This window comes from Numenius arquata, chromosome 4, assembly GCF_964106895.1.
Source record: "Numenius arquata chromosome 4, bNumArq3.hap1.1, whole genome shotgun sequence".
Lineage (NCBI taxonomy): Eukaryota > Metazoa > Chordata > Aves > Charadriiformes > Scolopacidae > Numenius > Numenius arquata.
Window position 1 is genome coordinate 14,936,210 of NC_133579.1, and position 231,856 is coordinate 15,168,065.

The following is a 231,856-nucleotide window of genomic DNA, read 5'->3' on the forward strand; positions in this document are numbered from 1 at the left end:
TTCACCCAGTCCTGTTTGGTGGGGTAACAAAGCAAAGCATAACAGCATTAAACTGTAGCAATCCCGCTGAAAACAACTACACCCCCTTCTGAAGATTCAGAGAACCACTTTCCGAGCTTGTCCTGTGGGAATAATATTTTCTTTGGTAGAGGACTGAAGGAGGGTATTTACTTCACTGAATGCAGATAGAAAAAATATCTATGCACGTTAGGGATCTCCCCAATAAATCTGTATTTCTCATGCATGTTAGGTATGAGTGGATTTCACATTGCTGTTATACTGCAGGAGTAATACTGCCCTATAAAGGCATAGAATGGCTAATGTCAAACAGATGTAAACATTCAGAATACTGACAAAAAAAAAAAAAAAAATTACATACACACAAAAAACCCTGTACTGAAAATGTGAATCGAGTTAAGTTTCCGTAAAGCAGAAAAAATATTTTACAGCAGTACAAGAGAATTATGGCAACAAAGTAAAGCACTTTTCTTGTAACATTCATGAACAGTACAAATACAACAAAGTTATTCTACGGACTAAATTATTCTTTAACTATCAAATATAGTACAAAGCGAAATATTATGTGCTATAAAAGAAGCAGCTCCTTAAATTAGACTAAAAAATGCTTTTTTTTTCTTTTCGTTGGTTTTACAGTGACAAAGCATGATGACCGAAGACAACAGGATTTCATAGATTCAGAAGCATTTAGCTACACAGGTCCATGATAAATCCACTGAATATTTTGTTTCTTGCCCCCCAGTGTTCTGCAGAGCCACAGAAGAGGAACCGCTGCGCTGCTGCCAGGGGACTGCAGAAGTCATTCAGTGTTCAGAGCAGGGCCGTTCACGTGTGTCAGCTAAAATGATCCCTTTTGGTGACGCTTCTCAGCTCATCTTGAGTGTTTATCCTGGTACTTCACCACACCTTGGAGAAACTGCTAAACCAGAGGCTACAATACCAATTCTGAAATTGTGCGTGTGTTTATAAGGGGAAGGGGGTGCAGCATAAGGTAATTTTACTTCAGAAATTGCATTATAAAGCACCATATGCACCAGCTTAAAAACTGTGCGAGGAATTGCAGGGCCCTGAAAAACCATCTGCACGTTCTGTAGCTTACCCTGACAACATGCACCACCCTCAAGAAGAAAGTCTATAGTACAGAGAAAACACCTTTTGCTTTATGGCTCAATCTTGACTTTTGTCTTTAAACACTATTTCATGTACTAGACCTCAGCAGATAAATAAAATGCAAACATGGAGCATCCAGTTCACCATTTCTTAATTATTTCTTTTTTAACATTATTTCAAAGGGAATTTCGGCTTGGAAAATCAGTTCAGAACAGAAACACACAAACACACACACTGCAAATGCCCTAACGTTATCTGCATATCTCACAGGTATGCAATTAAAACAATAAAGAGGGAGGAAAGAAAAAAAGAGTGTTTCTCCCTCTCACCCAAAAGTGCTGCTCCAGGGGAAGGAGTAGGGGAACAATTTTGGAGGTTTTTTTTTAAAAAAAGAGGTAAATTATACATGCTGGACATTGGGACACATACGTACGTACACGCAAACACAGAGCAGTGTGTTCTTAAGCAATTCTTTCACCACCTTTCAGTGCATAAACTATTAACACCCCACGGTGCAAACTGCATGGTCATTAGAAAACACAATGACATTGGGCCTGAAACCTGGACAATCAACAAAACAAGAAGTCATTCAAAATTAACCTTTAAATGTGATTGTGTTCTTATTGAAGACCAAGGTTCACTCTTCCCCAAGCATTTGTGTGATACCAGAATCCAAGTAAGGTTTTCAGCCACACTAGGATTCAGTCAGGCTCCTATATCACTGCAGTTGCTTTTGAGTATTTTAATACCCTAATACTACCATCTGCAACAACACCTCACAACTGTTGGTTAACATATTGGTCACAGGTACGCCTGGTGCAACTCCAACGACTCAAGAATGGGAGGAGTGGAACTGCACTATGGAAGAGTTTGGTCAGTTGTGTAATATAACATAGCACCATCCAGTCTAATGCCATTTTAAATAACATTTTATCATGACCTCACACATGCAAGTTGCAATCCTGATATAAAAATGACAGTATGGCATAAATGAGTTACCTACCACATTAGTCACACTCTTAACCTTCAAACAAAGTAAAACTATTTTGTGGCCGGAATTTATTTCTATATAATGTCAGTCAATACAAGAAGTATTTCAAGATGCAAGTACAAACAAATATTGACTTATGTGCTGTGGACAGGAAAACCTGAGCTAGAAATAAGGATTCCCAGCAGGCTTATATAAACACAGGTTATTAGAAGTCTAAGACTTGCTGCTGTCTTCATTTTAAATAGAAGTATCCTACCTCTACCAAGGATAAATACAATGCAATACAATTCCAATACAAAGGCTCCTCAAATATGAATTTGATATGCAGTAACTGACTACACTCATGCTTACTCATGAGCATTTTCCAGTCACTGTTTTGCCAGCAGCTGAAATAGCACTGGATGCTAATTTTCATGTGGTTACTTTTAGGTTTTTGCTTGGCTGGCTTATTTTCCTACGAGAAGACCTGAAAGTGCTGAGAAGCCATTTCTGAACTCACATGTCATATTAAGGAGCACTTTTGTATAGAAAAAATATATTATTGTATCAGCAACAACTTTGTTAGTGTAATTATAAATGGCCTTTGTACCACACAGTGTCAAAAATAATATTGATATGTTGCTAATTACAATAAAAGAGAACATCAAGGTGCACCATAGAGCTTCCTATGACAGGAATGTATGTTGTAGATATTCCAGCTCCCTTTTAAGACAATAAATGGCATTTATCGTGTTTGTGAAAATGGTCCCACAAGAAAATAAATGTGGTTCCTCTATTCAATAGAACCTCACTAATATGCACCCATGTCAGGGAGGTCAGTTACAGGTTACACATAAGCATACAAACCAGGATCATATAAAAAGAAAGTATAGTGTAAAATGTAGTATGCTTTTTATTTCCTAAATGTTGTTCTATCATTCACACTAATATTTCAGAATGCAACAGTAAATTGCATCACAAAATCCAAGCAGTATTACATCTCACACATTCGTACTACATTGCTCTCTGAGAACTGTGGAAGGAAAATCAGTTTTCTTGAGCAGACTGTAAGGTCTTTGGATTAGTGAGGTTCTACTGTAATGGTAAAAATAACATTTCTCTCTGATGCTGACATTTGGGCAGACCCAACCACATATTGGCAGATGGATGACTTGCACTCCACACTTTGTGTTCTTGAAGTGGGAGTAAAAAAAACTCAAGGTATTTTCATCTCCCCAGCAACTGCATGTGCTTTATCCCTTTATAATATTTTCCTTTTAGGTGAATAGGGCCCCAAAAGTATCATTTTTCTTCTCTGCTGTTACAGTGGCTAGCGCATTTGGAATGCGGCTATAGTCCTAAAAGTAAATACAGTACTGGATAAATACTGAAGATTCCTTTAAAGATGCAGTATCCCTTCAAAAAATTTCTAAAAGATAGAGTAAGGGGTCTGGATTCCTTTGAGAAAAAAAAAAAAGTCAGCGTTGTAAGTCTAAGAATTTCTTTACATGGCAAAACTCTGAGATGTTATTTAAATAGGGTGACTCACATAAGAGGAAAAACAACTGATAATCTAATAGTCAAACAATAGGCCATTAGAATCTTTCCTTATTCATTCACCATAAGAATGCACCATTTTTAGGCCACGGAAAGGCTAAAACATCCAGAATCTATTACATAAGTGTGACCCTATATATATACTTGGGTCTGGCAACACGAGTGGAAAGATTAGAGACAAATACAAATAAAGGATATTTGAGTGGGAAACAGAAAAAGAAAACAGGTTCCTAACTCCCAGTAGAGAAGTCACTTTCTCCAGACTCTACTGAAGCCAATGTGATTCCAGTGTTGGTCCCACTTAACCCATCACACACACAAATCTTTCTCAAGGAATCAACAAGAAGAGATGATGAATAAGATGAGTTCCATAGTCCCTGGCAGGCATGTAAGGAAACTCCTCTAAGGATATAAACTTTTTTTCTTTTGCTAGGTGAAGTGACTATATTTTAGCCCTAGATAGTGAAAGTCAACTGAAGAAAACAATCCTATCAGCAGAAAAACTGCAAATTTACTTAGAAGCTACAATGGCCAATACCCCGCACCTTGCCACTACCCCACTCAAAATAGTTGCTATTCTGCATAGTTACTCCACTTCTTGCAGAGTTATTCTTCCACTGATCTTTAATCTGCAGCTTGTACCAGCTATCAAAAAGTGGAGAAAAAACATGCTGCACTTTGTGCAAATAAATAGAAGCTATGAATGACATGCATTAATGCCTTTTTTTTTTTTTAGCACAGCAAGAGAGATCGTAGGAGCTGCAGCAACAAGGCCATTTTTTTTTTTTAACTATTTCTACTGTTTTCCTCTTCTTCCCAGAAAATGGCACTCAGGCAGGAATAACTAAATTCTGAAAGCACCACATGGAAGGAAAATAAGAAAAAGAAACCCTAAAAAAAAGAAAAATCAATCGACTAATTGCAAACCATTAGTGGCCTAAACTGTTCCAATTTCTCCGTTCCTTTGTCCTGCTCTCCCACGCTGATAAGGGATACTGCATCTTTGATTCAGTTCCTACCGTACAACCAGACAAGCTACACACAGTTTGGAAGGCCCTATGCAGTCGTCGTGACAGAAGGCTCCACAGCCCTTGCACACGATCATGGCTTTCAGCCTGCAAGAGCATTTCAGTTCCAGTTCGTCGGCGTTGCTGCTGTCAGCAAATTTCTGAACCGGGATCTGCGCGTTCTGGTTAGACAGCCCTGTGGCAGCGTTTGAGCCACTTCCTAAAATCCCAATCGACTTCTCAATCGCAGACGCTGCCCTTTTGAAGCTTGTGCTACCAAAGTGTATCGTTGGGTAATTTCCACAGAGCTGCTGCTGCTGCTGCTGCTGCTGCTGCTGCTGCTGTGGGTGCTGTGTCTGTATTTTCTGAGCAGCAAGTTGGGTAAAAGGCTTCTGTGGCTCAGAAAGCAAATAGGAAGAGAAATCTGCATTTTTTAATGCAAACGCCTTTAACTGTTCTTTCACTTCGTTCTGATCATAGGAAGCTTGTTTCATGCCCAGTTCGCAGCTGCTGCTTAAACCTTCCTCAAAAGAAATAGGTTCAGATTTTATATTGCTACAGATGCTTGCTGGCTGAGGCCAACTAAGTCTTTTAGTGGTTTCCATAGTAACTGTCGGTTGTTTTTGATCAGAGGGGACTTCTGCATTTGGGTGAGGAGGGGGAGGAGGTGGCAGGGGAGGAGGGGGAGGAGGGGGGTGCACTAATGTTTTACTCTGCAGAGTCTGAGAGGCACTGGCAATGTCATCACCTTCCTTAATTTGAATATTAGGGGAAAACACGCTTCCTAGCCTCAGCTGGTGAGCTGCTGTAGAAATATTCATATCTCCCAAGCCCTTCTGTTCCAGGTGTCTGCTAAAAGCAAATGCGTTGCAGCCAGGTGGGCCTTTTGAAGTAGTTTGCAACAAAGCTGCCGTAGGAATGGGGCCTCTTGCAGCCATGGACATTTGGTAAAAATGCTGTCTATGTGAGGTACTAGCTTCTGCATGAAAGCTGCCATTTTTATCAACGTGAAATAAGCTCTGCTGGAAACTGCACGAAGGCAACGGCCTCTTCTGCTGCTTGATCTCTGGGCTGTGGGCGATTCGGCTCTGAATGGCATGTTTGTTCAGCCACTCCTGCTTAAACGGCTGACCATGCCCTAGCTGATTCATGCTGGAACTAATTACACAAGGAGCCACTTTAACATCTGTGTCCATTGACACCTTCCCAGGCTCACATTTAATTTGAGCGTGTTCCCCTACAGTCCTGGCCATCCTCTTTTTCGGATGGTTTTCACGCTTTCTGATTTGTAGCGGGGCTATGCTGCCTGCGGTAAATCCTTTACCATCTGGATTAGGAGAGTTGGAAGGATGTTCAACAATATTTCTCTCGGACACTGCTGTTTTACATACTGAGGTAGTTTGCAAAGGCAAGGGAAGCCTGTTAATTTCTAGTTTGGCTCCTGATCTGGGCTGCGGCAGCACTTTCTCTAAAGGCAGATTGCCTTGCAGTAACTGTGTCACTAAAGGATTGTTGGCCTCCACTGACGACAAGCGACAGCTAGAGCCCCCGGCACTGGTAACTCTCTTTAGGGTTTCTGTTGTCAGGGACAGGGAGTCTTCCACGGAGTCCGCAATGGATGTCTTGGAGGTCTGCGGCGGCTGCGCGCTCGTGGCTAGTTCTGCAGTCTGGGCAGGCATTTCAGGTCCTGTAAAATCCTCGGTGTCCATCCTGAAGCACTTGTCAGACTCATTGGTTTCTGATTTGACAGGAACAGCAATGCTCGTCAAAAGATTCCTGGATTGCAGTTCTGACATTTGTGTGTAACTGGAAGGTTCGGTTTTGACATTTTTTAAGCAGTTTTGCTCTGTGTATTCCTTATGCTTACCGGAGTTAAGGTGGCTGACCACCGGCTGGTCTGTGCTCATTGCCTCTTCATCATGCCAACAAATTCTATTGTTAGCGTTATACTGATTGGCACAGGCAGCATCTGCTTCATTTTTAAATGCTGAAGGACCTCTTAATTGCTCAGCAAAACCTTGGCTGGGAGTAACCACCTCAATTAATTTATCTTGAGGAGCAAGAGGCACTTCTCGAAGGCTTGAACAACCTGCCTGCAAGTTCTTGCTGTCTTGCTTTGCTGTAATGCTGATAAAGCTGGAATTGTGCTCAAGGCTTTCATTAGAGACCGCTTCAGGCCTGCTTATGACAGACACCTGAGGACAGGCTATACTTTGTAAGGCAGCTTCTGTCCTTACAGGTCTGCTCTGCAGGTCAAGGCTGTTCTCTGCATTTTCAACAGAAGAAGAAAGTGACAGACTGGAATTCAGATTTGTAGTGTGGTCAACAATGACTTTGCAGGGTATAGACCTATTCATGACAGTTTGTGTAAAGCTCACCGGCTGAGATTTACCAGAGAGATCCATTCGGTTTCGTGCTCCGGAGCTTTTTTCTAAGAGATCAGCATTTAACTTAGTAGCATTATCATAAGAGCTTATTGTCACCATGTTACTAGTAAACATTGAAATGGGCGGCCTTGCAACAGAATCTCCTACTGCAAGGGCCTCACTGCAACTTAAAGCTGACCTAACGGTAGTGTGAATGGAGACAGGGCTTTGCTCGTTACACCCAGTTATGGCTATCTTATCAGAAGAAAATCTGTTGGTAGTCCCCACCGGGGGAATCAGTACAGAACTACCAGAGAGATGATTTGGCAAATTATTTGCAATAGATGAAGCTGGCACAGTGGCATAATGACTGGAGACTGCGTTATTCGCATTGCTACTTGGTATCGGCAACCTTTTGTCATCGATGGCATTTGACAAGACCGTATTGTCTATGGAGACCGGTACATTACTGTTATCAATACATTTTGGTCCAACGGTTATGCATGGAGTATCAGCCCCTTGGATGGTTTTCAGCATATTTATATTACAGGCTGAAACTGCTGTGTTTGCACTGTCAACAGACATTAAAACAGAGGATTTATCAACAGAACTTGCAAAAGAAAGTTCTTTAATTGCTCCAGACATAGCAGTGCTGCAAACAGACACAGAGACTGAACTTTTATTATAAAGCACTGGCACACTGTTATTGTCAGTAGAGGTAGATGAAATAATTTTCTCACACAATTGTGGCATAGGTATATTTTCATCAGAACTGTGCACAGATATCTCAGTAGCAGTTTCTGGTAACGTAGCTGTGTTTGCTGACTGTTGCAATAAAGTGGTAGTCTCACGGTGATGAGCAGGCTTGTTGCTAGGGGACCTGCAGTTAGGATTAACTATAATGACACCGGTGGAACCTTCAATCTTCGTGTCAGTAGAAGTTGGTATCTCCAGAGACGAGGTACTTTCCTTTGAGCTGAACTGCGACTTTGATTCTTTATTAGACTGGAGTAAATGGGCTCTGGCTTGATGCTTTGCAAATAGCTTGGCCTTTGTTTGCTCCTTGATGTGTGCCAGTGTTCTTGTCTTCCCACCTTCGCATGGGGTCCCCATTGCTCCAGAGACTATGCTCGCAGCCGCTGCCACGGCTGCTGCAGCTGCAGCTTCTCTTTGGGCTCTTGCTTGCTGAGCTCTTGCTTTGATATCTGCAAGAGTTCTAGCCCCAGTGTTTCTCCCACTGCTGACCGATGTACTTGGGGAAACTCGAGGTTCCGGTTTAGAAACAGGCTGGCTCTTGATGATGAAAGGTGGTCCAATTTTTGAAAGCTGAATCTAGAGGAAGAAAAAAACCAATAATTTTATTTAGATCATCGACTCGCTAAAATCACGAGCTGTCTCCTAAAAGGGTCAGAGAAAGGTAATGAAGGGAATTACTGTTCAGTGCAGCTGTACAGAAAAATGTTGTAAATTAAGGATATTTACACTGCAATATTTTATCATTGTTCAGCATGAATAACTGACACCTGTATTATGCTACTCACATTGATCCTTCTGACAGGAAGAAAGATTGAACTGGGTGACCACTTGATGCTTATCTGACACTATTTGTCAGACCTGTTTTATCTGCAGTGTATCTAGCTGAGGAGATCAGCAAGCCAAGTGCAATGATACTGGAAAAGAGCCTACAACTAAGCACTTGCTGAAAATGTGTGTAAAAATAACGATCGTGTAGTGCTTTTGCTCCTTGGTCTCCAATGACTAAGACATTAGGAACAGCCTGTCTTTCCTTTATATACCAGACAACTAATCTTGCCTTTAGATAGGATGTAGCAGTGCCTCCGCTGAGCCTGTTTTTCATGTTATACCATAGAGCACTTTAGAGCAGTGGTGTAAAAGAAGTGAATCATCAAAGGATATGCTTTTCCCTTCCTCACTTGCAATTTTAAAAGACCTGCTTTAGTACACCCCTGGGATACCTCCTACACTACTGCATTTCAAAAATGAAATCTTCAAACCTACAAATATTAACAATGCAAATATTAAAGTTTTAAATACCTAAAACTTTAAGCAAAATAATAACCTGTAAAATCACTGGAATTATTAGTGTGTTTCCACTTAGGCACATCTGTTTTCAGGATTAGAGATTAAGAATCCTGGGATCACTTTATAACTCACACAATCTCAGAATACCCAAAGGTTGGAAAAAAAAAACATTTGCAGTTCTTAAAAGGGACATATGTTTACCGGCTGTCCACAGTAATAGGACTTAGTGGTTAATGCTGTGAAGTCTATTCTGAAAGGAGTGAGAAGAAAACTATATAGTATTTGTAGAAAAAGTAGTCATAAGGTATGACAGTAAGAGCCATATAGCAGAATGATTTAGGACAACTGGGGTTCTTTTTCCTCTTTTAATAACAAAGGGTAGGGGTTTGTTGGTGAGAAGACCAAAGAGCCAAGTATTTGTTACACAAAAAAAACCAAACTAGAATTGATTGTCCAAAACTATTTTTGGAAATGCATGCCAACTTTTCAGTATTTTGAGTCTCTGGCTGGAGGCTTTGGGGAGATTCAATAGATTCAATTCAAAGACTGTGCAAAACTGACAGCGTCTGGTTTTCCACAAGACATCAGTGGAAATCAATAGTAAGATGCTAATGTAATATATAACCATTTATATAACCACACAACTCTGTGCTGGTCTGGAGGGCTGGAATGCTTCACTTTTCCTAGCAGTTAAATTTTTGGCTTATAAACACTTATGCCTAATATTGTGAGGCTTTAACATATACATGAACACATTTTAAAGGCTATCACAAACTCTCAATTACTTCAGAACATTTTGCTTTCTGTTTCAGTTGCAACTTTTTTCAGTTTCTACTTCACATCACCAGAACTGCTAAAGCTCTAAGTGCTTGATTATTTTTATTATTATAGTCACGACCTATTTTTATTCCCTAGTGATCTATTTCCCTTTGTGCTTAAAGAATTATTAGAATGTATTAGGCTAGATAGAGACCTTCCAAATATGAAAGAATATCACTAAACTCAGAATCGGCTAACTTCCAATTGCATCACTGCTCATGAAAATAAAGTAGTTGAAATATGCTGCAGCATTAGTGATTAAAACAGCCTATTTGCCCTCCTGGCCATATTAACAATGTTCAGTGATTGCAGCAGTTAAAAATAAATGCAGAAAAGGGCATTTCTGAATAATCAGGAACTAGTATTGCAAAGTCAACGGCTTAAGTTCAGCAAATTGGATCTAAAACTTGGCCTATGTCATCATGTACAAAATTAAAAAGGTCAAAATGCTGAGCCTATATATGACTAAATCTATAGATCCCTCTGTTAGGGAAAAAAAGCCACCTTTCAACAGGAATTTACTTTCTTACATAGCAGAATGATACACATAAAAGTGTTTGCTTAGCTGGGGTATCTATGCTACCTTCTACTTTGCCATTAACAAAGATATTTGTACATATATCAATTAGAGACTTCCCCCTGATAGCCAGGTCTCTGTTTTCAATAAATTCTACTTCAGCCTACCCCAAGCCCTGGGCTTGCAAATGGATCTCCAACTATTCTGACTCTAGGTTCTCTTGCTGGATTAAGGCACTGGTTGTTTTTCTTAGTATTGGTTATGGTAACATTTATTATTCATGCTTGCTGGAGAAGTCACAGGCAGGAGAACGAGCTGATAATACAGTTGGGCAATTAGAAAAACAAGTAAAACTGTTTAAATGGTGGGGAAGCTCTTGAATTAGATTAAGCCATAGATCCTGGAAAATTTCCCTCAAACAAAACTAGTTTTGTAGCAAAAACCCTGACTGAACAACTGTAGTTATATTTATAGCAGAAGTAATTTGGCACGGTAGGATGTAACAGTAAAGGGAAACCATCAGTACTAACACCACTCGCACCTCCACAAAAAATACACCATGCGCTGTGTTTGCATGCAGTCAATAGGAGGGAGATAATAAACCGTTCATTTCCAAGTCAGCCTGTTTACTCATTACTTTACCTTAAGGGGTGGAACACGGGGTTCTTCTCTGGGTGGCTGATCTTTATCAGATGGACTCGTTGATGAAGCACTACGGTTAGGCTGATCATCATCTATTCTAGCTCTCTTCTCTTTGCAGATTCCAAAACTGTGCTGTTCTGCTGTTTTCCTCTTTGGGATCTCTGGGTCTCTAGTTTCATTCCTCACTTCAGGTGATTTTGTGGGTTCTAGTGACTTGGAAGAATGTGAACTCTCTAGACGGCTTTGGGCGCTGCCTGTTAGCTTGTGAGATTTACTTCTGCACACTTCAGAGAATGTAGCTTTCTCTAGAGATGAGGTATATAGTTTGTCATGTGGCTTTGATGGAAGCAATTCAATGTTTTTGCCAACTGATCCTTCTGGTAAGATGGCTACCTCTGATGGCAAGAGTGTACCTTTCTTGTCACCTCTTTGCTGAACGCTGTGATTTTTAATTTTGATCACCTCTGGAGGAGAGTGTTCTGGGATGGATGCAATGTAGGATTTCTCAATTTCAGAATGTGACTTACAGGGCTGGTGGCTGAGGTTTTTGCTTTGGGGTTCTTCCAATACTGAAGTATCAGGTATAATTGTTAGTGGACCAACTTTCATATTTTCAGGGGCACTCTGAAGTTGCTTTGGCTGAACAACAAGATTCTCTTCTTGAACCACCTTAGGAATGGCAGAGCTTTCCTCTTTCAAAGTGGGAATGGAGTCTTCCAACAAACATGGTGATTTCCTTTGTTGCAGAATAAGTCTTTCATTGCTTGGGGAATTAGAAACTGGAGATGTCTCTGATGGAAGAGGCAAACTATTTGCCACTGATGTTTCAGAAGTTAGAAGAACAGAAGATACTGAAGATGTTTCTGATGTTAAAGGCAAATCAGACATTGGAGATGTTTCTGATGTTAAAGGTAAATTAGAAGCTGGTGAGGCCTCTGATGTTAAAGGTAAATTTGACATCAGAGATGCTTCTGAAGTTACAGGTGAGGTGGACATTGGAGAGATTTCTGACAGTAAAGGTGTGTGCAAGTTTTCATCACTGGCCTTCTGCTGAATATCACCTTCAATGTTTTCAGTACTGGACACTTCAGATGAGCAAGCTGTTTCAAGAGATGCTGGAGTACAGGGTTCCTCTGAAGTCGACTGAGTGTCGCCTCCAGGAGAGGCAATGCAAACACACGGTCCTTCTGGGCTTCCAGAGGAAAAGGAAGTTTCAGAAATACAAGCATTCTCAGACAACTGTTCCTCAGGGTCACTTTGAAGCTCCATATCCACTGCAATGCCTCCACCAGTGAACACGGAGCCTTCCAGAGCAGCATTTTGCATTTCTGGTGCAATAAGCTCTTTTGCAGACTCAGAATCTTTCTCTGCTGTATCACTGACAGAGTTTGTGGATGAAGCCGATCGTGCTGGTGATACGCAATGCTCCAGCTGATCTATCACAACTGACATCTCCTCCTGAGGGCATTCAGACTTCAACTCCACTTTAATTTCAATGTGAGATACAGTATCAGTTACATCATTCATCATGACACAGGACTCAGTGCTGTCTGCAAGCTGTACTGCCTCTGTTTCTTCGTTTGTGCCAGCTGGACTTACTGACTCCTCAGAAAACTCATGTTCTGTTTTATGGTTCTCCTCTTGGCATGCACAAATACTTGTCTCGACCTCTTCAGCAATCTCCTCCTGAATGATTGATTCTTCAGGTACCAGTATATCCTCTGAGTCTGCGGTTAGATCCTTGGCAGGCACCTGTTCCATACTACAAAGAGGTGGACAATAATCTTTCTCTGGCAAAGCTGGAATTTTAGCTCCTTTCTCTTCTTGGTCCTCAAAGGTTGCTTGCTTAGAAGGACCAGGTGTGCCAGAAGATCCACACAAAGAACTGCTTTCATCTTCATCATTGTTCTGCACTGCAGTGAGTTTCATTGATTCCCCTCTTGACATTCCCAATCTAAATAAAAACACACAAATTAAAAAGGTCTTTTCATCACAGACATGATAAAGGAATAGGATTGTCTTTCTCACCCACATCTTTTATTTACAAAAAGGACATATTTTCCAGTTTAAAACAGTGGTTTAGTTAAGTGATGGCTGACTAATTTATATAAGGTTTTATACATTTTGGAAACCTAACTACCCAGATTTTCTTACCAGTGTTAAAGAACATAAATAAGTAATTTGTATTAAAATAAGTAATCTGTTATTAATTATTTAACTATTTGGCGCTTCAATGAAACAAAAAAGCAAGCTACAGAGATTCACCATTACTCTGTTTAAATTTGTGTTTTGTTTTCTTTTGCCTTTTTTTTTTTTTTGTTAATATTGCAATACTAATACGGCATGTATCACAGAGGAAATACACAACTATATCTTCTTCCGTTGGTAACACTTCTGAAGCAAATCACTTTTTTCCTCCTACACCTGCACGTAGGGTCAACACAGGCAGCAATATGGCTTAAATGCTGCCCTTTAAAGAAAAAGCTGCACCTAAAAATAATAAGGCAAAGCATGTGTTTCAGTTTTGTAATTTGACAGTAATTTCAAATTTATGATGAAAATCAAAATAACTCCAGTTGCATTTTACAACTCAAGAATCAATTATAAAGATCTCAGTTGACAGCTTGTGTGTTTTTGCTCCATTCTTTCAACAAATTAAATACTCCATTTAAGATAAAAATTAAAAACTATTTCTAAGTAAACAGATCTATGCAACTATTATTCATTCAATATCACTATAATTAAAAAGAAGTTTAACGTTCTTAAGGAGCTAAAAAGACACATATTTATAAACTATCCATTCATTCTCAGGGATGAAGTGCAAAGGAACTATTCCTATGTATAGTTCTCTTAAGATTTTCTTAACTGTGGTCCTGAAAATGTTAGTCTAAAAAAGTTTTATTACTTCAACAGAATTAAAAAACCCACAACAAACCAAAACAAAACAAAAGCCAAGGGCTGAAAATATGGTTATTTTTCAAAATGCATGCACTCTGACATCCTAATTTCCTTCTAAGCACAGTGGCAGTACAGGTGTTCAGCTTCTTTAGTAAGATTTTCCAAGCAGACTTTGTGCCTCAGCAATTCCATAATAGTAGAAAATACACAAAAGCTTGATTGGAGACCTTAAAAGAAATTTCATGGTCTTAAGGATCTTCTAATCTAATTAATAGAAGTTTGATCTCTGTTCTCATTTTAATTAGAAAACAAAGAACAATATGGAGATAAGTGAGCATAAAAGATACTCAGAAATTATGGAAGCAAGATAACTTTTCAGTGTGCAGCCAGAGGATACAGAGATCACAAAGGCCCATGTATATGGAAGTACAGAATAAACATGTAAAAAACCAAAATCTGTGGTTGCAGATTTTAAAAATACTGAGCAGATGCATTACAGTGATAGTTGTAAACACGAAAAAACCCCACAACCAACCACCAAAAAAACCCCAAACAACCCAGCCTGGAACTGGTACCCCAAAAAGCACTCTCAGAGTAATTATTAATGTTGCCTACTACTAGTCACTTAATACACACAAAGTCTCCCTATGCCATCAATATGGTGAGGAAGGATTCTCTAGAGAGGAATTCAGAATATTACATCTCCCACATTGAATGGATTTCTGAAGATGTGTCTTTCTTCTATATAGACTATAGATTCCCTATATAGACTAAGTTTAGGGTATATGTTTAGGTGAGTAGAGTTTAGTTTGCCTAGGCTTAGGTGAGTAACTTCCTCTAAAATTCCTCACGTAAACTCTTTCTTATCTATGTTTACAAGTACCTAAAGGGTGGGTTGAAGGATGATGGAGCGGGACTCTTTTCAGTGGTTTCCAGCAATAGGACGAGGGGCAACGGGCACAAGCTGGAACATAGGAAGTTCCATTTAAATATGAGGAGAAACTCCTTTATGGTGAGGGTGACAGAGCACTGGAACAGGCTGCCCAGGGAGGTCATGGAGTCCCCTACTCTGGAGATTTTCAAGACCCGCCTGGGTGCCATCCTGAGTAACGTGCTCTAGGCAATCCTGCTTTAGCAGGGCAGTTGGACTAGATGATCTCTAGAGGTCCCTTCCAACTCTGACAATTCCGTGATTCCGTGAAAAGGATGGAGATTCTCCTTAGTCCTCCTTTTATTACTAATGTATTTACAGAAACTGTTTTTATTGTCCTTAATATCAGAAGCCAGGTTAAGTTCTAGTCGGGCTTTGGCCCTTTTAATTTTCTCCCTACGTAGCCTCACAACATCTTTGTAGTCTTCATGAGTGGCCTGACCCTTCTTTCAAAGGCCATAAACTCTCCTTTCTTCCCTGAGTTGCAACCATATCTCTCTGTTCAGCCAGGCCAGTCTTTTTACCTGATGGCTTGTTTTTTGGCACATGGGGACTGCCTGAAGTGTGTAAAAATGTTTACAAAGATTCTGCATCTTATTCATTGTCCTTCTCTAAGTACAAGGTGAAACTTTAATTACTTAGGGAATATTAAAAGATCAAATTAGCTGAAGTCATAGCAAAAATACCACATTGACTGTAAAGTGAACAAGTTAGACTGCAAGAGAGATCCATTTTGCAGACAGGGCATGTGAGAGAGAGCTCAGGAAGCTTTCAAAATCTGCTACTTCAGTCGAATCAGCATAGCTGAAAAGAGACAATCATATGCAAAGCAAGTTTAAAAACCAAAGTGAAAAAAGGTAAGAGAACTTACACAAGGTGGAAACTATAGCAAAAGCTATCATTTAGTCAGTAAATAATGAGAAAAAGTACTTGAATCTGGCCAAGCAGCAAAGGAGTAGAATCTGCCTACGTAACAGCTAGGAAGAATGCAAGTGAAATAACACAAGCTGGGGAAAGAGCAGGGAGGACCAGGTTCAGTACTGTAGTCAAAATGGAAATTATGTACAATATGACATTTTGCATAACAATGTTGATGTCAGGAACCTATCAACCCAAATGACATGTATCACTGCAGACTGAGTAATTATCTCCCAACCATTACAGTGTCCAGCATTCAGCTAGCACCGCAGGAGTGCTGGCTCTGTAAAATTACGAGTATCATTCTCTGTGCATGTGACAGTCCTTTGTGACTAAGGAATAGGCTTCAGCTAGAGTGAAGTGCTCGTGCTTTGCTTGTACTAAGCTTCTACTTCTTGTGGAAGGCCCTCTGCCAGTACCTTGCATAGCCCCTTCCTTCATGAAAGGTTGGTAACTGACCCTTCTCTTGATAACGCATAATGAAAAACCATTATGTTCCTTATTGAAAAACCTAATTAATATTTTTTGATACTAAAGGCATCAACACCTGGACTACACTAAGGTCTCAAAGCTGTTAAGTAAGAAATTAAGCACTTGACAATGAGAAAGTCTGCCATATTAAGACCCTAGCACTTCTGTGATTTCCATTATATGTAAAGATAAAGTGGTGTAGAAATAGTATTCTCACTGGGAGAAAGCACTTCGCAAGCGTGTGCAAAATAAAATATTAAAATGGATCCGTCCATTTGCTGCCTTGTTTTCATTACATTTCCCAGTGGTCCAAAGCAGTGGGTTGTGAGAAGTAGCACTGTTACTGCAGAAACACTTTAGTTAGTGCCTTAATCTTTAAGTTAATCACTTATATGAAGGGTTCCCTGTGCCCTGGACTTCCTAAGTAAAAACTTTTAACAAAACTAAGGCATCTCATGTGATGGTGGTTCCCATGACACATTTTTGTCTGCCAAATATTATGCATAAATTCCATTAAAACATACCTGAAAATAAATTTTAAAAACCCAGTAGCTCTTAAAGAATTAATTTATACTTTATAATAACTAATACTTTTAATACTTAATATTTGTAAAAAGCAGAGATGTAATTCCAAGTGTTGATGGATTAACTGTTTAAAGCAATTTTTAAAAAGAAAGTTCTTTAATTTTAAAAAGTTGTGACTCTCCTTAAATTTTGATTTTTAAAAAACCCTGAATATAAGAATTGAATGTCATCTGCAGAATGTCATCTCTGCATCTTCATCAATGAAATTGTGTTGACTCATCCCAGTTGTGCACGTGGAGCGGTACTAATTAATATAAGGATATTTATATATTCTTTGCATTTCACTTATAAAATTAGACTAGTCATTGTCACTTATATTTGTCTTCAGCCAGTATTTCTTCTATGTCATATATTCTACTCCAGCAAAGGGCCAGCTCAGTTAAACAATAAAAAACACTACTTGATCTTAGAAACTCTGCAACTAGCTTAGAAAAAATAAAATAAATAAAAACATACTACAGAAATATCTCTACTGTTTTTTCTAGTCTGTAGAAGCTGTATTTATATTTTGCAGGGGAGGAGAATTGCCCTAATGCTGTCTTTTAAAAGATAACTAGAAAACACACACATGCTTGGGCCTTGTGTCTTAAGTTCTCCTTGGAATGAATTTTTACAGATGAGTTATGAACCTTTACAAATGCAATTGTAATGCAAGTGCAGACACACCACTATAATTCTCCCCAGAACTTCTTATACTGGGGAACGACCGCCTTTGATAACCGCTTTATTAAGTTTTACAGCATATGACTGTGCTCTGTGAAGCAGAGAATTATATTTTCATTTCCTCCTAAAAAAAAATAAAAAAAAGTTTTTATTTGCTTCAATACTTACTTTTCACCATAAAACCTTTCAAAGAATTTTTCTTTCCAAGGTTCTGTTTTCTTTTCCTTTTCAATCTCTTGTCTGATGCGCAACTGCATTTCTGGTGTAAATTCTCCTAAAAAACAAATACTAACATATTGAATAAAAGTTGTCAAGGATTAGCTTAATATGGGTCATTATAAATTACAGATATAAAGATGACATACAGTGATTTCTGTTACAGTCATCCAACAATTCCAAATGAAAGTAATGAAATAAAAGTGTGACATAGAAAGATTTCATTTACCATATAACATCAGTATTTCAAAAATACATTGGTGGGATTTAGTTGCATGCATTTATGTTTCCAAGGCTGGCAGTGATGAAAATGCTTGGGTTTAATGCTTGGTTGTTTTTTTTTTTTAAACTGTCAAAATGAGCTGCCACAGCAAGCTGTAAAAATGTACATTAAATTCAAAATGCAATCAGCAATTTTTCTTTTGCTGAATTACTGGTGTACTACACTTTCCATTCTAAAAGTATTTCTCAAATGTAGAAACGGAGACGTTCTTCATAAAAACAATTAACCTTTGGTAAATCTGAGAACAAGTTGAGAGTTACCTTCTGCCAATCGCTGTTTCCACCCTTGTGCTGCGTATGCGAAGAATTCATTATTTAGAGCAGAACTACTGAGGCGCAAAACTCCATCACTTCCCATCTAGAAAATAAGCCGATGATAGCAGAAGATAGTGTCAGAAATAGCATCAGCTAAGATTACATAAAAACAGAGTTCCAATTAAGGGAAGTGGGGAAGGGTAGGGAGTGGGAATAACAAAGAAAATTACCTACTACTACTAAACCAGCATTTTCATTACAGTCATTACTGTAAATGCAAGTGGTCTTAATCCAGCATCACTGTGCTCTCTTCAGTAATCAGTATTACTGATGATAACACAGTTTATAACTGATTGATGTTTTTTAATCACAGCCCTCTATCTTGAGCCTATGTCTAGAGCTATTTTACACAATCAAAAATTAAGATCATTATTGTACTTGTGCATCTGCCTGGAATATGGTACAAAACAAATTAATTAAAGGTAATGAAGACAGTAAATTTGCTCTTTCTAAATAAATCTAACACTTATGTTAGCTAATATGCTGTACTGGCAGCAGACTGGATGACAGGTAACCTTAATAAAATAACTAGTGTAAACAGCACCAAAACTAAAAACAGCTATACACATAATTTAATAGGCATCAACAGTGAAAACTGTGGAAGAACATTATAATTATTTTTACTTTCTACATCTGTCAAACATCCAATGATAAAATACCATTAAAAGTCTTAATCACAATATTTTCTACGATAATTTTTAAAAGCAAACCAACTATTGAGCTTTCTTTTACCATAAAACTTAATGCTTATTTTCAGGTTGTGAGGACATGTCTGACTATTGAGGGAATCATAACTGAAAAAAGTAATTACATAAAACAAATTAACCGTGGGTATCACCTCTAGCAAAATAAATAAACAGACAATAAAATCACACTAGCAAATACAGAGAGAAAGAGAGAGAACAGCAGAAGAGGTGACATTACTAGAACAAACACTCTCAGTATTTTACATCCTTTAAGGTAACTAAGAGATAAATGTCTGACAACACCATTTGTGATCTGGCAGTAAAACCCAGCACATTTTCCAGCATATTAACACGTGTTTTAGCTATGTACTATCCCCTAATTCTCAGTGCTTATTTCAAACTGGAGCTAGAAAGACGCAAATGTGTCAGAAACATTAAATGATATTTAGCTGTTATCTTGCTCACTGAGCTCTGTATTTCACTGACAACACTGGCCCTACTTTCAGAACAGTCTTTGCTAATTTGCTCATTGCCTAGCTGACATCCTGTCCCACGATAACCTCAGAGGAGTAAACCAGAAAGATGTGAAGTAGTAAAAAGAGTGATAAGCATGGACCCTGAAAAACGGGCAATGCTAAAGGCATTTGATTACAGCAAGAAAAAGAGTATGGGCATGGTATCAGGGTCCCTCAGCGGGATATGAGCCTACAGTACTGCTGCCTGTGATTTCCTGCTATATGGCATTGTTTTGCCAATATGTCATAGGATTTGCACTCAAGAAGGGTGGATATATAATGCTTCTACGCTTCTCATGGTGTGGGTTGTGGAACACATGCATATTAATTATGGATAGGCTGTGACTAATGCTGAAACTGGAGAAAAACTGGAAAGAAACAGTGAAACATGCAGCAGAAGCAGCAAGAAAATAAAATCAGTGAGACAAGAGAAAGGCCATAAAGAACATGTACTTATTGTATAAATCAAACTGGTATGACGCTTTATCTTCTTTCTGCACAATGAACTTCTCCAGAAATATTTAAATTCCAGAATTAATATATTAAAGTGAGATTTTCAGATACCAGTGCCTCTTGCACCTAAAGAAACAAACCAATATATGGTAGAAAATGGCACTTACACAATTTAAAGGTAAGAGGAGAAGTTACAAAGAAAAGAATCACCGGTTACTACATAAACATTTCTTTGTTCCTCAAAGAAAGGTGCTGAAGCTACCTTCAGTTTCAACATAAAAGGAGATGAAATAGTAATACCCACTCGTGTCAACAAAAGTTCTACTCCAAACTTCAGTAAATTCAACATTTTATCCCTAAGCCTGACAGGGTTTGCAGGAAAGAGTAATACAGACATGAAATTTTTATTATCATATTTAACCTCATTTAACTGCAGGCTGTCTCTGAAAGGCACAATCCTCCTGAAACTCCACTGCTTAGCTGATGGCAAACAGTGTAGCCATATCACGAGCCAGATCACTAAATCTCATAGGAAAGTAATAATTTGTGGACAATAATCTTCTGTTAAATCAGCAAGATGATCCAACTTATCCTAAGGTCATACAATCATCAGATCTCATGAAAAGTTGGAATGTACTGCCAGGGCCGGAAAGAGAATGCCACTTTTCAGCAGCAATCCACTTTCAGATTGCATTACACACAATACGAAACTGTAGCCAAGTGCAATTGAGCCATTTCACTAGGCTGCATAAATCAGGAGCATTATGAAGACTGCTAAGTTATATTACCATGCGACTACAAGAGGAATAGTATTAGCTTTGTTGTAACCCTGTTGTTGTAAGGACATGAGAAAAGCAAGCTTTGTAGGAAGAGTTACTGCATCTTTTATTTTATTGGCTAATATACCTGGAAAAAAAGTGCCAAGTTTTTGGGTGTACAATTTCTTATAAGATGTGAAAAAGAAACTGCAGACCCCAAGCTAAATGCTGGAAAGAGGTTCAATCAAATTGAAATGTTAACTAGTCCACCTGAGAGAAAACCACAGGCTGGAACTTCAGAACAGAAAGCAAATGTTAGCAAGGTCATAGGTAAAGTTCATTAATTCTTGTAGACCAGAAAAAGTGCCAAGTAGAAGTACCTGGGGGGAAAACCAGAATAGCAGAAAGGGAGAATGACAAGGTTGCAATGGGTTAGCTAAGAAGAAAAATTAGTGTAGGTCAACTAGCAATGGAATAACAGATCATTTGTGGACTGCACTGGAAAACAGATACATGCTGCACCGACCACTTTACATATTAACTGTAACAGCTTACAAGTATTAGGGAACTATGTTCACAAAACTGAAAATATGATGTTAAATATGCTTAGGTTAAGAAAAGTAAGAAGAACAAAATCAAGAAGTTGTCACTGCTGACTTCATGGTAGTCATTGCCTTTGATGAACTGGCAGAGGAGGACCTTTCCTGAGACCTGTGTTTATGGGACCACACCACTCATGGAAGATTGAGGTAGCTGAAACAGCTGAACTCTAGAGATAAGAGCATATAATGATACAGAAGGTGGAAACACACTAATTAATTAGAGGAGAAACTTCCAGTGATCTATTTTAACATGATAGGAAAAGAATTCAGGCTAAAGCATTATAGAGGGATATGTGAAAGTAGTCATCATTATCTAGACTTGGTACACACAATTTAGGGTAAGAGATAGCAATGGAAAAAATGCAGGAAATAAAGAGTTGGTCAGCCTCAGTGACTTTACCAAACTTGCTCAGTAATTTGAGATGGAAGAAAATAGGTGCTGGGAATGGAGGACAAAAAAGCTAAAGGAACTCATAATGGCCAAAGAGCTAAAGTGATTGAGACAGAAACTCTCAAAATGTTGTAAGAAGAAAAAAGTACTAAGCAGAAAGCAGATCCACTTCCGAATGAGGAAAACAACCCAAACTAACAAGAGATTCAATTGTTTAGCTATTTTTGATTCATTTAAAGATTTTTACACAGGAAAAAAAATCCGAACAAGTTCAAACAGACACAAAATGAGCAATTTTACACCTAGTTGTTTTGAAAGAGTCTATCAGAAACAACACTAACAAAGATGGTTTAGTTCTTTTCTCAATACCCTAGTCACGTGAAATCAGGCTGACATTTTTTCTGCTCTGGTAAACTTGGAAGGACTGAGAGGTCTTCCTCGTGCAATATTAGCTAAAAACCTCTACTGAAACCTTCTTTTCTTACCTCACCCAGAAAACGGGTTTTCACCTAAGTCAAAAAATTAAAATGGAAATTGAAAATTTTGAAGCCAAAGGGTGTATTTACTTCTGTATGGTCTGATGATAGAGACAGCACAATTAACCACTATGTCTAAATTAGAATTTGAAGAAACACCAATAAAGCAGTTCCTAAATACACTATTAATTTTTATGGTATTTAAAAAATGCTGTCCAACAGAGTGTGTTAATGAGCTGGAACACCAAACATCTCTTGGAAAGTTTATGTTTTATTCTGTTGAGCTTTAAATTTCTGTTTTTCTGATTAAGCACAATGGTAGAATTATGTTTTCTAATTAATACTTCTGCGCAGAATTCACAATGGCTTTTAAAAGTTCCTCCTTTTGTTGAAAGCAAACAAAAAAACACCCAACCCCAAAACATATCTGCTAAAACCCAACATCTGTTTGCATTACAAAGCAAATGTCAAACACACTTATCAAAAGGAACAGCTACTTCCATTATTTTCCTCCAAGGTTGGCTGAAAATTCTCTTCTGACAACAAGGCAGGGATTATTTTTTGTAGCTCAACCTGAAGATGGACACTGGTGTTTTAGTAGGGATACCGCAAGTACTGTGTAGGTGTGTACTGGTAGGTTACCTCAACTTGGCTAGAATGTTCAAATACAAAGAACTAGCAAATCTATTATTTCTCTCTCTCTTTCAAATGACTCAAAATTCTCCCGATGCATTTATAAAGCTAGAAATGATCCACTATATATAGTTCCTGTGTAGTAGAACATATTTCTTACATGAAAGCTTATGTATGAACATTATGCCATTTGACCATACCTCACAACACAAAACCAAACAAAAAATCAGTGAGAGAAGTGAAGATTCATCCAAATTAAGTGCTCAGGACATCACACAAGTAGTTACACACTTTCTAGAAATTGCTACTAACCCTCTTCTGTGCTTTTATATTTTATTGTGGGGAAAGAACAGTTCCATAATTTACAGACTTTCCCAAAGGTATGTAAGAGAAGGTATGAGAAAATAAATTTTGACATTTTTACATTAAAGCCTCCAAAATATTAAAAATGAAAAATTTAGCAGCATTTATATCACACAGAGGAAAAATTACATTTTATTTGTGTATGTGGAGGGACACCACTAATGTTTTGTAACATGGAAAAAATGTGATTCTCCAGTGTTGGGGAGCAGCATCAAACTGACCTGTGAGGAATGCACAGTGCAAATATAGTATCTGAAGATGCAGAAACCTTAGTGACTGGCTTTCTGAAGGCAAAAACTCTGGAGAGCTGGCTAGACAACATGCCAGGCCTGGCTCATTTTTCTCTTGGCGATCATAGAGCAGAAGTTCACAGGTGACAGGGAAGACCAGTATCTGCATTTTCCCCCCAAAATATCTAATACTAAAGGGAATGCTCTCCAGGAAACAGAACTGTTTGAGTCCAATTACACAGAAATAAAAGCTTAATTTAGGTACTCTGCATCATCACTCTGGAAGAGCTCCTCTGTTTCCACTAACAATAGAGGAAGCATAAAGAAGATCAGGCTTCTAATTAGGGACTCTACATTTCCTACCTAAACTAGTCATCATGAAACACACCCTCACAACATAAATCCAAAGAGAACATCAATAGATTTGTTTGTAGTGTACCAGATGCTCTCTTGCTCCACAAAAACCCTGAAGGATTAAGAATTGCTATCAAATCTAGTAAAAAGTGATAGTAAGCTTTAGAAGAGACTGCAACACCACAATGCACGTCTTAACATGCATGAGCTTCTACTAATTGGGCATCCTCTGAATGCACACTACTGTAAACCGGGTGAATACTTTGGAACACACACTTTGGTGACTAATTTTTGTGCCTTTCTTACACATCCATTATATTGGGTAGGCGAACCGTGTCCAAATTCATGTTTGTTGATCCTATAAATTTCCAGCACTTCCTACTGGTGATCATGAAGTCTGATGCATTAATTGCTCCTTCATGGCAGTGTCTTTGTCAGCATCAAACAAACGGATCTCACAGTGTTTAAGACCAAGCTTGGTGATTCGTGTTGTAACAGGAGTGAGCTGCCTTCTCTTTTAAAGCCCCAACTTTTTAAAATAGGCTACCTACTCAGATTACTATAGCCACCCAAATATAGATGTAAGCAATAACTATTTATAGCTATCAGCTATCTTAACAGAAAACACTGACCTTAGGCCTGAGGCTTTTTCAAGGCTTGTGAAGCAATATGTGGAATGGAAGACAGAAAGTGCAAAAATACGTTTGGCCCAATTGTGCTGGTTTTGGCTGGGATACAGTTAATTTTCTCCACAGTAGGTCCTATGGGCTATGTTTTGGATTTGTGCTGAAAGAAGTGTTGATAATACAGGGATGTTTTAGTTATTGTTGAGCAGTGCTTACACAAAGTCAAGGCCTTTTTTGCTCCTCACACCATCCCGCCAGTGAGCAGGCTGGGGGTGCACAAGAAGCTGGGAGGGGACACATCTGGGACAGCTGATCCCAACTGACCAAATATTCCACACCATTTGACATCATGCTCAGCAATAAAAAGACGGAGGAAGAAGAAAGAAAGGGGTGAGGTTCAGAGTTGCGGTGCTTGTCTTCCCAAGTAACCGTTACACATGAAGGAGCCCTGCTTTCCTGGGAATGGCTGAACACCTGCCTGCTGATGGGAAGCAGCGAATGAATTCCTTGTTTTGTTTTGCTTGCGTGCGTGGCTTTTGCTTTACCTATTAAACTGTCTTTAGCTCAACTCAAGAGTTTTCTCACTTTTACCCTTCCAGTTCCCTCCCCCATCCCACCTGGGAGGAGCGAGTGAGTGGCTGTGTGGTACTTAGTTGCCAGATGGGGTTAAACCAGGACATAAATTCACAAACAAGTCCCCAGGTGATACTACCAAATATCTGTGTACATCACCAAAACTGGATGCTTGCCACCTGTGCTCAGTGGCTTCAGGCCACTATTTAAAGTGCTTTTGGGATTTTTTGAGGGGGTGAATAGAAAGGGTGACTGCTAACAATCATAACAAAAACAATATCCAAACTCATACTTTACATTTGATGAAAAAGATTAATATTTGCTATTAATGATTTCTATAGTGTTAGTGCCCAAGGCATACAAGCCTAGAACTGATAGCTCTATAAAAATGTAACTTAAAAAGTAATGGAGGGTGGTGGCATTCCTGTCTGGAATTCAGTTTAAAATTAAAACAACTAATGGACATGTCTGGACATGTCCTAGGTTTCCAACCTCCTATTACAGTCAAAGGAAGTCTAGCCGATGTCATCAATGGATCCTAGAGGACTATTCAGCTGACCAGCAAGTTGGCATCTACTTTACAATGAGACAAATAGCTCTTCAGTCTCTTTGTTCATGTATTGACTCCATCTGCATCATCTGTAATGGGAGTTTAGACACTTAGCACACTTGCAGACATATGAATTTAGATGTCTTTGTTTGGAGATGAATCCTACCCTCCTCTGTGCCAAACAGCTCAGAAACTGGATACAGGAAAGCTACAAAGAGGTAACACGCTGCAACAACAGAAAAATGCAACAAGAAAAGCATTGACCAAATTAATTCCCATTAATCCTTATAAAGTACAACATAAAAGAGGCAATTTCTAAAGGCCATCTACCTTGTCATTAACTACTGAAAACTTAAAGACGTACTTTGTCACACAGAGCAGAACCAGATACAAGCTCTGCTGATACCTTTGGACAAAATGTTCCAGGTATAAGCAGTCACAAACATGCTCTTGAGCACTGACACAACAGAATATAAACCCACATCCGTTGCACTGGTCACCAAAGACTACATTTCTATTCTTCTTGAAACAGCATGTTTAGAACAGGCAGATGTAAATTTAAATAGGCAGTCTCATTGTGTTTACATGTGTGATTGTTTGGCAAGTTTGAAATGCAGATAGAGTGGTACAATTCACCCAAGCACACCATCAGACAATAAAAATCTCTCCATGCTAAATCTTCAGACCTTCATATGATCTTTATATACAGAGAAAGGTAATCCCAAAATTAGAACCTGTTCTGGGAAAAGAGAGGAACCAATCCCAAGAACAGTTTAAGAAAAGCAAGTGCTCTCAGTGTCCAAGAGATTCATCACCTCCAAAGGGGATTCCAAGGGGAGAATGAAGGGGAATGAGGACAACAGAGACCATCTGATGAACCTTATGAAGGTCTTGGTAGGTATGATGCCTGCAAAATCTACCAGTTTCACTGGTTATTAAACTTTGATGTCCACCTACCTTCACTCTAAGAATACAGCCAGAAATGAGATTGAGTGGATTAGAATTGAAAAGGAGACTGTAGGACTCACCATGGAACCTAGGGGTCTGTTAATGTTTTTATCAGCAGTGAAGACATATACTGGTAATAAAGTCATGGCTTAAGAGGTGCTACAGGCAGAACGGCTTTGACATCTTCACCCATGGGGTGGTGCCCCAAGAAGGTTTAGACATATGGCAATAGGTAAGCAAAGATGGAAAACAGCCCTGACAGAGGAAAGGAATATCCTGTAGAAACAGGTTTGCTAATTTCTCCAAAATTTGAATTCTGTATTTACATATGTGGCCCAATAGTATGGGCAAATCTACTAAATAAAATACTATTCCGTGCACCACTGCCAAAACAAGTTTATTTATAAAAGGAGGGGTTAAAGAAGGGGCCAATGTGATGACAGCGGTACATTTATCTCAGTCTTTGATGGCTCAACACTAATGCTGGAACTACAAATGGTACGTAGGAAGACTTGGAAGATTTAGTGGACAATCAAAATTTTGCCTTAATTGGCAAAACGGAGATCTGATAATTCATATGACTGATAGTAATATAAAAGACTAAAGGTCGTTTGGGAAAAAAAAAAAAGGAAAAAAGAAATGACAACGGAATAAATAAAAAAAAGTGTTTCAAGTAGGAATACTTTCATAAATGTAAAATTAGTTGGGAGAACCCCCAAGAATATGGTGCTAGTGAAAAAGGAGTTAAAGAAATCTCGCAGTTCTTTAAATAAACAATACTGACCACATGGAGTGCAAAGCCTCCTGCAAAGGAATAACAGGGATTGTACAATGAGACCACATTGTCTTAGTTAGGACCTCACTGTTGATCTCGCAGCAAGCAGGGAATGGAAATGAGGTCAACTTACTAAGCAAGAATACCATAGCAGAACATGGTATAATGGGACAAAATTAGACACAGTTGGCAAGGGACACATCAAACTCTGGGAGAAATAATTCCTTAAGTATATTAGGAGCAAGAAGATGATGAAAGAAAGAGTTAGTCCACTGTGCAACACAGGTGGAAAACTAGAGGGTTACAGAGACAAAACTAATGCTTATACTGCCTTTTTTTGCATCCATTTTCACCACAGATCTGCATTGAGGTGTGTAATACAATTAATATCAGCAACAAAAGGCAAAAGGGTAAGCTCTCAACCTTGAACAAGCAAGGAAATGAATAAATATTACTTAAATGCTTTCAAATCATTTGGGCTTGATAGGCTAGCCCGTTAAATGCCCAGTTATGAATCTATTTCAGAACTGTTAAAAGACAGATTCCAGAGCAATGAAGAGGACAACTGCAAAATTATACATGCTAGCTCTATGTATACAGCACATACGTATCACCTGTCTCTAAAGAAGGGGATAAGCACAGCTAAGGACTTACAGACTAAGCCAGCTTCAGAAGAACTCTATGGCCTACACACAGACAACCCATTCTTTTTTGGATGCCCTAGGGTGTCCCAAGATATTCATATGGACACATTCTGGGCAGATACAAACTATTGTTCATTTATTATCAACTGGGAGGCTGCATTTCAGAGGCGATAAAAAAAAAAAAAAAAAGGAAGGAATTTGAAAATAACATCAGTCAGAGAGGGACTGAGCACACTGAAATCTTCAACTGAAATTCTGAATTCTCTTGATGGACTTGAGAATTACTGGGGAAACAATAGGGATAAGTAGGGCATCGCAATAGTTTCAAATGCAAAGTTTCAGGCTCTTGTAATACATAACTTGGGAAATACAAAATGAGGAAACTAAGTGTCTATACAGTGCTTCTGTAGAAAAGTATTTGTGGCTTATGAACACAACAGTGGAAGTTATAAATGGGAGTACTGTGTAAAAACACAGAAATCAGTTTTGCTCTCCTTGGTGTTACTTATCACTTGAGCTGCAGTAATATGTTCAGTTTTGGTTGTTGCAACTGGTACAAAGTCCAAAGGAGAGAAATGAGGCTGCACATAGACTTACAGTCCTAGATCCACAAAAAACTGCATAAGTAAGGGCTGCTTCTCAAGAAAAAGAAACAGGGAGATGGAGAATGGGTTCCCACCTTCACATTTGAGGGTTATTGTAAAATGTACACCGTAATCTCCACGCTGTCCACGTACAGGCTGGCCTGAACAAAGAATAATAGTGAGAATTGCAGCTAGAGAGATTCAGTTTAGACACTGATTGAAAAAACTTTCTAACAGTGAAACAATGAAGCACTAGACTTATTTGGAGAGGCTCTGAATTCTTCGTCCTAAACAGCCAAAAAACCTTTTAGACAGTATCTATCAAGAAAAGTAGACATTGTTGAATCTGCCTTAGTGTAGAGAAGACTAGATAAATTGTCCTTTCTTTGCATATTTTCTATGTCAAGACATAAAAAAGGCCAAAGAAGTTTAAAAACAAATTAGTAACAGTGTTTCACAGTTTGAAAAGCTAAGAGATGGTATATCAAAGTGCCATCTATTACACTATCATTAAAAAGAAAAATAAGAAGTACTTTTGCATGCATTTCTCTTCTGATCAATTGCCAACCTCCATTTTTTACACAAAGGTTCTTAAGTCAGTCCTTGCATTCTGTCTTCAAGGCCTCTTGCCTCTTAATGCCCTTCCAATGGAGTCTATGCAATCTAATGTAACTGACCACAGCTCATGATTCATATCTGGAAATAACCACTCATTTGGACAGAATGACCTTCAGAAACACTGCAATTTCATAAGATAATGGCTTAGCTTTGCCTGCATGTGATTTAAAACTTAGATTGCAATCAGTTCAAAAATATCTTAAATGGATGTCATAGCATGGAGCATTGCACTTTCTTCTGGCTCTGCTTGTATTCAGGACCAACCTCTCAGTTTCTGGAGCCATCTTTCTCAAACACAAGCCCATCATATCAGCCACCACAACTATGCTTCATGATGGCTGGGAGGAGCCTTCTTCACTCATCAACAACTCCTTTGCTACCAGTCGATAGCTTGAGGCATATTAAAAGCCAGGTTAAATACCTTCTGTTCTTCGGGCTATGTGCGGCATCCCTGTAGAATAGACTTCTCATTAAGCCCAAGAGCCAGAAATTATCATTGGGAAATACAGAATGGATGCAGAAAGTAGTGTTATAAGGCAATATGCTTTGTCCATACCAATGTTTTCTAGAAAAAAATGTTATCATTGCAAAATGGACAAGGCACTAAAAAGGGAGATAGAACTTATTACTATATGTGCTCATGTCAGTCCCTGGACTGTTTAATTTCTGACTGACACGTTCTTCAGAAACTCTAACAAGATCTGCTTGCACCTGTATAAGCCTAAATTCTATACAATAATGCAAAATAATGATTCTCCTGTTCATTACTTTGGCTAATAATCTGGGAACCAATTATGTCAAGGAGTTCTCCACAGCTAGAGCTCTCACTGTCAAGTAATAGTTGGCAATTATAAAACTTAACTTTTATCCATCTGAAAAATACTTTTAAGTGAACTTGCATGTATTTCTAGTATGAAAATCATTGAGGAAGTTTCTCCATTTCCCAGAGAATACTGCTGACTTTTCAAGTATGCCATTACCTATCTAAAAGTCATTTTTCCACTTATACAACTACCATTCAAAGAGATTGTGATAAATGGAACCAGACTAAAAGGATGCTCTAACAGTTGGCAAGTCTATAATAGAGAATGAGTGTGAATGCACTTGGGTAAGAAAAGGAAAAGCAGCTGTAGTTGTCACAGAAAATCTCTAAGTTCTGTTAAACAACGGCTGCATTTCTGATGATAGTGTTTCTGCTACACAATGTCAAGCAAAGATACTATATTTTTCAGCAGTCAGTAATATGTGAGTGGTACCATATGGTAACAATATCAGATAAAATCCGAGGTTGAACTAACCCTTGATAATTGCAAGGAACAGATCACATAGATAAAGCTTGTGAAAGATCACATAATAGCCAATTACTAGGAAAGCTGTCAAATAAAAGATTTCTATTTCTATTTAGCTTAGCTGGCATAAGACTGAAAAAGTGGATTTTTATTTTCCATAAATATTTCAGTCCATTTGGTATAACTGTGGCTACTACTCATATACTTTGATACATAAGTATCAAAATCAGGCCCACATGACAGAGACAATCATAACAATCATTCTCTGTCCAGCCCGTAGGTTTTTCATCCCCTAATTCCGTTGGTATCACTTTGGGATAATCACTAAGAGGCAAGGTAAACTTTCCCCAGCGAAAATCGAAAGTGTGATTAGCAACAGAATCCATCACATGATGCCCAAGATATGCAGGTACCATAGCAATCCAACTGACCACGTTATACATCTGGAGGCACATCCACACGAATACAGCACGCTTGACCCACCGCATCCAAACACAAAAAACAAATAAACCTTTCAATATATTCGGCCAGTTTAACACCACTGTGTCAAAGAACTTCATACAAAGCTCTCTAAAAATATCATATACCATATCCTGTAGGTACAACATGGTGAAAGCTATCGGTTCTCCCTGAGCAAACTTGAATTCAAACTATTCAGGCAATCTTAACGGACCACAGTCGTCGTGGCCCCACGTTGGGCGCCAATGAATCTGTCGTGGTTTTGGCTGAATTTACCAAAACCGAACCGGCAGATGGCCCTTCCCCCCCCTTCCCCCCCCTAAAAGAGGAGAGAGGAGGAGAAAGAGATAAGGAGATTCAGAAGTTTAGAATGAACTAAACTACTTTAATGAAGAATTAATATTAAAATAAAAATAAAGAAGAAAAATAATGAAATAGATACAATATATACAAAACCGTATCAAGTTCCCAGGATGACAGTCACATCACCGGCAGGCACTGGGGAAGTCCCAGACTGGACTCAGTGACGAATGGGAACTGGATTCCAGCTCTGGAGTCAGGAACACACGGATCAGGATCAAAGGCAGATGAACAGACAGAGTCCTCTCTGGACGTCGGCCATCGCAGGAAGGGGCTGACCCTTTGATCCCTCAGCCTTTATACTGAGCATGGGGCAGATGGGATGGAATACCCCAGTTGGTCAGGTTTGGGTCACCTGTCCTGTCCACCCCTCCCCACCGATGTGACCCCTCTACGTTTTTTCCGTTTCCGACCCTCTAAGGGTGCAAATAACGAAATTGGCTGACCTTGGTTGTTATAGCAATAAGTATAAGCAAGGGCCTCCCTGCATACCATTCCTTGGCATGGAGCACAAACATTGGTCTTATCACTCTGAGAACGAGCAGTTTTCTCCACAATATGCCGTTAATTTCAGAGAGTTAGAGGAGGCCTAGCTAGGATGTAAAGTTACAGAACAGAAAATTGGTTCGGTTTTACTTCAAACCGGGACAATATGCATCCACCATCTTCTATTTATATCAGTTAAGCTCTGCCAGCAATCAATGCTAACTTTTAGTATGCAAAAGGGTTAGTTGTCTATTGTATGAAATAGCACTTGATTGTTATTAAGGTTGCTGTTCTTTACATTTAATTTGGTTCTGGTAGATTAAAATGCCCAAATTGAGTAGATTTATTTTTTTTTTATGGCTCATGTAAATTTTGGTGCCCTTCTCTGGATTCTTTCCATGGCTTCTGAAGTGAACTGACCATGCTGAACATTCAAGATGATGACTTAATACTATTTATTTAACGAAAGGGTATTTTCTTTAGTGCAGCCTCGCTGTTGTTGTTGCTTCAAGGGACTGAACAGATGTTTCTGCTGAGCTGTCCACAATCATGACCATATCTTATTTCAAATTCTGATTTAGAAACTAGCAATGGAATAACCCACATTATTTCCAGTGCAAAACGGTGTACACTTTCCTACCCTAAAGCTCCACTGCCACCATTAAGCTTCAACGTCTATCTTAGACTGCCTTACTATAAAACTCCTCAGTATTGGATTGCCTCTGAACTTTTGGGTAAACCTCACATGGTAAGGGAAATGATGGAGCTCAGGAGTCCACAGGAAGTACCTGTAGGTGTGATAGACAATTCCTATTTCCCTCAGAATTGGTAGGGAAGCAGAGTTTGGAGATCCAGAAAAAGGAACAATATGGGGATAAACCAGTGGCACTGCCAGGCCCTGAAAAAAACCTGTGTGAGGGGCCCCAACAGGAAAGTTGGGAACAGCAAAAAAAACCCCTCTTGAATGCAAGCTGCCACACAGTGAACAGCAAAATAAAAACTCAGGATTTCAAGAAATTATTGGATTAGTAGCTGCACAGGCTTGATTCAAGAAATTAAGAATTCTGTAAATTCTTTACAGAAATGATGCTAGGGCAAAGTATACCCTTGCAAATTATGTCAGTGTAGGTAAAAAAACCAAACCAAACCAAAAAAAACCCCACAAAACCCCCAAAAAGACAGGAACCTATCAGCTTAAAGCACAAGATTTTCATTAATCTCTAAGACCAGAAAGAACCATATTGAAAGTACTAGCCCGGCTGTTATTAAACAATAATAATACACTTCAGGTGGGGATAAAAATCAGAGGCCAGACAAAAAAAAAAAAAGGGGATATACCAATAAAAGAAAACAAGAACACTAACAAATCATCTTAAATCACATTAAAGAGCTAGCTTGCTACTGAACAGCTAACATGCTGTTTGTACTTCTCCAGGTTTTCACACATACAGAACATAGATTTTAAATCTTGGGGAAAAAAAGGGGAAATAATGCAAGAAAGAACCCAGATGATTACAAAGAAATGAGCACCAACCAGGATGGAGCTCTCATGAAGAAATCATGACATCAATCTAAATACTTTCTCTGATAGGTCTGAGAAAAAAAGCAGTAGATATCACCTATATAGAATCATAGAATCATAGAATCATGTGCATTTTGTACAACCTCTCTAGGCAACCTGTGCCCTCACTAAAAAAAAGTTTTATCTTATGTTCATATGGACCCTCCTGTCTTTTGGTTTGTGCCGATTGCCTCTGGTCCTATCACACCCTTCCTTCAGGTATTTGTACACATTGGTAAGGTTCCCTCTGATCCTTCTCTTCTCTAGGCTGAGTCCCAGACCTTAAAGGCCTTTTCTCATATGAGAGATGCTCCAGTCCCTTAATTCTCTCAGTAGCCCTTCACTGTAGTCTCCAGTAGCTCCATCTCTCTCTACTGGGGAGCCTGGAACTGGACAAAGTACTCTAGTTCCTTACCAGTGCTAAGTTAGATAGGATGGTCTAGCAAACTCCCCATCACAATGACATCAATGTCACTCACCTCTCCTCTGACCCTGACTCCTAGGATCTGAACCAGGCTGTAATCCAACCTACAGAAGAGCTCCATGCACATACGCTGCTCCCCTTGAGGACAACCACTCCCCTTGTCTTCTCTCCCTGTCTTTTCTCAAGAGAAGCAAACTTTTGTCAATGGTTTTGATATACATAAAAAAAGGAAAGAGAAATGTGCAAAGAAAGGCACAGTGTTATATTGGACAGGAACAAAAAAAGGGAGGGGAATGAATAGTAAAGGAATTGGTAACTACCAAGTTTAATACAAAATGTTGATGATTTCAAGTCCTGAGGACACAGGTGGTAGGAATGTGAAAGAAGTAATGTAGTTGGAAGCAACAGAAAATTTAAAAAAGACAGACACGGCTTGCCAAATAACACAGAGACAAAAGGATAGCAACTGTTTCTCTGTCTGAAGATAAGGAACACTTAGGGGCTCATCTCAAAAACAAGGCACATATTTACACACAGTGCTAGGACTTTGAAGAAAAATCTAGCGTTTCTTAATACAGTTCCCACTTATTTAAAGCCAACAATGGAAGAGGTTCTGAGTTGAAAGTAAATAGTAGTATAAGAAATTGTCTTCTGACAAGATGCAACTATCAGGACCTCTTTGTTGTTGAGACCACAAAACAGTTATAATAAGGCTGAGAAGTACATGAATGATAAGACAGATACATCCAACACAAAGGAATACAGTAGATAGCAATACAGGGATCTGACTTAAGAGCTGCTCCCAGAACAACAGACTCAACCACCCTAACTTCATGTTTTAGTAGGTGACATGGAAAGGTACCAGCTTACCTTATGTCTCTCACAGCAGTTCTGATGTAATACAACTTGAGTGCTAATGTTCACTCTGAATAATCTCTCTTCCATGGGTCTCACCTTTCCGCAGCAGAGTACAACCTGACCCAGGATATGGCTAAATTTTATTTAGTCCTGATTATTAAGTTATCAATGCTTACAAGAGAAACTCTTGTCGTTCCCAACTGATCATCAATATAAAATAGTTTGTCCTCAAATACAAAAGGAAAAGACAGATTCCGAAGACAGATGGTGAAACTAATTCTGCATATTACTTTAGTCCCTTAAAAAATAACCAGGCTAAACTTAGAACTAAAACAACAAAGGATGAAAAAGGAAATATATAGATATTTCTATATTTTCTATAAAGAAAACAGGAATAATTGCTTCAGACAAGAGAAGAAAAGGAAGAAGAGTCTTTTAAAGAAAGAAACAAAGACCTTTTTCATCTTCACTAAAGTGGGAAATACGCCGAGTAAGACTGAAGAATTGCAAACATGTTTTCAAAATGAAATGTGACTTGTTAATTTAGACCTTGTCTAAATCAAGAAGACAAGTGGGATAGCTATATTCATTCCAATACACTGTAGTGTCAAAAAAGACAATAGAATCCAATCTGGTTGAGCTCAGATGCAAGAAATTAAATGAAGAATTTAAGGAGAATAATAAATCTGCTAAAATGAAAAGATAAAGCATGTTTTAAAATGAGGCAAAAAACCCTAGTAAAATATAAGGAAAACCACAATATGCAGCAAACAGCACCTTCTAACTACATTCAAATTACATAAATTACAATTAAAATTTATTTTTCTATTACATTCATCATAGAAGTACCAATCCCAAGCATGTCACAACATGCAACAAGCAACAAGTATTTATAAAGGTACTAGAAGAGGCAGATAAGCCTAGAAAAAAAAAGGTAAAACAGAAAAACATACATAGATCATGATCAAGGCAAGCATGTATTAAACTTGTTTAAAAAAAGATGCTTGGAGACTTTGAGAAAGTAAAATATTATTAAATTATCCAACAATACTCATATGTTGGGGAAGGTGCAGAAAAAGAGATGTAAATAGCCAGGGTCTACTCATCTACCTTTTGATAAAAATAAAAGACATATGCCTTTAACCCCAAGAATTCTGAAATGATTAAGAAAAGCCCCCTCAACCTCTTTTCCCCTTTTTTATTTAAGCAAAACAAATCTACTGAAGGGGTGGGAGGCAGAGAGAGGGAGGGAAAGGAGAAAGAGGGAGGAGAGGGGGAAGAAAGGGGAGAGGGGGAAAGGAAGGCTGATGAGAGGGAGAGAGATTGTGGCAGAAGCATGGAAGGATCACTTCTGCGTGCTCTTCTTTTCACTGCACCTGCATCCAACATCCTGTTTCAAGTCTTTGGCCGTTTTGAGATTCAGAATTGTAAGGAATATTTTGTTCTCAATCTAATTCCAGTGCAGCCCTACGGCAGAAACACTGGAGGCACTGCAGACCAACTCATACCACTTAATTACTAGCACTTTGCAAGGAAGGAACAGTTGAAACACTACACAGTGCAGTAGTGAAATGCATCCTTTATAGCCACATAATTTGAAGCTTGACAGTCCCTTGTGTCCATATATGTTACCATTTATGTCCACATATTAGTTATACTCTCATAACACAGCTCCTAGCACAAAGTCATTTTAAAAGGCACTTGTGCAAAGCACTTTCTCACTGTAAGGCAGGTGTTTTATCAATTATTTTCTCTTTCTAAAGTAGTAATAATTCTGTCAAATGTAAATGGAACTTGTATTGCATACAAGGTCCTCTTTTTTTTAAGCACTAGCAGCTGTGCACTGTACTTTATAAAACTTGTTTGGAGGGAAGGAGAGGGGAACAAAAGCTTCGCTAGTTTGCATCAGGAGAACAATCATGAGCACAGGGCCCCTCACGCACCAGAAAGACTTATGGAAAAGGATGCTGCAGAGACAGCTGTGGCTCTTGTATTTTCAGCTTTCAGCAGGCACAGCATCATTGCTGTGTCCTACTAGGTGTTCTAACTGAGTTGAGCCTTGCTACAGACAAAAGCAATTACAATAGTTCTTCTAACACCTCTGCAAAACTTGTTTGTAGAGGTGAGACGTGGTTTAAGCATGACAAGAGCTTGCAGCTAGGGCTTTAGAAATGAAACAAGAATTTCCATAACAGGGATGCGGCGTGGTGGAAAACACTGATCCACACTTCTGAAATACTGTGACCAACCCTGCAGAAATACAAAAACATGACACTTAATCAAAAATGTAAAGCTTCCTATTCACATATGTAGAAGTACTAATATGGAGGAGGACCTCTAAGGATTATTGCAAACAAACAAACAAGAATCCAATTACCACATCAATCAGAGCAGCCGGATTGCGATGCAATTGCAGTGAGCCTCACTGGACTACACTAGGGAAGCTAAGAGTATTCCTGTAGCTAAAGCCAACAGGGATTTTGAAGTAAAATCCTTCAGCCTTCAGCTCTTGTAAAGTGAAACTGATGTTTGTTGTTAATACATGACTGTGAAATGTGCAGATACACCATTCACACAGCTGCATTTGGTAAAAAAGGTATTAACTTGCAGCTCAAGGACAGGGGGGCCAGCTGGGGGTAGTAGCCTCTCTGAACCCCCCCTGGCTAGCTGAGCTAGAATCTTACTGAAAAGGCAGTTTAAATGCTTTGGAATTTCTTCATCTATCTAGTCTAGAAGGTACCTATATTAAAAACTACCCTAATAAAGCTGTACAAATAAAGCACATTACAACAGCGCCATGCTATCCACATTAACCAATAAAACCAAAGAAAAAAATGCCAGTTAAAGGGAGAAATGTGACATAAAATGACCTTCAATTACTACACACACAGGGGTGCCAATTTAACAGCTTTTTAAATATGCTTAGGTGCAGAAGACATATGTTACATTTAACCTTCTATTGCAAATGTTCTCCTCAACTAAGTGCTTTTGTCATAACCCTAAAACTCAAACATTTACAGGAACATAATAATAAATATTTGAAAGCTACTGATGATAGAGAATTAAAAAGGACAGCTGAAAGGTTGCAATATTAGCAGAAAAGGCAGCTAAGTAAGATAAGGTAACCATTTAGCTACTACTACAAAATAATTCCATGGAAAGAAACGTAAAACAAACCTGGGAGCAAGCAATACACACAGGACTAATTTCTCAGTTTGAAGTCTTATAAAGAAAACACTGGAAAAGTCCAATGGCAAACATAATCCTCAAGTACTGATAAAGTTAAGGAAGCAAAAAGGAAGATGGTTACACTGCTACAAGGAAGGAACTGTGAAAATAAAGCTTCACTTACTCTCTTTTAATATAAAACTAATATACAGTAAAATAAATACTAAATAGTATTTCTTTTATTCTTTTGATTACAAAGAATAAAATAAATACTACGTGTCAGAATGGCAGATACCAGACTTCTCTCCTTGTCTTTTACAAGCATAAGAATTTTGTGTATTATTCATTATCTGCTCTCCACTGCAGAACTCAAACTGATGTGCTTGGGAGTAGGAATAATTTGCGTGCATCAAAACCAACAGTTATCCTTTCTTATCATTGCTCAAATGGTAGGAACAGATATTATGCTGATTCATACTACATGAAAGCAAAGAGGTTTTGAAATGGAATTCTGTAGAGAAGCTCCCCAAAATTACTTCTAACTATTTTAAACAGAATAGAGAAAATCACTAACTGACATCAACCTGTGCCTTTTTTCATTACAAGGTGAGAGGGAATCCTTGCAAGGTGATATAATCAACCTGGAAGCACCAGCATCAACCTAAACTGAGTAGGCCGAGACAGAAACTCAGAACCTGCACTGACCTTAAAATGACAGGATGCTGTAATGTTATTACATAACAACAATACTAGCGCTGACCCAAGAGACAAGTTATTATTTTGGGATTCACTGATTTAGAAATTAAAAGAAAGAGATTAAGGTGGGGTTTGACCCATTTTAGAATCTTTTCGTTTGTATGTCATGTTTTTCTTTTTAGTAGATGGGCTTATTATAAACATGAAATATTCACAGGCACTTGTACAATACTACATAGCTTAAGTATTTCCTTAAGAATATTTAAGTTTAGAAGTTTGAATTTAGGTAACTATGTCAACTACCTAGAAACTGTATACTGATTCAGAAAATAAAAGAAAAGATTGCTAAATTTCTTTCATAAAACAAGCTAAGACAAGATAAATTTTTTACTAGGATATCCTCTACTCTTTTAAATTATTTTCTTGAGTAGGTTTGGTCAGATAAAATGGCACTGCAACCTCACACACAGGCCTGAGGGAGCTTTGAGATCCTTTGTGGGTTTTTTTTCAGCAGAAAATTCCCATCCTATGTGAAAGGGCAGGGCAGGTGCAAACCACAAGAGACTCAGAAGAAGTCAATATTACCAGAAGAGAAAATACAGGACAGCGACTTAAATTCTCAAAGACCAGAAAGTTGTTAAGCATTTGTAGAGTCTGGAAAGACACATTTTTTTCACAGCACTCAGGACAGAACATTTTGTTTAGCTCCCTAAGGAGTAAAATCACGTAAGCTTTCTGCTACTATTCAGACGAGGCAGCACTTCCCTTCTTGGAAGCTTTCTACACGGATGTATCTCACTTCCTTTTGCCCATACCCCAGTGTTAATAGCTGGAATCTGACTCCCCAGTAGCAGCAACAAGGAAAGCTGGTGTAGACAAGATATTGCCACCTGCCATTCCTTTTCAGCAACCTGTCATAGAGACCTGTTACTCATCCTTGCACAACATACATTGTTTAATTAATATTTAAAGAGGCACTGATGCAGTATAGCAATCTAGATACAGAGAGAAACTTCCTGCTTTGAAGATGAATATTTGCTGAGAGGTGGACAGGAAGGCTTCTGTTACATGTAATTATCAGCTTTGCGTATTAACAATAGAAGCGGGTATTTCTTTGATGAAAATTCCATTGTTCTTCAGCTGTAGAATGTTCTAATTAGAGCTGAAAAGAAAAATACTTTGCTGGGATTTGTGACAACTGAAATCTTTTATGCAGACTTTGTTTTCCATATAGTTACTAAACCTACATATTTTCTTTATTGCCAGCTCAGACACCTAGATCTCCTGGAGGATCACCCAACCAGCTTCGTATCAGCTGTGTTTTAAGATTTTTAAGATTTGTGTCCATATAAATTAACAAAGAGCTGAAAATCTGGATGTTCAGATTTTGGACATGAGGTTCCCTGTAAACCATGGTGGGACATTTTGGAGCAGTCTGCTAAATAGACAAGTCTGAGTCACGGCTGCTTCTTTGAACAACGTCCACATACTATTTCACTCTGAACTCGAATGAAAGTAAATAAAATCCTTGATAAAACATATCTACCATAACTGCCAACTTGCTCCCATTTCTTTTATAGGCATTTTGAATACAGAAAATTACACACAGGCCTCATTGCTACTGAAATAAAATTTAAACTAATAAAAAAGCTGAAAACAATTTCAAGTGTGAATAACCGATTACACAATTTATCTTTTCTTAAGGGAAAAGAAAAAAAAAGGCAATGAACCTACACTTCCACTTTGTCAAAAATCTAGCTGGAGTAGGAAAAACGACAGCACTAACATCAGCAGAATTGTTCTAAACTTCTTCCATTCTGGGACATCTTTCCTAAGACCCTTTGTTCCATGGGCTCCCATGGCTCTTGTTCCATTAGGGGTTCCCATGGCTCCCTGATAGCAACCGTAAAACTTGAAAAGAAAACAAAAATCAGAAAACACATCCCACGAAGCTCCTTACTTGGCCCTGAACTTTTTTTGAACATAGTAGACTAACCAGGCTTGAGAGAGATTTATAATAAACACTTGCGCACAAAAAAAGGAAAACCTCAACTCCCTTAACTAATGGTTTCTAAAAATGCTTATTCAAGCTGACATATGCATGACAAGTTTCAGCTCAGTACGATTTAAGGAGGAGGAGTTATACCGCCCAGAAAAATGGTGTTTATGACAGGAATGACAAAGGATCATTCATCATAGGTTTTTTTTCTATGTGGAACAGTAATAAAGCCTAAATGAGACTGCACTTCATTAGTAATTTATTTCACAGATCACTATATATACACAAATAGCATAACTCTATTACATTTTTATAGTGCCATTCATTACAGTACTTCACATACTATATCCACATGACAACACAGAAATGGAGCTTGCTCTGGGGAAGACGGCAGCAGCCAACTGCAGAGCAGCGCACAGGGAGGAAACGCTTCAGACCCAGAAAAGCAGAAGCAGGAGTTCCCAGGCAAAACAAGAAAAGGACAACATAAAACAACAGAACTGAACCCTCAAGATAACACAAAGAATAGTTTTACACCATTTTTGCTTGCCTGATGCCCTATTTAATTTTAGACAGTAGAGATAAAAGAGGAAGACTGAATAGCCTTGCCTTGTCCAGTTGGAGTGACCAACACCAGAGACTCTCACCAGAGCTCCCTGGCTGGAATTCTCTCTCCCTCTCACTTGATCCTTGAACACTACACTGGCATTTTTCGCTTGCCACAGGAAGGAAGAGAATATCAGTTCAATTGCTTTCATCAACCCGTACCTGGGATGGTACTCTTTAGGCATAGCAAAGGACATTCTTAGATATCAAGGAAAGGGATGGAATTCTTTTCCCTCATAAGACCTCAACAAAGTGAGGGTTTGGGTCTATTTTACTTCCCACCAGAAAAAAATCCTCAAACTATCACACTTAGGGGTCAAACATTTCCATTAATCTTCCAGAGATGAATGGAGACTCCTGCTTTCAAAATGTACGTTCAAACATGGTGTGCTACACAAACCCACAGAACACTGTGAGAAGACGACAGACAGAAGGACACCTGTAAATGTCTCATGACAACTGCTTTTTTGTGACTAGTTCACTTGTGAAGTAACAGTGTCCAATAGTGTAGCATTGGGCCTTTGAAATAACACTGGCAATGTATGCATTATGTGAAAGTTTTCTGAAAAAAAAATTAAAAAGAAATGCATTGCTTTTAACTAGTGAGGTATGATTAAATTCAACAAATATTCTCTTGATTTCCTTGCCAAAAGCTCTGCTGTAAGCACCCTGATAAGAAGGTAAATGGCTTGTCAGTTCTACAGCCTCCATTTTTAAAAATAAATTTTAAAGCGAGAAACTTCTAAATAAGGCCCCTGTATGCGATATGTAATTCATGAACACTAGAATCTTTGATGGTTGAAGAGAAAACATGATTTTACGTAGCAGGTTTTTTTATTTCTTCTGGTAAACAAACTAGAAAGAGAAAAAAAAAATCAAAACTATCAGGAAAACATTTGCTGGGCACTAAGTTAAAATCTGTTTTACAGCAGGGAAAAAGCTTCTCTTAGAATTTGTCAATACTGACTTTGCCTTGTGGGAGCTTAAGAATAAAATTTACATTGTGTCTCCTATGGCTCTGATTTTTAATATTCTTTTTCAAATATTCCATTATCAAAGAGCATAATTTCAGTCCAGAACATACAGTACCTAATTTGGTAAGATGCTGAGTAAATGTACATCAATATAATTCTTATTTCTCTTTTTGTCTCATTGAACTGCTTTACCCTGTGTTAATGTAGTAGACACTAACTACTAACAGTTTAAGAAATGATACTATGGCATTTAACATACTGATTTAAGATGCAGGTTTTAATTAGTCATTTAAGTGACCTGCATTCTCTAGTTATTACAAAAAAGAGGGATACTGACCATATGCAAAAAAATACAATGCCCTATTCGGGTAAGTTAATGTGTCTGAATTAAGTACAAGAGTATTCCCCATAGAAATTGGTAAGACTGTTTAAACTTTGAAATGAAGCAAGTGCATAAATGAAATTGTTTTGGGCTCTCTTTGCTATTTTAACTGCTAGACATGCTGGGAATATATTTTTCTTGCTCTAAGAAGCCTGCAAACTGGCCAACAAATGCAGGAAGGACCAAACATTGTAGGAAACAACATGAAATCGAAATTTATTTCCACCCTGTCACTCCCCAAATCATTCTCCTCAACAAAACTGATTAATAACCCATATGAACCTATGGCTGTGAGCTCTGAACAGCAAGTTCTTTACAAAAGGTGTGAATGAACAAAACCTGGCCTGGAGCTGACCAGACACATACATAGGCATGCCTAAAAGGTGAGGAGGAGAAGAAACTAACAGAACTAATATTGACCTGGACACTGCTGGCAGAGTGCCCAGGAAGATCACAGATGAAAAGAGACTCAACATAAATAAAGTCTTGAAGATGAGTTTATCTTCAACACCATAGGTAGAAAAGCTAATTAAGAGGTTTGGTGAGTTCAGAAGATCCGCTGGCCAGTTTCCATTTAGACAAATCAGGGAGCTGTGCAGTTTTTAGAAAGAAAGGATGCAGGACGCTTAGTTAAACTTTACAGTTATTCTACATCCAAAAGTTTTATCTAGGAAAGTATGGAAATTTTCTTCTTCTTTCCTGGAACAATTCCTAGTCAATCAAATCAGCCTATGCAAACACACTGAAAAAAAAGTCCCATTAAAAAAAGAAATATTGCATGATGCTACTTACCTGCCTGTCTACTTCTGGAAGCAAAAGCAGGAGGTATTGTTGAAAATGCTGAGGTAAAGAAGCAAAGGTGTGTTTATTTATTAAAGCCCTCAGGTTAGTGTTCACTAGAATAGATCCTGGTGTTTCTATGTCAATATCCTCAGCTTTGGTCCATTTCAAATGTCCTGGAGTAAATAAACAAGAAATAACTTTAAACATAAATAAAGGAAGAGAGTAAGAACAATGCTTCTTTTTAAATATTTAGCTTTTATTGTATAATACAGTAAGCTCCAGAGAAACAGTACTCTGAGAAGGCTAACACAGCCTTTTCTAGGTGTCTTAATAGCTTCTTTTACATTCCTTGTATTTGTCTCTTGAGTTCTTACAGGATCCATGTTCCAGTCAACATCACAGCTGACATACTCTTACTTCCAGCTCAAGAGACCAACTCAACTCAGCAGCAGCAGCAGATTTTCCTGTCACGTCATCAAAATAATTATAAGCATCTATTTCCAAGCAAAACGCTGCTTGACGAGGTTGATGTGAATCAATCCTTATGGAGTGCTTCTCTTTTGCTGTGCTCCGCATCTGCAGTGCACTATGGCCTACAAAACGTGTTCTATAGCACCTGCTAAAAACTACCTGTGTGAACAGACAGTGATCACAGAGATGAGAATATTTAGTGTGGTAACTTAGTGTCTAAAACCATGCATTTTTCAGAAATTTCATAAGAACCTATGATCTGAAATGATCAACACACAGAAGGCAGCAGCAGGAATTATCAGAGGTTTAGAAAACAGGGTCTGTGAGGAAAAATACAAACCCGGGAATGAGTAAGATAAAGACTCGGCAGAGGGAAGGGGAAATACATAAATGGCTGATGCACAGGGGTAAAGAACAATGTCTTCTTACTGCCCACAGTGGAAAGCAAAGGTAATGAGCTTAAACTCTTGCACAGGAAGAAATATTTCTTTTAAGATACTGGGAAAAGAGAGCTTTCAAACACCAAGGACAAGGAGACATTGAATTAGATCCACCGGGAGGCATTACACTCTCCATCAGTGGAAATCTTTCCGAATACGTTAGACAAATACCTGTCAGGAATGAGAGGCGTATAACTGATCTTGCCCTATGACTGACCAACAAAATTAGATGACCACTGGAGGTCCCATCTGGTCTCATTTTGTTATTATTTCTAGGATAATAATTAAAAGATACTTTTCAAAGTTCTTTAAAGAGCAATTACTGCTACCTGCTTCAGAGTATATATATACTGCTGCAACCCTTTTTTTCTCTCAGTCTTAACATATTATGACACTCGAAACGGAAATGGAAGGGAGTGGGGAGTCCAGGTGGCCAGAAAAACTCAAAGCTTCTCAAACCAGGAAACCCCTCCAGGTTTTGGTCTGTTGTACTTTTGAATATTTCAAAGATGCTACACAAAGGTTTTTAATTAAATCATACACAAACTCCTGCAGAATCTCTAAAAAAGCAAGTGAAAAGAATATTCCATTGCCATGAGCAATGATGGTATTTGGCATTCACATAGGATCTCTTAGCAAGGATTGCAACTGACATGTTAAGAGGAATAAATATATTTTACAAATGGGGGAATTTGGGGATATTGATTATCAGGAACTTCTAAAATGCTACGAACTACTTAACAGTAACATTAATAAAAATAATGCAATTATGCTTTAGATTTCTTGGAAGGCCTATAGTGTTCTCCCCTGAAAGGCTATAACATAACCCACAAAATGTACAAATGAAAGAAATGGCAGCAGATTTGTAAATTCTGCAAGCTCCCCTTCAGCCACAAACATTCTTGCAATTTCCTTTTACTTTTCAGCAGACAATACTAACTGAATGAGACAAGGATTACTTTGCACTCAGCACAAGATAACCTTTTCCAACACATATTTCCAACATACTGTATTTTCGTACAGCAAAGACTCCCATTACAAACAAATGAATGCCCTGTTATAAAGGACAATTGTACGGAAGAAGTGTTCATTTTCATGAATGCATCACAATAAACTGTGCTCACCATCTGTTCCACCCACTAGATATAAATGCAAAAAGAACACAGTCCCTAAGCAGAACACAAGTAGCAGGATGTATCCAATTTTAATGCCTGTATGTATACTCCTTTCTTTAATCAATACAGAATATACATCTCTGTCTTCTAAGTGACTCCAAATTGGAGTAACATTTTCCCCAGCTAATGCATCGTATCCTATGGAAAGACATACACATACAGATGATCCAAATTAAAAAAAGATATATGACTACAAAGTCAGTGATGGGTATTTTAATAGTGTGTAAAGCTCAAGACACTATCAGAAAGTCAAACCTAAGTCTGTGTGCCTTGGTCACACATTTTCTGATTTGTTTGATCTGCTACTGCTTACAGGCTACTATGGAGGTTTTATCAACTTGTGGAAGAAGTATGCGTATTGTTCCTCAGATGATAGGCCAGTAGCTCACTGTGAATGCCCAGCAGAGCCATACTTTAAAAAAACAAAATCTGTTCAAAAGGATAACAAATTCTCTCTCCTGCACCCTTCCTATGGCTAATTTAGGACCTTCAGTGCAGGTCTCAAGTTTGTAAGCAGATGTAGGGAAGTATTTGGGAGTAGCATGGAGAGTAGTTCTGTGGAATATGACAAGAGTATGCCAGTACTGCATAGCTAAAGGTAACTCTGAGAGGAGTTTATGACAAAACATGCTAATGGTTTTTGGATTGTTTTCTACAGAGAAAGACATTTTGAATCCTTAGGTAGTTGCTACCAGAGTTTGAGGGGCTCACTGCCCAGATCAGAAATAGAACCTGGAAGATGAGAGAGAAACTCAAGCTTACAGCCTTGGAAACAAAGAGATTAGTCTCCAACATAGAGAATTAACTATGAAAAGGATGGGAGCGCCATGGTTCTACATCAAAGTATGAAAATCAAAATAGGAAAAGGATAGAAATCACATAGTTGGCAGAATAAGTTAACTAAAAGGGGAAAAAATCATCATATTTAATGGGAGCTGAGCAAGTCTACCAAACACAATGTGCACTGCATATTGGGCAGATCAGCAGAGTTTCAGAAAACCAAACAATGTCTGGAACTTAATTGTGCACTATACAGGACACTGACCTGTTCTTAAAGATGCTCAAGATAGTATCTGAAGAAATACTATGTCTTAACAGAAACATTGCAGCAGGTACAAGAACAGAAACCCTTAAACCTTACACATAGGTCCCCACATTCCGACTGTGGTGACCCAAAAGGCCAGAGCATTTTTTCTGAAATCCACTAAAAGTGTAACGAATTTACTCTACATTTGGTTTCATCAGCCAACAACTGATGAAATATTGGGATGGGGAGGAATGTATACATCAAATTATACATCTCAGTCATGAATGTAGAGAACACTTACAGGAAATAATCTAAAATTCAATGTATATTTGCATAGCAAAAGTTGTAATACTGAGGGAGTATTTTAATTTTTGAATAATGCCATTTGATCAACATAGAGAATTAGCTATCCATCTGATACTGATGACTAATCTGCAGACAGATTATGTACGAAACCAAAGTACACTTTCACAGGAGGCTGTGAGACAATAAGGCTTGCAGGAAACAGTTCAGCAGGAACTGACAATAGCATATTGAACAACCAAACTATGATATTTAGGAAATAAAGTACCTTCAAGCTATTTTACAGAATGGCCATCTAGAAAAACAGGACTAGGCTGAATCATTAATAAAGAAGAACAATTTTATCCCCACAAAAATAGACATTAAATACACACTACAAAAACTCGTTTGCTAACTTTTCCAATATGGCCACATTGCAAAATACTTCTCTAAATGATTCAGCAGTGTGCTGAATGCAGAAAGTCCTTTGTAAAGATAAAGAAACAGTTATGTAATTATTCTACTTTACTTTAGCTGAGACAAGAGGCTTAGTGAACACTACATTTTCTGCTCCTTAGGGAACATTTCCAATTATATTTCATGCAGAGCAGGAAAATCTGCCTATCACAAGGAGCTACTGAGAATTTACTCTTAGCATCTCTTCAGAGAAAATTCTTCATTAATTACTGATCATCATCCATGAATCTTGCTACAAAACACAGAAAATAAAACCAGAAACTGTATCTACCACCTCAAGAGATGTAGCTTCCAAATAATTAAGGATCCAACTGAAGAAACAGAGCAACCAAAGAAAGAGAATCAACCAGAAATGATATGCCAAATCTCTATATGACATGGAATAATGCAAATGAAGAAAAGGGGGTTAACTTCTAATAGGGCAGGTATGTAAGCATATATGCTATTATCTTTGTGAATAAATACATATTAGACTGCAAACAAATTTACCAGGAAGAAAGAATATTTGCTACACCTCGCCCCCATCCCCCCCCTAAAATCATAATGCAGTAATCACAAGCTAATTGATAAATGACCTCTCTGCCTGCAGTTGCTTAGGTCTGACAAACTTTAAAAAACAACTACAGAAAAGCGTTCTGGGGGAAAAACAAAATTGCCCATGGATTTTCCAGGTAGCCAGAAAGAAAGATGCCATCTTGAGAAATGGTCAGCTGCTGAGTTTGAAAAACAGTTAGATAAACTAGAAAAATAAAACTTTTTAAGAGAACACAGACTTTAGAAAAATATCAGTATTACAATAACAAGTAAGATATTTATTTTACTCCTACTCACCTAAACCAGATTTTTTTAACCTTTTTAAGTGCTGGCTTGTTTGTTTTCCAGTTGGAGACTTTTGCCCATGTTTCATCTCTTTGTCAGAACCATCTGCTTCACCATTTTTAGATTCAGATCCTTAGGAAAAAAATAAAAAACCCCAAACGTGATACTGATGCACTTGCAACAACAATCCCCCCAGCACCCTCTACACTGTAAACAAGACAAAAATAGGATTTAAAAAATTTTTACATCTACTTGCTGAAAGGCAATACACCTTTGTGGTCACAATAGGATTCCCCATCATCAGAGGAAATGGAAATAAAAGATCAATAAATCAATTAAGTGCTGAAAACTAAGGTTTACTGAATACTACAGTCAGTAAAAATTTTCACTGATCTAATAAAAGTAATGTTTTCCTATAATGCCCGAGAGATATCTTTAAAAATATTTTAACCTCAAGTTATGGGGCTGTAAAGCAATCTAAAGGCGAAAAAAGATTATTTCTTGGTGAAGAAACATTTATAGAAGAGATATGCCTGGAAATAGAATTGTCAATTTGTGTTAAACATAGACATAGAAATCTCCTAAAATGAAGCAACGTAACCACCAGAAGTAAAGGTCAAGGTTATGCTGCAGTGATAAGCATAGTACCAGGAGAAGAAAAGCTAACAAAAGGATCCGAGTATTGCAATGCAGAATCGAGACACAAATTCACATTCACAGAGAAGCCTGCCTTTCCTGCCCCCCTCCCCCTTTTTATGGCATTGAATACCAGCATGTGGTCCTCCATTAGAGTTCCAGAGCCAAACAAAATGTTACTTTGCATTCCTTTAAAGCTGCTGCTATTACCAACTGTCATTTTACTGTGTGCCTTCAGTTCTTTATTAAAGAAAAATCTCCATCCTTGAGACATCAGATTTGATAAGGAAATAAAGACATTAAACAAAGCCACCAAGTGGAAATATTATTTCAGCAGCTCCAAATTCAGTATGCTACACAGCTGATTCAGAGGAAGGCTCTGTGACTAGAGCTGATCTTGCAAACGGTCCTTTAGCTATTTACCTGAAGGTGAATCCGACTGCTCATCAGACACCTTTAATGGTGTCAAAACAACACGAGGAACAGTCTTGTTTACCATCATTGAGACTCCATTTCTTCTTTTCTGCTGTTGTCTTAAAGCCTACAAAAACGATAACAAAACATAAAAATGTAACAAAAAATAATGCTTATAAGTGAATTACATGAGACATTTCTCTACCATTAAACTGAATCTCTTAAAATAAGCATAATTTACATAGCTACAGATTTGCCAGACTTCACACTCGTCCCCTTTATGTCATTTTCCTTTAAAATATAAAATCAGGCTTTTGGTTATAAGGAGAAAGAAGATGCACCTTAGATCATTTTCCAATACAGTTTTGACAACAAAGAGGCACGTAACTGTTTGCTCTACCTTAACAGCACAACATGATAACCCATGGAATGTGAAACTAAGACTTCCAAGTGAAAAAACTGTAAAATAAATGTTTCAAAACCAGAATAAAAATATATATGTCTGCACATCTCTCGCAGGTGCATCCTCTCTGGTATACTGCTCAGTCAATCAAGTTAACACAGAGTGTCATCAGTATGTACAGCATGTAAGGACTACAGTATTGATGCACTCACTCAGCCGTGAGTAGTGCTGCACAAAATCACTGAACATGGCAGGAATCATTTATTTTTGTGAAGGGAATCAGTCCTAATCTTGGAAACCTTGCAGCACTTGGCTACTGTCTGCTTGACTTTGGGCATTAACCTTCAGAACACGAACATGATGGTGTTCTGGCAAATCTGGGGAAAAACGATACAAGAATAAATCTCTACAAATGGGAGTGCTTTGTGTTTCATAAATGGATTGAATACAGGGTTGATAATGTAATACAAAATATTTAAAGATTAGAAATAGCAAATACCTGCCAGGCTGTTTTATATGGAAAATGATATCCGATTCAAAAGATCTTACAACACACAAATACGAATACTTGCCAATTAATACATTTGCAAACATTAAAATTCTGGAATTAATCAGAATGGGCTAGGCTTAATACAGATCTCTCCTATCCTCCTGTCTATTTTTCTCCAATCTCCCTGTGTGCTCTCTTTTTGTAACTGTGATTTGTGTTATGATCTTGGGGGGGGATTTATTAAAGTAATACTATATCAACAAGGAACATATTTGATAGGAATTATTCCTGTAGGTTTACAAGCAAGAATGACTGATGCCTTATAAGGTTTAAGTCTGTAACTTCAATTAATCTGTAATATCTTTCCAAAATGTTCACATATCTAAATAAATAAAAAAACCCCACCTCTTAAAAAAAAGAAATCAATATCACTCCATTCCTCTAAATAACACACTACACAACATAAAATACATCAAGCCACACAAAAGCTATTTCATCGATTAACCCCTTTTATAGTACACTTCTTAAAAGACACATAAGCACTACACAACAAAAAGCAAATTAGAACACTTGAAATCAAACAAAGAGAAGAAGCTGGTCAGATCTACACTGAACCAAAGAAGCAAGCAGAAAGCCCTGAAGAACAGCTTATATTACAGACATTTTTGAGACAGAAAATTCATACTCGTATTGAGCAAGCACAGCCAGACTTGTGGACAGAAAATTCCAAAATGTTGATATTTCTCAAAAATTCCCCAAAATTAAAAAAAATGACCCTCAGTGCACAGTCCTGCCAAGCTAAGTGTCAAACCAAGTGATCCTTATTTAACAGTAATACCACTGAGACAGTAACAGTCTACTAAAAATTAACTGAAAGGACAGCCAACTTCTGTGCTAACAGCATACCAATATAACCACAACCCAAACTTTGTGTTGTTGTGCCCCACAGCCTGATTTGCCTTATGAAAAGCAAATAGAAGAAATATCCATCCTCATTGTCATCCTCCCTAGACAAACGAGTAAGAGCCCAAACGATGCCCCATGTTCTCCTCCAGCCTCTTCCTCACCTTTCAACACAATTTCCACCTCTACGAGGGACCACAGCCTTCTTGCCAACATCCATAAGGAAATACCATTTTTATGATTTATACAGCCACTGCAACAAAGGTAGCTTCTTTGCAAAGCCTAACAGTTGATTTTCAATGCTTTAGACTCAATTTCCACGAGTGAGAGAAAGTAGGCAGCAGTGTATCCGCCATCAATGGGAGGTAGTTGTGTTCGTACACCTTGGGGGAGACGCGCTGCTGGAGCGAGGGCAGCGGTACCCAATCGTTGTCAGGCACACCACTTACCTTCTTTCGTGTTACAGGAAGGCCATTTGCGGACCTTAAGCATACATTTATGCAACTGATCTGGCACTTCCAAGAAGCACAGACCACCCCATGCTCACAGAGCAGTAATGCAAGACAGCACAGATCATCCCAGCACTGCCCAGACACTCAGAGCCACAGGAGCGGGGAACACAGCTGGGAGCAGGCAAACATTGCTACCAGAACTATTTACTTTGAGGCATAGCCCACTTCCGAGCTACTGGCTAAGGACCTCAACATGTGAGGATCAAGCACAAACCTTAAAGATACCACCTCCCTTTGATACACATTTGCTTTTCAGGGTTTCTCTTTTTCCCAAACATTCATTGTTTCACTGCCAGTCCCTCCCCCATCTCCTCTGGTTTCACAACACAAATGACCACCATGGAGAGCCCATAGTAAATTTGGAAATCAGTCTGTACAAGATGACTCAATCTGACAGTAAAACTATACATATGTGGACACCTGAAACACAGGCTGTAGAATGGAAAAAAAATTAAAACCATGTGGACATCAATATCTAAGTCAAAGTCGTAACATAAAGTGCCAATGAATTACACTGTGCCCAGAGAATAGACAAGTAATCTTCCCTACACCCCTCTATGTTTTCATTTGTCAAAGGAAGGCTATAAGGCAGGGGAAGAGGGTTCAAAAGCATCAAGCATATAATCTAACATTTGATTTGCAGGGTAAAGAGATAGCTGAGATTTTGCTCAGCCATCCTGTTTAGTGGGACGTATTATTGCCAGCTAATCACAACAATTTTGTGTTAAATTCACTTTTGAATTTAAAGGTGCAGGGTCTGAAATTTTGGATAGACGAGTCTTTGCAAGACAACACTAGGAGCAACCCAGCAGAGGGAGAAATTGCCGACTACTTACTAGTAAAGCCAAAAACCAGAAGCAGTTAAGTATAAACCAAGGACATTCTGTGCAGTCTCTGCTGAGGACAAATATATAACTTCTCTACACTTAGCCTGAGGGATATTAATTTTAGGATACAAGAGTACTGTAGGATAAAACAAGAATCTTCTAACCCAAGATTAATTCTTCTTAGCTGGGAAGTCAATGGGATTACTCAAAGTGCAACATACACCAAACGCTTTGCTATATTGAGCTTTTAGTGCACCGAGCTAATTTAGTGAGGATCAAATAAATCTCTAGTTTTGGCTCTTGTGGTGAAGGGAATAAACACAAAGTGGATGAGTCAAATTTGTAACTAGCACTGAAGAAAATGAGAAATTTTATAACTGATTTCAAAGCAAAATGGTTCCAGATCTCACTGTAGATACAGAAACGGTAACTAACACAAACTACATCAACATCTTTTACCGACAGCCTTTTGCATCTCATCCATATTTAGAGATATATAACCTCCTAGCTCGGCTGCCTACAGATCTGCAAGAAAGAGCCAACGATTCTACGAAATGATAAGGTGTCATTTTTACTATGGAAAGTGAGAGAAACACATACAGCAGATATGATAGCTTACATAAAGTATATTTTTCTTTAATGAGACTCTATGTTTACATTTCAAATGTACTCAATCACTTTGTGCTAAATGCTTGAGTTAAAAAAGCTGCAAGTTGTAAATTCCTCGAAGTGATCACTGTTGAAGAATTCTGTAAAACATTACTACCATCCTATTTGTACAGCACATAAATAAAAAAAGGAGAGAAAGAAAATGGAAGTTCATGTGGTATAGAAGTTAAACATTAAAAGCTCTCTTGAAATCACCACCAAAATATAGTACTTACATCCAGCCTTTCACAAGTAGATTTGCAAAGGACATCTGTGAATCTCTTGCACATAATGAATATGGAGAATTCTCAATATTCCCATTCATAAAAATGAACCTTTGACCATCTGTTGAATAACACTGCCACGGTCATTATACAGGGCTTGGTGTAATTCATTTGTTTAATGAAATTATTTTTATTGCCAAAATCTTTAAGTAACCTATCAATCTGTTTTCATCAAAAGAATTCAAAATAACATAAAAAGGTGAGTATTAAGAAAACACAAACTCTGAAGATAGATAGCAAAAGAAAAACACCGTGCAATTAACAGTGATCCTCTAATTCCAAGCAGTTTTTTATACAGAGGTGACAAGAGCAAGTCTCCTTCTCTTTTTCAGGGAGTTTATGCCCCTTCTGGAGTGTAGCAGCATGTTGGATGTTTCATGAATGTCATTATCTGTTCTTAAGAATAACCATTTCATATTTAGTTGATCTTAACACAGGAAAGACTTCACCCATATGTCAAAATGGTTGACTCTCTTCAGTAAAAACTAATAAAGTCGTTCCTTGAGGTAGGAATGAAAGGAAACAATATAAACTAAAAGGTAATGGGAGAGAGGGGAAAAATACACCCCCAAAAGAGCACCAGAAGCAAAATGTCAAGATCTATGCTCTGATTTTACTGCTGCTCAGGATATTTTTTTTTATTATTTTTCTTTCCCACATCTTTTCAACACAGAATGAATAAAGGCAGCATACAGATAAACCATTAATGCAGAAAACCACTTTCATTTGAGCTTAAATGCATGACATGCTGAGAATGTTAGAAATTAAGTTATTAACAACAAAGATATGTAACACTTGGCTGCATTAAGCAACATCATCCCAGATTTCTATTTGTTCCATAAATGTCAAGTCTACATTCTGGAACTCATATCATGAAACATAACCTTTGAAATTTCACACATTATGGATCAGAAATGTAAAGCTATGGAATTCTTCCGTTCTGCCATGTGAAAAACACGAGCTATGATACATGGAGAAAAATCTATTGCACAAAATAAATAACAACTCTACATCATGGTCATGGATCCCAAATTGGCAAAGATGAAACAGATTTATAGTTTATCACTGATTCACGTAACACAACCATAAAATTCAGTCTTCATCCTCTCTCTCACCCTCATTTTGTTAGTAAAATTAAGACAGCCTTTAATTCCCATGTCTCCACTAAATTAAAATTTCTCAGTGGCAACCTGTTTCATGGATACACAGAGCAGTTAAAATAAAACAGTAAGCATCACAAATCATGAAGAATAAACAAATTATTGTTTTTAAGATGCCACTACTTGTTATACTAACCATATATTAAAAATACTCAGTTATAAGCATGCAAATGTAACATTAAAACAATAATAAAGATTGTCTTATGCAAACAGCTACAAAGTGCCATTTCCAAAGCATAGAGCAAATTAATTTACTTCCAACCAGACGTGTACACCAAACATAGCAGTATTGGTGCCAACTGAACACAACCAATCATTTGGAGACGGAGAGTAGTGATGGAACACCAGGCTGGAAGTTTGGAGACCTAAGGTTTATTTTCAAACTCTGTTGATAACTTCTCAAATAAGCATCTGTTCTTGTTCTATGTCATCCTCCTACCCTGTGACACTTACATCTGTACTTGGAACAAAAATAATTTCTTGCTGAGTATTTGTTCTTTAGGTCCCAGTAGCAGTCAGAGTCTTTCTGCACAACTACAGTACACATTAACAATTGAACACTTATCTGTATATAAACCAACATTAAACTAAAGTTCTTGGACATTCATGGTGCAGAGACAATGTGTGTGTCTGTGTGCACGCCTGTACACCTACAAGCCAGCACTATCTTCTATAGGGATGCAATAATGCATTCACAGCTACAGTTGCTGCAGATCATGATAGACTGCAAAGTAGACATTTTTGTTGCTTTCCCAACCACAGAAAGAAGAGAAGAACAAAACCCATGTGATGTGTTCAACGTCTGTTCTGATTTGCATGTGAATGGGAATGATGATGGCATATGCATCGACTCAGTGACACTTTTTCCCAAAGAGAAGAGCGTTGATTTTTTTGTAAAATTGCTTGTGTAGTATTAAACTAATAATATCTATCAGTTGAAAAGTGCTCTACAGGGAAATCTCTTCCTTGGCACAACAAAACACATATAGGTAAGGAAACAGTTTGTAGAAAGCAATTTAAAAACTAACTAAAGTAAAGATAGCAATGTCAATACAAAAATCTTAAAACAGTAATCAACCTTTTCCATTAGGTCAAATTTGCAAACATACTCTGCAAAGGGTCCAAGGCATACACAGGGCTAGACTACCATTCTCCAGTTAAAAAAATCCTGTCATATTACCTCTCAGAGACACAGGTGCACCAATTTACATTGCAGCAATGTAAGCAGTTCCAGTGCAATGCCTTTCTGCCAGACATCCTGTTTCATCCTGAGTTCTGCCACATGCCCACACACCCGAGTACGCAGCCTTCTGGGGACCTACCCAACTGCTCCTGCAACTGCATTTGTAGATAACTGCTTGTCAGCATTTTGTGGGAGGCTTCCTAGAGCTCTGAAGAGTTGTGGGCTGCTCCAACTCCTGTCTTTCCCTGAAAAGGCCAACCATTTCTAGGATGCACTTCAAAATCAAGGCATGATTCATTTTCACCTGGGTATAATTTCATGTTATAAACTATTCAAATCAAAAGCTGATCTTTTCATATGGCCCAAAAGAAGATATTTGCTTAGATACTCACTGCCACTATATGGAAAAAACAAGTAACATAATTGGAAAAGCTTGACTGCTATGCACAGACCAAACAAAATGGGACTCTCTTCTCCAGTGATGATATTTGTCATTAATACAGTAGCTATGACCCATCCATCTTAAACAGTTCCCCAGTAAAACATTATCAGACAAGTTCAATGCTTAGAACTAGGCCAGTATCGTCACCTTGATTGTCTGCGACTTTGGACAAGCAACTGCATCTACAGAACAGAACAGAACAGAACAAAGAGAGCACCTTCAAACTGTATTTGGGAACATTCCACTACGAGGCAGTGACCAATTTAACCACAGGTAATGTTCATACTGGGACACATTTTAATTGAGGGACACTGTCCTACAGTGAGGTAGAAGGGCAACTACACTTCAACACGGTACTGTTCTAAAGTTGCTTTAGAGTTCTTTTCTCAGAGTAAGAAATTCTGGAAAACACATTTATTAAAACAGAGACATGCAGGAGAGCTGCAAAAAAGCATGCTATGCAAACAACCCCAGAGGAAAAACAAACAAGCAGAATGCCCCAGCAACTGGGAGCTAGTTAAAAAGCGGTACAAAAAGAATACAGGGATTGTGTGGATTCCGGTTCCTTTCTTTCCATCACAGGTAAGGGCTGAGGACCAGAAGAAAGTCCCATAAACTTGCGTCTTACCAAAGCACTTGTTGAGCAGCTGGTACATGCTGCCCATGCATAGGGACCTTTAGAGGGACATACCGTGCAGCCTGCCTTCGGGCAATGCATGTACTCCCTGAAGAGCTCCTGCTGGAACTCTTGCTCTTCCAGCTTCTTTTCCCCATTATGCAGTCTCCCTGCCATAGTTTCTCTGTCCTCTTCCCTAGACTTGTCTTGACAATCAGAAAATCAGTTTAGTTTATCATCTTCGAACTTCCATTTTCCTGAATGCATTTTGTAAATTCCACTGTCCCTTCCCATGTCTCTCTAGAAGTCAAAAAGCAACATGTTTTCCTTGTTTTCCATTTGTTGTCAGGAAAATTTGTCAAGAATCACCACTTATGTTGCCAGACATCTGATCAAATGCTTCAGCTAGGGAGCCAGAATTTTCCAACTGAGGCCTTGGTAAATCTGTAGCATCTGAAATGAAACATAGGAAAATGGTTAACAGAGACACTGAGAAGCTGCAGCAAACTCTCTATACTGAGGAATTCAGTACAAAAAATACCTCTCAGTTGACAGTGGATTTTCAGAGGCTTTCAGGAAGACACCCTGTGCTCAAATTCTAAGTGATAAGGACATAATCATAATTATCTCCTCTGTCACCTTTGTTTCTGTGGGGGCGAGGAAGGGAAAAGAGGGCAGGCAAATGTATCAGGTTTATATCAGAACGTGTGAGTGAGTAGTTGCTCAAATGAGTCAAAGGATAGACACCACAGACAGACTCATCCTGGTTTACTTTCTACGGACAGCTAAATGCTTCAAGATAACCTGCATCTGGCTGTAGTCAAGGAAAGAAGTCCTAACAGAATGAGTGTGGAGGGAGCAAGACTGGTGAGTTTGCTCTTGTTCTTCTCTCAAAGCAAGATAAGCAGCGTGCCTGAGCTGAAGACAGGAAAGCAAAACCACACCAGCATCAAGGGAGATCAGGATTCTACCTTCAGTGCCAACCTAGGCACTTGGATACCTGTGTCCTTAAAAAAAAAAAAAAAAACAAATAAAGAAATCTCGATAAACTTTCCTGTGAATTTGGGCAAATCAGGGCTAAATTACACTGCTAAATTACACTAAATTCCTCTCTGAAATTTAGTCTCTTGTTGCTTCAGGTTGTAGGCTGGTTTATTATTATAATAATAATAATTACAGTTGTGCTAGAAAAGTCAGACTGAAACATTATTTGGAGCTGTACAGCTCTAACATCCTATAATTCAGAAGCAACATGTGAGCTAGACCATAACCTCCCCATAGCTGTCTTACTGCTTGGGGTCTGACAGCATCCACTGGAAAAAAAGGGGTGTGGAGTTGCTACTTCTATTATAAGAACAAATCATATACATAGGTGCCTTCCTCCTCAATAAAAAACTGCATCTACCCACTTTATGAATAAAATAGTGGCACACATATGAACCCAGCCACCAAGCATGCAGACAAAGCCCAAAGTTAAGAAAAACAAAACAAACCAGCGGCAGTAACATACCTTGTGTAGATTCCCTTATTTCCTGAGCTTCTCTCCTCCCAAACCCACTTGGATGCTGTCTCTGGAGTTTCTGTCTCTACAAAGAGATCTGGATGCCCAGCACAGTCTCAGACATGTCCTGGTCTGTATTCAGATCCTGAGTCTGAATGGAGTATCCTTCTCTTCTCCCAACAGAAAAATTATGGGTACCCTTCTTGGTGCTGATTCCAAAGTGCCAAAAGTGAGGCAGGATTTTCTTCCATGTCTGGGAGCTCTACTATCATCCCAGACATCGTTATAGTGCATCTTCAAGTTCTTTATCCTCTCTTGGTACTGCCCCAGGAAACAACTGGTACACTGATGGACAAGGTGCTCTTATACTTGGCTATCAGAGTCCAACAGACACTAACACCACCTCAAAGTCCTGGATATTCACACATGCTCAGTGTTACCTACGTGAAGCCAGTTTGCAGGTATGATCGTCTCTTCTGAGAAATGTTCCAAGAACATCTTGGTAGATATAGACAAATCTGTACATAGCGAAGACTTCCAAAAAAGTATCACCTCAAGTCAATGGAACAGAAACTGGACCAGAGAGGAGCATGGCAGATACTATGGCATGACTTGATGTCCGTACTTGAGTTAGCCTTGTCCAGAGCAAGAATAATTCACACAGTAGTGTGACCATGTACCACTGCCAGCAGATGCAGATGTAGTTCAGTACTTTCCCAGGAAGAGGTCCTTACATGGGTCTGCATGCCAAAACTCTCGAGTGTGAAAATGAGGTAAATCAGTATGGAACTGATCAGTACTGATAGGAAATCAGCGTGTGACAGCATGCCATAAAGCTTCTTTTCAAAGGTACTAGATCGGCCACAGCTGGGCACATGTACCCAAGCACTTCCAACAGCAAAGGGGAAACCGAAGTCTGTAATATCTGCCATCAGAAAGCCAAGCATAAAAGGCAGCTCTCCACCATAGACTCTATTGTCTGAACCCTCATGAATGGGAACTATTTTGCTGGACGTTACACTCAGATACTATACAAGACCAAAACTGAACCTCCCTCAAAAACAATAAAGAAGTATGAAACACACTCAGTGATAAAACACTCAGAACTTTCTCCCAACAAGGACACTGTGGAAGGCAATGAAGCCAGAAAGTTTCCAGACGAAAACGGCATCCCAGCCCTTGAAATGTGAGGAAATAACGTCTGTGAGAACTATGACAGAGGCCTTGTGAGAGTCCACTGCAACTGAAAACCTCCCAAACCCCTACAAAATACCCCAGATCCACTGCTACTTGAGAGAAGTTGAAACCAAGAGTCAGGGCTCAGAAAATGCTTTTTCCTCCAACCTCCTAGCATAGCTCAAGAAATGAAGTGTTGTGACTAATTTGATTCATGAGAACATCCTAAAATGCAGACTGGAACAGGGAAACGTGAGGTTGCTCTTTGCAATCTAAACCCAGGAATATACCTTCTAGAATTCATTAAAAATCAAATCATATGTAAATCCATCATATAATACTTTAAAGAGAATCACATATGACTAGAGTAGTTAATAAGTGGATAAACAGTGGACAAAATCTTCTAACTCTAGCTCAGATCTTCAAGCAGTACTGCCCATCATCAACCTGCCTCTTGCTTTAATTTTAATGGATTCCAAAACAAATACACACAAGATGAAGTTAATGTGAAAAACCCACTGTTTTTAAATAAATTGAGTAGGAAACTGTTTGAAAGACTATTTTGTAGCATTTCATTCTGTGAAGATTGTTTAGTAATAGAAAAAAAGCAATATGGGAAGACCTTATTACGACATATATACAGTATATATATATGTTTATATAGTATAAGCACTTGCTGAGAGCATGACGATGGCTCATCTTCTGTTACTTTAGCATGGAAACAGTAAGTTAGTATCAGTTGGAGGAGCGTTGCAAGTAACTGTCTAAAGTTTCTTGTTTATTCAAAGGTACTACAGGTTCTTTGTACAAATTTTAGTTATTATGTATCCATAAAAGAAATAGAAAGATTGGAAAGTGAAAGAATAAATTTTCAACAGCAATTTTATAAATAAAATCACTGTTAAAATTAATTCCCCTCTGCTACAATATCAAATTAAATCAAATCTGCAGCGTGTATATGGCAGTAGCCAACACCTGAAACTTTAGAGAAAACAAAGCAAAAATCCTCTACTATTCCACAATACAATTGTCCATTTGTCTAATACTGTACATAGAGAAAACATTTTACTGATAGGTGTAATAATACTCTCATACTCTGAAGTACAGGATCTAATTACCATCAATTTAATTAAAACTAATTTCTTTTTATCGATTACTTAACTTTCTGATGTTGCTCTAACCCTGCTGCCTTAGGGAATGCTTTCAAGTATTTCCATCAATGTTATGACTTTTTATATTAATTAAGCTATTCTGATTAGTTTGCCCTTTTAAAAATTATTCTCAGTGCTATGTATCTGCTAAGTGACAAATGGTAGAGTTTAAACAGTTATACAAGTTCAAACATTTGTGGCTTTCCTCTTTTTTCCCCCTCCTTTCCCTTTGCCTGCTCCCTCCACCCCTAAGAAAGCTCATGTATTGCAAAAGATCTGTATAGAAGAGTTTCCAAAAAGTGTGTCTTTTTCACTACTACCCACAGTTAGTGAGCTGCTTTGTGCCCACTGATCAATTTTCCTTTACATCCCTCACAGCCTCTAAGTACAAGGTTGCCTTATGTGATTGATAAAGGTCTATTAACTTTAAACTGAAACCACACGAAAACTAAGCACAAATACTTAAGTGTTTTGAGGAGATGTGGACAGGCTTTGCTTAACTTAAGCCTAAATCAACCATTCGGCAATAAACTACCCCATGAAATACTAGACCTCTGTTAACCATAACTAAGAAAGCAGTTATGAGAAAAATTAAAACAACATCATGTCATTATGCTAACACTTTAGAAAAGTTGTATTTCATTTTTTATAGTCTATTCAAGGCTAAAACAATTCCCACATACTCGAAATTGAGAGGAGATAATGATAATTTTTTTTTTTTGGAATTATGATTTTTTTATTTTTTCTTTTTTATTTGCCCAACTGAAAGCTGAACTAACTTGGCACTGTTGGAAAATAATTTTCACATTGTTATGCTTTCAGTTAATATCCAACTTTCAATAATCAACTATTTTTGCCAAGCTTTACTACTTGTCATGCAACCTAAATCATCCAAATCACAAGTTATTCAAAAACAAAACCTACCCCACTTTTATACACTATAGTGTCAAATACAATAAATATGAAAGAAAATTACTTAGCAGACCATAAAGAAATAAAACCAGCAGGCATTCCCAGATTCTTACCTATCTGCAGAACTTCTTTCAAAATCTCTTTTTTTTTTTATTTTAAGCCTCACATAAAATTTCCAACACAAATGCTTACATAGGAAAAGCAGGGATGTGATAATATAAACAATTCTGCTTACTTGAAAAGCACTTTAAAAACCATCAAACTCACAATAAATAGCGGGACTGCATTATTGGTAAAAAAAGGAGAAAAAAACCCCAGCAATACACCACCAAACAAAGCACTAAAAATCCTCAGAAACGCCTTGAAATTCTGCTGAGATTTTATTCGTATAAGACTGACACACATGTTAAAGGGAAGCCAATTGATTAGCAGTCAATACAAGCTTACCTGCTTAAGTGCTTTTTTTGTGTGCTGCTGGAAGGAAGATACTAGCTTGCTTTGCACCGGTGCATTAGTAAGGCTCGAATCACGATTGGAAGACATTTCTTCAGATGTCTGCTTTGGGCAAACTTTATAAAAAGAAAAAAAAAAAATCAGAATACTGATCTGGGAGTTATATTCCCGATATCTTGGAAAGTCCTGAAGACAGGGAGAAAAAAAAAACAAAACAAAACAAAAACAAAAACAAAAAAAAACCCCAAAAGGCCAGTGCCTGGAAGATAAAAAGCTCGCTCTAAGAAATTCAACTAATGTTGAGGTCCAGATGAGCGGAAAATGCGGCCATATTCTAAATAAATGCATTGCTTCACAAATATTTGTACCTCATCGTACCCTTTCTATGCAGTTCTGGAGGCCTTGCATATTTTGCCTTTCAGGTCCTGAAAGGTAACTGAAATAGTTTAACTATCATTTTTGAACAGAAGCTAGTCAAAAATTTTCTTCTTCACCAAGATGGTTTTAATGGATTATTATGTGTCTAAATGTGTATTTATACAAGAGACAGTGATGACCCTGTGTTCTAGAAATATTTATAAATATGTAACTTCATGCCAGATTGTAATGGCTTCTTGGGAGCCAGACTCATCTATTTTATAACTACTTCTTGGTAAAGCTAAGAACACACACTTTCCTGCTTAATGGGTAGACTGAAATACCCTGGGAAGAGGAATTCTGGTCTCTCAGATAATACACACTGCTACTTGTCAGCCTTCTAAATAATATATGTTTCAATGAACAAATACTACAGTACTTGCATTAAACAGCCTCTTGAATACATGTTGTGTGAGACACAGAAAAGGTCTCCTGGTTAAAAATAAAAGGAAATATGATTAATTGTTTTTTTTTTAAAAAAACCAGCTTTATTAAACAGATACGAAAGCTGTGAAAATAGCTGGAGGATCCTATTAGCCTTGGTGGTCAGCAAGCTTGAATAAAAGGTCTCTAAAAACCTTTGCACTCTTAATGTCTTGCATTGCTATTATTCTCACCAGTGTCCTAAGACAGCCCAGCTGAAACAGCATTAGCATGAATCCAGAAATTAAGAAACTTTTTTTTCCATTCTCCTCTGCTGACTCAATTCAGGTCTGTCTTCCAGCACTGCTCAAAGCTGGTTGGCGTGCTGACATACCTTCCTTATACTGCGCTGCAGCTGCATACGGTTTTCCAAGGTTTGCCGTAGTTCACACACCTACTGGTAGAGTTTGAAGACACTCAAAGCAGCAGCACAGACACGTGCCAGAAATAATTTTAGCCCAATGTTTCTGTTTGCCTGTGGTTTTCTCCTCCCATCCTTTACTGGGATGAGCAGACACCTGAAGTAGCATTCTAACTCTCTTGCCTTTAGTAATGTTTCATAGCAGAAATATTGTAATGAGTTTTGGTTTGTGTTTGTAAGAAAAAAGAATAGAGACAATTTAGTTGTCAGTAATTAATGGCCACCATAAGATGCATGTGATATTAAACATTTGTTTTCACACTGAAAGAAAAAATAATTAATATTTACCTCACAAACGGAGAATACACTCTGTTTTATGGCGCTGGCATTATGTCCAGATAATTTTCATATTAGACTAAAAAATTTTCATTAGCAGATAAGACAAAACCTATTTTGTCATAAGATTTATAACTGATAGCTGTCACTTTTTTCCCTTGAAGGATTTGTCAAAATATACAAAGAAGTGTAACACAAAACACATTCTGAGCTTACAGCATCACCTGGTTTGGATCAATCTTTTCCACATGATGAACAAAGCTTACTATCAAAAAAGACAACTTAAAGGAGCAGCAAAGTGTCAGCAGAAAACAAATAATAGAAGGTTTATATAATCTAAATCACTGCAACAGCTAAGCTCCTGAGACAAAGAACACCTACACCAAAATAAAAACCTGACATTTCAAATTACACAGCTTTTGTCTTTCCTTTCAAAGAGAATTTTTTTACTGTTTTCTGGGAAAGTCTGAGAGTCAAAGGACTGAAGAAAAAAACAGAAACAGTGTGAGAACATAGACCCCAGAGTTAAGGAGAGGAGAACAGAAAAAATTTAAAAATGCTTCAAGAATGGAAACTGTTATATACTTAACCCTCCCTTCTAAGAGAGGATACAACATGACCTGTCATAGAAAACCTATTCCTGTTCTCTGGGATGACTGTAACTCCTGTTACCTTCTTGTTCAAATGGGAAATTCTGATTTTCATTACTGTGATCTAGGACGATATCCAAGAGTCTCCTGTGTTTATTTTGGTGATAAAGTTCATCCTGGTGAGGTTTGGCAACACTAACTGCTGATACTCAACACTAGAACTGTTAATGTCAAAGTCATGATATAGCACAGGAATAAAACCAAACATAGGTCTATATTAATTTTCTGCTTTCATTCATTTTTATTTTAACTATAAGCCCTGAAATTGTGACGGGGTCTATTAGAGGCCATACTATGTATTTCTATCATTACTTATCTATCTAATTATCATTATCTATTACATTTTACATAAAAATATTGTCAGTGTACTGGTTTCTTCTGCTTCTGTTTCTTTGACAATGAAGTTAAACCAAGGAACAGGGATTGTTCTAATGGGTGAAGCAACTGGAACTGAAACCCACTGAAACAATAAAAACCTTTCCATCGCTGTAATCTCTTATGCAGTTACAGAGGAATATATCACTCTAGACTTTAGTTCCTTCAGAGTTTTGAAAAACAAACTTTTTCCTGTAGTCTATGATTAAAGAAATAGGTATGTTTGGCTGAAATCTGTTACTTAAAAAATGTGAAGTGGAAGGAAGCTTCTTTTATTAACAACAAACGATACTTTGTTTCTACACTATATTTTGTACATTATAAATATTTTCCTTCATATATCTAGTAGCTTAAAATAGTAAGAAGCTATTTTAAATATTGTTTTCCATGTTTTAATTAAATATCCGTTTCCATTTAAAACCAGCTTGATACAAATCATGGCTATAAACCTAACCATCTATTAAATAAGAGATATGTCATTGTCTATTTTCCAAAAGTAGAAAATACAAAGAATAAAAATCTAAATACATTATGGTAATATATATAATTGCTTAATAACATACAGTCTATTCACTTTATTAGCACAAAAATAATACTGAAAGTGATATACAGGCTTTATTTAGAGGATAATCAAGATATTGTTTGCAAAACAATATGAATTGACTTTTCTGTAGGAAATGAAATGCAAATAGAAGACAATGAATACATTTATTCTTTAAAACATGTTCTGCTACTTAGTGATTTAAATCAATCTGTGTCAGAATCTCACTATACTACAATGCCTGTGACCACAGAAAATTGTATTTATTTATTTGTTCATTTATGTGGATGAAGTCCAACTCCTTTTCTCTGAATGTGTTAGAAGCAAAAAAAGGGGAAAATATGACAGAAAAATATGTAAGTGTTTGAAATGCACACTGATGATCCTAGTGAAAAAAACAATGCCTTAAGAACAGAGCAGGCATTTCTGCTCTAGAAACCAAAGAAGACAGTAAAAGAAAAACAAATTCAAGAAGAGCTAGTGGTATTTGAACATATGCACAGCTTTGGAAAGCTGCAACTACTTTGTCCATAAGCACTGAAGATGCACGATCCATGTTCACTTGAAAAGCTTTATCAGGGAAGAATGCTAAAAATAAACTGGATGCTGGGGAGGAAAAAAAGAACCCTGAAAGAATGCAACAGATGAAGGAAAAATATTTGGGCAGCAAATAAAGAGGATTCACCATTATTGCCACAGTAGAAAAAAAGAACAAGAGCCGTTTTAAATCTACAGGAGGCATTTCCATTTAGTGGAGAATAATTAGGCTCCATTCTTTAAGTCGGCTTCTTCAAGGGCCAGGACTGAGTGAAGGAATAAAGCAAAAAGCAACTATTAAGCCATAAACTGTTAGGTTATGAGCTGGAAGAGCAGCTGGGTTTCTGAAGATAAGACCTCCTTAGTGAGTGTTCAGAGAGTGTTAACATGAATGATAGAATTAGAATTACTTAGCAAAAAGAGCATGTTAAAAATGTTCTCTACAACCTCCATTTAAAATAACTTCCTCTCTTCCATTTTTGCATGACCAGTTTTAGTAATTATTATGAAAGGCTATCATCTATAAAAATCAGCAATGCTATCTTTTAATTTCAAATTTTATAGCCTATCCCTGTAATTTTTTATCACCTTTTATCTTCCCCGACCAAGATATATGACACCTATATAAAACATATTAGAAGATGTGTTTCTTCAAAGAAACAATTTTTATAGGAATACAACTTAAATTTTTTCTGTCTCACTGCCGCTGAAAATTATTAGGAATAATTATAAACAGATTTATGTAGCTAGATGGACAGAAAAATTCCTGGAGTCCTTTAAGGGGCTTATTTTCCCAAATTAAATAGCACAGTTAATTCCGATTTCAGACAGACTATACTGATTTAAAATCAAACCAGTAAAATCAACAGCGGTTCACTTCCTTCTTTGTTACAGAAACCACAGCAGATGAGAAGGATTGTTTACTAATGGCCACATTACAAAACACAAATTAATATTGCTACCATATGCTAAAGACTAGAGCCTACCTCAAGCATAAAATGTATGCACACACTCTGGAGATAGGAAACTTCACAGAGTTAGAGTTCCCTTAGGAAAACACACACACAAAATCTCTCTCTAAAATATCCACAGAATTCAATATTTTCTTGGGGTGACACAGATCTATACTCGTATTGACATAAATGGTCATGCTTTGCCAACACAGATGTATCAAGTAATTCACCTCCATCCCTCTTTGATCTCTAGAGCCCAACTTGCAAAATCTGAACAATCAAGAACTCGACTGTTGCCATCAGCTCTTGAAAATGAAAACCATTTTGGGAGTTAGTTAATTGTACAAGTATGCCAATGCAAGCAAAAACAGATGCATATATCAAGGGCACTACTGTGACTGTAATATTCTTTTTGAAAAGCAATACGAGCACTGTGAAATGATAAGTAATATTGAATAGTATTTTTTGGAAAAAGACATCAAATACCACATCCGCTTGGTAGCTTGCACTGAATCACATTATACTCTCGGCATGCTTTCGAGCCCAAACATTTCACAAAGCTTTGAAAACTGTGAATCCTACTGCAAAGGAAGTCAACATTTTCCACTAAAAATATACAGCCTATCATCACTAAGCCACCGATTTCTTAGGCCTCATTAACTCCACTGTACAGCAAAAAAAAGCAGACGAGGAAGATCTCTCCCTCAAGCTCCACAGTATCTTCTCTCATTCTTATGACTCCCCTCCAGTGGCAATGAAAGAAACAGAAGTTAAACTCAATCCTGGGTACAATATTTTTATTTTATAGCTACTTGTGGAGAGGTAAAAAAAAAAAACAACAAACCACTAAAAGAAGGAAAAAGTGAAAAACTCTCTCTTTCTGATGTGCCATCCAAAACTCTCGATGTTCGAGCTCCTATTCTGTTACCGTCCTTCTGCTTTTAGAAGAGTCTGTCCCACATCCAGATGCTGCCATATGCAATTGACATATTCAACAGATTCATCCAATATTAATCCCAAGAGACAAGATCCCGAAGATAACAGGTTTCTCTGAATTGCCAGAAATTCCATTCCCAGAAAGGAACTGAACATCTAAATCTGGACTCAGGTTTCAACCAATGATGAATATTCATTCCTCACTGCAGGAGTTATCCTAGTGGCTTCCTAGTCCAAAAAAGCACAAGGTATCCAAGAACACAGTAGCTATGAAGACAAAATTTCAGGATTCATCATTAATCTGATCCTCTATCATCCATCGTTTCATCTACTATCTCTAAGAAAACTGCCTAAGAAATTAATTCTGCCGTTTCATGTTCGCAATTGAAGAACTTACAGTTTTAGGAAGTGCTGAAAACCAGAGCGTCTCAAGAGGAGACATATGTTGCTCACATTTGGGCAAACATCAGAACCTATGTTTGGGTTGGGTTGGGGAGGGAAGTCATTCTACCATAGGAATTGCTACCTCCTCCACAGTTACATCATTGTGCATTCCATTGGCTTGCATGAAGACAATTTTTAATCAACTGCGCTCTGTGGCTGATGGATTAGCCCTGGCTTCAGAAACCCTAGGGACAAATGCTTTTTGAGAACAGAACATCCTATTGATGGGCAAAAGGATATTATAGTCATCATTTTCCCAGGCAACAGTAATTGGGATTTTAATTCTTTTACCGACTGCATGCCCCTGTATTTGAGGGAAATGGAATTTATAAAAAGATATGAGACTGCTAGATTGCTTCTACAGAAATCCCATTCCAAACAAAATCAACTGTAGCGTAAAGAGTTTCTTTAACATATGCCTTTGGAGAAGGTGGATAAAGAAAGATTTCTCCACAGCATCTGAAAAATCCTGAGATGTGACCATTCCAGTTGACAGTTTAGCAATACTGATGTGGAGTAACAGCTTTCGCCAAGTCATGTGTTTATAATTGTGAGGAATTTTTATATTCTTATGCTACTAAAATTTTTCAGTAGTCTGCATTTATACTGGGAAAAATGTGTCTGTTGGGGAATAATGTGATTCTTCTCAGTTTGAGTGTCAGCTGGTACTTTTTACTCCGAAAGCTGAAGACTATCATCTAAAAGGCCACAAATGGACTAAGGCTGTTGCTTAGGGTTTCATCCTCTGCTTCCAGCTAACTTTAAAATGACCCTTTTTAAACTCTTTGTAAACAATTTCTGATCACTCTGTCAGAACTGAGGCTTCTGGCCACTACCACAGTGGAAACAAGAGCAAATAAAAATGCAATCTATTGGGCAATTAAGAATCCAATGTGCAAACAATGTCCATCCTCATATATATCACACATGCTAAGGCTGCAAGGAGACATTATATCTATTGACTTTTTCTAAAACACAAGTCAGAGAACTTCATAAAGCATTTTTTATACTGAGTATAATGTTATTTTTATGCCACAGAATAGTTTCCTGGAAAAAAAATAATCCCAACTTTAGTGTGAAAAATTTAATTGATAGACATCTTGTTAGATTTGGTCTGCTAGATCAAATATTTTCTTTAGAAATACCTTTTGTCAAATATTTACAAACAGATCAAGTCACCATCTCATCGTTGATAAACTAACTAGACTGTCCCTATTAAATTTCCCAGAGCAAAGGAGGCATTTGTTCATTCAGGAGTTCTTTTATGTCTTTTCTAACTCCTTTCCTATTTTTCTTAGCTCTTTCTTACAGCTATAATGAATGCAATACACTAGTAATCATTTAACTAGTGCTATACCCAGAGGAAACAATGTGCCTATATTCTTTAATCAGTACTACCAGAATTATACTCCAAGAACTGCATTGGACTAATTAGCAAAAGCATCTCATTCATGTTCAATTCATTTTCCATTGTGATCCTTAAATGTTTTTCAGATTTACTGATTTAATATATGTTTCCACTGCGCAAATGTGACCTTTTTTCTTCACTTTAAAGTCTAAAAAAAATTATGCTGTTCAACTGTAATAATTTACAAGGCAATCAAGAGGGGTCTCAACATTACTATCAATAAATTTAATCAAGAACGATTTTAAGCTTTTCAAAAAAGTATTGTCGAAGATATTGAATGAAAGGTGCTGAAATCGTATCCTCTGGAGAACAGCAAAAATACCTACTGTGGATGGTGAGTCCTATGCCTTTGCAGATCTAATAATTTGTAATTTTTAATCCACTTAAAACTGGCTACATTTGTCAGGCATGGTCCTGTTTTTAAGCCAAGCATTCTATACTGTAAATGAAATCACTTATAGAATTCTACATATGTATCAGTAGATACCCTTAACAAAAAAACTTTCAGTCTCAAGAAAAGCTATTATCAAACATGTTAAAAAACCTATGTTCTTTATCAGCTGACTGATACAAGATATACTGTCAATTCCTTATTGATCACATCCAGCATTGGCCTTTCTGTGTGCAATATAGACTCACTATTGCCATCCCATTTACTCTTTTTAAATATATCCACTGCATGACATCAAAAGAATTTAAAATGTCTTGTTTTTAAAAAAGTAAACATATCGCAGTTTTCCAAGATTTGTTAAAGATGAAACATGAGGGAAATTTCTCAGCTTTAAACTCAATCTAGGTGTAATTTACTGCTCTACCCCAAATATTTGAAAATGTTTAATTTTAGCAGCTGCTCTTTTATGTCACCACAAGTGCTAGAATTATTTTTATTACTGTAAACTGTGAAAATAGTATGCAGCCTCCTCCCAGTCAAAACCCAGCAATTTTCTACTTCTGGCATTCCAGCATCCTTATTTACATCCTACCACTCCTAAATAATTGCCAGGTTTTTGCCATGATTTTTATTTGTTTATAACAAGTAACATCAACTGTTGCTTTCCTATCTGTAACTGTATTTACACTGCTTTTCACTGCTGTATTCTTCCTGCAACTTACATCAACAAATTGTCTGAGTATGAGACAGGAATTGTTGAAGAACTACAAATACACATGTTCACATACACGTGCAGTATACACTATGTAAGCATAAAAACCACTGCACATGCAGAGTCTGTTAACTTATAGACATAATATATCAAAGAAAATGAAGAAACAGACCCATTTAATAATTTTTGACTTTTGTTTTTCCACTGAGCTTCAAAACTTCACCACTAGATCCACAACAAGCTGTCTTAAGTAGCTCTGTTACTCCTGTCACCGAGCATTTTGTGAATTTCCAATGCTGCTGGCAAGCAATACTGAAATAGCAGAATCAGTCCTGTCCTGTACAGGAGCAGCACAGAAGCTAATTAAGTTGCTCAAGATCAAAAAGGAAGTCTATAGCAGAACAACACCATGAGCTGAGCCTTTTCATGTCCCAGTTGTAAACAGGACAATGTCTCACCGTATGCAAAGTGAGCCAAAACAGTAGGCTGCAATCCAGTAGTAGGACAGGTTGTGAGGGGGCAGCAGAAGAGAAGAACTAATCAAGGCAAGGTTTATTTCAGAGGTCCTGGAAAGCTTGATTTTTGTATAAAGCATTCACTTTACACACAAGTGTAGTTTTAAGAAGAAAAATATTAATTTCTATTGCTTGCAAGTAATTTTAGATGACTGAAGAACAGTGTTTTCTTTATGAGCAATTATTACCTCTCAAAACAGAAAAAATATTTCTAAGGTTGCCATTTTCAAGTTCTCGCAATGTTTCAGTTTGTCATTATCTCAGAAAAAAAAATTGCACAGGATTTGATACTCCAACATGTCTTTATGTCAACGTGGCACCCAGGAGAACCTCTGCCTGAAACAAAAAAACATACAAACCTTTGTCCTGCACCCAGAAGTCTACTGAGGGGCCAAGCCTACATGCTCACGCTGCAATCAGTGAGATGGCTATCTGACAACTGCAAGTCTGAAGCCTGGTGAGGCAAATTACTCTTTAGCTGTGGGGCCTAGAACAAAAAAATGGTGAGCCAAAAAATTACCTACCCAAAACACACCTGACAGCACTACTCATTTTCTCTTACAAATCTAAGTCAAATAAAGGCACTTGGTGTTCCTGATTTCTTTAAAAGGAAAAAAAAAAAAAAAGAGGGAGTAGCTCAAAAATAGTTCCACTGAGTACAAAACGTTACTTATAATGTTTAGAAATCGCACCATGAAAATCGTAAGTACACAATACTTTTTCTTTTCCCAAAATATGCCTTCTAATATTGAAATTAAAACACCTACCACCATTTTCTTCTCCATTATTATTGTTTGTCTCAGCCATTTCAGTGCCATCTAACTCAGATTCACATCCTAAATCCAATGTTCCATCAGCAGGGCATGTTGATTCTTCTTTCTACAGTTAAAAAAGAAAAAGAAAACTAAAATTAACGAGAAAAATCAATCATGATCCTGCTGCATCTCCGAAAATAGATTACTGCAGTGTACTCTCATGCTTACATTTCAAAAAACAGAATAAAATAAAATATGCTTCTGAGTTACTTCAGAGAAAGACATAAAAACAGACCTTCATGAAACAACTTGCAAAGCAAAAACAAAACAGCTTTTTTGTGAAGTCATAACATACTCTTTTTTAAAAAAATGCCAAATAAAATGCAAGGTCTTCCACTTTTTTTTTTTTTTTTTTTTTTTTTTTAACAGTAACAGACTTGTTTGGCTGTTAAAAATCCTAGTTTTCCAGTCAAGTGTCCACAACGCTGGAGCAAAATACAAATCCTTTAATGTTTCTTTTCTGCCTTTGCCTGTTTCCTGAATTCAAATAGCTGAAGCAACCTGGAGCTCACAAGCATGGGAGTGATTGTGAATACCTGGATTTGTGCCAAGAATATCTCCCGATTTAAAGAACAACAGCAGCATTTGTCTTAGTAAATTGGGAAATGGAGCTTCTGAAAACTATTAATTCAATCTCAGATACAGAATTTTTAGTTATCCGGAGCAGGCAAATCTATGTAGTTGTATATTTTTTAAACCCTTACATCAAATAAATCTGTCATAAATTGTCAAAGATCCTTCCCCCCAGCCCAAAATTTTTATTGACCACATTTACACTGCCAAACATATAATCTTACTTTCTTGTTTCTCATCTCTGCCTCACATTCCTCCACTCCTATTGTGAAACCCGTCTAAGTTTGATCCTGTACAGCAAGAAAAAATTTCCACTCACAGAAATCATCATCTACATATCAAAAAAGAAAAATAAAGAGGAAAAGGAATGGAAATAGCATAAAGGCAAAACTCTATCACTATAATTATATTCCTTCTCAAAAGCAATGATGCAACCTGTAAATTAAAAGCTGATTTATATTAGACTTGCAAATAATTTTGCACTATTCAAAAATCAAACATTAATACAATTACTTAATGAGAAAGTCAGTGATCCTCTTGAGCTCACTGCTCATAAAACAAAGGCCTTTCTGTGAACAATTCTGAAAAAGCAGCATTGTAGCTAAGCTACATGTTTTTTATACCACATGCCAAATTCAAGAACATGTATATGCTTTCTAGGATAAAACATTCAATGTTTACTTTCATTATAAATCCTTTTAAAAGACATCTGAAAGCAGTTAGAAGGACTATCAGGTCATTTCCTCTCCAAAGAATCTAATCTGTTTACCTTTATATCTATTGAGACATTCATAAAATGGATTAATAGTGCTATGCACTTTCCATATACAAAATTGAAACTTACTTTGAGAGCGTAGAGTCCCGACTTCCCAGGGATTTTGAAGAATGTTCCATCACCTACACGAGTGTTAGTATGAAGCATTGCATTCAGGCAAGCTAATGGAGAGGTTCCACTGAAAAACAAAATTGTGCAGTCCAAGATTGAGTGCCTCTTGTAAAACTATTCCCTCGGTCTATTTTTTTTTAAAACTCATGCTTGCCTGGCTTTTTTTTTTTTTTTTGCCCCCCTTTTTTTTTTTTTTTTTAATTCTCTCAACCCTGAAAACATCTACATTACAATAACAGGCCAGTTTCAAACTTAATCATATGCATCTGTCCCCTAGGCTCGAGGCAAAAAGTCTGTGAATTATAATTATGCTTTTCTTCATACAGCAACCAGCTCCACATTCTGAGAACCAAAGTCCAAATATTTATGTGAAATTATTTCACAAATAACACCATGAAGCCTCATTTTTAAAATGTTACAGACAATGTGGCTGCTGCACATGAATGATCAAAACAGTACCAAGTTCAAGGGCAGCTGCATCCCATAGGATGAAAGGCAACAAAAGAATAATAAAAAGCCCAGGAAGAACACATTTAAAATTAAAAGTGATATATAGTTAAGCCTTCTTCTGGCTTAACATGGTCAGCATGCATTACTATACATAAAGGCAAGCACATTTGTACCTTCTATGAAGCACTATCTTTTCTAATTAGAGTTGTTTTAGAGATTAAGAGATTGACCTGCTCAAGGTAGTAATTATAATACCACTGTGGAATGCACGGTAAGGGACTATTTAAAAAGAAATACAACACATTAAGAAAAAAAGAGTTTTAGTACAGAAATGTCTTTGTAATATATTCATGTTTACATCAGTAAAAGAAAGCAAATGTTTCTACCCTAGCGACACACTATTCTGAAATCTTGATCTAAGAAATGGTAGGGAAGAAGGTAGTCATAAATTGTTTTATTTCATTTTAATTTCAAAATTAAAGTACAAGATTTATAGACGTACTATCACATCTTTGTCCCCATTTACTGACTAAGGTACACGGTGTACTCAGGGACTGAATCTGAAACTGTGCTTCCTCCCTAGGGTCCCCAGCCTGCACGCGCGCTTATCTTTAGCCACGTAAATATATTCCACTTGGTTAAGTGGAACAATGCCTGTGCATTAAATTAAATGCGTTGCTAAGTATTTCAGGATTAATTATATACTCAACTATAAACCAGGAACACGGCTTCAAAAGTCCATCAGAAACTACTGCTCTTTATTATGCAGTATTATACAACACCCAGTCTTTGTTGAAAATTGATGACTGATCTTTTTTTATAAATAAACTGGACTGAGTTTATCATCTTTCATATGATGATGCTTTCTGTTGATTTCTATGGCTCTGTTACAATGGAATTCATCCTTACTGTACATGTATTAATTTAATGGCAAGATGGATAGTGTGGTAATTTCTCTTCTGGTAAGAAATAAACTGTAATGTGTCCTCAAGACAGGAAGTCTTGTCCAATATAATTTATTTACTATTGGTCACCTAATGTATCACATTACTAAAGCTAAAATAAAAAATGTAAAAATGCTGCTTGATGATAAACACATCAGATATTTAACAGATATCTATTTTATGAGCATTCTAAATATAATCCTGCAATGTGAAAATTCTGACAGGTTTTTGTTGTTTCTTTTTTCCTCCTGCAAAGAAATCTAATACCACATCTGGTTTTGATAAAATATTATAAGAGAATACAAAACTAAGTATGGTAGAAATGCAACGATACTACTAGCAGTAGCACAGAAAAAAATTAAGGGATTTCACTGAGTTTAACTACTACTTAAAACAGTTTTGAAATAAGTAGGATACTTTTTTTTTACACATTTTCCTTATTGTATTAATGTTTGACAAGCAAAGACACAAAGCGTTTAATAGAGCAGTTCTAGTTGCATAATTTCTTCCATATGTTAACATACATAACGTGAAGCATTTTCGACTCACAGCCTTGGATCTTTTTACTGAAACATTATCACAGATTAAGACTTTCTCTGCAAGACAGAAAGAACTTGCTGACTCCGCAGTGGAAGACAAACTCAATATATCATCAAGAAACAAAACTCTGTGTGCATGTATGCACGACTTGTATCCTCCCATTCCAATGTAGATATTCTGGACTCTACACTTATTTTTAGATATCATTAACCAATTAAAATGATACAAGATGAATGAACCCAAAATAGAGGATTTGGCAATATCTCATGACCACTACTGTGCTCACAGCAGATATCTTAATCTTCAAAGTCTAGCCAACTGGCAAGTGGACAATAGAAACTACTCTCTGACTTGCAAAGAAATCCGTATCAGCTACTGAGCCAAGAAGTACTTTAGCTACTGTTATGCTTGTTTCATACAGATATCTGCAATTCCTAAATAATTTGGCATGCAACCAAAGGGCCATATCCACGCTTCTTGAAAGTTGGACTTGGGTATGTCTATAACGAGCACAATACAAACCACACATATTTTACTTAAGTTGCAAATGAAATAATAATCTGGACACTGTGGGGTGGGATTTATTTTGAGCTAGCAGCTCAAACTGAAATTCCACGGTGCCCTTTATCACTGCTATTTTGACCCATGTTAACCAATGACTTGCCTATTCTTCTGTCAGCACAGGCATCCTTAAAAGACTATATTAAAATTCTCAAACATTACCCACAAGGGATGCTGGAAATGCTCGCAGTACATGCTATCACAACACATGGGACTGCAGTTAGAAAAGCCAGCAATCAAAGATCCCATGATGCAGACTGATGTCTGAATCATAGAGCAGTTTCTGAGGGATCCATACTACTTATTGCATGCTTTCTAAATTCTCCTACAGCCTGAGGACACATTTGTTCTGCTCAGAGCTGCTGGCATGTATTAATACTGCAGCTGAGGACTGCCAAATGTAAGGCTGAGTAACTTTGAATGTCAAAAATGGCACAGTTTGACCTAAGTTCTTGAAACGCTCCAAATCAGTGCAACTTTGATTCAGTTACATCAAAAATTGCATACAATAACATTCTACTTTGTAACCTGATATCTGTGAATTTTTAGAGCCATAACGTATTTTAAACCAATACACTGCAAGTTTTGTTGCGATAGTCTACACGCGAGGAATATGTTTACCATTCACAGCCTTCAGATGCAGAACTTCCATACTATTTATCATCTTTTGGGTGAGACTTCTTTAAACCACTGTGGTATTCTAAAAGTCATTCATACATGGGAGTCACCTTCTGTAGCAGTATGTCTTTAAGATTCATCATTTTCTGCTCCTCCGTTTATTTTATACATATATACATACATACAAACAGTATACCCACACCTGCACACTTTCAAAAATATTTAAAAAAATGAAAAGTTACTTACTTTCTGTAAAGGTGATATGAAGTCACAACAACCAGCAACATATGAAAGAGAAAGAATTACTGATTAGCCTTCCAATACAAAAGCTGTTAATGCAATTTGATCATTCAGAAGACATTAAGCATTTCAACATTTCAAAAATGCTCTTCCCCAGAATCACTATAAGTTGGTAGGAATCAATGCATCCTCCTAAATATAATCACAAAATTCCTGTACATTATCAAAGCAAGCTTCTCACCCCAACTCCCCCAGTCAAAATCATCTCCATATCTCCAACATTTTGCGATTCTGGGCTCCCTCTACTGGTCATGCGGCCCATGTTAACTAAATCAAAATGCCGGACTACAGACTACACAGCCTCCACACACAAAGCTCTGCAAAAACATGTAGGGGAAGTACAGATTTCAGTCATTTCTCCCCTGCCACCCTCTCCAAAACCCTACAAAAATTTGTAAAAACATCAGTAAAAACACTATTTATTTTTCTATTTTAAACTTCTCAAACACACAGTTTTGTCAGAAAAAACCTGAAAACTTCTATGGTTATACTTTCAGCTCTAATGGTCTTTGCTAGACTGCTTGCCAAGAGAAAAAAAAAAAAAATGATCTTGGCAAAAAAAAATGTTTCAAATATGGAAAATAAATTGACTAAAGCCAACCTGTCCAGACAACATAGTGCAGCAGACGGTGAAAGTTTCCTGACACTATGCAGACAAGGCACCTCGGGTCCTGCAGCAGCAGCAGCATTTCAGCCCCAGCCCCCCTGCACGTGCCGGAACCCCCTCCCAGAGCTTACAAGGGTTCCTGATATGTTCCCACATCGAACAATGACTGCTGTAAGAGGAGCACATGGCTGTTGTAAATAGGATCAGTATTTATTCGTTTGAAATCATCTGCTCATTTTATACAGGTCCATAAATAGTCACAAGGGAGCAACAATTTTTATTCACTGCTGGAAACAAAGTAAAACCAAAAGGCTTCAGAACTGATTTCTAGACCTGATATGAAGTCACACAGAATAAAATATGCTTATAATGCACGAAAGTTACACCAATTTGGGAAGGTTCACAAGCCCCCTGGAAGAAAGGACCTAAAGTCAAAAATACCATGATGTACAAGAGACAGCCTTTAAAATTAACAACATGAAATTCAATCGAAGGAAATGCTAAGTGCTATACAGTGGAATGTGAAATCAAATCCAGAAAACGCGTATTTTCATGTCAAGTCCAGAGGACTGACACCAGCAAAGCGAAATGGATCAGAAGATAATGGCACCAGCAACTGTATGTGTCAACCAGACTGCCAGCCGACAGGCATACAAGGAGAATATTCTCTTACTTCCAGTGCTAGTGGATACCTGTCAAATTCGGGGCCTATTTAAAGAGAAATACAGGCAAAAAAAAATAAAGAAGAACAAGAGTGATAACAGACAAAGAAAATAAGACTTATGAGGGAAGGTTATAGAAAACACATTTGTGTGGTCCAGAAAACAGAAGAGTAAAAGAAGGCATAATTGTAACTTTTCAGAAAAATGTAAAAGGCTGTTGGAAGTCAATGGAGATGAATGGTCTTAATGGTCACTGGGGGAAGAAAAAGAAAGTTCACAGATCATCTAAAAGTGTGAATGTAGCTGTTGTTTTAATCTACACCAGAACAGAGCAGGGAAGTTTGTAAAATGACCTTCATCAGAAGATCAAATACACATCAGTGCTGGCTGGTATAGTACTGGAGCCAGTTCTGTTTAATATCTTGATCTGGAAAAGGGGATTGAATACACCCTCAGTAAGTTTGCAGACGACACCAAGTTGAAGGGGAGTGTTGATCTGCTGGAGAGTAGAAAGGATCTTCAGAGGGATCTGGACAGGCTGAGTCGATGGGCTGAGGTCATTAATGGTATGAGGTTCAACAAGGCCAAGTGCTGGGTCCGGCACTTGGATGACAACAACCCCATGCAGCACTACAGGCTTGGGGAAGAGTGGCCTCAAAGCTGCCTGGTGGAAAAGGACCTGGGGGTGTTGGTCAACTGTCGACTGAATGTGAGTCAGCAGTGTGCCCAGGTAGCCAAGAAGGCCAATAGTATTCTGGCTTGTATCAGAAACAGGGTGGCCAGCAGGACTAAGGAAGTGAATTCCCCCTGTATTTGGCACTGGAAAAACATTGAGGTGCTGGAGCGTGTCCAAAGAAGAGCAACAAAGCTGATAAAAGTTCTCGAGCACAAGTCTTATGAGGAGCTGCTGAGGGAACTGGGGTTGTTCAGCCTGGAGAAAAGGAGGCTGAGGGGAGACCTCATTGCTCTCTACAACTATGTGAAAAGAGGTTGTAGAGAGGTGGGGGTCGGTCTCTTCTCCCAAGTAAAACACGAAATAGAACAAGAGGAAATGGCCTCAAGCCAACCCAGAGGAGGTTTAGATTAGATATTAGGAGAAATTTCTTCACTGGAAGTGTTGTCAAGCATTGGAACAGGCTGCCCAGGGAAGTGGTAGAATCGGCATCCCTGGAAGTATTTAGAAGATGTGTAGACATGGTACTTAGGAACAGGGTTTAGTGGTGGAATTGGCAGTGCTAGTTTAACAGTTGGACTCAATGATCTTAAAAGTCTTTTCCAACCTAACCAATTCTATGATTCTATATACTGGAACCTGTCCCAGTGTTAGCATTTGTATTGAATGATCTCTCCAGCATGTGTCCAGCACTGTATCCTAGGAGTCTTTATCTCTTTAATAAATTAAAATTTTGTTTAAGCCTGAGGTTAACCATATACCCTAAGTATACTTTTTCCAACACATACAGCAGCCAGAAATGCAGGAGAATTGACTAGATGGCTAGATGTGCACTGCTTGCTGAAGTGTTTCATAGAGCAATGCATGCAGTACTGGATGCTCAGTGAGATGAAGTCAAAGAAGTTTTTCCACAATCTTCAAGGAGCTGTGTGCCCATGGGCTTACTATCCTGTGCCAGCAAAATATCTGAACTTCCCTTACAAGATTGTAGCCATGACCTCATTTGGAAGTGACTCAAAACCACCAGGAACCTAAGCAGCAATACCAAGACAAGACGAGAGCTGTCCTACATATCAAGAAGACAGGCAAACTGCCGCTGATCACTCCAGAGCCACTCTCCCCCCAAGCCACGCTTGACTGAGGTGGCAGTGCTGCAGCCACCATTAGTGCTGGGGCTGAGGCAAGCTCTTCCAGCCTGGGCTCAGGAGGAAGAACCAGGAGATGTCCAGCAAACGGAAGACTGAAAAAATACCCCAGGCATTTTACCTTATTCAAACGGCACAGGCACAGGACCCTTCCCTTGGCACAGAGGGAAGTAGGGAGCACAGAGTAAATGGCTGAAAACAATGCGGATGAGTGCAAGATTCTCTGCCAACCATCTACAAACTTCTCAGCAATAAAAGCTTCAAGTTAGTCTAAACAAATCAAATCACACGACGATGAAGTCTCCACTGTCTTCCCTGGTTATTTTGTAAATCCCTACACAGGAAGACTGCAAGCAGTATATCTGCTTCTCAGCCAATGTTAAATACAGACTACGTGTTCTACATAATATTTCATTCAGAATTATCCTTCAACAGACAGAAAACCCATGAACTAAACATGTTAATTCAAACTAAACCAATTTAAATTATCAAAAAGAAAACATGATTTGAACAATCAATTTAAATCTTGCTTTTGAATTTTTTTTTCCAATTATTTTCCTATTGCAAGGTTAATTTGTTCATTGCTTGAAATGATTAAAATACCCCAATCAGCAAAGAAATAGAGCTTTAAGGTAATATTACTTTTTGCTAATTGCAAGACTATAAATACACTCAGCAATTATCTAACTTATCTTTCAAAAATTAATCTAAGTTGTATTTTCTGATGTTAAAATAGCAATGGCAACATATTCACTAAACCATTACAAGTGTACTTATTTGTGTTAAGTCATTTTTGAAAAGAAACTGGAATTTGATTAAAAGATTGGCTTTTAAATGCTGAATGAAAATACATTAGATGTGTTGGATAGAAAAGGAAAAAAGGGAAACTTTTCAAAATATTACATATCCAACAGAATTTATTAAACAATAAAAAGATTATCTTTTAGTATGTGGGTAGTAGGTATCTAGGGAACCATCTACTATTTTTATGTAAAGACTAGTGGAACTGTAGAGCTGGTAGATCTCAGCCTCTCAAACAAAGTTTTTATTCACAAATCAGAAGAAGAAAAAAGCATTTTACTTTTTGAACTTCCAATCGGCGGCTTAATTTTAAAGGGACTACTAATGAGATCTACAGAAAACACTCTTGATACCTACGGTTGATATGAACTATCTATGTTCTGAAATCTTAACCACTTAAATAATAAAGTCATAATATATAAAGTCTTAAGCCTTAAGCAGTTATTTGCTAAAGTTTTATAGAAATGTAAATGCATATAGGTAGAATACTATTTATACAGTTTGAATAAACTATAGTTAAGGTTTATTCCTAATATGAGCACTCCCAATTGGATCTTTAAATGTATTTCAAAGGATTAAAAGACATTTCTTGAAAGAGATGTTTATTTTTTAAAAAAATTTATTTTTAATCAGTTTTATCTACATTAGCCAAAATTAACACCAGTTTTGTTCTCATTTGGGCAGCATCCTAAAGAACATTTTTACATCTCTGGTCTTACTTATGCTTCACATGTGGCACCTGACTTTTAGCCTTCAAATATCACAAACAGGGCTCCTATTATTGAGCAGAGAAAGTAAGCCAGCAAGCTCACAGCTATCAGGCAACAAGACAGACCAGTTCAGCTGATTTGATCATAGTCTCAAAGACTGCAAACAAATCCCAGAAGATGATAGGGAAAAAGACCCTTATGTATACTACTGACCTGACTTCATAGTCAACCCTCGTATAGATTTCTTGTTTTTCTAAACCAGATGAAGATGGAGGCAAGAATATTATTAATATGATGGAAAAAACAAGGACCAGTACCGGCATGCTAAAACATAACATATCTGCCATAGATACCTTGTGTCTGTCTCACAACTTAGCAGAACTTACATATCAGCTCTCACTGATGTTAATCAAAGTAGGGAATCCCAAATATCTAAAGTGATGAACTTGAACCTTGCCCTTTGTAGCTTGTCAGCTGCAAGCAACCAGAATCACAGTTGACTAAAGTGCCTGACATATCACCAAGAAACCGAATCTTTTCATCGTCCTCCAAATGTGAAATAATCTGGAGCAATATCAGAGAGAAATTCAACATGGATACTAAATTCAAGCCAAGTATCATGAAAGGGTATTTTCTGCATTCTTTAGCAGGAAATATCATTTCCAAACTCACATAGTCTGGTTCTACATTTTGAATTCACCAAACCTGGAATCAGGGAAGGAGTCAGAACTGAAGCTGCTTTCACAGAACTAACAGGTGTCCTCTATCTCTTATCATTAAAGAAGCATTAAACAATGGTGTCTTTCCCTAGAGGAGTGGCAAGCAGCCCCCCAGAGAGACACACAATGATTATTCAAGTCTTCTGTGAGAGGATATACATAATAAACAAATACTGGAGATTATGCCACTACCCTTAAAACCTATTTCTACCACTTCTAGGATCCTCCTACGAGAACCAATCTCCCTCTGGGTCATTTGTACATCTACATGCAGCCATTGCGTGCACTGATTATGTGACATTGGCACACACGATAAAGCACAAACATAGTAAACCGCTAGCTGCACGTTGCCATGTAAAAACCAAGGTGGACAAGTGAATGAAACTGCTAGTTGAAGGTGACATGACAAGACAGGGGACACTGGTAAGAAAAGCTTGTTTTGTTTCTTTGTTTAAGAGTTTTCCAGCCTGGTTGCATTCACTCACAGTCAGTCACAAGTGGCCACACAACCTAAGATGATACTTCGCTTTCTTGGCAAAACAAAGCTCTCATGCATGACTACCCATACATTTTGATTCTAATTCTCTCTCAGTAGCGGAGAGTTTGGGTCACTATTGCAAACGACGGCATAGACTTAGGTTTTCTCACCTCTTAGCTGTATTGCAGCACTATGGTGTATCTGATCTATCTAGAGGTAAAGACTACTGCAAGCACATCTGATCTGCCCCCTGCTCTGCACAATGGCCTCTGACAGCCACTTCAATCAAGTTCAGCATTTCCACGCTTACCTTTAGAGCACCCTGTGGCCTGACGCCAGGCTATATGAAGTTCTGGTACCCTACAAGACTAATAATGAAACTTTCTGATAACTAGAACAAAATGTATTGTATCTCCTGGTGCTGGCAGCCTGGGAAAACTTCTCATGGTGTCAAACCCCGTGACAATAGCCACAGTAACTTTTCCAGAGAAAAAAAAAAAAAAAAAAGAGTTAATCGGTTGTGAAACCAGAGGGTGAAACCAGAGCTTTATTACGACTCATCTAAAACAATAAAATGAAAAGCCCCACGAAAAAAGTTCATCCCAAATCTCAGTACTCCTTAAGCCAATGAGGCTTTTTCTTTTCTTTTTTAAACCATTTCCTCTCTCAAGAAAGCCTTTACTACAAAAGTTCCAGAACCTTTGTAAAATTTAAAAGTGTTCCTGAATAGAATTTTACAGAGTTATTGACATGGATTTTCCCTGGAAAGTATTATTTCTTCAAAAAATGTTTTTGAAGGAAAAATTTCCTATGGAGGAACAAATTTACACTAGGTTTATAATGTATTTAAAAACAAGACAGTAGCAGTATAGTGGGTAAATTTGAGTAGAAAAAATAAAAAGCACACAAACATATCATACCAATGCCACATTATACTCTGCAAACAGAAATATACAAACATACTTTCCTGAAATTTAAATATCTCTACCCATTACTTTTGCTGATTACCCTTGCCCTTTGTCAGCCATGCCTCTGAGTAGGTCTCCCTGAATATGTTTAATGTTATGAAAAGTATGCTTGAAACACCATGACACCTCTTTAAACGATATTCACATATGGCAACAAGCATTCCTTGACCAGAAAGGAAATGAGAATACAAGTTTTATAGAGAATGTTTACACTTTTCTGTGTCCCGTAACACCTGGGAAAACCTCCGGTTTTTCTTCTTGGTGAAGAAAAATCGCAAAGAAAGGATATATAGTGCATGCATCTCTGTACTTTGAATCCTTCCCATTTCATTAGATGTAGTACAAATAATACAAGAAAAAAACAATGCTAACAAAAAAAAAAAAAAAAGACATTCTGAATGTGTTTTTGAAAGATACAGGCAAAGATTAAAAGAGTACCTTTTGAAATAATCCTAAAAGAAAAATCTTTCCAAATGAAAATTATCCTAAAAGAACAAGAAATCAGTGTGTGTCAGAGACGGTCACGACAGCTAAGGTGTCCTCTGGGCTGAGAACACCCTCCTCATTCAACATCACTTGAAAGAAACTATTTGATTTCTTTGCGTAACAAATTCTTATACTGGTCAAATAATACGGTTCTCTCTGACAGCTACTTCCTATTCAAGAACTTACATTTTTTTCTTTGCTCTTCTATTAAAATATTAGCTTTTAATAGTTTTAAGCGATTTCATTAAAAAGCAGTAGTACTTTTTTTTCTTTTCTCCTCTAATACCAATGATCATCATGAAGGACAAAGTTATAAAGAAAGGGAAAAAAAATAAATTCCTGCCACATGAAAGGAACTCTGGAGTAGAGGTTAAAAAATGTCTTTCTTAAAGAAACCATGGTTTTGATATATATGATGTCTTATTTTAGTATCAGATTTCACAGGTCCTTGTGGGTTTTAAATACATATGTTTAGAAAAATGAAGTAATTACTGTGCTACAATCAAAAATGTACTAAACCAAAGAAAAACATTGCCACAAAACGTGCAATGTATAAAATGAAAAAAACACCCCACCCTTCCAAATATTCTTGGCTTCAAGTTGGGTGAAGTTTACTCTTCAAAAAAAAAATTAAGATGGAAAGTAAAGTGACTACACTGAACAAGACACAGTCAGTAATCACCAAATGCCTTTTGGCCTCTAAAATTTAATCATCCTACACAAGGGACCTCTATGAAGTTATCCCAAGTTCTCTTGTTTAATTTGTTTTAACTGGCCAGTCTCCACAACTTTCTCTGTAGTGCTTTAAGAATATCTTGTGTAAGTTATTGAGTTATAAATGGTTAGTCAAATGCAAAATAAAAAATACCCAACCCCTCAAAAAGAACCCAAAAAACTGAAAACAACATTACGGCTATTTTTAAGAACGTTCAGCTCCACTAAGGTTCACACACTCATATAACCGTAGCCTAATTTACATTGTAAGGAACTTCCAGAAGTCATCTACATCAACCTCCTGCTCAAAACAGGACCACTTGGATCTGGGGCTTGTCCAGTCAAGTTTTGTGCGGTCTCCAAAAATGGAGACTTCACGGCCTCTCTGGACAACCTTCTCCTGAGCTTAACTGCTCTCACTGGGAAAATATTTTTCTTAGTATCAAATCAGAATTTTACATGTTCCAATTTGTGTCTGTTGCCTCTCATTCTTTGCCTCTCATGCTGTCACTGTACAACTTCCAAGAAAAGTCTGGCTCTGCTTTCTCTACGCCCTCCCATTAGTGATCTGTGGACTGCCATGGGATCCCCCTGAGCCTTCTCTTCTCCTGTGTGAACAAGCCTAGCTCGCTCAGCCTTTCCTCATACACCATATGCTCTTGCCTCCAGCTATCTCGGTGAACCTCCACTGGACTCACTCTGGTATATCGATGTCTTTCCCATACTAGGGGGCCCAAAACTGGACATGGTACTATATATATGGTCTCACAAGTGCTGAACGGAGGGGAAGGATCAGTTCACTTTATGCGTTTGCCACGCTTCTACTAACACAGCCCAATATGAGCTTGGCCTTCTTTGCTGCAAGGGCACATCGCTGGGCTAACATCCGGCTTGTTAACCATCAGGACTCCTGGGTCATTTTCTGTAAAGCTGATTTCTAGCCAGTTAGGCCCCAACCAGTACTGCTGCATGGGTTACCATGCACCAGATGAAGGAGTTTGCTCTTGCCTTTGTTGAATTTCATGAGGATCCTGTTAGTACAATTCTCTGCTGTATTGATCCCTCTGAGCAGCAGCCCAGTCTTCCAGTGTATCAACCACTCCCTCCATTTGAGGATCATCTCCCAACTTGCTGAATGTGCACTCTGTCCCACAGTCCAGGTGTTTAGTAACAACATACAACAGTAACAGCAGCAGCATCAATGCCTGAGCAACACCACTTAGTAACTGGTCACCAACTGGAGTTAGCACCTTTGACCAAAATGCTTCACACCCTGCAGTCCAGGCAAATTTCCATCCACCTTATTGTCCACTTGCTGAATTCCTATCTCACCAGTTTAACTGTGAAGATACTATGGGAGATGATGCCAAAGGTCTTGCTAAAGTCAATGTAAACAACATCCATTGCTCTCCTCTCACGAACTGAACCAGCCATCTGATCATATAAGGCGAAGAGGCTGGTCAGGTATGATTTGCCCTTGCTCATTCATATTGGCTTTCTGCCATGCTTGACTTTCCATGCATTGGAGTGGGCCCTTCTCTTTCACCAAGGAAGATAAAAGAGCTTTCCTGGTCCCTTTTGTCCATAGTCTGATGATCAGTCATGGCCACGGTAGTCATCAACCTTCACACCTTCAATCAGTTTTCCCTTCTTCATGTGTAACAAGTCCAGGACAGCATGTCCCTTAGTTGGGTCATCAATCACCTGCATCAAGAAATGGACTTTCAGGAATGTCCTGGCTTGCTTGTGTCCCCCACAACTACTATGGCCTGCAGTAATTGCAAGGCCCCCAGCAGTTACTTAAAGGCCTCATCTACTTCTTGGCCAGATGATCTGCAGCAGATGTCTACCACAACATTACTTGTGTTGTTCTGCCCTCTTATCTCTATCTTTAAAGTGCTCGACAGGCTCAGTACCCATTCCAAGGCAAAGCACTGTGCACTCCCGCCCCTCCTTTGCATACACTGCCCCTCTTTGCCAGCCTGTATACATCCACCTATCCAGGGAAGAGCTCCATTGTGTGAATTATCCCACCATGCCTTTGTTACTCCAAGGAGCTCTACAAGTGCGCACAGATTTGTGATTCCTCCTGTTTGTTTCCCATGCTCTGTGCATTTCTGTACAGACACTTGAAAGGGACGCCCCAGTCATACTGCCTGCATAAGGACAGTGCAAGGTTTTCCCAATCGAGTTGTTCCCAGACACTTCCTCAATGTTACCTATCCTTCACCTCTCTTCAAATTGTAGCATCCCTCCCCTTAAGTAGCTATGTCAAAGCCCTCCAGAAGAGGTTACTGAGACTGTCAGCAAAGACGCTCATGCCACACTCCGTCTCATGGATTCTGTCCTTGTTCAGCAGTCTGTATTCCTCAAAGAGGGTACCATGGTTCTGTCTGTCACACCAGACATGCAGCTACACATTGACTTGAGGGATGTGACCTCTGCCACCTGAGCATTTCCACCGCACTGAGAGGATTGAGGAGAACACCACCTGGGCATTTGTGCCCTTCACTCTTCCCCCCAGGGCTCTGCAGTAAATTTTTATATACTTGGGCTGACCCCTGTAGTATCATGGTGGCCACATGGATGAACAGCAAGGGGTGAAGTCTGAAGGCTGGACAAGCCTCAGATATGTCCATCTGCAACATCTGTGATTCCAGTACCCAATAAAAAGTAAATGTCCAGCTACAGCAAGTGCACCAGCTTGGCAGATGGGTGCCTCTGTCAGGATATGGTCTCAAATAATCGTCATCCTCCTCTCCATGTATGCATTTGCTTGAGCCTCAGCTGGCTCTGATGTTTCCCCTGACAATATTGCTTACCTCCTTCCAGGGCACTATGCCTATCCTTCTCCGCAGGAAGAGAATCTTCCTTCTATTGCCAGAAGACAAAAATTTTCAACATCTCAATCTTAGGGGCCTCTATCCGTAGCTCATTTCAACATAATCTCTAGCTGCCTCTGCTTCACATTGCAGAGCTTGGGTTCTTGCACCTGCAAAGATCCTGTTGATCTCCTGTTTGCCATCTCTCACATTATGTGGTCTACTAGTCTCCTTCCAGAGCTCCCTTCACTTGGCAACTCAGCACCTTAACCAAAATGCATTTCCGAAGGGTGAGGCCACAGCCATCCCATTGTGCCAGTCCTAGACCCAGGAGGGCAGCCCAAGACCTAGAGTTCTTTCTGGTGTGCCAGGAACAATTTCTGGTGACCATGCCCTACAATGCATTAGAATCATCACTGCACAATCCTAAGCAGTGCCACATTGTCCTGAGCTAATTTGCTGCACCCCTTTGTGCCACTCTTGCACTAACTGCAGTGATAACCAGCAGGTCTCTTAGTTCCCTTGTTTCCTGGGCTCTAGGAGCTACACTGTAGCCTACCAGTTATACAATTGCTCCTCAAGCATTTGTTAAATAGGTGCTTGACACTGCTTGATCAACAGTCAGATGAAGGCATAGGTTGTCCACAACCAGCAAGCAGCCAACAAAAGCTGTCTGTAAGAACTGACAGACACAAATGGCTCCATAGGCTGGCCCTGACCTGCGGCAGCAAGCCACCAAAGTTTCCCAAAGCGGGAGCTCCCAGAAGATTTTCCCTGAAGCTTCCTGGAGAAGCAGCCTGGAAACCACTGCAACTGCTAGGTCCCTGATTAGGTTCCTTTGCTGGAGATCTGAAACAGAGTGGCAAAGCACACTGCAAAAGAGCAACAGGACTTCTGATCTGCTGCACCACTCACAAGCAGCTGATGCAGCATCTGACAGTGACTTCATTAGCTCTGGTGCACAGTAAGAAAGGGAAATGAAGGCAGAACAAACTGTTACCAGAAAACCACTGTGGGCCTGGTCTAGTTCAGAAGGCTAAGTAGGACTCCTACTTTATCATGCTATACCAGGAACGCAATCACGATGCAGTCCCAGCTTCCAGCCACATTCCTCCTCTGGCTGACTAGAAGCAGCAGGGGCTTTTGTTATGGTAGCTGTGTCAGTGAGAAGACACCACCCTGCAGTTATGGCAGTGATAGTTAATCTGTGTACCTCTATGTTAGGCAATGGAGTAGTTTCTGCTTTCACCAATATGCTTTGCACCAAGATTAATACCGGGCTCATGCCACTTTCAGCCAGCTCTGCCACTCAACGCAGCAGCGTGACTTCCCTCTAAGGCAGACCACATGTTCCTGCCTCCATGCCATCTTCCCCCCTGCCCCGCACCCTTTTTTTTAATCCTTTAAGTCTTGATTACTTCCCCAAACGGCCATGTGAATGCTTGTGCCAGCACCCAGGGAGGTGGGCAGCCCAGAACAGGAAAAGCAGCTTGGAGAGAGTGGGATTCTTCTTTCTGCTGCAATACTAGTTTACAGTAACTGGAGAAGGATGGCCTCAGACTGACACAACTGGTTCCCATTTCAGAGTCCTCAGAGCAAGGCCTGTATTTCACCCTTTGTCAGTAAGACAACGTGCTCCCTCCAGCCGCTCCCGAACCTCCATGCCAGATGCAGCTGCCTCGCCTGAGCTCTGGCCCCTTGGGCTGCTACATCTGGCGTGAGAAGACACAGAGGAGGGGAGCAGGAGGGGAGCAGAAGGGGAGGTACCACCCTGCTGAGAGAAGGCAGAATTACCGAGCTTGAGGGAGCCCCACACCCCCACACGTTCTTCCACTCAAGCCTCATGTCATGTCCCTGCTTTCTCACGTGATATCAGTGCAGTTTTCTAATCACGGCCATTAAAACCAACTGCAACTAAATTTATAAAATTAGAATCTGTGCTTATGCACAGACATCTCCTTCCACCTTCACCCTGTAATGAAAACACAAGAAGCAAAACACAACATGCTGTTAAGATCTATTAGAATTAAATTTTAGGATAAGCATATTTCAGAGAAAAGGCTTAAATTGTGGCACTATTTAACCATTTAAAGAAAATAATCGACAAGTAGCGCTAAGCAAAGTTCACTAACTACTGTACAGTTAAAAGCTATTGTTTATATTTATATAAATTATGGATTTTTTTTTCACTTCAGAAATATTTAAATCTTGAATATGTTACTCAATGTTGAGACTAATATGAGATTACTTTATTAAATAATATTTCTGTCTGATAGAAAGGACAGCATTAAAGCAAATTGCTATGCTGAACTTAAAAATTATTTATTTTTCTTTCTTTACTCTCACTAAGCAAAAATCTTATTGAATTATCCTAATTAAACTGCTTTATTAACTTTGCTCATTCTTAAAAACTGACACATGCCAACATGCTGGCCTGCTGGTGTTTGTTATGTTGTACCATTTCAGCCACACCATCCATCTGCCTAAGTAATCAGCTTTCCAAAACAGTGAGAAAGTTTTTAATGCTTATTACAATTTCTGTGGAAATTTTTACCTGGAAAGAATGTATCTATTAATTGAATTGCAATGCTGAAACCACCAAAGCTGAGTTATTTTACAGTTTTTATTTGATGGAAAGTAATTTCCAGGGTCTTGCTTACCACGTACCAGTACCACACACAAACTCTTCCAGTCAGTTAAAATTTTTAACTTTGCTCCTAAGAGCATTCAGTTACAGATTCCTCAACTGCAGTGGACTTGTTTCCTTTTTATTCTTTCTTTTCTCTCATTTTCCTTTCTCTCCTCTTCTGTTCTTTCCTTTATCTTTCTTTTCCTTCTCTCTATTCTCTTTTCTCTTCATCTTTTTTGTTTTGTTTTGTTTTTTTCTTTTCTTTCTCTCACTGCCTTTCTCTTTGGTTTTCTTTCCCTTTTTTCTCTTCTTTCCTTTTTATCTTCTGTCCCTCCCTCAGTTCTCCTCTCCTTCTCCCATGTTTTCTGTTCTTTCCTTTCTGCTTTTTTCCTCTTACTTTTCATTGTCTTCTCTTTTCTTTCCATGTATTCATTTTCTCTCTTCTTTCTCCTTTCTTTTTTCTTTCCTCTTTTCTGTTTTCATTCTTTCATCTTTTCTCTTTCCTTTCTTTGTTTTCCATCTTCTCTTCTCCTTTCTTTCCCTTTTCCTTCTTTTTTCTTCTATCTGTCTTTCTCTTCTCTTACCTCTTTTCTTCCTCTCTCTCCTTTTCTCCCTTCCTTTCTCTTTCTTTCAGCACAGGGCAGCCCCATCCCTATCTTCACAGAGGTCACCCCTGCAGCCTGCCACTGCCAGCGCCTTGTCATGTACTTTAGTTTTTTCTTTTCCTTTTCCTTTTTTTTTCTTCTCTCCTTTCTCTTTCTACCCCTCCATTTTCTCTCTCTTATCTCTTCTTCTCTCTTCCTCTTCCCCCTTTCTCATTCCCTGGAGGTGTTCAAGACCAGGCCGGGTGGGGCTTTGAGCAAGATGGTCTAGTGGGAGGTGCCCCTGCTCATGGCAGGGGGCTTGGAACAAGATGATCTTTAAGGTCCCTTCCAACCTGAGTCATTCTGTGATTCTATAATTCCTCTCTTTCTCACTCTCCTCTCATTCTCTTCTCTTATTCTCTCTCACCCTCCTCTCTCTCCATCCTATAATATCCTTTTCCTATAAAAGAATTATACTTCTTTTAAAGCAGAAGTATAAAATGATAATAAAACTTTTTATGAAACAAGAAAAACTTAAGTCACAATTTCATTTCCTTTTTGTTTATTTCTGTTCAAAACAAAGAAAGCATATCATATCTTATTCCTTCTTGCTCACAAACAATCAGGGAAATCTCCACAGCTTTTTTTCTTTGTTTCTTCTCCCCAGTTTTCAAGTAGGAGAATTACTTCTAACTGAAAGAATTTAGAATTTTGAAACTAAATGTCAAATTCTGGGACAATTATGCAAACGTGTCATGTTTATTTTTAGTGTCAAAACATTGTATATAACGCAAAAAGAGAAAAAGGAGAGATGTGAGAACATATTGAGAACAACTTATTTCTAGATCTTCACTAAATTGACAAAAGATTTGGAAAAGCTATTGTATAACGTGAAAGAAAGAATTAATTAAAATAAACAATCCTCCCCTTATAAAAGATTTTTCTCAATATTCTAGTATTTGACAAGTAAGTCATCACTTCAGAATGTTTTACTCAACCACTAATACAGGCTGAAAAATCAAACTGATATAAGGGATAGGGAAGCTCTATAAAGATTAGATACAAAAGCAAATTACTGTTTTCTGGAAATATTTATTCCTACAAAAATACTTCTGGAAGCAAGATGATGCTTTCACATATTCCACCAAAATAAACGTAACTACTATAATTTTGCTGACTAATAAGTGTTAAGTATGTCCTTAAAACATTTTTGTTAAGAGCTCTTACCTGTACAGAACACCTGAAAATAAATACAGAACAGGCAATCACAGTACATCCTGTACCTTTAAAAATATAGTAACACATGATTTATTGAATTGGTTCAAATTAAAATATTTGCGTGGATGTGAAATGTTTAAGTTATACTTATTGTACATAAGGGAGTTTAACTTGGCAAAACAGCATAGCAAAAGGTTCTTTCCTTCCCTCAAAGGGCTGAGCAGATACTTTTATTTTTGTGTTTTAACTTAATGCAGCTGTTGCAATTCATACTATTAGTAGATCTCCGTATTCTTTTTTGACTTATAACAGCTCATTAAGTCTGGAACTGAGAGACTTAGGTTTCTATTTAACTTACAACTAAAAGTAAATCTAATTTCAAAATGTCACAATGTTTTAAAATTATAACAATATTAATCATCAAATACTTTGTGAATACAAAGCATTGATATCTAAAATAAAAATTTTAGATTGGCCATACTTAATAGGCACGTCATTCCAACTGAAAGGAATGATTCTGCTGAAATCATTAACAAATTCTGTTTGAATGTAGGGGATGAGACACACACACAAAGAACGAACCAAAAAAATGTAACATAATATGGCATCGCAAAAAATTCAGTCTTAACCACCAATTGTTTTCTGTTAGTCATACTGATCACTGTGTCCAAATATTTTTTATAAAGATTTAAATGGTTAAGTATAATATTAAATCAATTGACAGTGCCAACCATGTAATGAATTCCTGGATTGTAAACCTGGGCACAAATAATCTTGTATCACTACTACTTTAGTTCACACAGTTCAGTACATCATCTGACCGAATGATCTTTTGACGCAATTATTTACATTAATATCCTTAAATTACTACCACAAACAGAGAAACGTTAACGGTTGGACTGGGTGTAGTGGTGTTGTTGGTTTTGCATGAAGGGGACAGACTGGCCAAGGAAAGACTCCCTGACTGAAAGCAAGTAGTCTAAAAAAAAAACAAACCAAACAACAACTTCCTGCTTGTTATATATTCTTAAAGATTTCTTCTCAAGAAGTTCCTTGCTGTCCTTTATAGGTAATAGTTTTCTTCCTTGATGATGACTGGGGGGGAGGGGGGTACGGCAACATGTTATTTTTGACACGATTCCATATTTGATAATGGCTACCTAAAGTATTTAGCAGTCTATAGAAAAAAACACCAAGGAAGCAATAACAAGTAATGGTGGCCATTTGAAAGGGAAAATAATAATCGTCTAGATCCTGCACTTGTTTTATTTTATTTGTAAATGTAATATAAAAGCACACAAGTGAAGCTCTTTTAGGAAAAAAAGGTACAGAATGGTATATCTTGATAGATTCAGGATAGCAGATAAACATATCTTAAGCAGCCTTATTGAAACATAAAAGATACAGCAGGAGCTATGGATGCTATAAGATGCTAAATAGGGTGACTAGTTAGCTACTTTTGCTTGTTTTTTTCTTTAGTAAGTACTACCTTCCAGCAAGAGAGCTACTAGATCCTATTTTCCTTTTCTCATATTACAAATGAAAAAAAGTCAATCTGTCCTCTCTTTTAGCTACTGAGGGCAAACAGCAAAACAGTTCTTAGGAATCTTTTTAGCTCTTTCCCGTAGACTTTGCTATTGGAATAACTGAGTAAAGGATGTATTTGAGTATAATTTTGTGATTTACAACTTAAAGTGTATGTGTATGTGCACAAAGGTGAATTTGTGCCTGTAGATGTATTTACACGCTCAAGCACATAAACACAGTTTCATACATACACTATTTAAGTTCTTTTATTTATACTTTAATTTGATATATGTTTTAGTTCTCAGTTCTCTATTGATACTGTAAATATTTGCCAGCCACAGAATTACTGGTCCTAGCATACAGTTATCGTAAAACAGCCTTACTGACAAATGCAGGGTTTATTGGGATTACAAACAGAAGATGGGAGCTTTCTGTACTGCTGAAAGAAAATCAGATCTTGCATGAAACATATTTTTCCTTCATATGATAGTATGTAAGTAAGCAAAAGACGTCAAGGTACTTTTAAAATTCTGTTTTGAAATGAAGAGCATGCACGTAATTTAATTTCACAGTAATTAAGATGACTACCTATAAGACTCAAAATAAATAAAATGGAATTGCTATCAGCTAGCCTTAGATAGAAAAGAAATTCACGTCTAACAAATTTTCTGAACAGTTATAATCTGATCTTTTTTATAGTCGTTGGACAGTGAAATTCTGAGGCTTCTTTTGGTCTTGATTCTATAAAAACATATTCAAAATTTTAAATGAAATATGCAGGTGCATGACTATAAGAGAACTAGTACATTTTCAGCTTGTGCAATGTGAAGGAAAAAAAAAGAGAAAAGAATTATTTTCAAGTTTTTTCCCCTTCAGTTAAGAAATGGTTTAATTACAGGTAGACTGAAACACATACTCATATCTTTACAGAAACATAAAGACATCCACTGCAAACTGTTCCAGAAAATAAATTATTACTAGAAAATGATGCTTTCATAGAAAGTCTGACAATGTTTTCTTCTTTCACATTCAAGTAAAACATATTTAATTCAGTCTGCCAGAAATGGCTATGCTTCTGCTCTGTGAAAAATATGCTAATGATGAAAATAAGGACTTGACAATTTACTGAATACCGAGCGGAAAATCTGTAATGAATTGCCTGTGTTGTAGTGTTCAGTTTGGGCTTTTTTTTTCCCCAGTTGCTATGGAATACTAGAAATAGCATTAAAAAGATTATGCCATTTTGTGGGATGCTGTGCATGTGCCTTAAGACTGAGTGCTTAGAAATAAAGACAAAAGTCAGTTGTGGGATAAATGAAATTCAAAGCAGTAATAAATAATAGGTTTAAATACTAACTTTTCAATGTAAAGGAGAAACACAGAGAACAAAACAGAAATGTCAAAAAAATCCAACCCCAACAAATAAGTCTCAATCAGCAACTAGCAAGTTGAAACCTAGATTAATTCATTTTACACCTGCAAGAAAAAGCAGCTTCTTAGGTTACTCGGTTGTTGTAACAAAAGCTCATAAATCCATTAAACCAGTCATGCCTTCAAGTTCCCAGCCAGACTTCAATTTTCACTGCAGGTTTTAAGTCTTCAACAGATTAAGCTCTTTTCCTAAGAAAATTTTACCAGAGTGTTCGTTCAAAAGGTCACTCCTTCTAGCTAAAGTCTCCATACTATTCTGTTTTTGATATATATGGCTGCTCCTGACAGGTCATGTGTTGAATCACATTTGCCCAAATACTTCCTAAAGGAAATACAGTAGATTATTCTTGCCTTTTCTAAGCACAAGAGAGCTGAACAAGGCTGCTGGCTACTCAGCAACAGTTCTCGCATTTTGCCCCTTACTAGCATACACTGATATTAAGCTCTCTTACAGATCTTGTTTCTGACTTTTATTTTAAAATAATAATAATTTATTATCTATGTACTTTAAAGTTAATACGTGAGAGATCTTAGTTTCAGAACATTGACAGAAAAAGAAGACATACTGTCAAATCTCAGTTTCCCAAAGATCTTTTTGAAAGTTTTGGCTCTGAAGAACAATGGACAACTATTACTGGAAAGCTATTCTGTGTCCTCGCTCCTCTTCAAAAGATGCTGGCAAAGCAGGCTGATAAAGGCAGTACAGTTGAATAGCATATATATCTACCAACCTTCCACGTAGCCATGGATCAGTTTAAGAACTGCAGGCAGATTTTAGATAAAAGAACAGGAAAACATTCTGTAGGCTGTGGAAGTCTCACCTCTTCAGTCATTTAAAAAAAGAAATCAGCCTTAAATCACTACATTATGGAAAAGATGCACAGACAAAAAAACCCAACCCCAAAACAAACAAAAAAATCGCCCCAAACTAACCAACCAAAAAATTTGTACTGCTGGGAGGGTGGATTGAAGATCTGGTGAAACCTTCCTAACACAAGTTCTATGAGTATCTGATTGTTTTGAACATGTTTAGATCTCTTGTATATCCTTATTTAATTTCTCTTTCTGAAAAAGAGACACAAAATTTAATGTAGAATTACTCTTTGAAATATAGAAACAGTAAAGAAAAAAGGTCTCTAGCAGGCATACTTAAATATTGCTAAACGAGAAGTTACACTTTCTAGGAGAAATGTGGGAAGACAGTTATCATGCAATCAACAATTTAGGATGATGCTGTGCGTACGGTAACAGCAATGCAGGAGTTTTCTCTTTTCATCAGCCTGGACTACATTACTGCTTTTCAGTCTCTTTCAGTAGTAGCCTACACTGAGAGTCACAACATAGGAAAAAGAAAACACAACTCACATTCTTTACATACGTTAAACATCAAAACACATTGATAAAGGAATTACATTATGCAAAAAAAGCCAACACTGAATTTGTTGACAAATTTACACTATATAGTCACAGGTGTTGTCCATCTCCTACTTCAAAATAAACCATCCTTTAACAGAAATTGTTATTGCTGCACAAAATAACTAGTAAATCTTATAAGATCATCAGCATCTGCACTCTACCCATTATTTCTTACATTTAGTGTTGGATTTCCTCTTATATCGAAAAATGAATATCTTTAATATTGCATTGACATATAATGGGGGTCTTAATTGCAGCAAATTAAACTGTAATAAAGAGGACTTGGGCATGCATTCAAAGATAAATATTTTTGCAACATAGGCCTTTAGAAGCATCTTTATTAAATCACAAAATTTAACAACCATATTTTTTCCTATTATAGTTAAATAAAGTAGCTTTTATTCACACTTCCACTGAATTACTATAACTTGAATATCTAATGATCATACAGAACACTCTCTCTTACCAGTAAAGCACCAAACAAATAAAAAAGCTTTATACACTGCACTAGCATAACGCTCTTTGAGAAAATACACGTTGGGTTTGGGCAGGAGGAGAAGCAACATAAGTAACTGCACAAGTAAAATAAAAATATTTTAATAGTACCAAGGAAGCAAGTGTGTCACACAGACTGGATTCCTGTTTTTCCAACCTTTGCAGAGCCGTTAATAGATTTAAAGCAAACAACTTTATGGCAGATCTTGAAAAAAATTACAAAACAAACAAACAAAAAAATCAGGCAGCACTATTTCCTATTACTTCCAGGAAAGGTGGAAAGGTAGTTACAATATATGTTTTAGCACCCAGAAACAGAGAACTATTGTACCAAATGGAAAACTGAAGTACTGAACACTATATGAGAAAAAAATGTCTACGGAAAAGTACCAGTAACATATTAATCTTTAAAAAAAGAATATTAACTGTTCCGAAATCTCAGTTCACCAGAGCATACAGGAACAAATTTCAACATGATGACAAATCAGGGGCAAAGTACAAAAGGGGAAGCCATAAAAAATTTTCTAAACTGTTGTAAATCATCTAGTAAAGGTCCCAGACATGATAAAATGATGGAATTACATTTCTGTTTCACATAATTGGTCCTGGAACCAAACTAAGAAGAAAGCTAGGCTGGTCCTGAGCCAGAATAAATACTGAAATCTGGGATGTGCACACTGGATTACTTAAGAAAATTTCAGTCCCATAGAATGGCCAAATGAGTGGAGTGTGAGTCCCCATATATGGGAAGGGATGACAGTAGATTGAGGTAATTGGAGACCATGAGATTGGTGACCCAGTTTGAGAAAGAGAGAAGATTCATGCAGCAGAAACTCTTGGAACAAGGGATTGCATATAAACAGGAACTAGTAGAGATACTGTACCAGGAACATCAATTTAATGGACAGGATATTGGAAGTGGAGGAGCAGAGGACCAGGGAATATTCTTGGCTCTGCATTTAGCTTTGAAAAATATTACTTTGCTTCTGTCTCCACTCTCTTTTTATATATGCTCAATTAATATTCTTAACAGTAAGAACACTATCCTCCAAAGTATTCTGAGTCATACTCAAAAGATTCTTACTGTTCACATTGTGCCATTTATCATCTAAAATATTTGCAAAATTAAATCCATACCTTAGTAAAACTAACAAAGGAATTTGCATCTCTAACACAAGCATGATTTTTACCTGTCTGACACAGCTGGGGCACCTGTTCCTACATGCTTCATGGGGGAAAAAAACAAACAAACAACAAAAAAAAAAGACAACAAACCCAAACAAACAAAAAGGCAATTTTATCAAAAATGCTGATGTGGAGGCTGATTTTAATGGACTGTTTATTAAAGTCCCTAGACAGATGGTCTATTGTCCTGTGAAAGGAAGAGGAACAGCATTAAAACAAAAACTACCCCAGACTATTTCTAAAAATCTAAATATTGGAGCAAAAATGAAGATAATGGTAGTTCAGGCAAAAAAGAAATACATTCAAGGTAGTTAAATGTCTTATATTGAATTATATCCTTTATGGGTATACACAATGGAAGAAGCACCATCACAAATAAAAATTCTGTTGTCATTGCAACTAGCTGAGGGAAAATATTTGAAGCTTTATTACCTTACATCTGTTTCATTAGCACCCAAAACCAGTTTTCTAAATCAATACAAAGACAGGATTATCATTGTACAGACATAAGCAAGCTAGCTTGAAACTAACAGTAGGGTAATGACTATGCAGCAACATGGAATCAAGAATTAACGAACCTACCCACAACCCTGCTTTTAGGCTCAAGTTAATACCATAGCTGTTTTAGGGCTACATCACTATCAAAACCTGAAATAATTATCACAGAGGTGACATGGGTGTGATTATGCAAGTTACAGTTCTAACGCTGGAATGCAATAACGTAGGAAACCCATCAGTTTTGAGGAGGTTAGACTGCACTGTGGCATAAACCATGCAAGAAGGAGCAAGCCTGAGATTTTCAGCTGGTGAATTGCTGCTATCACAACTGCCTACCAAATTAGGCGGTTTGTTGTCACACTGGGAAGACCGGTGTTTCAAAGAGGTGTCTGAAGTGAATTTATGTAGAAAGACAGGTTGTACTGAAAGTTTGTTTCTTTCACTGCTCTACAGCCAAAAGCGTCATCTGTAGAGTCATAAAAATCAACCTAATAATGCCAGGCAGAAGAACGCATACAGCCTTCTCTCTCGTTTCCCATCAAGGCTTCCTTTCAGTCTGTTGCAGGGAATAACTACCTTCAAGACAAAACAGTGCACTCCTTCAGCTGAAGAGGCTCCCAAATAAATTCTATCAGACATATGCAACCACTGAAGCTTATTAACTGCCTGTGCTCTTTGTTAACAATCACAGCCTTAAGACAAATTAACCAAATTAGACAGCACTTGCCTTTTTTTCCTGTTTTGTTTTGTTTTTTTTTTTAAAGAGGAAGATAAAAACTATGACTTGTTAATAATTATGGATCACAATGACATCTTTGAATTTCTTTACAGATAAAGGAAGAAAAAAATTCTCTGTCTACATGCATAGACAATAAAATGAGGAAATCAAAAAAGATAAACAATAGAAGACAGTTGCCAGCTCATTTAGCCTATTTACAGAAACAGCAGCATTCAGAAAGTATTTTAAGTCAATAGCTCTAAGGATGAAGTCTGCAAAGGCTTAAAGAGACACTGTCAAAAAGATCAAAGGATTCAGAATTGATGGTAATATCTTCAGGAGTACCATCTCACTTCAGAGCTAAAGACAGACCCTGCACAGATCATGTGTTTTATTCCACTGATGACTCTGCTCAACAGTTCAAAGTGGGTTTAATTCTAGGTAACCCGCTAGTTTAATATTTCTGCACAAGAAGTGTAAATCTAGTGTCTTGAGATTTATTAGGATCATACTTTGCTGCTTTCCTAGGCTCAGAAGACTTAATATGTTTATGATATCATTCATGATAGATATTATCAATGCTGTGGAGTGCAGAAGAAACAGCACTATTGCCAGCGCCAGTGGCAAGCATCTCTTTTTAGTCTCCTGAAAGACTCCTGTCACAACAATAAATCAATAGATAGCTTCATCTTGAGTAGCAAAAGACCAAATAAGCAGAGGAAAAAAGGAGGAGGACTAAAGCCATGATTCTCATAATTGAGGATCAACAAAGAAACATCAAGAAGTTTAAGATTCCTATTGGAAAATGAAAACCAGAATGAGGGGAAGGGATTTTTTTAACCTCTTCTGTGAATTAGCTGAACAGAATAATTAGTTACCTAACAATGCAGAGATCATAGAATCATAGAATCATAGAATGGCTAGAGTTGGAAAGGACCTTAAAGATCATCTAGTTCCAACCCCCCTGCCATGGGCAGGGACACCTCTCACTAGAGCAGGTTGCTTAAAGCCCCATCCAGCCTGGCCTTGAACACTTCCAGGGATGGGGCATCCACAACTTCCCTGGGCAACCCGTTCCAGTGCCTCACCACCCTCACTGTAAAGAATTTCTTCCTTATATCTAATCTAAATCTCTTCTCAGTTACTCTAGCTGAACAGCAAAAATATTATGACATTATGCCATTCCAGGGTTCACAGTCCTGAGTCTAATGGAGAAGGAAAGTAAATAGGTAGCATAGGTGTGGGCTAAAGTTGCACTCCAAAAAATTAAAAATTGCTTGCCCCATTTTGAAAGTTTATTGGCTTGTAACTTACACCTAGAATCTTTGGTCTTAATCTTTTCCAAACAAATCAATTTCCCAGCCTCACCAAGCAAAGGAGAAAGGGAACTACGGAAAGCCAAGACATAATCTAGGGTTATTAGCATCAAACATTTATCAGAATTTGGCTGTATATTCTCCCCTAGGACTCAAACTATATGTATGGCCCAAGTACTGCAAACTGATCTAAAAAAATTCATAGAAAAATATAGATCAAGGGGTATGCTAGTTCATTGCCCTAGTCCAGGGCAAGACCAACCAAATCTACATAATTACTGACAGAGGCATATCTAAATTGGTTTTAGAGATATCTAGAGATTTCTCACATCTCCCCCACAGCTTATGACAGAAATCAATTATATCTGTTAGGAAAAATAATAAAAATATTTGTACTATATAATCGGAATGTTTTCCTCTTACAATTTAAAGGCCTTCTTTCTTGTCCTGTCCATATCAGACATGCAGGGTAACTTACTCCCTTTACTTCTTCTCTATCTTTTATGTATCAGAAGACTTACTATGTCTAAACTCAGTCTTCTCTTCCTTGATCCAAACACCTAATTCATACCAACTTCTGTCTTATTTTCATCTCTGGGACAATTTTAAGCAGTCTTCAATTGGTCCTATTCTTCATGAAGGAGTGCCCCAAACAGAAGGGAATAGGTAGGTTATTCCTGGTGGTCCTACGGGCAATTTTCAGGCAATGACAAAAGAGGGCAAAACCAAGGATAGTATTAGGGTCAGAGTTCAATATAGCAAGAAACCAGGAGAACTGGAGAGAGAAGCATTTTTGCATTTTTCTGTGAGAATCAGCCAAAATTTTAAAACACATGACCTATTTAAATATGCTCATTGTGACCATGAAGGCATCTCTTGGGAAAAGAAGGACACGTGCAGAGAAGCATCTGGCAACTTCCTGGGGCTGTGTTAGGAACAAAAATCCTTAAACAGAAGACGTAAAAAGCAGTTAGGAAGGAAGGTAGTACTAGGCTTGACATGAACTAGTGGTGAAGAAGCAGCTGAAAACACAGACCGTTCATGAAGGGATGATTCCTCCATTTTAGGAAAATAAGGGGGAACACAAAACGAAGAAAACAGGCTTCAGGAAATTAAACTTCAGCAAATTCACCCACCCACCGTGCACAGAGACATTTTTGTAAGTACACCAACACATTGGAAACCGGCTTGCTCTTCTGTGAAGGGGTGGGACTGAGCACTTACACCAAAAGCAGAGGACTGCTAGTGCCTTTTCTTTGTTGGCACATAATTAGCTGTCTATGATTAGACAGTTACTAAAACCCACACCAGGAACAAACATGGAAAAAATAGATTAGATTATAATTAAATAAATTAGATGTTCTCAGATCAGATTTTAAATCTGTTAAAATTCACCATAAGGTATTTAGAGCTGACTGGACCAGTCTCAGAATTATCAATAGTCACTTTTGAGAATTTGTAGAGGGCAGCAGTGATTCCAAAAGACTGGGAAACATCTAGTGACAAGCTTTAAAAAAAAATGAAAAAAGGCAGGGCCAAGGAACTAGAGATGCAGCAACTCAATTTCAATTCTCCCAAAATATGGAATAAAAATTATTTGGAAGTATTCAGCAGATATGAAGTTGAGTTGAGTAATACACAGATCTGTCAAGAACAAGTTACTTCAAACCTATCAAAATACTCTTTGTGACATAGTATCAGACTCTGTAGTTAAAGAAGCAGCAGTACATATTATATAGGCTGACTCAATGAGTCTTTGGACATTGTTTCTCATGAGATTCTCATAAGCACAAATGAGAAATATAATGCTGCAAACAGAAACAAGTACTAAAAGGCAGATGATACTAAACTTGGATGGGCTGCATCCATGCTGAAAGACAAGACTACATGTTAAAGCAATCTGAATAAATTTGAGAAAGGGTCTGCAGAAGACTTGAATACAATTCAGTAAGGGGAATTCTAGACCTTAACAGGAATAAGTTACAGAAGAAATACAAGATGGAGAACAACTAGTGAGACAGCAGAACAGTGGAAAAGGAGCACTGAGGCTGGAGTGGATCACACTCTGAATAGTAGTCTGTCACACTAGCAACATCAGCAAAATCTCACGCTAGGATGCATAACCAGCAGGTTGTGAGTCTAGAAATGTACAATGTGACAGGAAATTGTTTTCCAAAGAATGGGACAGTGGATACTAGGAAAGAAAATTCAGAGCACTGTGCACTACTAAGTGAGCGGCTGTCTGTCATCTTTGTAAAGAGATTTCAGTGTTCAGGGCAGCTGGCCTGGCAGTTCACTATCAGCACAGGCATGAATGTAAAATAAGTACTTGTCCCTCCTCCCCCCACCACCCGCAGAAGAAAACCACATGGTTTCTACATCCCCAAAAGGTTTCTCCTAAAAGTTTTTACTCCTTCCAGGTAGCAAAAGAACTGTCTGCCTGCTGACCATTTTACAACCAACCATCATAACAGGAAAGACATTTAAAAACCAAAATTGAGCTGTACATACCCCAAGATATATGAAACCGGGTAGGTGTATAACCTCTCACAGGATATGTAAGTTCTTATTTTAATTTCTAACATGCATGTGCTTTATGACTTTGGAATCTTCCTCCTATTATATTTAATTATGTGAGCAATAAAAAAAAAATGTGCAAGTTGATGTCTTTATTGCAAACAAAGACAAGAAGAAGCTGAATAGTCTGACTGTGTCTTTTTAAAGATTACACATAATGACCACAATGAGTTTGCTGAAAATCATACGTTATTCATTCAGATTTACTACCACAGCAAAAAGCTTTAGATTAATTAATGCTGCAATATCTTTGAAAAATGACTAAGCCAATTAATCTCGTTCATCTATAAATGGAACAGTAGAGAGGAAAATTTTTGAAGAACTTCATTTGGGAGTGCCAAGGTTCTATTGACAATGATAATCAGTAGAAAGGAATGAGTAAAGTATATTAAAGTAGTAACATATTGCTGCTGGTCTAAGTTCAGATTTGAAGAATACAAAAAATCAATAGAGAATAAAATGTGTTAGTGCCATTCTACTGCTTATGGACCAGGTAATTGCTCATCTTAGATGGCTGCAGCATAGAGAAAGTTCATCTTTAGTTAAGGCAAAGTTACTATACTGGTAGAAAAGTACTGAAAGAAATTGCAGAGTTGGATGAAGTAAATGGGAGACTCTACATTCAAGGACTGTCAAAACAAAACAGTACTTAAGCACTAAGGCCCAACCAAAAATTATGTGTATGAAGTCAAATATCTTATCAGCTCCTACTAAGAGTCAGGAACTTAGATAACTTTGCAAGTTTGCGTCTGATCAATATTAAAATGCAGCAGAAACAGAACATTTCCACGACGTCAGAAGTTAAATGAGAATCCAAACACTTTAAAATATTTTTTTAGTTTGTTTTTACAATTGCAGAACTTAGAATTTTTAAGCTCATCAGTTTAGGATGACCTAGCCTATAACGTAGTACAATGTTTCAAATAAGGAGTAAAGAAAATTGAATTTTATCCTTCTCAGTTGTCTAGGTATTCATGACCACATATGACATCCTGCATCTACTACACGTTCACACATACCTCCACATACCACACCATGAATAAAAATCAGAATGAAACTGAATTTCTTTCCTATTTCCCTGCAATTCTCAGTTTCTTAGTAACTGAAGAAATGAAAGAAGATCTAGCTTTAAAAGCTCTTTAGAGGAATCTTTCTCTTATTATTCATTCTGCAGCTATTAGAAAGGGCTTCCACATTTTCTATATTTAAATCATATAAAAACTCTGCCTTCACTCCCTCCCATAGGTTTTGCACACAAAATTTTATTCATGCACTGTTCAAGGAAACAAGAATTTTTAAAATTACAAAGAAATGCTATTATCAGGCATGTGAGCCTCTCCCATGCAGTTGTGTCATATCACAAGATGTAAGAAGAAGAAAGTAATCTATTCACTGCTGTGAGAAACAGTATCTTAATAAAAACAGATTTTCAAAGTTAGTTTTTTCTTTCTTTTTTGTTGTTGTTGTATGCAAATCCTTGCAGCATAACACATATTTGAACAGTCATTTTCAAAATTTCTCATCCCCCCGTTTCCTTGGCATCATCAACAAATACACTGGAAGCAATTTCTTGACAGGAACTAAAACATTTTATATCTGTAAAAGGTGGCAAATTGAACTTAGTCTTGCACACCATCTCATTTGTAATTTTACCAAATACAGCTACTATAAGCATATTATGAAGCTACCAACAAAAGCAGTGCATGATTATGCAGTGCAAATGATGATGCAGTGTGTTCTGTTTCTCAGGAACAACAGTGAATGCAGTAAAAATATGTCCCATGGTTACTTCTGGTTCACTAGAATAAACTCAGAAATAACAGACATAATGTGTTACTACTCCTCTATACAGGCTTTGAAGTTCTCTTGTCCTAGATTTTAGATTCCACACTAAAAATACATAATTAAAGTAAAAGCAAGTGTTTCCTTTTGCTTTGAGACAGTAACAAGTATTAAAAAAAACTATTAGAACGGAAAATTTTTACCATAACATTTGGAGAAGTGGGAACTGCATCTTGTAGGAGACCAATGAACCAGTTTTATCTTGACTTATTTTGCTTCCTGCCCAAATTTCTATCTGCAGGTCACTACAAGACCTACCAAGTGCTGTCACCTTTGAGGAACAAGAAGCTGCATGCCCATCAGAACTAGGAGTCAAAGGAAGACAACTGTTGATTTCTGTAGGCTCTGGATAACCCACCTATTCCCTAATAGCTTAATGATTAAAGTTGAAATCTACATCTAAAGTATGCTGTTACTAAGCAACTGTTATTGAGTAACCCGGTCTAATGGAAGGCATCCCTACCCATGGCAGGGCGGTTGGAACTAGATGATCATTAAGGTCCCTCCCAACCCAAACCATTCTATATTCTAACTCGGTATCCAACCTCTGCAGCCACACAGACTAGCTCCCAGTGTTCAAACACCTCTCTCCTTCAATTCCCAATTCTTTTTCGGCACAATCCCCGTTACCACAGGCAACACCAGCTTGTCATAACAGTGATTTGAGTGCCAGACCATAAACCCAAGTGAGAGGAGGAGTGTGTCTAGCTCCATCTCACACTTTCTCCATGCACATGGTGGCAGAGGCAACCCAGTTGTCAGACTTCAGTCCTTCAGCAAAAATGAGAAGTAGCACTGGGCTGTGTGAGCAGATCACACTGTCTTTCTAAAGAAAGGCCATCTGACTGGAGCCTGCCCACAGACTCCTTTTGGAAGGTGCAAAGGTGAGCCAGTCACTAACCATTTTAAAACAAACAAACAAAACCCATTAGCTATATTTCCCACTTTGGTACTGGAAATCAATTCAGCTATTGACCAGCAATTTATGTTTTGTAAAGATTATATACCATTCCTAGATGGTTTTCAAAGACATAGCAAAAATACAGAACATAGAAGCACTGACCTTGTTTCTTTTAACCCTTCTTTCTGAATGACTTCCAGTATTTGTTTTGCAGTCATTGGTGAGTTGGGGTACTTTTCCAATGCCTGAAAAGGAATAATAAATGTGTAAGTGACAAGACACAGCTGTCCTGTGAATCTGAAAGGTTATGTGATCATGCAGTTTTTATGTAGCCATTTGTGAAAGGCAGGGAACGGTAGTGTTGAGACTGGAGTCCTCTGTTTGTTGGAAGGCCAGATACAATCCATGAAACTGCAGCAAGAATAAGATTTACTTGCTGGTTTTGTGCATCATCTGCTACATCTGCCTGGGAAAAATTCTTACCAGGTTCCAAATAATAGGGTTGAAAAATGCAACTAATTTTATGACGCAGCAACGGAATTCCTTTCAGGCAGGAGGGAAAAAAAAACAAAACAACAAGAAAGAGACGGCTAGTTTTCTTTTTTGATTTTTATTATTTTTGAACTATTTGAGGTCATTTGAATATTCTACACTTAGGTTTTGTCATGACCTCAGGAACAAAATTGGCTAAAACCTTCAATTTGTAGAGCAGGAGCTACTGAGAGAATTGACACAGGTTGGCCTCAATTTTAAAATGCTTTTTGTTTCTAAAAACAATGAGAAATGAAGTAGTCAGAACAGTCACAGCACACAAGATGCTACATGACAAAGTGCAGTATATTTTTCCAGTTCAGCTCAGTTTTCCACTCTTTTGCCTTTTCCAATTGAGCCCAAAGTAACCCACTCCCCTTTCCAGATACAACCGTCTTGTACAGATTTTTCTGGTTTTCCACTTCCTTTTTGTCCCCATCAGTTTTAAGCTGTTAAACAAACAGCCACTCTTTTGCTCATGTAAAGTGCCAGACTGACAGCCCTGGAAAATGAAACCTTTCAATCAGTAGTAAAAGTTGCAGAGCAGGCCACAGCAATCAAGCTTCCTAGAGCATCTTGCCAACGTATCTCAGCCAGAACTTGCATTTCTACCCTGGGTAAATACAAAATCAGTTTGGTCTTCAAATTCATCCGATCCTGAGCTTCTCTCTAGTAGTTACCAAATGATGGCAATTGTGAAAGTAGTTACCTGTGGATACCTGCCCACTAGGAACTAGAGACACCACCACATTGTATCATGCAAGTCATCAAACTGTGAAGGGTGCTACCCAGGGCTGGAATTCAAGCAGCTCACCTAAAGCCAAAGCCTCCCTGCTCACTACAACTTGACCAGCTCAACCCTCTCCTGCCATTTTACAGTTCTGATTTACTGCCTGTTCTCCCTCTTTTGCAGCCAAAACACAGTTTACCAGATCCTTCAGTTCTTTGTTACAGATGAGCTTTGTATCCTTTATCTTTCAGTTCCATAAAGGAAAATGCAGAACTGAGGGCTGCACTAGAAAGGTCTGGGAGCTGAACTGAGCTTATCTCATGTACATCAGTAGGCAAGATTCAAAAGGGACCCGAAAGGAAAGGAAAACCGAAAGGTGATTTGAAAGGAGAAGAGTGGGTAGGAAAGAGCACAGCAATGAGTAAGGACGGAAGGAACCGCACAGGGCTGGGAAAAGGGCTGTTGCACAGCAAGGGAAGAGAAATGATTCGATGTGTTAGTGACAGAACCACAATGACACATTGGAAAAATGACAATGCGAATAAAGATTAAGACTAGGATGAGAAAAAATTAATGGTGTGAAGAGACAAAAATGGAAACTTTAACCTTCAGAAAGAAGACAAAGGACAAGGTAAAATGAGAATACACCAAAATAAAGGGAAAAGACGGGAACTGAACTGGGAACATTCCAGAGGGCAAACTGGAAAGGACAGAAGAGGAAACTACACTGTACTGGACACGGCTATGAAGTAAACTGTGTGCACTTGAAAGTGGGGTTACTCACTGTGGAGGATTCCCTGTTTCTCTTCCTGAGTACAGGCCCCTCAGCACACCTGGGCAGCTCCTCCCTGCAATTGAGAAAATTTGGGTAGCCCTGTCCCCTTCTCTACGACATCACATCCTACTCTATAAAAGTCAGTAAAAGTGCCAAGTATTACCACATGAGTATGACAATAATGGGAAGGAAACAATAAAACTACGCAAACATCAGAAGTTACTCTGTTCTTGACAATGGGAGAAGACAGAGCAGTTTGTGCTGAGGAAGCCGCACCGAAGTAGTTGTGGAAACAACGGCCAGACATTAGGATACAGAAGATCAGCTTCACCAAACAACAATGAAACCAACAAGCAGGACGCATAACACCACTGCAGAAAGTTAAATCTAATCCACAATGCAGACTTCAAATACCACAGTATGAAATGAACACATTCAGGGTATAACGACAAACTGAAATGCAGAGTATTAGACAAGCTGAAAGTGCTGGAGCAAACTATTGTCCATTGTGTGGACTTGTTTTACACCGGACACATAGCGTGGTCTGCAGTTCATAAACCCCATTAATTTAATGCTTTTCATCTAACCCTTTAAACACCTTAAAGCCCATCATTTAAAGAACTGTTCATACCCTAACTGAAAAGCATGAGTTCTTCAATTCAAATACCGCTTAAGTTGAAAAACCTGTTATTGTGTACCTGATTAAGTTTTCTTTATCAGAATGAAGATTAATTTAGCAGAGAACCTTAGCAAGAGTGTTTTTTTCTGCCCCTCTCACCATGCTGTGCCTTCTCCCTCCAATTTTAACCTAACCATTTATCACAGAAAATAAAAAGTTACTTGTACAAACATTTTAATGATAATCTCATTTTCTTCCCCCAGTTATGGAAAACAGCATCAGAGTATTATTTAAGAGTCTGTGAGCTAATGAATACACTGAACTGATAATTGCACTAGTGTCTCTTGCTTCTGTATCTCACCATTAACACTGCTAAAAGCCTGCAATCCCTTTTGCATTTCTATGACTTTTAAGAATATTAGAAACTCAAATGGAATTACTAACTGTGCCTTAAGGCAAATAAAATACTAAAATGCAGTAGCACAGTTGTCACAGACTTCTTGGTCACAAAAACTAATGCACATCAGGGGAGGAAGCCTTTATCTGTTTTAACTATCTTTCTCCTTCCTCCCACTCCATGCACCAACACTCATATCGTACATGGGCAGTGACTAATAATGCTGAAATTAAAGCATGCCAAAGTACTGTCATGAAGACTATAATTGTTTCGTTATATCTTGTTAAGAAGGACAATGGCAGAAGAATGGTTTGCACTGACTGCAAACTCTATCACAGGGGATCAAATATGCTCTATTTATTCCTGCTATTCAACCACAGCCTTAAGAAGGGACAGCCACTAAATAACTGGGACAAATAACTTGATACCCATCAGGACAATCTGAAAGAGAACAGAAGTAGTCATTGCACTGAACACATTCTTGGTGTTCATTCAAACCCTGGTTAATAGCTCAAACAGAAGACAACTCAACCCCTACCGAGCACGTGGAATCAAACCTCCCAGCAAATGGTAGGAGCCTGACAAATTGCTATGTTTGTATCACCTACATGTATCAACCCACGACTTCAGAGGCACTAAATAATTACACAGATGCCACAAACACACATATTCCCAGTTTCATTGAAAAAGTCATGTCAGTTATACGGGACAAGAAGAAATCCAAATTCCTTTTCCCACCATGGCATCTATCATCTTCTGTGCATTGACAACTGCTCAAAAATATCAGCTGCCACAGTGGGGTAAAACCATTTTCCATTGAACTGTTAACAAGAAAACTCTAGAGCAGAGTCACGACTCTCAGCTTTGCATAAGAGAGAAATCCTGAATGCTCAGCTTGCCTACAAAATCAGACTCGAACCTCTACATAATCAATGGAATTACTAGTTTAATTTACATACACTGCTGCTTGTGACTACCTGAATCAGTTCTGCTCAATCGTTTGCATTTCAGCCACTAGAGGGAACACAAGCAGAGGGACAGCATGAAGAAAAACAAACTAGAAAGTTGGCCTTCTTGCCACCCGTAAAAGTTCCTGCAGAAAGTGGAAAGCTTTGCCAGAGAAGCAACCACTAGTCCTGCAGCTATCGGTTATTACGCTGACAGAAAATGATTCTTCTAAACAAGAACCAAGTGTGGTCTGATACTGTGCTGTGGTCCAAAAGCAGCAGAGATCAGTCCAGTCATCTTGTTGATGCTGATTGTGCAGCCAGAGTACAGTTAGCTGGAACCGGCCACAGCTTCTTCCATTCCTGGAAGCTGCCTACAGGGATCTGAACATCACGTAGCTGACAAAAATCAGGAACATTTTATCACGTCTGCTTGGTCAAACTATAGCCCGAGCCACTACTCGCAAACTGAAGCAATTCTCTTTAGAATAGTATTTAAATAATTTGGGAGGAAAAGAGGAACAGTACAGTTATTGCCAGTGCTCCCACTCAACAGCTAAAATACAAGTCATGCTGAACTGCACAATAGACAATCTTTACTGCCCAAAGACAGTGGGGTGAATAAAAGAACAAAAAAAAATAACTTTCCTTCTCTGAAGCAGAAAATATATGATATTTTCTAGCCACCCATTATTAAATTAATGAATTGAAAGATGGAGTCCCAAACAGGGTACAAGAACAGTGTTCTGGAAAAATTCCAGCATTGTCTTTTCCAGCTGCTTGTGCGAGGCTAACTGAAGGAGTGACTTCTATTGTGGGAAATACCCCACTCAAATCTTTTGTATTCATTTTTGATTAACGGCTTTAGACATTGGGGAATTATCAGCAGCCTGGTAAAAGTTCAAAGCCCTTTGTGTGAAGAAAGATGGGTAAAGGGTTAGGAGAAGAGGGTGGGGTAGGATACAGAGTGGGGGAAGAAAGGAATTGCATAGAGATGCATGAAGAGGAGAAAACAGCAAGAAGATCAAGAGGAGGGCAGGTACATGATACTTGAAAAACAGTAAAGAGGGATGAAAATAAAAAGGGAAGATGCACTACAACCTATTTTAAGATAAGTTCTCAAATAGATATTCATGGAGCTCTTGCTGATGGTGATTAAGAGAAAGGTAAAGAGTAGTTTCCAAGTATTAAAATATTAAAAGAAGCTGAAACACGCATAATTTTTCTCCCGGTAGGACTTTTGTCTTTGAGAAGTTGAAGTTACAATAAGGATGTTATAAAATCTGAATAGAAGAATCACATAATGATATGGGGTTGGAAGGGACCTCTGGAGATCATCTAGTCCAACTGCCCTGCCAGAGCAGGTCCACCTAGAGCAGGTTGCACAGGAACATGTCCAAAAGGGTTTTGAATTCCTCCAGAGACGGAGACTCCACCACCTCCCTGGGCAGCCTATTCCAGTGCCCTGCCACCCTCAAAGCAAAGAAGGTCCTACTCATGTTTAGGTGGAACTTCCCATGTTCAAGTTCATGCCTGTTACCTCTGGTGTCACTGGGCACCACTGAAAAAAGACTGGCCCCATCCTCTTGACACCCACCCTTTAAGTATTTATAGGCGTTGATCAGATCCCTCCCCAGTCTTCTCTTCTCCAGACTAAAAGGACCCAAGTCACTCAGCCTCTTCTCGTAAGAGAGATGCTCCAGGCCCCTAATCATCTTTATAGCCCTTTGCTGTACCCTCTCCAGCAGTTCCCTGTCCTTCTTGAACTGGGGAGCCCAGAACTGGACGCAGTACTCCAGATGGGGCCTCACCAGGGCAGAGTAGAGGGGGAGGATAACCTCCCTCATCCTGCTGGCCACACTCTTCTTGATGCACTCCAGGATGCCATTGGCCTTCCTTGCCACAAGCGCACATTGCTGGCTCATGGTCATCCTGTTGTCCACCAGGACTCACAGGTCTTTTTCCTCTGAGCTGCTCTCCAGCAGGTCACCATGTACTGGTGCATGGGGTTATTCCTCCTCAGGTGCAGCACCCTACACTTGCCCTTGTTGAATTTCATCAGGTTCCTCTCTGCCCAACTCTCTAGCCTGTCCCGGTCTCGCTGTATGGTGGCACAGCCTTCTGATGTGTCAGCCACCCCTCCCAGTTTTGTATTGTCAGCAAACTTGCTGACTCCATCCCTTCATCCACGTCATTGATTACTATATTGAAGAAGACTGGACACCGTACTGACCCCTGGGCAACACCCCTTGTTACGGACCTCCAACTAGGTTCTGTGCCACTGATCACAAAGGTGTGTTTCATAAGAAATGTCTTTCATGGTATGCTCCATACTATGAATTTGTCTCTGTAATCTATGCATCACTACAGATGAGAAAGAAAAGTACAAACAAGCAAGGAAAGAAACAAATACATAACATGAACAAGAAAGCAACACACAAAAACACCTAATCCTACTGAAATAAATTAAATTAAATTTTAACATCAGTTATGTGCATGCTTGGCAGACCACACTTCTTTTAGGTTCAGAAGTATTGCTACTGACCTGTAGAGCTCAAATGGTTTAAAGTACACCCAAAAAAACCATTTTTTCTCCAGCCTTCTTTCAGTCAAAAGCACTTTTCAGTTCTTTTAGCATGAACTACAGGGAACAACTGGGAAAGCATTTCCTGCAACAGAATTTCTACCATGGAATTTGTTTGCAAGTCTGTCTGAAAGTGCCCAGCTTTACTAACCTGCCAGATACGTACGTAAGGCATTATCATTTCCTAAAATGCTCAATTAAAGGCCAAGAAAGCAGCTGAATGATTTGTTTGCTTATTCTGTTGTTTTGACTGGCTGGTTTGAGGATTGTTCTGAGATGTCTGGAAGCTTTTATTATTATTTTTTAAATTTATCTATTATGTCATATTTTAAACTGATAGAAAGGCAGCAACAGTGCTTTGGAAATTCCAGATAAACCGTACACTTGACATTTTGAATTCAAAAGAGATTGGATTACAATTCACTTAAAATTAAACATACAATTGTGTTATTCCTTTAAAAGGCACAAGTTCTAGCAGCAATGACATCTTGCCATTGCTAGTGGCCTCATCCATCATATCAGAAAATATAGGGTAAAGTTTTCAACCCTGAACAACTGTCTTATAACAACTTATTGATCTGGTCTAACGTACTGAAACAAAAGGAAAGCTTTGTATTTCTCTCTTTACTAATGCAATCAGCCTGTCCAAGCAACCAGGAGCTTTCACTTAAAGGCTCTGTAAGCCCAGAGCCATAAACTCCTCCGTGACTGTAACAGGATGAACCCAGTGAGCAGACAGAATCCTATCAGATTTCTGTAAGATCAGGATCAAAGATACATACCCCAGTGAACAGGATGTCAAACTTGCTACCCTTGCATGGGTTCAATTATTAGCAGCAGGATTACTAGTGATGACTTCAAGTGATGGAACATCCAGGTTCTCAGAATGACTGCTCAATTCTGACAGTGCAGTCCACCCTCTGCTTAGCCATGCAAGCCAGCCCTCTTCTTGCTTTCTATCACAATACCCCATTGCCTCTCACACTGCCCAGCCTTTCTCTAATCTCAAAGTGATACTCTCATCTTTTGAGGTGTTGCCATACCCTATCTTCCTTATCTCTCACCTTTCCACAGGATTAGGCAAGTGATCATCCCCCTGTACTTGGAACTGGTGAGGCCGCACCTTGAATACTGTGTTCATTTTTGGGCCCCTCACTACAAGAAAGACATTGAAGTGCTGGAGCGGGTCCAGAAAGGACCAACAAAGCTGGTGAAGGGTCTCAAGCACAAGTTTGATGAGGAAAGGCTGAGGGAGCTGGGGTTGTTCAGCCTGGAGAAAAGGAGACTGAGGGGAGACCTTATCGCTCTCAACAACTACCTGAAAGGAGGTAGAGATGTGGGGTTGGTCTCTTCTCCCAAGTAACAAGCAATAGGACAAAAGGAAAGGGCCTCAAGTTGCACAAGGGGAGGTTTAGATTAGATTTTAGGAGAAAATTCTTCACTGAAAGTGTTGTCAAGCATTGGAAGAGGCTGCCCAGGGAAGTGGTGGAGTCGGCATCCCTGGAGGTATTTAAAAAACATGTAGATGTGGTGCTTTGGGATATGGTTTAGTGGTGGAATTGGCAGTGCCTAGGTTAACAGTTAGACTCTATGATCTTAAAGGTCTTTTCCAACCTAATTCTATAATTCTGTTCTATCTTTCTTCCCTTGTCCTTACCACAGTACACTCCCACAGCATATTCCTACGTCCTCTAGCTCCTGAACCATTAGCACACCCATACAAATGCAGTTCATTGCCATGGGTTCTCCAAAACCCCTACACAAGTACATAAGTGCTGCCCAGATAGTCAACACTGAACAGGTAGCTAGAAGCATGCTGTAGCTCTCAGGTGCTGACAGGACAAATTGTATTGTGAACCTCCCATGGCTTGCAGACCATATTCTCTGCCTATTTAATTTAGCACAGAAGTTTGAATTTTTGCATCAGTACACCCAGCTGAAAAACATGGGTCAAAGCTGTTTACAACTATGAATTATTATTTCAGAGAAGGGGTCAAGAGCAAAAAAACAGCTCTGCCACCCAGAAACATTACTGAAATCTGCCCTTATGCGGTAAACACACAGGCCACGATCCTGAAATGTCTCTAATTCCAGCAGGGATAAAAATTCCCCTTTAGCACCTACCCCTGTACAAAACGAAGAGAGGCCATGCTTAGGTGACTGAAACTAATGGAGCAGAATGGATATGAGCACCCTGTCAGTTGCCTTTATATTACAGATATATTACAGAGGAAAAAACTTCCACCAGTGTGAACACAATCATCACTACTAAGGGAACAAGAAAAAAAAATACTGAGAAGCACTAAACCCCAAACATATTTGCTTTCATATATGCTGTTTTCTCTGTTGAAAGCTGATACAGACATTTTTTTCTGAGACACGGAAAGGTTTGCTGTGTAACTTATGTTTCAGCATAGTAAAATTAAAAAAAATAAATATGGGGAGTAAAATTTCCCACAAAAATCAACAGAGAGAATGAGTATGTGTTTGTTTTAAAAGCCTTCATCGCTTAATTTCCTCAGGCAAACGTAATGTGTAAGGGTTACTTTTAATGTGAGAAATAAAATTCCTACTGGCTACTCTCTGAACGTACCAAATTTAACAGGAGTTGACAGTTATGACGGTTTTCTTGCCATTGCTTTACTATTAGAGCTTATCTTGTTAGACAGCATCCTAAAGATACAGACCTAAGATTTCCAGAAGGTGAAAGAGAAAGAGAAAAAAGAGAGAAAGAGAGAAGGGGAGAGAAGGGGAGAGAAGGGGAGAGAAGGGGAGAGAAGGGGAGAGAAGGGGAGAGAAGGGGAGAAAGAAAGAGAAAGAGGAAGAAAGAGGCGGAAGGGAAGGGAAGGGAAGGGAAGGGAAGGGAAGGGAAGGGAAGGGAAGGGAAGGGAAGGGAAGGGAAGGGAAGGGAAGGGAAGGGAAGGGAAGGGAAGGGAAGGGAAGGGAAGGGAAGGGAAGGGAAGGGAAGGGAAGGGAAGGGAAGGGAAGGGAAGGGAAGGGAAGGGAAGGGAAGGGAAGGGAAGGGAAGGGAAGGGAAGGGAAGGGAAGGGAAGGGAAGGGAAGGGAAGGGGAGGGGAAAGGGAAGGGGAAAGGGAAAGGGAAAGGGAAAGGGAAAGGGAAAGGGAAAGGGAAAGGGAAAGGGAAAGGGAAAGGGAAAGGGAAAGGGAAAGGGAAAGGGAGGAGAAAAGAGAAAAGGGGGGTGGTGGAGTGTAGAAGAACAGCAAAATACGAAATAAAATATTTTAAACTATGCAATCTATTCACTCTATCTAAATATTCTTACATGTTAATTTCAGCCATTTGAAGCACTTCATCCAGGTAAAACAAGTTTCATGCTGCAGCTGACATTGACTCCGTTGATGCACCATGAGTACATTTAACCAACGAAAAAGCACTTCTATCCATGTTACTAAAATACGGTTAACGACAGCAAACATAAAAATAAAGCTGTAAAAATTATACTTCCATTTTAATTCTGTCAGATAGACAGCATGAAACTACCTCATGAAATTTACAGCATATTTTGATGCTTAGGTGAAAAGCCAGCGTAAGTCACGTTGATCCTCTTCACCGCACACGGGAAGTCCATAAACTTCACAACTCCATTGTTTGCCCTGTTCCTCACTCACAGGATGCTACACAGCATCACTCCCTTCGAATTAATAAGCAAGCAGAGATTCAGAAAATTACTAAGAATCTTTCTTAGTAATTTTATCACAGAAAGAAAGACCAGAATGTGTCTAACGCATGGAAGACCTGGAAAGAAATTTCCAAGTTGTATATGGCAAGTGATGAAGCTGAAAAAATTAAAAGTCCCTTGCAATCATATCCACACCAAAAAGTCACTTTCAGTTCCATGAAACTAAAATCTCCACAAAATGAAAAATGATGAAAGCTTTGGATCTGTTTTTGGGTTTGGGTTTGGTTGGGGGGGTTTATTTGGGGGATGGAGGGCTGTTGCTTGCTTGTTTGTTTGTTTTAAATAAGTGAGTTATTCTTTCTAGTCAGAAGGGACAATACAAAAGAGTCTTAAGAGTCCTTGGGTGTTATGCAGTTTTTTTCTTCCAAAACTTGCTCAATTATTTCACATCAGTATTCATTAGTCTGAATCATGACATCATTGTGTACAGAACAGAGTTCACTGGCACAATCCAGATCTACTGCTTAAATTGCTCTGAAAGCAGATATGATAAGTCATGTTTTTGAACTAAAGAAATACAGCCTTCTCATAGAATGTGTAAAGAGAGAATTCTTTTGTTAGCTGTCAGTGGGATTTTGCTATCTCTGTTAAATATATAATGGTTAGTGTCATAACAAAGATCAGCCATCGTGTTATGGCATTTATCTTCATGAGCAAAGAGAGGAAGGGCTACTGTGATTTATTCTGTCTCTCCTCATGAGATGATTAATGTCATAAGAGATTAGTCTTCAGTACTGACTTGTACACAGAAAAAAATAAAGGGCTAGAGTGGGAGTCTAGGCAGTTTTAATTGCCACAAGTTTGGAAGCCCACATTACTTACAGATGGCACAGTTGACAATTACTCATCTAAGATTTTCAAAAATAGGAGAATATTTTATAGTTCACTAACTCATATCCATTTTCTGTCATTTATTTGTTCAGTCTGTCTTACCAGTCTCCACATAGTCCTTTCCCTCATCTCATCACCTAAGTTCACCCACGCTTGTCCTGTTAAATACATCATTTATTGCAGAACTGAAGTGCATGCTGGTGGTTTATAGTGATATTTGGTAGTATCTGTTTAAAGGTTTGAAAAACATACTATTTAACAATTATTACTAAGAAACATTTGTCACAATACAGGCAGATTAGAAAGAAAATATAATGGCTCTGTATCTGTGTTTGTATTCATATATAAATACATAAACAAAACTTGGGATAGAAGGAACAGCATTCTTCAAATTTTGAGAAAAGTTACATGCTCACTTCTTCCCAGGTACTTTGTAAAATAATGTGACCATCCTAAATTTAATTTAATAATCTTTCAAAAGCCTGTCACTTTGGAGAAATGCACACAGAATATTTTGTTTACATGGTCCCCACTCCTTCTTACGAAAGAAAATACTTCAGATATTACAGATACTATACACACATAATACTGTGATGAAAAAAGCAAAAGCAAACAAACAAAAAAGCCAACGTGATAAGCAAAAGTTCTGTTAAAAAGAGAGTTATTTTCCCAGAAAATGAAAAAAGAATTGTCTGTATTTTCTTAAATTCTCATTTTCTGGATACTGCTAAATCATGCCAAGCTAGGTAAACTTTAATCCTTGATATAAAAGTTTTTTCTGTTAAAACCAGTAATTCTTTACCATTGGTTTACATCAAATAGAACACACTATTAAAAATCTCTCACCACACGGCATTATCTTTATCCAGGCTTCTCAAGTATTGGCTTAAACATTTTTATCAGGCTGTTAATCTCATCCACATATAATGTGATCAGCAACTGAGAACAGTCCTAACAGTGAGACCAGCCAGGTAACACGGCAACATTATGGCAGGGAAGAAGTATCATGAAAGCTAAGGACATTTCTTACCGACAGGAGAGAAAAATCAATGGTTCCTCACCATTACAACTGCCTACCAGCTGGATGCTGATTTCCCTTAGAGATTTAAACCAACAGGACCAATCGCTTGGCACAGCTAAACAAATTAAATAGGACTTCCAGCCTATAAAGAAGAAAGGTGAACTGTGGCTTCAAAACTGGAGTTTGTAAGGAGACAAAATGCTCATCGTTAAACCAACAGTTTTTAATCTGATCTCAAACCAAAATACAGAACAGGTCTTCCTCCATGGAGAGAAAACCTTTTCAGGATAATTTGCAGTTGTTGTGGAGGCTCCAAACTCCTGACCCTGCTTGAAGGCATTATTCTGAGCTACAGGACTGCCTGACCCCTCCAAGTCAAGCTGGACAAGCACTGACCAGGTTATAGTGAGAAATGACCATCAGCCGTACACATCATACAACTACCATCATCAAACTCCACAACAAAGTAATTGGGCAACAGTGAGGAAACACAGAGGATTTTATAAAGGAATATAAATATAGCAACTTCTCATAAAGCTAGACTTCTTGTTCAAGACGAGCTTCTATTTTTAAGGATGCAAGGGTCCTTAATACCACAGCATATTTCTTATCCTAAGACCTCTCACTATACATTGAATGGATTCAACTGTTAGTGGGCAGGATGGTAACGGTAATCCAAGAAAAGCAAACCAAGAGAAAGCAAAACATGGCTGTTACACAGTATATTCAGTCGTGGGTTTTATTCCTTTTCTCTGAGCACCAACATACACACACATGAGGATCTGAGTTTTCCCAAAGTCACATCTCCTCAGCAAATGTAGCAATAAAAATTGTCACCTCCTAGGAAATGCTACTGGCAAATTAATTCAATGTCTATGGGGTGTAGGCACATCATTTTAGATTTAATGTTTTAGAAGTGGATAATAATACGTTTTAGATATATCTTCCATTTCCCTCCAAAAATAGCTAACAATAAGTGAACAAGAAAGATGAAAATTGTTTTAAGTTATACTGCCTCAACTTGGGCTTCCAGTGTAACTACTGAACTGATACTGTACCTTTGAAACAATGAGAACTAGTAATGAAATTAGCCTTACAGTTCAAATCCAGGAATGCAATCTTCCTTTAACTGTGCCAGACAATCTCATCCAAAGACATAAAATTATACTTAGGAGATTCACGTGCTATGTCCTCTAAGGTTAAAAAAAAAATAACCCTAGGTGTCCAGAATCATGACAAGAAAACTACCAGTCTCATATTCAAGCATCACGTCAGACTTTTGGACACAGGAGATTCTAGGAGATTTATATTTTTTGCTGCTCTAGAAATAACCCAGGCAAGATAATTTGAAACGAATTCTGAGAATTCTAATAAGAGATCTTACTACCAAATGGATAAGAGAATGTTTCAGACGACAAATTGGTCTTTTCAGTTTTTTCTAAGGAATTACTTTTAATTTCAACAATACTCCTTTGGCTGAGGTTGCCCGTAATGGAACATGTTCTATAAATAAACAGAAAGCAACATAATAAAAACATAGCATTTCATCTGCAAGACAAAGGCCCTGTCTTCTACAGAGGAAATATGACAGAATTTTTTTTTTTATCTCAGTGTTTCATTGCAATCTTTATGCTACCAAAGTCTGAGAACAATCCAAACTTTAAAGATGAAGGTTTGGGGACTTTAGCTGGTTATCTAACTAAGTGAAATGGCAGAAAACTAAATAAATAAACAAATGAAAAGCAATTTTATCCTAGAATTCAGAATGGCCTTTTTTTCCTCATTTCTTTCATTGTCAATCGTAGATTTTTTTTTCCCCTTGCCTTCAGTATATTTGCTATTCTACTTCTCATTGGTACAAGAACACCTCTATCTCTTCTTCACCATTTGGCAATGCAACACTACCATTTTCCTCTTCAGGATTACATCAGTATCAGCCCAACACAGAGTCTTCTCACCACATGACATGCCAGCAGACATAAACCCAGTTTCATTCTCTTCCACTAATCCCAGAAAATGTATGCAAGTACTAGAAGTAATAAGCTTCATAACTATTATTATGTATGTATGTAGCACTTAAAACCTTGGGTTTTTCAAAACACTAATCCTCAGAATGCTTTCCCCAGATCCCTTCTCTCCCCCTACACACCCATATTTTTTTATAAAATTAACTCCAACATTTAACAACACTTTAACTAACACATTAAGCTTCATGCCATAACAACTCTACAAATGCTGATAACAGCATACAGGTGCAGTGATTTATTATCTTTTTTAAACCTCTCATTCTCTTTGCAGGTCTTTCAGAAGCACTTCCCAATCACTATGCATATATATACGAGCCTCAGTTATCTAGGCAGCCACTTTTGTAGATCTAGCTCAGAATGAGACAGGAGCATTATTTTATTTTCTTTTAAATTACTTTTAACAGCTTCAAACATTCTCCTACAGCTCAGACACTAACATAATGACTTAGCACATGAAAATTACAGTATGAGACTGAGTCTGTCCTCATTAAGGATAGTTAAAATTGACTACACAGACAAAGATTTTCTTTTTTTGCTGTTTTTTTAATTTAATGGAAGTGTTAAAAGATTTTGAGAATTATCAGAAGATGGGGATGTTTTGATAACGTGTAAAACACTCTACCTCCAAGCAAAGTAGGTAATCCCACAAATTAATGGAGACAGAAGCGTTCTCTTTTGCAACATATCAATTATTTCATTAGACATTAATATACAAAAAATCCTAACAAGTCTCTGAAAACAAACAAACAAAACAAAACAACAAAAACAAACAAACAAAAAAACAAACAAAAAAAACCCAAAACAAAAGAAAAAAAAACACTTAGACCAAACTAATTTGAAAGATTAAGTTATCATAGATTTTTTTTGGCTGGTTGGTTGTTTTTTCTAAACAGATTAAAAGACAATAAAGCAATACTTTCTGATCTAAAATCCATACAAAACATTCTTGATCAACTGCTTTGACTCTAATACTCCAAATTTTTTTCTAGTTTCCCATCTTCTATTAAACTTTTCAATCTGTAGTTCACAGACCAGTTGAAAGACTACCTTTTTGGAGTCCATGAAACAATATCTCAAATGATTGCTCAGACACTGACTTTATCCTCAAGGCCTTTCACTCTGCCCACTCCTCTTTTTGCTTCACTCTTGCACTGTATCCTGAACCCTTCAGTCAGTCAAGCAGCTGTTTGTTCACTTCTCCCACATTTATGATCTCTTTCACTGGAAAACTCCCCAGGCAGCCATATGAGTTCTGCTGTCCCCTCCTCAAGCACCACTGCTGCTTGGGCCTGGAGGCTAAATTAATAATCTACAATGGTTACAATGAACATCAAACATTTACTGTGAAGGGCTCATCGTAGCACAGGTACTGAGAAGTTTCTGTGGAGGTACTTAGTAAATGCAACAATCATCAGCAATACATGTATACAGCATGCAGTAACTTGTACAGCCAGACTGATAAAAATCTCCAAATTTACCTTGTGAAACCACAGCCCTCTAGTTCTTAAGTGCTTCTACAACTCTAAAAAAAGAACATGTTTTAACATCACAACTACTTACTGAGGCTCACTGTCGTTGGAACACTGTATCACAAAGAGCAGGAAAGATCCATCTTCATAAGATGTCTGCAACATTCAAGCTAGCTTAAAGCAGTAGTTCCATTTTCTTTCAGTATCTGCTCTTTGGGGGCCAATCCCATGCTCTAGAAACCACAGTATTTACTAGCAAACTTTTTATAAGGACAAGGAGCATCAGTCCAAGACAAAGATATAGGTTGGTTATCATTGACAAGTTCCATTCAGATGGGTAGCTCTCATTCCAAATGTGATGGGGGAAACTGCCAGTGAGTCTGCCGATCCCTGAACAGTGACTGGAGGAACAGCATTTTAGCATGAAGAATGTGTTTTGCAAGATGAAACAAACACACAACTGGACCAACCCAAGAGCTGGGAGCAGTGTCCATTTCTTGCTATTGCTAACTGTCTACCCAAAGGATGCTGGGGCTCCTTCTGGGCAGACTGAATGCCCCAGGCAGACTTGTTTCTATGATTCTCCCAACCAGTCTCACAGGGCTGTAACCCAATACTTAACATTATATATATATATATATAATGTAATCTCAATCTTGTATATATAAGATTTGGGCTGTTATGGTAGGAATTCAAGGGACCACATCAAAACATGGAATCCTTATTCTGTCCTCCCATCAAATATTTTCTACTGGGATACCTGGCAAAAGACACTTCAGCTATTGCCCAGGAGGCCACTGTTGTACTGTGATCTATATTCAAAGTCTCGAGCTACACAGATGTACTGGGCAGAGTGAAGTAAATCACTACAAGAATCCCCACCATTACTTTAAAAGATCAGTAGCTTTATAAAAGACAGTTCATGCTCTATACTATCGCTTCCCCTCTTTTCTACCATCTGGCCTGATGGACCCAAGTACTTGCTGAACTGTCCAGCCTTTCTGCTGACATGTGCTTAACAGACAGGAGATGTTTAATAATGCAACACAACTGGACAGCACAGCATCCCAGGAACAAGACAAAAGGATGACAACCAACCTATTTGACAAGGATTGCCAATGTAGCAAAATTGGTTACACAGATTTTTGTTATTCTTGGCCAAAAAAAAAGTAGTTTCAAACAGAGAGACCCCAGTACAAGAACAATCCAGGCAAATGCTTGGTAGCCCCTAACATCTTCAGAAAGGTACACACTTATGGAGCCATGAAGGTCATCTTGAAATCAGTAACAGAAAGGTATTAACATAGTAATTTCAATAGTAACTTATTTGAAAATGTATTCAATGGTGATTTACTGAGTTTATTCCACAGCTAGAAAGTGAGCCCCACTACGTTATTCTACTTTTTTTTTCTCAGAAGATGAGTGCTTGCAAGATGTCTCAAAAACCTGCATGATGAATGAAACAAATTAAGAAATAGATTAGAATGCATTAAGCGTTACTGCTGTAAGTATGAACCTGCTGTAGTATTGCTACATCAAACTGCTAAAAAAAATCCAGAGACTAATTCCAAAAATGCCCCAAAAAAGCTCAGAATGTGAATGAACACTATTAAATGGATACAAAATTCTCAATCTGTACAAGAAAATTGCTGTTTTTTGTCTAGTCACTGTGAAAAAAAAAAAAAAAGAGGTAATGATACATTTGAATTATAAACCATGCCCATCAGACAACTTTTCATAATCATTTTATTCTCCCAGTTATCCTATATTTTAAGTAGGATGTGAAATTCCACAAAAAGCCTGGGTTCTGGCAAATGCCAGAGAAGTCCTAGTTCCTATAGGTAATGAAAGTTACAAAGGGATTTTATTGATTTTACAAAACTAAAACTAATTTGGGGCGTGTGTCTTATTTTCATGTGTAAACAGACAAGGTGACCTTGAGGCACTTTCCAAATTCATCATCTATCATTATCGGTTCTACGATTATCAAAGTAATCTCTAATGCTCTAATTAAGATGCTTTTCCTGCTCTAAACATTGAATTCCAAAGAGGTTCTCATTGGTCTTACCTGTCTAGAATTTCTAAATGATAAATACCAAATAAGATGAAAGAAACTGGTATGATCAGAGTGTCATAATTTTGAGATCAGTGCCACAATCTTGGTCCAGAAGAATGAGAGCAGACTATGGCCAATAAGGGTCTATTTTCTCCCATTACCCTTGGTAGGAAATACTGGCAGATAAGCGTAGTGACATGGGATGTCACACTCTTCTCTGATACAGCAATGCAAATAGATATCCCAGCAGCTGGTGGATAACTGGGAATTTTGAGACATAAAAAGAATGAACATTTATCCAAAACCAGACATCAATAGATGCATTGAAACATCCGGATGTGGAATTTGTTCAGTTTAAACTGATGGAACTGAAAGAAAGACAAGCAAAACAGTTATCACTTAATGAAGGATGAAGTAAAGTACTTCGGCAGTACAATGATAGTGGTAGAGCCTCTTCTTATATAAAAAAGGTTAAAGTCATAAAGGCAAGAACAAATCATATGGGACATGAAGATTGTCTGTGATTTACTAGATTCTGCAGACATTTCACCAACCACTGCATGCAGTTAAGCAGGTTCTCCAGGCTGCTAAGTCAGCTGAAATGAAGTAAAACTTGCACCTTCAAATGGTTGATGTATACTTTGGTTAAGGCTCCTTTCCCTCTCTAGACATCACATTACACAAGAAGCTAACCAGGATAAAGCAATATAAACCCTGACTAGAATGACTGCTTTACTAAATTTCTGATCCTATCTATACCTAACCAAGATTACAACAAGAGAGAAAATAGCTTTAACATTAAGTTCTCCAAACCAAATCATTTACTGGCTCAAGATGTTTGTCTAAGAACACTTCTGAAGTTGTATATGTTTAGAAAATGTTATCTGTAAGTCAGACTATGCTCTAGTGTTGAGCCTCTGCAAGCAGCAAGGAGATTCTCATCACCACAGGCTCGGCTAGACCAATCTATGCATATAGGAGGACACGTTTTAAAACAGAGTATGTAATGTGTGCCTTCTAAATAAATTACTTTCTTATGGTCCAAAATCACGAACAATAAACTAGGACATGACCTGGAATGTCTTCTAGAGAACTATAGCCCAATCCTCTTAATGAGTGTGTGAATGCCCATGATGATTCCAAAGCACACCCCAAACTGTGGTTGCCAATCCTGGCAAAGGTTGTCAGACAGAAACTGAAATCAATGCTACACTACAAAACAAGTCTCCTCAGACACCTGAGGTACAGGATGCCACATCAGGCTCAGAACCTGCAATGTAACAGCTGGATCCCATATGTTAAAAACCTCATCTAAAAGGTCCTCTGATGTTGAAGAAAGCTACATGCCAGGTTCCACATAGACTTTGTCCTGCTGAGCTCAAGCCATTAAAGTGAGCTGAACTCTTACCATTCAAAGGATGAAAACACTAGATCCCTTTCAGTTTCTGGTTCCAATGCCTGAGACACCAGAGCTTGCTTAGACCAAAGTGAATGGTGCTGCTCTAGATCCCTCCAACACTAAGTGCAGTCCCCAAATGCAATGAGTGCACTGACACTGAAGAGGCTCTAGGAAGAAGGCATGCACTGCCAGATGGCTTATTAACTGTCTCTTGATATTTATGATGTCTGTGCTAAAGTACCATAGACATAAGTGGATATGTTTAGGTACCAGTCTGCTTAAGGTATGATATTCAGAGAGAGGTAGGTCATGCCTTCAAAAGATTAGCTGCAGGTAAGAAGATACCTCTCTATGCTTTTTACATTCTCAACAGGTACATCTCCTCCCAAGAAAGTAACTACCAATAGAAAACTATTTAGCAGGACTTCACGAAGACAGATCGGCCTCAGAGGGGCAGTACATCAATGATTTGGGTTTCTTTGGGGAGGATAACTCATTCAAAGGTGGTAAGAGATTAAATGGGTCACCTATGGCAAATCTGTTGTCCTTGAGCAGCATGGGGATTTGATACCTGAACTAAAAGGATAAGCAAATGGGCTGAACCTGGATGTATTGCTTAGAGTTGGCTCTATTCTAGGTTGTCCTTCTACCTTTGCATTGGAAGCTGACTGTTACAGAGTAAAGGGTAAGGCTCAGGAAGGCTCACTGCAGTGGGGGTGTTTGGACTAGATGACCTTTAAAGGTCCCTTCCAACCCAAACTATTCTATGATATTTGATTCCTTCAGTCTGTAGTTTCCCAAAAGGAAGATCTGATTAGTTTCAACTCGAATCCATGGAATCATAATGAAATAATTTTGACTAATCACACCTTCTCCCAGGTCCTGATAGCAGACATAGTGGAAAAAGAGGCCAATATTTAGTTACTGCTATTTACAGGGAATGCCAAGAATATCATGACACCCAGGAAAATGGAAAATAATTTGAAGCTTACTACACTAAAAAAAACCCTACTAGTCCAAAGCCAAGAGGTCTCCAAGGCCAAGAGGTCAAGTTTAGCAAATCACTCTCAAAGTGACTATAACTCACTGGTCACAATATAAAGAACAAAGGCAGGCTCCAGCAGGAAGCACAGAGAGTTTCACTTTTCTCCTTGAGAAGAGCATGCTACCTGGTCCAGATTAGGATGCTGCAATGACATGGCTTGATTCCGGAACCTGGCGAACTGGGCTAGCAGATCCTAGCAACCTGGCTGTGAAGAGTGGGTAGGGCCTGGGGTGTGGTTAGAGGAAACTATTTCACTATGATTCCAGCAGTTCCATGTGAAACTGACCAAATCTTGTTTGTGAGAAACTTGTCAACTGCTGGAAGAAGAAATAAACAGATAAGTTATTTCAACAGAAACATGAGTATGACAGGAAAACATTGGTTCTTCTACAGAGAAAGGTAAACCAGGGGCTACTGGAAGCATTCTCTGTAACAGTGAGCATTAAACCATACCTTAAGGCACTGAGAACATCGTCACGTTGTTGAGGAATGCTCATATTCAAGTTCCTGTAAGGGGTTTCTCCTATGTTACCCTGCTTTGATAGAAGTAATGTGACATTACAGAAAAAGGTCCCATTCCTGGGTTGGGTTCCTGCCTTCCTAAAGGTCTGTGATGCCAAGGGTTAAAGGGCTGTCTCAAGAGTTAGAATCTCATTCCTCTCAATCTGCGCTAGGAGAATGCAAAAGGTAGCTGAAATAGATTAAATTTATATTTCATTGGTAGATCACCTTTTAAAATAAAAAAATATTAAACCACACTAATTTTTGTATTATTTCGTACTAACAAAATAAAATACTGACACTTTAAACACAACTACAGAAGGTTAAAAAAAAAAAAAAAGTGCAGACTCAACCTTGTCTAACAAGTGCAAAAATTACTTTGAATAAAACAAATTGGAGGAAACCCTAGAGCAAACCAAAAGAAAATATAGCTCTTCAAAGCAGCATTGATTGTGGATCAAAGGGAAAGGCCATCAAAACTTCCCAATCCACAACATTTCTGCTTGTCTGAAAAAGAATTAACTCAGAACAAATATGGAAATAATAGTAGGTCTCTGTTAAGCCAACAACAAAGAAACCCCTAATACCATAAAACAAAGTTATGTCAAATCGCCCATTTTTAAAGATACACGAAGCTCCTTTAACAAAATGCTTTAAAACATTATTTATAGTAACAAAACCGAAGACTTAAGATAAAAGTCAAAGGGATTATCATCACTAGTCTAGCTACACAGAAGCTACTCTTCTAATTTTTGTTTCATTTGTAGTCTTCAAATATGAAGATGTAATGCAAAAATACTTCCATACCACTACATGATCTGTTTCAAATATACTATCTTACCAGTCCAGACAAAGCAACAATCAGCTTTGGACAGCCAGACACATTAAACAGTAACATGCAAACTAACAGTTCTAACAGGCTTTTTTGCTTTTCAGAGGTTTTTTTCAGCATTGATTTCCTTAATTAATTAGTATAATTTTGTTAAAGTTTACAGGAGCAAAGGAACAACTCTTAGTTAACAGCTGGATCCTGTCAGGAGACTAGTGCAAGAAATACAAGGATCAAGGTATGAATATCACTCACCCAATACGCACACGTCACCTGAACCATGAGGACTCTCCACAGTACTATAAAGCACATAGTCTTCAGTAACACAAGTAAACCTTTCTTTCACAATGAAATTTGGAGAAGAAAAAGCAAAAATACTGGAGAGGAGACCCAACACATGAATAACCCAACAAGTACTGCTGTTCTCATTCTTGAGATTTTCTTCTGCTTTGTTGTCAACTAGTGGTAGAGACTTAACTGAACTGTTAATGCTTGCAGGAAAGAGGCCAATAATAAGGGCAAGCTATTAATAAAAAATCCTTTTAAAATATTACCATAAACTATGACCCTTCATAGGCAGATGTTCTACGCTTCATACATATGCTGAACTCTGCGTTCCCGAAGTGAGCAGCCTCCGCTCATTTTGTTCAGGCCTCTTTCACCTTTCTACATCAAAAATAACAAAGGATCGTGTCTGGTAGTCAAATCATAAAAGTTGGATCACTGCTACCTACTTAAAACTGTTATCAGTTCTTGTGTGAAGGAGTATCCTTGGACACATTTTGTTCTCAGCACACAGTGGATGCTACAAAAAGAAACAATGAGTGCTCATAGTGGGTGACTGTTAAGGGGCACTGAGGTGTCCATCTGCCGGCCTGACAGGGGGTCCCGAGAGGTCTGCTGCCTTTCAGGAGCTAAGGTCTGAGATGTTGCCGAGAGGGTGCTGCAACTTGTCAAGAACGCAGACTACTAACCACTGCTACTCTGTCATGTGGGCACAAATGACACTGCAAGCCAGAACATGGGCAGAATCAAGGAAGGTTACAAAGCCCTGAGGGTAGCAAGCAAAAAGTATTGGTGCTGGAGTTACCTTCTCTTCTAATTTACCAGAAATACATGTATAATGCAAATCAACTTCTGGCTTCATAGCTACTGCCGTTGTGAGGGTTTGGCTTTTATAAAAATGGGATATTCTTCGATGACTATAGCCTGTTAGAGAGGGATGGGATCCACCCCCTCCAGAAGAGGCAAGGGAATCTTTGGCACCATTATGGCCAACTTGGTGAGGTGGGCTTTAAACTGAAGGACTCGGGGTGTGGGGTCCAAAGTGGCAGCGCTCACACCATTGCAACCAACTGAGGAGTAAGCCAGGTCAACCCAAGCAGTGACAAATGTTCCTTAGCTGCCTCCCAAGATAAAAACCAGAAGACCAAACACCTCGAGTCTATGTATATCAATACACACAGCCTGGGGAACAAACAGGAGGAAATGGAGCTCCGTGCCCAGTCAGAAAGTTATAATATCATAGGAATAACTGAAACATGGTGGGCCATGATGGATGGCTATAGGCTGTTTCATAAGGACAGGCAGGGAAGAAGAGGAGGAGGAGTCACGCTCCATGGTAAGGAGAATCTTGAATGTATAGAAGTCAACTATGCTGATTGTGGAAGCCCTATTGAACGCTTCTGGGTCAAGATCAGAGGGGTCATCTCCAAGGGGGATCTTACAGTAGGCATCTGCTACTGACCTCCAAACCAAGACAATAAGGCCAGTGAAGCAGTATTTGGGTCACTTAAGAAAGCTTCGGGTCAACAGAACCTGGTTCCTACAGGTAACTTCAATTACCCACACATTTGTTGGAAGAACAATATAGCAGCTCACATGTCATCCATTGAGTTCCTGGAATGCACAGAGGACTGTGTACTCCTACAAATATTAGATGTTCCAACCAGGAATGAGGCACTGCTAGACTTGCTACGCAAACCAAGAAAACCTGCTCTGTAATATCTTGGTTAGTGATAGACTTGGCTGCAGTGACCACAATATTGTGGAGTTTGGGATCCTGCTGAGCACACTGAAGGTTAGTACTAAGATAAAAGTTTTAGATTTCAGAAGAGCAAACTTCAGCTCGCTCAGAGCTCAGTTGGGAAGGATTCCATGGGAAGCTTCCATGGAGGATAAAGGAGCTAGCAAGTGCTTCAAGAACAGTCTCCTGGAAGCATAAAAACAGTTCATGCCTTTTAAAGGTAAGGGAAGTAGGCAGAGCAAGAGACACCCAGGGTGTGCAGAGATGCAATTAGAAAAGCAAAAGCTCAGCTCAAGTTGAACTTGGCTAGAGATGTCAAAAACTACAAGAAAGAGTTCTTTGGGTCCGTAAACAAGCAGCAGAAACAGAAGAAAAATATTGGCCCACTGTTAAACAGGAGAGGTGAATTAGTCACTAACAATACTAAAAAAGCAGAGGTTCTCAAAACTTTCCTCAACTCTGTCTTTGCTAGCACTGTTTGGTTCAAGGCCTTGGGAACAAAAATCCAGGTTGATGCAAACACAGACCCACTGTCAGTGAAGGAAGAGCTGGTACATGAACTATTACAGGAGCTTGACCCCTACAAATCGATGGTCCCCGACATTATCCACTCAAGGGTGTAAGAGAGACCATCAGTCTTACTTTAGTCCCCGGGAAAGTCATGGAATGAATCCTCCTGGGAGCTCTCACAAGTCAAATGAAGCACATGATTAGGAAAAGCAGCACAGATTCATGAGGGCAAATCATGCCTGACAAACCTGATTGCCTTCTACGACAAAGTAACCTGCTCGGTTGATGTGGGCGAGCAGTGGACATTGTCTACCTGGATCTCGCTAAGGCTTTCAACATGGTTCCCATAGCCTTCTCCTAGAGAGACTGATGTGTTACAGTCTAGACAAGTGGTCTGTGTGGCAGGTGAGGAACTAGCTGACAGGCCTCACCCAGAGGGTGGTGGTAAATACCTTCTTTCCAAACCAGCAACGTGTCACAAGTGGAGTTCCCAAGAGATCACTATTTGTCCCAGCACTGCTTAATATCTTTATAAGTGATCTGGATGATAGGATCAAGCATACCCTGGTGAAGTTTGTCAATGACCCCAAACTGAGTGGGAAAGTGGACACTTTGGAAGGGAGAGCCGCACTGCAGGAAGACCTGGATAGGTTGGAAGAGTGGGCTAACAAGAACCTTATGAAGTTAAACAAGGAAAAATGTAAGGTCTTACAACTGGGAAAATCCAGGAGTGCAGCACCAGTTGGGATCTACCCGGCTGGGGAGGAGCTCTGTGGAAAAGGACCTGGGGATCGTGGGGGGACAACAAGCTCAATAATAGCTGCAGCAGCAAAGAAAGCCAACAGGATGCTGGGTTTCATCAACAAGGGCATCACCAGCAAAGATAAAGAAGTCATTATTCCACTCTAATCAGTGCTTGTCAGGCCACACCTGGAATACTGTGTCCCTGCCATGCAAAAAAGATGTGGACAGACTGGAGAAGGTCCAGAGACGGGCCACAAAGATGATCAAAGGACTGGGAGGCCTGCCATATGAGGAAAGGTTGAGAGGACTGGGTTTGTTCAACCTTGCAAAAAAAAGGCTTAGGGGAGACTTTATGACCATGTTCCAGTATTTAAAGGGTGGCTACAAAGATGGAGACTTCCTTTTTACAAGGAGTCACGTGGAAAAGAGGAGGGATAACGGTTACAAGTTACTCCTGGGAAGATTCCAACTGGACACCAAAGGAAAATTTTTCCCAATGAGAACAACTGGAATAATCTCCCCAGGAAAGTGGTGGATTCCCCAACATTGGAAAATTTTAAGATTCAGCTGGACAGAGTGCTGGGCCATCTTGTCCAGACCATGCTGTTGCCAAGAAAGGTTGGACCAGATGATCCTTAAGGTGCCTTCCAACCTGGTATTCTATGATTCTATGATTTCACATTTTGATATTTTTTGTGCCGTATCTTATGGCATGAAATTATTAAGAGGCAGAATTCACTACTTCAGGACTTTCAGCAACTGCTTAAGAGTCCTTGTGAGTTTAAGAATAGCTGAAACTAACCTGGTACAAGTTTTTTCAACTGAAAGGAAAGATTACAAATTGCTTAAACTACTCAAGTGTTTAACCTTTTTATTCAATTTTTATGAGTTCCATGTATGACCAGAAAACAACAATATGGTTTCACCAAATGAGGATCAGCTGAAAGACAGAGAAAAGACAGGATGTTTTTCCTCCTTCCTTTAAAGATTATCTTTTGTTCTTGTTTTTTTAAGTGTTCTGTCTTAGTTTATCAGACACAAAAAGCTCAAAACTGGTATGGAGATAATGCCCAGGTTGTACATAAGCATTGCTGTAGTCTGCTGCAAAGTACAAAGGGAGTTGACATATCGGGTCTACATCAAAGATATGCCCTTTGGCAGGTTGTAAAGACAGGTTGCAATTTTGTCCATAAAAAATGCGTGTTCTACAAAATGGGTACTGTAACATGAACTGTTAGTGGTATGCTACCATTCCACTGATCCTGCACATGCGTTCATTTCTCAGGAATGCTTGTAAGCTGGGCTATGCCTTGCCCTAAGATAAGCAGACTTGCATGAGGAAAAAAGCAGCATGTCGCAGACAGTAAGATTCAACTCTCTGCAGGAGGCTTCTTCCACAAAATGCAAGTTCCAATACAGGACATGCCAGTGGCTCCTGTTTTACTGCCTGTATCACATACGCGGTATGTACAGCAAGAGCTGAATATAATGGGAATCCTTTCCTGCTTATGTTTTAAAAATTAAGGGAACAGCTTGAAAAAACACTGCATTGGAGGAACTCAAGTTTTCAAAGACCCTTTAATCAAATACCAAGAAATGGCAAATGCAACACTGACTGTCAGTATGGAGCCTCACTACTTAGACTTACACATTACAGTGTATTTTAAGACTGTCATGTAATGTATTTTTCTAAAGTATTTCTGCTTCTTTCATTATGAATGTGGGAAATGGAGAGCTGTGTAATGATTTCAGGCTCGAGTCCAGTTTTTGTACTCCTTTTTATCCATAACTATTATATGGTGCATTATGAGTTTCAATATAGATTGAATATAGAGACATGACCATATCCATTTCACTCGTAATTACTGTGAGAGAAATAGTAATAGAGAGTGAATGAGGCAAAAGTGTAGCCACAGAAGGAAGATGATTTTATGACTATGAAACAGAACTACTATGGAGACGCTGTTGGTACCATAACTGCCTCTCCCACAGATTTCCTGCACAGCTTTGAGTAAGGTACTTAATCTTTCCATGCCTCAACTCTGTATGGGTAAAGCAGAGGTCAAAATACTTAACTTCATAGGCATGTTATAAGTATAGAAACATTTGTGTTTGGGAAGCTACTGGGTGTTGCTAATAATAGCTATGTATGCACAATTGAAACCTAAAAGAAAAAGATATTTTAGCATTGAGTTTGAAAGCTGTATAGAAAATAAAGTATGGCACCTCACATCAAACAAAGAAAATAAAATGAAAAACCAGCAGCTCTAGCGAGTGAACCTGAAGTACTTGGGAAACTAGCATGCAAGTATGTCATTTAAAGTCTAGATTGTAATATATGGATGTACAGAACAGAGGGGAAAAAGCGATGTCAGTAATGTTACCTTTTTCATTTCTACTTTTTAGCATTTCAATTTGAAAGCTCAATATTGTTGTAATGTAAGGGCTTTTGTAGAAAATTTAACACATAAATATCCATACATTTACTGTATGTATTAATTCAACCTCATGTCCCCAAAAATAATTCAGCAGCACATAATTTTACAACATATTGATCTAGGTAACTCATGAGTCATTTTTTGTGAGTAGATATCAATCACTTCATTGTTTACTTGTCATTGGAAAGAAATTGATTTAATCAAACCTTGCAGTAATACATTATTGATGTATCCCAAGAAAACAAAGTCGTAATGAACCATCAGGGTCCTAACATAAAACACTGTAAGGACTAGCATTTCTGGCTTCAGTCTTTCATTCTGATCTGCAAACATATGTCACTATACAAGTAAAACCCTGTGTAAGACTGTAGCTGGTATTAACAGCACTATGTATCATTCACATAATAGACTTGGGACAAGTTCTCCATAACTTGGCAACCCCATAAGGCTAGACAAAACCACACTGTGGACCTTGTGTATCTCCACCATTTATATTTAGCAGTGTATCATTTTTATTTGATTTCAGCAAATCGCGACCCTTCTGGGGGGAGTGTGAGGTGATATGACATCATGAAAATAAGAGAGTCTTAGCCCTTCTCCCCAGCACTGGCTCAGCCTTTGTTCTCCAGAGGCTTTAAACTTTTCCGTATACCAGACCACATGGGAATAGTGTTTTTACTCGATACACAATAAAATTCCTTTATGCCTATCTGTCAAATAGAATGCAGCTTATAGCGGCAACTGCAGCAGCAGTTTGAAAGAGTAAAGTTAGAATAGCGTTTAATGCATTTTATAGACTTTGAATACATGTTGCCAGTTTAAAGCAGGAAGAAACAAGCACTGTAGCAACACACTGCCAACATTATTTTGGCAAAGGTAAGTGTTTTACTGCAGTTAAACTTTTGTTACGATCGTTAGAAATAAGGGAGGGCAGTAACAACACTGTATCAGAACGTCTTCACTACAGGCGCATTATTACAAAATGCTGTAGGATGTACAACGAGCCGTATGAGAATTGAGCACTGACCGAGCCTATGAGAATACCTCGGTACAGCTTGCAGAGACATCTATAGGTAGTGTCTGTCTAATACCTTATAATTATTTATAATTTTTATTATGTAGGAGAGAGAGGCTGAACTTCTTATGTAGGAATTCATACCAGAAGGTGAAAACATTTTTAGAAGAAATGTGCTTTACAACTAAACAGGTAATAAGATATCAATACCCATTACCAAAAACAAATGTACCATTAGCAGAGACATGTTACTTAAGCAATTACGTCTGTATCAGAGATGGGTAAGAGATAAAGTTAGTGTAGATACAAAAAGCAATATAACCAGCAGCTTCTCTGTCTAGCTTCGTCATCTTTCTACGCACCCAACCGAAGCTGAACCAAACCCAACTTTGCAGAAGACACATATACAAACGTGTACAGTCATACATGCTGTATTGTGCGTAACTATTTTTTGTAAAAGTCCTAGAATGCAGAGAAACCCTACATAGTCTGAAACTGAAAAACAACATAAACAATGTGCTCTATTACACTTAGCAAACAATAATATGGAATCATGGAAACAGATACAGTAGGGTAAGGGTGATAGTTTCTTAATGAAGTGGGAATGGGCTAGGTCTCCAGAGCCACAGAGCCGTTCCAGAAGTGGGTTTGATTGCCCTGGATGTTTCCCTGCTCAGTGGGGGAAGTGGAGAGAGTGAAGGGAAATCCCAGGACAGAGTTCTTCTCTCTAACGTCCTCACCCCTCACCCTCCTGTCCACACTAAAGGGATGAAAAGGCAATTCCCGGATATTCCACTTTTCTCTAGAATTAAAAGGAGGGGTTTTCTTGGGATATCTGATGCATGAACTTGCGGAGATAGAAACAATCCCTGGGTATTTACACACACACATGCAAAAAGAAGAAAAGAATAGGCATTTCCTCACACACACCGAAGAAGGGATGTAGCTATTTCTCCTCTCCAGGCGGGGAAGGGAGGAGAGCAGAGGGCTGCCTGTACCGCCAGCTCGGGTTCACCCACGCTCGGAGCGGGCTGCCCCGGCCCCGCCGGGGGGGAGGCAGCCCCTCACCGGCAGCCCCCGCACACACACCCGCACACCCCGAGGCACGCCCGAGCCCCCCTCACGCCGGGGCACCCCGGCCTCTCCCGTCACACACTAACTCGCACACGCACAATCCCCCTCGTCGCACACTCCCTCCCTCAAACCCTCGCACACGCACCCTCCCTCTCACACGCACTCCCGCACAGGCACCCCCTCACACCCACCCCCCTCCCCATACACACACCCCTTCACACTCACAGTCTCCCCCTCACACTCATAGTCCCTCACGCTAACAGGCACCCCCTCACACACACACACACTCCCCTCACACACAGGCACCCCCTCACACTCACACACACTCCCCTCACACACAGGCACCCCCTCACACTCACACACACTCACACTCCCCTCACACACACACACTCTCCCTCAGTCTCCCCCTCACACACACTCTCCCCCCGCCCCCCCCCACTTCCCTCCCTCTCACGCACACTCGCCCCAACGGCCCCAACCGCCGGCAACAAAGCGGCGGGCAGCGCGCCGGGCTGGCGGCGGCGGGACGCGCGCGGCGCGCACACACACTCGCACACTCACTCTCACACACACACACAATGCTGCCGCGGCACTTACCAGGCGAGCAGCCTCGGCCCAGGTGCGGTCCTTCTTCTTCCTCTTGTCTTTCATGTTTGCATCTCATTGAGGTGGTTCTGGGGGGGGGCGGGGGGAGGGCGGACGGGGGGGGGGCGGGGGGGCCCGGAGGGGTTCCGCACGGACAATGATACGGTGACACCGAGCTCTGGAGCCCCCGGGGCGGGAGGGGCGGGGGAGGAGGAGGAGGAGGAGGAGGAAGAGAAGGAGGAGGGGAGAGGGGGCCGGGCCGGCTCGGCTCCCCGCAGCGGCGGCAGCGGCACAGCTGACAGCTTGAGGGATGCTCCGCTACGTTCACAACAATGCACTATGACGTCACGCGGGGGAATGGCGCCCGCACCAAACATCCCCGCGGCGGCGGCGGCGGCGGCCGCCCTCGCGAGGAGGCCGCCCAAGAGCCCTCCCGCCGCCAAAGCCTCGCGAGAGCGGCGACGGCGGCGGCGCCGCACTCCCCCCCGGCCGGGGGCGGCGGGGAGGGGAGCGCGGCGGGCAGGCGGGCGGGCGGGCGGGCGGCGGGGGAGGACTACAACTCCCATGGTGCAGCGCGGCGGGGCGGGCGGGGCGTCTCCCCGGGGGACGCGGGGCTGAGGGCGCTGCCGGGGCGGCGGCCGGTGGGATCGGTGGTGGTGGGGCCCCTTGTTCCCCCGCAGGCCGCTGCACTCCTCCCTTCCACCCCGTGCGGTAGACCCAGCCGAGAATAGGCCCCGGTCGTCGTCCCTCATCCCCTTCCCTCCCCTCCACGGCGGGCGACCTCCTCGCTGGCGCTTACTTACGGCTGGGGCAGTCCAGGGCGGCGGTGGCCGCGGCGGACGCCGCCGGTGCCCTCCTCGCTTGGTGCCGACCCTCGCTTGGTGGCGAAATCCGGCAAACCAAACCCCGGCCGAGCCGGTGCCAGCTCGCAGGGATCCCGCGGCGGCGTTTTAACTCCTCTTCGCGTCGGAACAGGAAAGAACATCTTCTTGTTCCAGTGTAAACAAAGGAGTTGGATGTGCTGCGCGCCTGAAACTGCGGGGGGGATGTTTTCTTTTATTGGATGACCTGGGATTAAGATACCCACCAAACGCAAAGCGGAGGACTTGGCGCACCTTCCTGAGTTGTAGGATGTTGCGGTGGGGGTTTTCTCCCCTTTCCTCTCCCAAATATTAAAGTGTATTTGGAATACTACTGAAATATGTGTGGCATTTGTTGTTCAGACTGAAATGAGTTAGAAATTACTCAGGCTTTTGTGTCTCCATCTGTTCAGTCCCTGCTCCCTCTGTCATCCCTCTCCCAGCAGTTACCTCTGTTCTGCCTTGCCTTTGGTAACATTAAACCTTATTTTCTCACAAATGTACAGTTTACCGGGGGGCAAAAAAAAAAAAAAAAAAAAATCACTCTCAGCTACCACAATGCTTAGTCTGTTTTATCTAGAAAAGGGCTGGGGGCAGTCCTGGAGAAAGCAGAAGCGGCAACTTGAAAGCATTCGAAAAACTTTGTCTCAAAGAGTGCTCAGACGGGCTACAGTGTTCCAGCTGCAGACACATCTCGCTTTTCCTCCTCGTCTTTATGTTCTAATCGGAAATGATACATAGAAAATAACTCTTTACCATGACACGTTTCCAGATTTCATAATTCATTCCCACTTAAATGAAAATAAAAACATCAATGAAACAAAATTATATTGAAACAGCTGCTTCTAAATTTTGGGTTGATTCTGGACTGCATAGTATTGATCAGAGGATTTGAGTATGCCTCAGAAATGTTCTTGAGAAAAATGTTGTTGCAACTGTGTAAAAATTTTTACAATCATCCAGTTGTCGAAACAGCTACATATTCTTTTGTTATTAACTGAATAACTTCTTTGTCACCTTAGTAACATTTAGAAAGGAAATGCTTGCTATTAGGATCACCTCTTTGTCTGTGTTTTGTTTCTTTAACTTTGCTTTCTGCCTTTTATGTCTCTGTCCTACTTCCTTTTTCTTCCTTTTGCATTTCCTCGCCTTTAATAACTTTCTATTCCTACACTATATAGGCTTCATTTGCATCTCATCCCCCATGTGAAAACTTTACACCTTTAGTAATTAAGTAAGTACCTCATTAAAACTACCTTTGAAATAACATCATTGCTTTCAGTATTGAAACTACAACAAAACAAAAAAGCATAGGGAAGTTTATCAGTTTCTTCCATCATAAGTGGCTGTTTTAAGACTGAAAGAAACGTTCTGCACTAGTTCCCCATCTGTCCACAAGCAGATGATGATCCAGTTGTTGATCCAGTTCCTTCACATACATAACATGAACTGAACTTCTGTTACTCGAGAGCTCTGGTGTTGCAGTGTTGGTGATGGACAGAGGAGGACATTTGTCAGGGAAAGAGAAGTTCAGGGACCCTGTAAAGCTAGTTTGACTTTGAGGGGTTTTTTGATGGTTTGGTTGGTTTGTGCTATTGCTCATGGCAGTCGGGAACGCACTTTCTGCTGGTATTTCTCTGGACACATGAAATAATCTTTTCAGTTATGCATCCTTTCTGTTCAGCTGGTGAAGAAACTGAACCACTGTGTGCGCTGCCATTTAATTCATTTGCATTGTTCCTACCAAGTCCAGGTGCTCCTATGTTCCTTCTGTTGTTCACATGCAAATGGTTGGAAATCATATACTTACAGTTAATGGCACTGACTTTGCTGCACAAAGAAAGTCATTTATGTTGTTTGCTGTGTCAGAGCAGAGAGCCAGTGTGCGTTTTGTATGCTTTCATGATGGAAAAAAAAAAAAAAGAACCTGTGCTCCTGAAAGGAAAGATTTTCTTTTGCACTAAAAGTTTTAGCTGAATCCTATAAAGATTGCCAACATATGGAGAAACCAAGTGACTCAACAGAACAGTACACTGCTGCTTTAAGGCAGTTAAAAATCATGTTTAATTCTGGAAGCACACCACAAAAAGGTCAAGTTCAGCTTATGGAGGAAAGCATTTCCTATTGATTATAGATAGTATTTAGTGCATGAATTGGACCTGACACTACAAGAGATCATAACCATTGCCACTCTAACTGAATCGACGCTAGCAACATTGAGAAATGGTGAACTATTCAGACTGCAGCTGCTGGAACTATGCCTAAAAGCTCAGCATACGCAACACATATATGTGCATATATATGTGTGTGTGTGTAAATATACTACTGCTGTCTCCACAGCACAACGTAAATGAGACTGGATAATCTGCAAATACTGCAGAAAGATGTTATATTAAAATATATATTAAAATGTATCATGAATGTCTACCTAAGCAATATTTATGTGATGTTACAGTACCAGATGTTACTGTTTTGACCATGGATAGAAGCAGTTATTTATTATGGATGCATTTGTGTCCAGTTACTTTTTCTTGCATCCGAAGAACAGCCATATGTTACTAAAATAACATTGGACACTGGCTTCTGAGTTTCAGTACTCAGTAAAAGCATTTCTTGCCATGATAGAGAAGTTTTACACTTGATATATCTAGTGAGCTACCTGAAGAATGTTGTTCTTGTTGTTTCCTGCATATAAAAATGACTTTTGATATATACTGCTGAATTCTTTATTGTGTACAGTAATATCCCTGTTAAGCAGAAATCTGTGACCTGCACTACATATGCAAATATATATATGCATTATTTCAATACAATGACACACTGCTGCAATACAAATTGCAGTTTCAGCTGTTACAAAAGAAATAGTATCAACTATTACATGGAAATGCCGTATGTGTGCAGAAGGATTTATTCACAGCATGACAATTCAACCTAATGCGCCACTTTTACAATGGAAATTATATTCTGTACAATTGAATGAGAGATGCTGAGTCACAAGATAATTGAAAAAATAGCCCAGAATGATACTAATGGAGACACTGCATTTTCTGAATTAGTTTCAGCACAGTGGTGACAAAAAGCAAACCAGTATCCTTGGTTTTGTGTGGACTTAGGGAAGCCAAACAAAGCCATTGCGAGTGACAGTTAATGATTTACAGATACTGATGTCATAGTTGCAGAGTATGTTTTCTACTCTTGATTTAAAGAATGCATATTACTAAGTATTCAGATAGCAAGATTTTCACAGCATTCATTACACTTCATCAACTTTTCTCTTTTAATCATACGCCATATGGACCTGAGTCAACATCCAGAGCTTTTCAAATATGTTAATAATTCTTAATAACAAGCCCAGAATCTAGTATTATCTGGATGATGTTACTGTATTTGGAAAGACTCCCGAAGCTCAAGAAAAAAACCCTGCAGGCTGTACTTCAGCATGTCAATACAGGAGAGCTAAAGCTGAATTTTACTAAATACTAAATCAGATGCATGGAGTAGTCTTTTCTTGAGCACGTCATCTCTCCATCAGGAGTGGAAAAGGTTTTAGAACATTTAGAAGGGCTCATCCTTCCCAGGAAAAAGAAAAAGAATTACAACCATATTTTTTCAGGTCTCAAATCAAGGTATACATTCTATTCCTAACTGCAGTATTTGTAGAACTATTAAGAATGGTACATTGTAAAATCTAAAATTTGCCCTAAATATATCTCAAAATAGGAAATTTTCAAACAGTGACAGCTTTGACTTTGAATAGCCAGTGGTCTTGGCTTCAGTGTTCACCACAATTGTCATTAATTTTGTCTCAGACAAGGAATGGCTAACTACTATAAATGTAGGGCTATTTCCTTTACTCCCTGGTAGCCCTTCGGCAGCCAGATAAACACTCAGGTCTTTTTTACAGCATTGCAGCTGTACTAATAAACCTGATTGCAGCTAACTTGGAGTCTGCTTTGCCCTCCCAACAGATGAGCAGTGGTACCCCTGGTATGGACAGCCTACCAAGCAGTCCCCTTCCAGTCAAACTGCCTTCCAGGCAGCACTTCCCCAGGCCATGCAGGGCCATCACTTTTTTGTACTACGAATATGGAGCCACTTTTCCCCAAATCGATGGGGACAATTTCTATGAGAAGACCATTGTGTTTGAACCATGAACAGTTTACAAGATACAATAAAAGTGTCATAATTAAAACATTTCTTTGTACATATACAACAGAAGAGTAGGGAACCTGCCTGTGAGGCATTACACTCCAACTGCATACAGATCACACCTCCTGGCAGTTCCGTTAACGACAGAAAGACTCAGAGAAGCAGGAACTGTCTGCAGATGGCTAGCAAGATTACTTTCATTCTTATATGACACAGTTTAGTCAAATCAAAAACACAGCAGCTGATAGTTTATCTCATCTGCTCTTTTTTAGATGCTTATCTAGTTGATTATATGGAAGTTGTTCTGTGGATATAAATATGTTTGCTGCAATTACACGAGAAAAATTTAAAGCTGTTTTCTTGTAGTGTCTGATTTAGCAGAAATTACATGTCCTCTAGAAGGCAATTCAGGAATTCCAAATGCATGAATGCTATTCCAATACCATGTTTCAGCCTACAGAATGAACTTCACCCACAAGACAGATATGTAATAAAATATCATCCCAAGTCATATTGCATTTTAAGGAATTGTGAAGGTGTCCCAGAGGGATTACAAGCAAAATTTATACATCATGCTCATTGTAAGTCTCAAGTTGTCAGAACAAACCAACAATTACAGGACAAATATTGGTGGCCAGAACTCAATATGAAGGACTGAAGCTTCCCTAAAATCACTTACCAAAATTAAGACAAGTGACTCATGCAGTATCATTACAGCCTACCTTTTTCTGTCTGTGAATGACTGACATCACAGCCCCTTTGGGCACCTACTCTAGGTATCTAGCTATCTTTCTGTGATAGATGCCATCATGAAATGACCAGAACATTTACATAGTGTGACATCTGCTGCTATCATCACTTTCCTGTCTGTTTTCAGCCAGGAATTAAAGCTGTAAGAATTAGTACCATTTAACTTCTTAAAATGCACAATTTTTCTGGGAATATATGTATATAAAAAGTCATCATCAAGTTACCTTAAAGCCAATGAAGAATTAGAATGCTAAGAAGAATTTTGAAAGAGACTTCATAAATAACCTGGAAAGAAAAGCTTGGAAAACCTTCTCAATGAACTAATTTCAAATTTAAGGATTAAGTACCATGTAATCACATAAATCATTTCCTAAATGTAATGACTTGAGAGCTACACACACTGAGTTAAATGTTGCTAGGTTGAGGATCTCTAAACCTGCTGTAGTAGCAGGATCAGATACAAAACACACAGTTCAACAGCATGAAAAGTAATAATGATCATTGTTGTACTTTGGATCTGCAATTCAAATTTGGCTTTGGAAGTGCAAAATCCTGGAATTCTCTGAAAAAGGGAGTCAGAGTTTATGTAGTCTCTCAAGCGCATCGGGGAAAAAGAACTACATACATATAAGTTATCTCTAGGATAAGTACATACCTGCTTGCACCTGCTTGCCAAGGGCAACTTAGAAATATTTTGAATTGTTTGCGCATAATAGATGACTTTCCCTTACTTTCTCTGCAATACAAGACAAATGAACAAGATTGTCTGGTCAGCCTTCTGCTAGCTGCAGGTATCTGCACACACCAGAAACTTTTAGATAACAAAAACATAGCACAAAGATAAAACGTTGGTTTATTAACACCACAGGCTTGTTAAAAAGGAGAATATGGTCAATGCAGTATTGGTGATAAACAGCAGAGGGCATTTCTCAATTGCACTGATGTGAAAAAGCAAATTCAACCTGGGGAATCTCTTTGTGTGCTTAGTCTAGGCTCTTGCTGCAGACATGGTGGTGGTTTTTCTCCTTTGCTTCTCCTTTATGGCTATAGAAACAACCATCAGTTACACCACAAAGCATATGATACTTTGGCACAGGTCAATAAACAACTCTGGTTTAGGTGTATTATGTTACATTTCTCTATGTGAGATGCACTGACTCTGCAGGAACAATAACCATCTTCTCTCCTGAAGTCAGCAGAGGAATCTACACAGGCTTGGAGCAATTCTGCTGATTAAGGCTGTGGCTTTGCCAGAGCCCCCGTTCATGCCAATACTTGTCCCATCAGTGCCATTTTACATAGTAACTAATGTTAGCTATTTAAATCCAAAAATTATAAAAGCCAAATAAAGAACAAATAAAATAGTTATTCAAATGACAATATTTCATTATTATCAGCAAAAATATATGTCTTGTAATCTGGGACACGGACTGATCTTTAAGTGTGTTTGTAGTGTGGCTACCACATCAAACATTGGTCTGTAGACATCACAACAATAACTATATATATATATATATATTTAAGATTAAATTATGCACATTTGACTTATGTACTCTTTTTAAACTGTTAAATTATAAGTTTAAAAATTCTGCGAATATCACATAAGAAACTAAGAGTCTTAATTAAAAACATACTAGTCGAACAATGAGGTTAAAAATTTTAATGTCAGAGTATTTGGTGCTTGATTTCTTCAGCCATTCTGCTTTCGTCCTTAGCTACCCTCTGCTATATCTCTCAGATAAACTTATGCCTACAATAGGAAATCCCAAATTCTAATTCTGTGAGCCATTTATTTTCTGTTGTCCGGCCATTCAACCACAGATCACTTATATGAAGACCTTTAAGAAATAAATAAAATTAATATTTGATATAATCTTTTACCTTTTCTAAGAAAGAATTTCCCACTATAGCTAAGATTTCTATTCAGTGTATACAGTTCACCATGTTCATTGTGGGCTACAAAACCAACTTAAAATATGTTATCAATACTGTACGTGTCACAGTTTAGTTGGCATGTGTTCGGCCAATGATATTTCAAAGTTGAAAGCAAGATGAAGTCTAAAGCCCTTGCTGTTCCCAGATTTAAACCCTTTTCAGTTTAAAATATCTGAGTAGCCCACTGAAGTTCATGAGAATAGTTGCATTGAAAGAAATGTTTAAACCTTAGTAGAACCAGGCTTCCACCATGGCAGCAGGTATTACATGTGTTGGAAACTATTTCACAGAATCACAAAATCACAGAATCTTCATGGTTGGAAGGGACCTTTGAGATCATCAAGTCCAAACAAAAAAAAAAAAACAACAACAAAAAAAACCCAACACAAACAAACAAAAAAACCCACCAACCAAAAACAACAACAAAAAAACCCCCCAAAACCAAACAAAAAACCCCAAAACACCACACACCACACCCACCCACAAACAGACACAAACCAACAATCTCGGGCACTAGAGCATGCCCTGAAGTGCCATGTCTACACGTTTCTTAAATACCTCCAGGGATGGCGACTCCACCACCTCCCTGGGCAGGCTGTTCCAGTGCCTGACCACTCTCTCAGTAAAGTAACTCTTCCTAAAATCTAATCTACACCTCCCCTGTCCCAACTTCAGACCGTTTCCTCTGGTCCTGTCATTATTCCCTTGGGAGAAGAGGCCAACACCCACCTCTCTACAACCTCCTTTCAGGGAGTTGTAGAGGTCCCCCCTCAGCCTCCTCTTCTCCAAACTAAACCTGCCCAGTTCCCTCAGCCTCTCCTCATATGACTTGTTCTCTAGACCCCTCACCAGCTTGGTGGCTCTCCTCTGGACACGCTCCAGCAGCTCAGTGTCCTTCCTGTAGTGAGGGGCCCAGAACTGAACACAGCACTCGAGGTGAGGCCTCACCAGGGCCGAGTACAGAGGCACCATCACTTCCCTACTCCTGCTGGCCACGCTATTCCTGATACAGGCCAGGATGCCATTGGCCTTCTTGGCCACCTGGGCACACTGCTGGCTCATGTTAAGCCGGCTGTCCACCAACACCCCCAGGTCCTTTTCTGCTGGGCAGCTTTCCAGCCACTCTTCCCCGAGCCTGTAGCGTTGCCTGGGGATGTTGTGACCGAAATGCAGGACCCGGCACTTGGCCTTATTAAACCTCATCCCATTGGCCTTGGCCCATTGATCCAACCTGTCCAGGTCCCTCTGTAGAGCCTGTGGACCCTCAAGCAGATCAACACTCCCACCTAGTTTGGTGTCATCTGCAAACTTTCTGAGGGTGCATTTAAATACCCTTATTAGATCATCAATAAAGATATTAAACAAGACTGGCCCCAAAACTGAGCCCTGAGGGACACCACTGGTGACGGGCTGCCAACTGGATTTCACCCCATTAATTACAACTCTCTGGGCACGGCCATCCAGCCAGTTTTCACCCAGTGAAGAGTACACTTGTCTATGCCATGATTCTCCAGGAGAATGCTGTGGGGGACGGTGTCAAATGCCTTACCAAAGTCCAGGTAGACAACGTCCACAGCCTTCCCCGCATTGAGAAGACGGGTCACATGGTCATAGAAAGAGATCAAGAGATCATTTGGTTGGATTGCTGAGAGCTCATGGAGGAGACACATACCTGTGGTCTCTGGATCTGCTGTTTCTTTGTAAGTTATTAAAAAATCAAAAGTGAGTGTAGCACTTTCCTAGTATGCAAAGCAGATCTTGTAGTAAGATATAGTGATAATTTATAGAAATTAATTTTCAATTTTTCTAATCTCCAGATATTTTTTTAAAGCATTCTTTTAAAAATGTGAGTTTATAAAGTTAATCCAGGTTTAAGAAAGTTAATTTTAAATAACCACTCAAAAATAAGTTAGACACACCCTCAGATGATTTGGTATATTCTTCTAGAAGAATTAGCATCTACGGATGTTCACTGTCAGTACTGCAAGTTACCTACATAACTACACTGGTTTTTATATGGCCATTGGGAAGTTTACGGATTGGAAACGCTTTCACTAAATTATGAAAAGTTACTGGAAGGCTAATTTGGAAAATTTAAGGATTTGCATGGCAGATGACTCCTCTTTTTAGAACATGAGGTTAGGGCAGGGACAGGAAGTAAAGGTTATAAGGCAGATTATAAGTAAGTGTGCAATTCATAATAGAGGTTTGTGGACTGGGAGCTTTTTAGATCAATCACTTCAAATAGCTGGTTTTTAGGTTATACTTAACAATTATAAGGGAGAGAGCCTGTAAGGAAGTTATTTGGGGAAATGAAAGAATATAACACGTTATTAACAGGAGAATATCACTTCTGGTCAACTGCTTTCATAGCTGACTAGGTCAGTCTACTCAATTTGCATTTAAGAGACGATTAAAATAATCTTACAATTTTTCTGCATTCATTCTGCTAGAATTTATGGAAAAGGAAAGAAAATAATTGTGCATAATTACTGAAAATGGTCGCCAAAGAATAATATGCTGCATGCACAGCATCTACCCTGCCTTTATCAGGGCCAGCCATTTACATACACGTGGGAGAAGTAACTGAAAATAAGACTTTTTATACAAAAAGGAGAAATTGCCTTTCTTGATTTGATTTAAAAGATCTAAATTGGTTATTTATAAAGAACAAGGTAACTAGTACAAGGAGTGCATTATAAGAGTTTTTCAGAGCATACGACAATGTTCTATATTAATAAGTATTGTGGGACTGAAAACATCACTTACACCAATCCAGATATCATAATATTTCAGGTAGATAAATTGGAGTGTTACAGCTCAGCAGCAAAAGGCCTACTGTAAACCTTCTTTAAATGAAACACTACACATGCTGGCTAAATTCTTAGATGGAAATTTGCCATTGAGCAAGGGGCCAGCTCACAACCTATACATCACTTACATGGCGTGCTGCATGGCAGTATACGCTAGCTATTATGCAATAAAATCCTATAGCAAAAATACAAATATGTGTTTTTAATCTCAGAGATCACCGGTATTTTTCAGATGATGGGTACTCGCTAAGCAGCACAACCACATACATTGCAGCTGCATCCAGTTCCAGGTCTATTCAGCCTACAATTAAATGTGTCCTTGCAATTTCAAAGAAAAATTGTTTATTTTCAGTTTTCCAAATCAGGCGTAGACTAAGAAGTATACAATGCTGTTCCTCTAATTGGCTCTTTTGAAGACCTGTTCTGTAAACATTTGCATGGAGAATTCATTTCATGCAACTATGAGGTGATCGTAAGAAATATTTCTCAAACTTACAGGCCAAAAAGAGTCTAAGATGCTTGAATCAGACTCAGGCAGAAATGCCTTAATCCAAAGTCACAAACCCCAAAGCTTTTCCCCAAGATTTTTCTTGCCTGGAAATGGCTGGAAAATCCTGTGGAACCTGCCTGTTGTGCTGCCCATTCCATGCGTTCTTGCTACCACACTGCTTCTGTGCATGTCCCCTGTGAGCAGCCAGGCAAGGCACCTAAAACTCTACCTTAAAGGGAGTAAGTAGTACACAATGGGACTCCTGGTTACATTTAGCGGTGTACTGAAAGAAAACGATCTACTTGTAATCAAAGAATTTAGCAAGGTACCTAGTACTCCTTCTCTACTACTGAAAAATAAGAAGGTATTGTCTTATTTACTTACTGCAATGTTGTGGTTATACTTTTAAAAGAGTGAATAAGCTAGCTAGAATATACAGATTTTCTTTGATAAGATCAAGTTTCACTTAAAATTACTCTAGCTTTAGTCTTGTGGTTATCCATACATTATTAAAGCATTTTTTTCTTTTGGCATTTCCTTTTGTGGGGAAGAGATTGGAACAAGAGTTTCAAGTTCCAAAATAAATGGAGGATGGTTATTCTGGTCTGAACAAGAAAAACTGTGGTCGCTGTAGTCAGGATTGCAAACCAGATTTGGTTTACAAAAAAAATCATATGTGAAATCCCACAAGGTGTACAAGAAGGATAATGTTCAAATCGAGATGCTGCACCATCGCAGAAATTGTACACTTACATCCTGGCTCCGCTCCCTCTTTGAATCCCTGCAAGTCAGTTGCTTTTTCTCTAGCACAGTTCTCTGTCTCTAACTAGAGATATTAATATTTCATTTCTTCCCCCATTTGTCTTCCTTGCTTATTCAAATTGAAAGCTTGTCAGAACAGGGACTGAAAATCTCTTGGTATGTATACATCATGAAATAAAGTGGAAACCTGATCTTGGTTTGGTCTCTCAAGCTGCCATATGAAAGAATTTATATATATATTTGTATATATATTAAGGTAAATGGCAGTTGTTTGATATTTGAAAAATACATTTTTCCCAGCGTAAAATTATTACTCACCTTTTTTTTTTTTTTTTCTGTATAGATATCTAGGGAAAGCTGAATGTTGAAATGTGGCATGTGAATAGTCCACTCTGTCAGACTGAGTGGGAGAAAATTGTCAACTGGCCAATGACAGCAGCTTTCTGGACATTCTGCAAAACTGGAACATTGCAAAGATATGAACCAGCAATAATTTTATCAGACTGCAAAACTGACTGAATTTGACAATTCTGCACAAAGGAGTTTTCGGCATAGATGCAAACATAAGAATAAATTATTGTACTAGTGGCTGTGTATCCTAAGGAGAATTCTCTTCCTCTATTTTTAAATAAGAGGTATTAATTGTATGGCTGAATTTTTTCATTTCTAATAATTCCATTTTCTGAGGAGTTCAAGACCCTGAGAACGGTGAAGTAAATTGTCATACCTCTGTTCAGTTTCAAAGGACTCCTTAAACTCAGCTCTTCTCAACTGTCACGATTTTGTGACTGCAAACCACAAAACCAAACATTGTTAAATATAGTCTAAAGGTTTAAATCCAGGTGAAGCCGGATTAACTTGAAGGTTTAACTTGAAGAAAATTACTCTTCAAAAAGGTTGCAATATGAGATACTGAAGAGAAATTCAGCCCTAGATTTAGTCATACTTTCATTACCAGAAACTGTGGAGCCCAACATGGTTTGCCCTTATATAACTCCTGTAGCTCTGCTTTCCGATATTAAGACCACACAAGATGATTTCAAAGTCTAGAGGTAATGAATAGGTCTACATTATTTTTATATGATTCCAGGGCAAGGTACACAACACTCTTTATTCTGTTCATTTTGACCCCAAATAAATACATTCAATTTTATATGCAATGAGGTGGATTTTTTTCATCAGCAGTGAGAGGGAAAAAGGTAAAAGGACACTTAATGAAGAAATATTTTTTTGTGATGAAAAAGGGAGGCATAAAAAAATTACATGTAAAATGTGATGTATTGACTCTTGTAGCTGCCATTGTTCCATTTTTTTTTTTCCAGTTTGTTATGCTTTTAACATACAAATTCTCAGTAATCTTTGAGTACTGGCTGTAATGTTCCATCCTCTACATTTGGGGATTTCAGCTTTCAGAATATTATTCCATCTGGAACTTACAGGTTTTGACCTCTTTTCCTAAAGGCCAGATTTCAACAGCTTTTCAGCGTTCAATAATCCACGTGGTATATTTCTTCCATATTTTAATAGTCTCAGTGCATTCCACAACTGGTTGATTAAAAATGTAAAAAGGATGAGATGCAGAACAGTTTGCATTTGTGCACCTATGGTATTTATACTTCAAATAGTTCCCTGACATTTTATTTGAAAATTGATAAGTTCTTCTTCCAAATAAATAATTCAGATAATGTATTACATCTTTGTAACTCAGGAATGAAAGTCAATTGTATTCATAGTGCTGTTGACATGCCTTCTAGTAATTTATGGAATAATTATGACCATATTTGGGATATGTCTATTCCCTATATTTCTGATTTGTCCTCCTCCAATACGTCTTGACCATGTTGTTGGAATTCATTTATATTGTACAGACAGAATATATTTAAAGACAAACTATTCGACCAGACAAATGCATTAAAAATATCACAAAGCTGTTTGGAGTTCACTTTCTCCATGAGATCTCTACAGTAGACATTTGATTAGTAATGAAGGAATTCTGCAATTCTACCCTTTAATGTTAGTCCATGAGACCATGAACGACAATTTGTACTGAATCATTACCCTAAATCTGTTTAAGCCTCTAAAGAATTCAGAGGATACATGTATGAAGTGCTTTATTTAAGGAAGAGGGTGGTAGGTAGCATTTGACATATATGGAAATAATTCTTCAATAGCTTAGCCAAACTTTATACAAACATCTAGCCTTACTTATCATAATTTTCTCAGATTTTAATTTTCTCAGTTAAAAGAACTACACAAATGTATAAATTTATTTCCTCCTTACTGCTTTTAGTACTTCTTCTTATGACTGTATTTTACAAGTGTTTTAATCTAAAAAGAAAAGTGTCATTCATGTTGAAAGAGAGAAAATATTTCAAAGAACAACACAGAGAACTTTCAACTGATGTTAATGCAAATTTAAAAATGGGGAATCAGACTCAAGGAAAGAAAATCGGTGGGAATTTTAACATTGACTTCATGAGATCACGATTTTTTCCAGCCCCACTATATAACCTGAGAATGTTGATTTTACACATCTTGTTGAAATTCATGTTTCCATAGTACATAGCTCATGGCTATCATTCCACGAGCCTTAGAATTTGCGAGGACAGCAATATTAACAAGTAAAAAGCACAACTAATACTTGTCAACACATGTAACATTTTATAAATCTACATGCATCTTGTGATTCATTATCATCTAAAAGCAGCGTTCCATCAGAAGTGACATGGCTATTCACTTTGTGAAAACAGCTAGTTTTAAAAATTTCATTAGAAAGTAGCAGATTTGTCATGTTCTCTGAACTGAGTAATTGAAAATACAATTGAAATATCCCTATTTGGTTTATTGAAAGTAATAAACTTAATTAACAGACTCTTTTTTGTTTAAATTGACAATTTTCTTTAGGAGACCATTGATAATTTATTTAAACTAGTTCCTCATGAAAATTAAGTATTAATTATGAAATTACTATTTCATAATGGTACCATAAAAAATGCAGATCAGATGCAGATAAAGATTGACATTTTTAATTGTTTTTGTGTGCTACTAATTTTCTTTCATCATAAATGAACACTGGATTACTTTCAGTGACTAACAAGAATATTCCAATAATATTAGAACATTTAAAAACCTTGACTATTGCTAAAGTGTATCTTGTTACAGTTACCTGATTATTCACAGAATTAAGAGAATAACCAATATCTGAATGTTGATCAAAAATTCAGCCCAGAGAAAACATATATAAAAGAATCAGAGGTAGACTGATATCATAATCACATACCATTTGGTAAGCAGAACTGTTATTAAATCTGGAGTGGCAGAACAGAGGATTTTAACTAATTTTATTGTAATTATTTAACATAGTTTTTATATGGTAGGAATTGTTTCTATTTCTTTTTCTCTCTGGTCAGAAATTTTCTTGTAGAAAGCCATAGAAGAGACTGTCTGTTTTGGGAGGATGCTCATTATTCAAATGTAACAGAAATATAGGCACTACAGAAATATATCTGCACTCCATGCACCAAATATATAAATATATAAACTTCCTGTACCAGTGAATGTTTTAGATTATTTCCACATATATATAACAGCTCTAAAAATTACCAGGGACAGTGTTATTATGTGAACAATAGCCTTTTTTAGAAACAAACTGCAGAACAATTGCAAATAAATTGTGAGACCCACAAATGAAGATACGATAGGTAATGTATTTCTCTATGAATGTTCACACAACCAACAGAATATCGTGTAGGTTTTGTGTTTGTAGACTGTGAAGTTATTACAGAATTGCTATTCAGAGAAATTAAAAGACAAATTTGGAATTGAAGATTTTTTTTGAAGATATTTTGAAAATATCATTTTGGTGTCAAAACAAAGGTGGTCTACATCACCAGCAGAAAAAAATTGCCTTTATTAAAGGAAAAGGTTTCAATTTGATACCATACCTATTTTTAAATATCATGTTGCTGGAAATATGAACACTGCATTTGTAGATTCTGATTTAGAGTGGCATTTCCCCCCCTCTAATTTACATTTTATTTGAAATAAAAATTTCAAATTCCAGCTGCATGTACTTTCACATTTTATTTCAGATAACTCCTTCATCAGCCAAGCATCTCTTCCCAAGACTCTTCTGTGCTTCCAGTAGACTGAAGCTTCAGAACGCCTCCGGGTTCTCACTTGTGCTCCAACAAAGTAGTAAAAATCCAGATGATAAAATAGTGAATCTTAATGGAATTAAAATTCTAGCTAGACCACTACAGTGCTTATGGAAAACTATTTCCACTGTTAATGTCCAAGTAATGTTAGCACTTTCTGAAAACTCTCGATATTATATCAGTTAGTTCTATTTTACTCAATCTATAACAGCTTTTATTTAATCCATATCTCCTGCAGTATTTTTTAAATGAAAGCTCCTAGCAGGGTCTTCCTATGGAACCTTTTTATCCAGAAAAGGAATTCTGTTTGAAATATGGGGAGACTAAAAGCTAGTGCAGTGGTATATCCAAACGACTAAGTGCAAGCTACTAAGTGCATTTTTAATTACTGTAAATAAATGAAACATTTCTTTAAAATGTAATAAGCTCTGTCTTGACAAGTTCACATGGTTTCATTTTCACCTTTAAAACAAATCTCTTTTCTTACTTCTGAATGTATTTAACAAGTTTAACAAGTATAAGAAACAAGATAGATAGGTAATTGCTTACATGTTGCACAGGCCAGTATGAATAGGGAATCCATTTTTTCCTTTCTCTTTCCATCTTTTATTACATATACTTCTAGGCAATTTAGGTGGTGAGTATTCATGAGCATAACAGTCAAAATAAATCAAAGAAAATTCTGCCAGTTGTTTCACACATTTTGCCACAATGTAATAAAATCCTCTAGAATGCTTTCTCAAAATGTTACATATATATTATTTAGTTTTGCACTCTCACCAGACACTGTACCATGAAAATATATTGCAAATATAAAAACATAATTTTATTGTTCTGTAATATCCATGGCGATAATGATGTGAAATAAGTGTGCCACTTTCTCCAACTGAAACAAACGTTATCAGGTGACATGTATTTTAGACTTACCTGAAATGTTCGTTAGATTAAAAATTCATTCCATTCATTGTAGAGATTTCTGAAATCCAGAAAAAAATTTCTTTCATTATTGGATTCCTTCAAACTTCTCCTATGAGGGCTATTTTAATAAGAGTTCAAACTATAACATATAATTAAGGGCATAAGAGCATCACTGCTGTGAGTACCTGGGCCAATGGCAGTACGCATGATTTTAAGTCTTCACATTATCTAGGAAACATGCTGATAGTTAGAAAACAGAATTGCTTTCTCACAAGTCACTAAAGTGTAAGATATTTAATCTGCTTTCTCCTTGAAAGCCAAACAAAACTATGCAATTTTAAGACCTTAGACTTGTGACAAAAATTATGAATGACAGTTCAGACAAGGGAGATGTTTATGTGAGTATATCAGTTGCAGTCTGAAAAAACAGAAGAATGTTATGAAAACAATTATTCTTTTTATCTATCTTTAAGTATTTTCCTGAAGTCTCATTTAAGCTACATAATAAATAATTAAAAATATTATCGCTTGCCATATGTGAGAGATAAAATGAAATTATTGGCAAGACTTCAGCTTTTAGACAGCTTCCAAGTTATTAAATACTTTTTGTTGCCAGGAGTACACTTTGGAAGGTATTTACATTGGCTGTTTTTCTCATTGTTAAGTTTATTCTATATTCTATTAAAAAAAAAAAAACAAACTGAAAAAGCATCTTAAGTTCACACAACTGCTTTCTGCTGTTGCTAATATTATATTGTGTATAAATGTATTGGGAATCTAATACATACTCAGAAGTCTGTTCAGGTTCAGTATCATCTCAGGAATGCTTAGGTAAGGAAGGGATCTTAGGGAAAAAATATGGAAATAATATGTGTGTTTTTTCTGCATTAATTGTAATAAAGTTTTCTAGGTTAAAATTTTGTTTAAATGATATGTGTTCTTTCTATGTGTGGAGGTGTGTATACATTAATTCACACATTAGTCTCAACTAAAGCCTTTGGAAGGTTTGTCTTTGTCCTCGGTGGGCTTTGTATGCCCTTTTGGATAAAGATTCATGATACTACATTGTTGCAAAGTAAGAATTTTAAAAAGGGAAGTAGTGACACTGAATCAATGAAACAGCAACTGGTAGTGGTTTTGCTAATGGGTAATTTCTAGTTAAACGTGCTGACAATCATGTATTAATGTACATATTTCTGGATTATGTAGAAACACAGATCTGTATTTTAATATTTCTTGTACAAAGATTTATGTCTTGGGAAGAAACAGAGATCCAAGTCCTCAGCTGGTTTAAATCAATGTTTTGCTTTTGCTTATTTTCCTAAAATTGATTATTAAGTTATTTTTAAGTCTTAGGTTCAGAATTTTCCAATCCATAACTTCTAAATGAACATAAATTCAACCATAGTTTTACAAATGGTATTATGTCTTTTTACACAGTGATGCATTTCCATATCTATTATTAATGCCTTGGTTGCTACTGTCTATTTTAAATTACTTTGTGTATATTATGCCTGTAGCATGTGTTTGTGTGCATTATCTTCACATGCCTCATCTTGTTTTCCTGCTCTGATCTGAGTGGGGAACTTTTCTATTTAAATTCATGGCAGCAGCTTCTGAGTTATTAACAACTCTGTCACAAGAATTTGCATCTCCCACCTCACAATGGCCAGAAGACAATGTCTGTCTCCCTGTGCCATGTATTCTGATACCAGCTATGATCTTTATCAGTTGTTTAATACAAACTAACTCGACTCAAGTGAGAAACACTGTTCCTTTAGTGACAGCTTCTTTTAGACTTACAGGAATCAACAAAAATTGGTTAGATAAAAAGAGGTATATGAGTATCATGCAGAATTATTCTTACAGTTAGAGGGTGTAACAGAGGTGGCATTTATATACATAGACAAGCTAACCATGTAAAAAAGTCACTGTTGGTCACAGAACCTGCATTTCAGCACATGAAACACTACAGTTTTGTGAAAGACCGTGATAACTGTCATGTGCAAGGGTATTAGTATAGGCAGCTGAGACACCATTTCTACGCATAATATTTGGCTTTCCAGCATTGCCATAGCTGCAGTTTGTTCTAAAGAGAATTGCATGAATAATTAAATATTTGCCTTCTCAGCCAAAGTGAAAAATATATGTGGTGGGAATGAGTCATAAAGAACCAAATTTGTGGCTTTTCACACTAGAAAACAAAACCAAAGAAAAGTTTTATGCTAAATTAAACATACTCTTTGTTCTGTAACACAATTTTTATTTTCAAGCACTTGAAAGAAAAGCAAAGCATATAGACATCTACATATACCAAACTGCTTCTATTCAGTAATCCAGTACTGAAGCAACTAACCCAAATGCAATAAGCCCATATCTAGTGTTTCTTTCTAACTTGAGGAGCTCTAACTCGCATTTTCAATCCCTTGAGGGATTAAAACAATGCCTCATCAAATCTGACTCAGATACTTTAGCATTTTACACAGAATCACACAATAATTGAGGTTGGAAGGGACCTCTGGAGGTCATCTGGTCCAACCCCCTGCTTAAGCAGGACTAAATAGAGCATTTTTGAGACCATAATAAAAAATGTGAGATTTATAACCAGCTGGAAAATCATCTCCCTCCAGTTTTCATACGAAGTTCTTCTCCATTGCTAGAGTAATGATCTGAAGTGGCTTGTTTTGGTTGCATTTGACTATAGTCTTTTTCAGTTATTAAAGTAATTTGAATAATTACAGCACACCATTATAAAATTGACAAATAAAATATATTTCATAGAATAGTCTATAAGATCCAATAAAAATCCTTCAAAAAAAATCTCTCTTTTGTGTCCTTCCAAGAACTTCTATAAAACACTCTTGCTGTTAAGTGCTCTTCCCAATGATACAGCTACTTTGGGGTGTTATTCATGCTTTGCCCTGAAATGTAATTGCAAAAACTGGGGATGGGGCAGCAGTAGTATATCCTGCAGTACATTTCATTTTTTTCCACCCTGCATATTACACAACGAGCTGCAAGTGTGATACAGGAAGAATTCAAACTTTCCTCCATCACACTAAGAGTTTCTCAAAGCTGCAGAATGGGCAACTCATTATGCTAAATATAATTAATTTTGCACTACTTGATTTGTAGAAAGCAGACATTATGAAGTGAATCTGGGACACAGATTCTATTTTCCCACATAAGACAACACCATATTATTAAAATTTTGCATAAAGGCTGAAAATGTAAAACCTCTTTAAAAGGCAACCTCAGGGTCTGGTTTTGTTCTGAAAATTTATGTAATAAAAATAGTGTGCTGCTAAACAAGTAAATTTTCTCCTTGAATCTGCTGAAACATTTGTAAAGTGTGTAATGAGTAATTGGGAGGAGGAGGTCAGCTTTATATATTCCTATTAGCATTGCAGGGTGAGTAGGACTATCTTGCTGCTTACACATTGCCAAAATTTGTGTTAAGCTACAGTCAGTTACACTTTGCACATATGTAATTAAAAACACAACTTGGACATCTAACAGTTTAGTAGTGATGAAGTTTGAAAAGGAAAGAAAAAAGAAGGGAATAAAAGCTGGTTTATGTTACCAGCATTTTGGTGCAAGGCAGTTTCAGCCACTCACACAAATCAGACTGGGCAACTCCATTCCGTTTCTTGAGATGCAGCCCAGAGAGGCAGCACAGGAGAAGGGAGGTTGTTAGTGTAAACTCGGGTGAGGAGGTTTTGGGTTGTAGATGATTTTAGGCACCTCATTCTAAATTAAAGCATTGGGTCAAGTTCCTAGCTAGCAGTTAGGTGTAGAAATACTGCTATGGATGCCTGGTGCCTCTTCTGATGTGGCTTAACACCTCTCCAATATTTGCTCTTTCATCTATCTTCTCCATTTGTGGAGAAGATACATAATACTGTGTTTGCTTTTGTAATTTTTTTCATCATTCATGTACAAAATTCTCATGATCTGTAGGGAAGATTAAAGAAGCGGACCCTGAATTGCAGTATCGCAATTCAGTGATGTCGCAATTCAGTAAGAGCTTGGCTTCTTAGAGCTTCTGTGTGCCCCAGTGCAGTGTTTGTATGCACAAACAATGAAAGAAGAAATGGCACACTTGGTCCCCCATTTTCAAATTTTCCTATTCTGCAACACACACAATGCAGACCAACTACCCTTCCTTTATGGATTGATCTAGCATATGTTTTACTGACAATAACAAAGAAAAATAGTAGCAGTTTTCAACAGTGGAAGAAGTCTTCAGAAGAGTAAAATTATATGTGTTTTAGCATATGGTGCCTTTTTGCAATATTCTCTACTGTGTCATTTTACATTCTCTGGATTATAAGATAAATATGTGAAAATTCACAAAATGGTGACATATAGTATATTTTCAGAATTTTTCTTGTTCTGTTAAGGTCCTAGTTAGTCTTTAATGAGGGTGAAAGGTTATAAGATATGTGTAAAGAAATGTTCACTGGAAATACTTGGTATCATACGAGCTAGCAGTTGATGATCTCCATGGGGTTTTTTGCCCATTTTATATATGCCTGTAATTCCATAATTGTTAAACTTAAAAATGTTTCTTAATATACTTATACATGACTAAAACATTATGTACTTAGTCCTGCTTCTTTTGAGCAACTTTTAAAGCGTTTAACTGTAAGAATAATCTTCATGCTCTTCTAAGAAAAAAAAAGGCACCAGGCAATGCTTTCTATGAGATTAATGAATTTATTAATACAGTCTTGAAGCTTTATCCCCATTTATAAATAAATTATGCAGCCAACTACAAAGACACTCAACTTCTGGGTAAATCTAGTTTTTATTAACACCGTCTAAATTTTTCAAATGTATCAGATAGCTGGCAGCTATCTAAATGATTTTTTTCTTAATTTGTTTAAGAAATCTACAACTAAGGATGACCACAGTACTCTTATGATAGCAATCAAAAGATAAGACAACATGTTCTTTGTCTCACAATAGTTACCAAAATCGGTAACTACTCCACAAGATCAAATGCATTAAGGGCAAAACTTGTCATAAATTTGTGACTCAAAAGAGCTCCTTCTATTGCTTGAAAAGTTGCTTTTTCTTTGGAAAAGCCTAGAAGGCAGCAGAAACTGTGTATTGCCAAATAAGCAGTGATAAATCAAAATATGAGAAATATGTGCAACTGCTTGTGGATCTGAAGACCTGGATTTAGCCTGGAAAAGTAAAAATGCAGTATCTATCGTCTTTACCTATCTCCTTTCTTCAAGGTTGGTAAAGATAATTACCTCAAGGTTAAAATTGTGATTTCAAAGCCTATACAATATATAGGAATATGATATTTCTTCTCCTGATAACTGCTGCCCCACAGCTTTCTTGAGCAGTTAAGGGTATTTTTTTTATTCTCTGTAAAAGGGTATTTATTTTGAGATTTCTATCTCCATGCAACATCATTAGAGAGATAAGGGTAGTTTTGAATTCCACAGTGCCAATGCTATTAATTCCCCTCATTGCGTGAGTCACAGAATCGCAGAATGTTTGAGGTTGGAAGGGACCTGTCAACATCACCTGGTTCAACTCTCCTCCTCAACCTAGAGCTGGTTGCCTGGAACCGTTTCCAAATGGCTTTTGAATATGTCCAAGGATGGAGAATCCACAACCTGCATTGGCAATCTTCACAATAAAGTGTTTCCTGATGTTCAGAAGTTTCAGTTTGTGCCCATTGCCTCTGGTCATGTCACTTGGCACCACTGACAAGAGCCTGGCTCCATCCTCTTTACTCTCCCTTAGGGTATTTACATACATTGATGAGATCTCCCCTGAGCCTTCTCCAGGATGAACAGTCCCAGTTCTCTCAGCCTTTCCTCGTAGGACAGATGCTGTAGTCCCATCATCATTTCTGTGGCTTTGTTGGCTCTCTCCAGTACATCCATGTCTCACTTCTGCTGGTGAGCCCAGAACTGGACACAGCACTCCAGACGTAACCTCACCAGTGCTGAGTAGAAGGGAAGGATTACCTCCCTTGACCTGCTGGCAACACTCATCCTAATGCAGCCCAGGATGCCATTAGCATCCTTTGCAGCAAAGGCACATTGGTTTTACCTGGACCAATTTTATTAAAACAAAAGCTACTTACATCTTGTCTTCACTAAGATTATATTGAGGAAGTAAGGTGAGGTAAGGCAAACACTTCACACCCCTCTTTTTTTTTTTGTCTCATCAAGAAAATATAGGCTGAACTTGAACACACCAGAGTGCAATGAAGACAAGAGGTGATGAGGACACAGAACACAGGGGAAAGTGATTTTTGGATTGTCTCCTAAATATCTAAGACTTTTTCTTTTTTTTTTTTTTTCTGATATGGTATAAGGTGTGGAAAGAGAAAACAGGGGGAAATCTAGGGATAAATATAAGCCTACATCAGTTCCAAGGCACCCTTTATCTATTTCCCTGACTTAATTTTAACCTCCTACCTTTAAAATAAGAAGTATAGAAGGCTGAGCATACACTTCTCGTGAGGCAAACCTTGATTTAACTCCCATTTGAGCCCTCTGTGAGTCCTAGTCTCTTCTTAAAATTGAGTGAAATGGCTTTTCACATCATTATACGGTTGTGCAAGAATTTCCCGGAGTGGATCTTAATAATCAGGACTGGCAGCAACCATGGGGACTGGTGTGGACCAGGTTGGTTAGTAGCTAATAATTTACATAGGAGAGAATTAAGTAGACAAGGATTAGCTTTATTCTTCAAGATAGTAGTTCCCAAAGTTTGGACTGTCAACCATTACGAATTTTCATTTGCACAATTGACCTGGGCGGCAAAGTTTTAACGGGAAAGATGCAAAAAGGGGATGATTTCACAGCATGGGCCCTGCCAGCACTAAGAGTTGGAAAACACCGCTCTGGCAGATGCGGGGCACTGGGGCGGTGGCCGGGGTTCCCTGGGGGGTCAGAAGTAAATCTTTAAATCCCGAATTCCCTGCAGGGAAACCCTTACCACCTCCGCGGGCGTGCTTCGCTCCCTCGCCCGCCTCTCCTTCCCGCTTCCCCCCGCCGAGCACCGGGAGCGGCCTCGGCCGGCCCCGCCGAGGGGGCGACGCGCTCGGGCCCGGCCTCGCCCTGCCGCCCGTTGCCAGGGAAACGGGCTAAGGGACGCCGGGCAGGCGGCGGCGGCGGCTGGCTGCCGGCCCCCTCCTCCCTCCCGGTGGCGCCGGGCGCCCAGCCGGAGCCGTGAGTACCGGGAGGCGGGGCTGGGGCCGGCAGCCAGCTGCGTTGCCGGCGGCGGGCGTGTGGGGGGGTGTGTGTGTGTGGGGCAACAGATGCTCGGTGCCGCCCCGGCTTCCGCCCCGCGGGGAGGCGGCGGGAGGGAGGCGGGCCCCTTGCCGTCCTCCCGCTCAGGGGGCTCCGGGCGGCGGGCTCGATGCCGGGCGCTCCTAGTGCGGGACAAGTCTCAGGAATAGTGTGGTCAGCAGGACTAGAGAAGTGATTATCCCCCCGTACTGAGCACCGGTGAGGCCCCACCTCGAGTACTGTGAGCGGTTTTGTGCCCTTCACTACAGGAAAGACATTGAGATTCTGGAGCGAGCCCAGAGAAGGGCAAGGAAGCTGGGGAGGGGTCTGGAGGACCCCACGAGTCTTATGAGGAGCAGCTGTGAGGGAGCTGGGGTTGTTCAGCCTAGAGAAAAGGAGGCTGAGGGGAGACCTTATAGCCTTATCGAGGTTGTAGGGAGGCGGGGGTCGGTCTCTTCTCCCAAGTCACAGGTGATCGTTCAAGAAGAAACGGCCTCAGGTTGCTCCAGAAGAGGTTTAGATTTTATAACATTAGGAGAAATTTCTTCACCAAAAGGGTTGCCCAGCATTGGAAGAGGCTGCCCGGAGAAGTGGTGGGATCGTTGTCCCTGGAAGTATTTACAAGATGGGTGGACATAATGCTTAGAGATATGGTTTAGTGATGGTTTTTGTCAGTCTTAGGTTGATGATTGGACTTGATGATCTGAAAGGTCCCTTCCAACCTAGACGGTCCTATGATTCTAAGTGCCCTAAAGTTGTATTTTATCATCTTCCAAGCTGCTGTCTGGGCCCTGGACTGGCGTCGGAGGTGGGCCAGGAGCCGTGGTTGCCCATAGGCTCTGCTGATATCACAGAATCTTCATGGTTGGAAGGGACCTTTGAGATCATCAAGTCCAAACAAAAAAAAAAAAAACCCAAAAACAACAACAAAAAAAACCAACCAAAAAAAAAACCAAAACCCACCAAAAAAACCAAACCAAAAAAAACCCCAACAAACCCACAAACAGACGCAAACCAAAAATCTCAGGCACTAGAGCATGCCCTGAAGTGCCATGTCTACACGTTTCTTAAATACCTCCAGGGATGGCGACTCCACCACCTCCCTGAGCAGGCTGTTCCAGTGCCTGACCACTCTCTCAGTAAAGTAATTCTTCCTAATATCTAATCTAAACCTCCCCAGCCGCAACTTCAGACCATTTCCTCTGCTCCTGTCATTATTCCCTTGGGAGAAGAGGCCAACACCCACCTCTCTACAACCTCCTTTCAGGGAGTTGTAGAGGGCAATGAGGTCCCCCCTCAGCCTCCTCTTCTCCAAACTAAACATGCCCAGTTCCCTCAGCCTCTCCTCATATGACTTGTTCTCTAGACCCCTCACCAGCCTGATGGCTCTCCTCTGGACACGCTCCAGCACTTAATGTGTGTGCAGGATCCTAGCCTTTCACCACTCCTTTGGAGTTTGGCTGGTGACTACGAAGGGTTCCTGGCCCGAGTCCGGGAGAGCATGTGGTACATCCCATTCTTCCTCGTTCACTGCAGTGACATGGCAGAATAAGCCAAAGTAGTGGTCTTTGTATTCAGGAGGTTGCGCCTTTGGAGGTGTCTGTCTGAAGCCTGGGAAAGTGATTAAGTGGAGGGTACATCTCCTGCTGCAGAAGCATTCTGGTATCTTTGCTCTGGTGAAGAGGTTCAGTTAGAATGGCTTGTTGGGGCATCCAGAATTAATCCCCTTTTCTTCTTGAAATGCTTGATGCAACAGCTAAAGCATCTTTGAGAGATCTGGTTTTTCAGCTTATATGCCTAAATAGACTCTGCCCTCTTATTCCTGAGTTCTTAACTGATTCAAAGAATACAATGAACTTTCTGATATATAACTTAAAAGAATTTTAAGCCTTCATTTTCCAAGTTTCAAATACATAACAAACATTTTCCACAGGCTCAAGAATGGGGTGATTCACTACTGAAGAGGAGACTGATTAAAAATTAGATTTTTTCCCCTGCAGAGTGTGTAGTAATTATTCTGTCTCTTAGTTTTTTCTCTCCTTAAAAAGCACGATGCATAAGGCTAGAAAACATGGAAGGACTTGGTATGGGAGTTATTCTAGATTTTTATTACCTTCCAAAAACTCTTGGGTTGTATTTTAAAGAGTGGAATGTCTTACTTTCGCTCTATAATAACACCATGCCAAAGTGTAATAGACTTTGAGGAAAATGTTTTGAAAACCTTATGGAAGGAAGACGTGACTGTTACTACAATAATGATGATTGACCTCTAATTTCTGTCTGTCTTGCTATTTCTTCGGGAAAATAATTAATGACGGATGGGGGAATTAATGACAGAGAAGGTTTAGTGGACTTGTTCTAACAGCTGATAGGGTTGTAAAGTTTTGGTCATACTCTGGTCACAGGACCCTAGGTGAATACATTGAGGAAATATATAAAAAAAATGAGTGTTCTGTAGGCTTGACTGTTGTGCTTCAGCAGAATATACCTCAAGCAGCAACCCCTTCTTGTTTTTCTGTATTGATCATATTGAGACGTATATTGGCAGCTGGGGGATTGGTTATGACCCCAAATAAAAATCCAGTGTATGATTATTTTGGGACTGATCATGTTCTTTCAAATTGCCCCACTGGAAAACTGAATAATTTTGCTAACACAATGAGGTCCTTTGGAAATTCAGAGATTCGTTAAGGTTCTGAAGGTGTTTGATTTGCAGTCCTTTAAGATAATTCTTCATGGAGTCGCAGCATGGCTAACTCTAGTGAGATAGTGCCACTATTATATAAAGAAATACACAAAATGAATACGTATGTCTCTTAAGCCTTCTTCCCTACTGAAGGGCTCTACATTTTTGTAAATGCTCTCATCTTTTCAGAGCATACAGCCCATGTGAGATTAGAGTTTTATGCTGGTAAAATATCTGACTTTAAGACCTGCTATTATGATAGCATGGTCTGCTTTATAGGTAGCCTTTTGTAAGCCTGTTTGTAAAGACCTCTCAGATGGAGTTAAATGACAAGAGGACCTAATAGTAGTAACTGCACTCTAGATGATTGTTTCAGGTTTGAGACCTTGCATAACAGGACAGGTAGGTCTGAAAACTGTTGACATGGAGACAGAATGAGGGAAAGTGTCCCCTTTTGGAGGGTGATGTTAGAATTTTTATTTCAATTTGGGCATGAGACAGAAAAATTTCCTATTCATCTTTCAGTACTTGATGCAGTTTTGGATGAAATTATCATTTGGAAGATTGCTATCCACACTAACATCAAAAGGTAGTACTGCAATAGTTGCCCAAAAGTATTTGCTATCATGTTTTAAAGTCACATAGAGGTTCTAGTGAAATCGACCTAAATGATAGTAAAATTATTTTCTGTGGTATTTGCAAGATGGCTACTGATGCATTACACTTGATGTTAAGAGAGTTTGGAGTAAGAATAGAAATTGAATGGTTAAAAGTGTTCATTATTTGTGAAGTGATAAAATTTCCTAATATAGAGGTCTACTTATCCATACCAGCTTTCTGAGGGATTCCTGATTTTGTATACTGTTGTGATCTTTGTAATAGCTGCAGCATGAAACCATTGAGTTTAGATAGTATGTAGGCAAAATAATTTTAAATTCTGATTTTGAATTCTGTATCTCAAAGTTGGGCGTGAGATAACTTAGAGATTTTTTTTCTGGTTTTCTGAATCAGTTGCCTTCACAGTGTAAACGCGAAACAGCTTAACAGAGAATACTGAGAAAATCTGGATCGCTTAGGCTGTTCCTATTTGACTTCAAAGGACTTGTCTATACACAGAACTTGTGCCATGAACTGTGATGAGGCAGATAATGCATTACAGTAATTTTCCTAATGTTAGACTAACTACATGCATCTAAAAGGGCTTTGTACTGGCATAGTTGATCACTGCCATTAAAGGGAATAAAGACACTAAGGATTATGCCAGTCTGTGCATATGGATAAGAACTTAAACTCTTTTGCAAAGAGTGGGTGTTTCTATGACCTTTGAACAGTGTACATGGTGTGAACTGTTATGTATCGAGAAGAGTTGTGTGGTGAAGCAGAAATTCAGAGACAGAGTAAATCTAGCAAAAAATCCCCCTTCCTGCATTCTTTTTGCTCAAATATGTAATAAAATCTCATATAAATTTTTTGAAAAAAATTATTTATTTATTCATTTTACTGTGTGTTTCTGGCTTTGTTTGAAAATCAAAGTTGAATTACTGAATCATGGAGCACAAACACCAAGTCAAGGTAATGGTCACATTTCCTATATAAAAAGTTTTATGGTTTAGGATGTGTCTAGCTTTGGAAGGTAGACAGTGAGAAAGAATTGGCTTGAATGAGCAGCCGCTCCAGCCAGCTTGGCGATATTGTTGGTTTTGTAATTGTCATTACCTTTTTAGTCTTTTTGTTTGGTTGGTTGGTTTTTTGTTTTTTATTTTTTATTTTCCTGTTGTGCAGAGCTTTGTCTCAGAGCTGTCATCTTCTAAGGTTATATTGCAGGACAGGAACAAGAACGTACTCTTAATGTAGCTATATTGGATTGTATAAATTAGTCTTTCCTTTAATGTTGTATCCTTATAAAAAAGAGTCTGAGACTGTATAATTTTAAAATATTTTTCTATTAATTTTCTTTTTAAACAAGACTTTTATATAGCATCAAGAATTAATTAGCTGCTAAGATCTGAGCAGTGCCACAAAATACATCTTAGTCCAACTGAACAAGAATGTGTTTATAGTTACTTAGCACTCCATTTGGAATTTGGCAAGATCTTTTCTTCAAACTAGAAAACACACAGATGCAATTTCATATTATTTAGTAGTGTGTTGTGTTCCCTTTTTTATTTTAAATAGATTGTATGATCCTGCCAAATTTTCAACTCATTTTGTTTCTGTAATCTTTGCAACTGAACTATTTATATAATATACATAATGGCTAAAATTACTATTTAACCTCAAGTCCCTCTGAAACATAAAGTAATAAAATATGTACAGCTTGAAATAGGAAATCAAATAGAGATGGATCAGCTTTTTAAAATGTTTATTTCTCCATTTTTTCTCTTTGAAAGAGTGTAGTATTGTCGTGTTAGGCACAAACCATGTCTTACACATGGCAGCGTATAACAATGGAGGTACTCTGAATAATACTGTCAGCAAGGGCTTACTGCATGATTCTTTCTCAATTTGGACACCATGTCTTGCTGGAGGAGCTGCAAGCACTCTGGAGAACAGGGTAATTTGGAATTTGAAATGATCTTGAGAAGTCAGAGAATAGGATGTGAATCATTAAGAACAAGTACAAAGTACTATCCATAAGCAGAAGTAAAGTGTACAGAGGAGAAGAAAATGCTGGGTAAGGTAGCGAAAGACCTGCAGGTTGAGGTGTTCAACGTGAAAACCAGTATCATGCTGTTGTGATAGAAGCCAGAGTGTGTCAGGATATGAAACCAAAAGCATTGCATAATACTTCCCTTCTTATTACTGGTGAGGCACCAGCTGAAAGGCTGTGACCTCTTTAGAATATACGCCTGAAAAGACCTGGACCAACTGGGGAGATTGTGGAGCAAGAGAGTGGAAAAACAGTTGGAAAGTATAATCTCTGGGCAGGGGTGTGTGCGTTTAAAAACTTAGAAGAATTTGGTCTATTTAGGGAAGAAAGAGGTAGTAGTTCTGAAACGTTTAAGAAGTTGTTTACAAGATTAAGTCAATTTGTTATTATTTGTGTCCATATCAATACAACAAGGAGATTACATTATACATTAGGATGCCTAACTAACGGCAAAGATGGTTAAGTTTGGTTTAAGCTTGCTTAGACATCTGCTAGAAACTGCCACTAAAAGATTTTAAAACAGATTTGACAGGCATCTGTCAGAAGTGGTTTAGATTTAGTTGAAATTGCCTTGGATTTTTCAATACAAGGAGGCATTATTTTACAAATGGAATCTGTTTTCACATTCTACACCTTTGTCATTACTAAAGAGAAAAATAAGTTTCCACCTAGTAGGACCCCTTCTTCATGCAACTTTCTAAGTGCTTAATTAAATAATCAATTTCTTTTCACATAATCACAGAATGGTAGGGGCTGGAAGAGACCTTCGGAGAACATCTAGTCCAACCCCCCTGCCAGAGCAGGGTCACATAGAGTAGGCTGGACAGGAGCGCATTCAGGCAGGTTTGAATATCTCCAGAGAAGGAGACTCCACCACCTCTCTGGGCAGCCTGTCCCAGTGCTCTGGCACTCTCAAAGCATTGAAATTTTTTCTCAGGTTGAGATGGAATTTCCTGTGTTCCCATTTGTGTCCATTGACCTTTGTCCTGTCCCTGGGCACCACTGAAGAGAGTCTGGCCCCATCCTCTTGACACCCACCCTTTGGATATTTATAAGCATTGATGAGATTCCCTCTCAGTCTTCTCTTCTCCAGGCTAAGCAGACCCAGGTCTCTCAGCCTTTCCTCATAAGAGAGATGCTCCAATCCATTGATCATCTTTGTAGCCCTCTTCTGGATTCTCTCCAGCAGTTCCCTGTCCTGAACTGGGGGGCCCAGAACTGGACACAGTACTCCAGAAGTGGCCTCACCAGGGCAGAGTAGAGGAAGAGGATGACCTCCCTCGATGTGCTGGTCACGTTCTTTTTAATGCACCACAGGATTATTCTTTTACAGACTCTATGTCATTTTTACTTAATTGCCATTCTATATTGCCTAGCTGCCATTCCAGTCTTGGTAGCTAGGCGTTGTCAGTCTGTTGGGTTTTTTTCTCCTTTAGCTCTCATTTACTTTGTCATCTTTGTATCTTTTTACTAACTCCCTTTCCCTACTGCATAATGTATGTTTTCCAGATTTGCCTTGCAAGCACCTTTCATTTCCTGAATGCCCTATCCCACCTGCTTTTCTATACCGTTGCCAGCACCCTCATGCTTTGTTCTTTCACTTGTTTTTGTGTTTTTCCTGTGTTGTTCTTTATTTTTTAGCATATAAAAGATGTCACCTTTTTCTCTTTCTCCTTTATCTGCATTACTTCTAAAATAGTGACGTTTAAGATCCCTACAAAATATAGTTTGATGGAAAGATTAGGAAATAAATGAAGGCAGTCACTCCAATGAAAGGTGGTTTTTTTTTTTTGATATATCTAAGAAAACAAAGTGTACATTGTCACTGTATATGATCTACCAGTGCCTGTCCTCCAGTAGCTTTTGTCTATTCCAACCAGATTTGACAGATGGGTAGGAGTCTCAAAGATGTTAAGTTCTTCCAGGTTTCATGAAAATTGGCAGCTAAGTAACAAGAAGAAAGACTCAAATTATTTCCTTATCTGAAAGAAAGGAGTTATAAATTTACATATTCTGTAGAGCAGCAGTCAGCTGACTAATCAACTCGTGGCTTCGTTAGCCAGCCAAGCTACAAACCAAGTCCTGTGCATTTGTCCGGAAAGGAATACCAAGGGAAGCTGTGTTGGTCATGCTCAATGACGCTGAGGGGAGCTGGGCTTCTGAGAGGGAATGTTACACAAAAACCCATGGAAAACCAGACTTTACTGATTCTAATGTCATGGGAATACTGGGGTGGGTTTTTTTGGCTGTAGAATGTTCTTAGCATTTTTTTTTCTGTTACTTGTAACATCAGTGAGACCATCACTTAATAAATAGTGATTATTTAAAATAATAATATGATTTTTCATCCATCCATTATTCCTGTTTTATCTTCATTTTTTTGGAGAACCTTTTGTATCCTTCAAAATTTGGGTAGATCAGTTCCACAAGTTCATTAAGACCGTGATCCATTCCTGCCAGGAAGGGCTGAGGAGATAAGGTAAACCGAAAATGGTATTGTTGGTACTTCAAGCTAGGAGCATTATACTGTGTGCTAAACAAATTCTTGGACTTTTACTTTGCGTTTCTTTGTTGCAGTGTATTGGCTGATTACAGATTTTTCTGCAATGTATGTGACAGCTTAAGAAAAGACTTCTAAGTTTCCAAGACGTTAAGCTTTCAAGTAGAGATGATCTCTCTGTGTTGTTTTTAACTACAATTTATTTGTCAGTTTGTCAGTTCTGTATTAACAAACTCTTTCTGAAATTCTGTTTGTTTGTGTTTCTGAATATTAAAATGAAAGGTACTGGTGGTAATGAACTTCGGAAGTGTAAGGTAGCTCTAAAACAACCAAATCAGAACTAAATTATTGAGCAAACAAAGCTAGAGAAGGGAAAGGATGAAAAAATTCTGGTGTTGAAGTAAAAGCATAGAAATCCAACTATCTTACTGTTCATCTGACCTGTGCATTTGTTTTGGGGTTGTGGTTTTTTCGAGATGTTTAAGATTCATTCTGGGAGCTGATAAGGAAGTGGAGAGGAGTTTGTAGCTAATTCACAGGCTGGTTGAATTGAGTTAATTTGTTCCTGCTGAATGCGTGTTTTTTAATGCTGCTGAGAAAATTATGCTGTTGTAAGACAGAGTGTCAGCATGCCTAGAGCGCTTTTTCCTTTTCTACTATTTCTTGAAACTAAAGAAACAAGTAAATTTATCCTTATTCAATGTGAACACCTTTGCAAGTGAAAAAACAAAATAAGTTTGTCACAGGTTGTTGGGGGTGTTTATTTTTGCTGAAGTTTCTGTAACCATTTCTGAATGTTTGACTTATAATGTATTTATTATTCTAAAATAGTATTTTGAATTTAATGACAAAACCAAAACTGGCTTAATTATCAATAAGTAAAAAGATAACTTAAACAGTATTTAACTAAATTGTTTAATAGAATCCAAGAAAATATACTCTAATTATAAAAGTGATTGAGTGAATTAAACAAGAATATGTTGCGTTATGTCTATAAATACTTGATCTAATTTTTTGTTTCTTCATTACTCTATTTTTAAAACATAGAGTTCAAAAGTGTCTTCATTTCTAATTCGCAGAATAAGAGATGTGATTTGTATGAACATATGCGGCAATTATGCCAAAACTAAATTTCTTCAGTTCTGTGGTTACTATGGTAACCAATATTCACTGTATTTCATTTAGACATATACAACAAAATGGAAGATGGTAGGTTTAAGATTTGATAATCTTTGCAAAAATATTGTGCTGTAGTACCTGATATTTTAATTACGTGTAAGGGGACAGATCAAATAACTAACATGCTTAGTAGCATGAACATCGGTAGTAATCACCTTTAAAACATATTTGGATGATTCTTGTGGTAATAGAATTTCGGGTGCTCATTTCTGAGAATTTAACTGAACTAGTTTTTTGCTTGAGCAGGGAGATTGTGCCTACTACTGTCAGGTCTCTTTGACCTCCCAGGAATAAGGAAGAGAATAGTAGTTCTCCAGTTGTTTTGTTTCTGGCCTTGAAATGTGTGAGGAGGGACACTGAAATAGTAGATTAGGCAGCACCTTTAGTCAGAGTTATGTTTTATGTGAACCCATGTCACAGAATGTGAGCAGCTCTTAAGGTAGTCATTTTCTCAATACTACTTTTGTAGAACTATAATTCCTATTTTCTGATTCATGTCAAAAAGGTGGAACTCAAGAATACATAGAGAAAGACAAAGTGCATCATTCATGACTGTGGGACAGAATAACTGGATTTAATTCCCTTGCTTATTACAGATTTCCAGTGTCCTTGTTTTTCATCCTCTTTAACTGTGTGTGGGTTTGTTTTTTAATTTGTTTAGAGTTCATATTTGCACTAAGGTCTGTGGAAAAAAGAGTAGGGGTTAAATTTGAGTTGCAGAATAGCTGGAATGAACCATAAGAATACTGGAAAAAAATCAAATTGATTTTGAAACAGAACTGTTTCAGGTATTTATATGATAGTAGTAAGATCTCAGCTATAGTATTTTTAGTTTGGGATACCATTGGAAGTTTGTGAGAGACATTATTTGATCTTAATTCTCTTCCTAAAGCTTAAAGTAACTGGTATAATGGACAAATTTTCAGGATCTTTTTCCTGTGAAAGGAATAAAATACAACAAAGAACCTAAGGAATTTATCCTGTCTTTTATTGCTTTAAGTGGTAATTCTAATCTTTGTATTAGAGTTGGTGGTTTGTATTAGCCAGTCTACAAAATTCTACATGAAGCCTTGTTTTCAAGTGTGAGACCTGACTATCACTGTAACACATTTTAATGCAGCAAACTGCTATTTAAACAACACTGTGTACTATTTCAAAACATCTACACAAATTGTAGTTTGAGGGACCTGGGTGGCATTTCAGTGTTTAAAAGGATTCACTGCATCACTTGAGAACAGGCAGAAATTGTGCAGGAAATTTTAGGATCCTAAAACCAAATGGTAAAATACTGTATTTTCAGAAAGTTAGCACTTGGAGGTCAGAAAATGATAGAATAAAATTAAGATTGTTCATGGAATGTTAGTTCGTTTTAACTATTAATTAGTTTATAATTTTTTATTTATGCTGACTGCATTTTGGGGAAGGAGGAAAAATAGCAACACAAATGGCATAGTCACAGTGAAGCTGGAATCAATGACAATATTTGAAAGAGAATTCTGCTGTGATTTGGCCATATCTTTTGTGCTTATGTGGCAATTGAGACAATCTCATTTGGCATTTAGTTTACTTAATAGTGAGCAAGAGTTTTGGTAAAGAGGTAAGTATGGGACTTGATGAGAAAAAGGTTCTTATAGACTAAGCTTTTCATGAGGCATATTATTCCCAATACTCTATCTGGGGAATGGCATTTATGATGAGAAATAGTAGTACTAGCTTATGTTATGTAGATAGAACTTATAACATCTGGATTCTGGTCTCTTCCATTGAAAAAAATTTATCAAGGATTTTGCTTTTAATAAAAATTTTGTTACTTCCTCATCCTTCTCTTTGAGATGTCAGTAGTAGAAATTTATTTTTAGCATCTGACAAATTATTTCTGTTATAGTAAAGTACCAAGAAATTAATTAAAATGGTGTGTGCATTTATTTTAGCTTTAGTCATATTTAATAATATATACAATGTAAATATATTTTTATAAATATATATATGTACCTGATGAAAGATTCACAGTGCTTTTTTTTCTCCTTCTTTATGTAGTAGCATACAATGACCTTTAAAAGGTATACAGTAGTAATGTGACTAACGTAGTGGTTGTCTTTGTCAGAGTGAGAAAGTTTGAATTTTGTAAGACAGTTTGTGCAGAGTAACGCTTTCTGAAGGTCAAAGGTATATGTTACAGAATTGTGAGTGCTAACTCACTGGGCTTGGCTTATTTTTTTCTGGATAGGACAATAGAAAAGAAATTTTTTAATTTTTATTTTGATAGCTACAACTGTGAATATAAATAGTCCAGTATTTATATATATTGAGGCTAAGATTTTCAACAGAGACTAAATGAAGTATGTGCTGTCTAATTTTTTTTTCCAAGGCCCAGTTTGAAATAATACATTTGTCATTAACTGCAGATTTGTCCAATATTGTTTTTTTTCAGTGGGATGTTATGTACAGTGGAATGTGTCTTTATGTTGAGTATATGATTCCTTGTCAGGCAAGTCATATTCTCACCTTTTTCTTAACACATGCTTACGTATCAGATAATTTGTTCATACCTTGTTCCAAATATATTGCACAACAAATTGAAACTGTTTCTAAAGTTTTTTTCCCGGATTTCATCCTTTCATATGTAGTATTTTTCTCCTTTAATTCCTTTCTCAAGAGCTATTCTGGCTGTCAATACTTATTTTCTTTGACTTACTATGAGTTTCAGATTCTTTTATACTCCTTGTTCGAGCTAATATGGTCCATCTGGTTTGACTGTCAGGATGAGCCTGTAGGAGAGTAGAATATCACTTTGCAGAGTCCAAGAAGCTGACATCCTGTCAGAGGTATACTTAAAAATTCCTGCTTGCCAAAGCAGCATATTTCTTTGAACAACATTGAGTCCCGGCATTGGCAATAACTGTTTCAGGAAACTGAAAAAGCCACCAAACTTGGAAAAAAAAAGGTATTAACATGCAAACGACATGCAAGAATGGCTTGTGTAATGTAATTTCCATACATTACCTAGGGAGAGTTGAATAGCTGTAAATGTGGTGACTTGAAACTTAGTTTTATGTTTTATGAACTTTATTTAATTTAAAAAATTGTTTCCATAGCTTTAGTTTGAAAGGTTTTGTTGATATTGTTCAGAGTTCCCAAGTCATTTGGTTTGTTACAGTAACAGAGCAATAATGCTGTCTGCATTGCAGTGCATGGAGGTTCATGTAGAAGATCAGCTGTGGATTCAGCATTTCTTTTGGCAAGCCTTGTACACTTACGTTCTTCTAACATCCCTTTGGAACAGACTGGAGTTTGGTGGATCAATAATCTGAGGTGTGGAGAGTGTGAAGATCATATTTTGGTCTTGCTCTTTATTTTCTCTGTCCGTCCACCCAGTTGGACTCTCAGGCAACTATTTTCCATTTCAGAGAATTTGAAATAAACTATTTTTAGCTTTTTGTTTTCAATAATACTACTTACAAGAATATGGAATGCTAAAATCTATGATCTATGTGATATTTGTTTCCAGTATTTTATATTGATGAAGACTGTAATATAGGTGTTGGGTTTTTTTTTGCTTTTTTACTAGTCAGTTTTTGTAGGCTGATGGTTGGAAGCCACAATTTACTGTGGACTTCTAATATGCTAATTGCACAGCTGGGGAGGGGATAGGGCAGGGGAGGTGTCCACCTGGATCTCTGTATGACAATACAGTTATTTGTCAAATGTATGAATTTTAAGGGCCATAAATTATTTCGGTCAATCACCTCAGCTTGATGTCCTGAGGCTTAACTACCTAAGTTTTCAGCCTGAATTATGTAAATTATAAATAAATATGAATTTCTGAATTAAGTAAATTATAAAAAAATAATATTGGTTTTGTTTATTGCAGTAAATCTGAGTTATAAGTTTATATGCAAATAGGTAGGTTATTTTCCTCTCGTGTCTTCTGTCCATTGAGACGACAGTGGTGTTTACAGGTTTATGGACCTCCCTTCCCTTGACAGTTTCTTAATTAAAATTCATCTCATAGGTTACCCATTTTGTTTTTCACATTTTTCTAGTTAGTATTTGTTACCATTGTCATTATAAGCTCCAAAATAACCTGTATAATTTAAAAAGCCAGGCCACATATGTTGAAGTTAGGCAGTCTTGTTTTTCATTTACTTTCTAACTGTAATTTTATTACTTAAATAGGATCCACTGTGTGATTTGTACTGCCATCAACTGTTTAATTGCTACTTTTCCCTTAGTAGGAAAAGTGAAAATGGATTTGCTAACCTTTAAAAATACTGTACATATATCACTGATGGAATACATTTTCTTGCTGATGAAAATAAGAGTTTTTAAAATGTGTATATATTTATGTACATATGTATATATATTATTATTTTTCTAAACATTAGGCTGAAAAGTCCTACCAGCAGTAATGTTTGAAACACAGTCATTTTCCTGTTCTTCTAAGGACAGTAATGAGCCATCTCAAGGTATGTCAGATAAGTCTTCTATTGTACAGTTTTCAAATAGTTTAATGAAGGGCTTAAATTTAAGAAATAAGAAATTATTTTATGTTTTGTATTTGCATTGTTATATAACGCTAGTCCTCTTTCTTGGTTCTTACATCACACTGCTTGAAAAATCTTCATAAAAATGATGCATTTGTAGTCTTTGAGTGTCAGTGATTGACTTACTGGTGTTGCTCCATCCTGTAATGGTAGTTCAGTTTTCTATCTGAAAAAAAAATTGGCTGCATTTAATTTAAATTTAATTTTTAGATTTTAAGGAAATGATAAAGAATTCCACTTTCTCACTGAGCTGTATTTCTAGCTTGCTTCTACAAAGGGATTAGAAGACTTACATGTATAAACATTTACATTTACCAAGGAAGACCAAAGCAGTGAGAGAGTAATCTTTTTTTATTAAAGCTGTTCAAAAAAATTAATATTTTTTTAAATGGTGGTATTCTTAGTTCCATTAGTGATGTAGAAGAAAATAAACATAATTTTTACAACAACATTAATGTTAATGCAGTAAAATATAAGAATAATAACAGTAGAAGCAACTAGGGTAAATTAATGTTGGCCTCAAAATCTGAGAAAGGTACAAAGTCTGTATATACTTTGTTAGGATTGTGCTGCATAGGCATCCTGTGAAGGTTTCTGGCTCTAGGAAAAGGGCAGAACAAGATCCTGTGAAATAGATTTTGTTATCCATTTCAGTGAGCTGTCTTTTCAAACAAAATCTTGCAAAGGATCGTTTCCTTTCCGTTAAGGCTGTTTATGATAAACTAAAGTAAAAGAGCCTTATGAAACCTACAAACTTTTGTTTTGGGCTCACAGTTTAATTAAGACATTAAGAAATAATAGTTTGTTTTTTTTTAAAAACAAACACCTCAAATCCACGTGCTGTATATGAAGGTTATCTTGTTCTATTTTACAGTTTAATCCCTATTACTGTTATTGTTATTTTTGGTTCATCTCCAAGGCACATTAAAGCACTGTATCGCCCTGAAGGTAATTAGATTAATGTTTCATGTTTGTAGGACAGCTTCTTAGACTTTTTAATAGCTCTACTACTAAGTTTCAGCATCTTGTTCTGGTTCCTGACACCTTTCATTAGTGACCTCTGCAGTCAGATTCCCATTCTGTGTATTCATTAAGTAGTTAATGTTCAGTAGTGTGCCATATTATCATTTATTTATGTGGTTATAAGGCTAAGAGAGTTTAGAGAAAACATAATTGTGAAATCTGCACGTTCTCATAAAACAGTTCATTTATGTCATGTAGCTTTAAATTCCCAGCATGGGAACTACTGTTCTGGAACTTCATCCCTTCAATAAGGTTGAAGCGAACGTTTGCTGGAACTAAGTATTGTATACAGAAGAGTAGTCTAAGGCTGCCTCTAAGGCCTTGTGACTTTTTCTGTTTTGCTCTGACCATTTTTGTAGCAGCTGCCACCTTTGCCTTTCTGGGTTCTGATAATATTTTACTGTTTGGACAAAATCCTTGCAGAGGACTAGCATAGAATCATCAAACTCAATTAATTTGGGATTAATTAAGTTATAGCAAATTGTATTTTGACCCTAGCCCACTTTATCATGTCTTTCATTTTATTACTTTATATTTTTCAAACATTTTTGAATCTCCCTCCTTGTATTTGAGATTGTATTCAAAAAGGAGTAACATTTTGTGCACGAAGTGTGCATAGTAATAGATGTAGCTGTTACATTCTCTCAGTCAATTTCAAGATCAAAGTTTACCTAGTTCCAAATTAAAGGAAGAAAACCAGGTATGAGAAAATTTCACACATGGTTCTGTTCTCTCTCAAACCAGGACACCCGCACTTGAAGTTTAGCAACCTTCTGTATTCTCTTTCTCTCTCCAGATAAGAACAAGTGGATCACTGCAAGGAGACATAGCTGTGCTTTTGTAAATACTCCATCACCCTGTGTTAACAAAGCTATTCATCACATTCAAGAGTTAGAATTAAAGGTGGAGAAATTCTTTCAAAAGGTACATTTATGGTTGAAAATGACCGAGTGCTTTCTATCTTTATAGGAGCAAGTATATTTTTTAATGGGATATTATGTTGATTTTTATATAAATTTAACTTCATGTCATATGTACTCTCCAAAATAGTGCCCAGCAGGTTCATTTACTGGTCACAATGTGTTTTTCACCTACTTAACAGTTTTGGCAAATCAAACTATCCTTTTAAAATCAATATAACACAATATCATAATGTAATGTCAATATATCATAAAGATTAGTAAATTCACATATGAGGATTCAGAAGCATACACAGTCAAATTGCTTCAATCATATCAATTGTCCGAAAAACTTGATACTAGTCTTGAGTAGGTAGTAAAATTCAGCTGTGTGCCATTTCCTGTCATTTATAGTAAACAAAGTTTTTTCCTGAATACTTAACAATTCCTTGATTAAAAAATTTCTTTACTCTCATATTGAGAGACATGAATCTGAAAATGTTATGGTTCTTTCTCTAGCACTACACAATGTTTTCCTAACCTATATAGATTTTGTGTGAATAGAAACAGGAATAATGGGAAGCTAAAAAGGCAGGTAGGTAGATGAAGAAAGAATGCAGTATATACCATTTTAAAGTATAGTAAAATCTTCCCATTAACTTTTTTGAGAACATGATTAATATCATTTAAATAATTCAATTTTGCTGGAGAAGTGTTTTCCAAACGTTAATAATTTTTGCATATGTCTGCACTGCAGTAAGAGAATCTGATCGTTACATGCACAGACAAGTTATATTTAAATAATTTATCTCCTATACTGACAATAATGTCATCATAGCAGCACATCAGGAAAACTATCTTAGATTAGTATTCTACAAATGCTGTTAAATACTCCACAGGGAGGTTTATGCAACTGCAGCATAGATACTAGAAGAATCTGAGGTGCAACAACTACTGTGATATCTCTTCATTTACAGTATAGATGTTAATTTGATAGGAAATTTTATATTGCTTTATTCACCTTTATTTAAAATAATGTGAGAATAGTGGAATGACTTTAATGTCATAATTTTGTCATCAGTATACAGGAATTAGAAGGATAAGCATTGACATGTCCAGATATTTATTCATTTTAATGTTAGATCATTAATGCTCTTAATAAATCAAAATTAGGCATATATACTTGCCTATGTATTAATTTATTTACACCTCTGCTCTTAAGTGAAATGTTACGAGTAATGTGTCCAGTTGGCATGGAAAAACTTATATCCATACTGTTAAATTCTTACCCTCCAAAACAGGACAGACATTACGCGCACTGCTTTTGAGGAACGGTCCTTGACTATTTCCAGTTCCTGAAGTGTGCTTGGAAACAGTTTGAGAATGGTTTGTGAATGTGGTGGTGTCCTTTACTGCCGGCTGTACCAGTGAGATTTAGTAACAATTTAATGGTGTAGGTGATAAAGTTGCTGGGCCCGTAAGACTTTCCTGGCAGTGTTTAATTTACTGTTGTAGACATAGCCCTAATGAAGAAAAAGCAGGTGGCGTTCAGACAGAATGTCTGCTGTAGTTTTGAGATTAAAAACAAAGTACAGAAGTTAAGACAGAAAATAGAATTAACAATATTAAGGGATTTTTAAAAAACAGTCTACAAAAATGAGTGATGCATAACATGTATGTACAAAAGCTGGGTTTTATTACCAACCATTTGGAGATGCACAGTTTTTAGGAATTCAAAAACTTTGGAAGTATTTTAAAATGTTGAAAAACATTCATCTATATGTACACTAATTAGATCCTCTTATAATACTAAATTCAGTGGCCTGTTACGCTTTTTGTTAGGAAACAGAAGTGTATAACATCTGAGGTGTGTAATGGAGTTTATGTTTTGCTTTTGCAGTATGGTTATGTGTTTAAGGAGGAGAAGATAGCACGGTAAGAATCATATATACATAATCATACAAAATAATGCACTTGTTTTAATGTTAGGTAATTATTTGATGAGACATTAGTATGGTTATAAAGTCTGCTCTGGGAACTGTAGAGTTTACCAAATTCTTCTGTAATGCAGAATGCATCTAAAATGAGCATTCTTAGTGTCTGTAGGATCTAATTACTTTAGAAGACCAAAAGTTTTTGTGGAGAATTTCTCATATCTTTCATACTCAGTGTTTAATTTTCAAAGATTCAAGGTGATCGCAGGTCACAGGGCTCACCTTAGTGATGAATTTCTGTTGGTAACAGTTGTTCAGTTATAGATGCTTCTGAAATTGTGCCAATTGTACCAATTATCGCAGGTACCTAAATATGAGTAAGGATCCTTATTTTAAGCTCTTGTTGCTCTAAGTTTTGGGTTGGAACACAATGTATAAGCATTCTAAAGGTTTCTGCATACTTATTGTGGTCTTTGTGAAGTTCTCTAAACATTGTGTACAATTTTCTGAATTTGCACAGAGGGTCAAATTGACTCATTTCAGCTTAGCTAGGCACAGGGAGAGGACAAGTAATTATGAAAGGGAATAGGAAAAAAGTCTGAATGAAACGGCCATATTTTCATTATATGCTGTAATAAGTTGGGGAAAAAAACAAGATTTTTTTTTTTTCTTTCCTGGTTTTCCTACACTGCATACTGTTAACATTCCTATTAAATGTATAATTTTTGTGTTTTCGGTGTAGTTTTCCAGCTCCATTTCACAGAATCACAGAATCACAGAATCACAGAATCACAGAATATTTTTGGTTGGATGGGACCTTTGAGATCATCGAGTCCAACCAACAAAAAACAAACAAACAAACAAACAAAAACAAAAAAAACCCACACCAAAAAATCCCAGAACACCAAACACCAAAACCAAACCAAAACAAACACCCACAAACACAGACCCCCCACCCACAAACAGACACAAACCAACAATCTCGGGCACTAGAGCATGCCCTGAAGTGCCATGTCTACACGTTTCTTAAAAACCTTCAGGGATGGCGACTCCACCACCTCCCTGAGCAGGCTGTTCCAGTGCCTGACCACTCTCTCAGTAAAGTAATTCTTCCTAATACCTAATCTAAACCTCCCCGGCCGCAACTTCAGACCATTTCCTCTGCTCCTGTCATTATTCCCTTGGGAGAGGAGGCCAACACCCACCTCTCTACAACGTCCTTTCAGGTAGTTGTAGAGGGCAATGAGGTCCCCCCTCAGCCTCCTCTTCTCCAAACTAAACCTGCCCAGTTCCCTCAGCCTCTCCTCATATGACTTGTTCTCTAGACCCCTCACCAGCTTGGTGGCTCTCCTCTGGACACGCTCCAGCAGCTCAGTGTCCTTCCTGTAGTGAGGGGCCCAGAACTGAACACAGCACTCGAGGGAGGCCTCACCAGGGCCGAGTACAGAGGCACCATCACTTCCCTACTCCTGCTGGCCACGCTATTCCTGATACAGGCCAGGATGCCATTGGCCTTCTTGGCCACCTGGGCACACTGCTGGCAAAGTTTAGTTTTTGTTTAGTTCAAAAAACTTTTTTGTGTTTGAGTGACGAAATTGCCTTGAATCACACTGCAGTGTTTGCAATATGTATCTTTAAAGTTAGAGACCAAGAGAGGATGCTTGTTAAAATCAAAACAGAACATAATTCCTAAATTAAAAATAAAAAGTTGAAGAATTGTTTTTTTCTAGATGTGTTTGGATTGGGCATATCTAGGACATATACAGAGTTATTAAAGGTTATACATTTAAAATGTAATTTTAAAACATAAAACTCATTCAGGTTTTCTCTAAATTTTACATACTGGCTGCATGTATTTTGAAATACAATAAAGAACTCAGACTTTTCCTAACCTAGGATATAATACAATGCAAGTGTATTTCAAAGGCAAGTACTCAGAAGGTATGCAAAGTAAGTCTGATTGTGTGACTTGAAATTGTATTATTCATGATGCAGGCTACTATATGATGTAGTTCTAGTTACAAAGATGAAAGCAGAAGGTTGAAGAGGAGAATATATCTCATGCATTGTTGTCCTGGCTGTTTTGCTCAACAAAACCTATATTTCCCTGTGTATTTTTACTTCATGTCAGACACACCTATTGAATTATTTTGTGTTTTCCTGCTTATCCATCTCCTGTTTATCAAACTCCTGCTTCTGTATCTAATTTGATCTCTCTTCCATCACCAGGTCCCAGTTTTCCTGTCTAATGTGTTACTATTTTCCATTACTCCACAGAATTTTTTGTTCTATTCCCTGTAATTTATATGTATTTTCTGTTGATCAGTAACAGGCTTCATTAGTATTTCTTTTGGTCTGTTTTTGGCATAGGCTTTTTGTCTGTTATTTCTTCATGGAAAAGGAACTTTTTTGTGGAGTTCTTTCAAAGATGTGTGTTCACATTGTGCATGTATGTGCAATGAAACGCTGTGACTGCAGATTTCGTTTCATCTTAGCTGCATATGAAGAACCTGTTTGTGCTCTTTGAGCCACATGTGGGTATAAGCAGAGGGTGTTTTATCCTTCCTCCCCTTGTTCTCAACTCCAGTAGGCTAATGAGCCTCCTAAGTTCACATGTGGGCTATGATTTGCTTAGGTTCTTCTTTGACAACTTGTGTAACTTCTTTCACCTTCTCAGTTGTAGGTTAAATTTGGCCTGATCTCATTTCAACAAAGCCCTCCTCTACTTTTGAGTCTCCCAGATTTCAAAAGCTTTTGTGTCAGAAATTGATTAAGCCTTGTGCCTTGATCTTTTTTCTTTTGTATCTCTAAAAAATCTTTTTTCTTCATTGTTGACCCTCAAGTGGTGACTTCCTTTCAACTGATAAAACTGAAACTGCATCTGGCCTGCAGTGGCAATGTATCTGTGTCTGCACAAATACAGCAGTAAATGCATCTGCCACTTAGAAGAGTCTGGAAAGTATAGCATATATTGCTCCTGTATATTCAGAACTTGGAAAGAGTAACAGCTTTTCTACAATACTTTCTCTTTGGCACGTCTTTGGGTATGAGGACAAAAATTGAAGATCTGTTTATGTGTAAGATGTAAAGAAATCTGTTTTTTGTATTTCTGTAAAGAAATATGAGAAAAGCACTTATATGGGAATTGTAAAATTAATAAGCCTTCAGTGTGACTTGCAGTGCTTTTAAAAATCATTCCATTAAACTAGCCAACATTTAAATATGTAAAATTCAAGAAAATAAATTTTGACTTCATTAAAGTAATATTTACTTAACAATGCTGATTTAAATTCAGTCTAAAATTTCTTAGTGACCGTTTTTTATCTATAGGATAACAGAACAGGTCAGTGTTGAATCCATTAAAGATACCTCATTATCATTATCCACGAAGTTGGATTTTAAAGAAGCTGATGTATCTTGTGAAGGTAAAAATATTTCAGTATTTCATAATTATCCAGTCTGAGTGGTAAAAGTTACTTATCCTCATTTAATATATGCTTTGCATTTGTAATAATAGTTGCTTGTTGCCTGCTCTGTCTTATGTAAATGAAATGAGTATCCTTTGAAATCTGTGTGTGTCATCTGATAAGCTGAAAGACATAGATTTTAGATGTTACATTAAGTACTATTTGATCACCCTGTTTGCAAGAAGATAATTTACATTTCCGTATTTAGATTCATACTGTATTTCAACCCATCTGGGATTTGAAACAGCTGAACTGGTTAGGTTGGTTGTTGGAAATTCTAAGGTTTTTTTCATTTAGTTTCTGTAAAACAAATAACTACATTGCTGTTACAGGGTATTTGTAGCGTACTCCCAACATACAGTTGTTTTTTACAGTTTGCATCTTTACTCAGAGGGTGTGCAATTTTTTTTAAGACAATGTGCAACTTTTTAAGTACTACTAGCCTGAGGCGATCCTGTCTGCAGTAAATTGTGTGACAAAATGTCTGTTGATGGCAGTGAAGCCAAACTTTCACTCCAGTTTTTAAGTAGTTGTCCTTCTTTTCAATGTTTGCGGTTTTTAATCAAAATAATTTAGGGAATTATTGACTGTGGAATCAAAATAGAAATGTCTTGGATTCTGTAGCGTATATACTTCCCATTTTTTATAGATCAGAAGTAAAGATGATGACCTCAAAGGATCTTTTACTGAAACAAATAACTGAGGCATTTTTGATAGCCAAATTTCACAGTATGAAATGACGATTTGTGTGTATCACAAGTAGCACAGTGCTGTTGAGATATTACACTAAATATTCACTCCAAAGATTTTAATGAAGTAATTGATACTTACTTAGGAATAAAATAAATAAAATACTTAGGAATAAATAAGTATTCTTTAAAAAACTGAGATGATTTAAAACTTGTACTGTTATTTGGATGATTACTTACCCAAGCAATGAGGCAAAGATGAAAATTTTGTACCTTCTATATTAATACAGTTTTGTTGGAAATAAGCTGAGGGAAAATGCTATTGAACGTGAAAGCTATGTTTGTAACGAATTGTGCTTGCCCTGATAGATGTGAAGAGGCTAGCTTTACGCTGAGAAAGAAGCTGGAATAAAGAGTGTATGTTTAAGCTTTCATAAGAAATAATTCTAATGTATTTTTAAAGACAGCATTGTAATCAATTTGCTTACAGTGATACATGTGAACAGGCCAACTTTGTGTTGAGAATGAAGTTCGAATAAAAAGCATATGTTTAAGCTTTCATAAAAATATATTTTCATGTATTTTTAAAGATGGCAAGACATTAACCTTGAAGCAGGAAACAGAAGCTTTGCTATTGGAAGTTACTGAGCTAATTAAGCGGCTGGAGGCTGATCGTGAGGAGGCAGAAAAAGCTTTGGAGTTGGAGAAACAGCGAGGGAAAAAGCTTCGCATGAAAATCGATTGTATGTCACTTTGGAGGCTTCAGCAGATCCCCGCAGCTGTTCAAAAAGGTATTGGTATTGAAACTAAGAATATTTGTTATTTTTCAGTCAGCTCGTTCCCAAGAATAAGAATTATGATATAGTTGTGTTTACTGTAATAGGAGTACAGTATTTACTCTTCTGAATTGCATGTTTGAATATATCTGGAAAGAAATCTATTGAAAGTATTATGGAATGTTCAGCATTGTTTGAGAAATAGTGTAGGAGTAGACGACACTCTTAAGATGATAATAAATACTCAGTTTGGGGCAAGGAATGAGAAGCTGAAACAGAATTATAAAATAATGCATTTGTGTTAAACTATAGACTAAACCACAAATTTAAAAAAAAAATGTTTTGAGAAGAATTAAAATGTGATAAACTTGAATAAAGTACTTACATATTTAGTAGGAATTGTTTGATGTAGCCATTGATAGGTTTCCTTGAAATCCCACATTCTAAGGGTGTTTGCTATTGCCTTTTGTGATGAACTGGTGTCTTCACAATGGAATTTAAGAAAAAAAGAAAGCAACTATGTAGCAGCTGTTTGTCTTCTGACTCATGGTCAGAAGCAGATACCATCTGAACCTAGCTTATAGAAAAGTTGCGTGATTTGTAACAGTAGGTTCTGGAATGTAAAATCATAGTTGGTACTCTAGTGCATATTCTACTGCACATCATCCTGAGGTCTTCGACAAATACTTCCCAATCCAGAGTGTGGTGACAATGTAAGTCTTCCATAACTGTTTACTGATGGGTAGACACTGAGTAAAAAGCAGTGTATAATGGAAGCAAGCCAGGAGTCATTTAGTTGCAAATTTTTTTCTCTCTCTCTTTTTTTTTTTTTTCCATTAGGAAGGCAAAATGTCAGTGCACATCCCTAACAATATATGAGAACAATGTATGTTTGTTTGTTTCTTTATTTATTTTAATCAATGGCTAACTCTTGACTTGGAAACTAGAAACCTGTTAAGGTGTTACCAGTTTGCAGAGATTGCTTTCCTTAAAAGCAGTGGCTTCTGAAGAACAATTTATGATGCCCTGAAAACAGAGGAGGAGACTGAATAAAGAATCAGAATTAAAATTCATTGATAGGTTAGAAACTGCTTTCAGAAGAAAATCCTGTGGCAATGGAAAAGTCAATTTTATAGGAGCAAAGAACTGCAAGAAAATGTTGATAATGTAATCATAGAATCGTTTGGGTTGGAAGGGACCTTTAAAGGTCATCTAGTCCAACCCCCTTGCAATGAGCAGGGACATCTTCAACTAGATCAGGTTGCTCAAAGCCCCATCTAACCTGACCTCAAATGTTTCCAGGGATGGGGCGTCTACCACCTCTCTGGGCAACCTGTGCCAGTGTTTCATCACCCTCATTGTAAAAAATTTCTTCCTTAGATCTAGTCTGAATCTTCGCTCTTTTAGTTTAAACCTGTTACCCCCTGTCCTATTGAAACAGTTCCTACTAAAAAGTCTGTCTGCATCTTTCTTCTTCATTCTTCAGCACAGTAGTTCAGGATTTGAGCTGCAGAGATGTTACTTTTTACTTTTTGATATACTTATGTACAGTGATGCAGCTGTAAATAATTTTTGCTGTTCCTATACATTCCTATCACTTTTACTTTACTGTTTAGTATTTTCTACAGATATCAAAAGTTTGGAATAGTGGAATATAATTAACACATTTCGAATTCTGTTAATATATGCAATGATATGATATTTTTAAAAAAGGCAAAATAAACGAGCATGAAGTTTGGCTGTGAAAATTAACCACCTCTTCTCCCTTGATTTATCAATGGACTATGTCAGTATGACGCTATGTCCTTGGAGTAAATTTGTAATTTTCAGGATTATGACTTTTCATAGTATTATCTGTAAGACAAAAATTGTGCTAAAATGGAATTGAGGATAAAGGGGAAAGACCCTCAGGGATGTTATAATTATCTCTAATCTAAGTATTACAAACCCAGGAGATTCTTAATTACGAGTTTGCATGACCCATTCAGAGTGGATGCTGACTGCTGTTATTTCTTCAGACTTCCCTTGATTTCTGTTATTGCTAGCTCCTGCTGCATCTATGTCCTGTAGCACACTCAGGTAATTGCAGTGACATAACCTATCTTCAGAAATTACCTTCTTTGAAATATAACAAAAATCCAATGTAAAATGCATTTTATTCATGTTAATGTTAGGTATCACTTTGTATGATGTAGAAAAGCCACTTATTTATGCAATGTCTCTTTAACTTTTAGAAGCAATGAAATAATAATTTTGTGAATTTGTGATTTATGTCTTGTTAAAACAGCAAAATTTAATGACTGTTAAGGGATGGTGCTAAATATTCCACAGCTACTTCTCAGCCTTTTTTTTTTCTCCTCAGTAAAATGTGCTTCTCTCTCTCCAGTTTATGGCAAAGTTTACTGCTCTTGAGACATTTTCTGATTTTTTTATCTGATATCTTACTTTACTTTCCCTAATTTCACGCCAATAATTTTTCCATTTAGAACATCAGCTGCTGCAGGACACCATCTCTTCTAAGTTTGTTGTTGGGGTTTTATTCTGAGCAAAATAAACTATATGTTGTCATTCAGCAACCAGTAGTCTAGTCACATATTTTCTTGCAAAGACCTATAGGAAATGTATGCCAAAGTCAAAAAAGTAAATGCAGCAAACTGAACTAAGACTGGCATACTTCTGTGTGGAAACATGAATATGTTTTGTTTGTTGGCTTTGAGTTTGTATCTTTAATTTAGCTTTCTTGAAACCCACATTTAGTTCAGGAAGTGTCCTTGAACTGAAAACAGTTGGCATATTAAGAGGATGTGGGATTTATCCTTGTCCTGTTCTTCCTCTGTGACCACATGTGTCTGTTGCTGGAGACTAGGAAGCTCAGTACAACTGTTCTGGTGTTATAATAGCCTCCTCTAGGTATGCCTTAAGGCTAGATGTTTTGTTTTTCTTCATAAAAACAAAACCACCCCTAACTTTGAAAATTTGCTTGAATTATGTACTAGGATTATTACTTGTGAATTTAAAAACAGTTCCACTGCTAACGTAATATTTGGTGATGTCTTTTGTAACCAATGTCCTCTTTTGGCCTTCAAAGTAGTTTACAGCAAAATTTTGCAAGTCTTAATATTATGAGAGCATATTTCCTAATATCACTAGGTATTCGTGGTGTCACTCAGATACTCACATTTTTTTATGCTAATTATCTTTTTAAAAGAATATGACATGTGCATTCAAGATACCTTGGAGCTACAATGGCATTTAGATTGTAAAAGGCATCAGCGGCAACAGTTACAAAACCAAATACTTAAGACAGAAACAGCCAACAGAGAGATTCAGGAGGATATAGACTTCATGAAGAAACACAGCCCTCTGCTGGAAGAAAAGCTGATTCTAGAGGGTGACGCTGTGAACGAAGTGTTAATGGCTTATGAAAAGGTAAATACAAACAATGCAAAGATGTTTCTTTTAGAACCTTTCCATCACATAGGTGCATACTGTTTTAGAGAACAGCAGTCTCGGAAGTACCAAAGTCTGATTTAAATTGTGTACACGAAGACTGTGAATTATGTGCCCATACATAGAGGCACTCAGTGCAGACAGAATCCAGGGAACATAATGCTGTTGGCCTTTAATAAATGTCTCTTAAGCATATATGTGGAATGTAATTCTAACTTTGTAAGTTGATTTCATGTGGTATTTTTCATGGGAAAGGTAGGAGGCACATATCTGATATTGGTATAGGTTCTTTTCAGATTTCTCACAGACATCAGTATTTTCTCCAGAATATGGAGAAGTTAGAAGCTGTCACAAAAATGTTTGCAGGATTTAGCTATTTTTAAGTGCTGATGCACATATTTCCTAATTTATTTTTTGATAGTATTTATTGATAATAATACTGATAATAATTTATTATTTGTTGATAATAAATGCCTAATGTGGATGATGTCAGGCTGAACAATCTAAGTGTAGGAAAGTTGTAGATAGCTTAAAATTGATGTCTACAAAGGGAGGGATACCATGTTACTTCCCATACAGATTTTAGTACAGTATTATGTTTTCTGTATATTTCCTATAGTAATTTTTAAATACAAATGTAGAGATTAATCTCTTTTTCAAGCTACTTAAAGTGTAAAAATGGTCTTTTGTTTGTAGGCATTTCTTAATATTGTTTATTTTAATTTGTTTTAGTTTGAACTTCTCGTATTTTGGGGACTCAACAGTCATGTCAAAATACTTCTAAAATTAAAAAGTTAATTGCCTATTACACAAATGAGAATTATCATCAATTAGTTCTGATCTATGAAATAGCTCACAGTTCTGCCAATGTTATGAGATACGTTCAAAATACCGGCTAATTAAAAATCAAGTTGATTATTTTGGGTTTTATCTTAAATCCTTTTTTTCTTGTTAATGTCTAGAATATACTGTAGGCAGTTAAAATATTGAGGTGTACTAAAATACAATTCAGGAATTAGAGTTAAAATATTTTTTTAAAGACTTTTTAAAATAAAATATTTTTTTCAGAGGTTTTTTCTTTCTTTCCAAAACATGACACTACATATCATAAGCAGATAGATTTGATGTGACTGTAACTTATTCATATATTTCATCTCAACAAAATTTAGAATTGTCAAATAAATTATTTATGACTTCTATTGTGCTCTAATTAATATGTTGTTTGTTACTCAGGTTTGCTTTTCCCTCCCATGGCCTTAAAAAAGCAGGTGATAATTAATTTTCATTGCTATTAAAAGAATTACTTAGTTTTGAATCTTTAGCTTTTAATATCCAGAGAACAAGTTTGAGCTGTGAAGTGCTGGATTGTAGTAAACATTTTATATCATGTTATTTGTTTATATTTGTAACATTTTAAAAAACAGAGACAGTAGACACGTACATACCTCTAGCTGAGAGCTGTTAGGAGCTGAGTGTCCCGGTTCTATTTATAGCATTGAAAATTATGTTCATTGTCCGCATTGTCTCAGGCCCCTCTTTTACATACGTGACTGCCAGCCTTGCACATCCTCTAAAAGACGTTTAAGTAATGATTCTGTCAGATAACTGAGTGAAACTTCAGTGGCTTCTTTCAAAATTATTTCTTTCTTTCTGCTCCAGAGGTCACTATCTTCCCATGGAAGTAGCCACCTTTTCACAGTAACTTTAAAGTTTTTTAAGAATGGAAGCCCTCTTGCCTCTTTTAGCCTGTTTAGAACCCTGGTTGGGAACCCTTGGGAGACAATCCTGCGGGGCAAAGTGGTCCAGGAAGGCTGGACGCTCTTCAAGAAGGAAATCCTAAAGGCCCAGGAGCAGGCTGTTCTCATGAGGCGCAAAATTAAAGGGAGGGGAAAATGGCCGGCCTGGATGAACAAAGAGCTTTTGATTGGACTTAGGGAAAAAAGGAAGGTTTATCACCTTTGGAAGAAGGGACAAGCAACTCAGGAAGAGTACAGAGATCTTGTTAGGTTATACAGAGAAAAAATTAGGAAGGCAAAAGCCCAGCTGGAACTCAACCTGGCCATTAATATAAGGGACAACAAAAAAAGTTTTTATAAATACGTCAACAAAAAGAGAGTCAGGGAGAATGTCCATCCTTTACTGGATGCGGGGGGAAACATTGCGACCAAGGACGAGGAGAAGGCTGAGATACTTAATGCCTTCTTTGCCTCTGTCTTCAATAGTCGGACCAGCTACCGCCAGGATGTTCAGCCTCCTGGGCTGGAAGATAAGGATGGAGAGCAGAACAACCCCCCTGTAATCCAGGAGGAAGTAGTAAATGATTTGCTTATGCACCTGGACACACATAAGTCTATGGAGCCGGATGGGATTCACCCAAGGGTACTCAGGGAGGTGGCGGGAGAGCTCACCAAGCCTCTCTCCATTATCTATCAACAATCCTGGTCAACAGGAGAGGTACCAGATGACTGGAGAGTGGCCAATGTGACGCCCATCTACAAGAAGGGCCGGAAGGATGATCTGGGAAACTATAGGCCTGTCAGTCTGACCTCGGTACTGGGAAAGATCATGGAGAGGATCATCTTGAGTGAGCTCTCACAGCAAGTGCAGGGCAACCGAGGGATCAGGGCCAGCCAGCATGGGTTTATGAAAGGGAGGTCCTGCTTAACCAACTTGATCTCTTTCTATGACCATGTGACCTGCCTTCTCGATGCGGGGAAGGCTGTGGATGTTGTCTACCTGGACTTTGGTAAGGCCTTTGACACCATCCCCCACAGCGTTCTCCTGGAGAAGCTGGCGAATCATGGCATAGACAAGTGTACTCTTCACTGGGTGAAAACTGGCTGGATGGCCGTGCCCAGAGAGTTGTAATTAATGGGGTGAAATCCAGTTGGCGGCTGGTCACCAGTGGTGTCCCTCAGGGCTCAGTTTTGGGGCCAGTCTTGTTTAATATCTTTATTGATGATCTGGATAAGGGGATTGAGTGCACCCTCAGTAAGTTTGCAGATGACACCAAACGAGGTGGGAGTGTTGATCTGCTTGAGAGTCAGCAGGCTCTACAGAGGGACCTGGACAGGTTGGATCAATGGGCCAAGGCCAATGGGATGAGGTTTAATAAGGCCAAGTGCCGGGTCCTGCATTTCGGTCACAACATCCCCAGGCAACGCTACAGGCTCGGGGAAGAGTGGCTGGAAAGCTGCCCAGCAGAAAAGGACCTGGGGGTGTTGGTGGACAGCCGGCTTAACATGAGCCAGCAGTGTGCCCAGGTGGCCAAGAAGGCCAATGGCATCCTGGCCTGTATCAGGAATAGCGTGGCCAGCAGGAGTAGGGAAGTGATGGTGCCTCTGTACTCGGCCCTGGTGAGGCCTCACCTCGAGTGCTGTGTTCAGTTCTGGGCCCCTCACTACAGGAAGGACACTGAGCTGCTGGAGCGTGTCCAGAGGAGAGCCACCAAGCTGGTGAGGGGTCTAGAGAACAAGTCATATGAGGAGAGGCTGAGGGAACTGGGCAGGTTTAGTTTGGAGAAGAGGAGGCTGAGGGGGGACCTCATTGCCCTCCACAACTACCTGAAAGGAGGGTGTAGAGAGGTGGGTGTTGGCCTCTTCTCCCAAGGGAATAATGACAGGACCAGAGGAAATGGTCTGAAGTTGCGGCAGGGGAGGTTTAGATTAGATATTAGGAAGAATTACTTTACTGAGAGAGTGGTCAGGCACTGGAACAGCCTGCCCAGGGAGGTGGTGGAGTCGCCATCCCTGGAGGTATTTAAGAAACGTGTAGACCTGGCACTTCAGGGCATGCTCTAGTGCCCGAGATTGTTGGTTTGTGTCTGTTTGTGGGTGGGGTGGTGTGTGGTTGTGGGTGTTTGTTTTGGTTTGGTTTTGGTGTTTGGTGTTCTGGGACTTTTTGTTTGTTTGTTTGTTTTGTTGGTTTGGTTTGGTTTGGGTTTGGTGGTTTTGGTTTGTTTTGGTTTTTTTTTTGTTTGGTTTTTTTTTTTTTTTGTTGGTTGGACTCGATGATCTCAAAGGTCCCATCCAACCAAAAATATTCTGTGATTCTGTAATTCTGTAACATTTGTTTATGTCATGCAATTTTACAGCACACATTCTGTTGTCTTTCGCCAGGACTGTATCTCTTGCAGACCATGCAGAATTTGTTGTTAAGTTTTATGACACCACAAAGTACTACTTCAACTTTAAGCTCCAGCTTTTAAACTGCAAAGAATGAGACAAATTTTGAAATATTTTTTTTAACATTATGTATGATTTTTATATAACATCTTTTGGAAAACTTGTTTTATTTTCTTAGGCATCAAAAATATACAGTGATGTTTGTTGTGAACTCATGGAAATCCAAAAGACAATGAAAAGAATTGATGAAGAATCTGAGAAGAAGATAAAATCTATGTATGAGAAAATTAAATGTGCTGAGATGCTACTGAGTAAATGCAAGTAAGAGATATTGAATATGGCATTATAATGTCTTGTTAGTTTTAATAGTGACAGTCAAACTATTGAATATTTGCTTTTAGAAATAATTTTAAATTCTGATTTTTGTAAAATTAAAATTAATAGGATTATATATAAAATATGTAATTGCCTTGTTTGTCTTACCTTGCATTAGCAGAATAAGGAAAGGATGATGTCAAGAAATATACCCAAATTCTAAGTTCCATGAATTGACTCCAAAAGCATGCTATTTTTATCTTATTTTACTTACTTATGAATTTTTAATCACCTTGACAGAACTTTTTGATACCGTTCTTATTGACTGCACAAATTACTTGCATTGAACATCAACACTTAGTGTAGTACCATAATTATATTATAATTATAACTTAATTTTGAACTTGCATATTAACCAGAACAATTCTAACCAACACCACACACTTTCTTCTGTTTAGCAAACAAACAAAATTACTACAACTTTATTGGATTGCAAGGTAGCTTCTTATATGGCAGTGACTTATGTTGCAGTTTTCTCACTGTAACCTCTTGTCAGGTTATTAACCCCAAGCAGAACTATAGTAACAGCAGGACACCACTAATGGCTAGTCACTAAGTAGTCTCTCCTTTCTGTTGCTGAGCATACAGACAAAGAGTCAGCACCAAGAATAACTGTGCCAAAGAACAAGAATACCAAGTACTTTCATGTTTGGTAGGAGGTTGCACTCAACTTTGCTGCATATGCCTATGGCTAGTTGCCAGGTTTTATTTGGCAAAGTAGCAAGTGACACAGTGGCTCTTTTTCACCTGAAATGAGGAAAGCTTAGAGGCATAGTTGAAAGACACCAGTAAATTTTCGAGATAACCTTACTGGCAGTAATAGATATTTATATTTCTGTACCGCAGCCATATGACAGCAACTGATCTTCAAATATCAGGTATTTCAAATATCAGGTATTTCAAAAACTGTGCACGGCAATTATGGAGTGTATACATTTTGTAGTAAGTCATTAAATTTGGTCCATCCTATTCTAAGGACTACCTAGATTCACTAGGAATTTATATGCCAGTTCCATAATTCAAGTTGTGCTATGCACTACCTGAGTTTGGACAGCATGCACTGGTTTGGTATCCCAGAGACTTGATGTTAGGAAGTGCCTGATGCACAGTAGTGGCTGTAAACCTATCCTGCTCACTGATGCTTCATTCAAGGCAACAAGACTAGTGCTAATGGTTGAGAAGCAAATGCAAACTCATGTCCTTGGTAACACAATTTCAGTAGATGTTAATTTCCCATCCAGCAAAACCATTGCCAGGGACCATCCCGTCTAACTCCCATTCCCTGATATTTTTCAAGGATCATTCTCATGAGAATTCATTATAGAGTTGGCTTCAGTAGTCTAAGAGCGGTAAAGGAGCAAGTACATAGCTGAAGAGAAGTTACAGTAACTTCTTTTATGAGCAGAAATAAATGTGATTTTGCATGTTTCCGGGCCAGCAGCACACTGCCAAACTTTCTAAAAAGGCAGAAAGCAAGCAGTTATGAATAACTTGTTGTTGTGGCTGAACCCCAGTAGGCAGCTGAGCCCCGCAGAGCTGCTCACTCACTGCCCCTGACCAGGGTGGGGTGGAGAATCAGAAGGGTAAAAGTGAGAAAACTCATGAGTTGAAATAAGGACAGCTTAACAGGTAAAGCAAAAGATGCACATACAAGCAAAGCAAAGTAAAGAATTAATTCACTACTTCCCATCAGCAGGCAGGTGTTTAGCCATCTCCAGGAAAGTACGACTCCATCATGTGTGATGGTTACTTGGGAAGACAAACACCGTAACTCCAAATGAACTACCCCCTTCCTCCCTGCAGCTTTTATTATATAGCTCATAGTGATGTCCTATGATACGGGATATCCCTTTGGTCAGTTGGGGTCAGCTGTCCCAGCTGTGTCCCCTCCCAACTTCTTGTGCACCCCCAGCCTGCTCGATGTTGGGACAGTCTGAGGATCAAGAAAGGCCTTGACTCAGTGTAAGCACTGCTCAGCAACAGCTCAAACATCCCTATGTTATCAATGCTGTTTTCAGCACAAATCCAAAACATAGCATCATACAAGCTACTGTGAAGAAAATTAACTCTATCCCAGCCGAAACCAGTAGTGTATTTATTGTAATTACTGCATTCTATCAGTGAAATATCTTTTGTAGGCTTGTCTAATACAAAGGCCAATGTCAAATCATCAAATAACTGAGTAGTCGTGAGAGCTTAGGGTACTGCAAGTGACCTTTTTATTTGAGGTACCAAATAGGAAGGATTGTTACACTTTTTAGCCTGAATGTAAACTGTTTTAGTAATATATGACAGAGTAAAAAAAGGCACACAATAGAATTTGGGAATAAGGTATTTTGGTCCCCTCTGTGGAGGGACCCACTCTCAGAGGGAGTTAAAGAAGAGAGCATAATTGCCGTAGCTGCTTTCTGTTGGTTTTAGATTTTCTTTCCATTTCTTTGTTCAAAAATAATTGGAATTAATAAATGTGATTGTTTTGCTTACCATTTATGCTGCTCAGTAGGCCACGGTAAAGAGCTGCACGTGATTAAAGTAATGGGGATTGCTCGTATCATTTCCAGTTTCTTTAGATTATAGTGTCTCGGCAACTTTATTTCGAAAACTGATTAGTGCTAAGGAACTTGAAACACCTTTTTCAGTCCCATAGAAGGAGTACTTACTGCCTGCCTCAGAATCTTAGAAGTTGTTAAGCCTGGAGCACAAAGTAACTCTGGCTTCTGCTAAACAGAGCATTCTTACAGTGTATTTTGGGGTAGATCTCAACCTCAGGAAATCATTACTTTGGCTAATATGGCTGGTGCATTTGATGTCTGCTATCCATGGAGATCTGTGCTTGCCAGTCAGCTAGAGCAGAAACCTTACTGACACACTTTTGAAGAAAGGAAGGTTATTTAGATGCAATAATCCTGTTTCCTTAAGATATCATATCACCGTGGATCTCTTTGCCATTGGCATTAAACTGCAGATTAAAGAAGGATCATAGCTCTTCTGTAAAATGTTTATACCTTAATATGGGAACAGGAGGCATCCTGGGTAACATGCATTTACTCAAATGACATTGCTGCTCGAGAAGTTCCAGTCTTGCACTCATAAAGTGCTTGTGTGCTTGTAATGAGATCCAAACTGCCTATGTCTCAGTAAGGACGAGTCAGTGTAGGATAAAAAAAAAATATTATTTTTCTGTAAGATGGATAGCTTAACAATACTGGAGAAAGAAGCACCTCTGTCTGGCTTCTTTCTTTTGTCAGCATGTTTGACTTTTTCCTTTTTTGATTCTAACCCTTACAGTGAATTTCTTGGTCTTGTTTTTCTTGAATTCAGGACAATTTTGACACTATATTTAGAAGTATTTATGCTAATTACATTTTATTACCTCTAAGACTAAAATGATTCACAGTAGGCATGTTTATGTTTAGTTAACTAAAGCTTAACTTTTTCATTTTAGAGCCTAGTTTGCAATCTGGAAATAATCGTAGCATATGAAAATTAAAATTGTAGTCAGAAATATTAACTGAAACTGAAGTATTTTATTATACAAAACCTGAGACCAGAATTCTCTAATATCAACACTTGTCAAAGCTGGAGTGACTTACGGAAATTACCATGTGATTCTCCAATTAAAGTCACTACATATGTCTAAACAAAAGAAGAGATGTGTGAAGAGTAGGAGATAATGCTTACTTTTGATGGATATGAGCCTGTGAATGCAAGCTTCACAATGTCTTCACAATGTTTGGAATTTTAATTATAGCTTAAATATGTGTATAGAGATTATCTGATCAAACGCTCATTAGCTCCTCCGTGGGTTCCAGCTGAGAGAAATCAGACAGCATGGACCCTGATTCTGTAACTGGTTAAGTTCATTGCAAACCTCATGTTGATTTTAATTATGGGAAAGATCAGGTCCTGAGTAAGAAGTATTACCAAAAATGTGGTGTGATTTATTACTATGTATTCAGATACTCTGCAAATCAGTTTAGTGTTTTACTGGCCTGTTTAGTGTTCTGTCAACTTATCTGAATTACTAGCTTCTGGGAAGAATTGTTAGCAGTGGTTATAGTGATCCATTGCTGGAGGTGATTTTATCATGTAATAGCAGAATAAATAATGTTAATTGTATATGATTTTACTTTTCTTTTTTTTTTTCACTATTCCAGCATATACCTACTATTAAACTTTATTCCTTATCAGTTTGTATTTACAAAGTGTGGTCACCAGCGATTTGTTATTGTCCTCTTGTAGGCAAATTGCTGTAGTTTGGGAGTCTAAGCCTTAAGATTTATGTGATGATAAGTATTGCTGTGTATTTTGATCCTTATTCACTAGCCTATATCCTCTGTGACTTTGGATTTTTACTTTGTTTCTTCTTTCTATCTGTTTTCTAAAGCAATTTACCTTATTTTCAATGTGCGCTCAGAAGGCTTCTGTGTTTTATGATCTTTCCAGGATGCCCTCTGACTCCTTGTCACTTCTGTAATATGCTTTTCTGAAATGGGTTGAAAGGTAATGTATTCCAAATTAAGCCATGTCAGTGACTTTAACAGGGATGTCTTAGTCTCATTTTTTTATTCTAATATTTTTCATCATATTTCTTACTTAATCTAACACCTTCTTAGCTTCTTTAACTGTGCTAAGTATTGAGTAGACTTTCTGAGTGTTTGTGGAAATACGTACGTGTCTTTCTCAATTTGATATAGTTAATTTAGAATTTTAAGGTATACTTAATCTCTCTGATTTTACACATTTTTCTGAGTTTGGACACTAAATGGTATGTGCTGTTTTGTTCCCCAGTTCATTAGTTTGTCTTGAAATTTTTCTTAAGTTTCTTAGTTCTTTTTGGCCTTGCCTGTTGTAATCACGTTATATGCAAACTCTTAATTTCACTACTCCTTGCCCTTTCAGATCATTTGTAAATATATCAAAGCAACAGATACGGGATTTTGAGATACCATGTTGTTCACTTATTCTTTCAATGAAAATTGATCACTTAATCTTTTGTATTTTTTCATTAGTATTAGATTTTTTCATCTCACCTTCTGACTACTTCACTTTTTAATAGTCTTTTATGCAGGATTTTGTCCAGTTCCCTTCAGAATTCTGTCACTGTGTCACAGCTGCTGGCTTGCTTAGCAGTTGTAGGTCAGTGTGGGCAGTTTTTCTGGTGTTTTTTTTTTAGCCTTGGTGGAAATCAAAATTCTTGAGTTTGTTTCATGTGCAAGACAGAAAGTGTGGTGTTTTCTTGTAGCAAGCCTTTGTTCTGAGGTGCATTAAAATTGCTTTAGAGGAACTCTTTGTTCTCTTGATCCAAGTCAGAATGTAAGTAAAATCCCCATGATAATGACAATAGATAACTAATACCAGAAATTCATCATGTATACTGTTAGAAATATACCATGTATGTTTTCTTTTTCACCTAGCTAATTGATTTCCTATTCATACCACATGACAGTGATGTAGACTGTTGTGCACATTGCAACCTGTTTTGTTTGTGTGCACGTAAATTAAACTAAAAACGCTATTGATGCAAGTGTTTTTAGGAATATCAGCATTTACAGGAAAAAGTAAAATAGAAGCCTTTTTTTCTGCCCCTCAGTGCTGAAATTAATTATTTTCCCCTACTGTGTCTTTCCCCCCCGCCCCCAGTCGTTTGCTAGACTGGTGATTAAAGTCATATGTACATTACAGAGGGAGCAGAGCCTTCAGCTGCCATCTGAGGCGGACTAGAATAACATGTGGTATTGATAGGTGTGAGAGACACACATTTGTGACGGCACAGACTTGAAAGACTGTTCTGCAGTTGATACTCTTTTCTTTATGTTCAATGCCATCAGTGAGAAAATGATGAAGACTGCATGAAACTCAAAATATTGAGGCTGGTGTACATGACACAGCACAGTCTGTTATTTTTACACATATTCACTGTGGCTGGTAATAATGTATTTTTCTGTGACGTTGTACTCAGAAAGCTGTAGCTGATAGCTAAGAGAAGAAAATTACAGTCTATGCCTTTTATATGTCTATCATTAGAAAAATTCCAAGTATAACTTATATGTTTCTTTCATGGGTGGTGGCACCTAAGAAAGTAGAGGTGTTCAAAGTGTTCTGTTTCACACTGGTGTTATGTATATTCTGTGACATTTGGAACATGACTTTGCAAGATAAGTCTTTTCTCCATCACTAGATGGAAATCTTGGAAGCAAGTAAAGAAAGATTGTCTGTCAAATAATCTTGTAGGAATGGCTCTTGAATTAGTAATGAAATCTCTACATTATTGTTCTCTGTTGTTTTACTGTGTTTAAATATGCAAAACTTGTTGAGGTTTTATTTGTGTTGTAATGCAGTAGATGTCTCTAAAATTCAACTACTGTTGGTCTTAGTTCTGCTGCGGTGGATTTATTTTTCAATGTAAGGCATGCTTTGGAATGTGTTATTGACCAAGAGAGTTCTCTGGGGAACATGGGGAAACTCCTCTTTTCTGCCTGCTGAAAAAATAATAAAAATAAGGGACAAGCACCAGCAGTCATTGTAAAATTTTAACCTGATCTCCCTCTATTTTTTCTGCCTTTCACCAAATCCATTCTTATACATGGCTGTAACAAAAGGCCTGTGCACAGTCTATAATGAGGCCTGACAGTGCCTCATGGGAGTGTTTTCCTGATGATTGTTGTAGTTATTATTATCCCTTTTTGTAATTATGACCAGTTTTCCTTTTCATATTGCTGATAAATCTGCACTTCCAAGTGAAAGTATTCAGAGTGAACGTGAAGTCCTTATCCCCTCCTTTGACCTTGTCTACTGTCTTCAAGTTCCTTTTTACATGAGGAATTGATGTCAGTAAAAATGACATTTGTCCACAAGATGACAGTGCAGTGGATTGATAAGTGAAGATGGCTCTGAACTAGATTCAGCCGGTAGCAGAGAAAGAAGTTGACTCCTATTTTGTTTAATTAACGTGTGCGGTATGAAACAAAGTCTTGTGCTTAACTACACCAACACCTGTTCAGAGGTCCAATTAGAAGTTTTAATGTTGGAAGGCTGTTTAAGTACAAGTGAACTGGTAGCATGAGTAGTTTTGATATCTGGCTGAAATTGCATGAACCTGCCAGGGTAGATATTTTGAAATTCTCTCATGCATACCTGTTCAAGAAATGTAGTAGAGAATCAAAATAAATCTTTACTAATTCAGATCTGCTTTACATTTTCCTTTATGGAGAGGGACTACCTTGGAATATTTCCAAATAGATGGATTCACTTTGTGTGTATTTCTATTAGGAATGAGTTAAAGCATTCTGAATTTATTTGGACCGAATACTGTATGAAGTTAAAAGAAACAGAGGAGAAGATTATAAAGGATGAAAAACACCTTGAGGAGTTAGTGAAGCAAAAAGCAGAAATCCAGGAAGATGCAAAATGTTGGAACAGCAAAGTGAGTCTTGAATATTTATAAACAAGCAAGTAAATGAGTATCTTTTATTGAAAAGTACATGAATGCTTGAATATTTTGTGTGTTTAAAAGTTAAGGTTCTCTGTAAAAGTAAAAATACAAATACTAATTTACAAATAGTGTGGTAAATACTATAGAACTCTCGTGTTCATTTTTCTGTTGTAGTATTTTTCAGGTTTATTTATTAAAAATATCAGAATCATCTTACATTCCTTTAAGTGACCTGGATATTTTTTGTTGTTGGATGCATATATGCTTAATATTGCTTATCTTCTTAAATCACATGGAAAAAAGTATGCATTTAGTGGGACAGCATAAGTGTTCTCTTGAATTAGTAGATTTTTTTTACCTGGGATGACATGATGCACTCTTACAGCATATGTACTGATACCCTATTTTACTTAAAATTCTCCTGTTTCTGCTGTATTTGTCTAGCATTCATTTTGAAATCTTATTGTACTTGGCAGTTTAAAATCTGAACTGGAGTTCCTCACACTGCCTGAGTAGGAGTTTTCAATTAATTGACAGCTCCGTGTGTGGAAACAGTAGAAAATGCCTAAAACAGGATTTAGATACCCACAAGAGAACTTGGGACGGTTTTTTTGTATGTAAAAGTATGTGAATATATGTGAATGTATATATGTATAAATAAAGTATGAAATTCACTCTCTTGTACATGCCCAGTACTGTTGCAATTAGTGCAGCTAGATAGCTAGATCCTGCTAAGGATCCAGGGGAATCCAGAATCTAGATGGAGTATTTCTGAGAAGCTGAATCTACCAAGCATGCCCAGAACTTAAAAAACCCAAAGCACACCCCCTGAAAAACTAAAGATACAGTCATATTAGACAATAGGTATGTTCTTGCACTATGTATTACAGTTTTCTTCCTGTTATTGGCACCAGTGATGCTACCAACTGATACCTAGAAAACCACGATTTTCAAACAGAGCCAATACTTATCAGTAAACTGCTCCCCCCGCCCCCCCACCCCTTTTCTGGGCATGTGTCCAGCTGGGTTTGCCTGACCTAATATGCTTCAGTGGGTTCTACTTGGGTATTAAGACCAACACAAGGGAAAGGGAGAAACGCGCAACAGGGATAAGGTGGAGTATGAGACTGCTCCGTTTGGTTACGACCTTTGTTTTGATTAGTTTATGCTAAAAGTGAGCCAGACCTAAATTTAGCATAAAGCTGACTTATTATTGCCAATTTCCTTCAAAAACGTGGCTAAATCAACTAACTGAATAAATCTTTATAAATAAAAGTGGATTTTCAGAAAGCTCAAAGTGATTCTTCCGATCATCACAGGAATGCTACTGTGATAATGTAGTTATTTTGAGAATCAGGAAAACGTTGGGATTATTTTCAGTGACTTCAGTGGGGTTTCAATTGAATCCAAATTATAACATGTCATGTACATCAACAAGTTTGAAGACAGAATTAGCGATGTGAACTAATATTTTTCTGCATTTTTTTTCCTGTCAGTTTTCCCTTGTTTTAATTCGTGCTGGTTTTTAAATTTTTAATATTACCTATTAGAGGTATTAGAGTTTTTGGCACCATATGGACAACTCTGAGTTTTCTTTTTTCCATGTTATCTAGGTTTGCATTACAAAAGGTGTCTGTATGCATTAAGTCAATTTTCTGTATCTACATGGGCTTTGCTCTTCAAATATTAGAAGAAACTCTTGTAAAATTAATCTCATACTTAACTACTCCTCCTTTATTCTTTTTTCTTCATTAATTACCTGCATAGTATGGCAGTATTTCAGGTCATTCCTGTCAAAATGTTTGCTCTAAAAACATTGAAAGAGGGAAAACCATTTCTAAGTCATGTTTTTCCTATGTACTGGCAATTTAAAAACTGGGACATTTTGCTTATACTTAATCTATTGAGTTTTCTTCCCCTGTAGACGTAACCAGTTTCTCTTTGTCTTTCCCAAACTTCCCCTGAACTGTATTTCTTAGAATATTTTATGTATTGAGAGACTTAACAATTTGCTTTTTTATCTCCTTTTTCTAGATTAGCAAAGGTGCTTTGCAGTTTTTCCTCACAGATCATGTTTCATAATCCCTACCTATTCAGGTTAGGACCTTCAGTCCTCTACTAGTTAAGAAGGAACAATCATGTAAAAACAATCAGCAGAATCCTAAAGAAATACAACAGACCTGTGCCATTCTACACAAGATAACAAGACAAAGCCTGTATTGTTTCCCTCCTTAGCTGCTGGGACGTAGTCACACAGTATCTTATGTAAAACTGCTCTTCATCAGATTCCTGAGGTAGCAGTAGGAAATTACATGCCATTTAGAGTACCTGTGTCCTAATTCTGTTCTGAACTTCCCACATGTATTTTCTACCTTTATGTTAAAATCCATATTGACGCTGATTCTGCTTGGGGATGTTTGTTGTCTGATCATATTCCAGTTAGACCGTATCTCTTTGCAGATTTTATAGGTAAGTTCTGTCAGGGTAGCTATGTTGTTTCAGCCTCTGTAGAGGAAGGAGAGGTGAAGGAAACAAAGTTCGTTAGGCTCAATGTGAGCAGATACACCTTTATTTATCTAAAGCCACTTTAGATGTTTTCCTTATCCTATAGATGCTTGCTTCCCTAGCATCCTCATTTTTCCTTAAACTCTGGTGATTGATCCATCATTGAATCTCTGTATTAATCTGTATTAAGTCAATAGGTATATTGAGGTATTAAGGAAAATCTTGAGGCTGAGAGTGACGTAAGGTATTCTGTTCAAATATACCATGTCATGTATAAATTAGCAGACTGTGAGTGTGTGCTTCCTGATACTGTGACGTCTAAAGATTCTGGTAGAATACATCACAAGGTCAATGTGCACATGAATAATATAGCATGAAATATGTCTAGTTATTGCTTAATAGCCTTCCTCTGAAATTTATTTTTAAACATATTTTTTAATTATTACAAAGAAATATAGGAGATATTTGTTTTACTTTATTTATAAAATATTTTCTAGATAGAAGATCTGAATAATAAAATAGCTGCCCAAGGAGATGAGAACGTAAAAATATCAGCTGCTTCTTCTGAAGTATTTAAAGCTGTGGAAGAATTAGTAAGTTTTTTGTTGTTTTTTTTTATAAATGAAGTAAAAATGCTTGCCTACTTGCATCTTCTCTGTTGGCCTGAAATAATTTCAACTCATGCTAAAGGGGTTTTAATGTTTTAATGTTCACTAGAAATCCACCAGGAAAAGTGATCTACAGAATAGAAAGCAAACAATTCTTAATATTAATGAAGCACTGGACATTTTGAAAAGTGAAAATGAAGAACTTGAGAGAGAAAATGAAAAGATTTTGCAAAAAATTGGAAATAGGTAATGCATGCAATATAAATATAAAATAAAAAATATTATTTTTTCACTCAAAGCATTCCTATAAAAATGAATCTTGCCTTTATTTTAACTCTGTCAGTAATTTAACATTTCAAGAATTTCAAATCACTTCAAGTTGAAATTTATAATCTAATTTTTTGAACTTCACTTGAAAGAAAATAACTAAAATTCTGCGATAGGCAAAACATACACTTTGACAAATAAATAAAACAAAATGAGGAAGATTCTGAAATTCTCTTTCTTAACACAAACCTCAGTCCCAAAAACATTTTGGTAAAAAATGTTATGAATTTTATTTCTATTTTTTTCATATATGATGGTTATGAACATACAATCTGAAATATTGCTTTTTTCTATTTTCTTTGAATTCTTGTAAGACGTTATGCACACATCTTTTGTAACTCCTCAGTTTATTGATTCCAAATTGCTATACTTTAAACTATATTGTTCATAATATTCTCAGTGCATTTATAATATAACAGCAAATAAAGTGAAATTTTCATTCCATTCCAGTGCTCTGCCACCCTCAACGTAAAGAAGTTCCTCCTCATGTTTAGATGGAACTTCTTATGTTCAAGTTTGTGCCTGTTACCTCTTGTCCTGTCACTGGGCACCACTGAAAAAAGACTGGCACCATCCTCCGTCTCTGGAGACATTCAAAACCCACCCGGACGCCATCCTGTGCAACCTGCTCTAGGTGGACCTGCACTGGCAGGGGGGTTGGACTTGATGGATCTCCAGAAGTCCCTTCCAACCCCTATCATTCTGTGATTCTTTGATCAGTGTATGTGATAGAGGCAGACCTGTGTCTGAAGAACAGAACTATTATTACTGTCTAATGATCTGGCTCCTAACTAAATGGTCTTAAATTTAGAAGTGCCAGAGGATGTTTGCTTTCATATTGCCTCCCTTTAGCCAAAAACTCTGTGTTACTCTTTTTTGTTATCATCTTTCAACATTATCACCTAGAGAAGATTTGGGCCATTCATATGTGTACTCTTGGCTATGTTTTTCCTAATATGCTCGTAGCAGATCTTGATAATATCTAGTGTTTTAATTCACAAGGAACAAGATCTTTTAAATCTATGCAAGATTCTTTTGTCTCAACAGCTGAAAAAAGAGCTAGGAACGCGTTGTATTTAAGGACTATCTAAATCAATAACCGACTATGCAGCACTTTGCACCCTGGGGCAGCCCACGGTGATTTGATTCTGTGGAGGTACTAAGGGAAGCACCAGTGGTGTAGTGGTATCATGCAAGATTCCCATTCTTGCGACCCGGGTTCGATTCCTGGCTGGTGCAGGGAAAATCCCTTCCCCGTGCAGCAGCTGCGGTCCTACAACTTTTATATAATCAAATCAACCTAAACTGCCCCAAAATTCTGGGATTAAACCATGACAGTCCCTCATGTTTCACATAGAGCTCAGTTCATTCGTAGGGCTATTACAAGTTCTGCAATATCTCTGAAAAATGCTCGTCTGTCAATTTATGTGAACCAGTCAGTCATGGCTCCAAACCAGGGTCTTACAGCTGTGTGACATTGCTGAATCCTGTAGGTAATATATTGCATTTTGGAAAGATCACGTTGCAGTTGCAGTCCTGTTGGGAATGAGTTCTCGTCTCCATCAGATTGGTTAACTGCTTGAGAATCACAGTAAGTTTAGTCTATGACAATCTCTTAATAGAGAAAGGGCAATTATAATACACACTACATACATGGTATATGTTAGCTAGAGGTCATCAAGATGCATATATGCAATGTTTTCTTGTTCTTTTGCTTTGTGCTTCTGTGTTACTTGAATTTTGGGAAGGGAAATTCAGTTGCTGTGGGCTTGCACTGTCTTACAGATTTTTCAAGGACTCTATAGGAGGTGCTGCTGACTAAGGCTGTATGTTCAGCAACCAGCAGTTCACGTGCACTGAAAATGGAATGTGCAGTGAGTGTGTGTGCGCACATGTATGAAATCCATGAAGTTTAGTCCTTGTGCAGTTAGAAATCTTTGGGTTTTGTAAGATAAACTGTGTTTCCTTCCTTTAACTAAGCAAATGACATCCTGTATTAAAGAAGCTGATCTTTGAGAGAAATATTCTGGCCACTAATTCAGCTAAGGAAATGTGTGGTCGGTGCCGGCCTGTTGTGGGTTTATAGATTAATTATCGGAAATAATGTTGTATATCTTGTGAAGATCCCTACAATACCATTTAGGTTTATCATTCTAATTCAGCAGATACTCATACAGAGGTTGTATTCTGTCACTCAAAGCAGTATCAGTATTTACCTGTAGGGTATTTGTATTTGATTCAGTTTGCTGTGTAATCCAGCAGTCTAGTTGAATGGTAGTTTAAGTTCACTTCTGCTAAACAGTTCACTTCGACTGAAAGTTTGTTTGTATGCAAATAAACTAAAATTGTTTTATGTGACCTAAGAATTCTGCAAATAGCAACATACTTAGGAATTTTAATTCATCATCTGTATGACGAACCTGTACCACTGCACTGGTATGAAGTACCCTAGATATGGCCACTTATTATAAGATAGATGAACTGAAACCCTGTGACCAATTTTAAAATTTTCAGATAAAAGGGCTGTTCTTGCCACTTTCTTTTTATCAAAAACGGATAGTTTTATATTATATTTGGGAACAGGGTCCCAAAAAGCTGTTCAATATTCAAGGATCACTCCCTCCAAGCTCAGGAGCAGTTCACTCCAATGAGTAGGAAGTAGGCAGAAATGCCAGGAGGCTTGCATGGATGACCAAGGAACTCCCGGAAAAACTCAGACAGGAAAAGGAAGTGTACAGAAAGCTGGAAGCAGGGACAGGTAACCTGGGAGGAATACAGAGACATTGTCTGAGCATGCAGAGATGCAGTTAGGAAAGCCAAAGCCCAAACGGAATTAAATCTGGCAAGAGATATCAAAGGCACCAAGAAAGGCTTCTGTAAGTGTATAGATCACAAAAAGAAGACTATGGAAAATGTGGGCCCATTTCTGAATGTGACAGGGAACCTGATGACACAGGACATGGAAAAGGCTCAAGTACTGAATGCCTTCTTTGCTTCAGTCTTTACTAGCAGGAGCCAGCCTTCAGGAATCCCAGGTCCCAGAAACCAGGGGGAAAGACTGGAGTAAGGAAGATGTACCCTTGGTGGAAGAGGATCAGGTCAAGGAATACTTAAGCAAACTGGACTTATATAAACCCATGGGTCCTGATGGGATACACCCACGACTACTGAGGCTGGTTGCTGTTTTCATTGTGAGGCCACTCTCAACAATCTTTGAGTGACTGGGAGAAGTGTCTGAGGACTGGAGGAAAGCAAAAGTCACTCCTGTGCTCAAGAAAGATAAGAAGGAGGACCCAGGGAACTACAAGCTAGTAAGTGTCACCTCAGTCTCTGGGAAGGTGATGGAGCAGCTAATCCTGGAAGACCTTCTCCAGGCACATTTCACAAGGACAAGAAATTCATCAGGAGTAATCAGCATGGATTCACCAAAGCGATGTCATGCTTGATTAGGTTGATATCCTTCTATGGTGAAATGACCGTCTTGGTAGATGAGGGGAAAGCAGTGGATATTGTCTACCTGGACTATAAGAAGGTTTCCAACACTGTCTCCCATTAAGATCCTCAGAGACAAGCTGTTGATGTACAGGCTGGATGAGCAGACAGCGAGGTGGACTGAAAACTGGATGAATGGCCAAGCCCAGAGGGTGGTGAGCAGCGGCACAAAGTCAAGTTGGAGGCCATTAACTAGTGGTGTACCCCAGGGCCCAATTTTGGGTCCAGTCCTGTTTATCTTCATTAATGACCTGAATGATGGGGTGGAGTGTACCCTTAAAAAGTTTGCTGATGACACCAAACAAAGGTGGATGATACACTAGAGGGCTGTGCTGCCATCCAGAGGGACTTCAACAGGCTGGAGAAATGGGCTGAAAGGAACCTCATGAAGTTCAACAAGGAGTGCAAAGTCCTGCATCTGTGCAGGAACAATGCCAAGCACCAGTACATGCTGGGGGCCGCACGACTGAAAAACAGCTTGGCAGAAAAGGCCATGGAGGTCCTTGTGGACACCAAGTTCAACATGAGCCAGCAATATGCCTTTTCTTCAAAAGATGCTAATGGCATCCTGGGATGCATTAGGACGACTGTTGCCAGCAGGTTCAGGAAGGTTATCCTCCCCCTCTACTCACCATTGGTGAAGACACACCTGGAGTGCTGTGACCAGTTCTGGGCTCACCAGTAGAAGAAAGGTGTGGAGATACTGGAGAGAGTCAAACAAAGGACCATGAAGATAATGAAGGGACTACAGCGTCTGTCCTTTGAGGAAATGCTGAGAGAGCTGAGACTGTTCAGCCTGGAGAAGAGAAAGCTCAGGGGAGAATCTCAAGAATGTATATAAATACATGAAGGGAAGGTACAAAGAGGATGGAGACAGGTTCTTTTCAATGGTGCCTATTGACAGAACCAGAGGTGGTGGGCAAAACCCAAAACACAGGAGGGTCCCTTTCAACATCAGGAAACTGTTTTTCACTGTGAGGGTGACTGAGCACTGGCTCAGGTTACAGATGCAGGTTGTGGATTCTCTATCCTTGGAGATAATTCAAAAGCCATCTGGACATGGTCCTGGCCAAGTGTCTATAGGTGGCCTAGCTTGAGCAGGGTAGTTGGACCAGATGATGTCCAGAAGTTCCTTCCAATCTCAGCCATTCTGTGATTCTATGATACAGGTTAACAGTACAGGTATATAGGAAAACAAAAAGTGGATACATATAATTATTTGATATCAGTAATTCTTTATTCTAATGAAGAATTCTTATTCTAATGAAGAAAGAGACGTTAAAGTTTTGAGGAAGAGCCTGGTGTATTCAGCATCAAATAGCAGGATGATAAAATACTGCTTTTGATTTTAACATGTTTTAGCTTTACTTATTCAATACTGGGGTTTACTTTTATTTGAATTAATATACTTTTCAAAATGAAATATAAGATTGGCTGGTTTATTTCAACAGTTCAAGAAAAAAGAAGGAGTATGAGTCAGAAGTCGAAACAATCTGCAAAAACATCTGTAAGGTTGAAGAGCAAATAGAAAGGCAAAAGGAAGATATCTCTAATGCTGAATTGTCCTACAACAAAATAAAAAGGAAGTATGAGGACTTAAAAAAAAGCAAAACTGCAGAAGAAATCTCTTACAAGGTATAATTCAGTTTTTAGAGTGGAAGAATCAAACATAATGATCTTCTAATCAAAGAATTACTGAGCAAGCAACCTAATATTAAAAAAATAATAATTTAAAACTTACTATTTTAATGGTGTATTTTAAAACACTTGAAAAATAATAAATAACAGTAGTCTCTTGAAGAGAAAATAAATTGGTTACTAACTGATCACAGGTAATGGCAGGCTCAAAAGTAAAGTTAAGACATTAAATATTCTCAGCAATACAAAGATTTTATTATTCCCAGGTGATTTAAAAAGACTACTAACAAAGAATAATCTCATTCTTTATGTGGCTGATTAAAAGAATTCATAAATCAGTATAGTTTTATTTGATAGTAAATGTAACCATTGCAAATGAAATACGACATTAGAATAATTATTTAATTATCATTTGGATGCCATTAGTTATCTAGAATTAAGATTTTAATTTATCCTTATATAGAAGCCTTGCCATGGCTATGAAGGCTTACAAGACTCGCAAGGCTTTTGTTTTTCCACTTTACATAATTCTTAGTGAATAATATTGTACATATGGATACAGCTTTTTGGATCAGGGTTATTGCAGGGTGGAGGATTCAGTATTCAGGAATATGGTAAGAAAGTAATATGGGGAATTTTAAAAGGAGATGAAATACCAGGGAGATACAAATGGTGTTTTGCATATTCTTCACTAGAGATCTTCTGTTGTATGTAAAGTGTATTTCTGGATGGAAAGACTTTTACAATTTTATTTTCTGTAATAATTTTCGGACTTCCTAACTTGCAGTCAGTAAAATCGAGAACATTAATAGTGTTTTTCTGGTTATAATATACATTGGTATATTAGTCCCTCCACTTGCTTCCTTGCCTTCCTTTTCACCTACCTGCTTGCCAAAGGTAAAGGTATGTCCAAGTACCAGACTCTGCTTCTGAAAAGAAAAGAGGAATTGTTGGATGTGATTTAAAACAGAGCCAGTTAAAAAGCTTATAGAGCCAAGGGAAAAAATAGTAAAACATAAGCTAGAGAACTTTAGAGCCGTTTTCACAATGATAGGGGTGAGTCAGTTTTGTGTTTGTTAAGGCCTTTCGTAGTGCCAGGTTTTCTTCTCTTGGATGAAATTTATAATCCGGGCAATGTCTGCATTTGCACAATGTAGTTTTGTTCTATAAATTGTCTTTTTTGTTATATTATGTTGGCTTGTAGCCGTATGTTTTAATACTAAATTTGTATGACTTTTCTTTCTTGTTTGTGGATAAATTTGCCAAGCACCACTTTCTCCACATTCTCAGTGTTGTTTGCTGAAATATTTACACAAATGGGTGTTCAACAGTACAGTCAGGGAAATCTGATATGATTCTTATGGTTTAAGTATTTAAGGGATGCTAAATATTAGTCTAAGAAATTAGGATTTTAGAAGGAATTCAGGCAAAGCCCCTGCTTATTTGCTGTCCTGCATCTCCTGCGTTTTTGGTGTCTTAATTTATATTTTCCCTTTAACTATTAAAAATTAATTTAGAATTGATGAATTTTTATTCCATGAATTTTACAGTCATGTTTTTGATTTTGGACATCTACAGTATACTGTGATAAGGACTTCAACAGCTTTCTCGTGTTTTGTGTCAAAAATTACTTTGGTTCTTTATTTTCTGCCTATCATACACTATCTTTATAGTCCTTATTTTCAAAGATGTATTGGTCAGTCATTCCATATTCACTTCCTACGTCAGACATGACTTTATAGGCTTCTTTCATATTCTTCCTCTTTCTCAAGCTGAAGTCTCCTAATTCATTAACTTGTTTAATGAGTGGAAACTGTCTGTCATCCAGTTCTGTTTTCCACTTCTATTACTGTGGGGAAAGAGCATAGAGTATTCAGTACATAGACACATTATAGGCATATATATTGGTATAAAGATGACTTCTGTTTTATTCTCTATTCCTTTCGTAATAGTCCTTAACATTAAATTTATTGTTTTAAATGCAGTGGAGCATTACATTCTTCACGGTCATGTTCCTGTTTGATTTCTAGCCAGCTCAGAGTCCAGCCCTGTATAAAGTGAAGACTTTGTCCTAATGTACAAACATACATTAACCTCCATTGAATTGAATTTTGTCCTCTGCAAATAAAAAATCCAGCTGGTTTTACTAAGTCATCCCACAAAATCCCCCATTTTCCATATTGTTTCTGAATAAATTGGAAACCACAGGATCCAGCATGGATACTTACAAGACCCCACTGTAACTGCCACTGCGAAAACTGGTAATTTATTTCTATTGTAGGTCTTCTGTCTTTAAATGCATTATATATTATTTGTGAGGACTTTTATCCTTAACTCATGCAAAATTAATTAAGGAGTCATTGATATAATGTGTTACAGAATACCATTTGGGAGTCCAATTAGACTGTATCACCCAGATATCTCTTCTCCAAATACTTACTAAATCCTTCAGAAAACTGCTGAATTTTGAGGGACTGCTCCCCAATCACGCTGATTCATCTCCTATGCATCAAATTTTCCATGTGTCAGCTAATTCTTTTTTTCATAATAATTCATATTCTGAATTTGCTTCTTAAGGTTTGGAAGGTTTTATTTGTTTGGAATTTGGGATATTTTTTCCCCAGACGTATTCTGTTTTCTGCGTGCTGCAAGGTAAACCCGTCTTTAAGTGCTTCTGATCATCTGTTGGCCTTACATTGTCTCTAGCAGGCTTCCTGTCAGATGTGTTTGGAAAAGGACTTGTTTTATGTCCCTTATAGATTTTTTCAAAAACTCTTATTTAGCATGTCTGATGGTATTTTTAGATTTAAATAGGCAAAGTTCAGGATCTTTTCTGTTTTCCTTTTTTTAAACATAATTTCAACTTTTTTGTGTTGCTGATAATAACTTCCCTTTTGTTTAGTGGTGTTGATTTTCTTTGATATTTCCAAAGTGTCTGTCAAAACGTGGCTTGCATGTACTTTGAGCCTCCAATGTGATATCTGCAAGTAATCTCTGTCTGGCTTGCTCTTTAGCTGTTTTTACTCTTTTAGCTGTTCCTCATAACCTTTTTAATACACTCCTCCAATTTTTATTAAAAAATCTTTTTAAATGGTTTTTTTGGTTTTGTTTTCCTTAAGCTCTCTTCTCAAGTCATAATGTTAAAATCCTGGGCATGTAGTCAGTCAGAAATGTATTTCAAAGCTATACATCTATGGTTGGAGATGGAATTTCATTCTGTAGGTATTCTGGTTTACTTGTTGGCACAACTTGACGTCTACATGAAGCCATTACTAGTGGTCCAGCCTTCAGTGATAAGATTGCTTTCCAGCACCTCTCAAGTTGCTTCAATGCCCTTGTTAATTAATACCTCCATTCCTACCATTCTGACCATTCTGTCAACAGCTTTAAGTTAAGGCTGCTATATTTAGTCTTAGTTACCATAAATTAGCAAAAGCTTTGTGTTTATAGTCAATTAAAGCACACGTACACATGAAGACACACAGGGAAGGTGACCACTTAGAAGAGCTATTTGCAAGTTAAAAGTGTGAATGGAGGCCCAGAAGCTAAGGTAGCTAAGATAGCTGTCTACCTAAGCAACAGTTGAATATTGTGAATTTGAATATGATCATATAAATGAAGGTGCAGTTTATAGCTGACTGCCTGGTCTCCACTGATATTCTGTGAGAACAATTACCCCCTGGTGTGTCTGAAAAAAGTGTATGTCTGTAACCACCAGTTAAACTGTATCCTTGGGCTACTGAGTAGAGTGAAAAATATATTGAGGCAATCACCAAGGGTTATCATTAGTCATTCAAAATGTTACTGCATTTTGGAGTGTAGTCCAGATGTTCATCTAATAGACTGAGGATTTGGATTTGGATACGTTATATGCATATGCAAGGAGGTGTGAGGGGGAGGGCAGGGCCATGGGCAGGAGTTGTTGCTTGGAATTATCCTGGGAGCAAATGTATAAACTTTGATCTGGAAAAGAAGGCCTTTACTCATTGATTAGAGGATGTGTTTTCCACATGAACACTGGTCTCCGTCGCTTCTATTTCCTTGAAGTTCCTAATAATCTTTTGGATTTGGGGTTTGAGGATATATGGGATATAAGAACCCGACAGAAAGACAAGATGTCTCAAAGCTCGCTTACCACAAGACTTCTGTCGCCGGTGTACCAATAACAAAGAATGTATGTCCTTGGTTCTCAAAACAACTATACACTCTACCCCAGCTTTTGCTCGCCTGCCTTGCAATCATTGTCCGACATGGTTGCTGCACGAGCCCCCCTTGCCTCTGCCCCACAAGCAGCGCTGGGCCTTGCAAGGCAGGCAAGTTTTTGGGGTAGAGGGTATAGTTGTTTTGAGATGGGTTCCTACATGAGGATGTTTGGCACCTGTTTTTGTCGTTTCCTATGTATATGTCATCTGGGAGATGTTTATGACCTCCTTATGCAGGAACCTCCCTCTCCAAGTGCTGATGACATATGCACTTCCAAGGTGCAGATATGGATGTGAATAAAACATCTTGAATAAGTACATTTCAGTAATAGAATTGATTGATTCCATTTCTGACTTTGCTGTTGGCCATGTTGTGCCTAGTTTTGCTTTAATAATCAGTTTTCCAACTCCGTAAATTCACTTAAAAAGGAAACAAAAAGCCCTAATTGGGGTTTGACACAGATTTTAACCAGGTATAGTTACAATGGTCTGCTAATTTGACATATATTACATTAGAGGTATTCAAAGTGCAAACTATAATAACGTGCTATATCACTGTTATCCTAGAAGTGATATGAGTTGGACAGTCATATAAGAAATGGCTAAAACATGTTCAGTTTTTCACTAGAAATTACAAACAAAATCTCATCATATAAAATATAGAAAGCACTGAGATTTTTAAATTTTGAACATTTGATGCTCAATAGCCATTTAGGTAAGCCAGCTCAGTGTCTTCATGTATTTAATTAATTTAAGCTAGCAAAAATAAATTACATTAAATCTAGAAAATATTGTTACTTCTCTTATAGTATGGTCTTTATTTATTTAATTCTTGTGCCTGACGCTGTTGAAATTCCCTTTTTTAATATAGTTTTATGGTACTTGAGAAAAAATTGGAAAGCTATGTTCATCTTTACTGTGATGTTAATGTTAAATTATCATTGCTGTTGTACATTAACTTGTTGTATATGGCTTTTTTTTTCCCCTAAGAATTCAGAGTGGAATCTTAAAAAAGGAATTCAAGATCAAAAGAAAATTTGTAAAGTGACTCAGGTAAACATGACAGTAGCCATTTTACTTCAAATCTAAATTCTTCTTCTTTTTACTTCCTACCATGAATTAACTGAGTACCTTGTGACCAACTCACATAGAAGGCTTTTGCTAAGTAATAAGATAAGTAATAATAAGAAAGTTTTTCTGAATAATGATGCCTGCTGTTTAACAGCTAGGAAAATTTAAATACTCATGAAAACATGAAACATTATTTGTTTCCCAGATATTCACAATAATTTCCAGTTTGCTTTAAAAGATAAAAAACCTGTAGTAATAATCTCTATATGCAGTGATATTATCATTTGAATTTGTGTATTTTTCTTCAGTTTCTGTAGAAACTGCTATCAGACCCTCACCATACATTATAATGACACATGAGGTATCAAAACAACATAGCCAAAACTGGAGGGAGGCATTGCAGCCTTCTACTGCAAGTCCTTGAGTTACAAACCCCCTTTGGCTCCTTTTGCAGTGGTCTCAGATAGGAGAGATTTACTCTGAGAGCTGTCAAAGGCTATTTTTCTTTAGAATTAAATGTTGCTTTTACTGTGATGACTAGAAGTTCTTCAGAGATTTTTGGATTCCCCCCCTTTTTTTTTTTTTTGAGAAAAGTCTGAACCATTTTTATTTGCTTCTGAACAACCTCCATTTCACTTTTGTTACACAGCTTCTCTTGTATTCTGCAACTTTGAACTGTGAAGGAGCTCAACAGCAGAATCTAGTATCTACATCTCCCATTTCTAGAAAGACAAGCCCTAAGAGAGTTCTTGCAGTTCCTGTTTGCCCCAGACATTAGCAGAAAGTGTGGAATGTTCCTCTTCTAGGCCAGGTGGTGCACAAGGTCTTCATTGCACGCATTTGTGGTTGATGCACAACTTCCCTCTGATTCTCAGGCTTTGCTTCAGAGAAGGGTGAAGGGAACTTTTCTGGGCCTGACTGCCACAGCCTGGCAGGTTTGATTTGGTGCTTCCAAACATCTTCCTCCCCTTTTGGTATTCACTACTGATCCTTTACAATTATTCATTGAAACTAAAAATTTCCTTTCTTTCTCTTGATTCTTGGTAAAGATCCTCAGTGGCAGCTGTAGCCCACTTCTTTCCTTTTACAGATAGAAACAAAAGAATGCTTTCCTAATGGGAAGTAAACACTGTGCTCAGAACTGCTTTTTTCATTGTAGTTCATGTTTTTTCAGGAAAAAGAGGTTCTTGAGATGCATCTTTTACTACTTGTAAGGTAGTTTTAAAGTTCTGTTTCAACTAAACATATTTTTCCTATTTTTCTTCCAAAGCCTCATTTCTCTGGGTTAGACGACCTTTATATCCTTGCTGTCAAAAGGTTTTTTCTTACAAATAGGACAAAACTTACTGATGATGTCAAAGGAAAGTGCAAAAGCTATCATTAGCTAGTGACTGTCAAAGTGAATAGCAGTTTAGATGAGACCCTCTTCTGAGATCAGGGAATCTCCTCATGCCTCCCGAGTATAAAGCAACAGAGATCCACAAATGTAAGTTGTTTTCTGGGAAGCTTGTCCATTTCACCTACCAACCATGCTGTCACCTGGAATATTATCTGTAACTTTACCTAATTTTATGCCATTCTATAGGAATTCAGAAATTGCACTGCGTTTCCTACTTGAAACACTCCTGGTAAGGATAACTCTGTTTATAGACTTTGATTTAAAACTAGAAAAAGGGGTTATATGCCACCTAGTATAATACTTTGAAAAGAGTGAGTCACATGTGTGGTCATTTCTTGCCCTCTTTCCCACAATCTTCTTGGCTTATTTCACTCTGCTTCTACAGCTGAAAGGAATTCAAAATGTTGCCATTTGCATTCCACTTTAAATGTATATAGACATATGTGTGTCTGTGTGTATATATATATCAATATCAGAAGTTGTGTATTCACTCTTTGCTGCACAGATAAATATTTGAGTTCAAGTGATGGTGAATTTTAGATACTAGAAATTGTAAGTGTGTGTAAGTCCTGCCCATTCTGAAGAATACAGCTGCTGGTACATAGTATTTCTCTGCCTTTCTTTTTTTTTCTTTCTTTGGGCAGAGGGATGTATGCTGGAACTTGCATTTCCCAACATTGAAGGGTGTTCATTTATTTTGCAAAGATGCTGCTCCTTTCCATTCTGCGGTGTTTTCCTTCTCTTTTTTTTTTCCTCCTTTTTTCAAAATCTAGCAACTTAATCACATAATCACATAATCTATTGTGATTATGTTTCCCACCAGAAAAGATTTTCACTCTTTGCATTAATATTTAGAATTTTAAGTCCTCTTTTATGGAATTCTTTTCTACTATTTGCTTAAATAGTACTGTAAATTCATTGTCTGCTTCAATATCATTTTTACATTTCCTAATTTTTTTTCTGATTTCTCTGCTGTATTTATGTTTGCCAGTTCTTCTGACTATTCAGCTTTTCCTGTTCAAAGGCTTCTGACAATATACTGACTTAATGGTCGACTTTTCCTTCATTTTAAAGACATTATCAATCACCTTATGATGTATTTGTTAACTTTTGGTCTATTCATGGTGTTTACTTAAGAGTATAAGTGTTCTATCAGATTTGGATTTTTCATGTTCTGCTTCTGCTTTTGAAATATTGGAAGCTAATTCTACATCTATTTTAATAAACAGGCCAGGATTAAAGCAATACATGATGAGCTACAGGAAAAGCGAAAAGAGAAACTCAGGAAAAGAAAGGAAGATACGAAGAGGATAGAAGAGATTGAGAGACAAGTACCTGATCTAGAAACAAAATTCAAAAGAAATAAAGATGTCTTTAAAGAAAAACATGAGGTAAAAGTAGTGGGTTATAGACCACTCACTAGCATATTTTTTGTCATTATTAGAAAAAATTAAGAGGAAACAGAAGATTTGGATTTTGCCGTGCAGTTGTGCTGTGATACAATGTAACAAAATATAACATAATTCCAGCCTTATTTTTGACCTTTCTTGCTATCTGTATTAGAAGAATCTTTCTGTCTCTTTTAACTTCTGTGATCTATTTTCGTATAAAATGGAAGACTGTTTAATACTTGCTTGTTTCCTTTGTACTACTTTGGATGCTTACAAGCTGATGAGAGCAACTAGTGTATAAGCCCCTAGCCATGGCATGCTGGGGACCTTCTTGGCCTCCCTGCTTTATGGATGATGCTGGTAAAATGTTTGTCTTTCCTCTCATGAAAGGACTATTTGTATAATAAGAAAAACATAAGATTTTTCTATTAAAAACAGTTCCTCAACGTACTTGAATTGACCTTATTTGGTACACTCTTCTCTTCCAAGCATTTCTTTTGCTTCTAGTAGAGCATTCCTACTGTCATAGTGTGTGACATGTTTTGGTTGGTCTCTCTATCACCTTGAAAGTATGGCCAAAAGAGCCATTTTCCTCCAGTTATCCAGTGATGACCTAGTAGCCTATTCTCTGTATTTTGCAGGGTATACTAGCGGTGTTAACCTTCCCTCAGCTTAAAACTTTGGGAAAATTTTCAGAGAAATAACCAAAGGTTTCAAAGATTTAAATACCACCAGCTCTAAAATAGTTAAGTTTAATAATGAAAGAAATGTTTCTCAGTCATACAAGTTTAGCTAGGATTCCAGTTACTCTTTTGAGCAGGTCTGGAAAAAGGTTATGTGGAGTGCTACAACAGTTGTTATAGAGAGCCTAGGGCAAAGTGGAAAATGTTATCTAAATAAATTACTGTTTGAAAACAAGGTATTACAATGATGGATGCATTTGAAAAATACCAGATAGTACATGGATAAGTTGACTAGTAGTCCTAAAAACACGAGACCTAGCTAGGTAGATGATCATTTCCCTGAGTGATTCTGATAGTTGCATGTTCCCCTGCCACATCAATGAAAATCTCTATAAGCAGACCTTATTGTTCTGAACTGATGTGGAAGTATTTGAAATCTGAACTGTGATTTAGTGCAAGATGTAATGTCTGTAGATCATATTGAAGCAAAACCCTCAAGAAAAACCATTCAGTCTTTCTTTTGCACAAGTATTTGGAATATAATTTATTCACAGGTTATTTTTTTTTTTTTTTAATTAAGATCTTTTCCATACCTTTGCTTTATCCTTTTTGTATGTCTCTTCCTTGAGCAGGTACTTATTCCTTTTCTTCTTTTGGGAAATGGCTCTGAGAACAACTGGAAACCCAGGAAAAATTTCAGTTGTTTTCAGTTTTCTGTCATGAGTGAAACAGAGTTTGGCTTTCACGTTGGTAATTGTACAAATCAGCAATACTAAAACTGGGGTCTGTCCTTCTATCATTATGCTTAAATTAAGCTTTGCATACTACTCAAAGCCTTTGTTCTGTATTCCACCATGAAATACAGGCAAATCCTTGGAAACAAGTCCTTCCAAATGTGAGCTGACCCACAACGTATGAATAGGTGGCTGTGCATTGTTAACTGTAACAAGCAGTCTTATAGCCTAGGGAAGGTATTTGAAGCTTCCCAACTTTTGGCAAAGGAAATAAGTGTCTTAGAAACCAGAACTGAAAATACAGTAATCACTGTGAAAGAAGTAATTATTTCTTAAGTGTATGAAAGAGGAGGGCATTTTCACTGGACTTTGCTGCCAGAAAATAAAAAGCAAAATTCCTTCATTTTTGTTTCCAAATCAATAGTATACAAAACCTAGTTATTGATGATTTATGTCCAGAGTTAAGGCAAGGAGTTTTCAATAAGCCATATACTTGTTATGGAACTTTCTCACAATCGGCTCAATATTATTTGACCCTATTCAGTTTAGATACTGGATTTTTTATTTTTGCTCAAAGCCCAGATAGAAGAAATTCTATTGCCTCAGCAAGAATTTTTTTGTTGCAGAATCAGTCTGTAGGTTCATGGTACTGTTATCTGACTACTAGTAAATAGCTTGTCATGGGGGATATCTTCCCCAGGTTTTTAGTGTTATTCTATTTGAAGGGTTCTTGACATAGTCTTCATGTAGCAACACTTCACCATTTTTGGAGGAGAGATGGAGGGAGGATGTTGAATAGTTTGAGTTCTGATAATGGATTGTGTGATAATTTGTTTTTAATGCAGGTTTAATAAGTCAAATTGAAAAATTAAAAAGAAACAAAAAGATTCCTCTAATAGCTAATAGTATTTTCAAAACAACGCATTAATGTCAGTGACTAATGTTGTTAGCCCTTCCCCAACTAAAACTAAGTAGAAACAATGTGACAAAGATCACATCATTAGTTTCCTGGAAACCTAAAGAGGTGTGGTGTAAGTTATACATCATGCTCTATAGCTGTGGATTTGTTTCTGTTTTAAAAGCTTGGAAACAGAGTTTGCACAAGCAGATATCGTATATGAACGATATGCAAAAGTTATTGGTAATTTCAAGGAAGAGCTTTCTCATTGATTTAAGGTTTAAATTATTGTTTCAGGATGGAAATATTAATACCTATTTTAACATTATTTGCTATATAGTCTACATGGAATTTAAAACATTGAATAATATGACTATTATGCAGTTTATATAAGAATATTCAGTAATGTAAAATTTTCCTTATTACATGTATTAATAATAATTTCTGTCTTTTAATATTTGGTGCTCACACTAATGATGCAAATGAAATTAATACAATAGACAAGAACACCTTTTTTTTTTCTTGAGGTGCTAATTAATAGTAGAGTGAATTAATGAAAAATATAAAAATTATATATTTTATTTTCTTTCTTCTTCCACCTCTTGTTAGCTGTCCTTAGGTGTATTTTTCATGAGTTAGCGATAATAAGGAATAAACATTTATTTTGCCCTTTATACAAATTCCATGGAGGCTATTCCATGCATATTTTGATTCAGAACTTTATTTGTAACTTCCTTGGCAGAAAGAAAGTAAAGAAGCATGGGGAGCAGAGTAAGCAGTGATATTTTTCTGTAAAATGATAAACACTATACAAAGTACAGTTTTTAATTCAAAATGTAGAGTATATAAACCTATATGATGAAAAAATGGGTATGGAAGGGAAAACAAAAATAAGCTTAGGAACAGTAACTGCTAAAGTATTTAATGAGTAATATATTTTCTGATTTCTGTAGAATGTAGGACAATAACTTTTGAATACTAACATGTCTGTTTATGCATAAATTCTCCAGAAGCTCTCCTATTTGCGTCAGAGAGTACAAGATCTAGATAAACAGCAGAAGCAAACTGAACAACAACTGGAACAAAAAAGAAGTATTATGCAGCAACAATTAAATGGTATACAGGTGAATATTTAATGCTTGTATGGCTTTTTTGAAGTGTGTTTAATCTCAAAGGTTAGGCTGTCATTTCTACACAGTTGCCTTGGAACTATATACATACATACAGTGTATGTACTATTTTCTGTCTCTTGCTTGAACTAACCTATGAGGTCCATAGCCTTGAGACAGCATAAAGTACAAAGCAAAATTGATATTGGGGTCATTGAGAAGTCCTTTGCTTTCTTCATTTGCTACGCTGGCTCAAATTGCTCGAGGGGCTTTAGAAATGCAGTGGAGAAAATCAATAAAGGATGAAAAAGATTCTAGTATAATAGGAAGTGCCTGCTGATTGCATGTTTGCTCAGCAGATGGCATCTTTTTGTAAATGATGGCTTATATCTGCTGTATCAGTTACTAAACTGTATAATCCACCAAAGGGAATTATTGAATTTCATATTATATACTTTATATAAACATAGTTATAAGCATTAGAAGAAACAAGCATTTTCTTTCTAAGATTCTGTTCATTTTTATTATTCTTTCATTTACATATAGTATACGCTTAAGTTGGATATTACAGCATCAATGATGAGTCATACAGATTAAAAAAAAAAAAAAGAAAAAAGGAAAAAAGAAAAGCTTTCATGAATCTGGTAATTTCTATTGAAAATCTCTGATGCTTCCTATATATGAGAGAATCTTAAATTAAGCACTGGAAAATTCATTGATTCACACAGATTTCTAAATTTGACAGGGAAGACAGAGTTTATACATCCCTTTCTATTAAAGATTGTGCTCTACCAGGCCGCAGGTTTACCAATAGATCTCAGAACATATGGAAATTGACTGAAAAGTCAGCATAAAGATAATAAGTAATTCTACAATGATTTTCAGTGCATTTATTTCCTATACTATTTTATTATTATTTTTAATGCTGCCTTTCCTAATAACTGTAAATAACTGTATCCATTAGATATTTGAGCAATATTTGAGTTGCTGTTCTGGAGGAGTATTAGAGGAGTGTTCTGGGTCCGTGGAGTAAAACAACATACAAAGCCTGTTTTACAGAGATCTGTAGAGCTCTGAACTCATAACAGTACTTGGATGCCTTAAAAGTTGTGGTCTTAGAGCCTAATACAGTTCCTTGATCATTTGAAATTTTCTAAAAGGGGGCTTTATAAAAGGGTCTGTCTCATTTTTAATAATAACTCATATTTCTAGCTGTGCAGGGTCACACTACATGATTCTGTTAATCATGTTATATTATTTTTAAGGAAAAGCTATTTAAAGTTATATTCAGAGATTTTAGTGCTCTCCCATGATTAATACTTTGGCTTGTTTAAAGCTTGGCCAGTGTGTAGCTTAAATGGTGTTATGGAAGAAATGGCTGTGATTCCATAGTATTCTTTGTACAGGAGTAATAGAGTTTCCAGCTTCCAACTGAGCAAACAGTTCACCCAATCCTGCATAGTTTACCTGTTTTAGGACAAGATGGATCACACCCTGGAAGCTTCTGCATCTCACCATTGAATTTGAGGTGACTTAGTTTAAATGTCTGCTGACATTTAAATGTCTAAAAGCCAGATATCTAGACAAGAGCGTATGAATTCTACCCCATAATACACCAGTAGTCTTGTTCAGCAACTGAGAAGAATGAAGAATATCGTTCATGTATTGAACAGCTGAATGACAAGTGCCGAAGGACTCATTCATCTTAGGCAGGATAGTGGACTGTTATCGACAAATATTCAGTCTATCAATATTTGGATCACAGAATGTAGAGTATCTCACCATTTTTGTTTGTTTGTTCTAAAACTGTATTGCAAATTCTCTGCCTTTTTAATAGGCACCAGATTGCACTGGCTAGTATTCCATATGCTTGGAAGCCAACAGGTTTTATCTGCCTTGGTTAAAAAGTCCTGAAAAAAGTGCAGGAAGTCAGAGAGACAAAATTCTTCTTAATTGGCAGTCTTGTTCTAACACAGCTCATACGTGAACCTGACTCTGGCAAAAAAGATGTCATGGCTTCTTTGTGTACATATTTATATCTGGCTCTGATATATTAATATCTCAGATTTCATTATTTGTAAAGTTTAAGGCCAGGACAGATCATACAGATGTCCTGTATATCATGGGCTATCACGTTTCCCCGAGTTCTCCTGGTACTGAGCCTAAAACTAATATGATTTTTCCTCAGAGGTTTGAGACGCTCTGTGGGCGGTTCAGTTGCATAGGGATTTGCATTAATTACCATATCTTCATTTTCTTTCTAATGATTCTATGTTCCTGCAAGAAACCTGAAATTTCCATCTAATCCTATACAGATACATATTACACTTTTACAAAATTCAGAGGCCCTAAAAAGGTCAAATTCTTGTGGTACCTTCCAGACCTTCATATCTATACTAACATCTGTTACAAAAGCTTTGATTCCTCATTTTTTACAGCTACCTTTTAAGTATACCTCTAAGAAGCACTTCTTTCATAAGGAAAAAGATCATTACACTATGCACCAGCCTACTGCTTCAGAAAAATGAGGCAGTATCTAAAGAAGAAATTTTTAAAATACTAATCTTTATTTAAATGCTGTGATGCATTCTTTACCTACTGAATTGTGAGGTCTTGAAATTTGGTATTTATACATGTGTGCACTTAAATTATATGTGTATATATAAGGATAATCAAAAGGTATTTTCCTCCCTCTTAATTTAACCCATTTACATAGCTGCTTACAGCCCATTAGTGTGGGTTACAAAATCTAATGCAGCAAGACCACTTTAGAAGTGTCACCCAAATAGAAGACTCCCACCTGTTTATTACTATTGAACTGCTCCAGTGCTTTATGTTCGCCCTGTTCATTGTGGGGAATCTGCAGCTTTGTTTACCAAATACTGTTGCTCTTGAAAGTAGAGTTTGCTTCTGTCGTGAATCTGTACATTTTTTGGGTCCTGTGACTGTCAGTCACTTTTGGCATGAAAAAGACATTTCAATTTAATCTGTCTTCTGTAGAGTAGGAAGTTTAGTGAAAATAATTTCTAATTTAAAGGTTTTCAGCAGGTTAACGTCAGCATCTCTTGGAGTTGTGTACTTGTAGCTGAGGGAAGTAGGCAGGAGTTCAGTAGTCATTCTCTGTGCATTAATCCTCCACTGTCTGGAGTACAGGACAACTGTGTTATGAAAAACTTGATACCTAAAGAGAACAACTCTCTATTTAGGCAACTAAGTGAAAAATGCCAGTTTTCAGAGATAATGAGTAAGACATATTCTCCCATAGAAAGGCAACTAAAAATATTGTTTTTTCCTGAAAGTCAAGATTTTAGGTATCTGCCTAAAACAATATTACATTTTGTAATGGTCTAACAATAAAAGCTGCCAATTAAGATGCTGACACTGCAGACACTGAAATAAATAGGCCCAGACTTAGATCATATGCAAAAATTTTTACTTCTTCATGAATAAATTTTTTGTTGTGCAAACCAGTGCTTATTTGCAAAACTTCTATGTATGAGAGCAAAAATAAAAGAGAATATGTATTTTATGAAGATGGTAGCCTACAAATATGCAAACATCCATATACAACATAGGCAAATGCAAAAATATAGGTGCCATAACAAATTTTGTGGGTATATAGCAGAAGAATTGTGCAACAAGTTGGAGAACTTGTTGTAACTGGATATAAATAATAAAATATAAATATGAATAACAGGATGTGCAAAGCCATATTCTTACAGAAATGCAATTTTTCTAGCTGCTCCCTCTGAAATAATTTCTCTTTTTTTTTGGGTATAGAGTTTCATGAAATGTTGCCCGTAATTGTGACTTAAATTACAGTATTTGGAAATCCAGACTTGCCTAATTTACATGCTATGGTGGGTTTTTTTAATTCCCAGGAAAAAATTTCATTTGTTTCCAGTCAAATTGCTGAAAACTCTCACACAATGGAAAATTTAAAAAATGAAATTAAAGAATTAAATGGATTATGGAACATGAAGCAAATAGAGATGGAAAATACAGAAAAATCTTTAGTTGATTTGCGGTAAGACCTACCATAAGACCTACCTATTATATGAGTTTTAAAAGATGTTTTATTACTTTTACTAATGTAATTTAGTAATTCTACTTTATTACTGCTACTAAAGATAGTTTTATTATTTTACAATATTATTTCTAGGAGATATAATGCACTTTTCATCAATAATTTGGGAGTATTTTTGACCGATCACTGCTTGTAGTTTTAATGCATCTATAGAAGTTATTCATGATAAATAGCCTGCCTAACAAATTGCATTTTGGGTATCAGAATTACTTTCGGAAATCTGATAATATTCATGGTCAGTTGCATCCTTAATTAATGGAGGATTCCATGCAGTCAGTGTTTTCTCTGGTTTAAGAAGTGTGGACCTACACTTACTGTGACTGATGAGTCCTGAAAATAGTCTCAAAGGGCTCTATGCTACTGACAATGCAGGCTGCCTTCTAGGCCACACGAGCCTTGGAGGGCTGTATATGTTGATTGCACAGCAAGTGTATTCTTCAAGGATAAAGGTGAACCTGCTGTGCAATGTCAAAGAGAAGGCAGCCTGGATTGTTGAATTGTACAGGATGACTAAATAGTGAAAAAGTGATCCTTGCATCGTTAGACTACAGCTCCCTTACTGTGATCTCATTCACTTATGTACTGTCAGTGTTGAAAGATCTTTGAGAAATTGTTCCATGAAATTCTTGACTGAGGAAAAAAAATAATTTTCTATATAAATTTTTTAGCTGAATATGCGGGACCGGTATTTTTTTTTCCCAACTCTTAATTCAAACAGAATGATTCAGAGGGACCCAATGAATGTGGAACTTACTGAACTTCAAGAACGGAAGGCATCTTTCCATGACTGAAAATCTCATTTCCCACATCCCTTTAGCCAGTAGTCAGTAGTTTCATGTCAGTGACATGCCATATTCAGACTCAGACAAGAAAGGGATAATATAAACACAAAGTGGCACTGAAAGTTCTTTCCAGCAATTAATTGTTTCTATATAGCTAAGTCCATCTCTCTTTCAAAGAGGAATTTTCTTGCAAATTCTCCAACTTCTAGACCTAAAATAGATTGTAATGAAAACTGTATTTTTCTTGAGAACCTGCTTTTAGAGATCCCATCTAATAGAAAGGACTGTGAAGTCCAACCCTCCCCGCTCTTTGACTTCCAAATTATACATCCCAATGGCTGTTATTCCTTTTTGCTGTTCTCTGAACACAGAAGGTACAGCACATGGGAATTTCTCTATCATGTGACTTGCTGAAAACTGACTGCATGCGTATGCCTTCTGGTTGTCAGAGCATTCGGCCACTCTGTGCTTGAGGGGCAAAGGACAAGAGATTGGGGTTGTCGGTGTTTTTTCATTGCTTATTGCTTCTTATTAGTGAAGATTAATGGTGACAATATTAAAAAAAAAAAAATCAACATTTCTTTCAGTCTAATGTACCTTATTCTATTAATGTTTCCAATAATCTCACATACACATGGCATTTCATCAATCTATCTTTAAAAAGTCTCTTCTAGCCATTTCTTATTATATTTTGTGTTATGCCTATAATTCAATATCAAATGTACTTATCTATTTGAACTGATCTTTCTTTTCCTAAAAGTGCTGATACCTGCCAGACTTGGTAGCAAAACTGGGGATAAAGTATTAACTGGTTTTACTTTTACTCTCGGCTATTATTTCGATTTTTCTGGTATGTCATCAGGATAATTCTAGCCTGATCTGGTGGAGAAACTTGAGGTAAAGGAGTCCCTACTTCTGCTTTCCGTCTTCACTGTTGTCCTTTTATAGGTACTACCTAGCATCTTCTCTGAATACCACCTCCTTGACTACTATTGCTTACCATTAATGCAACAAAAGACTAAATAATAGCTACTAGAGTGAAATAGAAACATTGACACAATGTTATCAAAGTAACATTAATTTGAAATAAATATTTTTTCCACAATAAAATCGGCTACAAAACTGAACTCTACTGCAAAATGTAGCCTAACCTGCCAACCAAGGGAAAATTATATGCCACAGGCATCCCACCTAGAAACTGTCTGATATCAGTAACTTTTCAAAAATTGCTTTTGCACTCTTGGAAGACATAAAGACACATCTTCATATCTGAACTTAAGAATGAACATGAAATACCTTCACTCGTGGTTTTTTTTTTTATCTCAGTGGAGTTTGGTGCTAATTAAATTAGAAGGACGATGAGCAAATCCTATGAACTTAAGGTTTGTGTGAGGAGCATCCTTGCTTGTATTGGAGACCCTACCATTTATATGCATCAGTTCCCATACGGTGTACCTACCTCCAGCAAGAGGCAAGGGCAGGAAGCAAGTTAAGGGGATGTACTGGAGATTAGGAAGGCTGAAAGGGTGTTTCAGTGAAAAGGAACTCTGGGTTCTGATGGATCCCTTAATCCCTCTTTAGAGAGGCTTTTGTAGATGCTAATTCAGAGGCCTTAAATGCTTTAATTTTCTGCAAAGGGGAATGTTGTTCTTGGAAGAGACTGTGAGGAGGATCTTGTGATCTCCAGAATTTAGAACTAAATTCCCAAACTCCTGAATACATTTGTTCTGTCAAGTATCAGCTAAGCAATAAGAAGGTAACAGCTTAGTATTGGTCTCAACTGTTCCTAGGTTGGCAGCATAAATGGCTCCTGAAGGGTCAGCATAATCTTTAGGTGACAGATTTTTCCCTTTCTCAGACTGTTTTAAAATTTAAAAATATTTTATTTTAGTGTTAAAATAATATTGATTTACACAACAAAGCCTTAAAATTAGAAAGAGTAACCTTAAGTTTGTTTCTTGAGTTTCCTTTTTTGTGTGCACATTGTTACTATGCGACCAACTGTTACATACCTTACAAGGCTGTAGTTTAGGTTATCTTGCAGAAAATCAGTTAGAAATACTTTTTTCTTTCTTCTTTTTATATGCTTCTGTCTAAAAGTAACAGAAATACAGACCCTAAGAAAACAGGATGTTATTACCAATTGAAAACCTCTGAAGATTGCTTACTGAGCACTTCAATATGTACAGGTTAAAGAAACCATACTAGGTATGGACAGAGGCAGAAAATGAAATACTAGAAATGGTGTAAAGCTCCCACTTCCATCCCAATAAACAGTAGAGTCATAGTTACCCAATATGGCACTGGTCACGGTCTCGTTAATGTGTCTCAGAATATAATTATTTGAGCAGATACTTTACATCTGGGAGTGAACCAGTCTATTCTCCAGAAAGTTGTTTCAAAAATGCAAGCTGTTTTTTAAAATTGTGAGAGTTGTGTATCTCAATAGGCTCATTGGATATGGATTGATAGGCAGAGTGTCTTTAAGTGGTCTAAACATTCATGATAAGCTCCATCATATAGCTCTTCAGGTTTTTTTTAAAGGGTATCATTATTTGCGAGAAGACACTATTTTATCTATTATAGCATTAAACATTAAACCTGTAAGTAAAGAATAAAATACAGTATAGCAGAATATCTTGATTACTTCATTGAATTTTTTTTTTCAAAGGAAAAATTTAAGTGATGTGAAGTTTAAGCAGCAAAATACTCAGTTGTTATGTAATCATCTCCAAGATGAGCTAGCAGAATATGAGAAAAGGTTAAAGAAGGAAGAAAAAACATATGGAGAATTACTACAGATTAGAAAGAAAAACCTGAAAGATTCAGAAGTGAGTATTATCAGAGTTGAGTTTTTTTATGTGAGAAGTGAAACAATTATTTGGTTATTTCTGGCTCTTTTTGGTTTGAATAGGATACCAGTTTTATCAAGTGTTTGAAATGTGTGGTATCTTCTCGTCCATATACAAGCATTTCCGTATTTCCAATTAAATGCATTGCTGTTTTTCTGTAGTTTACTTCTTTATTTCTGTGAATAAAGAAGTAATACTAGGAATATTGTAGAACTGTTCATTTGCTTTGGCACTTTTAATTTTTCATTAATGCTTAGTGCTGTGATATACTTTCTCTTCCCTTTTGCTTTGATTTGTGGATACCTCTGGCAAAGAAAAGACATCACTTCTGCTAAATTGAAAATCGTTTTTTTCTTTTCACCAAGTGCTCAGTAACAAATATATCTCAGATAATTTTGACTAAGATCATCATCAATAAGTTTCCATTCCTTCTTAATCATTTAAGTACAAGAATAGTGCTCAATGCATGGAATCTTCTTGATAGTGCAGCAGTCAAACTTTGGTCTTTTGGATAAAGATGTTTCTGAACATTTAGCTACTCCTTAACAAGACTCTCATCTGGATTTTAGATGCTGTGGTTGATACCAGGCACGTAGGAGCCAGAGTCTGTGTAGATGTAACTGAGAAATCAGAGCTACCTGAAATAGAAATATAAAATACAAATATGAATATGAAAAAAAATATGGATATGAAAGAAGGGGAAATAGCAGCAAGAACATGTTTTTTTAAAAATAGATTGCCAGTTTCTTACTTTTTACAGGGATACTGGTCATTTCAAAGTACCATATTTGGCTCCTGTGTCGTGTTAAATTAATTGAGGTCAAAAATACTTGCCAGTACATTGACTTGCTCATCATCACCTTAACTTCAAAAATCACTGTAAGGATAGTTTGGTGAGATGCCTTTCTTATTTCCTTCTCTAGGACAACAAGACTTGTTTTTCCTAGTGTGTCCTGTTTCATCCTGTCTCGTCTTTTCTCCTATCTCTTTTACACACTGAGTTATGGGTATTACATAAAGTACAGAGCTCTTAACAGTATTTTGTTATTAAATTAATGTTGGGGTAATGAGATTATGCCAAGCTTTTGGTGGTTAAATGTAAGTAGAAATCTTATGCTGCATGCTTGAGAGCCTGTTTTTAGTTTTTACTGGAACACATAGCTGGTCTCTGTGATGACATCTCTCTATCTAGGCCTACAGCTGGAATGCAGGCACACAGTGTCACCCTATGAATATTTATTTTTTTATTACCTAATCATTTTTATGTAATTCATTATTTTTATGGAAAACACACATAAAAGCATTTATTTGCATCTATAAAATCCCAAACCCCACTGATCCATTTGAAAAAGTTTTAAAAAATTAAGAAATAAAACATAGAATATGTCCTAAGCGTTTATATTACATCAAAAAGGCCTCTGTTTCTCTTTCTCCACACACCCAAGTTCATTTACTCTCTTTTTCTGACCAGTCAGAAAAGATTAAACTGGAGGTAATAACACCGGCAAAGCCAAATATTCCTTTAGTAGCTTACGGACAATGAAAACATTTTAGCAGGGTCTTCAGTTTACTACCTAACAGAAATGGGCAGAAGACCTAGTACCAGTGGGTGGAGGAAATTTTTGAGGGCATTGGAACTAGGATTTATAAGCAGGCTGTTCAAGGGGACTAGCTATGATTTGTGGAAGGTGGGCCATGGCTTTTAGAAGGATGACCTGTGTGGCTCTCTAGAAAAGGTCACTTGGACAGCTTTCAGCAGTTTTTCCTGATAGTAAAAAGTCAAATCATCTACCTTGCTTTTGTATTGAATGATAAAGATATTCTTTTTTCCTGTAATCAGGGTTGAATGGAAAAGCATTTCAATTCTGATTTTGGATTGAACAATTTCTATAAAAGTCCTGACTTCAGGTAATGTGGTGCAATGACTATGAGGCTTTGTCACCCAGAAGATGAAAGCTGGTTTACTGAAGCAGCAATGGAGCATCCATGTTAGACCAGTTTTTACAGTGCTTCTCTTAAGTCTGAAGCTGGGTGAGCCCATTTGTCCTGGTTTTCCAGCTATGGTATGTGGGTTTCAAGGTCTACATGTTTTTGAGTTAGCCACATGCAGGGATGAGGAGCAAGACCCCGGCACTTGACCCAGGCTGGCCAACAGGATTATTTCATACTATGAACATCACTTTTAGTATAAATTAGTAAGTTTGATGAGCCATCTCCCTTGACGGCAGGGGTCCAGAGAACTCCTTATCCCGGTGCCAGACCCCTGAGGCCTTCCCTTCCTCCCAAAGCCATAGCGCTCACAGTGTCCGACATTTGCTGTCCACTGCTGGGAGTGCACAGCTTCCTGATGATAGAATGGGCTCAGTATAATCCTTGTATATTTTATATTGGTATTGGGATCAATATTGTTTCTTTAGTATTATTAATGCTAATTATCTAGTATTATTCTACTAAATCTGTTTACGTTTCAACCCTTGGCTTTCCTTGTTTTTTCCCTGATTTGTCTTCCCGGGTGGGGAGGGGTCATCAGGTGATAGAATAAGTTTCTAAACGACAATAAATTGTTGTGGGTTACTCAAACCATAACACTATTCAATCCCCAACTGATACATAATGCAATAGGAATAGACTAAGCATATTTTTAAGGTGAGAGATGAGTGGCTGAAAAAGTATTCCTTACAGGATTAACCCCATGGGGAGAGAACAATAAAAAAGGAATGTCCTAACTTCTGGGGTACAGAGTACAGGGGGTGGTTCAGGAAGTTCTGATCTAGGATTTCTAGAAATTCTAGTGAGACATTCTGAATGAGAACTGCCTGTCTTGATAGCTGAAAAAATTAGAATACTTCGTTCCAAGTGTCATGAAGTACAAAAACTAAAAAGGGATGTTTCCTTCAGAGCCCACGAATATATATGATAGCATCATATGTATTCATAGCTAAGGTGAAAACAAAACCTCGAGCAACTTAGCATAAGTTGTACCTTTTACTTTGGGAGAAGTGATGTTAGATGCTTTGGTTGATGGATTCAGGACCAGATTTAAGCAGGAAAACAAGCTCTTGACTCTGAAAATTGAAAGTTAATTCATAGTTCTTTCTGCTTAAGGACAAATGCAGATGTTTATGCCAACACAAAAAGTTAGAGGTGCACAGCTAGCAGTACAGTTTGTAGGTTAGAATTATGGGCCATCCTCATTATCTCATTTCTAAGATGGACATGTATGAGCCATTACACCTTATTCAGAAGAGAATGATGCAACAATAAATGGAAAGGCCAGTGAGACTGAAAACCCCGCTTGAGATCTATGGAAAGGTCCAATAAAATGTCCTTTTTGTGGTGACTTATAGATTTTGTGAGAGTGAGTAAAAGCCATTAAGTGAGAACAAGAGGAAGGAAAAACTTTTCCTAAGAAAAAACGGTTTGAATGGTTTGACAGGAAGCGGATAGACAGAGGCATCTTTATTTGAGTAAGAGGTCCCACTCCCCTGGAGCCTAGATGGAACTGTTAAACTCATAAAGGAGATTAAAAAATCTCTTATCAAGAGATAAACTGGCCAGAAACCAGATGAGAAATTCGGTGAGAAAACTAGCGACCCTTGAAGGGTAATGAAGGGATCATGAAGGGAAATGGAGTTCAAGATGGTCCTGATTAGGGGAGAGTCTGCATCAGAAATGATTGTCCTCTGCACAGATCCAGACAGAAAAAGAAATTTTGCAGGGAGACTCTTGCGGTCTATTCACGATCGGGACTGAACAGGATAAAAAGCTGAAGAATCTGTGTGCCTATTTCTTGCAGGAATACACATCATGTATGATTTGGCTGGGGAGCTGAGGCACAGTTTTTGCAGACCTAGATTCTGTGTTCTCCCAGGAGAAAGGGCTGCCAGGTCTTAAGACTATGACACATGAGTGTGACAAATGTCACAGCGAAATAAAAAGTGTGACTTTTGTTTTACTGACATGCTACTAAATGTGGCAAAATTTACACGTGTAATAGGCATATTTTACCACTGTGCTATTTGTAACTACTCTCATAGCATCTCATTACCTGATGTTCTACAGAGCAGTAGAGTCCCCAAACTATCGTATTGACATGTGGTTCGGTGCTGATATGTGCTGTATTAAACACACAGATAAGAATTATCTGACATAACAATTCATAATGAGTGTTGGATCACGTTCAGAATGATTATGTTGTGCCTTGTTTTCTTAACCTCAAAACAAGCCTGCTTGCTCTTATTTTCTGCTGCTAATGTGATTATTGCACTTTCAATTAAAGTAACTGTAAAAACAATTACTATGGTTTTTGAAGATTGAGCAAGAGATTTTCAATGACCAAAACTCTCTTGAAATGTGAAAATTCATCTCCATTAGTATATTTTATTGGACACATGATCATATATTTCTGAAGTGTGGATGTATAAATCGTTAAATTCAGACATATATATGTACAGGCTTGTACTTTTGATGAACACATTAAATGCTGTTACCCAAAGCATTAACAGATATACTGATACTTTGACTTTCATTTTGTCTTGAAATAGTAGCAATATTAATTAACATTAGTCTTCTGCTAAAAACTCCCTACTATCCAATAATGCATCTAGATTTTCTATGAACTTATTTGACTGTTGCATGATACTGGAAAAGAAGATGGTAATAAAATGATATTTCTTCAGCATTGTACCTTAAAATTGCACCAAGTTCAGCAATGTTTCATTTAAAACTGAATGAGAATTCCTCAGGTATACACAAAGGCATTTGGAAATTCCTTTAAAGGAACGACAGTATTGTCTCCTTATCACAATTCAGAAAGTTTAAACGAGGGGGAATATACTTTTTAAAAAAAAAAAAAAATTGTTAAAATTTTATATATACTAAAATAAATTTGGAATCAATTATTATTAAAAAAATGTTTAGTCTGCAAATGTTTGATCACAATGTTTTTACCTTAACTTAAATGTTTTTTAATTTTAAAACAAATCAGCATGTTCTTTTTTTAAAGGATGTTTCTTTTTTTACAGAAAAGCATTTTCCATCTAGTGAATGATATATCAGAAAATCCATGACCAGTTCTAACAGCTAGTCATGATATGTTTTTTTCATCAGATATTGAGAGTATTACTAATGAAATAATCTAAAAAATGGCATATTTCAGAAGGGATTGTTATAGAAATATGATAATATACTGCTGAAAGCTGAATTAAGAAATAGGGTAAAACAAAGTTAGATCCAGGGGGCTGTTTATCATCATGGTATTAGGTAAAATCCACTGGGTGTCTTTTATCATTTACTATTCATCTATTTAGGTTATCTTCTAGTCATTTCAGTCTTGCTGCACTAATACCTTCAGAGCAGTTTTCATCTCTTACTTTCAAAAAATACTGTTAATCAATATTGGTGTTACTGAAGAGCTTTGTTACAGCATATCCATGTATGCACAAGAGTTACATTTGAAGATATATGACAAAAGAGGATTTTTTTAAAAGCTAGAGAGCCGTTGCTCCCTTTAGGCTATTTCGTGTGTGTGTGGGGTAAGGATAACAAATAGTCTGGCTATAAAATTGTCTTTAATTAGTTGACTCAGTGGCTTCCCACAGTGTGCTGCACTGGGATGTGGGACTCCCATGTTACAAGACAGACTTTTGAATCTTACTCCATGCTCCTGGGTAGTCTTAGCATATCAACTCACATGCTGTCCTGTGGGAAGTGCTGGCAGTATTACCCAAATAACCATCCCACTGATTTTATTGGCTCATAGGGAAGTCATATACCTTCCCTTCTGAGGAATATGCATAGCTAGAGGTTGGGTGCCATAACAGTAATAATAATCTGAGCAAAAATCAAACAGATGTAAAAGTGGAAGGTTAATAGAAATTTTAAAGGATAGTTTTATGTTTCTTCATTGAAAAACAAGCCATATGCATAATAATTAAAAGCAAATTAACCCTTGATGTATTTTAAACAACATCAATGAAAACCATTGTAATGGTTTAAAAATTATTTTTTAAAAATTAAAACAATTATTAATCATTCTGCCCACAAACACAAAAGCTCTTTCTAAGATTGAAACCCCCATTTGATTATAATTTCTTCACTATAACACTCTTCATAATGTTTCAAAAATACTTTGATTTTTGCCAAGGGTGCTGTTCTAATTTGGAAGAAATTATTTTCTGCATTTTCTATTATGGATGTAGGAATTAAAAAAAAGTTTCCCATAGTTTGTTTTTCATATAATCTAAAATCTAGTGCAAGTCTGGAGCATGCTTATTGAAAAACTGTAATTAATCCCTGAAAGTGCAACTGCATGAAATAGTAGGAGGATGTGTGTAGGCTTGGTAGCTGAAGAATTAAGTGAAAAATTTCAGACACGGGACATTACAGTTTCCAATCCTAGAATTCTTTTCCATCTTTATGTCTTTTTTTCCCCATAATGACACAAATTTCAAAATATGGTGTAACAGGTGTTAGATGGTATTTATTTTAGAATGTCTTAAGTGTCTGTGCTGCTTTGTTTTCTTAAGATGAAGTAGGCATTTGTACTTTTATGATCATAAGTTCCTAAAATGACTTTTTAAATTGAAGTAACTAAAAAACAGTACACAACATTTAATATGCAAACTCATATCAGTTAAAAAATGTTGGACATTTTTTGCTGTCCTGCAATCTGGATGTCTCCACTGATAAAATACTGTATCTGTTGTTAAGCAACCCACAAGGTATGCCGTGTCTCCAATGCACTGAAAACAAATGTTGAGATTTTTATATTTAGGTATAGTTCCTTTTTGTGTTGTAGTTTTACTGGTGCCTTAGAGCTACTGGTGTGGTAGTTAAGCCTCCATCCAGTTTGAGGGTGAGATACTAGTCTTTTAAATATTGTCTTTGTACCGGACAATTACAATTGAGAATTTTACCTCACGTGCTTGCATGAAGAAGGATCAGCACAAACTCCTAGGGGACTTCTGGAACATGGTTAGTCTTTCTCTCTGGCCTTAGTTGATTCTAAGGACATTCAGGTGACTGGTTTGTG

At 37.7% G+C, this 231,856-nt stretch overlaps 2 protein-coding genes and 1 non-coding gene across 3 annotated transcripts in view; 2 read left to right on the top strand and 1 right to left on the bottom strand.

The window, feature by feature from the left end:
• Positions 1–4,670: 4,670 nt before the first annotated feature.
• On the bottom strand, positions 4,671–135,289 carry ASXL3 (ASXL transcriptional regulator 3). Its single transcript, XM_074146650.1, has 12 exons — positions 135,228–135,289; positions 105,525–105,607; positions 72,786–72,894; positions 71,321–71,432; positions 61,549–61,670; positions 48,903–49,020; positions 47,856–47,975; positions 43,162–43,325; positions 18,275–18,371; positions 17,684–17,789; positions 11,050–13,003; positions 4,671–8,360 (listed from the first exon to the last, which is right to left on the bottom strand). Exons 1-12 carry the CDS (start codon positions 135,279–135,281, stop codon positions 4,671–4,673), a joined length of 6,729 nt encoding a protein of 2,242 aa, XP_074002751.1. The 5' UTR covers positions 135,282–135,289.
• Positions 135,290–172,737: 37,448 nt separating this feature from the next.
• CCDC178 (coiled-coil domain containing 178) overlaps positions 172,738–231,856 on the top strand; it is a 168,846-nt gene continuing 109,727 nt past the window's right edge. The window contains exons 1-16 of the mRNA XM_074146850.1: positions 172,738–172,795; positions 174,693–174,820; positions 176,696–176,730; positions 180,060–180,154; positions 181,476–181,676; positions 184,870–185,090; positions 189,414–189,556; positions 196,883–197,040; positions 200,052–200,143; positions 200,268–200,404; positions 205,429–205,612; positions 210,808–210,870; positions 213,517–213,678; positions 217,004–217,117; positions 220,984–221,129; positions 224,643–224,802. Coding sequence (XP_074002951.1) covers positions 172,738–172,795; positions 174,693–174,820; positions 176,696–176,730; positions 180,060–180,154; positions 181,476–181,676; positions 184,870–185,090; positions 189,414–189,556; positions 196,883–197,040; positions 200,052–200,143; positions 200,268–200,404; positions 205,429–205,612; positions 210,808–210,870; positions 213,517–213,678; positions 217,004–217,117; positions 220,984–221,129; positions 224,643–224,802 — 2,097 coding nt within the window. The remainder of the gene's footprint in view (positions 172,796–174,692; positions 174,821–176,695; positions 176,731–180,059; positions 180,155–181,475; positions 181,677–184,869; positions 185,091–189,413; positions 189,557–196,882; positions 197,041–200,051; positions 200,144–200,267; positions 200,405–205,428; positions 205,613–210,807; positions 210,871–213,516; positions 213,679–217,003; positions 217,118–220,983; positions 221,130–224,642; positions 224,803–231,856) is intronic.
• TRNAG-CCC (transfer RNA glycine (anticodon CCC)) lies at positions 201,654–201,724 on the top strand. Its single transcript has one exon. It is a non-coding gene; the product is annotated as a tRNA-Gly (tRNA).

Bases quoted from the DNA above. Each gene is read 5' to 3' on its own strand.
- ASXL3 (XM_074146650.1), bottom strand. From the start codon at position 135,281: ATGAAAGACAAGAGGAAGAAGAAGGACCGCACCTGGGCCGAGGCTGCT. The intron at 49,021-61,548 runs GTAAGCTTGTAT...TCGTTTTTGTAG, and splicing joins CAAAAAAAGCACTTAAGCAG to GCTTTAAGACAACAGCAGAA. The intron at 17,790-18,274 runs GTAACTCTCAAC...TTTGTTTTTTAG, and splicing joins GAAACAGCGATTGGCAGAAG to GAGAATTTACACCAGAAATG.